Source organism: Ranitomeya imitator, chromosome 2, assembly GCF_032444005.1.
Source record: "Ranitomeya imitator isolate aRanImi1 chromosome 2, aRanImi1.pri, whole genome shotgun sequence".
NCBI classification, from domain to species: Eukaryota; Metazoa; Chordata; class Amphibia; order Anura; family Dendrobatidae; genus Ranitomeya; species Ranitomeya imitator.
In genome coordinates, this window is record NC_091283.1 from 833,937,681 (window position 1) to 834,226,038 (window position 288,358).

Genomic DNA, 288,358 nt, shown 5'->3' on the forward strand with positions numbered 1-288,358 from the left:
CCTGAGTAGTTCTCCCTCCCGGCAGCAGAGGGCGCTGTCACGCTACGGCTCTCTAAGTTCTGACACTATCCTGAGTAGTTGTCCCTCCCGCCAGCAGAGGGCACTGTCACACTACGGCTCTCTTAGTTCTGACACTATCCTGAGTAGTTCTCCCTCCCGCCAGCAGATGGCGCTGTCACACTACGGTTCTCATAGTTCTGACACATCCTGAGTAGTTGTCCCTCCCGCCAGCAGAGGGCGCTGTCACGCTACGGCTCTCTTAGTTCTGACACTCTCCTGAGTAGTTCTCCCTCCCGCCAGCAGAGGGCGCTGTCACGCCACGGCTCTCTTAGTTCTGACACTATCCTGAGTAGTTGTCCCTCCCGCCAGCAGAGGGCGCTGTCACGCTACGGTTCTCATAGTTCTGACACATCCTGAGTAGTTGTCCCTCCCGCCAGCAGAGGGCGCTGTCACACTACGGTTCTCTTAGTTCTGACACTATCCTGAGTAGTTCTCCCTCCCGGCAGCAGATGGCGCTGTCACACTACGGCTCTCATAAGTTCTGACACTATCCTGAGTAGTTGTCCCTCCCGCCAGCAGATGGCGCTGTCATGCTACGGCTCTCTTAGTTCTGACACTCTCCTGAGTAGTTCTCCCTCCCGCCAGCAGAGGGCGCTGTCACGCCACGGCTCTCTTAGTTCTGACACTATCCTGAGTAGTTGTCCCTCCCGCCAGCAGAGGGCGCTGTCACGCTACGGTTCTCTTAGTTCTGACACTATCCTGAGTAGTTGTCCCTCCCGCCAGCAGAGGGCGCTGTCACACTACGGCTCTCTTAGTTCTGACACATCCTGAGTAGTTCTCCCTCCCGCCAGCAGAGGGCGCTGTCACACTACGGCTCTCATAAGTTCTGACACTATCCTGAGTAGTTGTCCCTCCCGCCAGCAGAGGGCGCTGTCACGCTACGGCTCTCTTAGTTCTGACACTATCCTGAGTAGTTGTCCCTCCCGCCAGCAGAGGGCGCTGTCACGCTACGGCTCTCATAGTTCTGACACATCCTGAGTAGTTGCCCCTCCCGCCAGCAGAGGGCGCTGTCACGCTACGGCTCTCTTAGTTCTGACACTATCCTGAGTAGTTCTCCCTCCCGCCAGCAGAGGGCGCTGTCACGCTACGGCTCTCATAGTTCTGACACATCCTGAGTAGTTGTCCCTCCCGCCAGCAGAGGGCACTGTCACGCCACGGCTCTCTTAGTTCTGACACTATCCTGAGTAGTTGTCCTTCCCGCCAGCAGAAGGCGCTGTCACGCTACGGTTCTCTTAGTTCTGACACTATCCTGAGTAGTTCTCCCTCCCGCCAGCAGAGGGCGCTGTCACGCCACGGCTCTCTTAGTTCTGACACTATCCTGAGTAGTTGTCCCTCCCGCCAGCAGAGGGCGCTGTCACGCTACGGTTCTCTTAGTTCTGACACTATCCTGAGTAGTTGTCCCTCCCGCCAGCAGAGGGCGCTGTCACACTACGGCTCTCTTAGTTCTGACACATCCTGAGTAGTTCTCCCTCCCGCCAGCAGAGGGCGCTGTCACACTACGGCTCTCATAAGTTCTGACACTATCCTGAGTAGTTGTCCCTCCCGCCAGCAGAGGGCGCTGTCACGCTACGGCTCTCTTAGTTCTGACACTATCCTGAGTAGTTGTCCCTCCCGCCAGCAGAGGGCGCTGTCACGCTACGGCTCTCATAGTTCTGACACATCCTGAGTAGTTGTCCCTCCCGCCAGCAGAGGGCGCTGTCACGCTACGGCTCTCTTAGTTCTGACACTATCCTGAGTAGTTCTCCCTCCCGCCAGCAGAGGGCGCTGTCACGCTACGGCTCTCATAGTTCTGACACATCCTGAGTAGTTGTCCCTCCCGCCAGCAGAGGGCACTGTCACGCCACGGCTCTCTTAGTTCTGACACTATCCTGAGTAGTTGTCCTTCCCGCCAGCAGAAGGCGCTGTCACGCTACGGTTCTCTTAGTTCTGACACTATCCTGAGTAGTTCTCCCTCCCGCCAGCAGAGGGCGCTGTCACGCCACGGCTCTCTTAGTTCTGACACTATCCTGAGTAGTTGTCCCTCCCGCCAGCAGAGGGCGCTGTCACGCTACGGTTCTCATAGTTCTGACACATCCTGAGTAGTTGTCCCTCCCGCCAGCAGAGGGCGCTGTCACGCTACGGTTCTCTTAGTTCTGACACTATCCTGAGTAGTTCTCCCTCCCGGCAGCAGATGGCGCTGTCACACTACGGCTCTCATAAGTTCTGACACTATCCTGAGCAGTTGTCCCTCCCGCCAGCAGAGGGCGCTGTCACGCTACGGCTCTCTTAGTTCTGACACTATCCTGAGTAGTTCTCCCTCCCGCCAGCAGAGGGCGCTGTCACGCTACAGCTCTCTTAGTTCTGACACTATCCTGAGTAGTTCTCCCTCCCGCCAGCAGAGGGCGCTGTCACGCTACGGCTCTCTTAGTTCTGACACTATCCTGAGTAGTTCTCCCTCCCGCCAGCAGAGGGCGCTGTCACGCTACGGCTCTCTTAGTTCTGACACTATCCTGAGTAGTTGTCCCTCCCGCCAGCAGAGGGCGCTGTCACGCCACGGCTCTCTTAGTTCTGACACTATCCTGAGTAGTTGTCCCTCCCGCCAGCAGATGGCGCTGTCACACTACGGTTCTCTTAGTTCTGACAAATCCTGAGTAGTTGTCCCTCCCGCCAGCAGAGGGCGCTGTCACGCTACGGCTCTCTTAGTTCTGACACTATCCTGAGTAGTTCTCCCTCCCGCCAGCAGAGGGCGCTGTCACGCTACGGTTCTCATAGTTCAGACACATCCTGAGTAGTTGTCCCTCCCGCCAGCAGAGGGCGCTGTCACGTTACGGCTCTCTTAGTTCTGACACTATCCTGAGTAGTTCTCCCTCCCGCCAGCAGAGGGCGCTGTCACGCTACGGTTCTCATAGTTCAGACACATCCTGAGTAGTTGTCCCTCCCGCCAGCAGAGGGCGCTGTCACACTACGGTTCTCATAGTTCAGACACATCCTGAGTAGTTCTCCCTCCCGCCAGCAGAGGGCGCTGTCACGCTACGGCTCTCTTAGTTCTGACACTATCCTGAGTAGTTCTCACTCCCGCCAGCAGAGGGCGCTGTCACGCCACGGCTCTCTTAGTTCTGACACTATCCTGAGTAGTTCTCCCTCCCGCCAGCAGAAGGCGCTGTCACGCCACGGCTCTCTTAGTTCTGACACTATCCTGAGTAGTTCTCCCTCCCGCCAGCAGAGGGCGCTGTCATGCTACGGCTCTCTTAGTTCTGACACTATCCTGAGTAGTTGTCCCTCCCGCCAGCAGAGGGCACTGTCACGCCACGGCTCTCTTAGTTCTGACACTATCCTGAGTAGTTGTCCTTCCCGCCAGCAGAAGGCGCTGTCACGCTACGGTTCTCTTAGTTCTGACACTATCCTGAGTAGTTCTCCCTCCCGCCAGCAGAGGGCGCTGTCACGCTACGGTTCTCATAGTTCTGACACATCCTGAGTAGTTGTCCCTCCCGCCAGCAGAGGGCGCTGTCACGCTACGGTTCTCATAGTTCTGACACATCCTGAGTAGTTGTCCCTCCCGCCAGCAGAGGGCGCTGTCACGCTACGGCTCTCTTAGTTCTGACACTATCCTGAGTAGTTCTCCCTCCCGCCAGCAGAGGGCGCTGTCACGCTACGGTTCTCATAGTTCTGACACATCCTGAGTAGTTGTCCCTCCCGCCAGCAGAGGGCGCTGTCACGCTACGGCTCTCTTAGTTCTGACACTATCCTGAGTAGTTCTCACTCCCGCCAGCAGAGGGCGCTGTCACGCCACGGCTCTCTTAGTTCTGACACTATCCTGAGTAGTTCTCCCTCCCGCTAGCAGAGGGCGCTGTCACGCCACGGCTCTCTTAGTTCTGACACTATCCTGAGTAGTTGTCCCTCCCGCCAGCAGAGGGCGCTGTCACGCTACGGTTCTCATAGTTCTGACACATCCTGAGTAGTTGTCCCTCCCGCCAGCAGAGGGCGCTGTCACGCTACAGCTCTCTTAGTTCTGACACTATCCTGAGTAGTTGTCCCTCCCGCCAGCAGAGGGCGCTGTCACGCTACGGTTCTCTTAGTTCTGACACTATCCTGAGTAGTTGTCCCTCCCGCCAGCAGAGGGCGCTGTCACGCTACGGCTCTCTTAGTTCTGACACTATCCTGAGTAGTTCTCCCTCCCGCCAGCAGAGGGCGCTGTCACGCTACGGCTCTCTTAGTTCTGACACTATCCTGAGTAGTTCTCCCTCCCGCCAGCAGAGGGCGCTGTCACGCTACGGCTCTCTTAGTTCTGACACTATCCTGAGTAGTTCTCCCTCCCGCCAGCAGAGGGCGCTGTCACGCCACGGCTCTCTTAGTTCTGACACTATCCTGAGTAGTTGTCCCTCCCGCCAGCAGAGGGCGCTGTCACACTACGGTTCTCATAGTTCTGACACTATCCTGAGTAGTTCTCCCTCCCGCCAGCAGAGGGCGCTGTCACGCTACGGCTCTCTTAGTTCTGACACTATCCTGAGTAGTTCTCCCTCCCGTCAGCAGAGGGCGCTGTCACGCTACGGCTCTCTTAGTTCTGACACTATCCTGAGTAGTTGTCCCTCCCGCCAGCAGAGGGCGCTGTCACACTACGGTTCTCTTAGTTCTGACAAATCCTGAGTAGTTGTCCCTCCCGCCAGCAGAGGGCGCTGTCACGCTACGGTTCTCTTAGTTCTGACAAATCCTGAGTAGTTGTCCCTCCCGCCAGCAGAGGGCGCTGTCACGCTACGGTTCTCATAGTTCAGACACATCCTGAGTAGTTGTCCCTCCCGCCAGCAGAGGGCGCTGTCACACTACGGCTCTCTTAGTTCAGACACATCCTGAGTAGTTGTCCCTCCCGCCAGCAGAGGGCGCTGTCACGCTACGGTTCTCTTAGTTCTGACACTATCCTGAGTAGTTGTCCCTCCCGCCAGCAGAGGGCGCTGTCACACTACGGTTCTCATAGTTCTGACACTATCCTGAGTAGTTCTCCCTCCCGCCAGCAGAAGGCGCTGTCACGCTACGGTTCTCTTAGTTCTGACACTATCCTGAGTAGTTCTCACTCCCGCCAGCAGAGGGCGCTGTCACACTACGGTTCTCTTAGTTCTGACACTATCCTGAGTAGTTCTCACTCCCGCCAGCAGAGGGCGCTGTCACGCTACGGCTCTCTTAGTTCTGACACTATCCTGAGTAGTTCTCCCTCCCGCCAGCAGAGGGCGCTGTCACGCCACGGCTCTCTTAGTTCTGACACTATCCTGAGTAGTTGTCCTTCCCGCCAGCAGAAGGCGCTGTCACGCTACGGCTCTCTTAGTTCTGACACATCCTGAGTAGTTGTCCCTCCCGCCAGCAGATGGCGCTGTCACACTACGGCTCTCTTAGTTCTGACACTATCCTGAGTAGTTGTCCCTCCCGCCAGCAGAGGGCGCTGTCACACTACGGTTCTCATAGTTCTGACACTATCCTGAGTAGTTCTCCCTCCCGCCAGCAGAGGGCGCTGTCACGCTACGGTTCTCTTAGTTCTGACACTATCCTGAGTAGTTCTCCCTCCCGTCAGCAGAGGGCGCTGTCACGCTACGGCTCTCTTAGTTCTGACACTATCCTGAGTAGTTGTCCCTCCCGCCAGCAGAGGGCGCTGTCACACTACGGTTCTCTTAGTTCTGACAAATCCTGAGTAGTTGTCCCTCCCGCCAGCAGAGGGCGCTGTCACGCTACGGTTCTCTTAGTTCTGACACTATCCTGAGTAGTTCTCCCTCCCGCCAGCAGAGGGCGCTGTCACGCTACGGCTCTCTTAGTTCTGACACTATCCTGAGTAGTTGTCCCTCCCGCCAGCAGAGGGCGCTGTCACGCTACGGTTCTCTTAGTTCTGACAAATCGTGAGTAGTTGTCCCTCCCGCCAGCAGAGGGCGCTGTCACGCTACGGTTCTCATAGTTCAGACACATCCTGAGTAGTTGTCCCTCCCGCCAGCAGAGGGCGCTGTCACACTACGGCTCTCTTAGTTCAGACACATCCTGAGTAGTTGTCCCTCCCGCCAGCAGAGGGCGCTGTCACGCTACGGTTCTCATAGTTCAGACACATCCTGAGTAGTTGTCCCTCCCGCCAGCAGAGGGCGCTGTCACACTACGGCTCTCTTAGTTCAGACACATCCTGAGTAGTTGTCCCTCCCGCCAGCAGAGGGCGCTGTCACACTACGGCTCTCTTAGTTCAGACACATCCTGAGTAGTTGTCCCTCCCGCCAGCAGAGGGCGCTGTCACACTACGGTTCTCATAGTTCTGACACTATCCTGAGTAGTTCTCCCTCCCGCCAGCAGAGGGCGCTGTCACACTACGGCTCTCTTAGTTCTGACACATCCTGAGTAGTTCTCCCTCCCGGCAGCAGAGGGCGCTGTCACGCTACGGTTCTCTTAGTTCTGACACTATCCTGAGTAGTTCTCCCTCCCGGCAGCAGATGGCGCTGTCACGCCACGGCTCTCTTAGTTCTGACACTATCCTGAGTAGTTCTCCCTCCCGCCAGCAGAGGGCGCTGTCACGCTACGGCTCTCTTAGTTCTGACACTATCCTTAGAAGTTCTCCCTCCCGGCAGCAGATGGCGCTGTCACGCTACGGCTCTCTTAGTTCTGACACTATCCTGAGTAGTTGTCCCTCCCGCCAGCAGAGGGCGCTGTCACACTAGGGCTCTCTTAGTTCTGACACTATCCTGAGTAGTTCTCCCTCCCGCCAGCAGAGGGCGCTGTCACACTACGGCTCTCTTAGCTCTGACACTATCCTGAGTAGTTCTCCCTCCAGCCAGCAGAGGGCGCTGTCACGCTACGGCTCTCTTAGTTCTGACACTATCCTGAGTAGTTCTCCCTCCCGCCAGCAGAGGGCGCTGTCACGCTACGGCTCTCTTAGTTCTGACACTATCCTGAGTAGTTCTCCCTCCAGCCAGCAGAGGGCGCTGTCACGCTACGGCTCTCTTAGTTCTGACACTATCCTGTGTAGTTCTCCCTCCCGCCAGCAGAGGGCGCTGTCACACTACGGCTCTCTTAGTTCTGACACACCCTGAGTAGTTGTCCCTCCCGCCAGCAGAGGGCGCTGTCACGCCACGGCTCTCTTAGTTCTGACACTATCCTGAGTAGTTGTCCCTCCCGCCAGCAGATGGCGCTGTCACACTACGGTTCTCTTAGTTCTGACAAATCCTGAGTAGTTGTCCCTCCCGCCAGCAGAGGGCGCTGTCACGCTACGGCTCTCTTAGTTCTGACACTATCCTGAGTAGTTCTCCCTCCCGCCAGCAGAGGGCGCTGTCACGCTACGGTTCTCATAGTTCAGACACATCCTGAGTAGTTGTCCCTCCCGCCAGCAGAGGGCGCTGTCACGCTACGGCTCTCTTAGTTCTGACACTATCCTGAGTAGTTCTCCCTCCCGCCAGCAGAGGGCGCTGTCACGCTACGGTTCTCATAGTTCAGACACATCCTGAGTAGTTGTCCCTCCCGCCAGCAGAGGGCGCTGTCACACTACGGTTCTCATAGTTCAGACACATCCTGAGTAGTTCTCCCTCCCGCCAGCAGAGGGCGCTGTCACGCTACGGCTCTCTTAGTTCTGACACTATCCTGAGTAGTTCTCACTCCCGCCAGCAGAGGGCGCTGTCACGCCACGGCTCTCTTAGTTCTGACACTATCCTGAGTAGTTCTCCCTCCCGCCAGCAGAAGGCGCTGTCACGCCACGGCTCTCTTAGTTCTGACACTATCCTGAGTAGTTCTCCCTCCCGCCAGCAGAGGGCGCTGTCATGCTACGGCTCTCTTAGTTCTGACACATCCTGAGTAGTTGTCCCTCTCGCCAGCAGAGGGCACTGTCACGCCACGGCTCTCTTAGTTCTGACACTATCCTGAGTAGTTGTCCTTCCCGCCAGCAGAAGGCGCTGTCACGCTACGGTTCTCTTAGTTCTGACACTATCCTGAGTAGTTCTCCCTCCCGCCAGCAGAGGGCGCTGTCACGCTACGGTTCTCATAGTTCTGACACATCCTGAGTAGTTGTCCCTCCCGCCAGCAGAGGGCGCTGTCACGCTACGGTTCTCATAGTTCTGACACATCCTGAGTAGTTGTCCCTCCCGCCAGCAGAGGGCGCTGTCACGCTACGGCTCTCTTAGTTCTGACACTATCCTGAGTAGTTCTCCCTCCCGCCAGCAGAGGGCGCTGTCACGCTACGGTTCTCATAGTTCTGACACATCCTGAGTAGTTGTCCCTCCCGCCAGCAGAGGGCGCTGTCACGCTACGGCTCTCTTAGTTCTGACACTATCCTGAGTAGTTCTCACTCCCGCCAGCAGAGGGCGCTGTCACGCCACGGCTCTCTTAGTTCTGACACTATCCTGAGTAGTTCTCCCTCCCGCTAGCAGAGGGCGCTGTCACGCCACGGCTCTCTTAGTTCTGACACTATCCTGAGTAGTTGTCCCTCCCGCCAGCAGAGGGCGCTGTCACGCTACGGTTCTCATAGTTCTGACACATCCTGAGTAGTTGTCCCTCCCGCCAGCAGAGGGCGCTGTCACGCTACGGCTCTCTTAGTTCTGACACTATCCTGAGTAGTTGTCCCTCCCGCCAGCAGAGGGCGCTGTCACGCTACGGTTCTCTTAGTTCTGACACTATCCTGAGTAGTTGTCCCTCCCGCCAGCAGAGGGCGCTGTCACGCTACGGCTCTCTTAGTTCTGACACTATCCTGAGTAGTTCTCCCTCCCGCCAGCAGAGGGCGCTGTCACGCTACGGCTCTCTTAGTTCTGACACTATCCTGAGTAGTTCTCCCTCCCGCCAGCAGAGGGCGCTGTCACGCTACGGCTCTCTTAGTTCTGACACTATCCTGAGTAGTTCTCCCTCCCGCCAGCAGAGGGCGCTGTCACGCCACGGCTCTCTTAGTTCTGACACTATCCTGAGTAGTTGTCCCTCCCGCCAGCAGAGGGCGCTGTCACACTACGGTTCTCATAGTTCTGACACTATCCTGAGTAGTTCTCCCTCCCGCCAGCAGAGGGCGCTGTCACGCTACGGCTCTCTTAGTTCTGACACTATCCTGAGTAGTTCTCCCTCCTGTCAGCAGAGGGCGCTGTCACGCTACGGCTCTCTTAGTTCTGACACTATCCTGAGTAGTTGTCCCTCCCGCCAGCAGAGGGCGCTGTCACACTACGGTTCTCTTAGTTCTGACAAATCCTGTAGTTGTCCCTCCCGCCAGCAGAGGGCGCTGTCACGCTACGGTTCTCTTAGTTCTGACAAATCCTGAGTAGTTGTCCCTCCCGCCAGCAGAGGGCGCTGTCACGCTACGGTTCTCATAGTTCAGACACATCCTGAGTAGTTGTCCCTCCCGCCAGCAGAGGGCGCTGTCACACTACGGCTCTCTTAGTTCAGACACATCCTGAGTAGTTGTCCCTCCCGCCAGCAGAGGGCGCTGTCACGCTACGGTTCTCTTAGTTCTGACACTATCCTGAGTAGTTGTCCCTCCCGCCAGCAGAGGGCGCTGTCACACTACGGTTCTCATAGTTCTGACACTATCCTGAGTAGTTCTCCCTCCCGCCAGCAGAAGGCGCTGTCACGCTACGGTTCTCTTAGTTCTGACACTATCCTGAGTAGTTCTCACTCCCGCCAGCAGAGGGCGCTGTCACACTACGGTTCTCTTAGTTCTGACACTATCCTGAGTAGTTCTCACTCCCGCCAGCAGAGGGCGCTGTCACGCTACGGCTCTCTTAGTTCTGACACTATCCTGAGTAGTTCTCCCTCCCGCCAGCAGAGGGCGCTGTCACGCCACGGCTCTCTTAGTTCTGACACTATCCTGAGTAGTTGTCCTTCCCGCCAGCAGAAGGCGCTGTCACGCTACGGCTCTCTTAGTTCTGACACATCCTGAGTAGTTGTCCCTCCCGCCAGCAGATGGCGCTGTCACACTACGGCTCTCTTAGTTCTGACACTATCCTGAGTAGTTGTCCCTCCCGCCAGCAGAGGGCGCTGTCACACTACGGTTCTCATAGTTCTGACACTATCCTGAGTAGTTCTCCCTCCCGCCAGCAGAGGGCGCTGTCACGCCACGGCTCTCTTAGTTCTGACACTATCCTGAGTAGTTGTCCCTCCCGCCAGCAGAGGGCGCTGTCACGCTACGGTTCTCATAGTTCTGACACATCCTGAGTAGTTGTCCCTCCCGCCAGCAGAGGGCGCTGTCACGCTACGGTTCTCTTAGTTCTGACACTATCCTGAGTAGTTCTCCCTCCCGGCAGCAGATGGCGCTGTCACACTACGGCTCTCATAAGTTCTGACACTATCCTGAGTAGTTGTCCCTCCCGCCAGCAGATGGCGCTGTCATGCTACGGCTCTCTTAGTTCTGACACTCTCCTGAGTAGTTCTCCCTCCCGCCAGCAGAGGGCGCTGTCACGCCACGGCTCTCTTAGTTCTGACACTATCCTGAGTAGTTGTCCCTCCCGCCAGCAGAGGGCGCTGTCACGCTACGGTTCTCTTAGTTCTGACACTATCCTGAGTAGTTGTCCCTCCCGCCAGCAGAGGGCGCTGTCACACTACGGCTCTCTTAGTTCTGACACATCCTGAGTAGTTCTCCCTCCCGCCAGCAGAGGGCGCTGTCACACTACGGCTCTCATAAGTTCTGACACTATCCTGAGTAGTTGTCCCTCCCGCCAGCAGAGGGCGCTGTCACGCTACGGCTCTCTTAGTTCTGACACTATCCTGAGTAGTTGTCCCTCCCGCCAGCAGAGGGCGCTGTCACGCTACGGCTCTCATAGTTCTGACACATCCTGAGTAGTTGCCCCTCCCGCCAGCAGAGGGCGCTGTCACGCTACGGCTCTCTTAGTTCTGACACTATCCTGAGTAGTTCTCCCTCCCGCCAGCAGAGGGCGCTGTCACGCTACGGCTCTCATAGTTCTGACACATCCTGAGTAGTTGTCCCTCCCGCCAGCAGAGGGCACTGTCACGCCACGGCTCTCTTAGTTCTGACACTATCCTGAGTAGTTGTCCTTCCCGCCAGCAGAAGGCGCTGTCACGCTACGGTTCTCTTAGTTCTGACACTATCCTGAGTAGTTCTCCCTCCCGCCAGCAGAGGGCGCTGTCACGCCACGGCTCTCTTAGTTCTGACACTATCCTGAGTAGTTGTCCCTCCCGCCAGCAGAGGGCGCTGTCACGCTACGGTTCTCTTAGTTCTGACACTATCCTGAGTAGTTGTCCCTCCCGCCAGCAGAGGGCGCTGTCACACTACGGCTCTCTTAGTTCTGACACATCCTGAGTAGTTCTCCCTCCCGCCAGCAGAGGGCGCTGTCACACTACGGCTCTCATAAGTTCTGACACTATCCTGAGTAGTTGTCCCTCCCGCCAGCAGAGGGCGCTGTCACGCTACGGCTCTCTTAGTTCTGACACTATCCTGAGTAGTTGTCCCTCCCGCCAGCAGAGGGCGCTGTCACGCTACGGCTCTCATAGTTCTGACACATCCTGAGTAGTTGTCCCTCCCGCCAGCAGAGGGCGCTGTCACGCCACGGCTCTCTTAGTTCTGACACTATCCTGAGTAGTTCTCCCTCCCGCCAGCAGAGGGCGCTGTCACGCTACGGCTCTCATAGTTCTGACACATCCTGAGTAGTTGTCCCTCCCGCCAGCAGAGGGCACTGTCACGCCACGGCTCTCTTAGTTCTGACACTATCCTGAGTAGTTGTCCTTCCCGCCAGCAGAAGGCGCTGTTACGCTACGGTTCTCTTAGTTCTGACACTATCCTGAGTAGTTCTCCCTCCCGCCAGCAGAGGGCGCTGTCACGCCACGGCTCTCTTAGTTCTGACACTATCCTGAGTAGTTGTCCCTCCCGCCAGCAGAGGGCGCTGTCACGCTACGGTTCTCATAGTTCTGACACATCCTGAGTAGTTGTCCCTCCCGCCAGCAGAGGGCGCTGTCACGCTACGGTTCTCTTAGTTCTGACACTATCCTGAGTAGTTCTCCCTCCCGGCAGCAGATGGCGCTGTCACACTACGGCTCTCATAAGTTCTGACACTATCCTGAGTAGTTGTCCCTCCCGCCAGCAGAGGGCGCTGTCACGCTACGGCTCTCTTAGTTCTGACACTATCCTGAGTAGTTCTCCCTCCCGCCAGCAGAGGGCGCTGTCACGCTACAGCTCTCTTAGTTCTGACACTATCCTGAGTAGTTCTCCCTCCCGCCAGCAGAGGGCGCTGTCACGCTACGGCTCTCTTAGTTCTGACACTATCCTGAGTAGTTCTCCCTCCCGCCAGCAGAGGGCGCTGTCACGCTACGGCTCTCTTAGTTCTGACACTATCCTGAGTAGTTGTCCCTCCCGCCAGCAGAGGGCGCTGTCACGCCACGGCTCTCTTAGTTCTGACACTATCCTGAGTAGTTGTCCCTCCCGCCAGCAGATGGCGCTGTCACACTACGGTTCTCTTAGTTCTGACAAATCCTGAGTAGTTGTCCCTCCCGCCAGCAGAGGGCGCTGTCACGCTACGGCTCTCTTAGTTCTGACACTATCCTGAGTAGTTCTCCCTCCCGCCAGCAGAGGGCGCTGTCACGCTACGGTTCTCATAGTTCAGACACATCCTGAGTAGTTGTCCCTCCCGCCAGCAGAGGGCGCTGTCACGTTACGGCTCTCTTAGTTCTGACACTATCCTGAGTAGTTCTCCCTCCCGCCAGCAGAGGGCGCTGTCACGCTACGGTTCTCATAGTTCAGACACATCCTGAGTAGTTGTCCCTCCCGCCAGCAGAGGGCGCTGTCACACTACGGTTCTCATAGTTCAGACACATCCTGAGTAGTTCTCCCTCCCGCCAGCAGAGGGCGCTGTCACGCTACGGCTCTCTTAGTTCTGACACTATCCTGAGTAGTTCTCACTCCCGCCAGCAGAGGGCGCTGTCACGCCACGGCTCTCTTAGTTCTGACACTATCCTGAGTAGTTCTCCCTCCCGCCAGCAGAAGGCGCTGTCACGCCACGGCTCTCTTAGTTCTGACACTATCCTGAGTAGTTCTCCCTCCCGCCAGCAGAGGGCGCTGTCATGCTACGGCTCTCTTAGTTCTGACACTATCCTGAGTAGTTGTCCCTCCCGCCAGCAGAGGGCACTGTCACGCCACGGCTCTCTTAGTTCTGACACTATCCTGAGTAGTTGTCCTTCCCGCCAGCAGAAGGCGCTGTCACGCTACGGTTCTCTTAGTTCTGACACTATCCTGAGTAGTTCTCCCTCCCGCCAGCAGAGGGCGCTGTCACGCTACGGTTCTCATAGTTCTGACACATCCTGAGTAGTTGTCCCTCCCGCCAGCAGAGGGCGCTGTCACGCTACGGTTCTCATAGTTCTGACACATCCTGAGTAGTTGTCCCTCCCGCCAGCAGAGGGCGCTGTCACGCTACGGCTCTCTTAGTTCTGACACTATCCTGAGTAGTTCTCCCTCCCGCCAGCAGAGGGCGCTGTCACGCTACGGTTCTCATAGTTCTGACACATCCTGAGTAGTTGTCCCTCCCGCCAGCAGAGGGCGCTGTCACGCTACGGCTCTCTTAGTTCTGACACTATCCTGAGTAGTTCTCACTCCCGCCAGCAGAGGGCGCTGTCACGCCACGGCTCTCTTAGTTCTGACACTATCCTGAGTAGTTCTCCCTCCCGCTAGCAGAGGGCGCTGTCACGCCACGGCTCTCTTAGTTCTGACACTATCCTGAGTAGTTGTCCCTCCCGCCAGCAGAGGGCGCTGTCACGCTACGGTTCTCATAGTTCTGACACATCCTGAGTAGTTGTCCCTCCCGCCAGCAGAGGGCGCTGTCACGCTACAGCTCTCTTAGTTCTGACACTATCCTGAGTAGTTGTCCCTCCCGCCAGCAGAGGGCGCTGTCACGCTACGGTTCTCTTAGTTCTGACACTATCCTGAGTAGTTGTCCCTCCCGCCAGCAGAGGGCGCTGTCACGCTACGGCTCTCTTAGTTCTGACACTATCCTGAGTAGTTCTCCCTCCCGCCAGCAGAGGGCGCTGTCACGCTACGGCTCTCTTAGTTCTGATACTATCCTGAGTAGTTCTCCCTCCCGCCAGCAGAGGGCGCTGTCACGCTACGGCTCTCTTAGTTCTGACACTATCCTGAGTAGTTCTCCCTCCCGCCAGCAGAGGGCGCTGTCACGCCACGGCTCTCTTAGTTCTGACACTATCCTGAGTAGTTGTCCCTCCCGCCAGCAGAGGGCGCTGTCACACTACGGTTCTCATAGTTCTGACACTATCCTGAGTAGTTCTCCCTCCCGCCAGCAGAGGGCGCTGTCACGCTACGGCTCTCTTAGTTCTGACACTATCCTGAGTAGTTCTCCCTCCCGTCAGCAGAGGGCGCTGTCACGCTACGGCTCTCTTAGTTCTGACACTATCCTGAGTAGTTGTCCCTCCCGCCAGCAGAGGGCGCTGTCACACTACGGTTCTCTTAGTTCTGACAAATCCTGAGTAGTTGTCCCTCCCGCCAGCAGAGGGCGCTGTCACGCTACGGTTCTCTTAGTTCTGACAAATCCTGAGTAGTTGTCCCTCCCGCCAGCAGAGGGCGCTGTCACGCTACGGTTCTCATAGTTCAGACACATCCTGAGTAGTTGTCCCTCCCGCCAGCAGAGGGCGCTGTCACACTACGGCTCTCTTAGTTCAGACACATCCTGAGTAGTTGTCCCTCCCGCCAGCAGAGGGCGCTGTCACGCTACGGTTCTCTTAGTTCTGACACTATCCTGAGTAGTTGTCCCTCCCGCCAGCAGAGGGCGCTGTCACACTACGGTTCTCATAGTTCTGACACTATCCTGAGTAGTTCTCCCTCCCGCCAGCAGAAGGCGCTATCACGCTACGGTTCTCTTAGTTCTGACACTATCCTGAGTAGTTCTCACTCCCGCCAGCAGAGGGCGCTGTCACGCTACGGCTCTCTTAGTTCTGACACTATCCTGAGTAGTTCTCCCTCCCGCCAGCAGAGGGCGCTGTCACGCCACGGCTCTCTTAGTTCTGACACTATCCTGAGTAGTTGTCCTTCCCGCCAGCAGAAGGCGCTGTCACGCTACGGCTCTCTTAGTTCTGACACATCCTGAGTAGTTGTCCCTCCCGCCAGCAGATGGCGCTGTCACACTACGGCTCTCTTAGTTCTGACACTATCCTGAGTAGTTGTCCCTCCCGCCAGCAGAGGGCGCTGTCACACTACGGTTCTCATAGTTCTGACACTATCCTGAGTAGTTCTCCCTCCCGCCAGCAGAGGGCGCTGTCACGCTACGGTTCTCTTAGTTCTGACACTATCCTGAGTAGTTCTCCCTCCCGTCAGCAGAGGGCGCTGTCACGCTACGGCTCTCTTAGTTCTGACACTATCCTGAGTAGTTGTCCCTCCCGCCAGCAGAGGGCGCTGTCACACTACGGTTCTCTTAGTTCTGACAAATCCTGAGTAGTTGTCCCTCCCGCCAGCAGAGGGCGCTGTCACGCTACGGTTCTCTTAGTTCTGACACTATCCTGAGTAGTTCTCCCTCCCGCCAGCAGAGGGCGCTGTCACGCTACGGCTCTCTTAGTTCTGACACTATCCTGAGTAGTTGTCCCTCCCGCCAGCAGAGGGCGCTGTCACGCTACGGTTCTCTTAGTTCTGACAAATCCTGAGTAGTTGTCCCTCCCGCCAGCAGAGGGCGCTGTCACGCTACGGTTCTCATAGTTCAGACACATCCTGAGTAGTTGTCCCTCCCGCCAGCAGAGGGCGCTGTCACACTACGGCTCTCTTAGTTCAGACACATCCTGAGTAGTTGTCCCTCCCGCCAGCAGAGGGCGCTGTCACGCTACGGTTCTCATAGTTCAGACACATCCTGAGTAGTTGTCCCTCCCGCCAGCAGAGGGCGCTGTCACACTACGGCTCTCTTAGTTCAGACACATCCTGAGTAGTTGTCCCTCCCGCCAGCAGAGGGCGCTGTCACACTACGGCTCTCTTAGTTCAGACACATCCTGAGTAGTTGTCCCTCCCGCCAGCAGAGGGCGCTGTCACACTACGGTTCTCATAGTTCTGACACTATCCTGAGTAGTTCTCCCTCCCGCCAGCAGAGGGCGCTGTCACACTACGGCTCTCTTAGTTCTGACACATCCTGAGTAGTTGTCCCTCCCGCCAGCAGAGGGCGCTGTCACGCTACGGTTCTCTTAGTTCTGACACTATCCTGAGTAGTTCTCCCTCCCGGCAGCAGATGGCGCTGTCACGCTACGGTTCTCATAGTTCAGACACATCCTGAGTAGTTGTCCCTCCCGCCAGCAGAGGGCGCTGTCACGCTACGGCTCTCTTAGTTCTGACACTATCCTGAGTAGTTCTCCCTCCCGCCAGCAGAGGGCGCTGTCACGCTACGGTTCTCATAGTTCAGACACATCCTGAGTAGTTGTCCCTCCCGCCAGCAGAGGGCGCTGTCACACTACGGTTCTCATAGTTCAGACACATCCTGAGTAGTTCTCCCTCCCGCCAGCAGAGGGCGCTGTCACGCTACGGCTCTCTTAGTTCTGACACTATCCTGAGTAGTTCTCACTCCCGCCAGCAGAGGGCGCTGTCACGCCACGGCTCTCTTAGTTCTGACACTATCCTGAGTAGTTCTCCCTCCCGCCAGCAGAAGGCGCTGTCACGCCACGGCTCTCTTAGTTCTGACACTATCCTGAGTAGTTCTCCCTCCCGCCAGCAGAGGGCGCTGTCATGCTACGGCTCTCTTAGTTCTGACACATCCTGAGTAGTTGTCCCTCCCGCCAGCAGAGGGCACTGTCACGCCACGGCTCTCTTAGTTCTGACACTATCCTGAGTAGTTGTCCTTCCCGCCAGCAGAAGGCGCTGTCACGCTACGGTTCTCTTAGTTCTGACACTATCCTGAGTAGTTCTCCCTCCCGCCAGCAGAGGGCGCTGTCACGCTACGGTTCTCATAGTTCTGACACATCCTGAGTAGTTGTCCCTCCCGCCAGCAGAGGGCGCTGTCACGCTACGGTTCTCATAGTTCTGACACATCCTGAGTAGTTGTCCCTCCCGCCAGCAGAGGGCGCTGTCACGCTACGGCTCTCTTAGTTCTGACACTATCCTGAGTAGTTCTCCCTCCCGCCAGCAGAGGGCGCTGTCACGCTACGGTTCTCATAGTTCTGACACATCCTGAGTAGTTGTCCCTCCCGCCAGCAGAGGGCGCTGTCACGCTACGGCTCTCTTAGTTCTGACACTATCCTGAGTAGTTCTCACTCCCGCCAGCAGAGGGCGCTGTCACGCCACGGCTCTCTTAGTTCTGACACTATCCTGAGTAGTTCTCCCTCCCGCTAGCAGAGGGCGCTGTCACGCCACGGCTCTCTTAGTTCTGACACTATCCTGAGTAGTTGTCCCTCCCGCCAGCAGAGGGCGCTGTCACGCTACGGTTCTCATAGTTCTGACACATCCTGAGTAGTTGTCCCTCCCGCCAGCAGAGGGCGCTGTCACGCTACGGCTCTCTTAGTTCTGACACTATCCTGAGTAGTTGTCCCTCCCGCCAGCAGAGGGCGCTGTCACGCTACGGTTCTCTTAGTTCTGACACTATCCTGAGTAGTTGTCCCTCCCGCCAGCAGAGGGCGCTGTCACGCTACGGCTCTCTTAGTTCTGACACTATCCTGAGTAGTTCTCCCTCCCGCCAGCAGAGGGCGCTGTCACGCTACGGCTCTCTTAGTTCTGACACTATCCTGAGTAGTTCTCCCTCCCGCCAGCAGAGGGCGCTGTCACGCTACGGCTCTCTTAGTTCTGACACTATCCTGAGTAGTTCTCCCTCCCGCCAGCAGAGGGCGCTGTCACGCCACGGCTCTCTTAGTTCTGACACTATCCTGAGTAGTTGTCCCTCCCGCCAGCAGAGGGCGCTGTCACACTACGGTTCTCATAGTTCTGACACTATCCTGAGTAGTTCTCCCTCCCGCCAGCAGAGGGCGCTGTCACGCTACGGTTCTCATAGTTCTGACACATCCTGAGTAGTTGTCCGTCCCGCCAGCAGAGGGCGCTGTCACGCTACGGCTCTCTTAGTTCTGACACTATCCTGAGTAGTTCTCCCTCCCGTCAGCAGAGGGCGCTGTCACGCTACGGCTCTCTTAGTTCTGACACTATCCTGAGTAGTTCTCCCTCCCGCCAGCAGAGGGCGCTGTCACGCTACGGCTCTCTTAGTTCTGACACTATCCTGAGTAGTTCTCCCTCCCGTCAGCAGAGGGCGCTGTCACGCTACGGCTCTCTTAGTTCTGACACTATCCTGAGTAGTTGTCCCTCCCGCCAGCAGAGGGCGCTGTCACACTACGGTTCTCTTAGTTCTGACAAATCCTGAGTAGTTGTCCCTCCCGCCAGCAGAGGGCGCTGTCACGCTACGGTTCTCTTAGTTCTGACAAATCCTGAGTAGTTGTCCCTCCCGCCAGCAGAGGGCGCTGTCACGCTACGGTTCTCATAGTTCAGACACATCCTGAGTAGTTGTCCCTCCCGGCAGCAGATGGCGCTGTCACACTACGGCTCTCTTAGTTCAGACACATCCTGAGTAGTTGTCCCTCCCGCCAGCAGAGGGCGCTGTCACGCTACGGTTCTCTTAGTTCTGACACTATCCTGAGTAGTTGTCCCTCCCGCCAGCAGAGGGCGCTGTCACACTACGGTTCTCATAGTTCTGACACTATCCTGAGTAGTTCTCCCTCCCGCCAGCAGAAGGCGCTGTCACGCTACGGTTCTCTTAGTTCTGACACTATCCTGAGTAGTTCTCACTCCCGCCAGCAGAGGGCGCTGTCACACTACGGTTCTCTTAGTTCTGACACTATCCTGAGTAGTTCTCACTCCCGCCAGCAGAGGGCGCTGTCACGCTACGGCTCTCTTAGTTCTGACACTATCCTGAGTAGTTCTCCCTCCCGCCAGCAGAGGGCGCTGTCACGCCACGGCTCTCTTAGTTCTGACACTATCCTGAGTAGTTGTCCTTCCCGCCAGCAGAAGGCGCTGTCACGCTACGGCTCTCTTAGTTCTGACACATCCTGAGTAGTTGTCCCTCCCGCCAGCAGATGGCGCTGTCACACTACGGCTCTCTTAGTTCTGACACTATCCTGAGTAGTTGTCCCTCCCGCCAGCAGAGGGCGCTGTCACACTACGGTTCTCATAGTTCTGACACTATCCTGAGTAGTTCTCCCTCCCGCCAGCAGAGGGCGCTGTCACGCTACGGTTCTCTTAGTTCTGACACTATCCTGAGTAGTTCTCCCTCCCGTCAGCAGAGGGCGCTGTCACGCTACGGCTCTCTTAGTTCTGACACTATCCTGAGTAGTTGTCCCTCCCGCCAGCAGAGGGCGCTGTCACGCTACGGTTCTCTTAGTTCTGACACATCCTGAGTAGTTGTCCCTCCCGCCAGCAGAGGGCGCTGTCACGCTACGGTTCTCATAGTTCAGACACATCCTGAGTAGTTGTCCCTCCCGCCAGCAGAGGGCGCTGTCACACTACGGCTCTCTTAGTTCAGACACATCCTGAGTAGTTGTCCCTCCCGCCAGCAGAGGGCGCTGTCACGCCACGGCTCTCTTAGTTCAGACACATCCTGAGTAGTTGTCCCTCCCGCCAGCAGAGGGCGCTGTCACACTACGGCTCTCTTAGTTCAGACACATCCTGAGTAGTTGTCCCTCCCGCCAGCAGAGGGCGCTGTCACACTACGGTTCTCATAGTTCTGACACTATCCTGAGTAGTTCTCCCTCCCGCCAGCAGAGGGCGCTGTCACACTACGGCTCTCTTAGTTCTGACACATCCTGAGTAGTTCTCCCTCCCGGCAGCAGAGGGCGCTGTCACGCTACGGTTCTCTTAGTTCTGACACTATCCTGAGTAGTTCTCCCTCCCGGCAGCAGATGGCGCTGTCACGCCACGGCTCTCTTAGTTCTGACACTATCCTGAGTAGTTCTCCCTCCCGCCAGCAGAGGGCGCTGTCACGCTACGGCTCTCTTAGTTCTGACACTATCCTTAGTAGTTCTCCCTCCCGGCAGCAGATGGCGCTGTCACGCTACGGCTCTCTTAGTTCTGACACTATCCTGAGTAGTTGTCCCTCCCGCCAGCAGAGGGCGCTGTCACACTAGGGCTCTCTTAGTTCTGACACTATCCTGAGTAGTTCTCCCTCCCGCCAGCAGAGGGCGCTGTCACACTACGGCTCTCTTAGCTCTGACACTATCCTGAGTAGTTCTCCCTCCAGCCAGCAGAGGGCGCTGTCACGCTACGGCTCTCTTAGTTCTGACACTATCCTGAGTAGTTCTCCCTCCCGCCAGCAGAGGGCGCTGTCACGCTACGGCTCTCTTAGTTCTGACACTATCCTGAGTAGTTCTCCCTCCCGCCAGCAGAGGGCGCTGTCACACTACGGCTCTCTTAGTTCTGACACACCCTGAGTAGTTGTCCCTCCGGCTAGCAGATGGCGCTGTCACGCTACGGCTCTCATAAGTTCTGACACATCCTGAGTAGTTCTCCCTCCCGCCAGCAGATGGCGCTCTCACGCTACGTCTCGTCCGGTTCTGACACCGTTGAGCTGAGGGCCGCTCCGGGTGTTCACACTACAGGCAGCCGGGGAATATTAGAAGCTGGAGCGCTCATCAGACATCCATAGCAGCGGCTGCAGTCCCCAGGGGAGCGCCATGTCCAGCCTGCAGCGACCGGTTCTGCCCGCTCAGAATGTCACCCTCAGCCTGGAGCAGGTGAAAGGTGAGTGAAAAGGCATGTGGCCGTGTATTTGGTAGGGCACGTCGCCGTGTGCGTGGCGGGGCATGTCACAGTGTGTGAGGAGGCACGTCGCGGTGTGTGAGGAGGCACGTCGCAGTGTGTGAGGAGGCACGTCGCGGTGTGTGAGGAGGCACGTCGCGGTGTGTGAGGAGGCACGTCGCGGTGTGTGAGGAGGCACGTCGCCGTATGTGGCAGGGCACGTCGCGGTGTGTGAGGAGGCACGTCGCGGTGTGTGAGGAGGCACGTCGCGGTGTGTGAGGAGGCACGTCGCCGTATGTGGCAGGGCACGTCGCGGTGTGTGAGGAGGCACGTCGCCGTATGTGGCAGGGCACGTCGCGGTGTGTGAGGAGGCACGTCGCGGTGTGTGAGGAGGCACGTCGCGGTGTGTGAGGAGGCACGTCGCCGTATGTGGCAGGGCACGTCGCGGTGTGTGAGGAGGCACGTCGCGGTGTGTGAGGAGGCACGTCGCGGTGTGTGAGGAGGCACGTCGCGGTGTGTGAGGAGGCACGTCGCCGTATGTGGCAGGGCACGTCGCGGTGTGTGAGGAGGCACGTCGCCGTATGTGGCAGGGCACGTCGCGGTGTGTGAGGAGGCACGTCGCCGTATGTGGCAGGGCACGTCGCGGTGTGTGAGGAGGCACGTTGCTGCGTGGCGGGGCACGTCGCGGTGTGTGAGGAGGCACGTCGCCGTATGTGAGGAGGCACGTCGCGGTGTGTGAGGAGGCACGTCGCCGTGTGTCAGCTGTCAGTCCGCCACTAGCTGTCTCACTCCATAGCAAGTGCAGCATTTAAAGGGATTGTCCGTTTGGGGGGATTTTTTTCTTCCTTACTTGTATTTTGGGCTAAAAATCATTTTTACAATTTGCTTTCGTTAGATTTTGCAGCGTCTGACTTTTCCAGGCTTTACGTTTCTTGCACTTTCGTAATTGATGCGGTCGGTGACCATAAATGAGCGGAGAGAAGGCAAGAAAGAGGCAGATAAGAAGCCGACGTCTCCTGTGTGCCCGGCAGGCTGCGCTCGCTGACAGATCCTCAGTTGTCGCATTCTGCAGATGATGAAGGCCATAGAAGGCAAATGGTGGAAAACATTTTTTTTAATTAAACCAAATTCAATAATTATTTCAACGTCGCCTCATTGGGGGACACAGACCATGGGTGTATGCTGCTGCCACCAGGAGGCTGACACTAAGTAATACAAAGAAAGTTCTCCTCCCCTGCAGTATACACCCTCCTGCTGGCTCTCGGCTCCTCCCCTGCAGTATACACCCTCCTGCTGGCTCTCGGCTCCTCCCCTGCAGTATACACCCTCCTGCTGGCTCTCAGCTCCCCTGCAGTATACACCCTCCTGCTGGCTCTCGGCTCCTCCCCTGCAGTATACGCCCTCCTGCTGGCTCTCAGCTCCTCCCCTGCAGTATACACCCTCCTGCTGGCTCTCGGCTCCTCCCCTGCAGTATACACCCTCCTGCTGGCTCTCAGCTCCCCTGCAGTGTACACCCTCCTGCTGGCTCTCGGCTCCTCCCCTGCAGTATACACCCTCCTGCTGGCTCTCAGCTCCCCTGCAGTGTACACCCTCCTGCTGGCTCTCGGCTCCTCCCCTGCAGTATACACCCTCCTGCTGGCTCTCGGCTCCTCCCCTGCAGTATACACCCTCCTGCTGGCTCTCGGCTCCTCCCCTGCAGTGTACACCCTCCTGCTGGCTCTCAGCTCCTCCCCTGCAGTGTACACCCTCCTGCTGGCTCTCAGCTCCTCCCCTGCAGTATACACCCTCCTGCTGGCTCTCGGCTCCTCCCCTGCAGTATACACCCTCCTGCTGGCTCTCGGCTCCTCCCCTGCAGTATACACCCTCCTGCTGGCTCTCGGCTCCTCCCCTGCAGTATACACCCTCCTGCTGGCTCTCGGCTCCTCCCCTGCAGTATACACCCTCCTGCTGGCTCTCGGCTCCTCCCCTGCAGTATACACCCTCCTGCTGGCTCTCAGCTCCTCCCCTGCAGTATACACCCTCCTGCTGGCTCTTAGCTCCTCCCCTGCAGTATACACCCTCCTGCTGGCTCTCGGCTCCTCCCCTGCAGTATACACCCTCCTGCTGGCTGTTAGCTCCTCCCCTGCAGTATACACCCTCCTGCTGGCCCCCAGCTAACCAGTTCTTGCTTAGTGTCCGTAGGAGGCACACGGACGGGTCTGCTATTCAGACCCAAAGAACTCTTTTTACTTTACCCTTTTACAACGGACGAAGGGGGCGACGGATTCTTTCATGTTCCGATCTCTCCCGAACCAACAACAGACGAGCACCGGAGTTTCACCTTCAGTATCCTCTTCTGCAGCCAGGCCTATTGCCGGACATTCAGCCCTGTCCACCAGGCTTTACCCTCGGCTGTACAGAGGCACCTTCCAGTGTGGCGTCCGAGCAGCCCCCACTGCACCACCACTATTAAGAGCGGATGGTACACGGAGGCGGACGGTTCCTCTCCACCTCCCTGCTAAAGGAACGATGGATTGAGGACTTTTCTTATCCCTGCACCGTCCAAACAGCAGCAACAGCACAGGATCTTTTCCCTACCTCTGACCTGCTGAACAAAGCTGCATACTGGGGTAAGTGCTGGGACTCGAGCGGTTGGAGGGTTCTGCGCATCTGGTGGTTTATTCCCTCGTTCGGCGCCGGCTGGCTTCAAAAATTTAGCCCCCGGCTTCGGGTTTGTGTAGGCCGCAACCCGGAACTCTTCAGGCTCCGCCCCCCTATTCAGGCGCCTCTCATTCAGGACGAGAGCTCTATTCTCGGCGGCCATCTTCATCCTCCTGCCATTTCCGGACACGAGCTCATCCGGAAGTGGCTGCTGCATCGCACCGGCGGTACTCAGCGCTGAACACAGCGCTATTCCAGACGGGGGGCTCAGAATCTCGGTGAGGAGAATCCTCCCTCCGCACCCCTCCCCCGCACGCACCCCGGCAGCATAAAGGGACTAGCGTTCCCTCTTTTTTAATACTTAACACCTGCAATCTCTCCAGCAGCCTCTGGTCTTAAAGGCACAGGTCTTAAGGGTACATGACCGCATTCCCTGGCCTTAAAGACACATGCCCCTTATAGGTACATATCCAGCTTTCCCTGGCTTTAACACATGACCAGCATCCCCTGGTCTTAAAGGTTCCCTAGTTTTTAAGAAGGGCACATTACCAGCATTCTCTGCTCTTTAAGTCATGACCAGCCAGGAGCCGGTCACCTTCCACAGAGTACTTAGTTCAAATGAGCTCAGGAGCCCTCCGCCGCCGCCGATCCCGGCTCTTCCCAGAGTACCTGGTTCCCCTGGCATAATCTTTGAAAAATGCCCCGGTCTTAAAGGCACATGACCAGTATTCCTGGTCTTAAAGGCACGTGACCAGTATTCCTGGTCTTAAAGGAACGTGACCTGTATTCCCTGGTCTTAAAGGCGCATGACCAGTATTCCTTGGTCCTAAGGGCACATGTCCAGTATTACCTGGTCTTAAAGGCACGTGACCAGTAGGCCCTGGTCTTAAAGGCACATGACCAGTATGCCCTGGTCTTAAAGGCACATGACCAGTATGCCCTGGTCTTAAAGGCACATGGCCAGTATGCCCTGGTCTTAAAGGCACATGGCCAGTATGCCCTGGTTTTAAAGGCACATGACCAGTATGCCCTGGTTTTAAAGGCACATGACCAGTATGCCCTGGTCTTAAAGGCATGTGACCAATATTCCCTGGTCTTAAGGGCACATGACCAGTATGCCCTGGTCGTAAAAGCACATGACCAGTATGCCCTGGTCTTAAAGGCACATGACCAGTATGCCCTGGTTTTATAGGATCATGACCAGTATGCCCCGGTCTTAAAGGCACGTGACCAGTATTCCTGGTCTTAAAGGAACGTGACCTGTATTCCCTAGTCTTAAAGGCGCATGACCAGTATTCCTTGGTCCTAAGGGCACATGTCCAGTATGCCTCGGTCTTAAAGGCACATGACCAGTATGCCCTGGTCGTAAAAGCACATGACCAGTATGGCCTGGTCTTAAGGGCACATGACCAGTATGCCCTGGTCGTAAAAGCACATGACCAGTATGGCCTGGTCTTAAGGGCACAAGACCAGTATGCCCCGGTCTTAAAGGCACATGACCAGTATGCCCTGGTTTTAAAGGCACATGACCAGTATGTCCTCGATTTAAAGGTACATGACAAGTATGTCCTGGTTCTTAAAGGCACATGACCAGTAGGCCCTGGTTCTTAAAGGCACATGACCAGTAGGCCCTGGTTCTTAAAGGCACATGAGCAGTATTCCCTAGTCTTAAAGGCGCATGCCCAGTATTTACTGGTCTCAAGACAACATCATCAATCCGAGGCTGGTCACCCTAACTGAGCTCTGGAGCCTTCCGCCGCTCATCCCCTATCCACAACCCATGTTTTCTCTGACAAGAGATGGAATCCCTCTGTGAATCCCTCTGTGGCTCTGAGTGCTCGCAGGACCGATATACATGGTCCCTCTCCTACATGGGAGCCGTCGGCTAGCAGGGGACGCAAGTGTTCTAGGAAATCGTACAGGCGTCTAGAAAACGGAAGTTTTCACTTCCTGATCTCTGCTATGATTTGTTGAGTACTACGCTGAATATGGATCGCATATTGCCTTGGATTGCCAGAGCTTCAGCAAAAGAGGGACTCTCCTATTTATACCATCAACAAATTGATGAGTGATTCACTGGACAGAAGCCTCTAAGTTGGTTGCCATACCTGGTCTGTTTTTTTATGGGCGACGGGTCCTTTAAAAGGCACCGTTCCCCCCCCCCACCCCACACACACACATCTTCAACACACGAACACATGCAGTGTCGCCTCCATGTATCCTCTTCTGCATCCAGGCCTAACGCCAGACAACCTGCCCTGTCCATCTGGGGACCTCAACTCTGGGGATGTACAGAGGCACTTATTTTTGGCGTCCGAGCACCCCCCTTTGTATCACCACTATTCAGCGGATGATGCAAGAAAGCGGACGATCCCTCTCCACGTCCCTGTTAAGAGGATGATGGATTGAGGGTTCCTAATTTTCTACTCTGCACGACGATGGCAAGAGACCTGCTGGTTGCAGCCCCGCTTTTTGCCACTTGGCAGACTAATCGGGTAGAATTTCTTGTGGTATACCTACCAGTATCTCCGCCCGATGTATCATCAATTAAAATACCACAGACGGTCGGATAGCAAATCTGGTGCGTTCCGTCTTGTGGTTTCGGGTTCAGCGCTCTCCACCACATGGGTTGCTTGACCAATAGTCTCCTGGTCAGAGACCTTAACTACTTCGATTCAAATCAAATCTTCTGAGCGGGAGACTAACAAGGGATCGTGTCTTTTCTACAGACCCATCCAGCAGTGGAAGCGTTGTCCAGGACGGTCTAGATCTAAGGAATCTTGGTTTCAAAAAGGAGGCAACGAAAAGTAAGATCATTCCTGGACCTCAAACTTCTAACAACCTTTCACAGGCTCCTCCTTTATCAGATGGAGTTCCTCCGCTCAGCCATCGACATTCGGGATTCTTACCCTCACATGCCTATTTTTTCCCCTCTACAATAATCTCTTCGCCTTTCCATTCGCGAACAGCAAGGGTCATAGCGGTGGTCATGTGCTTCTTGCATCCTAGAAGCATAGTTGTCCTGCCCTACTTGGTCGACTTTCTAGCCGCTCTTCAAGGACCACGCGGAGTCGTCTATATCACTTGCATTACCCTCTCACTTGGGCTAGCAGCTAAACTTAGACAAGTTTTTTCCTCATTCCCAGCCCAGCAGATCCTCTTTGAGGATGATCCTGCACAAGAAGGATGTTGATTCTCTCTCGAGTCAAGGTCGTGGCCCTTCAACAGGGAGCTTGTGCACTTGATCTCTCATTCTCTCGGTTCATTCAATTCGCTAGTCGGGTTCTGAGGAAAAAGTCGACAACGGAAGAAGTATCTTTCGCTCCTCTCGTTTGCACCAAGTGAATCAGGCTTTCAAAGTTAGTCTCTAAGCTCCATCCTCATCCAGAGCCTTCTCCTGGTCCAATGGTTATTAGGGAATACCGATGCCAGTCTTCTTCTCCCGATCATTTCTCTGGACATCCGAACGGTATGGCTAATCCTACAGCAGGTCCACTGCCTTTAGATGGATCAACCATCCGTCTTCAATTGGATAATGCCACGGCTGTACCATACGTCAATCATCTAGCAGGTACCCACAGTCAAGCGCCATGGCCGAGGTACCTCGCACTCTCTGATGGGCCGAGATCTATCATTCGGTGATCTCAACAGTACATATCCCTGGAGTAGAACACTAGGCGGCTGACATGTTCAGCCGTCAGGGTTTCTCCTCAAGTGAGTGGGAACTTCACTCGGAAGTCTTCCTTCAGATCTGCCTTCACTGGAGTACTCCAGTTGTAGGTCGGATGGCGTCCAAGCTGAACGCCAATGTACTCCAGTTCATGGGTTGGCCTCGAGATCAGAGACCATCGCAGTGCATGCTCGGTTCTTCCATGGTACCAATTTCCATATCCCCTCTTCCACTACGTCTAAGGTCCTTTTGGAAGCAGAAAGGGCCCCAGTGATCCCGGGAGACCCGCACTGACCATGTCAGGTTTTCTCACTTGCGGTGCTAGTATTTTTCCGTCTTAGTTCGACAAAACTGGAAATATGGTCTTTCTCGCAGGGAGCCTTAACCTGTAGTTCTTCCCTACCGCGTACCGTTAGATCTGTGGGACCTTAATGGTCCTGGGGATCTTACAGTAGACTCCTTTTTCGATCCAGAAAGACTTTACTATCAGGGAAGGTCTCTCCCCTTTTTTCTCTGCGTTCTTGTCATCCGGATGAGTCTTCAGAGCTCGCCGCTTTGTTTTCTTTCAGTCTCTTTTTCTTATTACCATCAAAGCAAGGTTGCCCTCAAGCCATCCCCTTCCCTCGTTGCCAAGGTGGTTTTGTATTCCCACTGTTGCAGGAGCATCGTTCTCTCATCTCCTTCGGCTTCAGTCCACAAGACGGAAGGGGTTCTCCATAATCTGGAAGAAGTAAGTGCTCCGAGCGGGTACGTATCGAGGACGGCGTCCTTCCGAAGGTTGGTCACTTTACTTGGGCTTCTCGATGGTAAGTAGGCTTCCTGACGGTCACAGGAAGTGTTTAACCGTTTCATCGGCCATGTTAGCCTGGTGGATTCTTTTCACCATCCAGGAGTCCTTCCGTGTCAGCCTATCTCCCTGTCTGAGGGCTCTAGGCTCCAGACGTCGGAAGCACGACCGCAAGCTTACGAATTCCTCCAGTCCGCAGGCATTCTTGCAGCACTATAATTCACACACTTCCACAGTTGAGTCTGGGCAGGTGGACTTTGCAGGCCGCGGTGGCGCACTTGTCAGTAGCGATTACACGGCCTGATCTGATGTTGTCCCCACCCAGGGACTGCTTTGGGACGTCCCATGGTCTGTGTCCCCCAATGAGGCAACGGAGAAATGGGGATTTTTGTGTACTCACCGTAAAATCCTTTTCTCCGAGCCATTCTTTGGGGGACACAGCTCCCTCCCTATTATTAGTTTGTACTTGTTTTTATCATTTGATATGTTATACTCTCCTATATATTGTGACATGCTATACGCTTATATGTTCTAATTGATCTCCTACTGCTTTTGCACCGAACTGGTTAGCTGGGGGCCAGCAGGAGGGTGTATACTGCAGGGGAGGAGCTAACTTTCTTTGTATTACTTAGTGTCAGCCTCCTGGTGGCAGCAGCATACACCCCATGGTCTGTGTCCCCCAATGAATGGCTTGGAGAAAAGGATTTTACGGCGAGTACACACAAATCCCTATTTTTATCCCCAAATGTATAAAACAAATAAAAATGTATCCAAAGCCGGACAATCCCTTTAAGCAGCGGGATGAAGGTGACGGTCACTATTTTAAACATTTTTTAAAACTCATCTCCCTTCATTATCTGAAAAACTAAAGGCAAAGTGGTGAAAAAGCCGCGTGTCCCCCCCCCCCCTCCCCCATAGAAGAAAGTCCAGTCCATTAACCATGTGAGCGCTGCTTTCTTGTGCCCCCTGACGGTGATTCCTCTTGCAGAGGCGTTGGGGGAGGTGCTGGACGCTCTACAGTCTCCCACCGGCAGCGCTCGCCTGGAGGAAGCCAGAGAGAATTCTGGGAACGACCTGGGGAAAGTGCTGCAGCTTCTGCTCCCTGCAGCGGTACAGATCCAGCAAGAGGTTCTGCAGAACTACGGATTCAGCCCGGACGGGGAGGGTACGTCGCTGCTCGGGGTCTGAGAAATAGAACATTAAAGGGGCGAGATAGCGATGACCTGTTCTCAGGATCGGTATTGGATTAGTGGGGGTCCGACACTCTGCAGGAACCGGGTAGTGGATAGAGCTGGACCAGAACAGCGCCGTACTCTCTGTAGTGGCCGTTTCCTGGTACTTGAGCTCATCTCTTATAAAGGTGAATTATTATTATTTCTATAGCACCATTGATTCTATGGTGCTGTACATGAGAAGGGGTTACATGCAAATTACAGATATCACTTACAGTAAGCAAACTAGCAATGACGGACTGATACAGAGGGGCGAGGACCCTGCCCTTGCGGGCTTAATTCTACAGGATGGTGGGGAAGGAGACAGTAGGTTGGGGGTTACAGGTGCTCCGGTGTTGGTGAGGCGGTAGCTCCGGTGTTGGTGAGGCGGTAGCTTCGGTGGTGGTGAGGAGGCGGCGGGGTCAGTGCAGGCTGTAGGCTTCCCTGAAGAGATGGGTTTTCAGGTTCCGTCTGAAGGATCCGAATGTGGTTGATAGTCGGACGTGTTGGGGCAAAGAATTCCAGAGGATGGGGGATATTCGGGAGAAGTCTTGGAGGCGGTTGGATGAGGAGCGAATAAGTGTGGAGGAGAGAAGGTCTTGGGAGGACCGGAGGTCACGTGAGGGAAGATATCGAGAGATTAGTTCAGAGATATATGGAGGAGACAGGTTGTGGATGGCTTTGTAGGTCGGTATTAGTAATTTGAATTGGATACGCTGAGGGAATGGGAGGCAGTGAAGAGATTTGCAGAAGGGGGAAGCGGAGGAGTATCGAGGAGAGAGATGGATTAGTCGGGCAGCAGAGTTAAGGATGGACTGGAGAGGTGCAAGGGTGTTAGCAGGGAAACCACAGAAAAGGATGTTGCAGTAGTCAAGGCGGGAGATGATGAGGGCATGCACAAGCATTTTAGTAGATTGACGGTTGAGGAAAGGACGGATTCTGGAGATATTTTTGAGCTGGAGGCGACAGAAGGTGGACAGAGCTTGGATGCGCGGTTTGAAGGACAGGGCAGAGTCAAAGGTTACTCGGAGGCAGCGGACTTCGGGTACGGGGGAAAGCATGATGTCATTGATTGCGATAGATAGGTCAGGTAAGGAAGATCTATGGGATGGAGGAAAGATGATGAGTTCAGATTTGTCCACATTGAGTTTGAGGAAGCGAGAGAAGAAGGAGGATATGGCTGATAGACATTCCGGGATTCTGGAGAGCAGAGCGGTGACGTCTGAGCCAGAGAGGTAGATCTGAGTGTTAGAGGGTGCTGGGGTTTGTGGATAGTGAAGGAGAGTGAGGATTAGTGGAGCAAACACTGTAAGGGCATATGTAAGCATGGTGAAGGAGTAAGATGGGTTAATAGAAAAGCTTGGTCCAAGTAATAGGAAGTGCTTCCTCTGCAGACATACCCTAAAGAGACAGATACATAGTGTGGGGTCCTGACTCCAGCCGTTGAAATAACTGCACTGCACAATACTTTAGCTGCCGGGAGACGCGTGCCTGACCCCACACGTGTGTCCCCCTTAGAATGCTACTAAATTTAAAGTAGAGGATCAGGTGAGAGGGATTGTGGGAACTGATATGGGATAAATTAGCAATTGGCCAACACACCAGGGGAGGATAGATGATCAAAGGCTCTGAACCTGGCTTCATCCATATGCTGTAACACCTTGCACCAGATAACCTCTCCTGTGACCCCAGCATGGATACACAGAAGTGAGTGCAATGCAACAAATGGATTTAGCAAACATTCAGCAGGCACTGTTATGTACCATTAATGGGAATGTTGCAGGATGACAGCGAGCAGGTAGTGAATGTGATCTGAGCTGCAGTACCTGCGTACGGCCACCACATCGTGTACGGCGCTGATCCTGACATCATAGCCCAGATGACTGAGCCGGCTTCTTCACTTTGGATTTTCCTTCTTTCAGGTGTCCTCCGTTTTGCTCGTCTGGTGAAATCCTTCGAGTCCCAGGATCCGGAGATCGCAGCCATGTCCAACAAGCTGAAATCCTTCTTCCTTCCACCCCTGCCTCTGCCGCCTCACTCCGGGCTGCCCATCCCGTCATCATAGGACCGTACACTCCTCCATGATTGCGGCCTTATCACTACACACAGGACTGTGCCGCCACATCTCGCACTTCTGTTCCATCGTCTGCTATTAAATGTATTGGTTTTTTTTTTACTAAGGTGTCTGTGTATCGGGTGGGAGGCAGGTGGTCTGTGGGGGTCTTCTGCACATCAGCACAGAACAGGGGAACTCTGCAGGCAGGGTAATGTTAGAATTAAGGAGCATTCAAGGGAACGTTCCACCTGAGAGCCAACTTCAGAGATTGAAGTGTATTGATCACCTATATCCATGCACAGAGAGCCGCCTCCTCCTCCCTGGTAGGAAGGTTCTTATTCTTCAGTGATAGTCTTCTGTGATGGACGGGAAGCTGCAGGGACTCTGATTGCAGAGGTACAATTGATTCCATTGTATTAGGAAGCTGCACACGATCACAGGCTGGAGCGCGACGCTCAAGCTTACATGCAATGCCACAAATATCCTCTAGATGGCACTGTTCTATTAGGAAAAGCCGTTATACATTGTAAAAGGGAAGAAATGTCGCGCGCCGTTACGTTACTTGTCATTACGCTCAGACTGCGCTGCGGACGGCCTCTCACTAGGCGAGAAGATGCCTGTTTGACAGAATCACTATTAAGTGCTGCTTAGAAATCAATGGCTCATAATAATGCAGTAGTGATATAAGCGTAATGGCTGATAGCAGAACGCACTGGATTTTATAAATCTCCACAGTTTTAGGATGTCTAGGTAAATTCTCAACAATCATATGCTTGTTTCTAAAGCTGAGAGTGACTGTACAATACAGCTGAGATGACAGCCATCTGCCGAATGTGTCGATAAGAGGGGAGATAAGCAGCTGCCAGGTGACACTTATCTCTGGAGGAAACTAAAGGTACCGTCACACTAGACGATATCGCTAGCGATCCGTGACGTTGCAGCGTCCTGGCTAGCGATATCGTCCAGTGTGACAGGCAGCAGCGATCAGGCCCCTGCTGTGATATCGCTGGTCGGGGAAGAAAGGCCAGAACTTTATTTCGTCGCTGGATCTCCCGCTGACATCGCTGAATCGGTGTGTGTGACGCCGATTCAGCGATGTCTTCGCTGGTAACCAGGGTAAACATCGGGTAACTAAGCGCAGGGCCGCGCTTAGTAACCCGATGTTTACCCTGGTTACCATCGTTAAAGTAAAAAAACAAACACTACATACTTACCTACCGCTGTCTGTCCTCGGCGCTCTGCTTCTCTGCTCTGGCTGTGAGCGCCGGGCAGCCGGAAAGCCGAGCCAGAGCAGAGAAGCAGAGCGCCGGGGACAGACAGCGGTAGGTAAGTATGTACTGTTTGTTTTTTTACTTTAACGATGGTAACCAGGGTAAACATCGGGTTACTAAGCGCGGCCCTGCGCTTAGTAACCCGATGTTTACCCTGGTTACCGGCATCGTTGGTCGCTGGAGAGCGGTCTGTGTGACAGCTCTCCAGCGACCAAACAGCGACGCTGCAGCGATCCGGATCGTTGTCGGTATCGCTGCAGCGTCGCTTAGTGTGACGGTACCTTTAGGATCGGACAAACCATAATCCTCAAGGTCACCATAGATATTAGACTAAAGTCGGTCAATATTATCAGGTTCGGCTGATCGGATATGTCCGATATTGGGCTACCGATCGCATCGTTCTCCCAAAGATAAGCTGCCGGTGGTCGCGTTAGCCGGCCTATGGGAGAGTTGGTTACAATGGCTGTCCAACAAACGATCGTTCATTATTAGATGTTCCCTGGCTGCAGTTTGTTTAAAAAAGAAATACAAAAATCACCTGCGCTTCACTCGACCTCCCCAGGTCCAGCGCTGAGTCTGCTAAAGTGTCCCATGTTTATATTGTCACAATAACAGCATTGCAACCAACCCCAGATTGTCTGCAGTGTTGTCGATGTGACGGCAGCGCTGCAGACCATAACAAATGACTGGAGCAGCGGTGGAGACTCGATTCTTGACCTGGTGAGGGTGAGTAAAGTACAGTTTGCTTGTTTTTAAGCTGCACCTATGAATGTTATTTTTCTGAAAGGAGAAAGCCAGCCCCTTTAATGACGGGTTTACACTACACAACCAGCGGCGTTAAATAACTTCCAAATGGCGGTAGATTAATAGCTCGTTTATACAGGACGCACAGAACACTAATAGATCGATCTGTTTGCATATACTCTTGTTATTCTCGGCAGCATGTTTGCACGAGACCCTGTGCTGCCGAGCATGATGACTTCTAAGTCAGCCTAAAAATAATTTTAGGCAATTAGTGTTTTTTCTTCTTTTCCTTCATCGGGTGATCGGCCGCTTCTATCCATGAGTTGCAGCTCTTTCGTAATAATCGTACTGAGTAAATGCACCCTAGGCTGGCTTCCAATCATCGATCTCTGCAGCACATCGTCACATGTACACGTGCTGCCTAGAATGACAGTCTGTGCCCACCGATCATTCTGTGCACATCATAAGAGACGTCCGTCTGTCTAAACAGGCTACTAATCAACCCACTGATCGGATGATTACTGTCAGGGGTCGTAGAGTGTGAACGAGCCTCAAAGTGAGGATTCTCCTCTGGAGCCAATACATATCATCCACGAAGAGCCTTCACCATAGACCATCATAAGGGGTCCGCCGATGTGGGTCACGGTGCAGCAGAAGGAGGGAGTTGCCTTCTAAAACGTCAGTAGACACCTTGGTGCGTTGGCGGCTTGTCTGATTATTTGGATAAACACCGATGTGGAACAATTTCTGATCCGTGACAATTTTCATACTCTGGCGAGATAATCCTGACACACCCGGCTGTACAAGAGACCATAACAGCTCCGTATTGGTACAACGCCGACTGGCCCGGGGCCATGTGCAAATGATTTAACTGCAAAAGTGCTGAACACTTTACACCGACAATGTGCCGGCTGTCATACTGTGGCTGAGAGGAAGATTCATTAACTAGAAACAAACGGTGTGCGTAGATCTACTGATCATGTATCCTAAAGGAGCACACTGCGCAAAACTGATGGTGATGTTTAGTAACTACTGTAATACTGCCCATTACATACTATAATACTGCCTCTTAAGTACAAGAATAAAACTACTATAATACTGCCCCTATGTACAAGAATATACTATAATACTTCCCCCCTGTGTACAAGAATATAACTACTATAATACTGCCCCTATGTACAAGAATAAAACTACTATAATACTGACCCTATGTACAAGAATAAAACTACTATAATACTGACCCTATGTACAAGAATATAGCTACTATAATACTGACCCTATGTACAAGAATATAACTACTATAATACTGCTCCTATGTACAAGAATATAACTGCTATAATACTGTCCATGTACAAGAATATAACTACTATAATACTGCCTCCTATGTACAAGAATATAACTACTATAATACTGCCCCTATGTGCAAGAATATAACTACTATAATACTGCTCCTATGTACAAGATTATAACTACTATAATACTGCCCACTATGTACAAGAATATAACTACTATAATACTGCCCCTATGTGCAAGAATATAACTACTATAATACTGACCCTATGTACAAGAATATAACTGCTATAATACTGCCCCTATGAACAAGAATATAACTGCTATAATACTGCCCCTATGTACAAGAGTATAACTACTGTAATACTGATTCCTAAATACAAGAATATAACTACTATAATACTGCCCCCTATGTACAAGAATATAACTACTATAATACTGCCCCCTATGTACAAGAATATAACTACTATAATACTTCCCCTATGTACAAGAATATAACTACTATAATACTGCCCCCTATGTACAAGAATATAACTACTATAATACTGCTCCCTATGTACAAGAATATAACTACTATAATACTGATTCCTAAATACAAGAATATAACTACTATAATACTGCTCCTATGTACAAGAATATAACTACGATAATACTGCCCCCTATGTACAAGAATATAACTACTGTAATACTGTCCCATGTACAAGAATATAACTACTACAATACTGCCCCTATGTACAAGAATATAACTACTATAATACTGCCTCCTATGTACAAGAATATAACTACTATAATACTGTCCCTATGTACAAGAATATAACTACTATAATACTGCCCCTATGTACAAGAATATAACTGCTATAATACTGCCCCTATGTACAAGAATATACTATAATACTTCCCCTATGTACAAGAATATAACTACTGTAATACTGATTCCTAAGTACAAGAATATAACTACTATAATACTGCTCCTATGTACAAGAATATAACTACTATAATACTGCCCCTATGTACAAGAATATAACTACTATTATACTGCCCCTATGTACAAGAATATAACTACTACAATACTGCTCCCTATGTACAAGAATATAACTACTATAATACTGCTCCCTATGTACAAGAATATAACTACTATAATACTGCCCCTATGTACAAGAATATAACTACTATAATACTGCCCCTATGTACAAGAATATAACTACTACAATACTGCTCCCTATGTACAAGAATATAACTACTATAATACTGATTCCTAAATACAAGAATATAACTACTATAATACTGCCCCCTATGTACAAGAATATAACTACTATAATACTGCTCCTAGGTGCAAGAATATACTATAATACTGCTCCTATGTACAAGAATATAACTACTGTAATACTGATTCATAAGTACTAGAATATAACTAGTATTATACTGCCCCTATGTAAAAGAATATAACTACTGTAATACTGATTCCTAAGAACAAGAATATAACTACTATAATACTGCCCCTATGTACAAGAATATACCTACTATAATACTGCTCCTATGTACAAGAATATAACTACTACAATACTGCTCCCTATGTACAAGAATATAACTACTATAATACTGATTCCTATGTACAAGAATATAACTACTATAATACTGCCCCCTATGTGCAACAATATAACTACTATAATACTGTCCCTATGTACAAGAATATAACTATTATAATACTGCTCCTATGTACAAGAATATAACTACGATAATACTGGCCCTATGTACAAGAATATAACTACTATAATACTGCTCCTATGTACAAGAATATAACTACTATAATACTGCCCCTATGTACAAGAATATAACTACTACAATACTGCTCCCTATGTACAAGAATATAACTACTATAATACTGATTCCTAAATACAAGAATATAACTACTATAATTCTGCCCCTATGTACAAGAATATAACTACTACAATACTGATTCCTAAATACAAGAATATAACTACTATAATACTGCCCCTATGTACAAGAATATAACTACTATAATACTGCTCCTATGTACAAGAATATAACTACTACAATACTGCTCCCTATGTACAAGAATATAACTACTATAATACTGATTCCTAAATACAAGAATATAACTACTATAATGCTGATTCCTAATTACAAGAATATAACTACTACACTACTGCTCCCTATGTACAAGAATATAACTACTATAATACTGATTCCTAAATACAAGAATATAACTACTATAATACTGCCCCTATGTACAAGAATATAACTACTATAATACTGCCCCCTATGTACAAGAATATAACTACTATAATACTGCCCCCTATGTACAAGAATATAACTACTATAATACTGATTCCTAAATACAAGAATATAACTACTATAATACTGCCCCCTATGTACAAGAATATACCTACTATAATACTGCCCCTATGTACAAGAATATAACTACTATAATACTGCCCCTATGTGCAAGAATATAACTACTACAATACTGCTCCCTATGTACAAGAATATAACTACTATAATACTGATTCCTAAATACAAGAATATAACTACTATAGTACTGCCCCTAAGTACAAGAATATAACTACTATAATACTGCTCCTAGGTGCAAGAATATAACTACTGTAATAATGCCCCTATGTACAAGAATATAACTACTATAATACTGCCCCCTATGTACAAGAATATAACTACTATAATACTGCCCCTATGTACAAGAATATAACTACTATAATACTGCCCCTATGTACAAGAATATAACTACTACAATACTGCTCCCTATGTACAAGAATATAACTACTATAATACTGATTCCTAAATACAAGAATATAACTACTATAATACTGCCCCCTATGTACAAGAATATAACTACTATAATACTGCCCCTATGTACAAGAATATAACTACTATAATACTGCCCCCTATGTACAAGAATATAACTACTATAATACTGATTCCTAAATACAAGAATATAACTACTATAATACTGCCCCCTATGTACAAGAATATAACTACTATAATACTGCCCCTATGTACAAGAATATAACTACTATAATACTGCCCCTATGTACAAGAATATAACTACTACAATGCTGCTCCCTATGTACAAGAATATAACTACTATAATACTGATTCCTAAATACAAGAATATAACTACTATAATACTGACCCCTATGTACAAGAATATAACTACTATAATACTGCCCCTATGTACAAGAATATAACTACTACAATACTGCTCCCTATGTACAAGAATATAACTACTATAATACTGATTCCTAAATACAAGAATATAACTACTATAATACTGCCCCTATGTACAAGAATATAACTACTATAATACTGCCCCTATGTACAAGAATATAACTACTACAATACTGCTCCCTATGTACAAGAATATAACTACTATAATACTGATTCCTAAATACAAGAATATAACTACTATAATACTGCCCCCTATGTACAAGAATATAACTACTATAATACTGCCCCTATGTACAAGAATATAACTACTACGATACTGCTCCCTATGTACAAGAATATAACTACTATAATACTGATTCCTAAATACAAGAATATAACTACTATAATACTGCCCCCTATGTACAAGAATATAACTACTATAATACTGCCCCTATGTACAAGAATATAACTACTACAATACTGCTCCCTATGTACAAGAATATAACTACTATAATACTGATTCCTAAATACAAGAATATAACTACTATAATACTGACCCCTATGTACAAGAATATAACTACTATAATACTGCCCCTATGTACAAGAATATAACTACTACAATACTGCTCCCTATGTACAAGAATATAACTACTATAATACTGATTCCTAAATACAAGAATATAACTACTATAATACTGCCCCCTATGTACAAGAATATAACTACTATAATACTGCCCCTATGTACAAGAATATAACTACTATAATACTGCCCCCTATGTACAAGAATATAACTACTATAATACTGCCCCTATGTACAAGAATATAACTACTACAATACTGCTCCCTATGCACAAGAATATAACTACTATAATACTGATTCCTAAATACAAGAATATAACTACTATAATACTGACCCCTATGTACAAGAATATAACTACTATAATACTGCCCCTATGTACAAGAATATAACTACTACAATACTGCTCCCTATGTACAAGAATATAACTACTATAATACTGATTCCTAAATACAAGAATATAACTACTATAATACTGCCCCTAAGTACAAGAATATAACTACTATAATACTGCTCCTATGTACAAGAATATAACTACTATAATACTGCCCCTATGTACAAGAATATAACTACTATAATACTGATTCCTAAATACAAGAATATAACTACTATAATACTGACCCCTATGTACAAGAATATAACTACTATAATACTGCCCCTATGTACAAGAATATAACTACTACAATACTGCTCCCTATGTACAAGAATATAACTACTATAATACTGATTCCTAAATACAAGAATATAACTACTATAATACTGCCCCCTATGTACAAGAATATAACTACTATTATACTGCCCCTATGTACAAGAATATAACTACTATAATACTGCCCCCTATGTACAAGAATATAACTACTATAATACTGATTCCTAAATACAAGAATATAACTACTATAATTCTGCCCCTATGTACAAGAATATAACTACTATAATACTGCCCCTATGTGCAAGAATATAACTACTACAATACTGCTCCCTATGTACAAGAATATAACTACTATAATACTGATTCCTAAATACAAGAATATAACTACTATAATACTGACCCCTATGTACAAGAATATAACTACTATAATACTGCCCCTATGTACAAGAATATAACTACTACAATACTGCTCCCTATGTACAAGAATATAACTACTATAATACTGATTCCTAAATACAAGAATATAACTAGTATAATACTGCCCCCTATGTACAAGAATATAACTACTACAATACTGCTCCCTATGTACAAGAATATAACTACTATAATACTGATTCCTAAATACAAGAATATAACTACTATAATACTGACCCCTATGTACAAGAATATAACTACTATAATACTGCCCCTATGTACAAGAATATAACTACTACAATACTGCTCCCTATGTACAAGAATATAACTACTATAATACTGATTCCTAAATACAAGAATATAACTACTATAATACTGCCCCCTATGTACAAGAATATAACTACTATAATACTGCCCCTATGTACAAGAATATAACTACTATAATACTGCTCCTATGTACAAGAATATAACTACTATAATACTGCCCCCTATGTACAAGAATATAACTACTATAATACTGCCCCTATGTACAAGAATATAACTACTACAATACTGCTCCCTATGTACAAGAATATAACTACTATTATACTGCCCCTATGTACAAGAATATAACTGCTATAATACTGCCCCCTATATACAAGAATATAACTACTATAATACTGATTCCTAAATACAAGAATATAACTACTATAATACTGCCCCCTATGCACAAGAATATAACTACTATAATACTGCCCCTATGTACAAGAATATAACTACTATAATACTCCTATGTACAAGAATATAACTAGTACAATACTGCTCCCTATGTACAAGAATATAACTACTATAATACTGATTCCTAAATACAAGAATATAACTACTATAATACTGCCCCTAAGTACAAGAATATAACTACTATAATACTGCCCCTATGTACAAGAATATAACTACTATAATACTGCCCCTAAGTACAAGAATATAACTACTATAATACTGCCCCTAAGTACAAGAATATAACTACTATAATACTGCTCCTATGTACAAGAATATAACTACTATAATACTGCCCCTATGTACAAGAATATAACTACTATAATACTGATTCCTAAATACAAGAATATAACTACTATAATACTGACCCCTATGTACAAGAATATAACTACTATAATACTGCACCTATGTACAAGAATATAACTACTACAATACTGCTCCCTATGTACAAGAATATAACTACTATAATACTGATTCCTAAATACAAGAATATAACTACTATAATACTGCCCCTATGTACAAGAATATAACTACTATAATACTGCCCCTATGTACAAGAATATAACTACTATAATACTGCCCCCTATGTACAAGAATATAACTACTATAATTCTGATTCCTAAATACAAGAATATAACTACTATAATACTGCCCCCTATGTACAAGAATATAACTACTATAATACTGCCCCTATGTACAAGAATATAACTACTACAATACTGCTCCCTATGTACAAGAATATAACTACTATAATACTGATTCCTAAATACAAGAATATAACTACTATAATACTGCCCCCTATGTACAAGAATATAACTACTATTATACTGCCCCTATGTACAAGAATATAACTACTATAATACTGCCCCCTATATACAAGAATATAACTACTATAATACTGATTCCTAAATACAAGAATATAACTACTATAATACTGCCCCCTATGTACAAGAATATAACTACTATAATACTGCCCCTATGTACAAGAATATAACTACTACAATACTGCTCCCTATGTACAAAAATATAACTACTATAATACTGATTCCTAAATACAAGAATATAACTACTATAATACTGACCCCTATGTACAAGAATATAACTACTATAATACTGCCCCTATGTACAAGAATATAACTACTACAATACTGCTCCCTATGTACAAGAATATAACTACTATAATACTGATTCCTAAATACAAGAATATAACTAGTATAATACTGCCCCCTATGTACAAGAATATAACTACTATAATACTGCCCCTATGTACAAGAATATAACTACTATAATACTCCTATGTACAAGAATATAACTAGTACATTACTGCTCCCTATGTACAAGAATATAACTACTATAATACTGATTCCTAAATACAAGAATATAACTACTATAATACTGCCCCCTATGTACAAGAATATAGCTACTATAATACTGCCCCTATGTAGAAGAATATAACTACTATAATACTCCTATGTACAAGAATATAACTAGTACAATACTGCTCCCTATGTACAAGAATATAACTACTATAATACTGATTCCTAAATACAAGAATATAACTACTATAATACTGCCCCTATGTACAAGAATATAACTACTATAATACTGCCCCTATGTACAAGAATATAACTACTATAATACTGCCCCCTATGTACAAGAATATAACTACTATAATACTGCCCCTAAGTACAAGAATATAACTACTATAATACTGCTCCTATGTACAAGAATATAACTACTATAATACTGCCCCTATGTACAAGAATATAACTACTATAATACTGATTCCTAAATACAAGAATATAACTACTATAATACTGACCCCTATGTACAAGAATATAACTACTACAATACTGCTCCCTATGTACAAGAATATAACTACTATAATACTGATTCCTAAATACAAGAATATAACTACTATAATACTGACCCCTATGTACAAGAATATAACTACTACAATACTGCTCCCTATGTACAAGAATATAACTACTATAATACTGATTCCTAAATACAAGAATATAACTACTATAATACTGCCCCTATGTACAAGAATATAACTACTATAATACTGCCCCTATGTACAAGAATTTAACTACTATAATACTGCCCCCTATGTACAAGAATATAACTACTATAATACTGATTCCTAAATACAAGAATATAACTACTATAATACTGCCCCCTATGTACAAGAATATAACTACTATAATACTGCCCCTATGTACAAGAATATAACTACTACAATACTGCTCCCTATGTACAAGAATATAACTACTATAATACTGATTCCTAAATACAAGAATATAACTACTATAATACTGCCCCCTATGTACAAGAATATAACTACTATTATACTGCCCCTATGTACAAAAATATAACTACTATAATACTGCCCCCTATGTACAAGAATATAACTACTATAATACTGATTCCTAAATACAAGAATATAACTACTATAATACTGACCCCTATGTACAAGAATATAACTACTATAATACTGCCCCTATGTACAAGAATATAACTACTACAATACTGCTCCCTATGTACAAGAATATAACTACTATAATACTGATTCCTAAATACAAGAATATAACTACTATAATACTGACCCCTATGTACAAGAATATAACTACTATAATACTGCCCCTATGTACAAGAATATAACTACTATAATACTCCTATGTACAAGAATATAACTAGTACAATACTGCTCCCTATGTACAAGAATATAACTACTATAATACTGATTCCTAAATACAAGAATATAACTACTATAATACTGCCCCTATGTACAAGAATATAACTACTATAATACTGCCCCTAAGCACAAGAATATAACTACTATAATACTGCCCCTAAGTACAAGAATATAACTACTATAATACTGCCCCTAAGTACAAGAATATAACTACTATAATACTGCTCATATGTACAAGAATATAACTACTATAATACTGCCCCTATGTTCAAGAATATAACTACTATAATACTGCCTCTAAGTACAAGAATATAACTAGTATAATACTGCTCCTATGTACAAGAATATAACTACTATAATACTGCCCCTAAGTACAAGAATATAACTACTATAATACTGCCCCTATGTACAAGAATATAACTACTATAATACTGCCCCTAAGTACAATAATATAACTACTATAATACTGCCCCTATGTACAAGAATATAACTACTATAATACTGCCCCTAAGTACAAGAATATAACTACTATAATACTGCCCCTAAGTACAAGAATATAGCTACTATAATACCGCCTCTATGTACAAGAATATAACTACTATAATACTGCCCCTATGTACAAGAATATAACTACTATAATACTGCCCCTATGTACAAGAATATAACTACTATAATACTGCCCCTAAGTACAAGAATATAACTACTATAATACTGCCCCTAAGTACAAGAATATAACTACTATAATACTGCTCCTATGTACAAGAATATAACTACTATAATACTGCCCCTATGTACAAGAATATAACTACTATAATACTGCCCCTATGTACAAGAATATAACTACTATTATACTGCCCCTAAGTACAAGAATATAACTACTATAATACTGCCCCTATGTAGAAGAATATAACTACTATAATACTGCGCCTATGTACAAGAATATAACTACTATAATACTGCCCCTAAGTACAAGAATATAACTACTATAATACTGCCCCCTATGTACAAGAATATAACTACTATAATACTGCCCCCTATGTACAAGAATATAACTACTATAATACTGCCCCTAAGTACAAGAATGTAACTACTATAATACTGCCCCTATGTACAAGAATATAACTACTATAATACTGCCCCTAAGTACAAGAATATAACTACTATAATACTGCCCCTATGTACAAGAATATAACTACTATAATACTGCCCCTATGTACAAGAATATAACTACTATTATACTGCCCCTATGTACAAGAATATAACTACTATAATACTGCCCCTATGTACAAGAATATAACTACTATTATACTGCCCCTAAGTACAAGAATATAACTACTATAATACTGCCGCTATGTAGAAGAATATAACTACTATAATACTGCGCCTATGTACAAGAATATAACTACTATAATACTGCCCCTAAGTACAAGAATATAACTACTATAATACTGCCCCCTATGTACAAGAATATAACTACTATTATACTGCCCCTAAGTACAAGAATATAACTACTATAATACTGCCCCTATGTAGAAGAATATAACTACTATAATACTGCGCCTATGTACAAGAATATAACTACTATAATACTGCCCCTAAGTACAAGAATATAACTACTATAATACTGCCCCCTATGTACAAGAATATAACTACTATAATACTGCCCCCTATGTACAAGAATATAACTACTATAATACTGCCCCTAAGTACAAGAATATAACTACTATAATACTGCCCCTATGTACAAGAATATAACTACTATAATACTGCCCCTAAGTACAAGAATATAACTACTATAATACTGCCCCTAAGTACAAGAATATAACTACTATAATACTGCCCCTAAGTACAAGAATATAACTACTATAATACTGCCCCTATGTACAAGAATATAACTACTATAATACTGCCTCTAAGTACAAGAATATAACTAGTATAATACTGCTCCTATGTACAAGAATATAACTACTATAATACTGCCCCTAAGTACAAGAATATAACTACTATAATACTGCCCCTATGTACAAGAATATAACTACTATAATACTGCCCCTAAGTACAATAATATAACTACTATAATACTGCCCCTATGTACAAGAATATAACTACTATAATACTGCCCCTATGTACAGGAATATAACTACTATAATACTGCCCCTAAGTACAAGAATATAGCTACTATAATACCGCCTCTATGTACAAGAATATAACTACTATAATACTGCCCCTATGTACAAGAATATAACTACTATAATACTGCCCCTATGTACAAGAATATAACTACTATAATACTGCCCCTATGTACAAGAATATAACTACTATAATACTGCCCCTAAGTACAAGAATATAACTGTCTGCTATTTCATCCTTCTTCTCCACTAGATTTCTAAAACTTAACATGGACAAAACAGAATTCATCATCTTTCCCCCATCTCACGCGATCTCCCCAACGAACCTATCCATTACAGTAAACGGCTGCCCACTCTCCCCAGTCCCACAAGCCCGCTGTCTTGGGGTAATCCTTGACACTGATCTCTCCTTTAAACCACATATCCAAACCCTTTCCACTTCCTGCCGCCTCCAACTCAAAAATATTTCACGGATCCGTACATTCCTAAACCAAGAATCTGCAAAAACCCTAGTCCATGCCCTCATCATCTCCCGCCTTGACTACTGTAACCTCCTGCTCTGTGGCCTCCCCTCTAACACTCTTGCACCCCTCCAATCTATTCTAAACTCTGCTGCCCGACTAATCCACCTGTCCCCCCGCTATTCCCCGGCCTCTCCCCTCTGTCAATCCCTGCACTGGCTCCCCATCACCCAGAGACTCCAGTACAAAAGCCTAACCATGACGTACAAAGCCATCCACAACCTGTCTCCTCCATACATCTGTGACCTCGTCTCCCGGTACTTTCCTGCACGCAACCTCCGATCCTCACAAGATCTCCTTCTCTACTCCCCTATTATCTCCTCTTCCCACAATCGCATACAAGATTTCTCTCGTGCATCCCCCCTACTCTGGAATGCTCTACCACAACATATCAGACTCTCGCCTACCATCGAAACCTTCAAAAAGAACCTGAAGACCCACCTCTTCCGACAAGCCTACAACCTGCAGTAACCACCGATTGACCAAACCGCTGCACGGCCAGCTCTACCCTCACCTACTGTATCCTCACCCATCCCTTGTAGATTGTGAGCCCTCGCGGGCAGGGTCCTCTCTCCTCCTGTACCAGTTGTGACTTGTATTTTTCAAGATTATTGTACTTGTTTTATTATGTATACCCCTCCTCACATGTAAAGCGCCATGGAATAAATGGCGCTATAATAATAAATAATAATAATAATAACTACTATAATACTGCCCCTATGTACAAGAATATAACTACTATAATACTGCCCCTAAGTACAAGAATATAACTACTATAATACTGCCCCTAAGTACAAGAATATAACTACTATAATACTGCTCCTATGTACAAGAATATAACTACTATAATACTGCCCCTATGTACAAGAATATAACTACTATAATACTGCCCCTATGTACAAGAATATAACTACTATTATACTGCCCCTAAGTACAAGAATATAACTACTATAATACTGCCCCTATGTAGAAGAATATAACTACTATAATACTGCGCCTATGTACAAGAATATACTATAATACTGCCCCTAGGTACAAGAATATAACTACTATAATACTGCCCCCTATGTACAAGAATATAACTACTATAATACTGCCCCCTATGTACAAGAATATAACTACTATAATACTGCCCCTAAGTACAAGAATATAACTACTATAATACTGCCCCTATGTACAAGAATATAACTACTATAATACTGCCCCTAAGTACAAGACTATAACTACTATAATACTGCCCCTAAGTACAAGAATATAACTACTATAATACTGCTCCTATGTACAAGAATATAACTACTATAATACTGTTCTTATGTACAGTAATATAACTGTGATATTACTTTGCAGGATGCAGAATATAGCATTGCTATTGTCCTCTTCCTCCGGGCAGTTTGCAGTGACTGTTTTCCTTCTTCCTTGTACTTATGTGACTGATTCCTGATTTACAAGGGTGAGTTTGCAGCTGGAAGGTTCAGGGATATCACACTAAGGACGGTGATTGATTTGTCTCTGATTTACCTGCGTTCATGCAGAGTGGGGATGATAGATTATGTCTGTGTATACTGTATGTCCCCAGTGGCTCGTGCATTGCTCTCAGTATTAGTATGGCACATTGTGCATCGCAGGGCGGTGTTCTGTATGGTTGGGTGTGTTTGCTTTTTCCTTAAATTACCAGATCTACATAATGTTCCTGTGGAAAAGAACTACAGGTCCTCATCTAGAAACATGTTGTTGCCGTTCTGAGTTTTTTCTGAACATATTTCTTACACTTCATGTATGAGTTATATATTGTGCTGCAATCGCAGTTTTCCATAGAAGGAAATGTCTTTAAAGTTTTATTTAATGCCTTGTGGCGATTAGAAGAGCTTGTAGGAAGTTATTTAGGAAGTACAGTGGGTACGGAAAGTATTCAGACCCCTTTACATTTTTCACTCTTTGTTTCATTGCTGCCATTTGGTAAATTCAAAAAATGTCATTTTTTTTCTTATTAATGTTCACTCTGCACCCCATCTTGACTGAAAAAAAAAACCAGAAATGTAGAAATTATTGCAAATTTATTAAAAAAAAGAAAAACTGAAATATCACATGGTCATAAGTCTTCAGACCCTTTGCTCAGACACTCATAAGTCCCATGCTGTCCATTTCCTTGTGATCCTCCTTGAGATGGTTCCACTCCTTCATTGGAGTCCTGCTGTGTGTAATTAAACTGATAGGACTTGATTTATAAGGTGCACACCTGTCTATATAAGACCTCACAGCTCACAGTGCATGTCAGACCAAATGAGGATCATGAGGTCAAAGGAGCTGGCCAAGGAGCTCAGAGACAGAATTGTGGCAAGGCACAGATCTGGCCAAGGTTACAACAGAATTTCTGCAGTACTCAAGGTTCCTAAGGGTACCGTCACACAGTGCAATTTTGATCGCTACGACGGCACGATTCGTGACGTTCGAGCGATATAGTTACGAGATCACAGTGTCTGACACGCTCCTGTGATCAGGGACCCCGCTGAGAATCGTACGTCGTAGCAGATCGTTTGAAACTTTCTTTCGTCGTCTAGTGTCCCGCTGTGGCGGCATAATCGCATGGTGTAACATATATCGTATACGATGTGCGCATAGTAACCAACGGCTTCTACATCGCACATACGTCATGAAATTATCGCTCCAGCGTCGTAGATTGCAAAGTGTGACAGCAGTCTACGACGCTGGAGCGATATTGTTACGACGCTGGAGCGTCACGGATCGTACCGTCGTAGCGATGAAAATTGCACTGTGTGACGGTACCCTAAGAGCACAGTGGCCTCCATAATCCTTACATGGAAGAAGTTTGGGACCACCAGAAGTCTTCCTAGACCTGGCCGTCCAGCCAAACTGAGCAATCGTGGGAGAAGAGCCTTGTGAGAGAAGTAAAGAAGAACCTCAAGATCACTGTGGCTGAGCTCCAGAGATGCAGTAGGGGGAGGGAGAAAGCTCCACAAAGTCACCCATCACTGCAGCCTCCACCAGTCAGGCCTTTATGGCAGAGTGGCCCGATGGAAGCCTCTCCTCAGTGCAAGACATATGACAGCCCGCATAGAGTTTGCGAAACACACACGAACGACTCCGAGACTATGAGTAATAAGATTCTCTGGTCTGATGAGAGAAGATAGACCTTTTTAGTGATAATTCTAAGCGGTATGTGTGGGGAAAACCAGGCTCTGCTCATCACCTGCCTAATACAATCCCAACAGTGAAACATGGTGGAGGCAGCATCATGCTATGGGGGTGTTTTTCACCTGCAGGGACAAGACGACTGGTTGTCACTGAAGAAAACATGAATGTGGACAAGTACAGAGATATCCTGGATGAAAACCTCTTCCACAGTGCTCTGGACCTCAGACTTGGCCGAAGGTTCACCTTCCAACAAGACAATGACCCTAAGCACACAGCTAAAATAACAAAGGAGCAGCATCAGAACAACTCTGTGACCATTCCTGACCGGCCCAGCCAGAGCCCTGACCTAAACCCAATGGAGCATCTCTGGAGAGACCTGAAAATGGCGTCCACCAACGTTCACCATCCAACCTGACGGAACTGGAGAAGATCTGCAATGAAGAATGGCCGAGGATCCCCAAATCCAGGGGTGAAACACTTGTGGCATCATTCCCAAGAAGACTCATGGCTGCACTAGCTCAAAAGGGGCTTCTACCCAATACTGAGCAAAGGGGCTGAAGACTTATGACCATGTGATATTTCCCTTTATCTTTTTTAATAAATTTGCAAAACTTTCTACATTTCTGTTTTTTTTTTCAGACAAGATGGGGTGCAGAGTACATTAATTATAGAAAATGAACTTTTCTGAATTTGCCAAATGGCTGCAATGAAACAAAGAGTGAGAAATGTAAAGGGGTCTGAATACTTTCCGCACCCACTGTATCTGTCACCAGTGATAAGAATTAGATTTTTATGGTGTTTCTTCATTATTATTTTTTTTTTAGCTTTTGAATGTGAATTGTTTCCTTGCAGTCATCGTAAGTGAAGTTCTTGAATTTGAGTAGGAAGTGAATTCTAAAATGTTTTAGAAAGTTGCAAAAGTTTAAGTATCAAGCAAGGTTAGAGAAGTCCTTTCATCCAGTCTTGGTTTTTCCCTTCTGGCTCCGTTTCAGAGATGCATTATTTCTTCGACCTTTTATCTTTAGCCCTGTATCTTATTTCTGGCCCTGCGCACCCTCCCACCAGCCGGCATTGCACAGTATGGGAGGAGGCATCGCCTGGTTACCTGGAGGTTGTATCAGGTGCTATACTCTGGTCGCTGCCGTATTTCCCATTCCCGCTGCACCTTGCACCGTGAAGCCTCTCTCCCGCACCTTGCACCGTCCCTTCCTATACGCCTGGGGCCTCTGGGCCTTTTATGTTGCAAGTTGACGTTGCTGTGAGTGTTGTGCAGCTGAGCTTACACAATGTGTCTGAGGTGAACAGCTCGAAAATGAGAAGTAGAAGCTTTAGAGAACACAAGCTTCCTGTTTGATAGAGCGAGAGAGGGATTAAACGGCAGAAAAGAAAACTTCTTGGTGAGAGGACGTCGAGTGGGGGCAATGATGTCAAGAGCAGAGATGCAGTGACACAGGTCTGCCCCGGGACCGCCGTCACAGAAAGGGCTTTCCAGAAGTTGTGTCAGTCAGGCGAATGTAAGTAAACGTTGGCTGCGGAGAAAAGCAAAAGACGGAGAGAGAAAGGGGAAGAACCCCGGCGACAAGTCACCGCACGGGAGGACCCCCAACCCCGGCGACAAGTCACCGCACCGCACGGGAGGACCCCCAAACCCGGCGACAAGTCACTGCACCGCTCGAAAGGACCCCTAAACCCCGGCGACAAGTCACCACACCGCACGGGAGGACCCCCAAACCCCGGCGACAAGTCACCGCACCGCACGGGAGGACCCCCAAACCTCAGCAACAAGTCACCGCACCGCTCGTGAGGACCCCCAAACCTCGGCGACAAGTCAACGCACCGCTCGTGAGGACCCCCAAACAAAGGTTCAGAGATGGTCAGGTAAGGAAAACGTAGATAGTATCTGACATTACAACCTCTCTGTCTCTGCCGGTATCACTTTCTCTCATTTTTTACTTTATGGTCTTTTTATCTCTCTTTCCTTTGTCCCAGACTCCTTCCTTTCCTTCTGTCTCCCTTAACTTTTTCTCTGTCCCTCAGCTTATTTCTCCTGACTTTTTCTGGCTCCTCTTTTATTTTCTACCTCAATTATTATCTTTTTTCTTTCTCTCCTACCCTTTCTCTATTTCTCCGTTGCCTGTTTCTCTCTTTCCCCCTTGCTGTCTATCTCTGTCCCTCCTGCCATTTCTCTCTGTCCGCCATGCCGTTTCTCTGTGTCCATTACCTTTTCTCTGCCTTCCTTGCCTTTTCACTGTCTCTCTTGCCATTTCTCTCTCTCCCTTTCCGTTTTTCTGTCTGCCTTGCTGCTTATCTCTGTCCACTTTCCCTTTTCTCTCTGTCCCCCTTCCCTTTTCTTTCTATCCCCCTTCCCTTTCTATCCCCCTTCCCTCTCTGTTCCCCTTGCCTTTACTCTCTGTCCCCCTTGCTGTTTCTCTCTGTCCCCCTTGCTGTTTCTCTCTGTCCCCCTTGCTGTTTCTCTCTGTCCCCCTTGCTGTTTCTCTCTGTCCCCCTTGCCGTTTCTCTCTGTCCCCCTTGCTGTTTCTCTCTGTCCCCCTTGCCGTTTCTCTCTGTCCCCCTTGCCGTTTCTCTCTGTCCCCCTTGCCGTTTCTCTCTGTCCCCCTTGCCGTTTCTCTCTGTCCCCCTTGCCGTTTCTCTCTGTCCCCCTTGCTGTTTCTCTCTGTCCCCCTTGCTGTTTCTCTCTGTCCCCCTTGCCTTTTCTCTATGTCTCCCTTGCCATTTATCTCTGTTTCTCTTGCTGTTTTTCTTTGTTTCCCTTTCTGCTTATCTCTGTCTTCCTTGGCTTTTCTCTCTGTCTCCCTTGCCTTTTCTCTCTCCCTTGCCTTTTCTATCTGTCTCCCTTGCTGTTTATCTCTGTCTCCCTTTCCATTTTTCTCTGTCTCCCTTGCTGCTTATCTCTGTCTTCTTTGCCTTTTCTCTCTGTCTTCCTTGCCTTTTCTCTCTGTCTCCCTTGCCTTTTCTCTCTGTCTCCCTGGCTGTTTATCCCTGTCTTCCTTGCCCTTTCTCTCTGTCTCCCTTGCCTTTTCTCTCTGTCTTCCTTGCCTTTTCTCTCTGTCTTCCTTGCCTTTTCTCTCTGTCTCCCTTGCCTTTTCTCTCTGTCTCCCTTGCAGTTTATCTCTGTCTTCCTTGCCTTTTCTCTCTGTCTCCCTTGCTGTTTATCTCTGTCTTCCTTGCCTTTTCTCTTTGTCTCCATTGCCTTTTCTCTCTGTCTTCCTTACCTTTTCTCTCTGTCTCCTTGCCTTTTCTCTCTGTCTCCTTGCCTTTTCTCTCTGTCTCCTTGCCTTTTCTCTCTGTCTTCCTTGCCTTTTCTCTCTGTCTCCTTGCCTTTCCTCCCTGTCTCCTTTGCCTTTTTTCTCTGTCTTCCTTGCTATTTATCTCTGTCTTCCTTGCCTTTTCTCTCTGTCTCCTTGCCTTTTCTCTCTGTCTCCTTGCCTTTTCTCTCTGTGTCCTTTGCCTTTTTCTCTGTCTTCCTTGCTATTTCTCTCTGCCTTCCTTGCCTTTTCTCTGTCTTCTCTGTCTCCCTTGCCTTTTCTCTCTTTCTTCCTTCCTTGCCTTTTCTCTCTGCCTTCCTTGCTTTTTCACTCTTTTCCCATTTTTTCTCAGTTTTCCCAGACTTTTTCTTCCAGTTCTTCCACAATTTCCAAAACATCCATGAGGTACGAATTTATTAAATATGGCCCTCAAGTTCTTACTCAGAACATGATGGCCCTTTTTCACTGCCTGCGAGATGACACTTACAAATCTTTTTTCATTGATTGCTCCTGGAGACTTGTCATTAACTTTTGGCTCATGTTCTGCTGGTCTTCCATTGGTTCCGCTTCTTCTGGTCTTCACCTATCACAACTGGTCCTCATTTGTTGCCTTGATCCTTGTCCCATCTGGTCTATCTCCTCCATATATTTTACAACTGCTCCTCTTTGTGATCTCGGAAGCTTCTTTCTGAAGCTTTGATTTCTAGTTTTTCCGTGTTGCAACCTGTATTAAATACAGTAAAAATGATTTTTGCAAAGTTATCACACTTTGCAAGAAAGTCCAAAGTGTGACTGTAAGGGTATGTGCACACGATGCGGATTTAGTGCGGATCTGCAGCAGATTTTTCCGTGCAGAAACGCTGCAGATCCGCACTGTGATTTACAGTACAATGTAAATCAATGGGTAAAAAAAGTAAAAAAAAAAAAGCTGTGCAGATGGTGCGGAAAAATCAGTGCAGAAATGCTGCGGATTTAAAAGAAGTGCACGTCCCTTCTTTTGTGTGGATCTGCAGCGTTTCTGCACCCTTCCATAATAGAAATCCGCAGTGGGAAAAACTGCAGAACATTCGCCCAAAATCCGCATAAAAAACGCAGCAAATCTGCAACTGCGGATTCTGCCAGGAGATGCGGATTTTGTGCAGAAAATTCTGCAGCCCATTCCCTATGTGTGCACATAGCCTCATGGTTTCATAGCCTTGGGCCATAACTTTTTTTTGGTTCCTTATACCCCCTGCTCAACTGTAACAAAGTCTACAAAGTTATCTAGCTACGTTTGATATAAAATGAAGTCCTGGATCGCCCCATCTCGCGCCATATTAATATTCCTTAATAAAGCAGGTACCAGTCGCCAACTTTCCTGACCTTTCAAAGGGATGATGACTCTTCCTGACTCTGCGCTGACATGTGCCGCCGCTGCAAAAGCCACTAAAGTGCAGTGTGGTCCTCGCACAGCTACAAACCTATATCATAGCTCTAAAAAGTTTCCTGGTCACAGCACTCTGCTCTTTAGGATTAATGTCATCCGAACCAACTGATTTCCGTGAGATCGGGCGACCCTGATTATCTAATGTGGACGGCGTCCTCCCATCTCCCAAATAATGGGTCTAAAATGAATCCGATATTTTAAATCTGCGCCCAATTCTTTTGATCGCAGTTGATACAAAAGAAGGTAAAACCTTTCCCTGAACTGAATAAATCCGGTACTTGTGGGGTGAAAACATCTTCCATCTTGACCCGGCATCATGATTTACCGTCCGGTTCGTTTTCGCTCCTGGTGACCCTATAACCATTGCTTCTTCTGCTTAGATCTTCAACCTTCTCCATGACTTCTGAAATTCTCTCCATCCTTCTTGCTGCTGGTCATCATCTTCCCCTTTAGAGGGGTTGTTTATTTTTTTATTTCTTCAACGCATTTATTTTGTCTAAACTAAATCATTTTTATATACGGGTTGAATTAAAAAAATGTTGCACAATTTACCTGCAGAATGAGTTAACTCAGGTTCCATCAGCGAGCTCATTCTGACTGTCTCTTTTATCTGTCTTTTTCTCGACTCAGTTTAGCTTGTTCACGTTTTTTTTTTCTCATTTTTACTTTGTTACATTCCATAACATTTTATTTTTTAGCGTCATAGCCGTGTGAGGGCTTATTATTTCCGGGATTAGTTGTATTTATCAGTGGCACCCTATTTGGGGCATACACAACCTCATGCCTAAATCTTCTTGTAAGAAAAATAGAAAACAAAAACAGCAATTTGGTTGTTTGTTTACATTTTAAAGTTCATGATTTCAGTTACCGAACATGTAATTATTTATATTTTATTACTTTTATACAATAAATATTTTGAAAAAAAAAATAAAATGTTTGTTTTTCCTTATTCTGAGAGTCACAAGTTTAATATTTTATATATTTTGCATGACAAGATGTCATTTTCATCAGCACCATTTTTTGGTATATATGGTTACTTGATCAATTTTAATTTTTTTTTTGGTAGGGAGGATAAACAAAAAAAAAATGCAATTCTGACTTTTTTTTTTCAGTTTTCCATGTGAGATCAATATTGATATAGTTTTATAATACGGGTCGATTCGATTACCAAAGTCCCATTATTTTGGCTAAAAAAAAAAAATCCCTTTATTTGCATAACAGTTAGTTTTTCTATCTGTATCACTTTTTTGTCGTTCTTCGGGGTCCGTACAACTTTTTTAATTATTTCATTTTGCAAAAAGAAAGGAATATGGTAGTTCTGGATTCGTTTTTTTTTTCTAGTTTTTCTTTTAACTGTGTGGAGTGACTATTGAAATACTTTTATTCTGCTGGTTGTTAGAAATGAGTGATACCCGATATGTATCTTTTTTTGGGTGCTAGTTTTATTATGTGATTAAATGCCTTTTTATTCTAAAAAAAAAAAAATATTTTTTTTCCATATTTTTTTCCCATTAATTTTAAACTTTTTTAATTAAATATTTTTTTCTATTAGTCCCCCAGGGGATAATGGATATGTGTCTTATTTTGGGGAGTGCTAGTTTTTTTTTTTTATGTGATTAAATGCCTTTTTATTCTGAAAAAAAAAGATTTTTTTCCCATTAATTTTAAAATACACATTTTAAAATAATATTTTAAAATACCGTATTTGTATTAGTCCCCAAGGGGATACCGGCTATGTGTCTTTTTTTGAGGGTGCTGGTTTTTTTTATGTGATTAAATACCTTTTTATTCTGAGTTTTTTTCCCCATTTATTTTAAACATTTTAATATAATATTCCTATATATTTTTATATTCTTTTTAGTCCCCCAGCCTTTTTTTTTCATGTTTGATAACATTTATTTGTATTTATATTAGGAGAATTATATTTTAGGTATTATTTCCTTTTATTGTTCTGCATTGTAATATTTCTATATACTCTTTGGCTACTTTCACACATCAGGTTTTCGCTGTCAGGCTCAATCCGGCTAGATAAAAAAAAAAAAACGGATCCGGCAAATGTTGCTGCCGGATCCGTTTTTTTTCCCCATAGACTTTGCTTTTTGTCCGATTTTCGCCAGATCTGGCTAATGTGCCGTTTCCTGTTTCTGGAAAAACGTCCGTAGCAACGTTTTTTGTCTCCGGCGAAAAAGCCGGAAGCGCCGGATCCAGCGCTTCCGGCTGTTTGCTAGAATGGAAGTCGGAAGGTGCCGGATCCGGAAAATGACGGATTCCGGTGCCGGATTCCTTTTTTTGTAAACTGAGCATGCTCCAATTTTTTTTTATCCAATTACAGTGGGGCAAAAAAGTATTTAGTCAGTCAGCAATAGTGCAAGTTCCACCACTTAAAAAGATGAGAGGCGTCTGTAATTTACATCATAGGTAGACCTCAACTATGGGAGACAAACTGAGAAAAAAAAATCCAGAAAATCACATTGTCTGTTTTTTTAACATTTTATTTGCATATTATGGTGGAAAATAAGTATTTGGTCAGAAACAAAATTTCATCTCAATACTTTGTAATATATCCTTTGTTGGCAATGACAGAGGTCAAACGTTTTCTGTAAGTCTTCACAAGGTTGCCACACACTGTTGTTGGTATGTTGGCCCATTCCTCCATGCAGATCTCCTCTAGAGCAGTGATGTTTTTGGCTTTTCGCTTGGCAACACGGACTTTCAACTCCCTCCAAAGGTTTTCTATAGGGTTGAGATCTGGAGACTGGCTAGGCCACTCCAGGACCTTGAAATGCTTCTTACGAAGCCACTCCTTCATTGCCCTGGCGGTGTGCTTTGGATCATTGTCATGTTGAAAGACCCAGCCACGTTTCATCTTCAATGCCCTTGCTGATGGAAGGAGGTTTGCACTCAAAATCTCACGATACATGGCCCCATTCATTCTTTCATGTACCCGGATCAGTCGTCCTGGCTCCTTTGCAGAGAAACAGCCCCAAAGCATGATGTTTCCACCACCATGCTTTACAGTAGGTATGGTGTTTGATGGATGCAACTCAGTATTCTTTTTCCTCCAAACACGACAAGTTGTGTTTCTACCAAACAGTTCCAGTTTGGTTTCATCAGACCATAGGACATTCTCCCAAAACTCCTCTGGATCATCCAAATGCTCTCTAGCAAACTTCAGACGGGCCCGGACATGTACTGGCTTAAGCAGTGGGACACGTCTGGCACTGCAGGATCTGAGTCCATGGTGGCGTAGTGTGTTACTTATGGTAGGCCTTGTTACATTGGTCCCAGCTCTCTGCAGTTCATTCACTAGGTCCCCCCGCGTGGTTCTGGGATTTTTGCTCACCGTTCTTGTGATCATTCTGACCCCACGGGGTGGGATTTTGCGTGGAGCCCCAGATCGAGGGAGATTATCAGTGGTCTTGTATGTCTTCCATTTTCTAATTATTGCTCCCACTGTTGATTTCTTCACTCCAAGCTGGTTGGCTATTGCAGATTCAGTCTTCCCAGCCTGGTGCAGGGCTACAATTTTGTTTCTGGTGTCCTTTGACAGCTCTTTGGTCTTCACCATAGTGGAGTTTGGAGTCAGACTGTTTGAGGGTGTGCACAGGTGTCTTTTTATACTGATAACAAGTTTAAACAGGTGCCATTACTACAGGTAATAAGTGGAGGAAAGAGGAGACTCTTAAAGAAGAAGTTACAGGTCTGTGAGAGCCAGAAATCTTGATTGTTTGTTTCTGACCAAATACTTATTTTCCACCATAATATGCAAATAAAATGATAAAAAAACAGACAATGTGATTTTCCGGATTTTTTTTTCTCAGTTTGTCTCCCATAGTTGAGGTCTACCTATGATGTAAATTACAGACGCCTCTCATCTTTTTAAGTGGTGGAACTTGCACTATTGCTGACTGACTAAATACTTTTTTGCCCCACTGTATATGGATGTGCTAGCCGCATGCGTCGAAAAAATGGATCCATCGCATCAGTTTTTCACAATCTGCGCCGGATCCGTTTTTTCCAACATTCGCCGGATTGTGCCTGATGCAAAAACCTGATGTGTGAAAGAAGTTGTCGATATTTTTACAAAAAAATTTGGGAAAAAATGTTGCGTGAAATTGAAAAATAAAGGAAGAATATTTATTTGTGAGAAGTGAGAAAGTTCTTTTGTTAGAAAGATTCATGAAAAATAGCTTTATTTTTGTACTTTAGAAACTTCTCCAAAGCAATGCAGAGAATAACTGTACCTACACATAGTGTGTGAGTCATGTTTAAAGGGGCAGTCACAGGATAGCCGTAAGTATCTGATAGATGCACAATTGCTCGGCTGTTTCTGTAACTTCAATAAAAAAGAAAGGGAAAAAAAACAAATGCACAAATTACAATTTGGAGCCCTGACATTTTTTATATCTATTGCTTGGAAAAATGTAGCTGGAATCAATCTATCTATCTATCTATCTATCTATCTATCTATCTATCTATCTATCTATCTATCTATCTATCTATCTATCTATCTATCTCTGGGAGAGACACACAAAGCTCACATCCTGCCTGTATTACTGGGAGTGTGCTGACTTATTTATTTGACTTTATACGAGTTGGTGACTCTAGGTTCAGCACCTGTTCACATTTATTCTATGTTTGGATTTGACGGTCAGTTTTTTGAAATTTATATTACTGGGAGAGACACTTAGAGCTCACATCCAGCCTATATTACTGGGAGAGACACTCAGAGCTCACATCCAGCCTATATTACTGGGAGAGACACGCAGACCTCACATCCAGCCTATATTACTGGGGGAGACATACAGAGCTCACATCCAGCCTATATTACTGGGAGACACACAGAGCTCACATCCAGCCTATATTACTGGGAGAGACACACAGACCTCACATCCAGCCTATATTACTGGGAGAGACACACAGAGCTCACATCCAGCCTATATTACTGGGAGAGACACACAGACCTCACATCCAGCCTATATTACTGGGAGAGACACACAGACCTCACATCCAGCCTATATTACTGGGAGAGACACACAGACCTCCCATCCAGCCTATATTACTGGGAGAGACACACAGACCTCACATCCAGCCTATATTAGTGGAGAGACACACAGATCTCACATCCAGCCTATATTACTAAGAGAGACACACAGACCTCACATCCAGCCTATATTACTGGGAGATACACACAGACCTCACATTCAGCCTATATTACTGGGAGACACCCACAGAGCTCACATCCAGCCTATATTACTGGGAGAGACACACAGACCTCACATCCAGCCTATATTAATGGGAGAGACACACAGAGCTCACATCCAGCGTATATTACTGGGAGAGACACACAAACCTCACATCCAGCCTATATTACTGGCAGAGACACACAGACCTCACATCCAGCCTATATTACTGGAGAGACACACAGATCTCACATCCAGCCTATATTACTGGGAGACACACACAGACCTCACATCCAGCCCATATTACTGGGAGAGACACACAGACCTCACATCCAGCCTATATTACTGAGAGAGACACACATAGCTCACATCCAGCCTATATTACTGAGAGAGACACACAGACCTCACATCCAGCCTATATTACTGGGATAGACACACAGACTTCACATTCAGCCTATATTACTGGGAGAGACACGCAGACCTCACATCCAGCCTATATTACTGGGAGAGACACGCAGACCTCACATCCAGCCTATATTACTGGGAGAGACACACAGAGCTCACATCCAGCCTATATTACTGGGAGACACACAGAGCTCACATCCAGCCTATATTACTGGGAGAGACACAGATCTCACATCCAGCCTATATTACTGGGAGAGACACACAGACCTCACATCCAGCCTATATTACTGGGAGAGACACACAGACCTCACATCCAGCCTATATTACTGGGAGAGACACACAGACCTCACATCCAGCCTATATTACTGGGAGAGACACACAGACCTCACATCCAGCCTATATTACTGGGAGAGACACACAGACCTCACATCCAGCCTATATTACTGGGAGAGACACACAGACCTCACATCCAGCCTATATTAGTGGAGAGACACACAGATCTCACATCCAGCCTATATTACTAAGAGAGACACACAGACCTCACATCCAGCCTATATTACTGGGAGATACACACAGACCTCACATTCAGCCTATATTACTGGGAGACACACACAGACCTCACATCCAGCCTATATTACTGGGAGAGACACACAGACCTCACATCCAACCTATATTACTGGGTGACACACACAGAGCTCACATCCAGCCTATATTACTGGGAGAGACACACAGACCTCACATCCAGCCTATATTAATGGGAGAGACACACAGAGCTCACATCCAGCCTATATTACAGGGAGACACACACAGACCTCACATCCAGCCCATATTACTGGCAGAGACACACAGGCCTCACATCCAGCCTATATTACTGGGAGAGACACACAGACCTCACATCCAGCCTATATTACTGAGAGAGACACACAGACCTCACATCCAGCCTATATTACTGGGAGAGACACACAGACCTCACATCCAGCCTATATTACTGGGAGAGACACACAGACCTCACATCCAGCCTATATTACTGAGAGAGACACACATAGCTCACATCCAGCCTATATTACTGAGAGAGACACACAGACCTCACATCCAGCCTATATTACTGGGATAGACACACAGACTTCACATCCAGCCTATATTACTGGGAGAGACACACAAACCTCACATCCAGCCTATATTACTGAGAGACGCACAGACCTCACATCCAGCCTACATTACTGAGAGAGACACACATACCTCACATCCAGCCTATATTACTGGGAGAGACACACAGACCTCACATCCAACCTATATTACTGGGAGAGGCACACAGAGCTCACATCCAGCCTATATTACTGGGAGAGACACACAGACCTCATATCAGCCTATATTACTGGGAGAGACACACAGACCTCACATCCAACCTATATTACTGAGAGAGACACAGATCTCATATCCAGCCTATATTACTGGGAGAGACACACAGACCTCACATCCAACCTATATTACTGGGAGAGACACACATACCTCACATCCAGCCTATATTACTGGGAGAGACACACAGACCTCACATCCAACCTATATTACTGAGAGAGACACACAGATCTCATATCCAGCCTATATTACTGGGAGAGACACACAGACCTCACATCCAACCTATGTTACTGAGACACACAGACCTCATATCAGCCTATATTACTGGGAGAGACACACATACCTCACATCCAGCCTATATTACTGGGAGAGACACACAGAGCTCACATCCAGCCTATATTACAGGGAGAGACACACAGACCTCATATCAGCCTATATTACTAGGAGAGACACACAGAGCTCACATCCAGCCTATATTACTGGGAGATACACACATACCTCACATCCAGCCTATATTACTGGGAGAGACACACAGACCTCACATCCAACCTATATTACTGAGAGAGACACACAGATCTCATATCCAGCCTATATTACTGGGAGAGACACACAGACCTCACATCCAACCTATATTACTGGGAGAGACACACATACCTCACATCCAGCCTATATTACTGGGAGAGACACACAGACCTCACATCCAGCCTATATTACTGAGAGAGACACACAGATCTCATATCCAGCCTATATTACTGGGAGAGACACACAGACCTCACATCCAACCTATATTACTGAGAGAGACACACAGACCTCATATCAGCCTATATTACTGGGAGAGACACACATACCTCACATCCAGCCTATATTACTGGGCGAGACACACAGAGCTCACATCCAGCCTATATTACAGGGAGAGACACACAGACCTCATATCAGCCTATATTACTAAGAGAGACACACAGAGCTCACATCCAGCCTATATTACTGGGAGAGACACACAGAGCTCACATCCAGCATATATTACTGGGAGAGACACACAGACCTCACATCCAGCCTATATTACTGGGAGAGACAAACAGACCTCACATCCAGCCTATATTACTGAGAGAGACATTCCCATAAGAGGAAAATCTGAATATGTGTGCTTTAACTATTGTCCTATGATGGATTTGAGCCTATGGATAAATTGAATGATGATCTCCTCATCTCCTTTCATTTCCAGGTGGTTTCATAGAGATATAACCGGGTTAGAGGCTGAGGCCCGTCTGAAAGCGAGAGGAGTCCATGGCAGTTTTCTTGTGCGTCCGAGCAGGAAGAGGCCTGAAGACTTTTCATTATCAGTCAGGTCAGACCACCATGATCACATTGATTGTTGTGAGAGCATGTTGGGGGATTCCAGGCTGTGGGCAGTGGCTTAGCCTAGTTTTGGGTTTAGATTTTTGCTATTAGGAAAAGATAAGGAAAAAAACATTTACATTCTGTTTACAGGCCACAAATGTGTATTGTGGATCCATAATGTAACATTTGCCGAAAATCCAAACTGCTTGTGTAGCTCCTTCCTGACGCTAGCTGTCAGAGCATTCATCATACATAATTACCAACATAGGTTGAAGGAAAGGGCATGTTTAAAGAGGACCGGTCACCAGGTCAAAAGTAGCCAATTTGGGCTCTTATTTTGTTCCCTCTGCTCTCCTGGTTCAGTCTTTTTTAGGGCTAACTTTTATGAAATTTCAAAAGGAGGCATGGCTCACAGCATCCTCAGGGGGGTGTCTCTAGGTGGCTCACGGGATCCTCAGGGGTGTGTCTCTAGGTGGCTCACGGCATCCTCAGGGGGGTGTCTCTAGGTGGCTCACGGCATCCTCAGGGGTGTGTCTCTAGGTGGCTCACGGCATCCTCAGGGGGGTGTCTCTAGGTGGCTCACAGGATCCTCGGGGGTGTGTCTCTAGGATGCTTTGAATTATTACTCTGTAAGCCACGCCTCCTTGAAATAAACCATATGAGAGGAACAGAGGGAATAAAATAAGAGCAAAAACTGGATATTTTTGACTTGGTGACAGATATTCTTTACATGTCTATGAGGAAATCACTCAAAGGCAAAAGAATCGGGGCGCAGAGATTAGTAAAAAATTGAGGTTTTTTTTACTGTCATCTTTAATGATAATTTTCTGCTTTTTATATTTCTGCCTTTTTTTTCTCCAATTTTGCAATTCTTTCATTCTGCTTTTCCCATGGTGATGGGGCAAAGCTTCCTGCGCATAAAGAGGAAGCACCGCTTTTATATATGTCATAGACTATAGACTTCCTACTTCAGCGAAACAAACACTTTAAGGTTTGGGGTTTTTTTTAATCGTAGTACAAAGAGTTTACAACAGTGAAGTCTCATAAATATCTATGGGATGAGCTCAGCAGGGTCAGAATTCACTGTATCCCTTTATGTCAAAGCAGCACAGAGTATTTCAGAAGGAGAGTGTTGCTCATTTTTAGACGGCGGTTCTTGGTTGGTGTGAGGCCAGGGTTGCATCAGACAGGTTCAGTTTTATGATAGGAACTGACTGCACATAGTGAAATGAAGTAGGGGCCAGGTAGCTACAGACTCATAGTACAGGGAGCAGAGTCTCCCAGCAGCGCAGAGGATTTCAGACGGAGAGTGTTGCTCATTTTTAAAGAGCGGTTCTTGGTTGGGGTGAGGCCAGGGTTGCATCAGACAGGTTCAGTTTTATGATAGGAACAGACTGCACATAGTGAAATGAAGTAGGGGTCAGGTAGCTACAGACTCATAGTACAGGGAGCAGAGTCTCACAGCAGCGCAGAGGATTTCAGACGGAGAGTGTTGATCCTATAAAGTAGTATAGGGAGACAGATGACAAGAAGGACCTGACCACTGACATGACAGTACCAGTAATATGGGACTGCATAAATGGAAACAAGTGAGAAGTAAGATGTAAGGTCTCCCAGCAGCACAGAGTATTTCAGGGGATGAGACTTTCCAGGAGAATTAGCATTCATGATGCTGATACAGTCCCCACTGTCCACAGAGCACATTCAGGGGGGATATGATGGATTCTTCCCCCTTTTTTCCCCCTTAGGTTGGAGGACTCCGTCACCCACATCCGGATCCAGAACACGGGCGACTACTACGACCTGTACGGCGGGGAGCAGTTTGCTACATTAACAGAACTGGTGGATTATTACACAGGACAACACGACTGCCTGCAGGACACCGATGGCACCGTCATCCCACTGAAGTACCCCCTGAACTGCTCCGACCCCACCAACGAGCGGTGAGTACGGTACCGGCCCTGTATCCGCGACAGGTGGCGGCACAGGAGGAAACATTCTGTCCGAGGCCCAAAGGATGGGACCTCAGGTGCAGAGTCGGCATCTAATAACCTCTAATGGATTAGATACATGTCCGGGTCGGCCTCCATTGATGGCTGCCAATGGTCACGGTGGTCTCACCGGCCGGCGGGCCATCCTCAGCAGAATAAATGGGAGACGTTGTGGGAGAGATGTGGGATCAGCCGGTCTCAGTAAGCGAAGTCCAGACCTCAGGGGCAGCTGATGATGATGATGATGATTGCAGATCTCCATAGTTCTTAAGAACACGGGGCCGATAGCCCCCCATGGTGTGCGGACCCCGGCTCTTCTCCTCCCTCTCGCTGCATACAGCACTATACATGCACTGACTTCTCTCCTCAGCCTGGACCTTGGCGTACGCGGCACCTCTTTCACACTTCCGTCTTTCTTTTTCCGTCACAATCCGTCGTTTTGTGAAAAAAAACGGATTCAGCAAATGTTTCTGCTGGATCCGTTTTTTTCTCATAGACTTGTATTAGTGATGGATTGTGACGGATGGCCTTCCGTTTTATCCGTCATGCACTGGATCCATCGTAAAATTGCTGTCCGTCGGGTGGAGACAACGCACAGAGGAACGTTTTTTGTGCACGTCGGAAAATCGCTCAGCGACGGATCCTGCGCTGCCCGTCATTGTCTATAATGGAAGCCTGTGGGCGCAGGATCCGTCGCAGACTGGCAAAGGCAGGAATTCAGCGACGGATGCGTCTTTTGAAACTGAGCATGCGCGGAAGAGTTTCCAGTCAGGGACATTCTCTCTCGCTCTCTCTTTTTTTTTTTACTATTGATGATCCCTATGCAGCATCAATAGTAAAAAGATAAAATATTAAAAAAAATTAAAAAAATAAAAAATCTTGATATTCTCACCTTCCGGCGTCCCTCGCAGCATCACCGATGCTCCCGTTCCCAGTATTGCATCGCGGCATTGACCCCAGATGATGTAGTGGTCTCACGAGACCACTATGTCATCAGGTCACTTCACAAGGCATTACTGGGAACGGGAGCATCGGTAACGCTGAGCGGGACGCCGGAAGGTGAGAATATCAAGATTTTTTATTTTTTTAAATTATTTTTAACCTGAGTTGTGTTGTGTATGCGTTTTCGCAGCAGAAAACCGCTGTGAAGACGCATACACAACAGCTGCACATAGGCTCGGCGGGTCCGTCAAAAAAACGGACCCAGTGCACCCGTTTTTTACAATCTGCACAGGATCCGTCTTTTCAACATTTTGACGGATCCTGTGCATATTGTAAAAACGGAAGTGTGAAAGAAGCCTAATTACACTAATTACGGTGTGTGTAAAGATGGCTGAGGAGCCACTGCTCGCCCGTCAGAGCTCACAGACGTGTGTGACGTCTGACATCGCAGGGCGCCACATACACAGAGACAGTATCACACAGAGTGCTGAGATCCACTGACACAGTACCGCACAGAGCAGGATTAGATACACAGAGTGAGCATAACGTAGGGTGGCTTAGATACAATCACACAGGGTCATGCAACATATATTTCAGGGTTCAAACAGTATAATTAAGATTAGACTTAGATACACGGCTCAGCGGCACAGTATCACACATGATAGGCTTAGATACCGTGGCTCAGCTGCACACTATCACACATCATAAGTTTAGATACACTGGCTCAGCCGGTCAGTATCACACATGATAGCCTTAGATACACTAGCTGCATAGTATCACACATGATAGACTTAGATACACTGGCTGCACAGTATCACACATGATAGACTTAGATACACTGGCTCAGCATTAGTACCTAATCCCATCATGTGTGATATTCACTAGTGCTAGTTTATCTAACCCCTTCATGTGTGATACTGACCAGTGCCAGTGTATCTAATCCCATCATGTGTGATACAGACTACTGCTAGTTTATCTAATCCCATCATGTGTGACAGACTAGTGCTGGTGTATCTAATCCCACCATGTGTGATACAGTGCTAGTGTATCTAATCCCACTATGTGTGATACAGTGCTAGTGTATCTAATCCCACCATGTGTGATGCATATGGCTACAACCTCTGTAAGAACAATAAACCGCGTACAAATAGTGTCTATAGAATTGTGTCCAGTAGAAGCAGCGGCCGCACTGGACTGATAAACAGATAGAAATGTCCGGTGTAGAGTTCTGTGAAATTATCTGTTATCTCTCTCCTCTCTCTTCTCTGTCTCTCTCTCCTCTCTCTTCTCTGTCTCTCTCTCCTCTTTTTCTCTCCCTTCTCTCTCTCCCTTTTGTTTCTCCTCCCTATTCTCTCCTCTTTTTCCTCTCTCCTCTCTTCTCCCTCTCCTCTGTTTCTTTCCCTTCTGTCTCTCCTTTCTTCTCTCTTCTCATTCCTCAGAGGCAGTGAGTGACAGCCATTGCATTGTGTGTGCTCACACTCAGGTGCAGTCACTTTTCCTTGCAGATTTCTGTTCATCGCACACCTTCAATATTGTGACACAAGTGACATCACTATGGTGTTCACATCGTTGCTGTCCAAGAGCAACAAACAAGAAGGCAGTGATCTCCTTACAGGCGGTGACCTCCTTACAGGCGGTGATCTCCTTACAGGCGGTGACCTCCTTACAGGCGGTGATCTCCTTACAGGCGGTGAGCTCCTTACAGGCAGTGAGCTCCTTACAGGCGGTGAGCTCCTTACAGACAGTGATCTCCTTACAGGCAGTGATCTCCTTACAGGCGGTGATCTCCTTACAGGCGGTGACCTCCTTACAGGCAGTGAGCTCCTTACAGGCGGTGAGCTCCTTACAGGCAGTGATCTCTTTACAGGCGGTGAGCTCCTTACAGGCAGTGATCTCTTTACAGGCGGTGAGCTCCTTACAGGCGGTGAGCTCCTTACAGGCGGTGATCTCCTTACAGGCAGTGAGCTCCTTACAGGCAGTGAGCCACAGTTTGGGTACACCCCATGTTGGAGGTCACACCCTTTCTCCACACCTCTACATCCTGGCCTCGCCTCTGTAGATGTGCATTTGGACCCTGGGGGACAGGAAACATTTTTTTAAATATCTCCTTTCTGGGGGGTTTTGTCAGGAGACTCATTTTTTCTTTTCCTTCTGCATGGACACGCCCCCTGTGCACTTCTGCTTGATTTGCATATGGCTTCTACATTAGATTTTTAATGACTGGCACGTTGAATCTTTATGAAATAGGTGTCATCATTACTGGGGTACAATCACCAGCACTGCCGTAACACTATTACTATATGTTAAAATGTACTGACAGGTTCCCTTTAAAGGGGTTCTCCTCTCTGGGACATTTGTAGCCTGTTGTTTGGTAATTTTCGGTGAAGTGAATGAAGATCTGCACAGCTATAATCGCGCAGCGGTGTGCCATTCAAAGCTTTGCTATGTCATATTACCACTCTTCTGCACCCCTCCAACTTGGACCTGTGCATTGGTAGTGTGCCGCGGTGTGACATTCAAAGCTTTGGACCTGTGCATTGGTAGTGTGCCTGTGTCTTCCTTATGGCGGTGTGCCATTCCTGAAATACAGGTGGCCGGGATCTTTCAGACTTTTTTTTCGGACATATCCCTTTAATGCTTATATCCTGTTCTGTTTTCATTGAACCAAAATTCTTTGTTTCTTCAGATAAAATACAATAAAAATACAATAAAAAAATCCAAAAAGTTTTAGTTCCTTTTTACTGTTTATTGTGTTTTTTACACTTTTATTTATTTTTACTATTTTTGTTTCACTTATTTTTTCGTCTATTGTTTTTTTTCAATTAAATCTTCACCGCGCAGCCTGACTGATGACGAGGGAGGTAATTACATTTACACTTGTCGGATTTCTCGCAGCATGTGATTGGCTGGTGTCTTGTCTCCGCCCCTTTGTGTTTTGACGTTGGATATGTAAATATTGGCTAACCAGGAGAGACGCCGGCTGCACCTTGTACTTGTTAACACTTTCCCCGTAAATTATTAATAATCTTGTAAAACTTTAACCTTCTGTAAACTAAAGTCGTATGTAATGCTATAGAGTCCTGTGTCACATGGTGGCTTAGATACACAGCTCGGCAGACAGTATCACACAATTGGCTTAGACACATCTCAGCAGACAGCATAGGCTTAGATACACCTCTGAGCCGACAGTATCACAAACGAAAGGCTTAGTTACACTTGAAAAGTAACAATTAGGAGAGTCTTAGATACATAGGATTAAATATATAATCTCAGAAAATGGTATCACACATGATAGGCTTAGATACACTATCTTAGTAGCTTTTAGAGGCTTAGATACTGAGCAGACAGTATCACACATGACTGGATTAGACGCATCTCAGTAGACAGTATAGGCTTAGATACACCTCTCAGCAGACCGTGTCACATATAATGTGCTTAGGTACACTTGAACAGTATAATTTAGGAGAGACTTAGATACATAAATTCGGAACAAAGTGGTAAGTTTAGATACACTAGCTCAGCAAATAATATAAAAGTTTATAGGCTTTATAGGCTGAGAAACACCTCTCAGCAGTCTGTATCACATATCTTGGACTCTTTAACAGTATTTCACACAAACTTAGACATACCTCTCATCAGACAGCATTAAACGTGATGGACGTAGATACCCTTGAACAGTATCATATAGGAGAGATTTATATATGTAGCTCAGCAGACAATAAGCTTAGATGCAATGCCATAGTAGATGCCATTGCACATCATAGGCTTTGATACACTCAGGTGGTATCACCCATGATAGGCCTAGATACACTGTTACACACAGAAAGCTTAGATACACTGGCTCATCAGGTAATACCTTACACGATGGGCTTAGATACACGCTAATGGTGTTTCAGCTCATGATGGATCTCATCATGTCACTGTCACATGTAAAGGGGTCCTCCAACCTTCAGAGATCAGCGCAGATATGCCCCCAATGTCTTATGGATGGGGGGAGGGGACTCCTCCCCAGAGGTGGGATATGCTACTCATGTATAAAGTTGGAGGACCCCTTTAAGTCCCCTAGTCTCAGTAATATGCGGACGCTCGGAGATGTGATGCTATTTTGGGTACAGGATGAGGTTTGGCCTCGCGTCACCACCTCCATGTCTTGAAATAAGGATGTGGCGTTGGGTCTTGTAGACAGGATGGGGCTGATTGTAGTAACCTGCGGCGGATCTGCTGCCGGGGTCACAGCTGGATACAGATCCCGTCAGGAACCAACAATTCAGGTTATATCTGATCCTAGGTCATAGAGAAACCAGCAGTGAGCTGCTGTTGACGGATCTGCTCTCCCTATCAAGTGTCTCTGATTACTAATTTAAAGGGCTATATACTTAGGCTACGGCTGGGGTCGCGCAACTAACGTTTTTATTATTATAAAAATTATTTCTATGACTCTCATGAGACCTCTGCCCCCATCCACAGAGATTTTGGCCGTCTCCTCAAGAGCAGACAGCTCCTTGTCTCTCAGGTGTGGAGGCGTCTTATCCAGACTCAGGTTTCAGATGTTCTGTGGGATTTGGATCAGGGCTCATAGGAGCCACCTCAGAAGAGTCCGATGCTTTGCTCTTCCCTATTCTTGAATGTTTTTCGCTGTGTTTTGGGTCACTATCCTGTACGAGGACCCATGACCTGCAGCTCAGACCGAGCAGCACATTTTTTCTCCAGAATGCCTTGGTAGTCTTGAGATTTCATTATACACTGTACAGAGTCAAGAGCCCCTGTGCCAGATGCAGCAAACCCATCCCAAAAAATAACTGAGCCTCCACCATGTTTAACAGCAGGTACAACGTTTCTTTTCTTTGTAGGCTTAATTTTTTAATCTATGAACATAGAGCTGATGTGCCTTGGCAAAAAGCTCCAGTTCTGTCTCCTCCGTCCATTGGACATTCTTCTAGAAGCTTTGTGGCTCATCAGTGTGCATTTTGGCACATTGCAGTCTCACTTTTTTGTGATATAATTTCAGTGGGCTTCCTCCTCGGTCATCTTCCATGAAGTCAATTTGGCCATACAGTGACGAAGGGTGCGACCTGACCCTAATGGTCCTTGACCATGGAGGCCTCCTCTAATATTTGGAAGCTGTTCTGGGCTCTTTGGTCACCATTCATATTATCCGTCTCTTCAATTTCTCACCAATTTTCCTCTTTCGGTCACATCCAGGGAGGTCGGCCACATCCAGGGAGGTCGGCCACAATCCCCCAGACTTTACACTCCAGAATAATATATGCAGCTGGAGTAACAGGAACATCAAGCTATCTGGAGACGTCTTATAGCCTTTACCTTAAACCTTTTCTCTCTAATATTCTTTCTAATCTCATGAGACCGTTCTCTCCTCAGCTTTCTTTGCTCCATTTTCAGTGTGATAAACACCGTGATACCAAACAGCACCATGACTACTTTTCACTTTCTTTTTTTTTAAATCAGATATTTTTTATTAAACCATAAATATTGTACATAGACAATAAAAAGGAATACTTTGCTATCAGCAATATACAAATGTATAATACTTTTTTAGAAAACTTATTTAATCCCAAACCAAACTCCCACCCCCTTCCCCCCACCCTCTAGAGACCTGTCAAGAGTCGCCCCTCCCTACTACATCATATATAAAAGTACAAGAAAAGGAAGATGACTTGTCAATAATACTCCCAATGGGGCAAAAGGCCTTTAGATCACATTGATTCAAGCCACGGATTGCACAACCTGTCAAAGAGGTCCATCTTGTTCCTTCTAGCGTAGATACTCCTCTCCAACGCAATAATATGGTCCACTTGCTTCATAAAGTCTCTCCTTGTTGGTGGCTCTTCCCTAATCCAGAACTTGGCGATCAACTTTCGCGCAATAAATAACAGTCTAGCAATAACCATTTTGTACAACTTATCAGTTATAATCTCCTCCACGTAGCCCAAAACACATACCAAAGGATCCCGCGGCACAGAGCAACTGTATGCCAGTCCCACTTTATTCAGCACCACCACCCAGAAGGAGGACAACCTGGGGCACTGCCACAACATATGAAGGATGCCCGCCTCGGACTGCGAGCATCTAGGGCATTCTGAATTAGGTCTCAATCCGGCTTTGAATAACATGTCCGGGGTTCTATAAGCCCTATGAATAACAAATAATTGTGACAGGCTCCCAGGCTCGCTCATTGATATCCTGGGCACATAGTCCAGTACTGATTCCCAGTGGTCATTATCAATCGCCCCCAGGTCAGCCTCCCATTTCGCCCTTGCTCTGATAGGGTGCTCCTCCAAAAAAGAGAATAGAAGGAATTCATATATTCCCGAGATCACCCCCTTCGTGCCTCCCCCTACAAGGATAAAATCCAGCATAAGATCCACCTGGATCTCCACGGGTCCTCTCCTACACTGTGCTCGGTACGCGTGAGAAAGACGGCGATATTGATACATCTCAGAGTCTGGGAGTAAAAACTCCTCCTGCAATGCCTCAAAGTTCCTAATTCTGCCCTGGTGTAAAATCTGGCCCATCCGAAAGATGCCTGCCTCCTTCCAAATATGAAATCCCTCCATCTGTCTAAACTCTTGTAGAAAACAGTTATTCCAAATGGGTGAGAATCTGGTAAGTGCCCCCACTCCCCTAATTCCTTTAACTTTGTCCCAAACCTTGTGAATAAGCCTAATAGTACAAAATTTAGAACCTTTCTCACGGAAATGCCCACCCTATAGGCCCTCACTTAATACCTTCGTCCCAATCAGTGATTTCAGGCTGCAAGGTGCCCGCGCCCCACCTGACACATCTCTCCATCCCTTGAAATGCTGACACTGTGAAGCCAAAAAATACAACCACGGATTAGGCAATGCCACCCCTCCCTCCGTCTTTGGCCTTTGTAGAGTTTCCTGTTTAAATCTGGGGCTCTTTCCACCCCAAATCAGCTCGCCAAACAGGGATCTAATCCTCCGAAATCTATTCTGCGATATCCATATAGGGGAGTTGTGCAGCACATAAAGTAGCTGCGGCATCACAATCATCTTTATCAAGTTTATCCTGCCGATTACTGATAAATGTAACTTTTTCCACGCCTGGACCTTAGTACGTATTTTACGCAGAAGAGGTGCCAAATTCACTTCCTCAAAACTAGTCAAAGGGATAGCGATCTGGATCCCCAAGTATTTAAATTTATCAACGAGCCTCAACCTTGTGAAAGGGTCCCCCCCTCCACCAACGCCACAATCCCCATCTATCAACATCATATTCGATTTGTCCCAATTGATCCTTAGGACCGAGTAACTCCCGAATTCCTCAATAATGGCTTCCGTCTTAACCAGGGTCCCCTCAGAATCCTCCAAGAAAAGCAGAATATCATCAGCATATAACGCAACTTTTTCCTCTGCCTCCCCGTACATAAAACCCCTCACCTCTCGGGACCCTCTGATCTTCGCAGCAAGGGGTTCCACCGCCAAGGCAAAGAGCAGCGGGGAGAGAGGGCAGCCCTGTCTAGTACCCCTAGACAAAGAAAAGGTCTCAGAGAGAGCGTCATTCACTCTAATTTTGGCCACCGGAGAAGAGTACAACAGCCGCACCCAGGAAATAAATTTAGGTCCAAACCCCATTCGTTCCAGCACTGACCACAGATAGCTCCACTCCACGCAATCAAAAGCCTTATGGGCGTCCAAGGATACCACAACCCGTTTACCGACATTATCAGAAGGGATTTGCAAATTTAAAAACAACCTTCTCAGATTGAGTGCCGTTGATTTGTTAGGCATAAAGCCTGATTGATCCGGGTGAACCAGTCTGTCAATCACCCTGGACAACCTATTTGCCAAAGCTTTTGCCAGTATCTTAATGTCGGCCGTCAAAAGTGAGATTGGTCTATAGGATTCTGGTAGTTGTGGGTCCTTGTCAGCCTTAGGGATAACAACCACAATAGCCTCTCTCATTGATAAAGGTAGCTCCCCTCTTTCCAATGATCTATTATACACCTCCGACAGTTTGGCCAACAATGTTTCTTTCAGTGCCTTATAAACCTCGGCTGGAATACCATCCGCCCCCGGAGCCTTACCCCCAGCAACACCCGCCAAAGCGGCCCCCAATTCTTCCTCCCCAATCGGCTCCTCCAACACCTCACATTCCTCTCTACTCAACCTAGGCAGGTCAATCCCCTCCAAGTAACCCGTCATGTCCTCAGCCCACCTCTCCACACTAGATGTATATAATTTATCGTAGAATTTCCTAAACACTTCCAGAATTTGCTCCCCCCGAGTGACCAATGTTCCATCCTCCGTCTTGATGGAGTAGACATGCGAGGAATCCCTCTGTGCGGACGCCACTACCGAAAGTAAATGCCCCACCTTTTCCCCCTCTGAATAGAAAGATGCTCTTTGAAAAGCCCGCAATCTCTCCACCTTTCTCAGATATAATTGGTTGACCTCCTGTTGAGCCTTCCTCATCCGACTCTGAGACGCCCTAGTGCAATGGGCCCCCAATGCCGCCTCAGCTGCCTTCTGTTCCTCCAGGACAGCTTGATCCTGTACTCTAGTCCTTGTCTTGTGTCGTGAAATGTCCCGAAACAAAATGCCCCTTAAATACGCCTTCATAGTGTCCCATACTACATAACATTCTGAACTACCATCGTTAATCTTAAAAAACTCCTCTATCTCAGCCCCCACCCTTTCCATATCCAAGAGTTGTAACCAGGAGGGGTGAACCTTCCAGCCCATCCTCCGTGACCCAACCTGTTCTGATAACTTTAAAGAGACCTGAACTGGACTATGATCTGATAAGATCCTGGGATTATATTGCATCCCACTTAGTAATTCGTTCATCCCATCATTACCCAAGGCGACATCAATTCGAGACATAGAACCATACGTGGTTGAGTAACAGGAATAAGAATATGTATTAACATTGCGAACCCGCCATAAGTCAATCCAGCCTATTTCTCTAAGATAGTTCCCAAAAGGAGTGCCGTTACCGTCCCTGCGTAGCGGAGCGTGATTAATCTTATCCCAATGGTCGTCAGCAATGTTGTTCACATCTCCCACCACCAGAAGGGGAACCCCGACCCACCCTCTCATATGCTCCAAAATCTCTTGAATTTTCTTACCAGAATACGGCGGGGGTTTATATAGTGAAACGATGCAAATCAAAGGGTTAAAAATTTTACACACTAAAAGGACATATTGACCATCTTTATCAGTTTTTACCTCAATTTCCTCAAATGGAGGACTTGTATGGATCAAAACAGACACCCCCCTTGCATAATTAGAGAACGTCGAGTGATACGCCCTGCGCACCCATTTCTTCTGTAACATATCAACTTTTTCCTCCACTAAATGAGTTTCTTGCAGGCAAATCACCGAGGGCCTCTGTTTCAATAGGTACTGGAATATTGCCGCACGCTTAGTAGCATCCGCTAGCCCCCTAACATTCCAACTTATAATATTAACATTCCCTCCCATTTCTTTAAAGGAAGATAAAAGATGAGAATCGTCTCCCCCAGGTCTCCACCAAAGTTGTTTCTCCGAGATCGATTTTCCAAATCGTCTGTTTTGAATTCTAATTCTGCGATTCGTTGAATATATTTCTTTTCTCTTTTTAACAGTTCGTTTGTCTGATCCTCCACACTGCCCACACGCTCCTCCACCACCTCCACTCTTTTCTCCACTTTGCGCATAGCAGAGTTAAGGGACTTCATTTCAACTGTCAAATCATCCACCCTTAGATTCAGCGCGGCCAAAGCAGATTTGCAGTGTATAACGACAGAGAAAATGTCCTGCAGTGTTGGTTCCCCCATACTTGGCTGCTGCACCTCATCAGAATCATTGGTCTGCACAGGGCTAGCAGCAGGTGTCACATTTTCTGCACTGTGCACTCCCTGCACCCTCCCTGGGGAACGTTGCACCTCCACTTCACTGGGATTAACTCCCCCTCCACTCCTCTGCCTCATCAGTGCTTCCTCCTCACCAAGCCCCTCTGGATCCAGCAGCAGGGCACCCCCCTCCTCTGTGCGGGCAAATCGCTCCAGCCGGGCGATTACCTCCAGCCTCCGGCGGTATGAAGCGCTGGCTCTGGCCGCCTCCTCCTATGCCACGGCCCCGTCTTGGATTTTCGCGCCGACTGCTTTCGGCGTGGCATCTGCGCTCCTCACCGCTCGCTATCTCTGGTGCTTTCTCCCTCACGCTGGGGACTTGCGGTGCCTCTCTGCCCGGTTTTCGGCGTTCGGCGGCGCCTTCAAAGGTGGGTTTTAGGAGCGGTGCGGGGAGAGAGATCCGTCGCACGTCCGCTCACATTACTCGCTAGGCCACTACTTTTCACTTTCTAAATAGGCGACTGACTGATTAGTTTGTAGACACCCGTGATGATAATTTCGGGACACATCTTAGTTTTACATGTCCCTATGGTCAAATTATTTTTAATCTTATTTCTATGAGTACCATAATTTGTGTCCAGGCAATTTTCATTAGTTTGTCTAAACTTTTCTGTTGAACCAAAATTTGATTTATATTTAGTTGATATTGAGTAGATTTATATTGAAAATTACTTTTGTCAGTTCCAAATTTTTTAAGTGACTGTTGTTTGTTTTTCTTACTTTAATAGAAGATAACCAACAGTTTTGTCCACGTGAGTAAGACGATTTGATTGCTTTTTACTGGATTTCTTTGTGAGTTTTGTCGACCTAAAAATGTCAATTTATCGTATGGGTTAATTATTTTTTTTGTATTTTCATAGATCATACTTTTAGAGTCGCAATGATACCAGATGTGGATGTGTTTATTTATTTATTTTTAATTTCTTTATTTTTAGATTGGGAAAATTGGGGGCGGGTGATACAATTGCAGCGCCCCAGGGTCCTGGTCGTTGCAGTAATATCATTCTCCTCTAAGGGGGGAGTGATGTTACGTTTGAAGGCAATAAAGAAGATCTCTTTACCAGGTATCACAAAACATGCAACACACTTCACACTCCAGTCCACCAGGGGGAGCTATGCTCCTATTTATTAGGGCACTCTTCACACTTAGGTAAAACTGGTGGTCTGGAGAAGAAGCTAGTCAGTTCCTGTGAGGCAGACCGAGAGAAAGGAGGAACATCGAATAGTTGCTGACAGAGTTGGTCTCTGACAGGGGTGGGATCCTGTCAGAGGCCTAGACAGAAGGCCACGGAGCTGCGCCTGCAAGACGTGCGGCAGCATACTAAGAAAGAGACACCAACAGAGAACTGTATTGTAGAGAGGGTGAAGAAGTCATAGCAAAAGGAGAGGAAACCAGAAGGAGTTCTGCCCTGTAAAAGGCTGCCACCTTCTGAGGCGCAGGATCCGGTAGCCGGAACACCGAGGGAGCAACAGTCCTTTATGCATTGCTCCAGAGACCGGCTGGACAGCTAATTTCAAGTTACTGATCCGCCCTATACCTAGGAGGCACGGTGGCAACTTGTGGGGGCCGGGGCGTGCTAGAGTCCCTGTAAAAAGCCTCAGACCACCAGTCATACGGGTTTGTCCTATCCTTTCCATCAGGGGGACAGAGAAAGAGACATAACATCTAGAACATCTACAACAGTTGTGAGGACCTTATGAGAGGCTCAGCAGGAAGGTACTACAACACCCAGGCACTAGAGGAAGGCTACTGATTTCCACCGGGATAAGGGGACTCTGGATTTGCCTTCAGACCGGCCGGACTCTGCCTACCCTGTGATCTGGTGCTCTGGACTGTGGATGCTGAAGCCTTCAGTAAAAAGGTAAAGAGACTGCACCCATTGTGCCCTCGTTATTCCCTGTGCCTCTCATCATCCACCATCCACACATGGGGAAGCCCTGAGGACACACTTCACCTGTGGGAAGGTTTACCATCCAGCTGCCATAACATCACCCAGCGGACCCCTAAGCAGCGTCGGTCATCCTGACTGAATACCACAGGTGGCGTCACGAACATTTCCCCTTTAAAGACCTTTCCCCTATTTTCAACGGGCGTCCCTAGGGTCACGGAGCAGGTCAGCCACCGTGACATCCCCCTTGAGAACCGAAGGACCCGGTACCGAGTACCCCTAGCCCTTGGGGGCGCTCCACAAATTTTTTCTTTTTTTGCTTTTTATTCTTTTTTTTTTTTTACAAAACTTTTTGGGAACTATATATATTATTTTCTGAACCAATTTATTAAAAAAAATTGTATTTAATGGAACAAAGGGGTTGAGCGACTTGAAAAATAAATATTTTTGTAACACAATTATTATTATTTGTTTAATTCTCCCACTACCAGAGTTGCAGCAGTGATTCTTTGAATAAATAGTAAAAAAATTAGTATTATAACCTGTCAATGGTACATTCTGGAGTTTCCCCGTAGTCAGAAGACAATGGCAAACTGTGGAGGTCTTCATTAGGCTCCCAGCTGCATATTGATCCATGGGGAGCCCCCTTTCTCTTTCAAACACCTTAGATGCCCAGGTCGTTATTGACTGCGGCATCCAAGGGGGTAAAACAGTCAGGATCGGAGTTATCTGCAGCAGGTAAGGGAATGTGTATACAGTTGTGCTCAAAAGTTTACATAACCTGGGGGAATTTTTGCTTTCTTGTCCTTTTTTCAGAGAATATGTATGATAACACCAAAAAGTTCACATACCCTGGTGATTTTGGCCTGATAACAGGAGTTGACACAAAAGGGTGTGCATGGCTACTAAAAGTAACATCCTCACCTGTGACCTGTTTGCTTGTAATCAGTGTGTGTGCATAAAAGCTGAGTGAGTTTCTGGGATCCAGACAGACTCTTGCATCTTTCATCCAGCCACTGATGTTTCTGGATTGTGAGTCATGGGGAAAGCAAAAGAATTGTCAACGGATCTACAGGAACTGTATACAACAAGAAAGGGATACAACAAGATATCCAAGGAATTGATAATGCCAGTCAGCAGCGTTCACACTGTGATTAACAAATGGAAAATCAGGGGCTCTGTAAAAACAAAACCATGGTCAGGTAGACCAACAAAAATGTCGTCCACAACTGCCAGGAAAATTGTTCGGCATGCAAAGAAAAACCCACAAATAACATCAGCTGAAACACTGGACTCTCTGAAAACTAGCGATGTGGCTGTTTCAAGATGCACAATAAGGAGGCACTTGAAGAGAAATGGGCTGCATGGTCGAGCCGCCAGAAGAAAGCCATTACTGCACAAACGCCACAAAGTATCTACAATATATAAAACAGCACAGAGACAAGCCTCAAAACTACTGGAACAAGGTCATTTGGAGTGATGAGGCCAAAATTGAACTTTTTGACCACAATCATAAACGTTACATTTGGAGAGAGGTCAACAAGGCCTATGATGAAAGGAACACCATTCCTACTGTAAAGCATGGAGGTGGATTACTGATTTTTGGGGATGTGTGAGCTACAAAGGTACAGGAAACTTGGTCAAAGTTGAAGGAAAGATGAATGCAGCACATTATCAGCAAAAACTGGAGGCAAATTTGCAATCATCAGCCCGGAAACTGCACATGGGACATACTTGGACGATCCAACATGACAACGATCCAAAACACAAGGCCAAGTCAACCTGTCATTGGCTACAACAGAACAAAGTGAAGGTTCTGGAGTGGCCATCTCAGTCTCCTGACCTCAATATCACTGAGCCACTCTGGGGAGACTCCAAGCGCGCAGTTCATGCTAGACAGCCCAGGAATTTACAGGAACTGGAGGCTTTTTGCCAAGAAGAGTGGGCAGCTTTACCATCTGAGAAAATAAAGAACCTCATCCACAACTACCACAAAAGACTTCAAGCTGTCATTGATGTTAGAGGGGCAATACACGGTATTAAGAAATGGGGTATGTGAACATTTGATCAGGGTCATTTGGATGTTTTGGGTTGTCATTATGATTTAGAAAGAGAAAACACAATAGTTTGACAATAAATGGCTTCACCCAACCACTAGCCACGAGGGGAGAAAAAGTTTTGGTGTTATCATTCATATTTTCTGGAAAAAAGGCCAAGAAAGCAAAAATTCTGCCGGAGTATGTAAACTTTTGAGCACAGCTGTAGTCTGCCATGATCTCATAGCTCGTGCCTTTATGAGGGGTATATTCATCACATTCCGGGCACTATCAGCCACTTGTGACAGGTAGATCCATCATTTGCCGTTGAGGAGTTAAGCTGCATCATATTTTATACTCTAGTCACATCCAGAGCTGCGTTCACAATTGCTGCCTTGTGCACAGGGCTCCACTAACATAATCCACGTTCAGCTAAAAATGGTGCTGGCATCGGAGGGCCCCCTGATTCCAAGGGTCCTGTCACTGTTGCACCTTGTGTGAACACGGTCGTTACACCCGTGTGTAGGGGTGAAGAAATGCATGTTTGCTTGTTTGTTTTTTATGAATCTTTGATGACTCCTTTTAATATTTTTTTCACAAATGCTATTTATCATCTATCATCAAGAGCTGGTGCTAAGTGTCCGATTTATTAGGACCCCACTGTGAGAACCCCCACCGATCACTAGGGGAGGTCCCAATCTCCCACTCATTCTGCCACAGATGGGATTGAATGGATCGACCTTGACCTGTGTGACCTCTGCCGCTCCATTCATGTCTATGGGGCTGATGGACGAGTGCACTGTACAGAGTTGCTCCATTCATGTCTATGGGGCTGATGGACGAGTGCACTGTACAGAGTTGCTCCATTCATGTCTATGGGGCTGATGGACGAGTGCACTGTACAGAGTTGCTCCATTCATGTCTATGGGGCTGATGGACGAGTGCACTGTACAGAGCTGCTCCATTCATGTCTATAGGGCTGATGGATGAGTGCACTGTACAGAGCTGCTCCATTCATGTCTATGGGGCTGATGGATGAGTGCACTGTACAGAGCTGCTCCATTCATGTCTATAGGGCTGATGGATGAGTGCACTGTACAGAGCTGCTCCATTCATGTCTATGGGGCTGATGGACAAGTGCACTGTGCAGAGCTGCTCCATTCATGTCAATAGGGCTGATGGATGAGTGCACTGTACAGAGCTGCTCCATTCATGTCTATAGGGCTGATGGATGAGTGCACTGTACAGAGCTGCTCCATTCATGTCTATGGGGCTGATGGACAAGTGCACTGTGCAGAGCTGCTCCATTCATGTCTATAGGGCTGATGGATGAGTGCACTGTGCAGCGCTGCTCCATTCTTGTCTATAGGGCTGATGGATGAGTGCACTGTGCAGAGCTGCTCCATTCATGTCTATAGGGCTGATGGATGAGTGCACTGTGCAGAGCTGCTCCATTCATGTCTATGGGGCTGATGGATGACTGCACTGTGCAGAGCTGCTCCATTCATGTCTATGGGGCTGATGGACGAGTGCACTGTACAGAGCTGCTCCATTCATGTCTATGGGGCTGATAGACGACTGCACTGTGCAGAGCTGCTCCATTCATGTCTATGGGGCTGATAGATGACTGCACTGTGCAGAGCTGCTCCATTCATGTCTATGGGGCTGATGGACGAGTGCACTGTACAGAGCTGCTCCATTCATGTCTATGGGGCTGATAGACGACTGCACTGTGCAGAGCTGCTCCATTCATGTCTATGGGGCTGATGGACAACTGCACTGTGCAGAGCTGCTCCATTCATGTCTATGGGGCTGATGGACGAGTGCACTGTACAGAGCTGCTCCATTCATGTCTATGGGGCTGATGGACGAGTGCACTGTGCAGAGCTGCTCCATTCATGTCTATGGGGCTGATGGACGAGTGCACTGTACAGAGCTGCTCCATTCATGTCTATGGGGCTGATGGACGAGTGCACTGTACAGAGCTGCTCCATTCATGTCTATGGGGCTGATGGACGAGTGCACTGTACAGAGCTGCTCCATTCATGTCTATGGGGCTGATGGACGAGTGCACTGTACAGAGCTGCTCCATTCATGTCTATGGGGCTGATAGACGACTGCACTGTGCAGAGCTGCTCCATTCATGTCTATGGGGCTGATAGATGACTGCACTGTGCAGAGCTGCTCCATTCATGTCTATGGGGCTGATGGACGAGTGCACTGTACAGAGCTGCTCCATTCATGTCTATGGGGCTGATAGACGACTGCACTGTGCAGAGGTGCTCCATTCATGTCTATGGGGCTGATGGATGAGTGCACTGTGCAGAGCTGCTCCATTCATGTCTATGGGGCTGATGGACGAGTGCACTGTGCAGAGCTGCTCCATTCATGTCTATGGGGCTGATGGACAACTGCACTGTGCAGAGCTGTTTTATTGGAGCAAAATATAAAAAGTAAATTTCTGCAGTTACCGGATGATTGAAATGGCCTCAAGGGCTAAATAAATCTGTATATCTGGATTCAATGTCAGAGGGATGTCTTATTGTGTAATCGATCTATCTATCTATCTATCTATCTATCAATCTATTATCTATATCTATCTATTATCTATATATCTATTTATCTATTTATTATCTATCTATTATTTATCTATATATCTATTTATCTCACTTTATCTGTCTGTTCTATATTTAATCTTTTATTTTGAGCCTTCTCGGTTTTACACTTCGGGGCGCTTGCAGTTACAGGTCTTGTTCTCAGTTCCCCCCTTCTTCTTTCCTCCCTGACTCCCCACCCATACCGTGCACCGCTGTGTCCCTCTGAGCTTCCTTCTTGCGGTTGGAAAATTCTCTGCTCTGTTTTGAAATAATTTGTCACTAAAGTTTCCATCATGTGACTTCTGACAACTCAACCACACAATCCTCTTGTGCAAAATGCAAACTGCGCTGTGGGGAACTATGGCAGGTGCCTCATAATATAATGGTGTCTGATAAGCAAATGCATTGTGGATGTGATGGCTCCGAGCCAGATACCTGCAATGTCCCGAAATATCTCACCTTACACTAAATCCAAAACAAATATGTCAGAATTTTACTACATCCCCCGATCAGTTTACACTGCAAATCAACATTTAATGCTGAGCAGCTTTGCAAATATTTTGCTGATCCCATACTGATCCTGAGTTACATCCTGTATTATACTCCAGAGCTGTGCTCACTATTCTGCTGGTGCAGTCACTGTGTACATACATTACATTACTGATCCTGAGTTACCTCCTGTATTATACTCCAGAGCTGCACTCACTATTCTGCTGGTGCAGTCACTGTGTACATACATTACTGATCCTGAGTTACATCCTGTATTATACCCCAGAGCTGCACTCACTATTCTGCTGGTGCAGTCACTGTGTACATACATTACATTACTGATCCTGAGTTACATCCTGTATTATACTCCAGAGCTGCACTCACTATTCTGCTGGTGCAGTCACTGTGTACATAAATTACATTACTGATCCTGAGTTACATCCTGTATTATACCCCAGAGCTGCACTCACTATTCTGCTGGTGCAGTCACTGTATACATACATTACATTACTGATCCTGAGTTACATCCTGTATTATACCCCAGAGCTGCACTCACTATTCTGCTGGTGCAGTCACTGTGTACATACATTACATTACTGATCCTGAGTTACATCCTGTATTATACCCCAGAGCTGCACTCACTATTCTGCTGGTCCAGTCACTGTGTACATACATTACATTACTGATCCTGAGTTACATCCTGTATTATACTCCAGAGCTGTGCTCACTATTCTGCTGGTGCAGTCACTGTGTACATACATCACATTACTGATCCTGAGTTACATCCTGTATTATACTCCAGAGCTGTGCTCACTATTCTGCTGGTGCAGTCACTGTGTACATACATTACTGGTCCTGAGTTACATCCTGTATTATACTCCAGAGCTGCACTCACTATTCTGCTGGTGCAGTCACTGTGTACATACATTACTGGTCCTGAGTTACATCCTGTATTATACTCCAGAGCTGCACTCACTATTCTGCTGGTACAGTCACTGTGTACATACATTACTGGTCCTGAGTTACACTCTGTATTATACTCCAGAGCTGCACTCACTATTCTGCTGGTGCAGTCACTGTGTACATACATTACTGATCCTGTGTGATGCTGTGCACTGCGGGAGATGTGTTTGCTCTGCAGTACTGATGTACAGAGTTTCTCTGCTCCCAGGATGCAGAATGATATATTGTAGAATCTCATCTAGGTTATTGGGTCTCCGGTTGCAGTTGTTTGCTGTAATCCACTGCCTGCACCTTCCGGTCCTGATAACAGCTTATAAATGAGGCCAAGTGACCACAATTGTTTATACAGGTTGCAATATGTGGAAAAAATGTGTCAGAAAATCTGTGCTGATTAATTAGGAAACCACATAAAATATTTATTATGAGAACAATCTATCATCTATCTATCTATTAGGCTGGAGTCACACTCCGCGTAAGACAATACGGTCCGTATATTACGGCCGTAATACGCTGAAAAGTCCCCAAAAAAGTGGTCCGTAGCTCCTCCGTAGGCAGGGTGTGTCAGCGTATTTTGCGCATGGCATCCTCCGTATGTAATCCGTATGGCAGCCGTACTGCGTGTTTTTATCGCAGGCTTGCCAAACCAACATACGGCTATACAAGGGATCCATGTTTAAAAAAACAAACAAACAAACATATATATATAGACAGTATATATATGTCAGCAGACACATATATGTATATATATTATTACTTAATACAGCGCTAGATAGCTTTAAAGCCGGTAATTCAATTACCGGCTTTTGCTATCTCCTTCTTAAACCCGACATGATATGAGATGGTTTACTGTATGTAAACCAGGTCTCATATCACTTTTTTTTTTGCATATTCCACACTACTAATGTCAGTAGTGTGTATATGCAAAATTTGGCCGTTCTAGCTATTAAATTAAAGGGTTAAATGGCGGAAAAAATTGGCGTGGGCTCCCGCACAATTTTCTCCGCCAGAGTAGTAAAGCCAGTGACTGAGGGCAGATATTAATAGCCTGGAGAGGGTCCATGGTTATTGCCCCCCCCCTGGCTAAAAACACCTGCCCCCAGCCACCCCAGAAAAGGCACATCTGGAAGATGCGCCTATTCTGGCACTTGGCCACTCTCTTCCCATTCCCCTGTAGCGGTGGGATATGGGGTAATGAAGGGTTAATGCCACCTTGCTATTGTAAGGCGACATTAAGCCAAATTAATAATTGAGAGGCGTCAATTATGACACCTATCCATTATTAATCCAATACTAGTAAAGGGTTAAAAAAACACAAACACATTATTAACCCCTTTCTGCCATTAGACGTACTATTGCGTCCATGTGGGGTGGGCTTTACTTCCCAAGGACGCAATAGTACGTCATATGCGATCGGCAGCGCTCACGGGGGGAGCGCCGCCGATCGCGGCCGGGTGTCAGCTGTTTATCGCAGCTGACATCCGGCACTATGTGCCAGGAGCGATCACGGACCGCCCCCGGCACATTAACCCCCGACACACCGCGATCAAAGATGATCGCGATGTGCCGGCGGTGCAGGGAAGCACCGCGCAGGGAGGGGGCTCCCTGCGGGCTTCCCTGAGCCCCCCGCAGCAACGCGGCCACGGATCCGGGTCCTGCAGGGAGGGAGGTGGCTTCACAGAGCCTGCTCAGAGCAGGCACTGTGAAGCAGCCTGCACTCCTATCAGATCAGTGATCTGACAGAGTGCTGTGCAAACTGTCAGATCACTGATCTGTGATGTCCCCCCCTGGGACAAAGTAAAAAAGTAAAAAAAAAATTTCAAATGTGTAAAAAAAAATAAAAAAAAATATTCCAAAATAATGAAAAAAAAATAAAAATATTATTCCCATAAATACATTTCTTTATCTAAATAAAAAAAAAAAAACAATAAAAGTACACATATTTAGTATCGCCGCGTCCGTAACGGCCCGACCTATAAAACTGGCCCACTAGTTAACCCCTTCAGTAAACACCGTAAGAAAAAAAAAAAAAAAACGAGGCAAAAAACAACGCTTTATTATCATACCGCCGAACAAAAAGTGGAATAACACGCGATCAAAAAGACAGATATAACTAACCATGGTACCGCTGAAAACGTCATCTTGTCCCGCAAAAAACGAGCCGCCATACAGCATCATCAGCAAAAAAATAAAAAAGTTATAGTCCTGAGAATAAAGCGATGCAAAAATAATTATTTTTTCTATAAAATAGTTTTTATCGTATAAAAGCGCCAAAACATAAAAAAATGATATAAATGAGGTGTCGCTGTAATCGTACTGACCCGAAGAATAAAACTGCTTCATCAATTTTACCAAACGCGGAACGGTATAAACGCCTCCCCCAATAGAAATTCATGAATAGCTGGTTTTTGGTCATTCTGCCTCACAAAAATCGGAATAAAAAGCGATCAAAAAATGTCACGTGCCCGAAAATGTTACCAATAAAAACATCAACTCGTCCCGCAAAAAACAAGACCTCACATGACTCTGTGGACCAGAATATAGAAAAATTATAGCTCTCAAAATGTGGTAACGCAAAAAATATTTTTTGCAATAAAAAGCGTCTTTCAGTGTGTGACGGCTGCCAATCATAAAAATCCGCTAAAAAACCCCCTATAAAAGTAAATCAAACCCCCCTTCATCACCCCCTTAGTTAGGGAAAAATTAAAAAAATGTATTTTCCATTTTCCCATTAGGGCTAGGGTTAAAGCTAGGGTTAGGGCTAGGGTTAGGGCTAGGGTTAGGGCTAGGGTTAGGGCTAGGGTTAGGGTTAGGGCTAGGGTTAGGGCTAGGGTTAGGGCTAGGGCTACAGTTTGGGTTGGGGCTAAAGTTACAGTTAGGGTTTAGATTACATTTACGGTTGGGAATAGGGTTGGGATTAGGGTTAGGAGTGTGTCAGGGTTAGAGGTGTGGTTAGGGTTACTGTTGGGATTAGGGTTAGGGATGTGTTTGGATTAGGGTTTCAGTTATAATTGGGGGGTTTCCACTGTTTAGGCACATCAGGGGCTCTCCAAACGCGACATGGCGTCCGATCTCAATTCCAGCCAATTCTGCGTTGAAAAAGTAAAACAGTGCTTCTTCCCTTCCGAGCTCTCCCGTGTGCCCAAACAGGGGTTTACCCCAACATATGGGGTATCAGCGTACTCAGGACAAATAGGACAACAACTTTTGGGGTCCAATTTCTCCTGCTACCCTTGGGAAAATACAAAACTCGGGGCTAAAACATATTTTTTGTGGAAAAAAAAAAGATTTTTTATTTTCACGGCTCTGCGTTATAAACTGTAGTGAAACACTTGGGGGTTCAAAGTTCTCACAACACATCTAGATTAGTTCCCTGGGGGGTCTAGTTTCCAATATGGGGTCACTTGTGGGGGGTTTCTACTGTTTAGGTACATTAGGGGTTCTGCAAACGCAATGTGACGTCTGCAGACCATTCCATCTAAGTCTGCATTCCAAATGGCGCTCCTTCCCTTCCGAGCTCTGCCATGCGCTCAAACGTTGGTTTCCCCCAACATACGGGGTATCAGCGTACTCAGGACAAATTGGACAACAACTTTTGGGGTCGAATTTCTCCTCTTACCCTCGGGAAAATACAAAACTGGGGGCTAAAAAATAATTTTGGGGGGAAAGATTTTTTTTTTTAATTTTCACGGCTCTGCGTTACAAACTGTAGTGAAACACTTGGGGGTTCAAAGCTATCACAACACATCTAGATGAGTTCCTTAGGGGGTCTAGTTTCCAAAATGGTGTCACTTGTGGGAGGTTTCTACTGTTTAGGTACATTAGGGGCTCTGCAAATGCAATGTGACACCTGCAGACCATTCCATCTAAGTCCTCATTCCAAATGGAGCTCCTTCCCTTCCGAGCCCTCCCATGCGCCCAAACAGTGGTTCCCCCCCACATATGGGGTATCAGCGCACTCAGGACAAATTGGACAACAAATTGTGGGGTCGAATTTCTCCTTTTACCCTCGGGAAAATACAAAACTTGGGGCTAAAAAATAATTTTTGTGGGAAAAAATTTTTGTTTTATTTTTACGGCTCTCCATTATAAACTTCTGTGAAGCCCTTGGTGGGTCAAAGCGCTCAGCACACATCTAGATAAGTTCCTAAGGGGGTCTACTTTCCAAAATGGTGTCACTTGTGGGGGGTTTCTACTGTTTAGGTACATTAGGGGCTCTGCAAACGCAATGTGACACCTGCAGACCATTCCATCTAAGTCTGCATTCAAATGGCACTCCTTCCCTTCTGAGCCCTCCCATGTGCCCAAACAGTGGTTCCCCCCACATATGGTGTATCATCGCACTCAGGACAAATTGGGCAACAAATTTTGGGGTCCAATTTCTCCTGTTACCCTCAGGAAAATACAAAACTGGGGGCTAAAAAAATAATTTTTGTGGGAAAAAAATTTTGTTTTATTTTTACGGCTCTGCATTATAAACTTCTGTGAAGCACTTGGTGGGTCAAAGTGCTCACCACACCTCTAGATAAGTTCCTTAGGGGGTCTACTTTCCAAAATGGTGTCATTTGTGGGGGGTTTCAATGTTTAGGCACATCAGTGGCTCTTCAAACGCAACATGGCGTCCCATCTCAATTCCTGTCAATTTTGCTTTGAAAAGTCAAACGGCGCTCCTTCCCTTCCGAGCTCTCCCATCCACCCAAACAGTGGTTTACCCCCACATATGGGGTATCCGCGTACTCAGGACAAATTGTACAACAACTTTTGGGGTCCAATTTCTTCTCTTACCCTTGGGAAAATAAAAAATTGGGGGCAAAAAGATAATTTTTGTGAAAAAATATGATTTTTTATTTTTACGGTTCTACATTATAAACTTCTGTGAAGCACTTGGTGGGTCAAAGTGCTCACCACACCTCTAGATAAGTTCCTTAGGGGGTCTACTTTCCAAAATGGTGTCACTTGTGGGGGGTTTCAATGTTTAGGCACATCAGTGGCTCTTCAAACGCAACATGACGTCCCATCTCAATTCCTGTCAATTTTGCATTGAAAAGTCAAATGGCACTCCTTCGCTTCCGAGCTCTGCCATGCGCCCAAACAGTGGTTTACCCCCACATGTGGGGTATTGGCATACTCAGGACAAATTGTACAACAATGTTTGGGGTCCATTTTCTCCTGTTACCCTTGGTAAAATAAAACAAATTGGAGCTGAATTAAATTTTTTGTGAAAAAAAGTTAAATGTTCATTTTTATTTAAACATTCAAAAAATTCCTGTGAAGCACAAGAAGGGTTAATAAACTTCTTGAATATGGTTTTGAGCACCTTGAGGGGTGTAGTTTTTAGAATGGTGTCACACTTGGGTATTTTCTATCATATAGACCCCTCAAAATGACTTCAAATGAGATGTGGTCCCTAAAATAAAATGGTGTTGTAGAAATGAGAAATTGCTGGTCAACTTTTAACCCTTATAACTCCCTAACAAAAAAAAATTTTGGTTCCAAAATTGTGCTGATGTAAAGTAGACATGTGGGAAATGTTACTTATTAAGTATTTTGTGTGACATATCTCTGTGATTTAATTGCATAAAAATTCAAAGTTGGAAAATTGCGAAATTTTCATAATTTTCGCCAAATTTCCGTTTTTTTCACAAATAAACGCAGGTACTATCAAATAATTTTTACCATTGTCATGAAGTACAATATGTCACGAGAAAACAATGTCAGAATCACCAGGATCCATTGAAGCGTTCCAGAGTTATAACCTCATAAAGGGACAGTGGTCAGAATTGTAAAAATTGGCCCGGTCATTAACGTGCAAACCACCCTTGGGGGTAAAGGGGTTAAAAATTATTTTAATGAAATAAAAACAAAGGTTGTTGTAATATTTTATTCTACGCTCAATCCACTCACTGAGCAGGGGCATAGAGAATAATTGTGCCGTATTTTATGCGAGTTTTACGGACGTAGTTTCTGCGCTCTTACGTCCGTAAAACTCGCAAGTGTGACGGCGGCCTTAGTGTTATACCCCATTCACCTCCAGAGCTCAACTCAAACTTCAGCTACTTGCCCTTGAACACAGAGGTTTAGATCTACCTCTGAGCTCTCTCTGTTCAGTGGTTACATTCGAATCATTTGTAATATACTAAAATCATCTTTTTATGACATTGTTCTTACATCTCTGACGTTTTGTTACTTTCTTCTGCTCGTATAGAGGCGTGAAAACTGTTATTACGACTTTACTTTCACTCATGTGAGGTTCTCTATTATATTTAGCGGCTTATTTGTGTTTTAACAGACGTATTGTTATCTGCTGTGGGTATTTTTACTCTACTTTGCATTCTTCTCACCAGTTGTTACTTATCTGTATTAGTTTTCCATTCATATTGATTTATGCATCTGTAGAGCGCCACCTTGTGGAAAACAGGAGTGAAAATGTATTGATTTTATGAATGTTCTGAAATTCCACAGCTGGTACCACGGGTATCTCTCTGGGCCAGATGCAGAGAAGTTACTACAGCAAAAGGGGGAACCATGGACGTTCCTGGTCAGAGAAAGTCGTAGTAAACCGGGAGACTTTGTCATCTCTGTTCTGACAGCAGATGTAAAAGATGGGAAACCCCGGGTGACGCACATTAAGATCATATGTGAGGTAAAATGTTTATGTACAAGAATATAACTACTATAATACTGCTCCTATGTACAAGAATATAACTACTATAATACTGCCCCCTATGTACAAGAATATAACTACTATAATACTGCTCCTATGTACAAGAATATAACTACTATAATACTGCTCGTATGTACAAGAATATAACTACTATAATACTGCCCCTATGTACAAGAATATAACTACTATAATACTGCTCCTATGTACAAGAATATAACTACTATAATACTGCTCGTATGTACAAGAATATAACTACTATAATACTGCCCCTATGTACAAGAATATAACTACTATAATACTGCTCCTATGTACAAGAATATAACTACTATAATACTGCTCCTATGTACAAGAATATAACTACTATAATACTGCTCGTATGTACAAGAATATAACTACTATAATACTGCCCCTATGTACAAGAATATATCTACTATAATACTGCCCCTATGTACAAGAATATAACTACTATAATACTGCTCCTATGTACAAGAATATAACTACTATAATACTGCTCGTATGTACAAGAATATAACTACTATAATACTGCCCCTATGTACAAAGAATATAACTACTATAACACTGCCCGTATGTGCAAGAATATAACTACTATAATACTGCTCCTATGTACAAGAATATAACTACTATAATACTGCCCCCTATGTACAAGAATATAACTACTATAATACTGCCCCCTATGTACAAAGAATATAGCTACTATAACACTGCCCGTATGTACAAGAATATAACTACTATAATACTGCTCCTATGTACAAGAATATAACTACTATAATACTGCCCCCTATGTACAAAGAATATAACTACTATAACACTGCCCGTATGTACAAGAATATAATTACTATAATACTGCTCCTATGTACAAGAATATAACTACTATAATACTGCCCGTATGTACAAGAATATAACTACTATAATACTGCTCCTATGTACAACAATATAACTACTATAATACTGCTCCTATGTACAAGAATATAACGACTATTATACTGCCCCCTATGTACAACAATATAACTACTATAATACTGCCCCCTATGTACAAGAATATAACTACTATAATACTGCTCCTATGTACAAGAATATAACTACTATAATACTGCTCCTATGTACAAGAATATAACTACTATAATACTGCCCCTATGTACAAGAATATAATTACTATAATACTGCTCCTATGTACAAGAATATAACTACTATAATACTGCCCCCTATGTACAAGAATATAACTACTATAATACTGCCCCTATGTACAGGAATATAACTACTATAATACTGCCCCTATGTACAAGAATATAACTACTATAATACTGCCCCTATGTACAGGAATATAACTACTATAATACTGCCCCTATGTACAACAATATAACTACTGTAATACTGCCCCTATGTACAACAATATAACTACTGTAATACTGCTCCTATGTACAACAATATAACTACTATAATACTGCCCCCTATGTACAAGAATATAACTACTATAATACTGCCCCCTATGTGTTATTGTGGATGTTATTCTTTGTCTCTGTAGGGGGAGAATTATACTTTGGGGGATATAAGGTTTGATTCTCTCACGGATTTAATTGAAGCTTATAAGAAGCGTCATATAGAAGAAGTTTCTGGAGCCTACGTTTACTTGCAAAAGGTGAGAACAGAACTTGATGATGTGGTGAGTGGAGATCTGCGGTATTATATTTCCTCCTCTATACTATGGAATACATTGGGTATTATACTTCTTGTGTCAGGACATTCTCAGTGTTATATATGGGGGGCTGTGTGATAAAGTTGGGCCTTGGCTCCTCGTTTCCTCTCTCCTCGGGGTTCTAATTTCTCTTCCTGCCTCCGTCCATTTCTCCCACAGCCGTACCACTCCACCAGAGTTAACGCAGCTGACATTGAGAGTCGCATGAAGGAACTAGACAAAAAGTCTGAAAAAGAGGAAACATCGAAGGCTGGATTCTGGGAAGAGTTTGATGTAAGACCTCTGTGGTTCACCACCCAATTATGTAATAAGACATTGCTCTGGGGGGTTTATATATTTTAGGAGGATATCTCAGTTTAGGATTGTTAGGTTGAAACCTCCTACTCTAGGCTCAGGCTAAGCCCCCAAATAAAGGGGTTCTGCAGACCCCGGCTCAAAGAGTAGCTACCAATAGATTAGACTATTCAGCCCCAATTACTATAGTCAGTCCTCCTCACCCCCAAGTCAGATCTTCCTCCCCCCGAGTCGGATCCTCCTTCCCCTTGATTCGGTTCCTCCTCCCCCCCCCTGTAGCGTGTTCTCCTCACCTGCCGAGCTGGGTCCTCCGCAATCCTTGATTTGGGTCCTCCTGACCCCACGAGTCGGGTCTTCCTCACCCCTCGAGTCGGGTCTTCTTCACCCCTCGAGTCGGGTCTCCCTCACCCCTCGAGTCGGGTCTCCCTCACCCCTCGAGTCGGGTCTCCCTCACCCCTCGAGTCGGGTCTCCCTCACCCCTCGAGTCGGGTCTCCCTCACCCCTCGAGTCGGGTCTCCCTCACCCCTCGAGTCGGGTCTCCCTCACCCCTCGAGTCGGGTCTCCCTCACCCCTCGAGTCGGGTCTCCCTCACCCCTCGAGTCGGGTCTCCCTCACCCCTCGAGTCGGGTCTTCCTCACCCCTCGATTCGTGTCTTCCTCACCCCTTGAACCGGGTCTTCCTCACCGCTCGAGTCAGGTCCTACTCCCCCCTCGAGTCGGGTCTTCCTCACCCCTCGAGTTGGGTCTTCCTCACCCCTCGAACCAGATCTTCCTCATCCCTCAAGTCGGGTCCTCCTCACTCCTCGAGTTGTCCTCTTCACCCCTCGAGTCATGTTCTTCTCACCTTTCGAGTCGAGTCCTCCTCACCCCTCAAGTCGGATCCTCCTAACACCCCCCAAGTTGGGTCCTCCCCTTTCACCCCCAGAGTCGAGTTCCCCTTGCCCCCGGGCACTTTAGCACTGGGACCTGGTGAGGACCCTTCTCGGGAATGATGGGAGTAAGGAAATATACAGGATTGGTTTCGAGTTCTAATTGGGCTTTTAGTTCTGGGGATCTGGATTAATTTAGATTGTGATCTGGTTAGAAATTAGTCTTGAGGCCCGGTCTGCTGTGTGAGTTTATTTTGGGGTCTGGTCTGGATTAATTTTTGGGTCTGAAAAACTTTGGGGTCTGATTTTACTTTAGGATCTGATATTATCACGTGTCCTACGATGGGGTCTTTATTTGGGAATCTAGACTCTGACATTAATTTATTTTGGGGTCTCAATTTATTTTTGAGCCTGGATATTTTTGGGTGACTTGGGGATCTGGATTTATATTGGGTTCTGGTCTTGGGTAGAATTTTTTTTTTTAGAGGTCTGTTTTCAATTTAATTTTTCTTTTGGTCTGGGGGGATGGGGTCTGAAATATTTTGGGGTCTGGTCTGGATGTATTCTGGGTTTTTTGGGGGGGGTCAGTTTCTGATTTTTTTTTTGGGGGGGGGAGGGGTCTTGATTAATTTTGGGATTTGGTCTGGGGTCTCATTTTTCTTTTTTTTTTGAGCCTGGATGTTTTTGGGATTCTCGATTTAATTTGGGGCCTGGTCTTAGGGGTTTGGTCCGAATTATCTACTTTTTTATCCCTCTTTTACGCTGCCTTTTTAGTAGGACAGTCCCACTCTGGTGAATTTTTTCATTTATTCCACAGAAAACGTAATTTTTGACCGCCCTCGATCGCTCGTGTTCATACACTTTCCTTTCTTGCCTTTATCTAACGCAGATGAGCCGATCCTATCGGGTTTTACAGGGTGTTTTAGGTCAGGATGGGGCACAGATTTTCTCTGGTCCCTTGGGCAAGGAGCTGAGGAGTCAAGAGACAGGGAAGGAAACGTCACTCAGAAATGGCTGACGACTACGGAGGGGAAAATCGAAAGCATCAGATGTCGTTTCCTTCAGACGTTGGCCAAGAAAGTTCTTCTAGTTCTTAGATTTGTCCGTTTGACACCACAGCCATCCGAGCTTCACCACGAGGCGTCATGGTGGTAGATGTCAGTGTTTGGTGCCGATTACTGAAGGCTTCTTCATTTATCTTATGTGTTTCTCCTCATCAGGTTCTTCAGAAACAGGAATCCAATTTATGCTACGAGAGGACGGAGGGTCAGAGGCCGGAAAATAAAAGCAAAAACCGCTACAAAAATATCCTTCCGTGTGAGTTTGCCTGAATCTCATCCATGACCTTCTTTTCACCTCATTTGTGTCCATGTTCGGGTCCTGCGCCCACACATCCTGGTGTATATGAGCATCCGTGGAGGTTTATTTATTCATTTTTTCACCCTTTTTTTCACTCTACATCCTTCTATCCACCATTGAATGTGAATGTTGATGTTGGAGCTCTGCTTTCCGGGAAGTTTTCTGCCCAAGTCTTCCAGGAGAGCCTCCATTTTTCTATTCCGGGAGACTCCGTAACTACGATCTAGTAGTAATTACAATGGCGCCTCCTTCATTTCATTTGCTCAGATGCAAATCTCCCGATGATTGAAAGCAAGAAAGCCGCTGCAAGTGTCAGCCATTCCGAGTGCCACCCGCCCCAAGTGCCAGCCACTCTAAATGCCAGCTGCTCTATATGCCAGCCGCTCCGAGTGCCAGTCATTCCAAGTACCACCCGCCCCGAGTGCCAGCCACTCTAAATGCCAGCTGCTCTATACGCCAGCCGCTCCAAGTGCCAGCTGCTCTAAATGCCAGCCACCTCAAGTGCCAGCCGCTCTAAATGCCAGCCGCCCCAAATGCCAGCCACTCTAAATGCCAGCTGCTCTATATGCCAGCCGCTCCAAGTGCCAGTCATTCCAAGTACCACCCGCCCCGAGTGCCAGCCACTCTAAATGCCAGCTGCTCTATACGCCAGCAGCTCCAAGTGCCAGCCGCTCTAAATGTCAGCCGCCCCAAGTGCCAGCCATTCCGACTGCCAGCCACCCCAAGTGCCAGCCGCTCTAAATGCCAGCCGTTGCGACTGCCAGCCACCCCAAGTGACAGCCGCTCCAACTGCCAGCTGCTCTAAATGCCAGCCGTCCCAAGTACCAGCTGTTCCGACTGACAGCCACCCCAAGTGCCAACCTCTCTAAATGCCAGCCACTCTAAATGCCAGCTGTTGCAAGTGCCAGCTGCCCCAAGTACAAGCTGCTCTAAATGCCAGCCGCCCCAAGTGCCAGCCACTCTAAATGCCAGCTGCTACAAGTGCCAGCTTCCCCAAGTCCCAGCCGCTCCAAGTGCCAGCTGCCCCAAGTACAAGCTGCTCTAAATGCCAGCCGCTCCAAGTGCCAGCCACTCTAAATGCCAGCTGCTCTAAATGCCAGCCGCTCTAAGTGGCAAACATTCTTTGTGCCTGCCTCTCTTTGTGCCTGTCGCTTTTAGGGGCAGCCGCCCTATGTTCCAAACACTCCTCAGAATAGTTAAGTAAATAAGGCAGCACACTGTAGTGCTAAAACATGCAAACTTGAAAACACGAAATTTGAACTGCATTACTGCACTAGAAATATGAAAAATGAGAGCTTTTAGCGCATAAAAATGGCCAATTTTATGTGTACCTGGTAGCCCCTTTACGGCATCTCTCTTATACCAGGTCCTACACTTGCCTTACCTCGCTGAGAATAAACGTCTCCATCTGAATGGGTACATGTGAAACCTCTTCTTAGACTAAAATTCTCTCTCTCTGTGGAGGGGTATTGGACCTGCTGTAATTAAAACACCTGAAGCTAGGAGGCGGGGAGTGCACGATCAGAAGGCTAGAGAATACATTTCAAAAACCTGACCGTCACATCCAAACATAGACTCAGTGTGAACAGGTGCTGAACCTAGAGTCGCCAACTCGTATATAGTTAAGTAAATAAGGCAGCACACTGTAGCGCTAAAACATGCAAACTTGAAAACACAAAATTTGAACTGCATTACTGCACTAGAAATATGAAAAATGAGAGCTTTTAGCGCATAAAAATGGCCAATTTTATGTGTACCTGGTACCCCCTTTACGGCATCTCTCTTATACCAGGTCCTACGCTTGCCTTACCTCGCTGAGAATAAACGTCTCCATTTTTATGCGCTAAACGCTCTCATTTTTCATATTTCTAGTGCAGTAATGCAGTTCAAATTTCGTATTTCAAGTTTGCATGTTTTAGCGCTGCAGTGTGCTGCCTTATTTACTTAACTATATACGAGTTGGCGACTCTAGGTTCAGCACCTGTTCACACTGAGTCTATGTTTGGATGTGCAGGTCAGGTTTTTGAAATGTATTCTCTAGCCTTCTGATCGTGCACTCCGCCTCCTAGCTTCAGGTGTTTTAATTACAGCAGGTCCAATACCCCTCCACAGAGAGAGAGAATTTTAGTCTAAGAAGAGGTTTCACATGTACCCATTCAGATGGAGACGTTTATTCTCAGCGAGGTAAGGCAAGCGTAGGACCTGGTATAAGAGAGATGCCGTAAAGGGGCTACCAGGTACACATAAAATTGGCCATTTTTATGCGCTAAAAGCTCTCATTTTTCATATTTCTAGTGCAGTTCAAATTTCGTGTTTTCAAGTTTGCATGTTTTAGCGCTACAGTGTGCTGCCTTATTTACTTAACTATATACGAGTTGGCGACTCTAGGTTCAGCACCTGTTCACACTGAGTCTATGTTTGGATGTGCAGGTCAGGTTTTTGAAATGTACTCCTCAGAATAGAGCATCTTCTCTGTAGTCCATCAATGGTGGTCGGCTTCCTAGGTTAGGAGCGCTGCGCTTACAAGCTCTTTGCTTTAGTGCTCGCGCACGCTGCTCTGACGCTGGATGTGTCGTTGTAACCTGGCGGCTTGTGCCCCTGTGGCCTCTGATTTTGCCTCTGCTTGCGGCATTGGGGAGCGCACAGTTCAGACCAGCGTTGTGATCCTGCCATTGATCCCACCTCTCAGTCCTTTGGTTTGCACTGAATCCCCTGTAAGAACACGACAGAAGACCGATGCGCTGCTGAAAAAAAAAGACGATGAAACAATCCCTTTAAGTTGGAACCATGAAATAATTTTTCTTTCATTTTACCTTTTTATTTTGTTAAATCAAATTCTGTCCTTTCTTCTAGTTGACCACACGAGAGTCGTTCTACATAGCGGGGACCCCAACGTTCCAGGCTCCGATTACATCAACGCCAATTACGTGACGGTGAGTCCCAGGGATGGAGGAGGATGGGACGATCTCCAGGAGATGCCGAACAGAGGAACGGTTGGGAGAAGGGACATAAAAGCTTTTACATTTCCTTCCAAGTTGATCTTGGATCATTTTGATTGCGGGGTCACAGCCTCTTTCTATTAAAGGGATCCTTGATCATTTCTTCCAAATGTTTCTCCATCTATCCAGAAAAAAATTAAAAAAAAAGTGACAATTTTCAGATTTTAAAAGTTTTTTGGGGGTTATTTTTTTTTCCTTTCTTTCTTAGAACCAACTAATTGGTGAAGATGAACCCTCCAAACGCTTCATTGCTTGTCAGGGGTGTTTAGCATCCACCACGGGAGACTTCTGGCAGATGGTTTGGCAGGAGAATAGCCGGGTCATAGTGATGACCACCAAAGAAATAGAGAAAGGGCGGGTGAGGCTTCTTGTTGTCTCTTACATTCTGTTTTTTTTTTAAATAAAATTTATTTTAAATTTTCAGTCTGTATTTGACATTCTGCCACCACTAGGGGGAGCTCACCGCTCACTGTGTTATTACTGATGTCAGTGTGTGTGCAGGGAGCTCCCCCTAGTGGTGGCAGCAGGACTTTTATAATCTAACTTTCTGCTCTTCTTTTTTGCCTTTATCTTTGTTTCCTTATGTCTCCTCCTTTCTAGACTCGATTAATTCTGATTCCATTTAATTCTAGACTAAATGTGTCCTCTACTGGCCGGAGGCTGGGACCAAGGAGTTTGGAAACTTTTTGGTTGAATTTCAATCAGAGCATGAAGCCATGGAATACAAGATCCGGTCTTTACGAGTGTCCTATGTTAGTATGAAGCGGAGCATCAGGCAAATTCTCTGTGATCCCCATGTAGAATTTTGCAAACTAATATTTTACATTTTCCAACATGAAAAAAAACAAAAAACGGTGTAATGAAATAGTGAAGGAAATCAGGAAACCATCATCAAAGGACGACGATGAAATAAAAGAAAAATATAGAGATTAATCTGAACTTTACTTTTTAGATTAGAAAAGTCCAATGACGAAAGCGGTTTCCAGATTATCAGAACACAGATACTGTAATATTTCAGTAATCCGGCGTCTACATCTCCGATGTCACACAGATTTTCTGTATTAGCCGACTAGGAAATAAAGGATTCCGATCCTCCAATTTAAAGGGATCCTCTCCCGTGTAGGATTTCTGATCTGTGCCGGATTATTGGAATTTTGCTGAACATCAAGTATCAGAATAATAAGAAAAGCTCGGCAGTAATGTCGTCGCCTCCACCACCGTCTGGCTGTAGATTGTGCCCCCCGCCGTGGCAGGGTCTCACACTATGTGCTTGTGTTCTCAGGGTGGCAAGAGCCGGGAAATCTACCACTACCAGTACCTGAGCTGGCCAGACCACGGCGTGCCCGCTGACCCCGGCGGCGTCCTGAGCTTTCTAGGGGAGGTCAATCGCAGGCAAGAAAGCATTCCTAACGCCGGACCCATCATTGTGCACTGCAGGTAATGTCACAAGCATCGCTCATGCTCCAGTCGCAACCAGAGCTGCCTACAAATCACAATGCTGATGCTTAGTTAACCCTCTGACTGCTGGATATGAACTTGGTCTCCTGCCTTCCACTGGTCCCAGTTCTGTACAGACCGCGCAGTGATGAGCATCTGACAGATTGTGTCTGGCAGGCGGCAGAATTCTGAATGCAGCTCTGGATGTGATTGGAGTAGGAAACATAATCTATGTCAGACCAGGAAGTCAAGCCCTCAACAATAGATATAGGTAGACGCCCCCTCTGCCTCATGGTGGCCAGACTGCATCATTCGTGGCCTCGTGGTGGCCAGATGTGCATCATTCGTGGCCTCCTGGTGGCCAGACTGCATCATTCGTGGCCTTGTGGTGGCCAGATGTGCATCATTCGTGGCCTCCTCTGCCTCATGGTGGCCAGACTGCATAATTTGTGGCCTCGTGGTGGCCAGATGTGCATCATTCATGGCCTCCTTTGCCTCTTGGTGGCCAGACTGCATCATTCGTGGCCTCGTGGTGGCCAGATGTGCATCATTCGTGGCCTCCTCTGCCTCTTGGTGGCCAGACTGCATCATTCGTGGCCTCGTGGTGGCCAGATGTGCATCATTCGTGGCCTCCTCTGCCTCTTGGTGATCAGACGTGCATCATTTTTTGCCTCTTCTGCTCTTTTCACAGCGCCGGCATTGGCCGCACCGGGACCATTATCGTTATTGACATGTTGGTTGACACCATCCAGACAAAAGGTAAGAAGGAAAACAAGATTTCTTCCTGCTGGCCTTGTGTTTAAAATAATAATAGATTTAACAACCCCTTTAAAGGAGCACATCGCTCCTCTGCCTCCTGGTCCCCGCTGCGCTCCTGTAGACTGACAGCTGGGACCAGCGGCTTCATCCCATCTCTGGTCCTGAACTGTGCACCCTTTAGTCTCTGCAGATCCCACCAGCTTCAGAGCAAGTGCTTACAAGCTCCACAGCAAAAAAGCTTGTAAGTGCTGCGCTTCTTTTCCAAGAGACCGGCCACTACTGCAGCGGTGGCCAGTAACCTAGGCAATGAATAATAAATGATAGCATTACAAAAAATTATATTCTTTGGAACCGAGAGGATTTTTTATGAGAACTTTTATCCATTTAAGAAGTTGAGACAATGCAGGATCCAATCAGAGCTGCAGTGAAAAGCATAGGGGACAGGCAGCCTGAGCCTCTGATGAGACAGGAGGTGGATTTCAGACAACCGCAGACCCCATCAGACAATAGTTGGGCCCTAAAGCTGAGACTATGGAGTGAATTTGGCTGCAACGCACATCGGGGTTCGGCGCTCACTTAAGGAGTCACATGGCCGCCAGACAGGAGTCCTGGGAACTGTCTCCTACCTGCTGGATCCCCGGCTCTTCTCACCAGTAGGCTTATGGTTGCGGTGCACACACATTGCACAGAGTCGGGGACGCCGGCAGGTAGGGGGCCGCTCATACAGCTCCTGCCCAGCGACCATGGACCGACGCCAGGTCCTGGGGATAATTGATTTGCTCGTCTCATCTGTTACGTTCCCGTCTGTCACTATTTCCATGTCGCCCGCAGGTCTGGACTGTGACATCGATGTACAGAAAACCATCCAGATGGTGCGGTCGCAGCGCTCGGGGATGGTGCAGACGGAGGCGCAGTACCGGTTTACCTACGCCGCCATAGCCCAGTACATCGACTCGGCCAAACACAAACTGCAGGCGCTGGAGGTACGGGCTGTGTGGCTGTTATCTGATAATCCAGCACTATAATGTAGATTCTAGATTATACCGCAGTCTGAGCCGGACTATTGGAACTTCTGGATTGAAGGAAGTGTACTGTAGACAGCGATGTGCCCCCAATAAAAAGAAATTCTCCCCTAACAGAGAACGAAGATGACAGAGTCAGAATATGGAAACCTGGGTCTGCCCTTGTCCAAGATGAAGGTGACACGGAGCTCCTCCAGGTAGGATGTCCTTGCCCTGCAGTGTTAGTGTGGCCCCCGGCATCGGTGTCAGTGTGCCCCAGCGTCGGTGCCCCCCGGTGTCCTCACGGTCGAATTCTGCTGTTTCAGGCCAAAAGATGAAGGAATGGTTTACGAGAATCTGAGCGGCAGGAAAGACAAAAAAGAAAAGGTGAATAAGAAGACGTCATCAGAGCGGGAGAAACCGCGGACCTCCATGAAGAAGAAGTGACCGAGGTGAGAAGACAATGCCACGCGGGACAGGATTAGATACAGCGCAGTATCACCCGGGACAGGCTTAGATACAATACGGTACAGCGCAGTATCACCCGGGACAGGCTTAGATACAGCATCTTAACAGACATATGATCAAAGCCAAAAATTCATTATTTTTAGCTTTAACATTTTTTTTTTTTACAACTTTTCAGCACAAAAATCTGCATATTTAACTACAATCTCGCCTAAATAAAGTCTCTCCGGGGGCCGGGCTGGAGTGCATCTCCGCAAACACTTTGCAGCTTTTTAAAAAGCCGCAATTGATGAATTGGTCGCAAACAAGTGGAAGACAAAAGAAATAATAAAAACATGAACAAACAAAATGGGAACACAAAATAAACATTAATAAGGAGCAAATTAAAAGAATAAGTCGCAAATAAAAAACAGGCGATTAAAATGAAAATACTAGACAAAGGTGTAAATGCAATAATGACCGGGGCTCTAGAGGTTTATTACTGTATCTAATATAAAATACACCAACGATATCAGGACAGAGAGAACACGATAATACAGACTGGAGAGGAGAACAACTGGAGCAAGTGTCCAGCCTGCAATGTCAATGTCTACCACAAGATGGCAGTGTCTAACCACAGGTGCTGAAAACCCACAAGTGTTTGTGCTACTCAAGAAGAAATATAGTAAATGGGGTTAAAGGAAAGTCAAGAAATATTAAGCATTAATCCACTCCACAAATATGGTAAAATTGGGCTCCTAAGAAGGCTGACAATAGCAAAAAAAAGAAAAAAAAGTGGCAGTCACCTTTTAAAGTGGCTCATGAACAAGAGTTCCCGCAATAATACACAGTGAACAGCCGGGACGCGCCATACTGAACGCGCTTTTTGCTTGGTAAGTTTTGTGTCACTTTGCATTACTGCAGGAACATGTGCCTACTTTAATTGGGGGGGTTGCTTTTTTTTTTTTAATATTGGGGCCCCACATTTGTGGAATGGATTAATGATATATATATATATATATATAACTTTCTTTTGCCCCTTTTAATTATCTTGCTTCTCTTTGACGGAACACAAACATTTCTGGGTTTTCAGCACCTGTGGTTAGACACCGCCATCTTGTGGTTGACATTGGCATTGCAGGGTGGACACTTTATCCAGGTGTTCTCCTCTCATCTTGTCTCTGTCTTGATCTCATCAGTGGAGTTTATTTTAGACGTATTAATAGAGATGTGGTTTGCTCTTGCATTTTGCCTTTCATGGTGCTAATTAAGCTGCTGATGTGGGTACATGGTATAGATACAGTCTGGGTTTAGATGCAGTAGACAGAATCCCACATAGAAGGGTTTGATCCACCACGTTCACAGACAGCATCATTCAGAAGATGGTCTGCAGAGCAGCTGTATCCGATCAAGAACGATCAGCTTAGATACACCTCAGCCTGGTGTCACACACTAAAGGCTTAGATACAGCAGCTCAGCAAACCGTTCACCATCTCATCTTTATAGACAGTATCAGAGCCAGGATCAGATGATGGGATCAGACACACGGCCTGTGTGGGTGGCACCAGGGGATCTCAGTGCGGACGGAGCGCCCCCTAATGATGAAGTGCTGCATATACAAGCTTAGTCCTGGAAGTTTCCATGATGAGCGTTTCATGATTTTTTTTCACTGTGCAAAAAAAAAAAAACAGTCTCACAGTTCCGGCAGAGTGCATTGGATTCCCCCAAATCTCATCTTATGCTTTTCTTTTGATAAACCATACCTAACCTGCAGTGTGATTTTTGCAATCTGCAGTACGTTAATTTCTATTGAGGTTAAGATGCATTTTTTTTTCCGGATTTTCCACGTAATTTTGATTGAGATGAGGAAAGTCCACAGATTAAAAAAAAAAAAAAAAAAATCAATCATGTGTGGGTTACATTGATAATTATCAATAAAGTTTATAAAAGCCAAGTGACAGGACACTTCCAACAACCAAACAGAAAAAAACTGGTGCTGAAAATTCGGGCCCGTGCCGTACGTACTCCCCGATCTGATACATCCACCTCTGAATATTAATCTCATGTTTTCTTCCCGACAGGTTTCTGCGGACGGATCCCTTCAGAATTTTTTTTACCTGATCCCAGGCTTCCCAACACACAACCTGCACAGTTTTGCTAGAAAATAAGTAAAATTTCTGATTATTTAATAAAGTGTTCTGCATGCAGTAAATACCGGCTCGTATAATAAAGGGGCTCTGTAGTTCTGCAGGAATGATGGCCTGTCCTGTGTTTAGCAGATTACTGATATTCCTTCACCGGCAGCTTTGCCTGCAATTACGGCTTGGTCCCATTAAAATGAATAGGAGCAAGCTGCAGTGCCCGGCGCAACCAGCAAATATACTGCACTGTCCCTGGTAAGACTGACGTACAGCAACAACCGAGCATGCTCAGCCATGCCGCCGGCCGAGCTGTCAATCAGGAGCGCATTGTCCAGGACAAACTTGAGCCAGCCCCTTTTTAAAAAGTGACTTGGTGCACCGTGGCGCGGCCATACATTTAAGTACACCTTCTCACCGACTTGTTTTCCATCCATCTCCTCTGAGCTGTCAAAGAGGAGACGGAGGTAGAAGGAAAACAAGCGGGTGGGTAGATGCACTTAACTTATTGGCTCCACCATGAAGCACCAAGCGGCGGCTCTGGGATGGATCAGTCAGCCATTCTGTGCCAACAGGGGACCTTTAATGCGTCCTCCATCATTGTGATCAAGTGAATAGTTGTTTTTTTTTTTTTTTTTTAACAAGAAATAAACACTAGGATTGTGGGAGCCAAACACCGTGGGGAAACTGTCCTCAGTGTCCCATTAATATATAGAAATCTGATTAATAAGGCTGTAAGAGAAGGAGGACTCTGTCAGAGCACAGCTGCATCAGGGTGGTCGGAGGCAGAGGGGGCGCCGATATCGCAGAGGTGGTCGAGCAGAAGTCGTGTTAGTCCCCCCACTTTAGGCTGCAGTATTAATCAGATCTTCATTAATGTGTACAAACATAAGGTCACAAATTCGCTGCAGTCACAGGACAAGAAAAAAAATAAAACCACAGACAGGTTGATTTTATCTGAAGTTTTTTTTTTATATATAAAGTTCACACATGATCACATCCTCCGAGCCGGGGACACAGTCCACTGCTAAGTGCTCTCCTGCCCGGGTCAAAGTCACTGCGGCATGTGTCCAGCTCCAGCGCAGGCAGAGATCGTTCTGGGGATAAGAGGGGGAGGGGAGAGGGGGGGTCTAAAGAAGAATTACGGGGGCAGATTTGGTCGATGGCATTCATCATTTCTTGCCTTTCTGTATAAGGCTGTCGCTGCAGAGAGAGACAAATAAAATGAGAGCCGGAAACATCAGAGGGACAAATATCTAAAAACACATGCAGATATAACATATCCAATAAAGGAGGGACCTACCTTCCTCTGCAGGATCCACATCATCCCAGGGAAAAAGAGAGAAGGAAAAAAATAAAATAATCAGTAAAATAAATCACAAACATTATGTATGAAGTCTGAGCGCGGGTCCAGGGGTGCACATACATATATATGGATGAGAATTTACTAAACCTTGTATCTCGTAGCCGCTGGAGAGAGACATGCCAGATGTATGAAGAGGCGCACGGCTACTAAAGTTCTAAGACGGTGCCGATGTCGCCTATAATTTAACAGTCTGGGGTAAAGCTTAATAAAACTTTTGGGAATTTTGGTGGTCCTGCTCCCCTCCTCGTACCAGGCTTCCTTATTTCCCAATTTAAAAAAAAAAAAAAAAAAAAGCGCAGTGGGGATGAGTGACTTCTCCCGTGTTTGATAACATTTTTTCCTTTGCACCAAACTCTGCAAAAAAGGGGTTGATAAATTTTGCTCAAAATTACAGCCGCTTTTATTTTTCTTACTTTTTTGGGGCAAAGTATCAGTTTTTTTTTTTTTTGTTTTTTTAAAACGAGGGGCAAAGAGAACGATGAATGAATTGGGAGTAAACGGCGGAAAAATAGTGATATTTGTCCACCAGAAAACTACTGAAAAGAGCGGTATAACTCTCCCCTACAGTGAGAAGCATTAAGGCCATGTTCACATGTGCAGGATTTGTAAGCCCAGACCAGGAGTGGGTGATAAATCCAGAAGTGCTGACGTGCTTCTATTATACTTTTCCTCAGATTCTTCCACGCCTCATTTTAGCTTACAATTACGGATGTAAAATACTGAACGTGGCCATAGAAAAACCATCAGACACTGTCACAAAGCATCTGGCGGCCAGGTTTTGCATATTTAGCTCATCTGGCTCCAGTTCCGACCACCAATTTTGTGACATTCCTCCTATAAGTCGAGCACTTTTTGGGGTGTTTATTCCTTCTCGTGTCCCCCTACCTGGTGAAGGCGTCATCTTGGAGGTTGAGGACGAGGTTGTCGGCGTTCAGATATACACGGTTCTGCGATGCGGCGATCTGAAATTCACAGAAGGACAGGAGTTACCCCTGGAAGAAAGTGTTCTCCCCCCTCCATCACATCCCACCCTAGTGGAGACCCAGTCATCCTCACATTACACGACCACTCACCGTCTTCGCTATGCTCTGAGCCGCCCTGATCCTCCTTAGTTTCAAGTAGCCGGGATTTTTACTGAGAGCATCACCAATGTAAATGGCAGTCAAGGAAAAGATAAAGAATGACATGGCAGCCGCTCTTATCCCACCCTCCATAGCAGAGGTCACCTACTCCCACCACTACTGGCAATGTCTCGGGGGGCTCTCATGTCTGGCTAGGAAGGATATCATCTTGGCAGCGGTGGCTTCTCCCTCCGCCTGGACAATCTTCTGTTTCTGGTCCTGCTTCGCCTTCTCCACTAAGAACTGAGCTCGCTGCGCCTCCTGCTGAGCTGTGGATGGGAGATAAAATGGTCAATGTGTGTAGGTTGAGCACAACCATCAGGGAGGACACGCGTGTCATAAAGGCGTATTTCCCACCATAACATGCGATATCACAGTCAGGTTGTCAGGAGAAGAACTACTCAATATCCTCTGCTATAATGTCAACCGAGAGATTTCTGAGTGCCTGCAGTCACCACCAGGGGGAGCTCACCACACAGGTCTATGACCACTGTAGACATTCATGTGACGGGAGCTCCCCCTAGTGGTGACAAAATAGTCATATAACCCTCACGCCAGGGGAAGTTGGGGGAAATGTCGCTTCCCTACATCCCCCTAAACTGATCGGTGCAGACATCACTTACCCACTTGCTTGGACTCCACCGCCGCCGTGTATTCTCTGCTGAAACTCAGTTCGGTGATGGCCACGTCATCTAGGATCAAACTGAAATCCTTCGCTCGTTCTGTCAGCTCCCGACGGATCAAAAGAGAGACCTGGAGAGAAAAAAAAATAAAAGGTAAGGGCCAAGTGCGACACACAATGGGGGCCTCCTGGTCACTCACTCCCCATAAAAACACCAAGCAATGGGTGCACCCGTAACCCCCTCACAAACCGGTCCTGATCCCACTGGATGCACCTGACATAGGACGTACCATGGCGGGGCTGTGCCAAGTGCTTATACCTGAGAACAATTATTTGCTTGATTCCTAGAATCCCACATGTGTAATCCAGGGGCTGCTCACTTCTGCAACCAGAGACGCAGCAAACTTTGCGTCGTTCTCACCTGCCTGCTCTGCTGGTTAGAATCAGGTGCATGGAGACCGGGCGAGCGGCCATCGACGTCATGTCGGCAGCATCTCCCCATGCAGAAGGGAGAGGCGCTGGATAACCCCATCGAGATCATGACATAGCCCACCTGGCGCAACCACAAATCCCTTCCCCTACATGTTGACACACTCCATCCCTTGCCACCTACACAAGTTAGCTGACAATCTTTCTCTTGCCTCCTCGGTGACACCTGTGAAATAGCCTAATGCTGGCCATAAACAGTGGCTTGCAAAAGTATTCATCCCCTTGGCATTTTCAGGTTTGGTTACCACACAGCCTGGAACTTTATGTTTTTTTCCCCAGCTCCCTCACGTTAGAGGATTCCACTGATGAACAGTGATCTTCACGTCTGACCACAGATTCTCCATTAGGTTAAGGTCTGGGCTGTGACTCGGCCGCTCCAGAACATTTACACGTTTTCCCTTGCACCACTCGAGTGTTGCCTTACCAGTAGGCTTTGGGTCATCGTCTTGTTGGAAGGTGAACCTCAGTCCCAGTCTCAAATCACTGACAGAAACAGGTTTTGCTCAAGAATATCCCTGTATTTTGCACCATCCATCTTCCCCTAGACTCAAACCACTTTGCCTGTCCCTGCTCTCAAAAATCATCCCCGCAGCATGATGCTACCCCACCACCATGTTTCACTGTGGGGATGGTGTTCTTGGGGTGATGAGCTATGTTGGTTTAGCGCCAGGCATGGTGTTTACCTTGTTGGCCAGAAAGTTCCATTTTGATCTCATCTGACCACAAACACCTTCCTCCTTATATTTGGGGACACTCCCACATCTTTTGGAAAACTCAAAACGAGCCCTACAATTTGTGTGTGCAAGTAAAAGCTTTTTTTCGTTTGGCCCTTCCTCCATAAAGACCACCTCTATGAAGTGTACGGCTTATTTTGTTTGCATGGACAGATACTCCAGTCTCTGCTTGGGAACTCTGCAGCTCCTTCAGGGTTACTTTTGGTCTTTGTGCTGCCTCTCTGATTAATGCCCTCCTTAATGCCCAGGCTAAGAACTTGGGTGGACTGTCCTATCTTGGCAGGTTTGTTGTGGTACCATGTTCTTCCTATTTGAGGCTGATTAGTATTTGATGGTGGTCCTGGGGGGGGGGGGGGGGGGATCATCAGAGATAAGGTAAAGTGTATATACTGACAGTCATGTGACATGTCAATTGCACACAGGTGGACGTCCTGTCACCAACCATGGGACTTATGAGGGGAATTGCTTGCACCAGAAATTTTTTAGGGACTTCATAGCAAAAGAGGTGAATACTTATGCACGTGCCAATTTTTACTTATTTGATCCCATAAATTTATGCGAATAATTTTATCACTTCACCAACTTAGACTATTTAGTGCTGATGAATCACACACTAATCGGATTGCAAAAATAATTAACGACAGGTTGTAATGTTATAAAATAGGTAAAAAGCCAAGGTGGCGAATACCAGGGGTGCGGAGTCAGTACGCCAAACCACCGACTGCACAGCACCGGTCACTACTGACATGGACAAAGTGCAACACAGATTCATCTCAACTAGTGATGAGCGAGTGTACTCGTTGCCCGAGATTTCCCAAGCATGCTCAGGGGGGCCTGCTTGATTACATGTGGAGATTCCCTAGCAACCAGGCAACCCCCACATATACTTATGCTGGCTAATAGCTGTAAATCATTCAGCTGCGTCAACAAAAACGAAATCTCCGAGCACTAAAAAATACTCGGAGAACCCCCCCGAGCATGCTTGGGAAATCTCGAGCAACAAGTACACTCGCTCATCACTAATCTCAACTAAAAGCAGAGATCCTCAGATGAGGAACAGAACAGATATTTACCATATATACTCGAGTACAAGCTGAGATTTTCAGCCCATTTTTTTAGGCTTAAAGCGCCCCTCTCGGCTTATACTCGAGTCATTGTCCTAAGGGGTCGGCGGGGGAGCGGCAGGAATGGCGGCTGTCACATAATGCTCACCCCCTCCTGACGCGGTCTCTGCACTTCCCTGCTTTTCCGATTGTCTCCATCACCAGTAACTCTTCCTGTGTTCAGCGGTCACGTGGTACCGCTCATTAAAGTAATGAATATAGACGCGACTCCACTCCCATAGGCAGAGCGCATATTCATTACTTTAATGAGCGGTACCATGTGACCGCTAAACACAGGAACAAGCTGCTGGCGTCAGAGACCATCAGAGAAGCAGGGACCGGGCCAGGAGGGTAAGTATAACGGGGGAGGGGGAGGCATGCGATATTCACCTGTCCTCCTCGTTCCACCGCCGGGCTGTGTCTTCCACGTACTCTGGCTGTGACATTCAGGTTAGAGGGTGAGATGACTTAGTTAGTGCCTGAACAATCACTGCAGAGCCCAGGAAGACACAGCGGCGGTGGAACGGGGACAGGTGAATATCGCAAGTGGCAGGGGCCTGAGCCAGCGGCGACACCGGCATCTGACCCCCATAGCACGCCGGTGTCCCCTCCTGCTCAGGCCCCCGTCACTCGGCGATGAAAGGAGAGTATGTCATTTTTTTTCTTCTTTAAATCGCAGCAGCATACGGGGCATATTATTCTATGGAGCATCTTATGGGGCCATCATTAACATTTTATGCAGCATTATATGGGGCATATTTTAATATCAGACTGTGACCCCTCGCGGGCAGTTTCCTCCCTCCTTCTGTACCTGTTAGTGCCTTGTTTCTTGCTCATATTTAATGTATTTGTCTATATTTGAACCCTTTTCACATGTAAAGCGCCATGGAATAAATGGCACTATAAAAATGTATAATAATAATAATAATATGGAGCATCTTATGGGGCCCATCATGAACTGTATGGAGCATTATATGGGGCTCCTGATTTAATATGGATATTCAAAAACATTTAACCCACTGATGTCTCAATTTTACTTTTATTGGTATCTATTTTTATTTTTGAAATTTACCAGTAGCTGTGGCATTTTCCGCCCTAGGCTTATACTCGAGTTATTAAGTTTTCTCAGTTTTTTTGTGGCAAAATTAGGGGGGGGGGGGGTCGGCTTATAGTCGAGTATATACGGTATATGACATTTCAGAAATATCCCAAATTATTATAGAAACATTTGCAGCACATCCTGCATTGTACCAACGCACTTAATTTGTTATATAGTTTAGGAGGCGGAGTCGTGCCATTTTATACAGACACCGACTCCACAGCCCTGGTGAATACTTTTGCAAACCACTGTACATTAAAAAGCTGTTGGCCGGAGGCTCTCATCCCTATAAAGGGCTGTTCAGCTCGGCCGAGAGCTGCGGTCTTCTCTATGAAAGACGCCTCTGGCAGCCACTTAAGTAAAATGATTAGTTAACTTAATCCCAACCACCCAAATTTTCTGTGGAAGGACAGTCCGGAGACCCCTATAGAGAAGAATGGATCTGCTGACCTTGCCATGTTCGGATGGCCATTACTTAATGTACTCAACACTTCCAGCCTCCCCCAAGGATTCCTAACCCCCTCTCCTCAGCGGGGGGCTTTACCTGGGCTCTCTGTGTGATGAGCTGCGATGCATTGAACTTGGCCACCACGCTCTTCAGGACTTCATTCACAATGGAGGGCAGGACTCTCTCGTCATAATCCATACCAAGTCGCTGGTACATCTGGGGGAGCTCAGAAGCCAAAGGGCGAGAGAGGACACGCAGGGTGATGTTCACCATCTGCAGATCTGGGGAAGAAGAGCAGAGTGTTATACCCTGCACACAAGTGCCGGACACAGACCAGCATCACTGTACAGGATAAAGCCAGGTATAATCTTCAGAACATCAACAAAAAAATGGTCCAAATACACCACAGACTGAGTATAAGCCATAAATAGTATCTTTATTAATAAAGTTTAAAATTTGATACAATAGGAACTAGAACTACTGGACACCATGTCATAGGGACAGGATACAACCAACACACATTGAAAGCCTTTTATGTATTTATAGTGACGCATACACCAAAAAAAAAATTACTCAATAAAAGCTAATGGAAGTTGAATTAAACATGTGTCCCATGGGCCATTAGTATAGATAATAATCTCAGGCAAGCGGTAGTCCATGAAGAGAATTAAGATACAAAATAAAGTGCTAGTGCATATCACGTCATCCAAACTGAACCGCTGCAACATATAGCCCAAAGGTTAGGAGAAATGCAACATGTCTTACCAATATAAACAGGCTAATGTGCCGGTGGAAGCCTGTTTATATTGGTAAGACATGTTGCAGTCACTGTGTACATACATTACTGATCTTGAGTTACATCCTGTATTATACTCCAGAGCTGCACTCACTATTCTGCTGGTGCAGTCGCTGTGTACATACATTACATTACTGATCCTGAGTTACATCCTGTATTATACTCCAGAGCTGCACTCACTATTCTGCTGGTGCAGTCACTGTGTACATACATTACATTACTGATCTTGAGTTACCTCCTGTATTATACCCCAGAGCTGCACTCACTATTCTGCTGGTGCAGTCACTGTGTACATACATTAGATTACAGATCCTGAGTTACATCCTGTATTATACTCCAGAGCTGCACTCACTATTCTGCTGGTGCAGTCGCTGTGTACATATATTACATTACTGATCCTGAGTTACATCCTGTATTACACTCCAGAGCTGCACTCACTATTGTGCTGGTGCAGTCACTGTGTACATACATTACATTACTGATCCTGAGTTACATCCTGTATTATATCCCAGAGCTGCACTCACTATTCTGCTGGTGCAGTCACTGTGTCCATACATTACATTACTGATCTTGAGTTACCTCCTGTATTATACCCCAGAGCTGCACTCACTATTCTGCTGGTGCAGTCACTGTGTACATACATTACATTACAGATCCTGAGTTACATCCTGTATTATACTCCAGAGCTGCACTCACTATTCTGCTGGCGCAGTCGCTGTGTACATATATTACATTACTGATCCTGAGTTACATCCTGTATTATACTCCAGAGCTGCACTCACTATTCTGCTGGTGGAGCCATTATATCTCCCATCAGGTTACTGTACTGCGACACATCACAGTACACACAGTCCGATCTGTGCAGACTCTGAATCTTCATCTCACCTTTAGACCCAGTCGGGGAGGAGATTTTTCGGGGTTTTGCTCGGATATCGTAGATAATTGGATACTGGAACCAGGGAACTCTGCAAAATATAAGATATGTTACCCAGTGATACAAGACATAGAGGAAACGGCAATATCCGGACCCTCAGGTCAAATAACAGATCTAGAACAAATGAGAAAACGGCTCATTGAAGCGGAGAGTCGGCGAGAGCCAAGTGTCTACGTGCTGAGATGACTTCCACCAATCAGGGCATTATGTATGAGCTGGACATGCTGGCACCTGTAGTGTCGCCCCACTAGCAAAGCATTGCCAATGCCTGTGGATAATGGAAATCAATCGGCTCCTATGCGAGTCTTAATGGTATAACGTGGTATAATCTATGCAGACCCGATTGTCACAGCTGAGGGTCTGCTACAACTGTATCCAGCGTAGACAATTATCCGAAATATGACACCTGCAGCCAGACTGATACATTGTAAGATTTGCCCTTCTGGACTCTGGAAGAGCTGGGTGACAACGTGCGGAGAGAGGTGCAACAACAGCATTACCAGGTGTCAGTACCTGAAGTGAAGCCCCTCGGCGAGGATTGTGTCCTGCTGAACCCCCCCGATCCGGTTGAAGAAGATGGCTCTGTGACCTCCATCCACTGTGGAGAGAGACAAGGTGAGATGCTGCACAGAATCTGGGGGTACGAGGTTTCTGGGGGAGGCACTCACCTGTAAAGACCGACTCCTTCACGGCATAGGCCACAGCACCTGCACCCAGCAGCAGCTTCAGTCCAGTGCCCAAACCCCGGGGTCCGGCGGGCAGGCGACCTGCGAAGTCCTTCAGGTTCTGAGCCATGATCTGCAGAGAAGAAAGAAAATCCAACCATATTACAGTCCTATAACGCTCCATATACTTTGTGTTCAAATTCGTTACTTTCAAGATCTCTGCTTGCTGTCAGAGGATAATTGTTAAAATATTGCTCCAACTCCGGGGGGTGGGGGAGTCAGGAGAGACAGCAGTAGACGGCGCTCTCCTGTGTATTGGGGGAGTCGGGAGAGACAGCCGTAGACGGCGCTCACCTTTGTATTGGGGGAGTCGGGAGAGACAGCAGTAGACAGCGCTCACCTTTGTATTGGGGGAGTCGGGAGAGACAGCCGTAGACTGCGCTCTCCTGTGTATGGGGGGAGTCAGGAGAGACAGCCATAGACGGCGCTCACCTTTGTATTGGGGGAGTCGGGAGAGACAGCAGTAGACAGCGCTCACCTTTGTATTGGGGGAGTCGGGAGAGACAGCCGTAGACGGCGCTCTCCTGTGTATGGGGGGAGTCAGGAGAGACAGCCGTAGACGGCGCTCACATTTGTATTGGGGGAGTCGGGAGAGACAGCAGTAGACAGCGCTCACCTTTGTATTGGGGGAGTCGGGAGAGACAGCCGTAGACGGCGCTCTCCTGTGTATGGGGGGAGTCAGGAGAGACAGCAGTAGACGGCGCTCACCTTTGTATTGGGGGAGTCGGGAGAGACAGCAGTAGACGGCGCTCACCTTTGTATTGGGGGAGTCAGGAGAGACAGCAGTAGACGGCGCTCTCCTGTGTATGGGGGGAGTCAGGAGAGACAGCAGTAGACGGCGCTCTCCTGTGTATGGGGGGAGTTAGGAGAGACAGCAGTAGACGGCGCTCTCCTGTGTATGGGGGGAGTCGGGAGAGACAGCAATAGACGGCGCTCTCCTGTGTACTGGGGGGGAGTCGGGAGAGACAGCAGTAGACGGCGCTCACCTGTGTATGGGGGGAGTCAGGAGAGACAGCAGTAGACGGCGCTCTCCGGTGTATGGGGGGAGTCAGGAGAGACAGCAGTAGACGGCGCTCACCTGTGTATGGGGGGAGTCAGGAGAGACAGCAGTGGACGGCGCTCACCTGTGTATGGGGGGAGTCAGGAGAGACAGCAGTAGACGGCGCTCTCCGGTGTATGGGGGGAGTCAGGAGAGACAGCAGTAGACGGCGCTCACCTGTGTATGGGGGGAGTCAGGAGAGACAGCAGTGGACGGCGCTCTCCTGTGTATGGGGGGAGTCAGGAGAGACAGCAGTAGACGGCGCTCTCCTGTGTATGGGGGGAGTCGGGAGAGACAGCAATAGACGGCGCTCTCCTGTGTACTGGGGGGAGTCAGGAGAGACAGCAGTAGACGGCGCTCACCTGTGTATGGGGGGAGTCAGGAGAGACAGCAGTGGACGGCGCTCACCTGTGTATGGGGGGAGTCAGGAGAGACAGCAGTAGACGGCGCTCACCTGTGTATGGGGGGAGTCAGGAGAGACAGCAGTGGACGGCGCTCACCTGTGTATGGGGGGAGTCAGGAGAGACAGCAGTAGACAGCGCTCACCTTTGTATTGGGGGAGTCGGGAGAGACAGCAGTAGACAGCGCTCACCTTTGTATTGGGGGAGTCGGGAGAGACAGCCGTAGACGGCGCTCACCTTTGTATTGGGGGAGTCGGGAGAGACAGCAGTAGACAGCGCTCACCTTTGTATTGGGGGAGTCGGGAGAGACAGCCGTAGACGGCGCTCTCCTGTGTATGGGGGGAGTCAGGAGAGACAGCCGTAGACGGCGCTCACCTTTGTATTGGGGGAGTCGGGAGAGACAGCAGTAGACAGCGCTCACCTTTGTATTGGGGGAGTCGGGAGAGACAGCCGTAGACGGCGCTCTCCTGTGTATGGTGGGAGTCAGGAGAGACAGCAGTAGACGGCGCTCACCTTTGTATTGGGGGAGTCGGGAGAGACAGCAGTAGACGGCGCTCACCTTTGTATTGGGGGAGTCAGGAGAGACAGCAGTAGACGGCGCTCTCCTGTGTATGGGGGGAGTCAGGAGAGACAGCAGTAGACGGCGCTCTCCTGTGTATGGGGGGAGTCAGGAGAGACAGCAGTAGACGGCGCTCTCCTGTGTATGGGGGGAGTCAGGAGAGACAGCAGTAGACGGCGCTCTCCTGTGTATGGGGGGAGTCGGGAGAGACAGCAATAGACGGCGCTCTCCTGTGTACTGGGGGGGAGTCGGGAGAGACAGCAGTAGACGGCGCTCACCTGTGTATGGGGGGAGTCAGGAGAGACAGCAGTAGACGGCGCTCTCCGGTGTATGGGGGGAGTCAGGAGAGACAGCAGTAGACGGCGCTCACCTGTGTATGGGGGGAGTCAGGAGAGACAGCAGTAGACGGCGCTCTCCGGTGTATGGGGGGAGTCAGGAGAGACAGCAGTGGACGGCGCTCACCTGTGTATGGGGGGAGTCAGGAGAGACAGCAGTAGACGGCGCTCTCCGGTGTATGGGGGGAGTCAGGAGAGACAGCAGTAGACGGCGCTCACCTGTGTATGGGGGGAGTCAGGAGAGACAGCAGTGGACGGCGCTCACCTGTGTATGGGGGGAGTCAGGAGAGACAGCAGTAGACGGCGCTCTCCGGTGTATGGGGGGAGTCAGGAGAGACAGCAGTAGACGGCGCTCACCTGTGTATGGGGGGAGTCAGGAGAGACAGCAGTGGACGGCGCTCTCCTGTGTATGGGGGGAGTCAGGAGAGACAGCAGTAGACGGCGCTCTCCTGTGTATGGGGGGAGTCGGGAGAGACAGCAATAGACGGCGCTCTCCTGTGTATGGGGGGAGTCAGGAGAGACAGCAGTAGACGGCGCTCTCCTGTGTACTGGGGGGGAGTCGGGAGAGACAGCAATAGACGGCGCTCTCCTGTGTACTGGGGGGGAGTCGGGAGAGACAGCAGTAGACGGCGCTCACCTGTGTATGGGGGGAGTCAGGAGAGACAGCAGTAGACGGCGCTCTCCGGTGTATGGGGGGAGTCAGGAGAGACAGCAGTAGACGGCGCTCACCTGTGTATGGGGGGAGTCAGGAGAGACAGCAGTGGACGGCGCTCTCCTGTGTATGGGGGGAGTCAGGAGAGACAGCAGTAGACGGCGCTCTCCTGTGTATGGGGGGAGTCGGGAGAGACAGCAATAGACGGCGCTCTCCTGTGTATGGGGGGAGTCAGGAGAGACAGCAGTAGACGGCGCTCTCCTGTGTATGGGGGGAGTCGGGAGAGACAGCAATAGACGGCGCTCTCCTGTGTACTGGGGGGAGTCAGGAGAGACAGCAGTAGACGGCGCTCACCTGTGTATGGGGGGAGTCAGGAGAGACAGCAGTGGACGGCGCTCACCTGTGTATGGGGGGAGTCAGGAGAGACAGCAGTAGACGGCGCTCACCTGTGTATGGGGGGAGTCAGGAGAGACAGCAGTGGACGGCGCTCACCTGTGTATGGGGGGAGTCAGGAGAGACAGCAGTAGACGGCGCTCACCTGTGTATGGGGGGAGTCAGGAGAGACAGCAGTGGACGGCGCTCACCTGTGTATGGGGGGAGTCAGGAGAGACAGCAGTAGACGGCGCTCACCTGTGTATGGGGGGAGTCAGGAGAGACAGCAGTAGACGGCGCTCACCTGTGTATGGGGGGAGTCAGGAGAGACAGCAGTAGACGGCGCTCACCTGTGTATGGGGGGAGTCAGGAGAGACAGCAGTAGACGGCGCTCACCTGTGTATGGGGGGAGTCAGGAGAGACAGCAGTAGACGGCGCTCACCTGTGTATGGGGGGAGTCAGGAGAGACAGCAGTAGACGGCGCTCACCTGTGTATGGGGGGAGTCAGGAGAGACAGCAGTAGACAGCGCTCACCTGTGTATGGGGGGAGTCAGGAGAGACAGCAGTAGACGGCGCTCACCTGTGTATGGGGGGAGTCAGAGACAGCAGTAGACGGCGCTCACCTGTGTATGGGGGGAGTCAGGAGAGACAGCAGTAGACGGCGCTCACATGTGTACGGGGGGAGTCAGGAGAGACAGCAGTAGACGGCGCTCACATGTGTATGGGGGGAGTCACCTGTGTACGGGGTGGGGGAAGAGTTGGTAAAACAGCAGTAGACGGTGCACTCCTGTGTATGGGAGAGGAGAGGAGGGGAGGGGAGGGGGGAGGGGGGAGGGGGGAGGGGGGGGAGTCGGGAGAGACAGCAGTAGACGGTGCTCTCCTGTGTATGGGGGGAGTCGGGAGAGACAGCAGTAGACGGCGCTCTCCTGTGTATGGGAGGGGAGGGGAGGGGGGTGAGTCGGGAGAGACAGCAGTAGACGGTGCTCTCCTGTGTATGGGGGGAGTCAGGAGAGACAGCAGTAGACGGTGCTCTCCTGTGTATGGGGGGAGTCAGGAGAGACAGCAGTAGACGGCGCTCTCCTGTGTACGGGGGGAGTCAGGAGAGACAGCAGTAGACGGCGCTCTCCTGTGTACGGGGGAGGGAGTCAGGAGAGACAGCAGTAGACGGCGCTCCTGTGTACAGTAGATTGCTAGTGGTTACATCAGATCACACCGGTCATGTGACTGAAGGAAACTTCTCATTTCATACATAGATCTCTTAGACCTGATGAGCCTGATGTGCTTACCATCATAATCTTTCAGAATTCCTGCGTAATCCTGACAGTAAGAGTGAATTATGAGTGCGGTCGTCCTGACATGGATGTGACACCGCTACCTGTGGGAGAAGAGGACCGGACCCCAAACGTCCTCTCCATCTGACCCAATATTCACATACACCTCGGCGCACATCTGACCCTTCACTCCATCCCCATCGGTGACACCAGCACCGACCCCTCCCTCCGGCCCTGACCTCCCCCTCCTCACAGCCCACACTGACCTTCACCCAAGACCCCAACAGTCGCCCCTGTCAGGAGAGACAGCAGTAGACGGCGCTCACCTGTGTATGGGGGGAGTCAGGAGAGACAGCAGTGGACGGCGCTCTCCTGTGTATGGGGGGAGTCGGGAGAGACAGCAATAGACGGCGCTCTCCTGTGTATGGGGGGAGTTAGGAGAGACAGCAGTAGACGGCGCTCTCCTGTGTATGGGGGGAGTCAGGAGAGACAGCAGTAGACGGCGCTCACCTGTGTATGGGGGGAGTCAGGAGAGACAGCAGTAGACGGCGCTCACCTGTGTATGGGGGGAGTCAGAGACAGCAGTAGACGGCGCTCACCTGTGTATGGGGGGAGTCAGGAGAGACAGCAGTAGACGGCGCTCACATGTGTACGGGGGGAGTCAGGAGAGACAGCAGTAGACGGCGCTCTCCTGTGTATGGGGGGAGTCGGGAGAGACAGCAATAGACGGCGCTCTCCTGTGTACTGGGGGGAGTCAGGAGAGACAGCAGTAGACGGCGCTCACCTGTGTATGGGGGGAGTCAGGAGAGACAGCAGTGGACGGCGCTCACCTGTGTATGGGGGGAGTCAGGAGAGACAGCAGTAGACGGCGCTCACCTGTGTATGGGGGGAGTCAGGAGAGACAGCAGTAGACGGCGCTCACCTGTGTATGGGGGGAGTCAGGAGAGACAGCAGTAGACGGCGCTCACCTGTGTATGGGGGGAGTCAGGAGAGACAGCAGTAGACGGCGCTCACCTGTGTATGGGGGGAGTCAGGAGAGACAGCAGTAGACGGCGCTCTCCTGTGTACGGGGGGAGTCAGGAGAGACAGCAGTAGACGGCGCTCTCCTGTGTACGGGGGAGGGAGTCAGGAGAGACAGCAGTAGACGGCGCTCCTGTGTACAGTAGATTGCTAGTGGTTACATCAGATCACACCGGTCATGTGACTGAAGGAAACTTCTCATTTCATACATAGATCTCTTAGACCTGATGAGCCTGATGTGCTTACCATCATAATCTTTCAGAATTCCTGCGTAATCCTGACAGTAAGAGTGAATTATGAGTGCGGTCGTCCTGACATGGATGTGACACCGCTACCTGTGGGAGAAGAGGACCGGACCCCAAACGTCCTCTCCATCTGACCCAATATTCACATACACCTCGGCGCACATCTGACCCTTCACCCCATCCCCATCGGTGACACCAGCACCGACCCCTCCCTCCGGCCCTGACCTCCCCCTCCTCACAGCCCACACTGACCTTCACCCAAGACCCCAACAGTCGCCCCCTCCATCAGACCCAGACGTCGCCCCCAGCGCCCTACGGCAGACCCCCACCATCACCACAGATGTGGAGGACCCCCGCTCCGGCCGCTGGGTCTTCGATTATTTCCATTTTCTCCAGAATCAGAACAATCAAAAGTTACAAACAAAAAAAATGAGCAGCGACTCCGACAACAAACCCGAACACAAGAAACGGAGGCGGAAAACCACCGAGCGCCCTCACCGCCGTGTCCGGCTATCAGAGCCCCAATAACACAAGGAATGACGGCAGAGAAGCGGTCACCATGTGAGGGGATATACAGCCACCGGAGATACGGCCTCAGGGCGGCGCTCACACAGATACACACGTACAGTGGCCCCCGGGGGCCCCACGGTCTCCCGCATCCTCACCCCTGTTCTCACGTGTCCTCCTCCTGTATGTCAGCCCCGGCAGTAGAAGGACACCGGAAGTGTGCTCCCGCCTGTCAGCTCCGGGCGGCCGCCTCTCCTCCTTCTCTTTAGTTCCGCTAGAGCCGCAGCTTCCGCATCACGTGACTCCCCAGCCAACCGCAAGATGGCGCCGACACCGGAAGTCGCTGCATTTCCCATCCGCAACACTTAAACCATACAAAACATGGCGGCGCGCAGGGAGCACACGAGTGTAGATCACACAGAAGACGGGCCGCCAGTAAAGAGGAAGAAAAACAAGAGGCTGATCGTGTTACTGGAGGGAGCCAGTCTGGAGACTGTGCGGGTAATATATGAAGGTGTTTGAGGAACTAGAAGTATCAGCATGGCTCTGCAATGGTGGATGTGAGCTCAGTCTGTGGAGCGGTTATAAATTTTTGGGCTTATAGTGTCGTGCATAAGTTTAGAGCCCCTATAATTAGCACAGTGGTTTGGTCCGTTTGTCATTACAATGGAGCTGTGATATTGCTTGGAATGTTCCATTACAGTTAGAGGGGAGGTAAGGAAACCTGATGACTGAACAGGATCCTGTGGATCCATTGTAGAGACCAATGTGGATCACTGGTGTTACAACGATACCGTCCAATCGGTATAGACTGTGAGACCTCTGTGGCGCTGGGCTCCAGTCATCCTGATACTACAACTCCCAGCATTCCAGTGCAGGCAGCACATACTGTGAGTTGTAGTTCTTCATTAGCTGATCGGCCCATATGTTGTCACCTGCAACCATTGTCATCCTGGGGTTGGGCGCAACTCAGTAATTCTCCCCTCAAAGACCTGGACTGCATTAAAATCCCTATGACAGTTCTTCCTGGATGTGCAGAGGCTGCGCTCCGATTTTTACCATCATCGTTTCTTCTTTCAGGTGGGAAAAACCTACGAATTATTAAATTGTGACCAACATAAAAACATCCTGGTAAAGAATGGGCGAGACCCCGGCGAGGTGCGGCCGGACATCACACACCAGGTACGTGGTCAGGAGCCGCTGGGGGTCCTCTCTGTCTTCACAGGGCAGGATAGAGATCGGGAGCATCTACATGCTGACAGTTTCCTATTAAAGGGGTTGTCTCCAGACTGTGGACGAGGAGTATGGTGCCCCCTTTCCCCCCCCCCCCCAGTGTTAGCAGGAGCCCAGACTTAGAAGCCATTGATTCACAGGTCCGGAGTCTGAGGAGCAGATTGTCTTGTACCTTAGAACTGTTGTCCGGCTTTATTAGAACTTTCTTGTGGACATTGATGACTTAAAAATGAGGCGCGCTCAGCTGCTGTCACCATTGTGGGTTTAGCACAGTGATGTCGTCACCGTGCTTCTGTCAGAGGCCTGCTGAGACCTGAGACTGGAACGACACGTCTGATGATGCGTTGTTCTGGTCATCTGACTGCTGCAGCCAGTCACAGGCCCCAGCGGTCCTGTGAAAGAAGTATTTCTGCAAACTCGGGCAGGATTTCAACGAGTCTAACCTCGTTGAGTCTAACCTCTATTGTTGGTAAAATATTTGAAGGGTTTCTGAGGGATGTTATTCTGGATTATCTCAATGAGAATAACTGTTTAACTCCATATCAGCATGGGTTTATGAGAAATCGCTCCTGTCAAACCAATCTAATCAGTTTTTATGAAGAGGTAAGCTATAGACTGGACCACGGTGAGTCATTGGACGTGGTATATCTCGATTTTTCCAAAGCGTTTGATACCGTGCCGCACAAGAGGTTGGTACACAAAATGAGAATGCTTGGTCTGGGGGAAATTGTGTGTAAATGGGTTAGTAACTGGCTTAGTGATAGAAAGCAGAGGGTGGTTATAAATGGTATAGTCTCTAACTGGGTCGCTGTGACCAGTGGGGTACCGCAGGGGTCAGTATTGGGACCTGTTCTCTTCAACATATTCATTAATGATCTGGTAGAAGGTTTACACAGTAAAATATCGATATTTGCAGATGATACAAAACTATGTAAAGCAGTTAATACAAGAGAAGATAGTATTCTGCTACAGATGGATCTGGATAAGTTGGAAACTTGGGCTGAAAGGTGGCAGATGAGGTTTAACAATGATAAATGTAAGGTTATACACATGGGAAGAGGGAATCAATATCACCATTACACACTGAACGGGAAACCACTGGGTAAATCTGACAGGGAGAAGGACTTGGGGATCCTAGTTAATGATAAACTTACCTGGAGCAGCCAGTGCCAGGCAGCAGCTGCCAAGGCAAACAGGATCATGGGGTGCATTAAAAGAGGTCTGGATACACATGATGAGAGCATTATACTGCCTCTGTACAAATCCCTAGTTAGACCGCACATGGAGTACTGTGTCCAGTTTTGGGCACCGGTGCTCAGGAAGGATATAATGGAACTAGAGAGAGTACAAAGGAGGGCAACAAAATTAATAAAGGGGATGGGAGAACTACAATACCCAGATAGATTAGCGAAATTAGGATTATTTAGTCTAGAAAAAAGACGACTGAGGGGCGATCTAATAACCATGTATAAGTATATAAGGGGACAATACAAATATCTCGCTGAGGATCTGTTTATACCAAGGAAGGTGACGGGCACAAGGGGGCATTCTTTGCGTCTGGAGGAGAGAAGGTTTTTCCACCAACATAGAAGAGGATTCTTTACTGTTAGGGCAGTGAGAATCTGGAATTGCTTGCCTGAGGAGGTGGTGATGGCGAACTCAGTCGAGGGGTTCAAGAGAGGCCTGGATGTCTTCCTGGAGCAGAACAATATTGTATCATACAATTATTAGGTTCTGTAGAAGGACGTAGATCTGGGGATTTATTATGATGGAATATAGGCTGAACTGGATGGACAAATGTCTTTTTTCGGCCTTACTAACTATGTTACTATGTTACTATGACTGATAACACTTCTATATAATGGAGATAACATAGGATCCACCATTCACAATAGGTGGTGTCACAGCTCACCTCCTCCTGTACAATGACTGATAACGCCTCCTATATACAGTAGATAACACAGGATCCACCATTCACAATAGGTGATGTCACAGCTCACCTCCTCCTCCTGTACAATGACTGATAATACCTCTATATACAGTAGATAACACAGGATCCACCATTCACAATAGGTGATGTCCCAGCTCACCTCCTCCTTCTGTACAATTACTTATAACACCTCTATATACAGTAGATAACTGTTATGATTAGGTGGCCTTGGAGCAGCATGAAAACCTTCACTGGAGTAGGTGGTAACTATACTGACCGCAAACCCTGATCTTATCACCGCAACTAGAAGTAGCCGTGGGGTGTGCCTAACAAAACCTAGACACCTCGACACAGCCGGAGGACTATATACCCCTAAGGATGGAAATAGGAAAACTATCTTGCCTCAGAGTAGACCCCCAAAGGATAGGCAGCCCCCCACAAATAATGACTGTGAGTTGGAGAGGAAAAGACACACGCAGGCAGAAAACAGGTTTAGCAAAGGAGGCCACTTCTAACTAGATAGAAAAGGTTAGTACAGGATACTAAGCGGTCAGCACAAAAACTACAAAATATCCACAGCAGAAAAATACAAAAACTCCACCACCTAACTAAAGATGTGGAGAGTATATCTGCGACTCCAGCGAAACCAACCAGACTGAGAAAACAACAGGCACAGTCTAAGCTGGACAAAATAGAAACTACGAACAGCACAGAAAATAAACACACAGCCTGTGTGACTAAGAAAATGAAGCAGACACTTATCTTTGCTGAATGGGCAGCAAGCAGGAGAGGCCAGACAGAGAACCAATACTTCCAATTGAACATTGACAACTGGCAAGGACTAATGAGTCCTGCAAAGCTAAATACCCCAGTCAGACTTGCAATTAGCAGAAACACCTGTCCAAGACTGCTGCCTAGGAACAACTGCATTACCATCAACAACCACCGGAGGGAGCCTAAGAGAATTCACAACAGTACCCCCCCCCCTTGAGGAGGGGTCACCGAACCCTCACCAGAGCCCCCAGGCCGATCAGGACAAGCCAGATGAAAGGCACGAACCAAATCAGCGGCATGGACATCAGAGGCAAAAACCCAAGAAATATCCTCCTGGCCATAACCCTTCCACTTGATAAGGTACTGAAGCTTCCGCCTCGAAAAACGGGAATCCAAAATCTTCTCAACAACATATTCCAACTCCCCATCAACCAACACAGGGGCCGGAGGATCAACAGAGGGAACAACGGGCTCCACATATTTCCGCAATAAAGATCTATGAAAGACATTATGGATAGCAAAAGAGGCCGGAAGCGCCAGACGAAAAGACACCGGATTAATAATCTCAGAAATCCTATAAGGACCAATAAATCGAGGCTTAAATTTAGGGGAAGAAACCTTCATAGGAACATGACGGGAAGACAACCAGACCAGATCCCCAACCCGAAGCCGGGAACCAACACACCGACGATGGTTAGCAAAACGTTGAGCCTCCTCCTGAGACAGCACCAAATTGTCCACCACATAAGCCCAAATCTGCTGCAACCTGTCGACCACAGAATCCACACCAGGAAGGTCAGAAGGCTCAACCTGCCCAGAAGAAAAACGAGGATGAAAACCAAAATTACAAAAGAAAGGCGAAACCAAAGTAGCCGAACTAGCCCGATTATTAAGGGCAAACTCGGCCAATGGCAAAAAAGCCACCCAATCATCCTGATCAGCAGACACAAAGCATCTCAAATAGGTCTCCAAGGTCTGATTAGTTCGCTCAGTCTGCCATTTGTCTGAGGATGAAATGCAGAAGAAAAAGACAAATCAATGCCCAGCTTGGCACAAAAGGCCCGCCAAAACCTAGAGACAAACTGGGAACCTCTGTCGGACACAATATTCTCCGGAATACCATGCAAACGGACCACATGCTGAAAAAAACAACGGAACCAAATCAGAAGAAGAAGGCAATTTAGGCAAAGGCACCAAATGAACCATCTTAGAGAATCGGTCACAAACAACCCAGATAACCGACATCCTCTGGGAAACAGGAAGATCGGAAATAAAATCCATAGAAATATGTGTCCAGGGCCTCTCAGGGACCGGCAATGGCAAAAGCAACCCACTAGCACGGGAGCAACAAGGCTTGGCCCGCGCACAAGTCCCACAGGACTGCACAAAAGCACGCACATCACGTGACAAAGAAGGCCACCAAAAGGACCTACCAACCAAATCTCTGGTACCAAAAATGCCAGGATGACCAGCCAACACGGAACAATGAACCTCAGAAATCACTCTACTAGTCCATCTGTCAGGAACAAACAGTTTCCCCACAGGACAGCGGTCAGCTTTGTCAGCCTGAAATTTCTGAAGAACCCGTCGTAAATCAGGAGAAATGGCAGAAAGGACCACCCCTTCCTTCAAAATACCGACTGGTTCCAAGACCTCAGGGGAATCAGGCAAAAAACTCCTAGAGAGGGCATCAGCCTTAACATTCTTAGTACCCGGAAGGTACGAGACCACGAAATCAAAACGAGAAAAAAACAAGGACCATCGAGCCTGTCTAGGATTCTGCCGTTTGGCAGACTCAAGGTAAATCAAATTCTTATGGTCGGTCAAGACCACAATACGGTGCTTAGCTCCCTCAAGCCAATGTCGCCACTCCTCAAACGCCCACTTCATAGCCAACAACTCCCGATTGCCGACGTCATAATTGCGTTCCGCAGGCGAAAACTTACCGGAAAAGAAGGCACACGGTTTCATCAAGGAACCAACAGGATCCCTCTGAGACAAAACGGCCCCTGCCCCAATCTCAGAAGCGTCAACCTCAACCTGAAACGGAAGAGAAACATCCGGTTGGCGCAACACCGGAGCAGAAGAAAAACGACGCTTAAGTTCTTGAAAAGCAGAGACAGACGCAGAGGACCAATTCGCCACATCAGTGCCCTTCTTCGTCAAATCAGTCAAGGGTTTAACCACGCTGGAAAAATTAGCAATGAAACGGCGATAAAAATTAGCAAATCCCAAAAATTTCTGAAGGCTCTTCACGGATGTGGGCTGAATCCAATCATGAATGGCTTGAACCTTAACCGGATCCATCTCTATAGACGAGGGAGAAAAAATAAAGCCCAAAAAATAAACCTTCTGCACCCCAAAAAGACACTTAGACCCTTTCACAAACAAGACATTGTCACGAAGGATCTGAAATACCATCCTGACCTGCTGCACATGAGACTCCCAATCATCGGAAAAAATCAAAATATCGTCCAAATATACAATCAAGAATTTATCAAGATAACTCCGGAAGATATCATGCATGAAGGACTGATAAACAGATGGAGCATTAGTGAGCCCGAATGGCATCACAAGGTATTCAAAATGGCCTTCGGGCGTGTTAAACGCAGTTTTCCATTCATCACCCTGCTTTATACGAACAAGATTATACGCCCCTCGGAGGTCAATCTTGGTAAACCAACTAGCTCCCTTAATCCTAGCAAACAAATCAGAAAGCAAAGGCAAAGGGTATTGAAACTTGACCGTGATCTTATTTAAGAGGCGATAATCAATACAGGGTCTCAAGGAACCATCTTTTTTAGCAACAAAAAAGAACCCCGCTCCCAACGGTGAAGAAGATGGACGAATATGCCCTTTCTCCAAAGACTCCTTAATATAGCTCCGCATGGCGGTATGTTCAGGTACAGACAGGTTGAAAAGTCGGCCCTTAGGAAACTTACAGCCTGGAATCAAATCAATAGCACAATCACCGTCCCTGTGCGGTGGAAGGAAACTGGACTTGGGCTCATCGAATACATCCTGAAAATCAGACAAAAACTCCGGAATTTCAGAAGAGGAAGAAGGGGCAATTGACATCAGAGGAACATCATTATGAACCCCCTGACAACCCCAACTAGTCACAGACATGGACTTCCAATCCAAAACAGGATTATGTACCTGTAACCACGGAAAACCCAGCACGATAGCATCATGCAAATTATGCAACACCAGAAATCGACAATCTTCCTGGTGGGCTGGCGCCATGCGCATGGTTACCTGTATCCAAAACTGGGGCTTATTTTTAGCCAAGGGTGTAGCATCAATGCCCCTTAAAGGAATAGGGTTCTGCAAAGGCTGCAAGGGAAAACCACAACGCCTGGCAAACTCAAAGTCCATTAAGTTCAAGGCGGCGCCTGAATCCACAAACGCCATGACAGAAAATGATGACAATGAGCAGATCAAGGACACAGATAACAGAAATTTAGGTTGTACAGTGCTGATGGTAAATGAACTGGCGATCCTCTTTGTCTGCTTAGGGCAGACCGAAATGACATGAGAAGCATCGCCACAATAATAACACAACCTATTCTGACGTCTGAAACCTTGTCGTTCCGTTCTAGACAGAATCCTATCACACTGCATAGGCTCAGGAATCTGCTCTGAGGATAACGCCACAGCGCGCACAGTTCTGCGCTCCCGCAAGCGCCGGTCAATCTGAATGGCCAAAGACATAGAATCACTCAGATTGGAGGGTATGGGAAACCCCACCATAACATCTTTAATGGATTCAGAAAGACCCTTTCTGAAAATTGCCGCCAAAGCATCATCATTCCATTTAGTCAGCACAGACCATTTTCTGAATTTCTGACAATACAATTCAGCCGCCTCTTGCCCCTGAGACAGGGCCAACAAGGTCTTCTCAGCCTGATCCACCGAATTAGGTTCATCATACAATAATCCTAATGCTTGAAAGAAAGAATCAATATTAAGCAAAGCAGGATTGCCAGATTCCAGGGAAAATGCCCAATCCTGTGGATCACCACGCAGCAGGGAGATGATGATTTTAACCTGCCGAATGGGATCACCAGAGGACCGGGGTCTCAATGCAAAAAATAGTTTACAGTTATTTTTGAAACTCAAAAATTTAGACCTGTCACCAAAAAACAAATCAGGAGTGGGAATCTTAGGTTCTAAAGCAGGAGTCTGAACAATATAATCTGAAATACCCTGTACCCTAGCAGTAAGCTGGTCTACACGAGAAGCTAATTCCTGAACATTCATACTAGTATTAGGTTCCTCAGCCACCCAGAGATTAAGAGGGAGGAGAAGACAAAACAGGCTGAAGAAAAAAAAATGGCTCAAGAGCTTTCCTCCCTTCTTCTGAGATGCATTTAACTCATTATTGGCCAGTTGTACTGTTATGATTAGGTGGCCTTGGAGCAGTGTGAAAACCTTCACTGGAGTAGGTGGTAACTATACTGACCGCAAACCCTGATCTTATCACCGCAACTAGAAGTAGCCGTGGGGTGTGCCTAACAAAACCTAGACACCTCGACACAGCCGGAGGACTATATACCCCTAAGGATGGAAATAGGAAAACTATCTTGCCTCAGAGTAGACCCCCAAAGGATAGGCAGCCCCCCACAAATAATGACTGTGAGTTGGAGAGGAAAAGACACACGCAGGCAGAAAACAGGTTTAGCAAAGGAGGCCACTTCTAACTAGATAGAAAAGGTTAGTACAGGATACTAAGCGGTCAGCACAAAAACTACAAAATATCCACAGCAGAAAAATACAAAAACTCCACCACCTAACTAAAGATGTGGAGAGTATATCTGCGACTCCAGCGAAACCAACCAGACTGAGAAAGCAACAGGCACAGTCTAAGCTGGACAAAATAGAAACTATGAACAGCACAGAAAATAAACGCACAGCCTGTGTGACTAAGAAAATGAAGCAGACACTTATCTTTGCTGAATGGGCAACAAGCAGGAGAGGCCAGACAGAGAACCAATACTTCCAATAGAACATTGACAACTGGCAAGGACTAATGAGTCCTGCAAAGCTAAATACCCCAGTCAGACTTGCAATTAGCAGAAACACCTGTCCAAGACTGCTGCCTAGGAACAACTGCATTACCATCAACAACCACCGGAGGGAGCCCAAGAGCAGAATTCACAACAGATAACACAGGATCCACCATTCACAATAGGTGATGTCACAACTCACCTCCTTCTCCTTTAGAATGACTGATAGCACCTCTATATACAGTAGATAACACAGGATCCACCATTCACAATAGGTGATGTCACAGATCACCTCCTCCTCCTGTACAATGACTGATAACACCTCTATATACAGTAGATAACACAGGATCCACCATTCACAATAGGTGATGTCACAGCTCACCTCCTCCTCCTCCTGTACAATGACTGATAACTGTTCTATGTACAGTACAATTTACAGGATCCACCATTCACAACAGCTGATGTCACAATTCACCCCCTTTCCCTCCCTTCACAATGACCTTTGCACATGCTCAATGGATGCATCAATACAAAGAATTGGGTCAGGGTCAGACCATTGTGGCTTATGTACATGTGCTACTGATGAGTGAACATGCTCAGATAAGGTGTTATCTGAGCATGCTCGGGTGCTAACGGAGTGTATTCGGCAAGCTTGAAAAATATGTTCAAGTCCCTGTGGCTGCAAGACTAATGAGACATGCAGCCACGGAGACTCGAACATATTTCTCAAGCACGCCGAATACACTCAGGTGGCACCCGAGCATGCTCGTATAACACCTGATCTGAGCATGTTCACTCATCACTAACGTGCCATTTCCTGAAAGACCGGAAAGTTAGACTCTACTAAAAGCCTGAGTGGGAAATGTCAAAATGGGAAATTACGTTTTATTTTTTGTAAAATCTATATATTGCTGTAAACAATAGGTGATTTTCTGATGACTGTAAGGGTGCACGCTTATAATGATGGCTCCATGGATGCGCTGTGAGAGAAAGCACACTCCACCTGGCCATGAGCACATGGATGTTCGTGGAGACCTTGCCCGGTCCGCGGTGATATGGTGGGAGAATAGAGATGATTGTAGGCCGTGTAGTGCAGCTTTGGTGTATCGGGGGCTATGTAATGAACAACCTGGGGGTGCGGGGTGGGCTCGGCTTGCAGCTGGGGCTCTACCAGGCAAAAGTTAGACTGATGTTAGGGAGAAGTGACTGCCTGCAGGTAAATGCAGTTCTGTTCCCAAGCCAGCCCCCTTCAGTAACACTTTTCTTATCTCTTCCGTTGATCTCCCCAGAGTTTGCTGATGCTGTTGGACAGTCCCCTGAACCGCGCCGGATTACTGCAAGTCTATATCCACACACAGAGGAACGTCCTCATCGAGGTCAACCCGCAGACCCGTATCCCCCGAACCTTCCCCCGATTCTGTGGCCTGATGGGTAAGTGGCGGCTCATGTGGCCTCCTGTGTAGAATCGTCTGTGCCGCAGTTTACAGACTTTATTATTTCTCTCCCCTTTTAGTACAATTGCTGCATAAGTTGAGCGTCAGAGCCGCCGACGGACCCCAGAAACTCTTAAAGGTGAGAGCGCGCCAAAAAAGCTCCTGCTAAACCACATAACCCCCAAATCTCCTGTGACATCAGTCTGACATTGACACCAGTTTTCTGGTTCTTACCCTCTCTGATAATCATATGCCTGGATAAACCAGGCGTCTGGACACAGGCTTTTTTTTTTTTTTTGTGCCGCAAACTATATATATATATTTTTTGTTTCCCTCATTCCCAATTTATTTAATTATTTTATACCCTTATTATTTTTGTAACACCTTCCTGACAAATGACCCTCAATAACTTCTTATGTCTGGTCCCCCTGCTTTGATTCAACCTCAGAATGTAAGGATCTGCTCTAACCGCAGCAATGCTAATAGGTAAAGTTTAAAAACAAGTTTTCAGAAAAAATATTTAAAAAAAAAAAAAAAATGAAACTCACCCCGCCTTCCCATTTAAAAAATAAAGTAATACAAAAAATACACACGTGGTCTGATCTATCAAAAGAAAACCTTAATTAACTCGTTCACTAATGTGAAAAAAAAATTCAAACGTCAGAATTGCAGTTTCATGGTTGCTGCAACTACGTGAAAAAAAAATGAAATAATAAGTGATTTAAACGTCGTATCTACTCCAAAATGGTGTCAATAAAATACGTCTGCTCGCCACGCGAAAACAGACAAACCCTCACACAGATCCATCGACTGGAAATAATGAAAACCATTGCGGCCTTGGAAAATAAGGCAAGCGGGATTTAAAAAAAAAACATTTTCAACTTCAAAAAAAAAAAAAAAATCCCCCAAACCATATACAATTTAGAGATCACTGTAATCCTACTAATGAACACTGTGAAACATTGCAATGTCTGGATGAGGTTAATAAAAGATAATAATAATAAAAAATATTATATACTTCACATGTAAAGCGCCATGGAATAAATGACGCTATAAAAATGTATAATAATAATAAAAAATAATAATAATAATTGTCTAAGGGTCACTTCCGTCTGTCCTTCTGTCTGTCACGGTTATTCATTCACTGATTGGTCTCACCAGCTGCCTGTCATGGCTGCCGCGACCAATCAGCGACGGGCACAGTCTGGAAGAAAATGGCCGCTCCTTACTCCCTGCAGTCAGTGCCTGTCACCCGCGTACTCCCCTCCGGTCACCGCTAACACAGGGTTAATGCCGGCGGTAACGGACCGCATTATGCCACGGATAATGCACTCCGTTACCGCCGCTATTAACCCTGTGTGTCCCCAACTTTTTGCTATTGACGCTGCCTATGCGGCATCAATAATAAAAAATGTAATGTTAAAAATAATAATTAAAATTAAAAAAAACCTGCTATACTCACCCTCCGTAGCAGCTCGCGCCGGCTGCCATCTTCCGTTGCAGGTTCCGGTGGCAGAAGGACCTGCCATGACGTCACGGTCATGTGACCGCGACGTCATCACAGGTCCTGCGCTAATACAAACCCTGGGACCGGAACCTGCCGTGGACTACAAGGGCTCCCTCGGAAAGGTGAGTATATGTTTATTTTTTACTTTTTTACCTGTGACAAACGTGGCTGGGCAATATACTACCTGGCTGGCCAATATACTACGTGACTGGGCAATATACTACGTGGCTGGCCAATATACTACGTGATTGGGCAATATACTATGTGGCTCTGTGCTGTATACTACGTGGCTGGGCAATATACTACGTGGCTGGGCAATATACTACGTGATTGGGCAATATACTACGTGGCTCTGTGCTGTATACTACGTGGCTGGGCAATATACTACGTGGCTGGGCAATATACTACGTGGCTGGGCAGTATACTATGTGACTGGGCAATATACTACGTGGCTGGCCAATATACTATGTGACTGGGCAATATACTACGTGGCTCTGTGCTGTATACTATGTGGCTGGGCAATATACTACGTGACTGGGCAATATACTACGTGACTGGGCAATATACTACGTGGCTGGGCAATATACTACGTGACTGGGCAATATACTACGTGACTGGGCAATATACTACGTGGCTCTGTGCTGTATACTACGTGGCTGGGCAATATACTACGTGACTGGGCAGTATACTACGTGACTGGGCAATATACTACGTGGTTGGGCAATATACTACGTGGACATGCATATTCTAGAATACCCGATGCTTTAGAATCGGGCCACCGATGTGTATATATATAGATGTATATATATATATATATATATATATATATATATATATATATATATATATATATATATATATATATATATATATATATATATATATATATATATATATATATATATATATATATATATGTGTGTGTGTATATATATATATATATATATATATATATATATATATATATATATATGTATATGTGTGTGTGTGTATATATATATATATATATATATATATATATATATATATATATATATATATATATATATATATATATATATATATATTATTATTATTATTATTATTATTATTATTATTATTATTATTTTTCCCGCTTTCCCCAGGTTATTAAGAACCCGATCACAGATCACCTCCCCGCCGGATGTGTGAGGATCGCCACGTCCTTTCAGGGTGAGAGTGTTCGGTGTGTGCGAGATCTCGTCCCCTCCGAGGAGCCGATGATCATGGTAATCGGGGCATTCGCGCACGGCTCGGTGAGTGTTCGGCCAGTAATATAAATGATAGACAGAAGTGCAGCAATGAGGCTGTGCAACTGCAAATCTATACCCGAGAGTCTTTACTATATGGTTTTCTCTTGTGATTTGTGCAGAAATATCAAAATCGCGCCTGTATACATTAACAGCCAACATTCCCCGATCCTTCTCTTTCCCCCCGACATTTGCCCTCAGGACTGGCAGCTCTGGATACAGCTGTGACACATACGAGATCTGTGCAGCTTTTCTGTCTAACGCTGGATTCACGCATTTAACACGGACAGTATGTCTATATAAAATTAATTTAGTTATAAAATCTTTTTTTTTTTCTTCATCTTTCAGGTGAACGTAGATTTTGCAGAACGCTGTGTGTCCATCAGTCAGTATCCTCTGTCCGCAGCCCTGACCTGTGCCAAGATCTGCACAGCTTTTGAAGAAGTCTGGGGGGTGGTATGAAGACGTCAGACAACACGCTGCTTCTTTCTTCCATTTTTCTGTGTATTTTTTTATTTTATGTAATGTAATTACTATATATTTTTCCTTTAAAATGACAAAGCGACCTACACATGAGTAAGGAGTGAATTCTTTTCCAAAAGCTTCTAAATATGAAAGGTTTCTCAGCAGCTGCTATGAAATTACAACTCCAAGCATGAAGCTTGTCTGGCATGCTGACAGTCTTATGATTAAACCAAAGCGGCAATGGTTGTAAATGTATACTCTGTATACAATCTTATATATGCTAGCTTGTACTGGTGCACACGGTTTTTGGGAAAGGGGTTCTCAATGATGGGTTACCAGGAGAAGCATATAGAGGAGGAAGAAGAATAAGAATCTACTTGCTGCTTCTTTTTTTTTTTTTTTCTTTCTCTGAAATACAGCGCCACACCAGATCAAAGGTCTTGTTTGGTATTGCACCTCTGCAGTCTGCACTGGTGATCACTGAGCTGCACCTGCCTCAGTCCTGTGCTCTATTCCAAATAACACAACTTGGTGTCCATCACTGCCACTCCCATAGGATTGATCACCCAGCTTTCCCAGTTCAGCAGTCATGCTCCTACACTGCTACAAGACTAATTACATGAATTATACTGAAGTTTAGAAAAGCTGGCCTATAAAATGAATTTTGGTGATGATTTTTTTTTTTGGGGGGGAGAGGTTGATAGAATTCAAAAACAACCTGTTAATTATTAGTGTGGTCTTAGAATTGTGCATGCAGCTCTGGAGGTGACAGAAGAATAATATGATGCAAAAATACATGTGTGAAGTAGACCTATGTAACTTGAAAAGGCCTAATAAATAGACCATAAATCTTTCTTAAATGTTTCTGCTTCTCACCATTTGGCTGGTGCAGTCACTGTGTAAATGCATTACATTACTGATCCTGAGTTACATCCTGTATTATCCTCCAGAGCTGCACTCACTATTCTGCTGGTGCAGTCACTGTGTACATACATTACATTACTGATCCTGAGTTACATCCTGTATTATACCCCAGAGCTGCACTAACTATTCTGCTGGTGCAGTCACTGTGTACATACATACATTACTGATCCTGAGTTACATCCTGTATTATACCCCAGAGCTGCACTCACTATTCTGCTGGTGCAGTCACTGTGTACATACATTACATTACTGATCCTGAGTTACATCCTGTATTATACTCTAGAGCTGCACTCACTATTCTGCTGGTGCAGTCACTGTGTACATACATTACATTACTGATCCTGAGTTACATCCTGTATTATACCCCAGAGCTGCACTCACTATTCTGCTGGTGCAGTCACTGTGTACATGCATTACATTACTGATCCTGAGTTACATCCTGTATTATACTCCAGAGCTGCACTCACTATTCTGCTGGTGCAGTCACTGTGTACATACATTACATTACTGATCCTGAGTTACATCCTGTATTATCCTCCAGAGCTGCACTCACTATTCTGCTGGTGCAGTCACTGTGTACATGCATTACATTACTGATCCTGAGTTACATCCTGTATTATACTCCAGAGCTGCACTCACTATTCTGCTGGTGCAGTCACTGTGTACATGCATTACATTACTGATCCTGAGTTACATCCTGTATTATACTCCAGAGCTGCACTCACTATTCTGCTGGTGCAGTCACTGTGTACATACATTACATTACTGATCCTGAGTTACATCCTGTATTATACTCCAGAGCTGCACTCACTATTCTGCTGGTGCAGTCACTGTGTACATACATTACATTACTGATCCTGAGTTACATTCTGTATTATACCCCAGAGCTGCACTCACTATTCTGCTGGTGCAGTCACTGTGTACATCCATTACATTACTGATCCTGAGTTACATCCTGTATTATACTCCAGAGCTGCACTCACTATTCTGCTGGTGCAGTCACTGTGTACATCCATTACATTACTGATCCTGAGTTACATCCTGTATTATACTCCAGAGCTGCACTCACTATTCTGCTGGTGCAGTCACTGTGTACTTACATTACTGATCCTGAATTACATCCTGTATTATACCCCAGAGCTGCACTCACTATTCTGCTGGTGGAGTCACTGTGTACTTACATTACTGATCCTAGATTATACTCCACAGCTGTGCTCCCTTATTAGGGGCTAGCCAAATGGAACTACCCTTGTTTTTTTTTTCGTACAGTGTACCATAATTAGGCTGCAATATTAGATTTGTAAATAAAAAAAAATAATCCAAAAAGTAGAAGCAGAGTCGTCGTGTTCTCTATATATTTTTTTTTATATATAGTTTTATATATATATTTATACCAGAAATCAGTGTTATTTCATTCATTGTCGTGACCCCCATTATCCGAGCACCCCCTTCACGGGGGTGAAGACGTGAACGAGGTGGAGGGTGGGGGAGACAGGAAGGGAGGGTAACACTTTAATTAGGAAGAAAAAGAAAAGTCCCGGATGGACAAAATAAAGTAAAGAAACATTTTGGGGGTGATGAGCGGCTTCGGGCCTTCGTGTCTATGGGTTCTCAGCCATTTTGTGGACCTGTACTCTGTCAGTACTTTAGTCTCTGGTTAGAGTGGAGCTGTACCCCCAAAAATGATTTGGACCGATGGAGGGGACCAGAAGGGAGTCGTTAGCAGCCTCTCAGGGACTTAATGTAAAAACATCACATGAGACGATTACCAACACGGAATGGAGGCGGCGGCGAGTTTTCCCCTGAGAAATGATGACGTAAACGAGGGGGAGAGGCATCCGAAATGACAGACATGGTGGAAGTGATACACGTCCCGGCCAGTGTCGGGAGGGTGGTACTCTTCAAGAGACGGCCAGGCTGTGACAGACACGCTCCAGAGAGGAGACGTCGGTGGGACACGTCCCCGGCCGAGCGTCTATACGTTGCACTCGTCGCTTAGAGTGTCGGAGAAGTAATCAGAAGTGGCTGCGCGCCGCACGTTCCTGTCAGGATTGTGGCGTACGCACCGGACGATGGTGGGGAGGACACATAAGCGAGAAGTACACGGATGCGCGGCTGTTGAAACGGAAAGACTTTCAACGTGACTCTTCCTCCTCCGCGTCCTCTTTCTCCGAGACGGATGATTTCTGAGCCGGGACCAAACCGCGAGACTGCAGAGACTGAGGGGAGAAGAAAAATGGAGAAGAGTCAAATGTAAAAGCCTGAGGCTGCACTACTGAGAGATGCTGGTGACAATATGTCTCCTGTTTCCAGTCAGGCTCAGTGTTGTCATGGAGACCTTGTCTGAAGTCACACGAACATGCGCAGAAATGGAGGCAGATATCTGTGAGCGCTAATGTATTTGGTGGTGTGGATTCACGTAAGGTCTCCATGACTACTGTATATTATATTTGTGAAGGCCGTTACTTAATATCTCACTCGTCCACTGAAATATAATCAGTCATTGGGCCTGAGGCTGCACTACTGAGACATCATGGCTCCTCCACTGTTGCCATGGAGACCTTCAATGGCTTCAGATGAACATCATATCCCAGACCCAAGTAGTGGCAGGTGCAGGCGAACATTGATGTGGGTGGTGATTTGGATCCATGTATAAGGTCTCCATGGCAACAGAAAACAACCTAAGGCTGGAGTCACACATAACGTATAAAAAAATCGTTCTGTTTTTCACGGCCGAGAATGGCACAAATGTTCCCTGAACAGTGATCCGTATGTCATCCGTGTGCAATGCGAGGATGCGATTTTCTTGCATCTAAGCATCCGTATGGCGAGATTTACTCACCAGCTTGCAAAATGGATATATAATGGAACCATGGCCTCAAATATTCGTGAAAACATATACAGTGTATATATATATATATATGTATATATATATATATACATATATATATATATATAATTATTTATATGTCAGTGAAACATTATATTATATATATAATTTTCTTTTATTTCATAGAGAGGTAGCAGAATAGCCGATAATTCAATTGTCGGGTTCTGTAAAATCATTACCGAACCCGACGGGATATGAGACATGGTATACATACAGTAATCCATTGCATATCCATTAGATTTTTATATGTCCTTCACTAATAATGTTAGTAGTGTGTGTGTGTGTACAATTTTGGAGCTGTAGGTGTTAAATTAAAGGATTAATTCACAGAAAAAATTGGCATGGGCTCCCGCGCAATTTTGTTCGCCAGACAGGGAAAGCCAGTGACTGAGGGCAGATATTAATAGCCTGGAGAGGGTCCATGGTTATCGCCCCCCCGGCTAAAAACATCTTACCGCTACTGTAAGGTGACATTAAGCCTGGTTAATAATGGAGAGGCATCAATAAGACACCTATCCATTATTAATCCAATAGTAATAATAATAAATGGGATAAAAAAACTACACACACATTAAGAATAACACACACACACATACCTAACATTAGTAGTGAGGGACATATGAAAATCTAACTGTTCTGCAATGGTTGACTGTATCTATACCATGTCTCATATTCTGTCGGGTTCTGCAATGATTTTACAGAACCCGTCAATTGAATTATCGGCTATTCTGCTATCTAGCTCTCTATGAAATATATAGATATGTGTCTCACTGATGTGATGTGTGTGTATATCTAATATATAAAGCTGAATGTGTGTGTGTGTGTGTGTGTATGTCCGGGATTGGCATCTGCACCGTCGCAGCTACAGCTACAAAATTTTGCACAGTCACACGTCTGGACCCTGAGAGCGTCATAGGCTATGTTGTCTATGTTGTGAGGTGAAATTTTAACCCCGCGCTTTCCAATTCACCAAACAATTTTGCTCCTATCTACATAATGCGAAAAAATGAAAGGAAAAGTGTTGGAGGCAAATTGACAGCTGCCAGATGTGAACAAGGGGGACTTAAAGAATGAGAGTGATGGCGCCAAAGAATATATACCGTACAGTTGCTAAGCTGGGGCCCCGACATGGGATATTCACCACACACGGGGATATGAACACACACACAAAATGCGCCACACACTACCACGTGCTTGAACACATATACCACCCTCAGCACACATTTCACCACAAATACACCAACCTTGCCACATAAAAGTCGAAACACAAAAGTCGCCACTCAAAACTCGCCACGCGCAGAACTCGCCACATGCAAAAACTAGGCTCTTGCAAAACTCGCCACAAGTGCAAAACTCACCTCATGGAAAACTCGCCACACGCAAAACTTGCACACGCGGAAAAATTGCCACATGCACAAAAGTTGCAACACATGCAAAAGTTGCCTCACACAAAACTTTCACATACTCAAAAGGCCCCACACATAAAACTCGCCACGCACAAAACTCGCCATGCGCAAAACTTGCTGCACACAACTTGCTACACTAACCTGTCACATGCAACTCGACACACAAAAAGTTGCTACACGCATGTTGCCACACAAAACTCATCTCACAAAAGTCGCTACATGCATGTCGCCACACGCAACTCAACACACACAACTTGACAAACGAAACTCGCCCTAAAACACACACAAGTCTGGTATTATCCTTCAAAAATAAAAATCTGACTGATAAGCAGACAAACTACAACAAATGTACCATATAGGAAATACGCAGCTGTCAGTCACATGACCTGTCTATTATGTGTATGTGTGAGCTAATATATACTGCCAGGGGGAGGGCTTCCTGTTGGCTGGGGATTTATCTGGCTGCCAATTTAGCTTACAAATACTGAGGTAAAAATACTGAGCAAATAATGTGTGAACGAGGTCTAATACAGGAGGAGATGACACACAGGTATATACTATATACAGGGGAGATGACACACAGATATATACTATATACAGGAGAGGACACACAGGTATATACTATATAGAGGAGGAGATGACATACAGGTACATATATATACAGGAGGAGATGACATACAGGTATATACTATATACAGGAGGAGATGACACACAGGTATATACTATATACAGGAGCAGATGACCTACAGGTATATACTATATACAGGAGGAGATGACATACAGGTATATGCTATATATAGAAGATGACATGCAGGTACAGTGGGGCAAAAAAGTATTTAGTCAGTCAGCAATAGTGCAAGTTCCACCACTTAAAAAGATGAGAGGCGTCTGTAATTTACATCATAGGTAGACCTCAACTATGGGAGACAAACTGAGAAAAAAAAATCCAGAAAATCACATTGTCTGTTTTTTTTAACAATTTATTTGCATATTATGGTGGAAAATAAGTATTTGGTCAGAAACAAACAATCAAGATTTCTGGCTCTCACAGACCTGTAACTTCTTCTTTAAGAGTCTCCTCTTTCCTCCACTCATTACCTGTAGTAATGGCACCTGTTTAAACTTGTTATCAGTATAAAAAGACACCTGTGCACACCCTCAAACAGTCTGACTCCAAACTCCACTATGGTGAAGACCAAAGAGCTGTCAAAGGACACCAGAAACAAAATTGTAGCCCTGCACCAGGCTGGGAAGACTGAATCTGCAATAGTCAACCAGCTTGGAGTGAAGAAATCAACAGTGGGAGCAATAATTAGAAAATGGAAGACATACAAGACCACTGATAATCTCCCTCCATCTGGGGCTCCACGCAAAATCCCACCCCGTGGGGTCAGAATGATCACAAGAACGGTGAGCAAAAATCCCAGAACCACGCGAGGGGACCTAGTGAATGAACTGCAGAGAGCTGGGACCAATGTAACAAGGCCTACCATAAGTAACACACTATGCCACCATGGACTCAGATCCTGCAGTGCCAGACGTGTCCCACTGCTTAAGCCAGTACATGTCCGGGACCGTCTGAAGTTTGCTAGAGAGCATTTGGATGATCCAGAGGAGTTTTGGGAGAATGTCCTATGGTCTGATGAAACCAAACTGGAACTGTTTGGTAGAAACACAACTTGTCGTGTTTGGAGGAAAAAGAATACTGAGTTGCATCCATCAAACACCATACCTACTGTAAAGCATGGTGGTGGAAACATCATGCTTTGGGGCTGTTTCTCTGCAAAGGGGCCAGGACGACTGATCCGGGTACATGAAAGAATGAATGGGGCCATGTATCGTGAGATTTTGAGTGCAAACCTCCTTCCATCAGCAAGGGTATTGAAGATGAAACGTGGCTGGGTCTTTCAACATGACAATGATCCAAAGCACACCGCCAGGGCAATGAAGGAGTGGCTTCGTAAGAAGCATTTCAAGGTCTTGGAGTGGCCTAGCCAGTCTCCAGATCTCAACCCTATAGAAAACCTTTGGAGGGAGTTGAAAGTCCGTGTTGCCAAGCGAAAAGCCAAAAACATCACTGCTCTAGAGGAGATCTGCATGGAGGAATGGGCCAACATACCAACAACAGTGTGTGGCAACCTTGTGAAGACTTACAGAAAACGTGTTACCTCTGTCATTGCCAACAAAGGATATATTACAAAGTATTGAGATGAAATTTTGTTTCTGACCAAATACTTATTTTCCACCATAATATGCAAATAAAATGTTAAAAAAACAGACAATGTGATTTTCTGGATTTTTTTTTCTCAGTTTGTCTCCCATAGTTGAGGTCTACCTATGATGTAAATTACAGACGCCTCTCATCTTTTTAAGTGGTGGAACTTGCACTATTGCTGACTGACTAAATACTTTTTTGCCCCACTGTATATACTAGATACAGGAGGAGATGACACACAGATATATACTATATACAGGGGAGATGACACAGGTATATACTATAAACAGGAGCAGATGACTTACAGGTATATACTATATACAGGAGGAGATGACATACAGGTATATGCTATATATAGAAGATGACATGCAGGTATATACTAGATACAGGAGGAGATGACACACAGATATATACTATATACAGGGGAGATGACACACAGGTATATACTATATACAGGAGGAGATGGCATACAGGTATATACTATATATAGAAGGAGATGACATTCAGGTATATACTATATATAGGGGAGATGACACACAGCAGGTATATACTATATACAGGGGAGATGACATACAGGTATATACTATATACAGGAGATGACATACAGATGTATACTATATATAAGGGAGATGACAAACATGTATATACTGAGGTGATGAGGTGAAAATGAGAGGTGTGAGGTGAAAATGAAAAGGTGTGAGTGCAAAATGAGAGGAGTGAGGAAAAATAGTGGAGTGATCAGAAAATGACAGATGTGAGGTTGAAATGACAAGTGTTAGGCGGGAATGAGAGGAGTGAGGGAGAAAATGAGAGGTGTGAAGGGGAAAATGAAAGATGTGATTGGGAAAATGAGAGGTGTGATGGGAAAATAAGAGAAGTGAGGTGCTATAACTAACCACAGATATTTACTATGCCCAGGCAACGCCGGGCTCTTCAGCTAGTATATATATATATATATATATATATATATATATATATATATATATATATACCTATACTATGTGTATACATTTATTTTAGCTATTCTATTCTAACCTGTCAGTGTGATTTTACTGTACAGCGCCCTGAATTGACGGCTTTTCTATAGAACACCGGTGCGTATTTCTCACAAGTCACACTGCTGGTCCGTGTGGTACGAGTTTTTCTCGCCCCCATAGACTTTCATTGGCGAGTCTCGGACGATATGCGCATAGTCTCAGCATGCTGAAATTTCACTCACACGTATAATACGGCCGAGAAAACAACGGATGATGGGAGCTGCCCCATAGATTAACATTGGTCTGAGTGCGATTTTGTTGTAGCATAGCACTCGTTCGTATTACGGTCTAGTGTGACTCCGGCCTAATATTGATCGTCTTAGCATTATGGCATCATTGGGCAATTAGCAGTGGGATCCATTCCTGATCTAATCTTATCTTTGTGAAGTATCAGAGGGTTATCTGTAACCATGAGGCCCGATAGTGAAACATGAAATAGGGCCTCACCTTCAGCATTACCTGGAGAACATAGAAAGGATATGACTACTAATGAACAGGGATAATGGCCATAGTGATATCACAGTACAGGGAAAATGCACACAGTGATGTCACAGTACAGGGATAATGCACACAGTGATGTCACAGTACAGAGATAATGCACACAGTGATGTCCCAGTACAGGGATAATCCACACAGTGATGTCACAGTACAGGGATAATCCACACAGTGATGTCACAGTACAGGGATAATCCACACAGTGATGTCACAGTACAGAGATAATGCACACAGTGATGTCACAGTACAGGGATAATGCACACAGTGATATCACAGTACAGGGATAATGCACACAGTGATATCACAGTACAGGGATAATGCACACAGTGATGTCACAGTACAGAGATAATGCACACAGTGATGTCACAGTACAGAGATAATGCACACAGTGATATCACAGTACAGGGATAATGCACACAGTGATGTCACAGTACAGAGATAATGCACACAGTGATGTCACAGTACAGAGATAATGCACACAGTGATGTTACAGTACAGAGATAATGCACACAGTGATATCACAGTAGAGAGATAATGTACACAGTGATATCACAGTACAGGGATAATGCACACAGTGATGTCACAGTACAGAGATAATGCACACAGTGATGTCACAGTACAGAGATAATGCACACAGTGATGTCACAGTAGAGATAATGCACACAGTGATGTTACAGTACAGAGATAATGCACACAGTGATATCACAGTAGAGAGATAATGTACACAGTGATATCACAGTACAGGGATAATGCACACAGTGATGTCACAGTACAGAGATAATGCACACAGTGATGTCACAGTACAGAGATAATGCACACAGTGATGTCACAGTACAGGGATAATGCAGTGAGTTCACAGTAAAATAGTAATACATTATATTTAGTCATCATGCACACTGTAATATCGCAGCACAGGAAAGAGAAACATTATGATGCTACCATGAATCTACACAAGATGTCACAGTGCAAAAATAATGCAAATTGTGACAGACCCTTCCATCATCTATATTTATTACCAACCGCACCTCGTGCCTAAGTGGAGAGGGGCCCCTGCCGGCTGCTTCGCCCGCTGCCCCGGTAGTCCCACCCTGTGCAGCATGTTACAATGTGTCAGTTTACTACACTGTATCCAGAGTTGTTTCAATTCATTGTCAACAAGCAGAGCTCTTGTAAATGGTGAAAAATCGGACAACAAAGTATGTCTGAAAGTTGCAGAACCTGACATAAATGTACTCACCTCCATTGGGTTCACAGTTATGGTCATCGCCGAGTCCTCCCAGAATGGGTCACGCTGATTGGCTGCCTCTAGCTCGGCCCCCTCAGAACCTCTTTGCCTCACGTTGTGTATCCTCGACAGCCCCAGAGTAACAATCAGGGCCAAGAAACCAATGCAAACAACGATGATGACCATGGCCACCCCAGGAAACACTACAAGGAAGAGAACATGATTGCACGTACGATGGGCACCAGGGGGTGTGGAGCTCGGGGGTCTTCACTGCACCAACCTGAGCCGCGGCTGACGCTGACCGGAGCATGGCCAGATAACTCCACAGGGGCCTGGTGCACACTGTGAATGAACTGCTGGCCAGATAGGAGGTGACTGGGGGAGACGGCGTGAATCCCATGTAACACGTCCACCTGCGGCGACAGCATGAGAAGATCACACATGTCAGTATGCATCCATAGAGGGGAGTGCAGCCCCACAAGGCCCTTGTGCCATCTAATAACACTATGGAACGGTTTGGGGCCAATTTTACATTGGGGCCCTTTGCGTACTGCACTGGTTAATTTGGCCCAGAATGTGAGCACCAGGTATCACACTGTGACGTTATGGATAAATGAGCCGTACTGAGCTGTGAGCGATCCCATCTCAGTGCAGAATCTGCTACACGTAATAATACCGCGCAGCACAATGTGAACCCATCTGCACCTGCAAAAAATCGCCTTATTGTGGATATATTACATGACACAGGATGCAGCACAATGTAAGAACACCGGTATTAGAGGTTGATTTCAAGATCTGTGTGAGAAAAGTAACGGACACCTTAAAGGAGTTTTCTCAGATAGTTAAAGAAGTAAAATTGTAAAAAACAAGCAACTTGTACATAAGGGCAGTATTATAGTAGTTATATTCTTGTACATAGGGGCAGTATTATAGTAGTTATATTCTTGTACATAGGGGCAGTATTATAGTAGTTATATTCCTGTACATAGGGGCAGTATTATAGCAGTTATATTCTTGTACATAAGGGCAGTATTATAGTAGTTATATTCCTGTACATAGGGGCAGTATTATAGTAGTTATATTCTTGTACATAGGGGGCAGTATTATAGTAGTTATATTCTTGTACATAGGGGCAGTATTATAGTAGTTATATTCTTGTACATAGGGGCAGTATTATAGTAGTTATATTCCTGTACATAGGGGCAGTATTATAGCAGTTATATTCTTGTACATAAGGGCAGTATTATAGTAGTTATATTCTTTTACATAGGGGCAGTATTATAGTAGTTATATTCTTGTACATAGGGGCAGTATTATAGTAGTTATATTCCTGTACATAGGGGCAGTATTATAGTAGTTATATTCCTGTACATAGGGGCAGTATTATAGTAGTTATATTCTTGTACATAGGGGGCAGTATTATAGTAGTTATATTCTTGTACATAGGAGCAGTATTATAGTAGTTATATTCTTGTACATAGGGGCAGTATTATAGTAGTTATATTCTTGTACATAGGGGCAGTATTATAGTAGTTATATTCTTGTACATGGGGCAGTATTATAGTAGTTATATTCTTGTACATAGGGGCAGTATTATAGTAGATATATTTTTGTACATTGAGGGCAGTATTATAGTAGATATATTCTTGTACATAGGAGCAGTATTATAGTAGATATATTTTTGTACATTGAGGGCAGTATTATAGTAGTTATATTCTTGTACATAGGGGCAGTATTATAGTAGTTATATTCTTGTACATGGGGCAGTATTATAGTAGTTATATTCTTGTACATAGGAGCAGTATTATAGTAGATATATTTTTGTACATTGAGGGCAGTATTATAGTAGATATATTCTTGTACATAGGAGCAGTATTATAGTAGATATATTTTTGTACATTGAGGGCAGTATTATAGTAGTTATATTCTTGTACATAGGAGCAGTATTATAGTAGATATATTTTTGTACATTGAGGGCAGTATTATAGTAGTTATATTCTTGTACATAGGAGCAGTATTATAGTAGTTATATTCTTGTACATAGGAGCAGTATTATAGTAGTTATATTCTTGTACATAGGGGCAGTATTATAGTAGTTTTATCCTTGTACATATATCTTGCACATACCTCAGTATAGAGCTGGTTACTTATGTATCTCCCGTTCATCTCACTGCAGGATACATGAAACTTCCTTGCATATAATGAGGCTCGGACCCCTGTGCGGTAGCTGACACTGCGGAGGATATCCTCGTACACCGCTACATTCTGCACACCTGGATAAGACAAACGGCTCCGGGTTTCCACACTGCGCGCTGCACGGAGTTTTTAGTATCCTCAGCTGATTTTCTTAGTGAGGCTTCTAACCTGTAACTCGCAGACTCCGGGAGCTGTTCTCGGTCTCGAGTCCCCGCTGCCAGGCAGACGACACATCTAGGGACAGGCTCTCGTACTCTGGGTTCAGATCCTCTCCCACCACTCCGATCTCGCACCTCTCCAGGGCGCACTCTATGCCGTCAGGGGACTGCATATCTGGATACACAGAGAATGGTTCATGTTGGGATCATGAGGATATAACGTAAAGGGGTATTCCAATCTGGGACATTTACGGATTATCGGCTTGATATGCAATAAAGTTTTAATAGATGCAGGTGGGAGATTTCGGAGCTCCCATAGAACTTAATGGAGAAAACCCCAATTGTGGAGGTACCTCTCTATTTCTGAGACCCTGCATTGGGGCCCATTTATCACATATCCTGTCGATATACCTTATACGTTCCATATAGGAATACCCCTTTATGCTATAGGAGACCACAAGGAAGGATCTAGAGGAGTCACTTACCAGATCTCGGAGCTCTTTCAAGCTTGTTGGGCGATATATTATGAGATACGGTGCATGTAATCTTCAGGTCTGGAAATATGGGAACACCTAGTGTCCCCTGGAAGTCAGATACAGGGTGCGCTGATCGAGGGGACCCGGCTAGTTGGACCTGTGGGGCGTCAGGCTGCAGCACTACGAGATACCCATCGAGATCTGGTACCGTGAGACATCCTTCATCCGTGAGACACCTGGAAAAAAAAAGACGTAGAGCTTGAAGTGTATGAACCATTTGCCTTTTCTTTGTAGGGAGTCAACAGCAGAGGCAACACCGGTATTTTTCCCATATATCTGATAAGGGGTCGGTGCTCTCCTTCTTCAGTACAAATCATCATTTCCATAATTTACTTGATAAGATCTAAGCTACCTGCTTTGGCCACTAGAGGGCGATGTGTATGGAGCTGGCAATGTGCATGGACCAATACAGCCCCCTAGTGGTGGTAAAAAGTTTGAACCATTATATGTATATGTACCAGGATCGGGAACTATTTAACCACAAGAGATCTGCTCCAAAATAATCTTCATAATGGGTCGAACTAAGCTGGACCTTGGGCCCTGCTGTCAATCACAAGCCCACCTACGGGTACTATGAAGGGTCAACTCAACGATACCGACCTCCCGATGCAAAAAGGTTCAAATGTAATTACAACTTCCATAGGTGTCCTTACGACTGATCCACTGACCTTGGCCATGGAGCACCCACCTCACCATTGTCTGCAGTTTTAGGGGTCTCACTCCTGGTGTTGGAAACTGTAAAGAGTTGAGGTATTCCACGTGCTGCAGAGCTCGGCTGAAGGACAGGGCATCGTCCCCTTCCAGGGTCAGCTGTGACTGAGCAGGATTGACGTGGACCTGACAAATAATGTTATAAGAGTTTTATAGTCGCCATACATTGGCTCATCCCATACTAGAGGGGTGGACTGTATAGTACTAGCATATGTTATAGGTCATAGAAAAAAAATCCATGAAGACTTTTCCAGAGAGGGGAAATATCACACTCACAAATGGAATTAATTGTAGCTGAGGAAGAAACTAATGATAACTGAGGAAGTGACAGAAAGCTGACATGCCAACCTCCATTTTAGTAGGGACCTCCTGCATTGAAAAGGTAATTACAACAGGAGATTCGCGCTGGGAAAACGTCACCAAGACTGAGATTCTTTTATGCATAGGCAGGGAAGTACACTTCCCAGGCATATTCTTCCTCTGATCAAAGCACTGCTCCCAGACATTTGGAGTTAGTTGTCAGTGATGAATATCAGGGATTGCATAGATCCAATTTTTATGGGACATATATTTTCTGTGTCATAGCGAAGGCACAAACATAACACATTCACGTACATTACCGTAAGACCGGCAAATCCCCTTCAACTTAATATTGGTCAGATGGATGATGCTATCCATGCCATGTTTCATCTCTATAGACAGGTCAAATCGCGATAAGAAAACATGACACCAATATCTCCTGCCTGGAACCTTCAGGGGCGAAGATATCCTTTATGTTGGGGATATCATAAAATTCTAAAACCAGGCCCCTGCATGGGCTCACCAAGAGGAGGTATGTGGATGTAACCTTGATCTAATAAAAGCAGAATTTGTGTTTGGTCATTTGTCAGTCCTGGAAGGTACAGCTTGCTGTGGGTTCTGTCCGTTTTCCTAAGGAGTACCTCCCTCTTTTAAGCTCTGAGCCATTTCTGTGACATCAGGTTTAGTAATCTTTCGCTATCCTTTTTATTTTATGTCATTGTATACACCGTATTGTTTTGTTCCCATTTTGTATTAACTTTGTATATTGTTTATAAACACTGCCTATCTTTCTGGATTAAATATATAACATTTAACAGCTCTGTTCCTCTTGCTCCGTAAACCGCACTTCTGAAGCCACACGCTACCTGTAACGGGTGTTCAATCGGCCTATATAAATGATTTGTGATGGCAGCTAGTGGTTCTTTTGTTCTTGCAGAGTTGGCAGTGATCGTATTGAGGTATACATATATTCCATGATCTGGAATCGGAGGTGTATATACCGTATGCTCACTGTGAGTTCCCCAATAATCGGCCTAGTAGTGGAGGCAGCCGCGGCCTACTCCATCACTCATCAGTCAACTGCGTAGTTGCCCTGATGAGTAGAGGCAGCGGAGTTGCGTCCCGTGACAATCTGGAGGCAGTGGCGGGATCTACGTGACCCATCTGGCTGTTATCCGTGACAACTGGTGAGAGCGATGGGATTTGCGTGACTTCTCTGCTGTTATCCTTGACATTATACATACAGATATTGCTGTCACATAACACATGATCAACCCTATATCACCTGCATTACCTTCATTCCTTTGCCCAGGCTGTCAAAATCAGTATATTGGAGACCTTCCTTACAAGCATATAGACACTCGATCACTTCCCGGGAATCCACTGGACCCAGGCGCAGGGACAGGCCGGAGATGTAGCCGCGCAAGAAGCGTCCAACAGTGGACCCTGAGTGCAAGAGAGAGTTAGGGGGTCAGCAAACAAGTTGCAGTTGATCAACCGTGACCCCACAGTTAAATGGGCCCCATTTTTATTGTGTGTTGATGTTAGCTTTTTGCACATTTTGGGCTGTAACAGTTTTCCGTTTTGGTCGGGCCAAGTCCTTGCACCTCACAGGCACTTTTGCAGCAACTTTACATTGTACCTGAAGTTCTGGAAGTTTCGCCATCATTCACTTTTACTGAAATCTTCTCCTCTGTTAAAAGAAACCAATACGTATTTGTGCAAAGTGTTTCGGTATTTAATGACTAGTTTGCAGTTAGGATGGGTTCTTTAGGTTTGTGGAATGAGTACTAGCCCTGGTCAGGAGGAGAGTGTACAGATTGGAAGGGTATAGATCCATGCAGGACAAGTTGGAAATATTGGATGAGCAGGTGAAGTGAGCAGATTGGTAGGTAAGACCATGAGCAATGAGGCAAGTTGGGCAAGCGCTGGTCTAATAAGTCAGACCTATGTAAGACTTGTAGCTTCAGCCTGAACATCTCCTTCACTGTTTACCCAGAATCCTTAAAGGATCCCAAATCTCAGTACCGCCATTATTGCTTCCCATAACTCCTTACCCGTCCAACAGCCGCCAATCATCATCCTGGCCTGGCGCTTGGGAGGAGTAAGGGCTCCATTATCGTGCATGAGCGCCGGGTCATACGTCACCCCGTCCACATACAGAGACACAGTTGGGAACTCGAGGCTTAGAGCATAATGATGCCACTCCACGTCACAGACCTGAGAGACACAAGCAGCTGCTTAGATGTGGTTGGAGAAAAGTGCAATGGATGACGAGAGACAGAGACTGCAAGCGAGCAAGGAGATGGAAGGAAAGATGGTGCTGGATAAGACCAAGAAGGGTATAAAGAAGGGAGGAACAAAAGAGGTGGAGGGAAAGATGGTGCTGGATAAGACCAAGAAGGGTATAAAGAAGGGAGGAAAGAAAGAGATGGAAGGAAAGATGGTGCTGGATAAGACCAAGAAGGGTATAAAGAAGGGAGGAAAGAAAGAGATGGAAGGAAAGATGGTGCTGGATAAGACCAAGAAGGGTATAAAGAAGAGAGGAAAGAAAAAGGTAGAAGGAAAGATGATGGTGCTGAGTAAGACCAAGAAGGGTATAAAGAATAGAGGAAAGAAAGAGGTGGAGGGAAGGATGGTGCTGGATAAGACCAAGAAGGGTATAAAGAAGGGAGGAAAAAGATGGAAGGAAAGATGGTGCTGGGTAAGCGACCAAGAAGGGTATAAAGAAAGAGATGGAAGGAAAGATGGTGCTGGAAAAGACCAAGAAGGTTATAAAGAAGGGAGGAAAAAGGTGGAAGGAAAGATGATGGTGCTGGGTAAGAGACCAAGAAGGGTATAAAGAAAGGAGGAAAGAAAGAGGTGGAAGGAAAGATGGTGCTGGATAAGACCAAGAAGGTTATAAAGAAGGGAGGAAAAAGGTGGAAGGAAAGATGGTGCTGGGTAAGAGACCAAGAAGGTTATAAAGAAAGGAGGAAAGAAAGAGATGGAAGGAAAGATGGTGGTGCTGGGAACAGACCAAGAAGGGTATATAGAAAGGAGGATAGAAAGAGATGGAAGGAAAGATGGTGCTGGATCAGACAAATATGGGTGTAAAGAAGGGAGGAAAGAAAAAGGTGGAAGCATGCCTCTGCTGGCAACTTATTCCCCCAGAGCGAAAAAGAATTGAACATGTTGAAACTCATCATGCACTATACTTCTTTCTTCCACAAGGTGGGGGAAAAGTCAGGAGAAGAGTGGAGAAAATAGAGGTAAAGAGATGAAAAGAGAGAAGAAAGAGGTGTGAAGTGTGTAGAAGAAAATAATAATAATAATCTTTATATATAAGAAAAGTGAAGATAAGAGAATAGGTGAAAAGTGTACATAAGAGATGAGAGAAGAAGAGGGGGATAATTGTAGAACGGAGAAGAGAGGATAAATGAAGAGAGGAGGGGAAAAAGAAAGAAGAGATGAGAGAGGAGACAAGAACAGAATGGGGAAAAGAAGAGATAAAAGGAGAGAAGAGAGAAGTATACAGAGGAGAAGGGAAGAGAGAATCATAAGGGGAGTAGGTGGGATGTGTAAAGATAAAGAGAGAGAGAAGCAAAAAAAGGAGAAAACAGAAGAGTACACAAAAATGTAAAGGAGAAGAAAAGAGAGGCTAAGAGATAAAAGGATGAGAAGAGAGAACTGAAGAAAGGAGAATAAAAAAGTGTACAGAAGTTAAGAGAGTAAGAGGAGAAAAAGAGAGTAAAGGAGAAGAAAGGATACAAGTGAAGAAAAGAACAGATGAGATGAAAAGAAAGAAAAGAAGTGGAGCAGAAGAGAGGAGTAGACACAAGAATATAGAAGGGGAAAAGTGTAGAGAGGAAAACTGAGAAGAGGAGAGAAGAGAAGAAGTGAGGAGAAGGAAAGAGAGGATGGAGAAGAGAAAAAAGATGAGAAGAAATAAGAAGATATGAGATGAGAAGTTATTGAGGTTGAAGGAATTAGTAAAAAGGAAGTAGGAGCTAATAAGTATCTATGAAGGAGAGAAGAAATGACTGAAGCAGATGCAGAGGAGGGATGAGAAGGTTAGGAGAAGAACAGGCATGCATTAGTAAGGTGGAGAGAAGGGATTGTAGTGTTAGAAGGACGAAAGAATCGGGAAGAAGGACACAATGGGAGACTGTAAGAACATATATATAATGTATATAGCTAATAGGAAAGAAGGAGATGATTGGAGGAGGGGAGGTAGAATGAGCAGAGACATGGAGAGCAGATAAAGGCCCCATAATGCCGACTACATGTTCTGCCATACAATGGCTGATCTATAGACGAGGACAGGAGATACAAGCTGGGACAATAGGCACCTGCAAAAATAGGCCAAAATGAGGGAAAATCCAGGCGAGGGGCAGGGTCCATGATGTGCGCCGCCGGCGTAGCAACATGTCAAGTGTCTCCCATCCATCTCCTCCTCACGCTTACATACAGTACGTAAGGCTGCCACATTTTATTCTTTTGGGGGTTTCTGATGGCTACAAATAAATCTACTGAGGCATGAAAAAGGCACCAAAGTCTCTGTGCCCCGGGCTGGTGCCTCCTCTGGTTTACACAACACACAGCAAAAAAAAAAAAGGAGATGGAAGGAAGATACAGGGAAGAACAAATGTCACAGGAGTGATAAGGAAGAGGAGGCAAGATAAGAAGAGAAAAGCAAGAAAGGAGCCATGTATGACACAACAGAAATCATCTACTGCATAGTTATCACCAGAAAGGGATGAATCAATGCCCGGATCAGTCAATGCCCGGATCAGTCAATGCCCAAATCAGTCAATGCCCAGATTACGCAATGCCCGGATCAGTCAATGCCCGAATCAGTCAATACCCGGTTCAGTCAAAGTCTGGATCAGTCAATGCCCGGATCAGTCAATGCCCGGATCAGTCAATGCCCGGATCAGTCAATACCCGGATCAGTCAAAGTCTGGATCAGTCAAAGTCCGGATCAGTCAAAGTCCGGATCAGTCAATGCCCGGATCAGTCAATGCCCGGATCAGTCAATGCACAGATCAGTTAAAGTCCGGATCAGTCAATGCCCAGATCAGTCATTGCACAGATCAGTCAATGCCCCGATCAGTCAAAGTCCGGATCAGTCAAAGTCCGGATCAGTCAATGCCCAGATCACTCAATGCCCAGATCACTCAATGCCCAGATCACTCAATGCCCGGATCAGTCAATGCCCGAATCAGTCAATGCCTGGATCAGTCAATGCCCGAGTCAGTCAATGCCCGGATCAGTCAATACCCGGATCAGTCAAAGTCTGGATCAGTCAAAGTCCAGATCAGTCAAAGTCTGGATCAGTCAAAGTCCAGATCAGTCAAAGTCTGGATCAGTCAAAGTCCGGATCAGTCAAAGTCCGGATCAGTCAATGCCCGGATCAGTCAATGCACAGATCAGTCAATGCCCGGATCAGTTAAAGTCCGGATCAGTCAAAGTCCGGATCAGTCAAAGTCCAGATCAGTCAATACACAGATCAGTCAAAGTCCGGATCAGTCAAAGTCCGGATCAGTCAATGCCCAGATCAGTCATTGCACAGATCAGTCAATGCCCCGATCAGTCAAAGTCCAGATCAGTCAAAGTCCGGATCAGTCAAAGTCCAGATCAGTCAATACACAGATCAGTCAAAGTCCGGATCAATCACAGTTCAGATTAGTCAAAGTCTGGATTAGTGAAAGTCCGGATCAGTCAATGTTTGGATAAGTCAATACCCGGATCATTCAATGCCCGGATCAGTCAAAGCTCGGATCAATCAAAGTCCGGATCAGTCAATGTCCCTACCGGAACGTTCTTGCTACTTTGTTGCAACAATAATAATCAGTTATAAACCTGCAACATTGTAGCAAGTGCAAGGATCGTAATTATCGGCAGCACATTGTCCTGTATAAACTGAGAATATGCTTCCAACACCATGATGCTGTATGGGGACAGAATGATCAGATGGTGTGAACAGGCCAGTAAGAGCACCATTAGACTCGTATCTAGTGTGTCAGCCCTCGCTAACAGGCTGACGTGGGCCATAAGTATCACTGGAACATCTCATTAACAGAGCGATTTCAGTCATAGGAGTATTCTAGGGAAGTGCTATACATGCGATTCTCTAATACACAGTGATGGTCGCACCCAGTGTGAACATGTTCCTTCCCATCTGTCCTTCCGCCTTCCTCTCGGATCCTCCTTGGCATGTGCCGCCCGTGATTGGACGAGGAATATTCAGCATTTCGTTATGGATTGTTATGAATATTTATATCTGCCCTGAAGATGCGAATATTGATACAGAAATGACTGCGAAGGATTGAACATTTTCCTTGATAAGGTATGACAACAGTAGCGATCCTTACAGCAGTACAGAGGATTTCAGGAGATGACTATGTTGATCATTTATGGGGCGGTGAGGACAGGGGGTATAAATGACCGGCGCTGTATCTGGGGCATCAGTGTCTACCGGATCTCATTAACCCCCTCATGCCCAATTGTCATAGTTCTATATCATTACCTGTTCCAGCTTCCATAGGAATTTGACGGGGTGAGCGCTGTCCAGAAGGGACCAGTAGAGGAATGAGATCCTGCAGCCGTGCACGGCCAGAGTGTAGTGCGAGAAGCTGCCATCTGGAGGAAAGGGGGCATGAAAAAAGGCGCCAAGTAAGGAGAAAAATGCTTGGAGCTTCATCGGTCCCTTTTACTAACGATTGCTAACCTGTCACTGACTCACTATTGCAAAACTACAACCCCCAGCATGTCCTGGCAGCTGCATCCTATCAGAGAATGCTGGGAGGAGTAGTTCTCCTAAAGCTGAAGAGTCACTGATTGAGTTAAAAAATGTCTAAAAAAGCCCAAGTATATATAATACTGTAATCTGCTATGGTCATAGCTAGACCCCCGGAGACCCCTGCCCTGCGCTCTTACCATTCTGCACAGTGTTACACAGCAGCACCTCCTCCTCCTTTCCGTTCTTCCCTCCGCTGCCTCCCGCATGTTTCAGCCAGAAAGAGAGAGTCAGGTGATCAGCGGCTCCGCCCCCTGCAGGTAACCGCCCATGAGGAACCTCCACTGATTGAGAACCATTAAACCAAAAGACCGGGCTACTGTCCTGTGTGTCCTGTATGGGAAGGCTATGGGTCCAGTTATAGGACGGGCTGGATGGGGGTAGAAGGTCAACATCGCCTGGAGCAGCTCCTAAAAGCAAGCGGAGGTATTAGCACATAAAATAAAACAGTGTTTCTTAACTATGGGGCTTAGTTCACTGATCACTCCCATTTAAATGCTGCAGTACCAGACACAACCACGCTTGTAGGGGTGGTGCTCTGCTTTGGCCCCTTTATTCTTATGATTGGGGTCAGCTAGACTATCAGTGTCCTGACACACATAAGGGGCTTGTCTGCTGTAATGTCTGGCAGCTAGTGTTCCGTTTCCCTGCAGCGCCCCCGCAGGAAAAATGAATAATTACATGTAAATCAATAGCTGCACAGATAATGCTGGGTCCTCCTTAGTACTTAGTGCTGTTTTCTTGGTCCTGATGCGAAGCCACCCCCATAATATTTTCTAATAAGGTGGGTTTTATAAATGAGAAACCATATTCATAATCCTACTTATGCAATAAAACTGAGGCTTAGTAGGAAGTTCTTGGGCCCTAAGTCCTAGGGGCCCCGTATTTAGCTCTGTCTTGCCTCTAGCTATTATACGACTGGCGGTAACCTGTATCTGTGCACCGGCCGCTAATTACAGCGTAATACCAGGGAATTATGCGTCTTATCTCCCGGCCCCACGGGCTTTGTGTTACACGGGACGTACCGCACAGCTTGCGCAACGATTTCTCTGAATAGTTATCACGGTCGCAGCCCTTGGCAATGTGACTCGTCTGGATTTCCACCGTGGCCTGAATACTCCAGATTGGCTCCTCGCAGGTCTCTAGGTGGATGGTTGGAAACAGGGCCAGGCTGCCGGTGCCAGGAACGTACTCGATACGCTTGTTCCAGCCTGTCGGGGCAGAGACCGCGGGGTTAATGTAAAGGCACAAACAGTGAAAAATGCACAGATACCGTGCTGAGTACATACCACGAGCACCTGGCCAGGACCTGATGCAAAACTACAACTCTCAGCATGCCTTAACAGCCAAGGAAGCTTGGTGGGCCCAATTCCTAAATATATAAAAGAGCCCCTACCTACCATGTGACAGAGGGCCCCTCAGCTCTAGGGCCCTAAAGCTACACCCCTGCAGACACAGTCCTGTCATCCTACCATCCTGCCCAGGGTTACACAGCGGCACATCCTTCTCCTTTCTTTACTGATTGAAGTTTGTGCGTCCAATTAAAAAAATCTCTAAAAGAGACCAATTATAATACTGGAGCCTATTGGAGTCACCCCAGGAGACCCCCGCCTTGTGCTCTTACCATTCTGCCCAGGGTTACACAGCAGCACCTCCTCCTCCTTTCGGCTCTTCCCTCTGCTGCCCCTATATGTCATGAGATCAGCGGCTCGGCCCCCTGCAGGTAACCGCCCAGGAGGAACCTCCACCGATGGAGAACCATTGAACCAAGACCGGGCTACTGTCCTGTGTCCTCCAGTTGTAATATGTCTACACCATAAGCTCTGCTCCAGGATCTGCTGGGAACCTACAACTTTGGGCAAGCCTTGACAGCCGAAGACCGGTCTGATATTTTCCTCTCCTTCTTCCAAGAGCCGTAACTTCTCCATGGACATAGCTGTATAATGACTTATTTTCTTAGCACATGTTGAATTTTTGAATAATATGTTTATGGTATTATTCAAAAATACAACATGTGCTAAGAAAATAAGTATATATATATAGAGATTGTGAGCCCTCACGGGCAGGGTCCTCTCTCCTCCTGTACCAGTTATGACTTGTATTGTTTAAGATTATTGTACTTGTTTTATTATGTATACCCCTCCTCACATGTAAAGCGCCATGGAATAAATGGCGCTATAATAATAAATAATGATAATATTAATATATATTTTTTTATTATTGTTATTTTTTCCCCTTTTTGTTTATTTTCATATTGGAAAAAGTGTGTGATTCCATTTTTTTTTTTTTTACTTTATTACTTCTTATTTTTATTTTACTTATCTTTTTCACAGTTGGAAAATGGATGATTCAAGTCTTGATTTATTTTTAACTTTTTCATTAGTTTTTTTACTTTTCTTTTAACTTTTATTTTTCTGTTTGGAAAAAGGGAGTGATTCAAATCTTTTTTTTTTTTTACTCTTTTATTCCTTTTTTTTACTTTCCTAATGGGACTTAATCTTGCAATTATTTGATTGCTTGAACTACTATAATTCTTCAGTATTACAATATCTAGTGTAATTAAGGATTTGCAATGAATCTCAGCTCGTTGCTGCCATGTCCACCCATCTGCCTGGCTGCCAGGGGCTGATGGGCGCCCAAATGGACACTTCACTGGGATCGAACCCCTGAAATACCCCTGCTATAGACTGACCGCAGTATTTCAGTGGTTAAACCCCAGAGCTCAGGGCTGTCTGTTACAGGCAGGTGCTGGCTGTATAGTGTGGCACCCCAGGGTCCTGGTCATCGCAGTGGTATTGCTTTCCTCCCGAGGAGAGTGATGCTACGTTCAGAAGCAAGGAAGGATAACTGCATCCAGGTATCACAAACATGCAACACATTTCATACTCCAGACCACCAGGGGGAGCTTCTGATCCTATTTACTAGGTGACTCCCCATATATATATAACTGGTAGTTTGTAGGGAAAGTTAGTTAGTTCCAGACATCCGTCTGAGGAGGACAGAGGGTCCACGGAGCTGTGCATGCCCTCAGAGCTGCAGCTCCCAGAAAGAGACATTTTGAAGGTACAAGTGTATTGCAGCGAGCGTGAAGGAAGGCAAAGCAAAAGAGAGGATACCAGAAGGGGACTAGCTCTGAACAGGCTTCCTCCTTCTGAGGCGCAGAACACAGGTAGCCTGAACACCGAGGTAGTAAGGACCTCTATGCCTTACTGCAGAGACCAGCAGGACAGCTAATTGCACGTTACCTGTCCGCACCTACACCCAGGAGGCACAGTGACACCCCACAGAGCCGGGTTATCTAAGAGACCCTATAAACAGGCTCAAGTCACCAGTCATACGGATTTTGTCCTATTCTATACGGGGGACAGAGAGAGAGACACTACATCTGTGAGGACCTTATTTGAAGCTTATGCAGTAAGGGACTACACAACTACAGCGCAAGGGAAGGCTATTGATTTCCACCTGGACAAGGGGACTCTGGACTTGCCTCCAAACCGGCTGGACTCTGCCTGCCCTGTGCTCTGGTGCCCTGAACTGAGGATGCTGAAGTCTTCAGTAAAGGTAAAGAGACTGCAACCTTGTGTCCTCGTTATTCACTGCGCCTCTCACCATCCACCACCTACACTCTGGGAAGCCCTGGGGATATACTTCACCTGGTGGAAGGTATACCATCTAGCTGCCATAACATCACCCCAGGGACCCCTTAAAGAAGCGTCAGTCACCCTGACCGAATACCACAGGTGACGTCACAAACCAACTTTATCCCTTTAAAGACCTTTCCCTTTTATACGGACGTCCCAGGGTCACGGACCCGGTCAGCCTCCGCGACATTCCCCTGTGAACCGCAGGACCCGGTACCGAGTAACCCCTTGCCCTGACGGGGCGCCCCAACTGCGTTACGGTGCGCACACAACATATGCCGCACATGTATGATGGATATTGGGAAAGGGTTATTATAAAGGGTCTAAATATATTTAGATAAGCCCAGGTGTCGCCCTTTGCAGGTTTGACATCTCTGCACGACATTGACTGGGTATGTGATTGCTTTGCCTGATGCCAGAGTGGGCGGCAGACTATCCCTGGAGGTAAACTGTAACCTATATATACTTAAAACCCCTAAAAAAGTTTATCAAAGGAGGAAAAAAAAATTTGGTGTTGAGTTGCTATAGAATTTTTGGATAATGCACATTTTATATCTTGGCACATTATGAGCGTGCCGTGGTGCCAGGACCTCGTGTCTCAGGGCATCATTGTTCTCTGGGCTCCAGGAGTCAAAGCACCATTGTTCGAGGCATATACAATCAGTGATGCTTTTGTATTCCACGCCCTAATAACAGTTCGTCACCCTGGGTACATAATCCTGAATGTCACAAACCATGTCCACAACAAGAAGGTATTTACAGGGAGGAGGCTCCATGATACCAACATGTTGTACAAATCCGGGAACTCGGGCCGACGCATCTATTTTATTATATGACATTTAATATAACGCTGCGACTTTCCAATATACTTTGCAGGTCAGTTTCTCGGCCTTTTCTAGATCTCTGCTTGCTTTGCTGACGTTCACCCGTCCTGAACATGCCCAGGTCACCCAGATGCACACTCATGGACGAGATTAGGAAGGAAAGAAGGATTCAGTATACTGACAGCAAGCAGAGATATGGAAAATCTTAAGGAATGGAAGGAAAAGGTATGTTAGAAAGTTTTACTTTTTTTTAATTCATGGGGTTCATGTGGTCACCTCTCCAGCTGGGTTTGCAGGTGGGCTTCACTTGGATCTCTACCTCGGCGTCCTCCACGGCTCGCTTCTTCCCGCAGTCATACGCCGTGACCGTAAATCTGATCAAGCGCTCCCCGCTGGCCTGCAGGGGCTGCGTATTCTTTATGTAACCTGTCAAGAAGCAAAGCCGACTAAGGCTACATTCACATTTGCATTGTTGGGCGTTGTGTCGGTGACGCAACGCACAACGCATGCAAAAACGCATTGTTTTGTGACGCATGCGTCCATTTTTGGCTTGATTTTGGACGCAAAAAAAAATGCAACATGCAGCGTCCTCTGCGCCCTGACGCTTGCACCAAAAATGACGCATGCGTCACAAAACGCAAGACAACGCATGTCCATGCGCCCCCATGTTAAATATAGGGGCGCATGACGCATGCTTCGCCGCGGTTGCGCCCGACGCAACGCAAATGTGAACATAGCCTAAGCAACCCATAAGATCCAGTTCATACAACGATAAAAGATAACAATTCTGTTTCGGGGTGACAACTATTATGACTTTGAATAAAGTCTAAGCAATTTAGATTCCTGAAATGGCTGATACCAGGGAACAATAGCTTACACTGATGAGTAGATTGTTGGGTCTGACTTACCGTCGTTGTCGATTGTGAAGGGCACGTTGGGGGTGAGGATCTGGTAGAAGCAGACCTGGCTGTATTGAGGAGAGCAGTCCTGGTCCCACGCCTGCACTCGAAGGACCCGTTCATACATACGACCCTCAGTGACTGACGCTCTGAAGACCCGTTCGCCAAAAACGGGGGCAAACTCGTTGACGTCATTGACTCGGACGTGAACTGTGGCTCTATGGCGGACAAAGAAGAGAGAGAAAAAGAGTGAGAGATGCTAACAAGATGGCATGATGGCTGGGTTGGTCACCTAGTTGGGTGAGGTGCTGGCAAAAAAATTGGTGGTGTCTCAATATGCCAATACAACAACCAAATATTGGAGCGGTGACTGTGTATCTGAGTTTTGGTAACAGCCAACCAACCAAAGCCCCAAAGACTATGTGTATACAGAATTTTGTGAGTTTTTTTCCAGTTTTTGAAGCAGAAATCGATTCAGGAAACGCTCCTTTCTGGGGAGTTTTGGGGAGACTTTTTATCTTTTCCTGTAGCTATTTTGAAGAATTTTTGGAATTGTTTCTTACCCAGAAGAGGTTTTTTTTTTTTACATCTTTTTGATTGAACACTGTCTAACTTGGAGATATTTCCGTCAGGATCTACTTCAAACTCTCTTTTTTCCCACCAGGTTTTTTTTTATTGGTGGAGAAAGGTTGAACTTGATGGACCTAGGTCTGTTTAACCTAGGTAACTATGTAAAAATCTTTTCAATAAAAAAAAATGTTCAAAAACTCCTCATATGAACAGCAAAGTGAATTCCCGTAGAAATTAAATAGTATGGTTTTTCAAGAGTTTTTGAAGCAGTTTTTGAGGAGGATGTTGGATAGGATCTGCTCCAAAAAATCCATATGCACATACCCTTTGATCTTAAGGGTATGTGCAAGCAAAGGGTTTTTGCTGAGTTTTTGGAGCAGAAAGTGGCTACATTTATTTTAGGAGATTTTAGAGGAAGCTCTTAAAATCTTCCTGAAAACTTGGAAGTTCTGCTTAGTTTCCGCTCAAAATCTGAGCAAAAAGACTTTCGTGTCCACATAGCCATTAGGTTTTTGAGGTGTTTTGAGATTTTAAACTTTATTTGGAAAATTCCGCTTAGTTTTTGCTCCAAAAACTCAGACAGTCAAACCCATATGTGTTTTGTTCTCACCCCTAAATGGACATTACAAGGATGAATGTTGTAGGCCCTCCAAGGAGGCCTGCAGATGACCTTCATGGGATCTTGACTCATCGTTCTACACTTTGATCACACTAAAATTTGCTCACTTGTGAGACTTCTTGCTGTTACTCCCATCGGGTCCCTCTCCGCAGTCATGTGCCTGGATGGTGAAGGTGTGCTCCCTCTGGGCCTCACAGTCCACCGGACCCTTGGCTCGGATCAGACCTTCACCTGTCGTCCGATCTAGAACAACAGCTTCAAAGGGAGTTCCAGCTCCATGAATCCGGAACCCACAGATTTCCCCTGCGATAAGGAAGATAATTACCGTAATTCCATGAATCATCGATGTCCAACCTGGGGCCCTCCTGGTATGATTGGAATTATAGTTTTGAAGATCAGGAGGTTCACAGGCTGGAGACCACTGTAATAGATGATGTATCTTTCCATTTATTGGACCAGTACCTGCGTATCTCAGTGGAGCATCTTTATCCAGGGCAAAGAGAGGTGGGTTGAGTAAGACTGTGTTGTCATTCTCCATGATGATCCCCTGGTACTGGGCTTCCATCCATGGCTTGTGTTTGTTACCTAGAACCGGATTTTGGGATATTCTGTAATTAGTACAAGACAAAGACGATCCCAAAAATTTAGGGTTATCCATACATTTGTAATACATTTGTTGTGTAGGACCCAGGCCTAAAACCCCAACCATGGCCAACGGGGTTCAGGAGAAACACTCATGTCCTCCTCATGCTTCCTTGGGTGCCGTCCAGGATCTTCAGTAACCTCTCATCCCATGATAGGTCAATTAATTTCCTATGAATTTTGCCAACATGTTTTTTTTAGGGAATTTCAGGAGATGTGACCGTTAAAAAGCCCTTAATTGGGTGAATCTCCAGCACTGAGTCAAGATACAAAAAATTAATGTAGTGTTTTTGAGGGTCACGTCCTACAGAAAAATATGTCCACAAACCCTACAATTTGTATCAGACCTAAAGCCTAAACTCATTTGACACCCCCAGACCTCTAAATTAATTTTACACTACAGGCCAGACCCTTATATTCATTTTAGACCCCCTATGTTAAGATCAGACCTCAAATGTGACAGACACCCCACTTTTTTTTAAATTTTGCTGCCCACCTTCATTCATCTCAAAGGTGAAAAAATGAGTAAAAAAAAAAGGTTAAATAATTGACAAGCTGCAGTTTTAAAAAAGCAATAGAGGTCAAAATGTCAATTAAATAAATGCAAAGTGTGAATGAGGTTTTGTTTTGGAAATCTCATTTATTTTGATGTTATTGTTAAACGGGTTAGGAAAAAATGCTTTTTTGCTGTGTGTTTTTTTAAATCCATTTTACATGAACTGCAAAAGGAATACGATTTCTAAAATTGCATTCACGTATTGCATTTTTTAAATAGATTATATTATACATTTATTTATACATTATATATATATTTACGGTATATATATAACATTTCAGTTCTTGTTGTTTTTCCCCCAATGACATCAAGGAAACAGAAATGCAAAAAAACGGCATTAAAAATGCCAAGAAAACACTTCTGTAAAATGCTGCGTCATTTCCAACATGCCTGGAAAACAAAGCTACAAAAAGCGCTATATGTGAACGAGCTTTTTTCAGGCCAACTTGGTTATTGATAACTTACACAGGTGCTCAGCTCGTTACAGTGTATTAGCACACTCTCTAGAGGGGTTTGCGAGTAATATGGCTCCAAACAACAAAGCGTTTACGTAGCCATTATAAGGCTATGCATATGGCCTTTGGATGAAAACAAGAAGCTCTCAATTCACTGACAGCAAACACAGTAACTGAAAATGGGGAAAAAAAACACCTGAATTTGAAATCCATACATCATGTATATAACGCTCAGCAGTGCCGTAAATGGGGCCCCTCGGTGCCTGGGGGCTTTGGGCAACTGCCCAGTCTGCTCTCCCCTAACGGCATAAACCCTGTCCTGACCAGAGGGGTAGTAGTCTTGGGCCAGCAGGCAGTTTTCAGCGCGGTGTTATAGAGGGGGCAAATTACCTGGGGTTTGCACCAAAGTCACTGTGCACTACATGGCATTCCATGACTTTCATGTAGCAATATTATTTTAGTCCTGTACTCATTCATGTGTGCAATATATTACGGTATTATATATAATTTTGCTATTGTATTACATTATTTCATCACTGTATTGCAGTTTTAACACTATGGCGGCATTATTTTTAGTTTTATATAGCAATGTGCTGCCTGGTACGGTAAAGTTTTTCGGTTCCTGAAGGACCATCGTTGTTTTCGTGTCACGGCTTGTAATCATTTTATTTAGGTTGTATCATTTGCTAGGTTTAATCCTGCTAGTATGGCCACCATCCGGTAAAGGTCCTATGAGAATCACGACTATATGTCTGGCTTGGAGCGGTACCTGTCTCAGGAATGGGTGAATCTCAGTAGACATGATGCTTCTGATTGTAAAGTGTCCGAATGTCAGAAAGTCTGATCCGCAGGGGCGGGTCTAAATCAAAACCAAGGGATGGTGCCATAGCCTCAATGTTGGACCTTGGGGGGCTCAAATGTTCCTGTGCCCCAAATGAGGAGACCAAAACTGCCCATGACACGTTATGTGTTGTGAATTCTGTGGCAGAGCTCCCTCCTGTGGTCACAAGTGGTACTTCGGCTGATTCTCTCTGTGAGCTTCTGTTGGTGGAGGGAAGTGGTACTGCGGCTTCTGAGTTTCCTCCCTCAGGTGATCTGGTGAGGTCGTTAGGTGCTTCTCTACTTAACTCCACCTAATGCTTTGATCCTGGCTTCCTGTCAATGTTCCAGTGTTGGACTTGCTTTTCCCTGGATCATTCCTGTGGCCTGCTGCTCTGCATAGCTAAGTTCTTCTTTGCTATTTGTTTGCTATTTTTTCTGTCCAGCTTGTCTAATTTTTTGCTGGAAGCTCTGGGACGCAAAGGGTGTACCTCCGTGCCGTTAGTTCGGTACGGAGGGTCTTTTTGCCCCCTTTGCGTGGTTTTCTTTAGGGTTTTGTGTAGACCGCAAAGTTACCTTTTCTATCCTCGCTCTGTTAAGAAAGTCGGGCCTCACTTTGCTGAATCTATTTCATCTCTACGTTTGTCTTTTCATCTTAACTCACAGTCATTATATGTGGGGGGCTGCCTTTTCCTTTGGGGTATTTCTCTGAGGCAAGGTAGGCTTATTTTCTATCTTCAGGCTAGTTAGTTTCTCAGGCTGTGCCGAGTTGCATAGGCAGAGTTAGGCGCAATCCACGGCTGCCTCTAGTGTTGTTTTGAGAGGATTAGGGATTGCGGTCTGCAGAGTTCCCACGTCTCAGAGCTCGTTCTATGATTTTGGGTTATTGTCAGATCACTGTATGTGCTCTGACCGCTATGTCCATTGTGGTACTGAATTGCCTTTCATAACAGTACAGGAAGCCAAAAGTACTAATGATTCTCAATAGAGGGAAAAAAGAAGTTCTGAGACCATTTTTTTTTCTTTGCACTGTGTTTTGCCTTTTTTTTCCCCTAGACATTTGGGTGGTTCAGTACACAGGTGTAGCGATGGACATTAGAAGTCTGTCTTCATCTGTGGATCAGCTCTCGGCAAGAGTACAAAAGATTCAAGACACTATTGATCAGAAATCTATGTTAGAACCAAGAATTCCTATTCCTGATTTGTTTTTTGGAGATAGAACTAAGTTTCTGAGTTTCAAAAATAATTGTAAATTATTTCTGGCCTTAAAACCTCGCTCCTCTGGTGATCCAGTTCAACAGGTTTTGATTGTTATTTCTTTTTTGCGCGGCGACCCTCAGGACTGGGCATTTTCTCTTGCGCCAGGAGATCCTGCATTGAGTAATATCGATGCGTTTTTCCTGGCGCTCGGATTGCTGTACAATGAACCTAATTCAGTGGATCAGGCAGAGAAAAATTTGCTGGCTCTTTGTCAGGGTCAGGATGAGATAGAGGTATATTGTCAGAAATTTAGAAAGTGGTCCGTGCTCACTCAATGGAATGAATCTGCGCTGGCAGCTATGTTCAGAAAGGGTCTCTCTGAAGCCCTTAAGGATGTCATGGTGGGATTTCCTATGCCTGCTGGTTTGAATGAGTCTATGTCTTTGGCCATTCAGATCGGTCGACGCTTGCGTGAGCGTAAATCTGTGCACCATTTGGCGGTATTACCTGAGCTTAAACCTGAGCCTATGCAGTGTGATAGGACTTTGACCAGAGTTGAACGGCAAGAACGCAGACGTCTGAATGGGCTGTGTTTCTACTGTGGTGATTCCACTCATGCTATCTCTGATTGTCCTAAGCGCACTAAGCGGTTCGCTAGGTCTGCCACCATTGGTACGGTACAGTCAAAATTTCTTCTGTCTGTTACCTTGATCTGCTCTTTGTCATCGTATTCTGTCATGGCATTTGTGGATTCAGGCGCTGCCCTGAATTTGATGGACTTGGAATATGCTAAGCGTTGTGGGTTTCTCTTAGAGCCCTTGCAGTGTCCTATTCCATTGAAAGGAATTGATGCTACGCCTTTGGCCAAGAATAAGCCTCAATACTGGACCCAGCTGACCATGTGCATGGCTCCTGCACATCAGGAGGTTATTCGCTTTCTGGTGTTGCATAATCTGCATGATGTGGTCGTGTTGGGGTTGCCATGGCTACAAGCCCATAATCCAGTATTAGATTGGAAATCCATGTCGGTGTCCAGCTGGGGTTGTCAGGGGGTACATGGTGATGTTCCATTTCTGTCAATTTCGTCATCCACCCCTTCTGAGGTTCCAGAGTTCTTGTCTGATTACCGGGATGTATTTGATGAGCCCAAGTCCGATGCCCTACCTCCGCATAGGGATTGTGATTGTGCTATCAATTTGATTCCTGGTAGTAAATTCCCAAAAGGTCGACTGTTTAATTTATCCGTGCCTAAGCACGCCGCTATGTGCAGTTATGTGAAGGAATCCCTGGAGAAGGGGCATATTCGCCCGTCATCGTCACCATTAGGAGCAGGGTTCTTTTTTGTAGCCAAGAAGGATGGTTCGCTGAGACCTTGTATAGATTACCGCCTTCTAAATAAGATCACGGTTAAATTTCAGTACCCCTTGCCATTGTTATCTGATTTGTTTGCTCGGATTAAGGGGGCTAGTTGGTTCACCAAGATAGATCTTCGTGGTGCGTATAATGTGGTGCGAATCAGGCGAGGAGATGAATGGAAAACTGCATTTAATACGCCCGAGGGTCATTTTGAGTATCTAGTGATGCCGTTCGGACTTGCCAATGCTCCATCAGTGTTTCAGTCCTTTATGCATGACATCTTCCGAGAGTACCTGGATAAATTCCTGATTGTGTACTTGGATGACATTTTGATCTTCTCGGATGATTGGGAGTCTCATGTGAAGCAGGTCAGAACAGTTTTTCAGGTCCTGCGTGCTAATTCTTTGTTTGTGAGGGGATCAAAGTGTCTCTTTGGTGTGCAGAAGGTTTCATTTTTGGGGTTCATCTTTTCCCCTTCTACTATCGAGATGGATCCTGTTAAGGTCCAAGCCATCCATGATTGGACTCAGTCGACATCTCTGAAAAGTCTGCAAAAGTTCCTGGGCTTTGCTAATTTTTATCGTCGCTTCATCTGCAATTTTTCTAGTATTGCCAAACCATTGACCGATTTGACCAAGAAGGGTGCTGATTTGGTCAATTGGTCTTCTGCTGCTGTGGAAGCTTTTCAAGAGTTGAAGCGTCGTTTTTCTTCTGCCCCTGTGTTGTGTCAACCAGATGTTTCTCTTCCGTTCCAGGTCGAGGTTGATGCTTCTGAGATTGGAGCAGGGGCTGTTTTGTCGCAGAGAGGTTCTGATTGCTCAGTGATGAAACCATGCGCTTTTTTTTCCAGGAAGTTTTCGCCTGCTGAGCGAAATTATGATGTGGGCAACCGAGAGTTGCTGGCCATGAAGTGGGCATTCGAGGAGTGGCGTCATTGGCTTGAAGGAGCTAAGCATCGCGTAGTGGTATTGACTGATCATAAGAACTTGACTTATCTTGAGTCTGCTAAGCGGTTGAATCCTAGACAGGCTCGTTGGTCGCTGTTTTTTGCCCGTTTTGACTTTGTGATTTCGTACCTTCCGGGTTCTAAAAATGTGAAGGCGGATGCTCTGTCTAGGAGTTTTGTGGCCGACTCTCCGGGTCTGTCTGAGCCGGCGGGTATCCTCAAGGAAGGAGTAATTGTGTCTGCCATCTCCCCTGATTTGCGGCGGGTGCTGCAAAAATTTCAGGCTAATAAACCTGATCGTTGTCCAACGGAGAGACTGTTTGTCCCTGATAAGTGGACCAATAAAGTTATCTCTGAGGTTCATTGTTCGGTGTTGGCTGGTCATCCTGGAATCTTTGGTACCAGAGAGTTAGTGGCTAGATCCTTTTGGTGGCCGTCTCTGTCGCGGGATGTGCGTACTTTTGTGCAGTCCTGTGGGATTTGTGCTCGGGCTAAGCCCTGCTGTTCTCGTGCCAGTGGGTTGCTTTTGCCCTTGCCGGTCCCGAAGAGGCCTTGGACACATATCTCTATGGATTTTATTTCTGATCTTCCCGTTTCTCAAAAGATGTCAGTCATTTTGGTGGTCTGTGATCGCATTTCTAAGATGGTCCATTTGGTACCCTTGTCTAAATTGCCTTCCTCCTCTGATTTGGTGCCATTGTTCTTCCAGCATGTGGTTCGTTTACATGGCATTCCAGAGAATATCGTTTCTGACAGAGGTTCCCAGTTTGTTTCAAGGTTTTGGCGAGCCTTTTGTGGTAGGATGGGCATTGACTTGTCTTTTTCCTCGGCTTTCCATCCTCAGACTAATGGCCAGACCGAACGAACCAATCAGACCTTGGAAATATATCTGAGATGCTTTGTTTCTGCCGATCAGGATGACTGGGTGTCCTTTTTGTCTTTGGCTGAGTTCGCCCTTAATAATCGGGCCAGCTCGGCTACCTTGGTTTCGCCATTTTTCTGCAATTCTGGGTTCCATCCTCGTTTCTCTTCAGGACAGGTTGAGTCTTCGGACTGCCCTGGTGTGGATACTGTGGTGGACAGGTTGCAGCAGATTTGGACTCATGTAGTGGACAATTTGACCTTGTCCCAGGAGAAGGCTCAACGTTTCGCTAATCGCAGACGCCGTGTGGGTCCCCGACTTCGTGTTGGGGATCTGGTTTGGTTATCTTCTTGTCATATTCCTATGAAGGTTTCCTCTCCTAAGTTTAAACCTCGTTTCATTGGTCCGTATAGGATTTCTGAGGTTCTTAATCCTGTGTCTTTTCGTCTGACCCTTCCAGATTCTTTTTCCATACATAACGTATTCCATAGGTCATTGTTGCGGAGATACGTGGCACCTATGGTTCCATCTGTTGATCCTCCTGCCCCGGTTTTGGTGGAGGGGGAATTGGAGTATATTGTGGAGAAGATTTTGGATTCTCGTGTTTCTAGACGGAAACTCCAGTATCTGGTTAAATGGAAGGGTTATGCTCAGGAAGATAATTCCTGGGTTTTTGCCTCTGATGTCCATGCTCCCGATCTTGTTCGTGCCTTTCATGTGGCTCATCCTGGTCGGCCTGGGGGCTCTGGTGAGGGTTCGGTGACCCCTCCTCAAGGGGGGGGTACTGTTGTGAATTCTGTGGCAGAGCTCCCTCCTGTGGTCACAAGTGGTACTTCGGCTGATTCTCTCTGTGAGCTTCTGTTGGTGGAGGGAAGTGGTACTGCGGCTTCTGAGTTTCCTCCCTCAGGTGATCTGGTGAGGTCGTTAGGTGCTTCTCTACTTAACTCCACCTAATGCTTTGATCCTGGCTTCCTGTCAATGTTCCAGTGTTGGACTTGCTTTTCGCTGGATCATTCCTGTGGCCTGCTGCTCTGCATAGCTAAGTTCTTCTTTGCTATTTGTTTGCTATTTTTTCTGTCCAGCTTGTCTAATTTTTTGCTGGAAGCTCTGGGACGCAAAGGGTGTTCCTCCGTGCCGTTAGTTCGGTACGGAGGGTCTTTTTGCCCCCTTTGCGTGGTTTTCTTTAGGGTTTTGTGTAGACCGCAAAGTTACCTTTTCTATCCTCGCTCTGTTAAGAAAGTCGGGCCTCACTTTGCTGAATCTATTTAATCTCTACGTTTGTCTTTTCATCTTAACTCACAGTCATTATATGTGGGGGGCTGCCTTTTCCTTTGGGGTATTTCTCTGAGGCAAGGTAGGCTTATTTTCTATCTTCAGGCTAGTTAGTTTCTCAGGCTGTGCCGAGTTGCATAGGCAGAGTTAGGCGCAATCCACGGCTGCCTCTAGTGTTGTTTGGAGAGGATTAGGGATTGCGGTCTGCAGAGTTCCCACGTCTCAGAGCTCGTTCTATGATTTGGGGTTATTGTCAGATCACTGTATGTGCTCTGACCGCTATGTCCATTGTGGTACTGAATTGCCTTTCATAACAGTTATGGTGGTCTTGGGCCCCAGAAACATCAAATCGACCCTCTTCTGAGCAACACCTATTTATATAATTTTACAAATACGCCCCAATCCAAAGGATGGGGACAAGATATCCCATCGCACTCTAAGGAAACAGCCTTAGACTCTCCTAATCAACTCGTTACCTGCAGTAAAGACAGCTGTCTTACATAATCACCTTTATAAAAAGACTCCTGTCCACAGACTCAATTAATCAGTCAGACTCTAACCTCTACATCACGGGCAAGAGCAAAGAGCTTTCTAAGGTTGCCAGGGACAAGATCATAGACCTGCACAAAGCTGGAATGGGCTACAAAACCATAAGTAGGACGCTGGGTGAGAAGGAGACAACTGTTGGTGCAATAGTAAGAAAATGGAAGAAATACAAAATGACTGTCAATCGACATCGATCTGGGGAACCATGCAAAATGTCAGCTCGTGGGGTATCTTTGACCATGAGGAAGGTGAGAGATCAGCCTAAAACTACACCCGGGAACTTGTTAATGATCTCAAGGCAGCTGGGACCACAGTCACCAAGAAAACCATTGGTAACACATTACGCCGTAAAGGTTTAATATACCGCAGCGCCCGCAAGGTCCCCTGCTCAAGAAGGCACATGTGCAGCCCGTCTGAAGATTACCAGAGATCACCTGGATGATTCTGTGAGTGACTGGGAGAAGGTGCTGTGGTCAGATGGGACAGAAAATGAGGTCTTTGGCATTAACTCAACTCGCCGTGTTTGGATGAAGAGAAATGGGTCATGGGTACTGCCCCAATCCAAAGGGGTCATGGGTACTGCCCCAATCCAAAGGGGTCATGGGAACTGTACTAATCCGAAGGGTCTACGGTTACCGCCTTATTCCAAAGGACTCATGTGTACGGCCCTAATCCAAATCAATAGAGGTCATTGCTACTGCCCTAGTCGAAAGGGATCATGGGTACTGCATTAAGCCAAAGGATTCAGGGGTATTTTCCTAATCCGAAAGGGCTCATGGATACTGCCCTAATCTGAAAGCGTCATAGGTATTTTCATAGGGGTCATGGTTACTGCCCTAACTCAAAGGGTTGATGGAACAAGTTGTCTCATTACACCCTAAGGGAACAGTGCAGACTGACAGCATCCTTGGACTTGTCTTTTGCTCATTTCCTTTACCTGATTCGTCCGCTACTCCACTTCCAAACAATATATATTCTGTAATTTTGTAAAAATGAAGTTTTCCCGTGCAAATTTAGTAGCTGTCTGTCTGCAAAGCAATTCCTGCAGGAACATTCAGCGTAGCAACCGGCACTGCAGCCTCGTCAGTTGCTATGAGAAACACCTGCTCTAATCTTTAAACATTCTAAAAGGGTTTCGCACTTTTTTTTTTCCCCCCTCGGCATCATGAATTACCTCCAGACGCCAGGATAAAGCTCTGAATATATTTGACTGGCACCCAAGATCCCGAGGCTTGTGTAAGCGGCTTTCATGCACAGTCCCCGGCAGCCATCTGCTGCCCTCTTACACAGACTGGTGCCAGCATCTGCATTCTTGCAAAGCAAGTTAGTGTCATCTTAGCAGAGTTACAGCTCCTGACGGCAGTGACCTTCAGAGACAGAAGAAGTGTTTCCCCACCGTCTTGTGGGATTAGGACGGCTTTGCAGTTGGTCTATCACATTTAAAGGGACAATCGATTTGTAATCATAAATACAATGGAAAAAAAAAACATAAGAGCAGCTCTGTACAATATCAAAGGGTTGCATTAAAGGGGTTGTACAAAATAAGAAAAACATGGTAGATTTTTTTTTTCCAAAAACAGCGCCACACATGTCTGCAGGTTGTGTGTGGGATTGCAGCTCAGTCCCAATTACTTTAGCTGCCATACCAAGCACAACTTCTTCTTCTGGAAAAAATCAGCCATAATTTACTTATTATACACAACTTCTTTAGGGCTGAAGCTGCAAATTCTCACAGACAATGCCCCCAGTCACACAGAATTTTTTTTGAGCCTTCATTTATTTCCAAAATGCAGTTTCTAACTCTCTAAATAGTCTTCCTTAAAGATGTCCTACTTTATTGCTGCTGCAGAGTGTCTGGAAATCATTTATCTAGCTGGGTGCTTTTGCTGAACTTTCTACTCCCCTCACCTTTCAATGTTAGTAATAGCAGGAGGAGAGGGTGGGAGTTACACAGGCTTCTTTGGAAAGGGGAGAAAGTATCTAAAGTCTTATGGAAAGCAGAGAATACAGGCTATAGACATGGAGAAAAATCACAAAAAATAAGTGCAAAATAGAAATTGTATGAATTAATGAAGTAACCTGGAAAAACACACAGAACTCACATCCAGCCTATATTACTGGAAGAGACAAAAAGAACTCTAATCAAGCCTTCATTACTGGGAGAGACACACTGCTTACATCCAGCCTATATTACTGGGAGAGACACACAGTAGTGATGAGCGAGTATACTCGTTGTTCGGGTTTTCCCGAGGGCGTTCGGGTGACCTCCGAGTTTTCATCGCCTCAGTTGCATGATTTATGGCTTCCAGATACGCTGAATACACGTGAGTGATGCCTGTTTGTTAGGGAATTCCCACATGTACTCAGCGTATCTGGAAGCCGTAAATCATGCAACTGAGGCGATGAAAACTAAATCTCTGAGCAATAACAAATACTCGGAGGTCACCCGTGCGTGCTCGGGAAAACCCAAGCAACGAGTATACTCGCTCATCACTAACACACAGACCTCACATCCAACATATATTACTGGGAGAGACACACAGAGCTCACATCCAACCTATATTACTGGGAGAGACACACAGCTCACATCCAGCCTATATTACTGGGAGAGACACACAGATCTCACATCCAGCCTATATTACTGGACAGAGACACACAGACCTCACATCCAGCCTATATTACTGGGAGAGACACACAGAGCTCACATCCAGCCTATATTACTGGGAGAGACACACAGAGCTCACATCAAACCTATATTACTGGGAGAGACACACAGAGCTCACATCCAGCCTATATTACTGGGAGAGACACACAGATCTCACATCCAGCCTATATTACTGGGAGAGACACACCGAGCTCACATCCAGACTATATTACTGGGAGAGACACACAGAGCTCACATCCAGACTATATTACTGGGAGAGACACACAGAGCTCACATCCAGCCTATATTACTGGGAGAGACACTCAGAGCTCACATCCAGCCTATATTACTGGGAGAGACACACAGACCTCACATCCAGCCTATATTACTGGGAGAGACACACAGACCTCACATCCAGCCTATATTACTGGGAGAGAGACACAGACCTCACATCCAGCCTATATTACTGGGAGAGACACACAGACCTCACATCCAGCCTATATTACTGGGAGAGACACACAGTCCTCACATCCAGCCTATATTACTGGGAGAGTCATACAGACCTCACATCCAGCCTATATTACTGGGAGAGTCATACAGACCTCACATCCAGCCTATATTACTGGGAGAGTCACACAGACCTCACATCCAGCCTATATTACTGGGAGAGACACACAGACCTCACATCCAGCCTATATTACTGGGAGAGACACACAGACCTCACATCCAGCCTATATTACTGGGAGAGACACACATACCTCACATCCAGCCTATATTACTAGGAGTCTCCAGCTCAAGATTCTCAACCTTTGCAAAATTACAACCCTCAGCATGCCCTGATACTTTGAGACATACAGTGGGGGAAAGAAGTATATGATCCCTTGCTGATTTTGTAAGTTTGCCCACTGACAAAGACATGAACAGTCTATAATTTTAAGGGTCGGTTAATTTTAACGTTGAGAGATAGAATATCAAAACTAAAATCCAGAAAATCACATTGTATAAATTATATATATTTATTTCCATTTTGCAGTGAGAAGTATTTGATCCCCTACCAACATTAAGATTTCTGGCTCCTACAGACCAGTTAGACGCTCCTAATCAACTCGTTACCTGCAGTAAAGACAGCTATCTTACATAGTCACCTTTATAAAAGACTCCTATTCACAGACTCAATTAATCAGTCAGACTCTAACCTCTTCAACATGGGCAAGACCAAAGAGCTTTCTAAGGATGTCAGGGACAAGATCATAGACCTGCACAAAGCTGGAATGGGCTACAAAACCATAAGTAAGACACTGGGTGAGAAGGAGACAACTGTTGATGCAATAGTACGAAAATGATAGAAATACAAAATGACTGTCAATCGACATTGATCTGGGGCACCATGCAAAATCTCACCTCATGGGGTATCCTTGATCATGAGGAAGGTGAGAGATCAGCCGAAAACTACACCGGGGGAACTTGTTAATGATCTCAAGGCAGCTGGGATCACAATCAAGAAGCCACATGTGCAGGCCCGGCTGAAGTCTGCCAATGAACACCTGGATGATTCTGTGAGTGATTTGGAGAAGGTGCTGTGGTCAGATGAGACAGAAAATTAGGTCTTTGGCATTAACTCAACTCGCCGTGTTTGGAGGAAGAGAAATGCTGCCTATGACTCAAAGAACACCATCCCCACTGTCAAGCATGGAGGTGGAAACATTATGTTTCAGGGGGTGTTTCTCTGCTAAGGACACAGGGCTACTTCACCACATCAATGGGAGAATGGATGGAGCCATGTACCGTAAAATCCTGAGTGACAACCTCCTTCCCTCCGCCACGACAATAAAAATATGTCCTGGCTGGGTCTTCCAGCAAGACAATGACTCAAAACATACAGCCAAGGCAACAAAGGAGTGGCTCAAAAAGAAGCATATTAAGGTCATGGAGTGGCCTAGCCAGTCTCCAGACCTATATCCCATAGAAAACTTATGGAGGGAGTTGAAGCTCCGAGTTGCCAAGCGACAGCCTCAAAATCTTAATGATTTAGAGATGATCTGCAAAGAGGAGTGGACAAAAATTCCTCCTGACATGTGCACAAACCTCATCATCAACTACAACAAACGTCTGACTGCTGGGCTTGCCAACAAGGGTTTTACCACCAAGTAGTAAGTCTTGTTTGCCAGAGGGATCAAATACTTATTTCTCACTGCAAAATGCAAATAAATTTATGTAATTTATACAATGTAATTTTCTGGGTTTTATTTTTGATATTCTATCTCTCAATGTTAAAATTAACCTACCCTTAAAATTATAGACTGTTCATGTCTATGTCAGTGGCCAAACTTACAAAATTAGCAAGGGATCAAATACTTATTTCCCCCACTGTACTTGACGTAGCCATTTTACAACAGTTGAGAAGTCAGAGTTTGGAGACTTCTATGAAAATCAAGAGCATATGATTGTCATCTGTGTAGCATCCATGTGCTGCCTGTTACAAAACCCACATGTACTGTATGAATTCTAGGGTTGAGAACCTGTGACTAATAAAGCCCCCCCTTTAAAATCCATACACTGTCCTCTTAATTAGGGATTAAACAAATCACACAATTTCCCAGAAATAGCTCCTAAAGTTATTCAGGTCAACATAAGCATGAAAAAAGGAAATCAATACCCTAAAGTAAATCACTAATTTTTTAACACCTTGTCATTTTTAGATCCAACATTTTGCACTGAAAAGTTTCTGCTTTTTAAAAATAAAGCCCCAATTTCCCTGCATTGACCACCAGGGGGAGCTCACTGTCTACTATGTTATTATTGAGCTCCGTGTATAGACAGTATGCAGAAGGCTCATCATCTCCCTCAAGTGGTGGCTGCAGAGAACAATAATTTAATAAGATAATTATAAGATCAGGGTATTTGAAAATTGTAATTGCACAAAAAATGTTGGATCTTATAAGTAAACACAACAAATTAATATGCAAAGGTTGAGTTTTACTTTAAAGATCAGGTAGGAAGTGATGAAAATGACAAGAAGGGACGAACATGGGAAAATATGAAAGGAAGAAGATGTAGAAGTCAAATATGAAAGAGAATGGGAAAAAGTGAACAGGCAGACGGAAAGCAACTGAGAAGGTACATGCAAGGAAGAAAAGAGGACATGCTGTACATAACATGAAGAACTGAGAAGACTGAGTGTTACAGATCTGCAACACAGAACTAGGATAGAAGGGGGAAAACTGACCCTGCACTGAGACTAGGCTGATACCCTACGATGGAGTGGGCGACCCAGTCCTTGCGAATAGACCCACCGACGATCGGGGGAAGGAGGTCCTTGAAAGATCTAAGGACTGGGTATAAAAAACAGGTCACCTCCTAATAGGAAACACAGAGACGGCTGCAGAAACCAACTGAAAACAGAACCTATGGACAGCAGAACCAGAGGTCCCAGAACTGCATAAAATCCAACACAGAAAGCTATCAAAGCACCTAGCCAGAACTCTAGTGGATTAACACTGTTGTCCAGCAAGGACTGGGAGGCAGGTGCTGGATAATAAAGGGTGATACAATCACCTGACCTAAGGCAACCCAGCACCAGGGGAAAAAGACCAGCAGCCAGAAAACCACAACAAGATGGCGGATGGTCAAAAAAAAAAAACAGATTCTAACACTGAGAATGTGAACATAGGGGAGGAATAAATGACATGAAGGACAGGAAAGAAGAATAGAGTATGAAGATGCATAAATTTAGAAAATGTGAACTGGGACTGAGAAAGGATGGAAATCATTACACAGAGATGGAAGAAGATGTAGAATGGTGGGAAGAAGAGACAAGTGAATTGAGAATGTAAAAAAAGAAAAGAGATGAATAAAGGAGGTGATGAAGGAAGGCGATCTAGAGCATAAAGGAGGTGAGGAAGGAAGGAGATCTAGAGCATAAAGGAGGTGATGAAGGAAGGAGATCTAGAGGATAAAGGAGGTGATGAAGGAAGGAGATCTAGAGCATAAAGGAGGTGATGAAGGATCGAGATCTAGAGCATAACGGAGGTGATGAAGGAAGGAGATCTAGAGCATAACGGAGGTGATGAAGGAAGGAGATCTAGAGCATAAAGGAGGTGATGAAGGAAGGAGATCTAGAGCATAAAGGAGGTGATGAAGGAAGGAGATCTAGAGGATAAAGGAGGTGATGAAGGAAGGAGATCTAGAGCATAAAGGAGGTGATGAAGGAAGGAGATCTAGAGGATAAAGGAGGTGATGAAGGAAGGAGATCTAGAGCATAAAGGAGGTGATGAAGGAAGGAGATCTAGAGCATAAAGGAGGTGATGAAGGAAGGAGATCTAGAGGATAAAGGAGGTGATGAAGGAAGGAGATCTAGAGCATAAAGGAGGTGATGAAGGATCGAGATCTAGAGCATAACGGAGGTGATGAAGGAAGGAGATCTAGAGCATAACGGAGGTGATGAAGGAAGGAGATCTAGAGCATAAAGGAGGTGATGAAGGAAGGAGATCTAGAGCATAAAGGAGGTGATGAAGGAAGGAGATCTAGAGCATAAAGGAGGTGATGAAGGAAGGAGATCTAGAGGATAAAGGAGGTGATGAAGGAAGGAGATCTAGAGCATAAAGGAGGTGATGAAGGAAGGAGATCTAGAGCATAAAGGAGGTGATGAAGGAAGGAGATCTAGAGGATAAAGGAGGTGATGAAGGAAGGAGATCTAGAGCATAAAGGGGGTGATGAAGGATCGAGATCTAGAGCATAATGGAGGTGATGAAGGAAGGAGATCTAGAGCATAAAGGAGGTGATGAAGGATCGAGATCTAGAGCATAACGGAGGTGATGAAGGATCGAGATCTAGAGCATAACGGAGGTGATGAAGGATCGAGATCTAGAGCATAACGGAGGTGATGAAAAAAGGCGATCTAGAGCATAAAGGAGGTGATGAAGGAAGGAGATCTAGAGCATAAAGGAGGTGATGAAAAAAGGCGATCTAGAGCATAAAGGAGGTGATGAAGGAAGGCGATCTAGAGCATAAAGGAGGTGATGAAGGAAGGCGATCTAGAGCATAAAGGAGGTGATGAAAAAAGGCGATCTAGAGCATAAAGGAGGTGATGAAAAAAAGTGATCTACAGCATAAAGGAGGTGATGAAGGAAGGAGATCTAGAGCATAAAGGAGGTGATGAAGGAAGGAGATGAAGAGAATAAAGGAGGTCATAAATGAAGGAGATCTAGAACATAAAGGTGAAAAAGAAACGAGATTTAGAACATGATGATGATAAAGGAAGGAGATCTAGAGCATAAAAATGATGCTAATGGAATGGGATCTTGAGCATAAAGGTGATGAAAATGAAGCAAGTCTAGAACATAAAGATGATTATAAGAGGAGATCTAGATCAGAAATGTAATGATAAAGAAAGGAGAACAAGAACATAAAGGTGATAATGAAGGATGGAGATCTAAAATAAAAAGATTATAAAGGCTGTAAAGCAAGGAGATACAAAACAAATTCATAGACATGTTATGGAAAGATAAAGACCATAAAACTGACGTGAAGAGATCAAAAACAAAAAGATCATGTCAGGAGGAGATTAAAAATATAAAAAGCAAAGAGAGAATGAGATAAAGGATAAGGTAGAGATCAGATCTACACTAGAACATGATGACAATGTAGATGGGATATCAAGCACATAAAGATGATGTAGGGACGAGACCAAGAACACAAGGACGAAACAACATAAAAAATGGTACAATAAGGAGTCAGGAGAAATAATGTGAGCTAAGGAAAGAAAGAACGTAAAGATGAGTAAGGAGCAGATCATAGACACAAGGATAAAAAAGTATAATCGTGCGATGAAGAGACAAGTGGATGGAGAGTGTAAATGTGGAGAAAGAAATAAAGAACATAAAGAAGAGATATAGGAAGAAAATCAAGACTATGAAAGGAGTAAATCAAGATAATAAAGATTATGTGAGGAGCTCATGAACATGGGTGTATGGAGGGGGATCAAGAACATAGGATGATACAGATGATATCAAAAGAGATCAAGAACTTGATGATATAAGATCAAAAGGTGGTCCAAGTGCATGGACACACCCCAGTGCACTTCCTGCCTGATTTGCATATGGCTTCTACACTAGATTTCTCATGATTCGCACATCAGATCTCCACAAAAAAAAAGGTACAATATTTATTTGAGGTTCAGCGCCTACACAGTCATACCACTATTCCCATATGTAGAAACATGCTGACTGGTTCCCTGCAAAGAAGGGAAAGGGGGGGGGGGGGAGCAAAAAAATAAAAAAAAATACAACACATACATAGCATATATCTACCAGTAAGAGTTTATACTGGGAGGTCAAAACATTAAAAAGCTAATGAAATCATTCTATAAGAACACTTACAACTGAGTTGTTAGCCAACATCAAGATTGGACATGTATATCAGGAGCTTTATGGAGAAACCACACCAGCCTAAGAGGTCTGCACAATGCCAAGCGTCTGCTGGAGTGGTGTAAAGCCACCATGAGATTAGCAAGCGTTCACCATCTATGTGTTATATATTCACATGCTTGAATGTAGAAGATCCATGGGTTGGGAACAGTTTTCATCATTTTAAGCCCTTACAGTGAAACAAAATTCAAAGCTCTATCAGAAATTCAGAAGAAAATACTACACCTTTAACTTTGGGGCACAGTGCAAATGATTCATAAAAGTTCCCCCAGAATGCAGCCAGGGCGGTTCTGTATGTACGAGAAAGGGGTGGGAATTGGGACCAAAACGAGCTGTGTAATTGGAGGGGTCTTTGAATGGTCTGGGCAGGGGCAGACATACCAATCGTGCAACCTTGGAAGCCCAACAGGGGCCCGAGAGATCAGGGGCCCCACTTACACATGCAATGTATTAGACTAATGGTTCCATATATTGTTCTTGCACAGGGGCCTCCTTCCGTCTGTGTCCTCTCCTGCGTTTCCATTATTCTCCAGCCTCAATGGGCCTCATTTGGAGGGGAGTTTGGGACCACTCAATAGCCATTAAATCTTATGGCTTGCTCCCTCAATTAGGGTGGGCATCACCAGACATCTCAGCCTCCCTGCAGGGTCGTGGCCATAAGGGTGCACAGACAGCACTCGCACCCATGAGCTGGCGCCACCTTGCCACATAACGAGACCGAGACGGCTGGCCTAGTACTGATTTTGCATTGCATGCTATTGGGGCATGCTGGGAGTTGTAGTTTTGCTACAGCTGCAGATCCAGGAGATGATTTATATTATCATATTTTGGAGGTGTGATTGCCTCGGGAGCTATTTTTTGGTATGCATGACAGTGATCTCTGCATCCGTTTACCCCATACATTATGCATATGATCACATGCGCGTTTTGTCTGTCGAGCTGTTTTCATAAATCATTAACTCCTTTTGCTTCTGAGCACAAATAGAACGTGCGACGAGCATCTGTCACTTTACACCCGTCAGCATCCTCAGCCATTGCTATATTGGGATCACGCCGGGTATGAAAGGGGATTGATTTTTTTTTTTCTAACATAAGTAATGATCCTCGGCAAGAGCTCCCCGACCTTCACACCCAGCGCATTCCCATCAGCTCTGTTCAGCGAAACGCAGGGCATTGCCTAGCAACGTCCATGCCGGCCCGCACATACTGGCTCCATACAAATGGCATCGAAACTCCACGCAATACCTGGCCACTCAGCATAGCCAGCCACCATCACAGGGGCAAGGATGCTGAGATCTAGGGGGATGTTTGCAGATGTTTTAGCTCACCATCTGAGCGGCTCTGCGGCTTTCAGACATGCTGGGAGATGGCGTTTTGCAAATGGTGAATTGTAGGTTAAGAATCACTGGACAAGGGGCTTCTCTGACCTCCCATTCTACATCCATAGACATTAATAGAGAGTCGTCCCTCTGCAGATATAACAGATCCCGCTCTTCTGGGAAAGGTTTCTATAATATTTTGGAGGCATCTGTGGGAATGTTGCCCCTTCATCTAGTAGGGCATTTGTGAGGTCAGACCCTGTTGTTGGGGACAGGCCGGGCTCACAACCTCTGTTCTAGTCACTGGATGGGGTCCGGGCTCTGTGCGGCTGCTCATGTTCTCCCCTCCATGTCTGTGTGGACCCTGTGCACTGGGCGCAGTCATGGGGAACACAAAAGGATCATCCTCAAACTGTTCCTACAAAACTGAAGCTACAATTGTCCTCAATGTCTTGTGCTGAGGAATTAACTTTTCTCTCCCTCCCCCCCCCCCCCTTGATAACAGCCCATACCACTATCCTCCTCCACCATCTGTACAGGGGGCACAATGCAGTCAGGGGGTAACGTCCTCCTGGAATCACCAAACCCAGACTCCTCCATCAGACGCAGACAGAGAAGTGTGATCCGTCACTGCACAGAACACGTCTCCTCCAGAGTCCAGTGGTGGCGGCTTTACACCACTCCTTCCGACGCTCGGCATTGTGCTTGGTGATGTACGGCTGCATGCAGCTGCTCGGCCATGAAGTGTTTGTGCTAAATAGTATAGTATTTAGTAAATAGTGTAGTATTCTGCTACAGATGGATCTGGATAAGTTGGAAACTTGGGCTGAAAGGTGGCAGATGAGGTTTAACAATGATAAATGTAAGGTTATACACATGGGAAGAAGGAATCAATATCACCATTACACACTGAATGGGAAACCACTGGGTAAATCTGACAGGGAGAAGGACTTGGGGATCCTAGTTAATGATAAACTTACCTGGAGCAGCCAGTGCCAGGCAGCAGCTGCCAAGGCAAACAGGATCATGGGGTGCATTAAAAGAGGTCTGGATACACATGATGAGAGCATTATACTGCCTCTGTACAAATCCCTAGTTAGACCGCACATGGAGTACTGTGTCCAGTTTTGGGCACCGGTGCTCAGGAAGGATATAATGGAACTAGAGAGAGTACAAAGGAGGGCAACAAAATTAATAAAGGGGATGGGAGAACTACAATACCCAGATAGATTAGCGAAATTAGGATTATTTAGTCTAGAAAAAAGACGACTGAGGGGCGATCTAATAACCATGTATAAGTATATAAGGGGACAATACAAATATCTCGCTGAGGATCTGTTTATACCAAGGAAGGTGACGGGCACAAGGGGGCATTCTTTGCGTCTGGAGGAGAGAAGGTTTTTCCACCAACATAGAAGAGGATTCTTTACTGTTAGGGCAGTGAGAATCTGGAATTGCTTGCCTGAGGAGGTGGTAATGGCGAACTCAGTCGAGGGGTTCAAGAGAGGCCTGGATGTCTTCCTGGAGCAGAACAATATTGTATCATACAATTAGGTTCTGTAGAAGGACGTAGATCTGGGGATTTATTATGATGGAATATAGGCTGAACTGGATGGACAAATGTCTTTTTTCGGCCTTACTAACTATGTTACTATGTAAATGTTAATACCAGAGGAGATCTGAAGTTATGGGGTCAGCAGAGCGGTGGTGATTTTTCTGTCCTCTGCTCCTCAGCACTTGGTGACCCCAATCGGTAATAAGAGTTGCTGCGGTTCCTTCCACTTCTCAATAAATTGACTTACAAGCGATGGGGGAAGAAATGTCATGGACGGATTTATTACACTGGTTTTTTCCTATTACAGGACTGCTGGTATCTGTGAGCTCTGCACCATGAGCCATTCGGACAAATCTTATTAAAGACAGACGGCATGGCGGGGCCAGGGGCTGGATGTTATACACCGGCCCCGGGGCGATGGGGAGTTATGGTGCTGGATGTTATACACCGGCCCCGGGGCGATGGGGGGTAATGGTGCTGGATGTTATACACCGGCCCCGGGGCGATGGGGAGTTATGGTGCTGGATGTTATACACCGGCCCCGGGGCGATGGGGGGTAATGGTGCTGGATGTTATACACCGGCCCCGGGGCGATGGGGAGTTATGGTGCTGGATGTTATACACCGGCCCCGGGGCGATGGGGGGTAATGGTGCTGGATGTTATACACCGGCCCCGGGGCGATGGGGAGTTATGGTGCTGGATGTTATACACCGGCCCCGGGGCGATGGGGAGTTATAGTGCTGAATGTTATACACCGGCCCCGGGGCGATGGGGGGGTTATGGTGCTGGATGTTATACACCGGCCCCGGGGCAATGGGGGGTAATGGTGCTGGATGTTATACACCGGCCCCGGGGCGATGGGGAGTTATGGTGCTGGATGTTATACACCGGCCCCGGGGCGATGGGGGGTTATGGTGCTGGATGTTATACACCGGCCCCGGGGCGATGGGGGGGTTATGGTGCTGGATGTTATACACCGGCCCCGGGGCAATGGGGGGTAATGGTGCTGGATGTTATACACCGGCCCCGGGGCGATGGGGAGTTATGGTGCTGGATGTTATACCCCGGCCCAGGGGTGATGGGGGGTAATGGTGCTGGATGTTATACACCGGCCCCGGGGCGATGGGGGGTTATGGTGCTGGATGTTATACACCGGCCCAGGGGCGATGGGGGGTAATGGTGCTGGATGTTATACCCCGGCCCCGGGGCGATGGGGGGTTATGGTGCTGGATGTTATACACCGGCGATGGGGAGTTATGGTGCTGGATGTTATACACCGGCCCCGGGGCGATGGGGAGTTATGGTGCTGGATGTTATACCCCGGCCCAGGGGTGATGGGGGGTAATGGTGCTGGATGTTATACCCCGGCCCCGGGGCGATGGGGGGTTATGGTGCTGGATGTTATACACCGGCCCCGGGACGATGGGGAGTTATGGTGCTGGATGTTATACACCGGCCCCGGGGCGATGGGGGGTTATGGTGCTGGATGTTATACCCCGGCCCAGGGGTGATGGGGGGTAATGGTGCTGGATGTTATACACCGGCCCCGGGGCGATGGGGGGTTATGGTGCTGGATGTTATACACCGGCCCAGGGGCGATGGGGGGTAATGGTGCTGGATGTTATACCCCGGCCCCGGGGCGATGGGGGGTTATGGTGCTGGATGTTATACACCGGCGATGGGGAGTTATGGTGCTGGATGTTATACACCGGCCCCGGGGCGATGGGGAGTTATGGTGCTGGATGTTATACCCCGGCCCAGGGGTGATGGGGGGTAATGGTGCTGGATGTTATACCCCGGCCCCGGGGCGATGGGGGGTTATGGTGCTGGATGTTATACACCGGCCCCGGGACGATGGGGAGTTATGGTGCTGGATGTTATACACCGGCCCCGGGGCGATGGGGGGTTATGGTGCTGGATGTTATACACCGGCCCAGGGGTGATGGGGGGTAATGGTGCTGGATGTTATACCCCGGCCCCGGGGCGATGGGGAGTTATGGTGCTGGATGTTATACACCGGCCCCGGGGCGATGGGGGGTTATGGTGCTGGATGTTATACACCGGCCCAGGGGTGATGGGGGGTTATGGTGCTGGATGTTATACACCGGCCCCGGGGCGATGGGGGGTTATGGTGCTGGATGTTATACACCGGCCCTGGGGCGATGGGGGTAATGGTGCTGGATGTTATACACCGGCCCTGGGGCGATGGGGGGTAATGGTGCTGGATTTTATACACCGGCCCCGGGGCGATGGGGAGTAATGGTGCTGGATGTTATACACCGGCCCCGGGGCGATGGGGGGTAATGGTGCTGGATGTTATACACTGGCCCCGGGGCGATGGGGGGTAATGGTGCTGGATGTTATACACCGGCCCCGGGGCGATGGGGAGTAATAGTGCTGGATGTTATACCCCGGCCCCGGGGTGATGGGGGGTAATGGTGCTGGATGTTATACACCGGCCCCGGGGCGATGGGAGGTAATGGTGCTGGATGTTATACACAGGCCCCAGGGCGATGGGGGGTAATGGTGCTGGATGTTATACACCGGCCCCGGGGCGATGGGGGGTAAGGGTGCTGGATGTTATACACCGGCCCTGGGGCGATGAGGGGTAATGGTGCTGGATGTTATACACCGGCCCTGGGGCGATGGGGGGTAATATAACAAGATTGCCTTGTGCAGGCGTGTAGTACGGAGGACAGAGAATGAACTTCAATCCAATATTGCAGCCAGCATGCAGCCAGCGGGTAAGGAAAGGGTGAATCAAACACCCGAAAACCCCGACTCCATGGCTGAAAATTGTTCCCTCCAAATTCAGGTGACAGAGTCCCTCTAAGCATCGGGAGCAATGGGACCAGATTGCTCTGCTAGACTGCATCTGGTTGTCCGCCTCCAGTAAGTGTATGTGCAGCGCCCCAGGGTCCTGGTCGTTGCAGTAATGTCATTTTCCTCTAGGGGGGAGTGATGTTACGTTTGGAGGCAATAAAGGAGATCTCTTTACCAGGTACCGCAAGCATACAACACATTTCATACTCCAGTCCACCAGGGGGAGCTATGCCCCTATTTATTAGGGCACTCTTCACACTTAGGTAAAACTGGTGGCCTGGAGAGGAAGATAGGCAGTTGCTGGCTGAGCTTTGCTCAGGTAGTTGGTCCCTGACAGGGGTGGGAGCCTGTCAGAGGCCTAGACAGAAGGATACAGGGCTGCGCCTGCCCTAAGTGCGGCAGTTCCTAAGAAAGGACACGAAAAGAGAACTGTATTGTAGAGAGTGAGAAGAAGTCATAGCAAAGGAGTGGATACCAGAAAGAGTTCTGCCCTACACAGGCTGCCTCCTTCTGAGGCGCAGGATCCCGGTAGCCGGAACACCGAGGGAGCAACAGTCCTTTATGCCTTGCTCCAGAGACCGGCAGGACAGGTAATTGCAAGTTACTGATCCGCCCCATACCCAGGAGGCAAGGTGGCACCCACTAGAGGCCGGGGCATGATAGAGTCCCTGTAAGAAGTCTCAAGCCACCGGTCATACGGGTTTGTCCTATCCATCTGGGGGAGAGAGAGAGCGATATAACATCTACAACATCTGTGAGGACCTTATGAGAGGCTTAGCAGTAAGGTACTACAACACCCAGGCGCTAGAGGAAGGCTACTGATTTCCACATGGATAAGGGGACTCTGGATTTCCTGCCCTGTGATCTGGTGCTCTGGACTGTGGATGCTGAAGTCTTTAGTAAAAGGTAAAGAGACTGCAAACTTGTGTCCTCGTTCTTCACTGCGCCTCTCACCATCCACCATCTACACACTGGGAAGCCTTGGGGAAACACTTCACCTGTGGGAAGGTATACCATCTAGCTGCCATAACATCACCCCAGCGGACCCCTAAGCAGCGTCGGTCATCCTGACCGAATACCACAGGTGGCGTCACAAACATTTCCGCTTTAAAGACCTTTCCCTTTTATAACGGACGTCCCGAGGGCCACGGACCGGGTCAGCCACCGTGACATCCCCCCGAGAACCGAAGGACCTGGTACCGAGTACCCCACTACCCACGGGGGTGCTCCATATGCACCCGAAAATAATGCACATCAGAGCACACATTGCTCTGCCGACACCATTATAGTCTATTGCCCTGTCAGCGTATAAGTCCGAATACCGCTTTGCGGGGGGCTCAGATCTATGCCCCAATGGAACGAATCAACGTGCAGAAAAGAGCAATGCAAAATCAAACTGAAAGCAAAACTGGGCTTGCTGCCCATAGCAACCAATCACAGAGCAGCTTTCAGTTCATACTCTGCTTTTGAAAAATGTAAGCTGTGTTGTGACTGGTTGCTATGGGCAGCAAGTACAGTTATTCTCTTTAGACAGTTGTCATATATCCTCGGCTTATGAAAATTACCTAAAGAGAAAAACTGTCTTTGTAGTTGTGGTTTCCCAATAACCGAAGAGCCACTGGGCCTCATTCATCAAAACTCTCAGTTGTCAATAGCAACCAATCACAGCTCAGCTTTTATTTTATGAGAGCAGTTTAAAAAATGAAAGCTGAGCACTGATAGGTTGCTATGGGCAACAAAGAGTTTTAACAAATGAGGCCTAGTGTTTCTTCAGTGGTTGGGAAACTACAACTCCTAGCATGTTCAGTCTCAACCTGATACTGCAATTTCAAGGCTGCTCTCTATCAAATATTCATATTTAATGCAGCCATCATGTTGTTAAAAATTATATCTACTGACGTATATTCACTTCTGGCAAAGCTGGGTGACTGATAACCCATACAGTTTCCATATCAGGGATTGTCATCAAGCTTTCCCAGACTCCAGACTGGCATATTTGCCAGTAGTAGGAACCATAAATAGTTTCAGTGAAAACTTCTCTTTGGGGGTAGAAGCCATAGTGGAGGCCATATTGGCTATCACCTAACTTTCCCAGAAACAGATACCGAAAAGACTGTCCAATTCCTAACAACCTGTGAGAAGACGACGACTCACAGACAGGGCTTTTGGGGAATTTTAGGGGGGAGTTCTGTAACATTGAGTCCTGTATAGCAATATGTATATATATATATATATATATATATATATATACGCACACACACATATATATATATATATATATATATATATATATATATATATATATACAGGTACCACCACCCATTTCTATACTGACCTTTATTGCAGGTAACAGCATGCAGAACGGCTGCAACCAGAAGACCCGACAGGCAGACGACTCTCCCGATCATTCTCAGCTGTCGCCAGTGGTCTTGATGCACTTACGGGGGGCTTTCTGGCTGTATTAATCAGCGCTGTCTGCGGATCTCATATGATGTTTCTGTAGGGAAAGAATGGCAAGAAAATCCCCCCCAAAAAATCAATCTAGACGAATGATTTCTTCCTGTGACATCGCAGACAGTCTCGTCTCTCAAACCTGTGCGGTCTCTCTGTCAGACGGCTGTCTCTTTACTACCAGCAGTAATTCAGGCTGCACAAGGGCTATACATGATATTCCATTTTTGCAATTACCCCTCTCCATAGTCCTGTGCTGTTACACCGTCACACAAGGTCTAAATCATCTGCAGTCTCTCTGTCACCCAGTAATCTCAATGTCACCGGTTGCATCGTGCCCCCCATTTTCTAGGATCTGCAACCTGCCCATCTGCTCCTTGTGCGGCGGGATTATGCACGGATGAAGATGCTGTTCCTATGGATTTGCTGATCTGATGATGTGCGGGATGCTCTGCGTATGTGATGCTCTGCAGCCGCTCACCTGTAATGCTCTGCCTTGGGTGGGGGCGATTCTTGACGGATTTTGGCACAGGAGAAAAATTGCAAAAAATTCCAAATTAAAAATTTCAGTCCGGTTGGCGGCTCCGGTGATCTGCTGAGAGGTGTAGACCAGGGGGTGGGAGAAATGCTCGGCTTTGGGGAAGATGCTCTGCGTTGGGGAGGGAGATGTGGAGCTTTAGGGGGGATACTTGGCTCCGGGGGAGGGTCTGTGTAATGTCCTTAGGATGGAGCAGAGTCTAGCAGCACTGCAGGATGACATCAGCCATAGACTGGCAGCTCTGCAGAACCAATGGAAAAGCTGCTGCAGGTGGTGGAGGGGAGAGGAGGGCCTCGGTGGTCCTCACCCTCCTCCCTTCCCTTACACTACCTTGTGCTTCATGTCCTCTCCGATTGTCTCCCCTCCCTTTCCCCCACCCATCATATTACATTCTGTCTTCCCACATTAGTGTCTCCCCAAGGTCCCTACAGCCAAGACGTGAGATAAAAAGGGGGGCACAATTACAACATTTCCCAGCTAAAAATAAAATGGCGTTCCAGTAAATATATAGAATAATATGCAGTCAGGCATAAAGATCAATATTGCTGTACGCATGTAATATACATACTGGGAGGGTATGAGGCATCCGTGGCCACAACAGGTGAAGGACAATGAAGAGGCGGCAATTAGTGGCAATGGAATCCACGGCAGAAAATAAAAAGCTTCTCTGTGGAAAATTTCTGAAAGGTTTCCTACAAGGTTTCCTACATTGACAGTATATATACAGAGAAGCTCTGGAATACAATAATCCGAACAATCCAGTGAACACAAGAGGTCACATCTACAGGAAAATCAGAACATTTTTTATATTATTTTTCAATATTTTTGTGACTGTCTGATATTGCAGAATATGTCATAATTCAGCACTTGCCAGATACGAAATAAATGTATATATTTAGGTAGTAGAAAGATTCTCTACCTTAGCAAACACATCAAATATGCTTTTCTATTACCATCCACAATATTTAATAGCACATCTTCCATCAGACTCCATTTTTTACTCTCTCAGAGTTTGAGCCAAATGTCACCCTAGTATGATCTGATTCTCTCACAGGAGACAATCGCAGCACAGGTACGGGGAAGATGGAGAACATTAATTTCGCCATTGACTCTCTGAGCGGACATTGAACTGCACTCGGATGACACCCGAGTGCAGCCCGATGTTTTACGTGCACCATTGACATGTATGGGTGCGTGTGATCCAAATGTCGGAGCCACTTGCAGCATGTTGCAAATCGTTCTGTTCTGAAGTTCTGAAATAATGAACTTTGACCATCACGTCGATGCAAGAAGTGTCCTCATGTGCGGTGCTAACCTTACGTTGGATGGTACCTGCTATGGCACCTTGTGTTTGTGCCTCCTCTTAGGTACAAATAATCATACCACACAGTACATAATTATAGGCGCCATACAATACATAATGGTAAGCGCTATACAGTGCAGCATTATAAGAGCCGTGCTTTGCTATGCACAGTGGGGATAATAAGCATTTCATACACTGACGATTTTTGCAGGTTTTCCAACCTACAAAGAATTTTTATCATAGGTACACTTTACCTGTGAGACAGAATCTAAAAATAAAAAAACAGAAAATCACATTATAGGATTTTTACATAACTAAATTGCATTTTATTGTATGAAATAAGCATTTGATCACAGACCAACCAGCAAGAATTCTGGCTCTCACAGACTGTTAGGGTATGTGCAGATTTCCTGCGGATCCACAGCGTATTTTTCCGTGCAGAAGCGCTGCAGATCTGCAAGTGATTTACAGTACAATGTAAATCAATGGGGAAAAAAATTGCAGTGCTTATGGTGCGGAAAAATCCACACAGAAAACGCAGCAGATTCAAAACAGGACCATGTCAATTCTTTTTGCGAATCTGCAGTGTTTCTGCACCCATTCCATAATAGAAATCCGAAGGGGTAAAAAAGGTAGAAATCTGCACAGAATTCGCAAAAACAAACCCCGCACAAAATCTGCAAAAAAAATGCGCAGAGTTTGACCTGCGTTTTCTGCCAAGAAATGCAGAATCAGCACAGAAAATTCCACAGTCTTATCCGCAACGTGTGCTTATAGCCTAAGGCTACTTTCACACTAGCGTTTTTTTTTAATACGTCACAATGCGTCGTTTAGGGGAAAAAACGCATCTTGCAAAGTTGTTCGCAGGATGCGTTTTTGCCCCATAGAGTAACATTACCGTCGCATTGCAACGTATTGACACACGTCGCAACCGTCGTGCGACGGTTGCGCCGTGTTGTGGCGGACCGCCGGGAGCAAAAAACGTTGAATGTAACGTTTTTTGCTGCCGACGGATCGCTTTTTCCGACCGCGCATGTGCGGCCGGAACTCCGCCCCCACATCCCCGCACCTCACAATGGGGCAGCGGATGCGCCGGAGAAATGCATCTGCTGCACCCGTTGTGCGGCGCATCAAACGCTAGCGTCGGAATCTCGGCCCGACGCAATGCGACGGGCCAAATCCGACGCTAGTGTGAAAGTAGCCTTAGAAGCCTCCTACTCCGCTCATTACCTGTATTAATTGCACCTGTTTGAACTTGTTACCTGTATAAAAGACGCCTGTCCTCACACTCAATCACACTCCACCATGGCCAAGACCAAAGAGCTGTCTAAGGACACAGGGACAAAATTGTAGACCTGCTCAAGGCTCGGATGGGCTACAGGACAATAGGCAAGCAGCGTGGTGAGAAGGTAACAACTGTTGGCACAATTATTAGAAAATAGAAGAAGCACACGATGACGGTCAATCTTCCTCGATCTGGGGCTCCATGTATGATCTTGCCTTCTGACGTAAGGATGATTCTGAGAAAGGACTGGAATCAGCCCAGAACTGAACAGGAGGACCTGGTCAATGACCTGAAGAGAGCTGGGACCACAGTCTCTAACATTACCATTAGTAACACACTACACCGCCATGGATTAAAATCCTGCAGGGCACGCAAGGCCCCCCTGCTCACACCAGCACATGTTCAGGCTCGTTTGAAATTCAACAGTGAATACCTGGATGATTCAGAGGAGGCATGGGAGAAGGTCATTTGGTCAGATGAGACCAAGATAGAACTTTTTGGTATCAACACCACTCGCCGTGTTTGGAGGAAGAAGGATGAGTACAACCCCAAAAACATCGTCCCAACCATGAAGCATGGTGGGGGTAAACTTCATACTTTGCTTTTCTGCAAAGGGGACAGGACGACTGCACCGTATTAAAGGGAGGATGGATGCAGTCATGTATCGCAAGATTTTGGCCAACAACCTACTTCCCTCAATAAGAGCATTGATGGGTCGTGGCTGGGTCTTCCAGCATGACAATGACTGGAAACACACAGCCAGGACAGCTAAGGAGTGGATCCGTTAGAATCATTTCAAGGTCCTGGAGAATCCTAGCCAGTCTCCAGACCTGTACCCAATAGAAAATCTTTGGAGGGAGCTGAAACTCGATGTTGCCCAGGGACAGCCCCGAAACCTGAAAGATCTGGAGAAGAACTGTATGGAGGAGGGGGCCAAAATCCCTGCTACAGTGTCTGCAAACCTGGTCAAGAACAACAGGAAACGTCCGACCTCTGTAACTGCAAACAAAGGTTTCTGTACTAAATATTAAGTTCTGTTTTTCTATTGTATCAAATTCTTATTTCACAGGGCTGTATATTAATTATTGGGCACCGTACCGCTATAAGGGGGAGTGGTGTTACCCAGGGTATGTAGATTTGGGGTGTTAAAACATCACCCGACCTTTCCCAGAGTCTGTAGATTTTCAACCAGTGATATTAAATCTTTGCCCTCGGTGAAGAGCACAGTCTAATCTGACACACCGTAACTATGTCGCCTGTATCAACATAATGGAGTTACGCATTGAATAGAAATGCTCACATTCACTGGCAGCAAGCAGAGGTATTGAAAATACTGAAACGTCACCAAAACTTTTCATTATGCAATAAATAAAGGGGTATTCCACTGGTTTTAACTTTTGGGGCCCTGAAGGAACTTACTTTATTGATACTTAAAAGTGCTAAAAATTGGGAGAAAATAGGTGGGGAATGGGATGATACTGCGACCTATACCGGGGCGGACACAGACAGAACTGAGCCCTGTGCAGAATATTTGCAGTCCGCTAGTTCATCGAAAAGCCCAATTCCACCTGTTTGGGAAGCGGTAGTGGCCCCCGTACCTCCTGGGACCCCCGTACCTGCACAGGTTGCACCAATGATATGTCCGACCCTGAACCTATACGGTAATATACCGAGTCTCTGCCTGCTATGCCACATGTCGCCCGCTGGGCACCCGCTGCTCCGCTCACAGGTGGGGCAGGTTATGTAAGGGATTTATGTAATTTCTGTGTGTTCTCAGTAACAGGATCCTGCAGTAGTGAGGGGATTAGCATAAAACAGAGAATAGGGATCAATCTCTAATCCCAAACTCTTTGTCACCGCAGAGACGCCCAGCGCGTTCACTTATTATCCAGACAGGATTATACACGGGGAGATGGATATATCGCCGCATAAACAAATACATAACGTACCTCATGTCCCGCTCCGGGGCTGCTTGTTCAGGATTTTAGTGCGCCCCAGCATCAAATTATATTGTATAACAATTATATAATACCTTAAATCCTTCAAGTGTTGCCAAAGTTTTGTTTAGATTCATTTCCTTACGTATCTTCCTGGGAATCACAAGTTCATTTCTCTGATACAGAGCTCCAAATCCCCTGCATAGATGTACAGTCATGGACAAAAATTTTGAGAATGAGACAAATATTAATTTTTCCCAAGTCTACTGCTTCATTTTTTCTAATGGCAATTTGCATATACTCCTGAATGTCAGAGTGATCAGCTTAACAGCAATTACTGTACTTGCAAAGTCAATATTTGCCCAGAAAATGAACTTTAACCCCAAAACACATTTCAACATCATTGCAGTCCTGCCTTAAAAGGAGCAGCTAACATCGTTTTAGTGATTGATCCATTAACACAGGTGTGGGTGTTGATGAGGACAGGGCTGGCAATCAATCAGTCATGATTAAGTAAGAATGACATCACTGGACACTTTAAAAGGAGGCTGGTGCTTGGTATCATTGTTTCTCTTCAGTTAACCATGGTTATCTCTAAAGAAACACGTGCAGCCATCATTGCACTGCACAAAAATGGCCTAACAGGGAAGAGTATCGCAGCTACAAAGATTGCACCTCAGTCAACAATCTATCGCATCATCAAGAACTTCAAGGAGAGAGCTTCCATTGTTGTCAAAAAGGCTCCAGGGCGCCCAAGAAAGACCAGCAAGCGCCAGGACCGTATCTTAAAACTGTTTCAGCTGCGGGATCGGACTACCAGCAGTGCCGAGCTTGATCAGGAATGGCAGCAGGCTGGTGTGAGTGCTTCTGCACGCACTGTGAGGCGGAGACTCTTTGAGCGAGGCCTGGTTTCAAGGAGGGCAGCAAAGAAGCCACTTCTCTCCAGAAAAAACATCAGGGACCGACTGATATTCTGCAAAAGGTACAGGGAGTGGACTGCTGAGGACTGGGGCAAAGTCATTTTCTCTGATGAATCCCCTTTTCGATTGTTTGGGACATCTGGAAAACAGCTTATTCGGAGAAGAAGAGGTGAGCGCTCCCACCAGTCTTGTCTCATGCCAACTGTAAAGCATCCTGAAACCATTCATGTGTGGGGTTGCTTCTCAGCCAAGGGAATCGGCTCACTCACAGTCTTGCCTAAAAACACAGCCATGAATAAAGAATGGTACCAGAATGTATTCCAAGAGCAACTTCTCCCAACCGTCCAAGAGCAGTTTGGCGCCCAACAATGCCTTTTCCAGCATGATGGAGCACCTTGCCATAAAGCAAAGGTGATAACTAAATGGCTCATGGAACAAAACATAGAGATTTTGGGTCCATGGCCTGGAAACTCCCCAGATCTTAATCCCATTGAGAACTTGTGGTCAATCATCAAGAGACGGGTGGACAAACAAAAATCAACAAATTCTGGCAAAATGCAAGCATTGATTATGCAAATATTGACTTGCTGCATTAACTCATTCTAACTGTCAATATAACCTATTGGTACTCATAATATGATTGCAATTATATTTCTGTATGTGATATAAACATCAGACAAACACTCAGGGCCGCCATCAGGGCATGACAGCCGTGACTGGCGTATGGGGCCCGGTGAGCAGAGGGGGCCCGCATCGGGCCCCGTCTCATCTGGTCACCGGGCCCCCCCCGCAGGCGCTGCGGCAGCGGCACACTATTGACGTGCGGGCCCGCGCCCGCACGTCAATAGTTAACAGCCGCCAGCCAGTCTGAGGCTGGCGGCTGAATAGGGCCGCAGTGCGCACTCGCCGGCGTTGCCGGCGTCTGACGTCATTGTCAGCCGCCGGGCCCGGCGGCGAGTGCGTCTGTGTGGAGCCTGGAGAGGGAGCTTCACCCGGCGCTGGAGCTTGGCCAGGTAAGAAGTTGTGTTTTTTTTTTTCTTTGAGAGCTGCTGCGATCCGGGGGGCAGGATGATGGACACACAGGGGCAGAATGGTGGACACAGTGGGGCAGAATGCTGGACACACAGGGGCAGAAATGCTGGACACAGTGGGGCAGAATGGTGGACACAGTGGGGCAGAATGGTGGACACACAGGGGCAGAAATGCTGGACACAGTGGGGCAGAAATGCTGGACACAGTGGGGCAGAATGGTGGACACACAGGGGCAGAATGGTGGACACAGTGGGGCAGAATGCTGGACACACAGGGGCAGAAATGCCGGACACAGTGGGGCAGAATGGTGGACACAGTGGGGCAGAATGCTGGACACAGTGGGGCAGAAATGCTGGACACAGTGGGGCAGAAATGCTGGACAAAGTGGGACAGAATGGTGGACACACAGGGGCAGAATGGTGGACACACAGGGGCAGAATGGTGGACACAGTGGGGCAGAATGCTGGACACACAAAGGCAGAAATGCCGGACACAGTGGGGCAGAATGGTGGACACAGTGGGGCAGAAATGCTGGACACAGTGGGACAGAATGGTGGACACACAGGGGCAGAATGGTGGACACAGTGGGGCAGAATGCTGGACACAGTGACACAGGGGCAGAAATGCCGGACACAGTGGGGCAGAATGGTGGACACAGTGGGGCAGAAATGTGGACACACAGGGGCAGAAATGCTGGACACAGTGGGGCAGAATGGTGGACACAGTGGGGCAGAATGCTGGACACAGTGGGGCAGAATGCTGGACACAGTGGGGCAGAATGCTGGACACAGTGGGGCAGAATGCTGGACACAGTGGGGCAGAATGCGAGACAGTGGGGCAGAATGCTGGACACAGTGGGGCAGAATGCGAGACACAGTGGGGCAGAATGCTGGACACAGTGGGGCAGAATGCTGGACACACAGTGGGGCAGAATGTTGGACACATTGGGGCAGAATGCTGGACACTGGGGCAGAATGCTGGACACAGTGGGGCAGAAATGCTGGACACAGTGACAGGGGCAGAATGCTGGACACAGTGACAGGTGCAGAATGCTGGACACAGGGGCAGACTGTGAGACCCAGGGGCAGAATGCGAGACACGGGGCAGAATGGAGATACGGGGCATGATTGGAGACACGGGGCAGGATGAAAGACATGGGGGCATGACTGGAGACAGATGGGGCAGGATTGGAGACAGATGGGGCAGAATGGAGACACAGGGGGCATGATTGGAGACAAGTGTCAGGATTGCAGACATGGGGGCATGGTTGGAGACATAGGGGGCAGAATGGAGACATGGGGCATGATTGGAGACACTGGGGGCAGAATTGGAGACAGATCGTGCAGGATCATGGGGCAGGATGGATATGATGGAGACAGATGGGGCAGGATGGAGAGATCACATGGGGCGATCATATGGGGCAGGATAAGGAGATCATATGGGGCAGAATGGATACTCATGAGGGCAGGATGGGAGAATATCTGGCTGACGCCAGGAATGAGACACACGGGGCCAGGCTGGGTGATATTATTAATACCATAGGGGCTAATTTAGGGATATTATTACTGCAGTGATGTATTTATTTTATTTTTTGAGTATACTGTTTTAAATGGGGGGCGGTCCTGTTACTGTATAGAGTGATACTATGTCGCCTTCTTCATGTGGTGTAATGTAGAAGTTGTGAAAAATTAAGTAATGTGTTCTGCAAGCGGAGCTCGAGATAACTGTGTTATTTCCTGCAGAGAGAAGTCCTGGCTGGATGAAATGATGGCGGTCTGTGCTGGATGAAAGATGAAGGACTTCACCTAGAGACGTCACTGGTGAGTCAGTGTGTTACCTATACACTGACACTATACACTGTATACAGAGCTCCTGTGTATAATTTCACTAGTGATCACTATATTATCTGTACACAGACACTGCATACTAAGTACAGATCTCCTGTGTATAATGGCACTTATGGTGATAGTATGGTGCTTTTTTAAAAATTACTGATCAGAATTGTAGTATTCAGTCACTATGTGGTGGTAATATGTGGTCTGGACATGGTGTTGTGGTATTTGTTCCTTGTATGTGATATTATTCGATCACTGTGGTGGTAATATGTGGTCTGGTCATGGTGTTGTGGTATTTGTTCCTTGTATGTGATATTATTCGATCACTGTGGTGGTAATATGTCATCTGGTCATGGTGTTGTGGTATTTGTTCCTTCTATGTGATATTATTGGGCATTTTAAAAATATACCTAAATTGTATTGCATATTTTAACAAATATTTAATAGGTTACAGCAGAGTAGGGCCCGGCCAAAAGTGTCTACCGTGTTATGGTGGTGGCTTAAAAAATCTTTTGGCCAAAACAAAAGCTGCCTGCTATATGTGTGATCTGGTGATGGGAACTGTTAATGTGTGATTGGTGAGAAGTGGAGTTTTTCCAAGAGAGAGCGGTGGGACTGTGGACAGTTCGAGGGGTGGAGCCTGGAGGCGGGGCTGGGGTGGAGCCTGGGCAGAGTCTCAAGGGGGCCCCGAAAATTTTGCCAGTATGGGGCCCCGAAATTTCTAGTGGCAGCCCTGCAAACACTAATAAAAACCAGATGGCAGCAGATCATGTGAAAATAAAATTTTGGTGTCATTCTCAAAACTTTTGGCCATGACTGTAGATTCGGCTTGCCTGCAGTCACCACTAGGGGGAGCTCACTGTATATTGATCTACTATTGAGCTCAATATTCTGCACGAAGGTCTTAGGAGACGTGAAAATGACGAACGCCAAATAATGTGCAGTTCGCTAGACACGGTAGGCAGTTTTCTCCTCCTTATGTCACTTCATGGCAAGAAATATTGTAATATTTAATGTAAAAAAATGACTCATCCTATGACTCAGTCAAACTTTTTAAACACTTTTCTCAACAACTTTTCAGCCAGAATTCTATATTTTCATTAGTTGTTTTCCCTCTGGACTCAAAACCTTATATAGAAACAGTAGTGATTGGGTAGATTTGCTCTTTATGCAGAAAAACTATGGCCCTGATTCAACAAGACTGGGTTTATTCTGTTATCCTGTACTGGTTTTGAACAATATCTTATATCATCCTCTGGAGCTGCACTCACTATTCTGCTGGTCCAGTCACTGTGTACATACATTACATTACTGACCCGGAGTTACATCCTGCATTATACTCCAGAGCTGCACTCACTATTCTGCTGGTGCAGTCACTATGTACATACATTACATTACTGATCCTGAGTTACATCCTGTATTATACCCCAGAGCTGCACTCACTATTCTGCTGGTGCAGTCACTGTGTACATTACATTACTGATCCTGAGTCACATCCTGCATTATACCCCAGAGCTCCACTCACTATTCTGCTGGTGCAGTCACTGTGTACATACATTACATTACTGATCCTGAGTTACATCCTGTATTATACCCCAGAGCTGCACTCACTATTCTGCTGGTGCAGTCACTGTGTACATACATTACATTACTGATCCTGAGTTACATCCTGTATTATAGCCCAGAGCTGCACTCACTATTCTGCTGGTGCAGTCACTGTGTACATACATTACATTACTGATCCTGAGTTACCTCCTGTATTATACCCCAGAGCTGCACTCACTATTCTGCTGGTGCAGTCACTGTGTACATACATTACATTACTGATCCTGAGTTACCTCCTGTATTATACCCCAGAGCTGCACTCACTATTCTGCTGGTGCAGTCACTGTGTACATACATTACATTACTGATCCTGAGTTACATCCTGTATTATACCCCAGAGTTGCACTCACTATTCTGCTGGTGCAGTCACTGTGTACATACATTACATTACTGATCCTGAGTTACATCCTGTATTATAGCCCAGAGCTGCACTCACTATTCTGCTGGTGCAGTCACTGTGTACATACATTACATTACTGATCCTGAGTTACCTCCTGTATTATACCCCAGAGCTGCACTCACTATTCTGCTGGTGCAGTCACTGTGTACATACATTACTGATCCTGAGTTACCTCCTGTATTATACCCCAGAGCTGCACTCACTATTCTGCTGGTGCAGTCACTGTGTACATACATTACATTACTGATCCTGAGTTACCTCCTGTATTATACCCCAGAGCTGCACTCACTATTCTGCTGGTGCAGTCACTGTGTACATACATTACATTACTGATCCTGAGTTACATCCTGTATTATACCCCAGAGCTGCACTCACTATTCTGCTGGTGCAGTCACTGTGTACATACATTACATTACTGATCCTGAGTTACATCCTGTAGATCTTTTATTATAAAAATGAAAAACATAACAATAATAATAGCAGAAAACATAACAAAAATATTAGCCAGAAAATAATCAGTATACTGAACACTGGTCCAGCCGCTCATTCTCTCCTCTCACACATATTATACAGTATATACAGAATAACTACTTTGACCTTCTGGTCCGGTCACCAAACAAAATAATAATAACAAATAAAATAAACAATGGCAAACAAAAACTATATACATGAACTTTTTTTTTTTTTTTAGTTCTAAATAAAATAACTACAAATTACACAAATATATACAATATTAAGCTATCCTTCATTCCCAACCCCCCGCACTGACCTGAGAGCTGGTCCTGCGTCTCATGCCTCAGTCCAGGTCCAACGTCCATAGGCCAGATCAGGCAGTGACAGTTTTCCCCCAAACAACCCAGTGTCCTATAGTCCCACAAGATAATCCCACCTCCCCCCTTTTCCCACCACCCAACCTAACACCTACACCCAATTCTATATCCCTATATACAATATATACATTATATACAGCAGCACACACCACAATAATTACAAATCACGAAGCCCAAGTTCGGCGCCTGCAGCCCTACATCACTGTATAATGATCAAACAAAACAAAAATCTACAGTGTCAGCATCAGCCCACCACCAGGAAAGGAGATGACCAGACTAGGGCACACTAAAAGAAAAGCCCCTCCAGAGGAGAGCGGCCCTCCGTGCGCCCAGTCTCCCATACTCCAGAGAGCGCACCTTCACCAGGTCACCGAGTATGGTCCTAAACACATCTTCCACTGGGAGGATTTTTCGTTGCGTCGATACTAAGCACCGTGCGTTCCACGTGTGATACCTAACCACTGCGCTAACTAGAAATAAGGTGCAGCGGTCCCGACCACCAAGGTCTCCGAATGCTCCATAGGCCCATTCCGCATAGGAGAGACCGGCCAGCCGAGACCAGCCAATGAAGGCGCCCACCCTGTTGTACACCTCTGTGTTGAAGGGACAATGAAGCAGGAAGTGGTCCATGCTTTCCAGCAAGGTACCACAATGCTCCCGAGGACAATTCCTGTCCTCAGAGCTCCTACACTTCAGATTGTCCCTCACACACAGTTTCCCATGGAAGCAGCGCCAAGCCAAGTCCCAAAACTTCGAGGGGATCCTGATAGAATTCAAAAGATGCAGACCCACCCCAAGATCCCGACTTGGGCAGTCCCTGAGCGCCAGAGGCCTCTGGAAATGGGTCAACAGAACCCTATTGTCAAGGAGTTTCCTTGGCAGAGTCCTGATCTCCCACATTCCCAGACCCCACCGACGAATTACCTTCAGAACCAAGGTAGCGTAAGCCGGAAGATGTCCATGCGGTGTGCGAAGATCCTTCACTTGCCCTCCTGTCTCCCATTCCTGGAAGAAAGGCTGAAACCATCCCCTACAGGAGAATACCCACGGAGGAGCCCTCTCTTTCCAGAGGTTTGCGATATTGATCTTAATGAAGGTATCCACAAGGAATACCACAGGGTTGACCATACCCAACCCTCCTAGTCTCCTCGTACGGTAAGTAACCTCCCTCTTGACCAGGTTCAGTCTATTCCCCCATAACAGTTGGAAGAACAAACTGTAGACCCGAGTCCAGAGAGATTCCGGCAAGATGCATACACTGCCCAGATAAATCAGTAAAGGAAGCAGGTAAGTTTTGATCAGGTTTACCCTTTCCCTTAGGGTCAAAGACCAACCCTTCCATTGGTTCACCTTCTGAGTGGCGATCTCTAGCCTGCTGTCCCAATTTTGTTTGGGGTAATCCCCCTGGCCAAATTCGATGCCAAGGACTTTTGCAGAGACTTTGGGTCCTGGAAGGGTGTCCGGGAGATCAAAACCAGGATCTCCTCCTCCCAGCCAGAGACTCTCACACTTATCCCGGTTGATCTTGGACCCGGATGCCTCCGAGTAGCGATCTACCTCTGACATCAGCCACCCTGCCTCCTCATGAGAGGAAACAAACACAGTGACATCATCAGCATACGCCACCACCCTCAGAGTGGCTTTCGGTGCTGCCTGGTCCATCCCAATCCCGGCCAACGGTCCACGCTCCACCCTCCTAAGAAGAGGGTCAATCGCAAACACGTACAGCAGCGGGCTCAAGGGACAACCCTGGCGAACACCGGACCCAACATCAAAAGAGCTGCCAATCCAACCATTCACAAGCGGGAAACTCTCTGCCCCACTGTACAAGGTCTTAAGCCAATCAACAAACCCCCCCGGCAGGCCATATCTCAGAAGGACGGACCAGAGGTACTCATGATTAACCTGATCAAACGCTTTTGCCTGGTCCAGTGACAGCATGTACCCCTTCCAGTGACCAGCCCTACCCTGCTCCACTGCCTCTCGGACACAGAGCACAGCACTAAATGTGCTGCGGCCTGGAACAGAGCAATGCTGTGCCCCCGAAAGGAGTCGGGGTGCAAATTTCACCAGCCGATTAAACAGCACCTTTGCCAGAACCTTCCTGTCTGCATTGAGAAGCGCTATGGGACGCCAGTTCTCAATGCAAGACGGGTCCTTACCCTTTGACAAGATGATCAGAGCAGACCTCCTCATTGACTTCGGCAGAGTGCCCGAGGAAAGACACTCATTGAATACCTCAGTCAAGAGGGGAACCAAAACGTCCTTAAAGGTCTTATAGAATTCAGATGTTAAGCCATCTGGACCAGGCGATTTTTTGGGGGCAAGCCCTTCAATCGCCAACTGAACTTCCTCTTCCCTGATCATTTCTGTCAAAACGTCAAGAGAGGGGTCTACCCCTGGTTCGGGGACAGCTTCAGCCAGGAAAGCCGACATCTCATCCCAATCAAGATCACTCTTCCCCAAGAGGTGCGAGTAGAAGGATCTGACAACCTCCAGGATCCCTGATCTGGATCGCCTCAGGGACCCCGTAGTGTCGACCAGTCCTGTAACCACTTTACTATTCACTGACATCTTGCAGTTTCTGTAAGGGTCAGGTGAGCGGTACTTCCCGTAATCCCTCTCAAAAACCAAAGATGCGTGTCTATCGTACTGACACCTCATAAGCAAAGATTTCACTCTGGAGATCTCCTCGCGGCTACCTCCAGTTGAGACAAGATACTCGAGTTTCCTCCTCAGACCCTGATACAGGCGGTACCTGCTCAGACTCCTGAGGCTCGAGAGCTGGCGGAAGAATCTCGCCACCCTTTCCTTGAACATCTCCCACCACTCTGTCTTACTACTACAAAGATCCAGTAATGGTACCTGGCTCTGAAGAAAATCCTCAAAGGACTGTCTTATCTCCGCTTCTTCCAAGAGAGATGAATTGAGCCTCCAAAAGCCTCTTCCCATCCGGAGGGTCTCTGTAACATTCAGAGAAAACAAAATTAAACAGTGGTCGGAGAACTCCACCTCAACAACAGACACTGCTGAAGAGACAGCTTCCTCCTTTAAATAAAACCTATCTATTCTGGACCTACAGTTACCTCTATGATAGGTGAACCCCTCGTGGCCTGGGGTGTGCCGAATGTGGACATCCACCAGGCGAGCCTCACTAGCTATACTATTAAGGGCGACGCTATCATAAGTCAGCTTGTCTCTGGAACCTCCTCTATCTCGGGGCCTCGTGACAGCATTGAAGTCCCCTCCAAAGACAACCTGCCGACTTGTAAAAAGGTAGGGCTTGATCCTCATAAAGAGACACTTCCGGTCCCACTTAGATTGGGGACCATAGATGTTAATGAGCCGGAGCTCTTGTCCCTTCATGAGGACATCTAAGATCAGGCACCTCCCCATTTCTAACTCAATAACCCGTCGGCATTCCACCGGTGCTGTAAAAAGGACCGCCACTCCGCTATACGGCTCGGCCGCAAGAGACCAATAGGAGGGCCCGAGTCTCCACTCCCTCTTAGCTTTAAACACATCTGCCATGTTTGGCAGCCTGGTCTCTTGCAAAAAGAAAATGTCAGCTTCAACCCGGCTGAGAAAATCAAAGGCCGCAAATCTAGCTGTATTTGACTTTATGCTGGCGACATTAATGGACGCCAGCGTCAACGGAGTGGGTACCGCCATCATTGGTGATTGAGTTAGATGGCTTTCTTTTTCCCACTCCCCTTATCCTCTGCCTCAGAGGAGGAATCCTTCCCCCTCTTTAATGACAATGAAGTATCCATTCCCACGTGTTTTTTATTTTTTTGGTCCTCGTCTCCGGACTCTGGGCCAGTCCCTCCCTCCAAGGATCTTACATTCCCAGAAGGAGGAGACTCGGCGTCCCCTGTGAGCCCCGCCGAAGCCAGAACCTCACCCTCAGCTTCCTCCTCAGAGGAAGAGATGTTTTCAAGGGCTTGGAACCGGTTGGAAAGACCAACCAGAGGGGAGTCGGTTTTTCCTTCCTTAGGTACCTTGGTCAGAGCGGGAGAAGATGTTTTATCTCCCTTCTTTCTCTTCTTTTTGGTGCCGAGCTTACGCTTGTCCTCTAGCCACTGCCTATTATCCTCATCCATACTTTCATAATGGGAGGACTCTGAGGCAGTGGCACTTTCCTCCCTGTGGATCCTCCTGACCTCCTCATCCAACTCATCATCCCTCGGGGCCTCAGCAGCAAGACTGGCATCCAGAACAGGGGCCGCCCCAGTAGTACGAGGCTCGCCCAGCTCCCTATCCTGTCTGCGCTTGTCTAGACGCCTTAGCTGGGCTGGCGTCTTTTTATTGCTTTTCTTCCTTGGCCCCTCAGCTCCTTCACCCCTGCTAGTCCCTTCCCCAGCAGAATCAGCCTCACGGCTTTCTCCCACCGGGGTCACGACTGCATTAGCGAAGGAGCGAGGACAACGGCTGAATGGGTGACCTAAGTCACCACACAGGTGACACCTAATCTCCACACAAGATGCAGCAAGATGGCCGATATCCCCACACAGTGCACACTTCTGCACAGTGCAGTTTGCGCTGAAGTGTGTGGGGTCGCCGCACTTGTGGCAGAGCTTCGGTTGCCCCTGGTAGAAGACCAGGATACGATCCCTACCCAGGAAGGCAGATGATGGTATGTGGGCAACCGTACCACCTGAACGCTTAAGTTTTACCATAAACGTCCAGGCCCCTGACCAGATACCAAACTCGTCACGGTTTTTCTTTGGCATTTCTACCACCTCTCCATACCGGCTAAGCCACGTCATGATATCATAACAAGAAAGTGACTCGTTACAAGTCATCACGGTCACTTTCTTAACTTGGTTTTGGCGAGACACCACCTGAACGGCAAAGTCTCGCCAGCCGGGCTCATTTTTTGCCAACTCATAGTTCGACCAGAAGAGCTCCAGCCCCTCTGGCCGAACAAAGCTGACATCAAAATTTGGTGTGGAATAGGGATGTATCAAGGCGTAGATGTCAATCGCACTGAAGCCCATCCTCAGCAGGAGCTCCACAACTTTAGACCTTGGAGGACACGCATCATTGCCCCTCCACTGAAGACGGACCACATTCCTACGCACACTACCCGGCCCGGCTGTTGGGAGGGACCACACTGTATCCCCCCCTCTTTGCTCTCGGAAGGCCCCGAGGCCATGCCTCTCTATCCAGAAGGATAGATCAACCTCTCGACCCTCTACCATTAGTGATCTTTCCCCCTTCTTTAGAGCCTCCAGGAGACGCCGTTGCAACATGCCGTCCCCAGAGCCCGGAGATGAGGAGGATGCCCTATTTCCCCCGGAGGTGACAGCGGCATAACTCCTGACAGGCGCTGCCACCACCGGGGGGGGCAACCGGACCAGTGACCACATCCACACCAACAGCATCACTATTACCCACCTCCATAACCCCCTCACCCTCTACCAAACCAGCAACCACACCACTAGACAAAGAGTTTTCCTCATCCATACCCACCACCACATTCACTCCTGCTGGACCAGTGACAACAGGGGGTGACATTTTGACCTCCGCATCATCAGGCACAAGGGGCTGATTCTCCTCCACAGAACTGGAGGTGACCTCACCCCTGGTCTTACGTGTGCCCTCCGCGTCATCAGATGATATTTTCCGCTGCTTTACTGTTACCAGGCGCTGCTGATCTTTCGCCACTGTGGGGCGCCGCTGATCCTTTATGTCAGCATCTTGTTGACCAGCAGCGCCAACACAGAACAGGACTTTGGGAGGAAGACCGGAACTCCCAGCCCCAGCAACCCCCTCACACTGCCGCCTCTCCTCAACTAAGTGATCAGCGGCAACAGCATTCAAGGGCACCGAGGCTACCGGAGCTGCCCCCGACACTGGGCCGCTCCCCCCTCCCACTGAGGAGCGCACCACAGCATCGTGGCCTGATCGTTTGCCCGCCGCCGGGCCGCCCTCACTGTCCAGCCTCTTGGCTGATGCACCTGCTGCTACATCCCCGCTACTACAAGCAGAGACGGAGCTCTGCGCCTCATTACCGTGCTCTGTAATCTCCCCGCGCCTTTGCACCGGATCCACAGCAGAACCCGGGCTGGGCTGGGCAACGGGGCTTATACAGCGAGCTGACCCTGCAGCCGACTCAGGGGGTACAGGGAGGGGGGCATATACATAGCTTACCGCTTCCTGCAGCTTAGGTTTGATCTTCTTTACCTTTTTCTTCTGGCCCCCAGGTGACCAGAGGTCCGAATAAGATCCAGTGAGTCACAAACCAAGACCAAGGCAGAAATCTCCAACGGTATTTACTCAAAGGCAAAATAATCAAGGTAATATGGAGAATATTAAGACAGATGCACCCCAAAGATACACTAATTCAGCAGCAGCTGAAATCACTGTGCCACTCAAAGGTCTCCTGAGAACTGTGTACTACAACAGACTAGTAAGAAATTTACCTAACAGGCAACTAAAAACAGGAACAAGTGTAAATTGAATGTAGTGTTATTAAGGGAGCCCCTGGAATGGCACACTGAGTATAACTTACACAACTCTAATATAAGATACACCTCTAAAGTAACAATTTTACACTCTGAGCAGAGATACCCGGGTATCTATAACTATGGTACCGTATCCTGAGATGGATTTCCTCTCAGGCAGGAATCCGCACAGGCTGCAGCCAGTTCATATTTTCAGCGCCAATAAGTTACAGCAAACTCCTCTTGTCTTGTCGGCCGATGCCGAGCCCAAACGCCGGGGACTTAGTTAGTGGTCTCACGATGTAGTCTCTGCTTCTGTAGCTCCTAGGAATGCTTCCACGACAATCCGTCCGTCTCTGTATCAGCAGTCTGTCCAGACTTGGTTCTCCACTCAATGCACAGGGAATCCACAGACTTCCAAATACGTACTGGGTTCTTAGTAAAGTCTCAGTCTTTTGTTAAATAAAGGGTTAACTCCTCTCCAGGAAACGTTAGCCACACAAGTCTCTCACAGAGTTAAACAAAAGGTTAATTCTTCTCCAGGGGAACGTTAGCAACAAAAAGTCTCTCAAAAGCTTCTTTTCCTCCAAAAACACTTGCCGTAAATCCACACACAGTCTCTCTTTAAGATATCACAGCAGCTTCTGCCTTTGCTTCCCGCCTTTTTCTCTCTCAGCTCTCACTTCCAAGTTTCACTTTACACCCGAGACACTAGACCCCACCCAGCAGCACACATTGTCTCTGGGAGTTTTGCACGGTCTGTTCTCTTCTGCAATAGGCAAAAACCACAGGGTCCTAGTGCCCTCTCAGTGGGACTACAGTTCACCCTCTTACATGCCACCCCACTAGAGGTTGGCGTCCTCGACATACCTTCCCACTCAAATTCATCTTGAGCATATCGCTGAGGCGGTATTCCTGCCGTAGATCGTGTAGTTCTCCTGAGTCCTACATCAACAGGTGCGACCTTAGAGGGAGCTAGAGTCTCTTCCATGGTCGTGTCAGTGGGCGTAAGTGGAGTTGTCTCCTCCTGCGGCTCGATGTCCTGTGATACAGCGTCAGGACCAAGCAGTTGACCTGATGCACTCTCCTCAACAACATCCTCCATATCCCCAACATTCTCATCACCCGAGGCCAGATCGGTCACAGGGGGCAAATAAGCAGGCGCAGGAGTAAGCACACCATCAAACTCAAGATCATTCAGAGCTTCCGCCCCTTGAAACATGGCCTCTGGCTCTAGGGGGGTAGGCGCCGAATCTTCAAACCAGCACCGCTGTAACATGTTACGATGCAAATTACGGGTTGGCCCCCCTGTCCCCACCGGTTCGACCTCGTACACTGGAATCTCAGGGTTCACCTGTTTTTTTATCAGATACGGTATCGCCTCCCATCGGTCACTCAGCTTTCCTGACCGTCGTTTTGTCCTCACCAACACTCTGTCTCCCGGAGAGAACAGCTCTGTTTGTACAGGTCGCGTGTCCTTATGGACCACCTGGCGAAGGCGGTCACCCACCACCTGATGCACCACCCTCAACCGCCGCCGATGCTCTCGTACCCACTCGGATGCAGTCCGAAGGGGGGCGGAGGAGGGATCTGGCATGCTCAAATCCTCAATGTCTCGGCCAGGTCTACCAAACATCAACATGTGTGGTGAGTAACCAGTAGTACTGTGCACCCTGTTATTGTAAGCCCACATCAATTCGGGGAGATACTCAGGCCAGCATGTCTGTTGCTGACTCTCTAAGGACCTCAACATTTGCAACAGGGTCCGATTAAAACGCTCACACGCCCCGTTACCCTGAGGGTGGTAAGGCGTTGTTCTCGACTGCTCGATACCATAGAGCTGGTGCAACTCTTTCATCAGCGTTCCCTGAAAGCAGGCCCCTTGATCTGAATGTATTCTCTGCGGACACCCGAACACTTGGAAGAAATGTCGGCACACTGCCTCAGCCGCCGACTTGGCCGTCTGATCTCTTGTCGGCACCGCTACAGCATACTTGGTAAAGTGATCTGTCATCACCAGGCAGTAGGAGTACCCTGATGTAGAGTACCCTATCAACACGTAGTCAATCATGAGTAGTTCCAGTGGAGCTGAAGTCTTAATAGACTGTGTGGGAGCCCGCTGCTCAGGGCTTTTGTTGAGCCCACAAATTCGGCACTGCCGACACGCGTCGGCCACCATCCCTCCCAACTCAGGGCAGTAGAGGACTCGCTGCAACCACTGAAGTGTCTTTTCACTTCCAAAATGGGCCCCCTTCTCATGCGCCTCACGAGCGACCACCGGCCCCATCCCCACAGGAATTATCAGTTGGTACCGATGCTGCAGCTCCGATGGCAGGTACACCTTACGATACAAAAGACCTTGTTCCACACACAATTTATCCCATTGTCGAAGGAGTTTCATTCCTTCCATGGACAACTGAGCCTTGTCCTCTGCACTGGGCCAGGCCTTGTTTTGTACCCAACGGCGCACAAGTGCAACGTCCGGACACTCATCCTGGACTCTTGTCCAATCTGAGGGTGTTTTACCCAGGACACAGGGCATCCCGGTGGCCACCCCACTTGAGTGTACCACACTTTGGAAGATAGGTATTTGCCCCAAAGCTGGAGTTTCAGTATCCTCAAGTTGTTCATCAACATCTTCCCCGGATGACCCAAGGGGCACTCTTGACAATGCATCTGCATTGCCGTTCTCTCGACCAGAGCGAAATTTAATGCGGTAATTGAACTTGGCCAGTCTGGCGACCCACCGCTGCTCCAACGCCCCCAGTTTTGCATTCTCTAAGTGAGCTAGCGGGTTGTTATCTGTCATGACTAGCACCTCAGCTCCTGTTAGATACTCGGCGAAGCGTTCTGTCATTGCCCACACCAGGGCCAGCAATTCCAGACGGAATGAGCTGTAGTTAGCCGGATTTCGCTCGGAGTCTCTTAAAGATCTGCTGCCATAAGAAATCACTCGTTCTCGGCCGTCCTGCACCTGTGCTAGTACTGCCCCCAACCCATGAAGACTACCATCGGTATACAACAAAAAAGGGGTGTCAAACCGGGCGTAGGCCAGCAATGGGGCACTCGTTAGGGCGGTTTTCACTCCATCAAATGCCTTTTTCTGTAGGGGCCCCCATGGAATGGGGCGATTTCGAGGACCCAGCGCTGTCCCTCTCAAAAGTTCATTCAAGGGACTCACCACTTGTGAGAATTTAGGCACAAACCGCCGATAGTATCCTGCTAGGCCCAGGAAGGCCCGCACTTCTCGCAGGTCACAAGGAGGTGGCCACTCTTGTACCGCCTTAATCTTACTGGCTAAAGGTAGTACCCCGTCCGGGGTCACCAGATGCCCCAAATATTCAATCTGGTTTCGTAACAGCTGACATTTTTTTGGCTTTATTTTCAGGCCGTAGCTCTTGAGCCGCCGGAGAACTTGACGCAGCTTCTCCAGATGATCTTCAAATGAGGTTCCGAACACCACAATGTCGTCCAAATATATCAGGACTGATTCAAAATTTAGATCACCCAAGCAATGTTCCATCAGGCGTTGGAAGGTTCCCGGGGCGGTAGCGAGGCCAAAGGGCATCCGGTTGAACTCAAAGAGCCCCATTGGCAATACAAACGCCGTCTTGGCCCGATCTTTTTCAGCCATTGGGACCTGCCAGTACCCGCTTGCCAAATCCAACGTTGAGAAATACTTGGCCCGACCCAGGGCCGACAGGGATTCTTCAATACGGGGTAAAGGATATGCGTCCCGTACGGTGTGGGCATTCAATTTCCGATAGTCCACACAAAATCGGAGTGTCCCATCCTTCTTGCGGACCAAGACTACAGGGGCCGCCCAGGGACTCCGGCTCTCTCGGATCACTTGGTTGTCCAGCATACTGGCCACCATGCTCTTCACCTCTTGATAGAGCGCCGGAGGAATTTGGCGATATCTTTCTCTAATGGGTGGAGTATCCCCTGTTGGAATCTCATGCTCAATCGTCTGGGTACACCCGAAGTCCTCTCCATGTCGGGAAAAGGTCTCTTGATGTTCCCACAAAACTCTCTCCAACTGCTCCAACTGCACGGGGGTCAGCTTCTCCCGATCCACTCCCATCTGCTCCATGATCACATGAACATTCCATTCCTCCGTAGGAGGTTCAGTCCGGCCTACCTCGACCGCGAATGTCCAGGATGACTGTTGGTCTGGTCGCAATTCGAACCCTGCATTTTCCGGCACCTTCTCTGCCGGTACGAACAGTTCAGCCAGTATGGTCCCAGCGGGAATTGCAACAGCTTCATCTAAAACATTGATGCATCGGACCGGTACTCGTCCATTCTTCACAATCGCCAAAGAACGGGCCACATGTACCTTGGCAAATGAGGAACCCTCTCGGGCGGGCTCAAGTAGCACTTCAAGCCCATTCAATCTCTGTGCAGCTCCCACAGGCAGCATTAAGAGTTCCTCTTGTCTGGGTCCCAGCAGGATCGGGGCCCTCGAAGTCACTCGGACCCGGCCCACCCGGCCACCTGGGACCGCACTTTTCAGCAAGTCGCAACTCAGCACTAGACGGTGTAGAATTCTCTGTGTGGGTCGGTGTCTTGTCGCACGGGCCCAGTATCGGGGTCCTTCACTGGCATACATCTGGTGATTCAAATCTCGCAGCACGTTCATTCCGAGCGTCACTTCCATCCCTCTTCTAGGGGGGTGATCCACCAGTACTACCCCTTTCTGCCCCAGCTCTTGACCAAACATTTTTAGTTGCATCCACACGATCCCTTTTACTGACAATTGACCATTATTTGCGGCGGTCAGTCGTATCACTCGGCCATCCTCTGGAATCACTAGTCGACTGAAGTATCTCTCATATACTTCTAGAGGCATTATAGTACATTCTGATCCCGTGTCAACCAAGCACCTCATCTTCCGCCCTTCAAACTCTGCTTCTATCACTGGACTACATGCAAACAAATCTTGTTCATTCCGTCGAGGGCTTTGTGTGGGTGGGGCCGCTGCTGCTTGCCCTCTCATGGCAGCGGCCGGAAGTTTAAAGCCGGCGACGGGGTTTCTGGGGCTGTAAGCGCCCGGCAGTAACGCGAGATGTGTCCCTGGCGGCCACACTTCCAGCAGGTGATTGTTCCTCGTGGGGGAGGGCTTGACTCATTATGATAGGACGACCTGGCCATTTGCGGGGTCACCGTTCCAGGGGGTGAGGCAGGAGGTTCCCGCGAGGGGGTAGAGGCGGGATCAACTGTCAGTTGAGACAATTTCAGCTTCAACTCCTTCACCTCAGCACGCAGAGCTTGTACCACGCTTACCAGCCCCTCTCCCCCCGACCCTGATGAACCACCTTCCTCCAGCTGGGCACTGTTCACTGACCCCTCGGGAACATAGGCCGATTTCTCTTCCCTTTCCACTGCAGCTCGGTAAATCTGCCAGAAAGATAACTCTGGTGCAACCCGGACCATTTCCAACAGTTTGTCCCGGAGAAGTCTATTGGCTACACCGGTGATGAATTGGTCCCGGAGCAAGCGGTCTACCTCCCGGAATGCCCCCATGGCCCCCGGGTCTAGTCGCTGCATCTCATTCAACATCTCTTGCAAAATATTAGAGTACTGCATCAGGGACTCACACTCTCTCTGGAGACGATTAAAGAATAGGGACCGAAGCTGGGCCACGCGCGCTCGGCCCCCCAAACTCCCCTCTAACAGTTCCAAAATCTTTTCTAATGTATCCCTCTCTGATTCTGGGCGCACCATCACCATACGCCTAATATCACCCTCCAGTGCATTTAATGCCAGCTCAGCGCGTAACGCGGGGGTCAAATTACACATGCGCAGAATACTCCGGATTCTCTCAGCCCAATCTTGCAACGCCATATTGCGCCCATCGTATTTCGGCATGTGCTGAAGTAAAGCTCCTACAGGCACATACCCTCCCGAAGTCGCCGCGGCTGCCAGGGGAACCCCAACCCCCGAGGAGGATGCGGATACAGCGGGGTCATTTCCACCCTCGCCCTCGTCCATGACAAACACTGGATCCTGCCGACTACGCCAAAAATGTAATGACCAGAGGTCCGAATAAGATCCAGTGAGTCACAAACCAAGACCAAGGCAGAAATCTCCAACGGTATTTACTCAAAGGCAAAATAATCAAGGTAATATGGAGAATATTAAGACAGATGCACCCCAAAGATACACTAATTCAGCAGCAGCTGAAATCACTGTGCCACTCAAAGGTCTCCTGAGAACTGTGTACTACAACAGACTAGTAAGAAATTTACCTAACAGGCAACTAAAAACAGGAACAAGTGTAAATTGAATGTAGTGTTATTAAGGGAGCCCCTGGAATGGCACACTGAGTATAACTTACACAACTCTAATATCAGATACACCTCTAAAGTAACAATTTTACACTCTGAGCAGAGATACCCGGGTATCTATAACTATGGTACCGTATCCTGAGATGGATTTCCTCTCAGGCAGGAATCCGCACAGGCTGCAGCCAGTTCATATTTTCAGCGCCAATAAGTTACAGCAAACTCCTCTTGTCTTGTCGGCCGATGCCGAGCCCAAACGCCGGGGACTTAGTTAGTGGTCTCACGATGTTGTCTCTGCTTCTGTAGCTCCTAGGAATGCTTCCACGACAATCCGTCCGTCTCTGTATCAGCAGTCTGTCCAGACTTGGTTCTCCACTCAATGCACAGGGAATCCACAGACTTCCAAATACGTACTGGGTTCTTAGTAAAGTCTCAGTCTTTTGTTAAATAAAGGGTTAACTCCTCTCCAGGAAACGTTAGCCACACAAGTCTCTCACAGAGTTAAACAAAAGGTTAATTCTTCTCCAGGGGAACGTTAGCAACAAAAAGTCTCTCAAAAGCTTCTTTTCCTCCAAAAACACTTGCAGTAAATCCACACACAGTCTCTCTTTAAGATATCACAGCAGCTTCTGCCTTTGCTTCCCGCCTTTTTCTCTCTCAGCTCTCACTTCCAAGTTTCACTTTACACCCAAGACACTAGACCCCACCCAGCAGCACACATTGTCTCTGGGAGTTTTGCACGGTCTGTTCTCTTCTGCAATAGGCAAAAACCACAGGGTCCTAGTGCCCTCTCAGTGGGACTACAGTTCACCCTCTTACAGTGCCTCCTCTGGTAAATCATCACCAAGATGGAAGTTCTGAAGGCACACTGGGGACTCCAGCAGCTTGATCTCTGCCATTAGCGCCCCTCCCTGGCCGATGTCACTGTCCTCCCCAGAGCCAGCAGAACTGCGACGAGATGTCATCGTCGCCTGTCCAGCAGGGTGCTCGCTGCACGTGGCCTCTGAGTGACTAAGAGGGCTGCCAGGTGGAGCTTTCTGCTGGTCATCCTCCTCCTCATCATCATCATCCACCTGGCACTCAGGCTGCAGCCCCATCTGCCTTTGCTCTCTGTTATCAGCCATTTCCCTGAATCGATCTTCATTAATAAGTTTTTCCTTAAACGGTCCACTTTTTTCTCTTATGAAAGCTTTTCCGACTTCAAGCTCATTGATGTCCTCTTTCAGTCTCCTTACCTCCGCCTGGAGCTGATTCTTCCTCGGTTTGGAGGAACTTGCAGCTTTGTTGCTTGTGCAGCGCAGCTCCTCCCGGAGTCTCATCAGTCTCTTGCTAGCATCTTCATACTCACGGAGGTGGCTCATGACCCGGGAGGCATAGGTGGTCACAGACTCCTGGGGACCCTGCAGCGCCCAACCCTCCTCGGTGAGGTCGGCCTCACCTCCGTGAGCACTCAGCTTTCCTCCAGAAGGGCCGCCATCTTGCATACTAGCAGGCTTCTCCTCCATGGAAGCCTTGCGGCTTCGCTGGGTCTCTGCAGACCTGGGGGGAGTAGGAGCCACATTGCTGCGACTCCTGGTGGAGCGTCTCACCCCCGAATCCTCTGATGTGCAGGCTGGTTGCTGGTTCCTTCTGCCCCCCGCCAGCCTGGTCCGGGAAGCAGAAGCCTGGGACTTGGCTCCCTCACTCATCCCAGGAAACCCACTCCCTCCCTGGGTAAGAGAGAGAGCAGGTCCCCAGGTGGAGAGATGGTGGTTCTCTGGAGCTCAGGAGCACACTGCAGGTTCAGCAGCGACCACACCCACAATTAGCACAATGAGCAGCAGCTGAGCAGAGCTGCACCCACTATCCTGCTGGTGCAGTCACTGTGCACATACATTACATTACTGATCCTGAGTTACATCCTGTATTATACTCCAGAGCTGAACTCACTATTCTGCTGGTGCAGTCACTGTGTACATACATTACATTACTGATCCTGAGTTACATCCTGTATTATACCCCAGAGCTGCACTCACTATTCTGCTGGTGCAGTCACTGTGTACATACATTACATTACTGATCCTGAGTTACATCCTGTATTATACTCCAGAGCTGAACTCACTATTCTGCTGGTGCAGTCACTGTGTACATACATTACATTACTGATCCTGAGTTACATCCTGTGTTATACATTTCTTCCTTTTACCTTTTTTGCACCTGAATTGATCGCTGTAATACAATAATAATCTTTTGTCCCACAACCATGCCTTCCTCGCTAGTAGAGATGAGCTGCTCTTCTTCGCAGCAATAATGGAGACTCCAGATATAAAATGTAATGAAGGGTCCAGACTCCAGATCTCTGCTCTTCCTGCACTAATCACATTTCCTGGCACAAGTGCACGTCTCTATGTCCAGGGCTGGAGAGCAGTAATGGCCGTCATCATTGCTTAGGTCTATAAACTAGTGCAGATCTCCATCTTTGTAAACATTAAGAGATAGAAACACTGCACAGGGCTAACACTTTAGTCAGATAGTTTTACCTGCAGTGATACATTAAGATCAGGCCATAATGCTGATGTATTACTACAGATGGGATACAATTGTAACAAGCGCCGAGCAAAGTATCAAATATTTACTATTTTTCTTTCTTTGGATGTAAACAATGTTCTCACTTTCTGACAGCAACCAGAGATGGTACCAGTGGTGTCTCTGCAGTGCTTGCCAGAATTTGTTCTGATATTCAGATATGCAAATGAAATGTTTGGTGCAATCTGGGCGTGGCCGAGCAGATTAGTTCACTTTTCTTTTTTCCCTTGATTGACAGCTCAGGCTGTGTTTCTTGCAGGGCTTCTCTCCTCCAGTCCCTATATATTCTATCTGCAAACTCCCTGTAACCTACAACGTCATGTCGGGATCACACTCAGTCGGAGCAGCCTTTGGAAGTGTTGAATCACCAGAAATAATACACAAGACACGTCTTGTATAGTGTATCACTGGGAAGTCTCTGAAGCACGCCTGCCTTCAATGTGCTATCCCTTCTTTATATAGCTGTTTCAGTAGGTTTAGTGGTTATACAAGTTTTGCATGTTTAAACAAAGAGACAAAACAGGAAAGAAAGAAAAGAAAAGAAAACAGTTTCGTGGGCGGCAGTTTCACAACAAACAGTACAAAGGCAATTCCACAGACAAGAAAAACAGGATTTCATACTATAGCTAAAATGTCCTTGAATGGACAGGTCAATATTTATCACAAATTCTTTTTTTTTATTTTTTGTTCATTGAGGTAATCATTTTTGTTCTGCTCTTCACAATCCCCCCTTTGACATATTCCATTCAAAACCTTGTCGATCATTTTAGTCATTCTTTTTGTGATATTACAAAAAAAAACTTTATATTCTCGCATCCATTACACAAAATTTATTTGTGCATACCGAGATACCCTTGAGTACAACCTTGAACAATACATATATAATTACAATAACCATAACTGTATGTATTAGGCTTTGCATAATCCCGGTAACCCACCCACCAATCCCTCTGAACCAATTGGCCGGGTTAAGAAAAGAAAAGGTATCTGACCACCAGCTATCCTTATTTTGGTCATTGTCTTTGTCATACTGATCCCTGAGTCGTTGTACGTCTTTTAATTTAAATCTCATACTCATAGTACTATTCGGGTCTATATAATGACAGCAGGTGGGTCCGATGATTTGACACATACCCCCTTGTGAGGCAGTTAGGTAATCCAATACCAGGGTATGTTGGTTAGTGACTATTATAAGCTGATTCTGTACAGCTATACTAGTATTTAATATGTCCAATATATCCCAAATCTGATCATCTAGATAATCCGTGGCTCTAACTAATTTATCCCACATCTGTGTTAACATAGGATAAATAAAAATGGTACTAGCAATTTTGTTGGGAATTCCCATTTGTACTATATGCGGCCTCCCCGAGGGACGTGGTGAGTTATCTGCAGCTCTTTTATACAGTGTGTGCTTGGGCACGGCTTGCATATTCACTTGTTTATTTGAAATTATGAAAGTAGCCGGGGTTAGGCGTCCTAATGTACAAGTACCCTTTATACCTACGGGAAGCCATTTATATGCTCCTTCTCCGCATATCCAAAATGTACCCTCAGGCAGATCCCACAAAGCTGAGTGCTGCAATACCAATCTGTGAGCCAAATCCACAAAACTAGATACATTCTGAAGCATACACCAAGAGGGTTTTTGTCCCAAGGGGCTACAGTACCCGGCTGCGGGATTCCCACATACATGCATTCCGTTGAGGTTAACATTATTAACATCAATATCATGAGTCTTATACTGCTTTTTTGCAATGGCTTGCATGTATCCATGATGCCTTTCCTTCAAGCTTGACTGCTGTTGGAGTTGTTAACAGGACTTGGAAAGGTCCGTCAAATCTCGGTTCCAGAGTCTTTCTGGTGTGTCTTTTCACGTAGACTTGATCACCAGGTTCCAACTTGTGGCCTCCTTCGAGATTTTCTGGATCTGGAAGGGAAGCAAAAACTTGCGAATGCACTTTAGTTAAACGTTTTTGTAATTCTTGTACATAAGCAGTTAAAGTCTCAGTATTCAACATCAGTTGTTGTGAAAATAACAACCCAAATTTGCTGCTCTACCAAAAAGAATCTCATGTGGTGACAGCTTAGCCTTCCCCCTTGGGGTGTTTCGGATGGAATACAGGGCAAGTGGTAGACACTAGGTCCAAGGCTTTCCTGTTTCTGCCATGGCCTTCTGGATTTTTAATTTTATTGTCCCATTTAATCTTTCCACTTTACCTGAACTCTGTGGATGATATGGAGTGTGAAACTGGTTTTCTACTCCCAACATTTTCATAACATTCTGGAATATTTCCCCAGTAAAATGGGTACCCCTATCTGACTCGATCACCTCAGGCATGCCGTAACGGGGTATCAGTTCATGTGCTATTTTAATGGCAGTAGTTTTTGCTGAGGCTCTATGAACTGGATAAGCCTCTGGCCACCCTGAGAACATGTCCACACACACAAGCACATATTCGTATCCATTGTACCTAGGAAGTTGGATGTAGTCGATCTGGAGTCTTTGAAAGGGATACAGTGGTCTTACATGATGCTTGGTTGGGGTTTTAATGGCCTGACCTGGATTGTGTGCCAGGCATATAGCGCATGCAGCACACATGTTCCGAGCAAAATTACCAAAGCCTGGAGCCAACCACCTTTCTTTTACCTTGAGCGTCATACCATTTGCCGACACATGCGTGGGTAGGTGGAGGTCACTTGCCACTGCGGGGTACCAGGCTCTGGGTAAACACAACAAAGTTCCTTTTTTCCATAATCCTTGCTGATCTTCTGCCCCTTTTTTCTGCCACTGCCCTCGTTCTTCGTCGTCTACCTGTTTCTGAGCTTCCTTCAATCTTTCCTCATCATCTTCAGAGCTATCTAGTGTGTGGGCATGATGTAAGGGTTTACGTGCTGCCTGTTTTGCTGCCTTATCGGCTTTATCGTTACCCCTGGCTTCCTCAGTGTCGAGTCTCACATGTGCAGCTACCTTTATCACCGCTATTTCTTTAGTTTCTTGTGCTGCCTCCAGAATCTGTCTAATGAGGGAGGCATGTTTAACAGGTTGGCCTGAAGCAGTCATATAACCTCTGGCTCTCCATATTACGCCAAAATCGAAAATAATGCCATGTGCATATCTAGAATCAGTGTATATGTTTGCTGTCTGATCTTTGGCTATTTTTAGAGCTTCAACTAATGCCGTAAGTTCTGCTTCTTGTGCAGACTGATTAGCAGGGAGAGGTTCTGCTTTCAGCACTTCATGCTGAGTTACTACCGCATAACCTGTATGAAATTGTCCATTCATATCTGCATATCTACTGCCATCTATGAAAAGTTCAAATGTAGCATTACAGAGTGGCTTGTCACGTACATTACATAAGCCCTGAGTCTCTTGTTCCATTAATTGTACACAATCATGCATTGACTTTGATGGGTCAAAGGAGTTGGAGAGTGCAGTTTCCTCAGGTATGGTACCCCCCTCAGACTCTAAAGGGAGCAAAGACGCGAGATTAAGAGTCTGAATCCTGGCAAAGGAAATGTTGGGCGGCAGTAGTAGGGAACATTGGAGACGGAGGTGTCTGGCCATTGAAATATGTTTAGGTTGGACCTGGTTAAGAATGCCATGTACATCATGAGTGGTCTGAACTAGAAGTGGGTGATCAAGAACAATCTCAGAAGCTTTATCTAATAACAGTGAAATTGCGGCTACTACTCTTACACAAGAAGGTGCGGCTCTAGCTACAGGGTCCAGATGAGCTGATATGTATGCCACAGGTCTCTGTTTGTTTCCATGTTTTTGTGTGAGCACCCCTGTAGCATGTGAGGATATCTCAGCTGCCATCAATTGAAAAGGTTTAGTGTAGTCTGGGAGTCCCAAAGCCGGAGCTGATACCAGTGCTGTTTTCAAAGAGGAAAATGACTGTTTAGCCTCTTCACTGAGTGAATATGGTGTGTTGGCAATACAGTCATATAAAGGCTGCATGAGTTGACTTGCATGTATGATCCACTGTCTACAGTGTGAAACAATACCTAGGAAAGCACGCAGCTGTTTGTGATTCCTGGGTTCAAGCATGTTACGTATGGCTTCCGTACGTTGAGGTGTGAGGTGTCTGATGCCCTGTGATATGCAGTGACCTAAAAACACGACTGTTTGTTGACAAGCCTGGAGTTTCTGTCTATTTACTTTACAGCCTTCTTGCGCTAGGAAAATTAAGAAATTAACAGTTGAGGTAACTGCCGTCTGCTCATCAGGGCAACAAATAAGTAAGTCATCTACATACTGTAGAATGACTACTCCTGGTTCTGGGATGACATTTTTTAGCACGGTCTGCATTGCTTCAGAGTACAAAGTTGGTGAGTGTACCATACCTTGTGGCAATCTTGTCCATGCTAATTGTTTACCCTTGAATGTAAAGGCAAACAAATGCCAACAGTTCTTATGTAGTGGCACAGAAAAAAATGCGTTTGATAAGTCAATTACCGTAAAATATGCAGCAGTGCTGGGAATTTGAGACAGTAAGGTATGAGGATTCGGTACCACAGGGGTGACCGGTGCCAAAACCTTATTGATTTCCCGTAAGTCGTGCACCATGCGATATTTCACCATAGTTTCTTTGGAGGACACTTTCTTTTTAACAGGATATAAGGGTGTATTGGCGGGTGACCTGATTTCTACCAAAACACCTTGTAACACATAATCCTGAATTTGTTGAGAAATCGCCTGTTCTTGCTGGGCGCTGATGGGGTATTGCCTAAGCTGAGGTAATATGGTTCCCGGGGCAGTTTCTAACAGTATAGGAGCTACTGATAAAAATCCTACATCAGTGTCTCCTTTTGCCCATAGGCTGTCAGGAACCCGAGACAAGTCAATTTTTGCTTGTTGAGTGTAAATTTCGGGAAAATCCTCCATTGCCTGTATTCTAACATATGGTTCCAGAGTTTCTGCATCTTCAGGGATGGTCAGCATAACTGTGCCATCTTCTCTAAAATGGATGTTTGCATGCATTTTACTTAAGACATCAGTACCCAACAAGCAGGTAGGTGCACCTTTAGCAAATAAAAATTTGGATACAAAAGTTTTAGGGCCAAAGCTCACATTTAAAGGTTTTGTAAAGGGCAACGCCTGAATTTTACCATCATACCCTTCTGCATATGTAACCTTTGAGGATATATTGTCAGGATATGGTAAAAAGTCCTGATTTAAAATGGAGGATGTTGCTCCCGTATCTATCAGAAAAGGTACATTTTTACCCTCAACTTCAACTTGTATTATTGGTCTTCTAGAAGGAAGAGAGACCTGCATAACTTTCAGTCATTCTGAGCTGTCTGTTTGATCAGGCACTGGGTTATTTATCCTATTTTTGGGTACAAAGGTTCCTGAATCTATATCTGCTTTTCTCTTCCTACATTCCCTTTGGAAATGTCCTGGCTTCTTACAGTAATGACAAGTAAACTTTTGATTAGCAGAGCCAGTATTAGCCTGTGCAATTCTTACTGGCTTAGAATTTTCTCTTAAAGGGACTCTGTCACCTGAATTTGGCGGGACCAGTTTTGGGTCATATGGGCGGAGTTTTCAGGTGTTTGATTCACCCTTTCCTTACCCGCTGGCTGCATGCTGGCCGAAATATTGGATTGAAGTTCATTCTCTGTCCTCCGTAGTACACGCCTGCGCAAAGCAAGATTACCTTGCACAGGCGTGTACTACGGAGGACAGAGAATGAACTTCAATCCAATATTGCGGCCAGCATGCAGCCAGCGGGTAAGGAAAGGGTGAATCAAACACCTGAAAACTCCGCCCATATGACCCAAAACTGGTCCCGCCAAATTCAGGTGACAGGTTCCCTTTAAGTCCATTTCTATCCCTACAGCTTTCTGTCTAGCCAGGTGTGGGTCTTCCAAGGTTCTCCAATCAGGGGTTGCGGCCTTAAGCTTTTCCTTCACTTTTGGAGACAATCCATCTATAAAGGTTTTTGTAACTAACCTCATCATTCCTGGAGCGGTTAGATCCATGCCTTCATCTCTGAAATTATTTTCTACACTTAGATAATATTCGTCTACTGATTGTCCAGATTTCTGAGCCACCACTCCCGTTGTTCCTCTCTGCCTCTGTCTCTCCCTCATGAAAACCATTAAGTGATCTACAAATTGTGTACCTGATTCTATCGTTTGTAAGGCACCATCTCCTGCTTGGGGCCTATGTACCTGTAGATTCGCTAATAGCTCCTGGAAGAGTCCAGGAGTCATTTTCATTCTACATAATTCTTCTCCATCTGCCCAAACTCCAGCGTGAGTCTGCATAATTTGCTGTATATATTGTGCAAATCTAACTGGACACTGGGTGGGATCTGGTGCGTTGTGCAAGAGAGACATGCCTTCAGCGGGGGACCAAGGGAAATATTGTCGAGTTTGGTGATATCTAGTTCCCATTACTCCGTCAGCACCAGGTTCCCTAAAAGGTCTTGGTACTACCCTAACAGGGGCAAGTACAGCGCCATGTCTAGGTGTACCACAGGCTAGGCAATCATTTCTCCAGTCTGGATTTTGTTGTCCACAGTGCGGACATACCCATCCTCCTGGTCCGGCTAAACTTTGAGGTGGTGATTGGAGAAAAGATGGGGCATGTGGGTTAAGGTATGGGGGTGGGGTATTTTTAGATTCCACATTTTATTTTTCTCCACAGCCTGTGGGTCTAATACACCACTTTTTACTCTGTTGATTATATGTCCATCCCTCATTTTCTGCTACCCTAGAGACATCAATCAATGCTTGGATCTGATCTATCCATTTCTTGTCTCTGATTATGCCTTTTTTCCTTTCCTGAATTCCTTCCCATAGTTTTCTACTAAAAGCTTCTGCCCTAGTAACTCCAAACTTACTAAAAATCTTTTTCAGCCCCTTAGTGGCATCTTCACCACTTATCTCCTTTATGATAGTATAGATATCTAATTCTTCTGGTTCCGACTTTGTTTGCTTATTCCCCATTTTCTTATCCTGAGCTTTCTTGCCCTAGGTGGCGTTTGGGTATGAGAATACCTCGTTACCTTCTTCCTAAGGAGCTAGGATGTCTTTTTCTTGCCCTAGGTGGCGTTTGGGTATGAGAATACCTCGTTACCTTCTTCCTAAGGAGCTAGGATGTTTAAACTGTGTTGATGTAAGAAAATCCTGATTCCTACACCTATAGCAAACAACACAAATGCAACCAGACAGAAAAAGAACATACAACGTATCTTGTCCCAGGCTAATTTATCTGTCCTGGGCTTATACTATCACATACAACGTATTCTTGTCCCAGGCTAATTTATCTGTCCTGGGCTCATACTATCATACACTTATCCGTCACCAGGTTTTTGTCAAAGACAGGATCAGAGATTGAACATAGGCGCGGAGGTCTCCCCGAAAGGACGCAACCACGTTGCCCAGTGGGACAGTTGTCATGATCCCAATGGCAGGGGATCACTAAAGGACAAGCACGGATACAAACAAGCTCTAGGGCGATGGAACCTGAGCTGACCGCGACCCTGAACCTAACACACAAATAAAAGTAGCCGGGGAACGTGCCTACGATGATCCTAGACGTCTCGCTCCAGCCGAAGATCTAACTTCCCCTATTAGAAGAAACACAGACCTCTCTTGCCTCCAGAGAAACACCCCACAGAAATAGCAGCCCCCCACATACAATGACGGTGAAATGAGAGGAAAGCACATACGCAGTATGAAAACAGTTTCAGCAAAATGAGGCCCGCTAAAGCTAGATAGCAGAGGATACAAAAGTGAACTGCGCGGTCAGCGAAAAACCCTTAAAAAAACCATCCTGAAATTACTTGAACTCATGTGCCAACTCATGGTACATGAGGAGCAATTTCAGCCCACTAGAGCAACCAGCAGCAAAGAATCACATATCTGCAGGCTGGACTAAAAAACCAAATAAAGCAAAACACCAAAACATGAAAATCCAAACTTAGCTTGACCAGAAGGTTCTAGGAGCAGGGAGCAGAGGTAACAAGACACACTGGATACATTGATAACCGGCGAGGAAATGCCAGCAAAGCCAGGTTAAATAGGAAACTCCCATATCCTGATCGAACAGGTGGAACCCAGAGACCCAGGAAAGACAAGTCACCCAGTACCATCAGTAACCACCAGAGGGAGCCCAAAAACAGAACTCACAACAGTACCCCCCCCTTGAGGAGGGGTCACCGAACCCTCACGAGAACCACCAGGGCGACCAGGATGAGCCCTATGAAAAGCGCAAACCAAATCATCAGCATGAACATCCGAGGCAACCACCCAAGAATTATCCTCCTGACCATAACCCTTCCACTTGACCAAATACTGGAGTTTCCGTCTGGAAACACGAGAATCCAAGATCTTCTCCACAACATACTCCAATTCTCCCTCCACCAGCACTGGAGCAGGAGGCTCAAGCGAAGGAACAACAGGTACCTCATACTTCCGCAACAACGACCGATGGAACACATTATGAATAGCAAACGATGCCGGGAGATCCAAACGAAACGACACAGGGTTAAGAATTTCCAAGATCCTATAGGGACCGATGAACCGAGGCTTGAACTTAGGAGAAGAGACCTTCATAGGAACAAAACGAGAAGACAACCACACCAAGTCCCCAACAAGAAGTCGAGGACCCACGCGGCGACGGCGATTAGCAAACTGTTGAGCCTTCTCCTGGGACAACTTCAAATTGTCCACCACATGACTCCAAATCCGATGCAACCTATCCACCACCATGTCCACTCCAGGACAATCAGAAGGTTCCACCTGACCAGAGGAAAAACGAGGATGAAACCCCGAATTACAAAAGAAAGGAGAAACCAAGGTAGCAGAACTAGCCCGATTATTAAGGGCAAACTCGGCCAGCGGCAAAAAGGTAACCCAGTCATCCTGATCAGCAGAAACAAAACACCTTAAATAAGTTTCCAAGGTCTGATTAGTTCGTTCAGTCTGGCCATTCGTCTGAGGATGGAATGCAGACGAAAAGGACAAATCAATGCCCATCTTAGCACAGAACGTCCGCCAAAATCTAGACACAAACTGGGATCCCCTGTCAGAAACGATGTTCTCAGGAATCCCATGCAAACGAACCACATTCTGAAAAAACAGAGGGACCAACTCAGAGGAGGAAGGTAACTTAGGCAAGGGTACCAGATGAACCATTTTAGAAAAGCGATCACACACAACCCAGATGACGGACATTTTTTGAGAGACAGGGAGATCCGAAATAAAGTCCATGGAAATGTGCGTCCAAGGCCTCTTCGGGATAGGCAAAGGTGACAACAATCCACTGGCCCGAGAACAGCAAGGCTTAGCCCGAGCACAAACCTCACAAGACTGCACAAAAGAACGCACATCCCTCGACAAGGAAGGCCACCAAAAAGACCTGGCCACCAAGTCTCTAGTACCAAATATTCCAGGATGACCTGCCAACGCAGAAGAATGGACCTCGGAGATGACTCTACTGGTCCAATTATCCGGAACAAACAGTCTCTCAGGCGGACAACGATCAGGTTTACCCGCCTGAAACTCCTGCAAAGCACGTCGCAAGTCTGGGGAGACAGCAGACAAAATCACCCCATCCCTAAGGATACCAGAGGGCTCAGAATTTCCAAGGGAGTCAGGCACAAAACTCCTAGAAAGAGCATCCGCCTTCACATTCTTTGAACCTGGCAGGTATGAAACCACAAAATTGAAACGAGAGAAAAACAGTGACCAACGAGCCTGTCTAGGATTCAGACGCCTGGCAGACTCAAGGTAAATCAAATTTTTGTGATCAGTCAAGACCACCACACGATGTCTAGCACCCTCTAGCCAATGACGCCACTCCTCAAATGCCCACTTCATGGCCAAAAGTTCCCGATTACCAACATCATAATTCCGCTCAGCCGGCGAAAACTTTCTAGAAAAAAACGCGCATGGCTTCATCACTGAGCCATCGGAGCTTCTCTGTGACAAAACCGCCCCCGCTCCAATCTCGGAAGCATCAACCTCAACCTGAAAAGGGAGCGAAACATCTGGCTGACGCAACACAGGAGCAGAAGAAAACCGGCGCTTAAGTTCCTGAAAGGCCTCCACAGCCGCAGGAGACCAATTAGCAACATCAGCACCCTTCTTAGTCAAATCCGTCAAAGGCTTAACAACACTAGAAAAATTAGTTATAAAACGACGATAGAAATTAGCAAAGCCCAAGAACTTCTGTAGACTCTTAAGAGATGTAGGCTGCGTCCAGTCACAAATAGCCTGAACCTTGACGGGATCCATCTCAATAGTAGAAGGGGAAAAAATATACCCCAAGAAAGAAATCTTCTGGACTCCAAAGAGACACTTTGAGCCTTTTACAAACAAGGAATTGGCCCGCAGGACCTGAAACACCTTCCTGACCTGCTGAACATGAGACTCCCAGTCATCAGAAAAAAACAAAATATCATCCAAATACACAATCATAAATTTATCCAGATATTCACGGAAAATATCGTGCATAAAGGACTGGAAGACTGAAGGAGCATTAGAAAGTCCGAAAGGCATTACCAAATACTCAAAATGGCCCTCAGGCGTATTAAATGCGGTTTTCCACTCATCACCCTGCTTTATTCGTATAAGATTATACGCACCCCGAAGATCAATCTTAGTGAACCATTTAGCCCCCTTAATGCGAGCAAACAAATCAGTCAACAATGGCAAAGGATACTGATATTTTACGGTAATCTTATTCAAAAGACGATAATCTATACAAGGCCTCAAGGAACCATCTTTTTTGGCCACGAAAAAAAAACCTGCTCCCAAAGGGGACAAAGATGGACGGATATGTCCCTTTTCCAAGGACTCCTTAACATAATCCCGCATAGCAGTATGCTCTGGCACTGACAGATTGAACAAACGACCTTTAGGAAATTTACTGCCTGGAATTAAATTTATAGCACAATCGCAATCCCTGTGAGGAGGAAGCGAACTGAGCTTAGGCTCCTCAAAAACATCCCGATAGTCAGACAAAAACACAGGAATCTCAGAAGGAGTAGATGAAGCGATAGAAATCGGAGGTACATCATCATGAACCCCCTGACAACCCCAGCTTAACACAGACATCGATTTCCAGTCAAGGACTGGATTATGAGTTTGTAACCATGGCAGACCAAGCACTAGGACATCATGCAAATTATACAGTACCAGGAAGCGAATCACCTCCTGATGAACATGAGTCATACGCATGGTCACTTGTGTCCAGTACTGAGGTTTATTCATAGCCAAAGGTGTAGAGTCAATTCCCTTCAAAGGAATAGGGACTTCCAGAGGCTCCAGACTAAACCCACAGCGATTGGCAAATGACCAATCCATAAGACTCAGGGCAGCGCCTGAATCCACATAGGCATCGACGGAAATGGATGATAATGAACAAATCAGAGTCACAGACAGAATGAACTTAGACTGTAAAGTACTAATGGCAACAGACTTATCAACCTTTTTTGTGCGTTTAGAGCATGCTGATATAACATGAGCTGAATCACCACAATAAAAGCACAACCTTTTTTTCCGCCTATAATTTTGCCGTTCACTTCTGGACTGAATTCTATCACATTGCATTATCTCAGGTGACGGTTCAGACGACACCGCCAAATGATGCACAGGTTTGCGCTCCCGTAAACGCCGATCAATCTGAATAGCCATAGCCATAGACTCATTCAGACCAGTAGGCGCAGGGAACCCCACCATAACATCTTTAATGGCCTCAGAAAGGCCATCTCTGAACTTTGCAGCCAGGGCGCACTCATTCCACTGAGTAAGCACCGACCACTTCCGAAATTTTTGACAATAAATTTCTGCTTCATCTTGCCCCTGAGAGAGGGCCAACAAAGCTTTTTCAGCCTGAATCTCTTGGTTAGGTTCCTCATAGAGCAAACCCAATGCCAGAAAAAACGCATCCGCATTAAGCAACGCAGGGTCCCCTGGTGCCAATGCAAATGCCCAATCCTGAGGGTCACCCCGCAGGAAAGATATAATAATCTTGACTTGCTGAGCAGGGTCTCCAGAGGAGCGAGATTTCAAAGAAAGAAACAACTTGCAATTGTTCCTAAAATTCAGAAAACGAGATCTATCTCCAGAAAAAAACTCTGGGACAGGAATTCTAGGTTCAGACATAGGAGCATGTACAACAAAATCCTGTATATTTTGAACCTTAGCGGCAAGATTATTCAGGCTGGAAGCCAAACTCTGGACGTCCATGATAAACAGCTGGGATCAGAGCCATTCAAAGATTAAGAGGAGGAGGAAGTAGCCAGGCTGCAATAAGGCTAGGCAGCAAACTCTGAGGAAAAGAGAAAAAAAAAAAAAAAACTTCCTCAGACTACTTATCCTCCTACTTCAGCCAATACAATTAACACTTTGTGGGCCGGTTATACTGTCATGATCCCAATGGCAGGGGATCACTAAAGGACAAGCACGGATACAAACAAGCTCTAGGGCGATGGAACCTGAGCTGACCGCGACCCTGAACCTAACACACAAATAAAAGTAGCCGGGGAACGTGCCTACGATGATCCTAGACGTCTCGCTCCAGCCGAAGATCTAACTTCCCCTATTAGAAGAAACACAGACCTCTCTTGCCTCCAGAGAAACACCCCACAGAAATAGCAGCCCCCCACATACAATGACGGTGAAATGAGAGGAAAGCACATACGCAGTATGAAAACAGTTTCAGCAAAATGAGGCCCGCTAAAGCTAGATAGCAGAGGATACAAAAGTGAACTGCGCGGTCAGCGAAAAACCCTTAAAAAAACCATCCTGAAATTACTTGAACTCATGTGCCAACTCATGGTACATGAGGAGCAATTTCAGCCCACTAGAGCAACCAGCAGCAAAGAATCACATATCTGCAGGCTGGACTAAAAAACCAAATAAAGCAAAACACCAAAACATGAAAATCCAAACTTAGCTTGACCAGAAGGTTCTAGGAGCAGGGAGCAGAGGTAACAAGACACACTGGATACATTGATAACCGGCGAGGAAATGCCAGCAAAGCCAGGTTAAATAGGAAACTCCCATATCCTGATCGAACAGGTGGAACCCAGAGACCCAGGAAAGACAAGTCACCCAGTACCATCAGTAACCACCAGAGGGAGCCCAAAAACAGAACTCACAACAGACAGTCACTTCTTCTGTTTCAACCCCCTGGGCGGCTTATAGGGCTATTCCCAACTTCCACACACCTTCTATTCACATTCACTCTCATTCAATGCCGTACTCCGTGAGGTGATCAATTCCTAAATAGTTCAAGAACCCGAGCTATAGGTATCCTCCTCTACTAGAACTACCCGCTAAAGAACACGACACAGAAAATCTTACGGACAGTGCAGGGCAGATATAAGAGATCTAACAGTGTCTCTTACCTGGCCAGGTTTTTGTTCATCTGCCGTCCATTATCCCAGATTCTCTTTTCGTTCGTATTCTGCCGGTGTTCTTGAAGGAATACACAGACCTCGGGTCCCTGTTCAGGCGCCAGGAAATGTCGGGATCACACTCAGTCGGAGCAGCCTTTGGAAGTGGTGAATCACCAGAAATAATACACAAGACACGTCTTGTATAGTGTATCACTGGGAAGTCTCTGAAGCACGCCTGCCTTCAATGTGCTATCCCTTCTTTATATAGCTGTTTCAGTAGGTTTAGTGGTTATACAAGTTTTGCATGTTTAAACAAAGAGACAAAACAGGAAAGAAAGAAAAGAAAAGAAAACAGTTTCGTGGGCGGCAGTTTCACAACAAACAGTACAAAGGCAATTCCACAGACAAGAAAAACAGGATTTCATACTATAGCTAAAATGTCCTTGAATGGACAGGTCAATATTTATCACAAATTCTTTTTTTTTATTTTTTGTTCATTGAGGTAATCATTTTTGTTCTGCTCTTCACAGTCATAGCAATGTGAAATATGCCCGTTCCCCTTTTTCTAAGTTGCAGGCACTTGTAGAAGCAATGGACTCTGCCCATAGACAGTCCATGAGCAAAGATAGCTAGGACCCTCAAAAATCTACAGCAGGGATTATAGATGTGTGCGACCCGCCCATCTTCACTTCTGTCAGCAAAACACTTAAAGGGTTAATCCCATTTTCATAGACGGATACTGTCGGACAGAGCTTGTAAAAACAAGAACTTTTGTAATTTACTGCGTGTTAAAATGTTCATCAGTTCTTGAGATATTAACACTTTTCTCTTGTTTACAACTGATTGCCTAGGAGACCGACCACCTCTGCTGTCTAGCCTGTAAGGGCTGCGTTTAAGGCTGATTAGGAGGTAACAGGGGGCTAAAGCGATCCTGGCAGCTTCAAAACAGCACTTACAAGCTCTATAAAAAGAGTTTGTAAGAGTTTGAGCAATGCACATGTTCTGCTTTCTAGCAGAGGTGGTCGGACTCCAAAGCGATGAGGTATAAGCACAAGAAAAATGTTAATATCTCAAGAACGACTGAAAATTTGAACATGCAGTAAATTGCAAATTTGCTTTACTTTATAAGCACTAGCTGAAAATATCTATTTATAAAGATGGGAATAACCCCTTTAATTCCTAACCATATGGCCAACCGCAGTGTTGGCGTTTTTCCCCACACACCTGCTCTCCGTACGAATCACAGTTACACCACAAACAGTTTCTCACAATGCCAAGTGCAGAAGAACAAGTTATAACATGAATACATGTAACAATCGGCCGTTCCGCCCAACAAGTCAAACATGACAAGTGCAAGAGTCTGCTGACTAGGAGGGGGTGATACATAGTGGCCCTTAAAGGAAAACAGGAGAACACATATAAAATAGAAGTAAAAACAAAGGCACACATTTTTTTTTTTAAATGCGCAAATGAAAAATAGGCGAAAAACACCAAAAACGACACAAAAAAAAGGCACAAAAGCAATAATGAATCGGGCCCTTTGTGTTGTTGCAATTTTTTCACACCGTCTCCAACATTCCAACACCTGTGTGTTCCTAACAAGTCCCCCTGGTGCTCTCCTCTCCCAAATCACCCAGCAGTGGAGAGCAGTCATCGCCAGCCTCTGCAGTGATGCGAGCGCTGCTCCTGGCACACAAGAGGTTAATGCTGGTGTATGGTGTAATCTGGGATTATATTTCTGTGTGGGCCTGGCTGAGATATAATGGGGATTAGTCTGGACATTAAAGGGAGACACATCAGGGAGACGTGGCGAAGACACAGAGGAAAGTAGACGAGGGCCGACCCGTAACATGAAGCATCAGTGATAATCACAGCATTATACACCAGCATGGCCGCAGCGCTCAACGGAAAGTACGAGCTTGTGTCACAGGAAAACCTGGAGGAATATCTGAAAGCGTTAAGTAAGAAATCAGCACTTAGTGGAGGATGGAAAAGAAGCAAGAGGGGCAACAATAAGGATAGCACCCCCACTGCCAACCGTACTGTTATAACGTATATTGTGACGGGTGATAATAGTACTGGTATAATGTGACAGGTGATAATACTGGTATAATGTGACGGGTGATAATACTGGTATAATGTGATGGGTGATAATACTGATATAATGTGATGGGTGATAATACTGGTATAATGTGACGGGTGATAATACTGGTATAATGTGACGGGTGATAATACTGGTATAATGTGATGGGTGATAATACTGATATAATGTGACGGGTGATAATACTGGTATAATGTGATGGGAGATAATACTGGTATAATGTGATGGGTGATAATACTGATATAATGTGATGGGTGATAATACTGGTATAATGTGATGGGTGATAATACTGGTATAATGTGATGGGAGATAATACTGGTATAATGTGATGGGAGATAATACTGGTATAATGTGATGGGAGATAATACTGGTATATTGTGACGGGTGATAATACTGGTATAATGTGACGGGTGATAATACTGGTATAATGTGACGGGTGATAATACTGGTATAATGTGACGGGTGATAATACTGGTATAATGTGACGAGTGATAATACTGGTATAATGTCACGGGTGATAATACTGGTATAATGTGATTAGTGATAGTATTGGTATAATGTGATGGGAGATAATAATACTGTTATAATGTGACGGGTGATAATACTGGTATAATGTGACGGGAGATAATAATACTGGTATAATGTGACGGGTGATAATACTGGTATAATGTGATTAGTGATAGTATTGGTATAATGTGATGGGAGATAATAATACTGTTATAATGTGATGGGAGATAATACTAGTATAATGTGACGGGTGATAATAATACTGGTATAATGTGATGGGAGATAATACTAGTATAATGTGACGGGTGATAATAATACTGGTATAATGTGATGGGAGATAATACTAGTATAATGTGACGGGTGATAATAATACTGGTATAATGTGATGGGTGATAATACTAGTATTGTACCGGGTTTAAGTGATAGAGAAGAGCACAGAAACCGCAGCGTCTGATTTCTCTTACTCCTGCACTGATTAGAAGCAATTCACGTTTATATTAAACGGTGCAGGATTCTTTTAGCAGTGCAGGGTTAGTCTGCTTACTGGAGAGGCTCCAGGGCCCTGGCTAGCACTCATTGTCAGAGTTCGCTTATGCTGCATGGCTGGAGGTTGTTGTTGGTGGTTATTAGGGAAGGTGTTTGGTGGATTTATCTGACTGCTGCTATGTTTTGGTTGTGTGCTATTTCCCTTTCTTCTCATTTGGTGTTACCCCATCCTCCACTCCTCGGTGCATTCCTCTGTTTGTGTGAGTATATTTGTATTTTTGGTATTTTTCGTTACCCCGTTCGTATTACCTTGTTAGCCTGGTTGGTGTACTGCGGTACACTACTACTCACCTCTTACCTGGGTGGGGGAATGGTACAGACTGAGGGCAGATTCAGGAGCTAAGGCAAGGTACGTGGCCCCGGTGCCTTCACCATCAGAAGTAATCCAGGGAACAGGGCAATTTAGGGCGCCCCCTAGTGTTAGGGACAGGGAAGGAGCCCCTGGTCCCAGGACACCTGAAAACAGACTCGTGACAGGTATAATGTGACAAGTGATAATACTGGTATAATGTGATGGGAGATAATACTGGGTTTCGTCATTCTTCTAGATCTGAATTTGGCTTTGCGGAAGATCGTTTTACTTCTGCGCCCAGAGAAGGAGTTTATAGTGGATGGGAACCACATGATAATCCGGACACTCAGCACCTTCCGGAATTACATCATGGATTTCACTTTGGGTGAAGAATTTGAAGAAGACCTGGGAGTCATCGATGGTCGGATCTGCAAGGTATAAATGTGTGTGGAAAATGAGCGACCAAGGCGCAATGTTTCATGAGCGCAGTGTATAGGAGTCTAAGCACTCACAGTGCACAGATGGATAAGTATAGCGTTGGGGAAAATAAAGTGGTTTCCTGAGAACAGAAACCCAGCAGCAAGTTCAGTAGAAAACTATAACCCTTCACTGACTCCGGGTATCACCACCCCAGACCACCAGGGATCTTATCACTGATAACATGCACACCCCAGACCACCAGGGATCTTATCACTGATAACATGCACACCCCAGACCACCAGGGATCTTATCACTGATAACATGCACACCCCAGATCACCAGGGATCTTATCACTGATAACATGCACACCCCAGACCACCAGGGATCTTATCACTGATAACATGCGCACCCCAGACCACCAGGGATCTTATCACTGATAGCATGCGCACCTCAGACCACCAGGGATCTTATCACTGATAACATGCACACCCCAGACCACCAGGGATCTTATCACTGATAACATGCGCACCTCAGACCACCAGGGATCTTATCACTGATAACATGCGCACCTCAGACCACCAGGGATCTTATCACTGATAACATGCGCACCTCAGACCACCAGGGATCTTATCACTGATAACATGCGCACCTCAGACCACCAGGGATCTTATCACTGATAACATGCGCACCTCAGACCACCAGGGATCTTATCACTGATAACATGCACACCCCAGACCTCCAGGGATCTTATCACTGATAACATGCACACCTCAGACCTCCAGGGATCTTATCACTGATAACATGCACACCTCAAACCTCCAGGGATCTTATCAGTGATAACATGCACACCTCAGACCTCCAGGGATCTTATCACTGATAACATGCACACCCCAGACCACCAGGGATCTTATCACTGATAACATGCGCACCTGTTGTGAATTCTGTGGCAGAGCTCCCTCCTGTGGTCACAAGTGGTACTTCGGCTGATTCTCTCTGTGAGCTTCCGTTGGTGGAGGAAAGTGGTACTGCGGCTTCTGAGTTTCCTTCCTCAGGTGATGTGGTGAAGTCGTTAGGTGCTGCTCTATTTAACTCCACCTAGTGCTTTGATCCTGGCCTCCAGTCAATGTTCTAGTATTGAACCTGTTTCCTCCTGGATCGTTCCTGTGGCCTGCTGCTCTGCATAGCTAAGTTCTGCTTTGCTATTTTGTTTGCTGTTTTTTTCTGTCCAGCTTGTCTATTTGTTTTTTCCTGCTTGCTGGAAGCTCTGGGACGCAGAGGGTGTACCTCCGTGCCGTTAGTTCGGTACGGAGGGTCTTTTTGCCCCCTTTGCGTGGTTTTTGTAGGGTTTTGTGTTGACCGCAAAGTTACCTTTCCTATCCTCGCTCTGTTCAGAAAGTCGGGCCTCACTTTGCTAAATCTATTTCATCTCTACGTTTGTCATTTCATCTTAACTCACAGTCATTATATGTGGGGGCTGCCTTTTCCTTTGGGGTATTTCTCTGAGGCAAGGTAGGCTTATTTTCTATCTTCAGGCTAGCTAGTTTCTCAGGCTGTGCCGAGTTGCATAGGGAGCGTTAGGCGCAATCCACGGCTGCCTCTAGTGTGGTTGGAGAGGATTAGGGATTGCGGCCAGCAGAGTTCCCACGTCTCAGAGCTCGTTCTATGTTTTTGGGTTATTGTCAGGTCACTGTATGTGCTCTGACCTCTATGTCCATTTCCATTGTGGTACTGAATTACCTTATCATAACACGCACCCCAGACCACCACACTGATAACATGCACACCCCAGACCACCAGGGAACTTATCACTGATAACATATATACCCTAGAAACTAAAAGAAACGTTACCACTGGAAGCCTCAACACTCAAACAGTTGCCTGTCCAATCATTCCCCATCTGTGTCTGAGGTGTCAGAGCAGCGGGCGCGATGATGTAATTACAACACGCCGACTGTACTGAGATGTGCAGAGGATCTGAAGAGACCGGAGCAGTAGGGTAATGGGCAGAGGTGAGTTTTTTTAATTATACTATATAGAGCACTATGAGGCCATTGTACTATATGGAGCACCATATGAGGCCACTGTACTGTATGGAGCACTATAGGGGGCCATTATATGGCATGGAGCACTATGTGAGACCATTATACTGTATGGAACACTATGTGGGGCCATTATACTGTGTGGAGAACTTTGTCACCATTATACTGTAAGGAGCACTGTGAGGGCCCATTATACTATATGGAGCAGTATTTGGGCCCGTTATACTATGTGAAAGTCAATGTAAGGCCCATTATACTATATGGAGGACTATGTAAGGCCCTTTATACTATATGGAGGACTATGTTAGGCCCATTATACTATATGGAGGACTATGTAAGGCACCATTATACTATATGGAGGACTATGTAAGGCCCATTATACTATATGGAGGACTATGTTAGGCCCATTATACTATATGGAGGACTATGTAAGGCACCATTATACTATATGGACGACTATGTTAGGCCTGTTATACTGCATGGAGGACTTTTTGTGGCAATTATACTATACCAGATGGCAGCCCGATTCTAAAGAATCGGGAGTCTAGAATCCATATATACTTTATTTATTCAAATGTAAGAATAATACAATTAATAAATGATAGTAAGAAAGAACAAAAATAATAGGCAGTATATGGAGAAAACACCAAACAAAAGTTCAAAATTGGTGTGAAAATGTCACTGAACCACTTCACAACTAAATATATATAGTTTTGGTAAATGGTATTATCATTTTTTTGACGAAATTCGGCAGGAGCTTGAAGAGCAACGTCACTGGGCCCGCCTCCACGCAGTAGAAACTTGCTGTGAGGTAAAAATTCAAAAATCACACCAAAATGGCGGGCGGAGTGTGTCACAGTACGGCACGTTTCTGATTGGTCGCTCGCAGCAGGCGGCAACCAATCAGACACTGGACACTGTTGACGTCACTTAGCTCCGGACATTAGCTCCGGACATTAGCTCCGGACATTAGCTCCGGACATTAGCTCCGGACATTAGCTCCGGACATTAGCTCCGCACATTAGCTCCGGACATTAGCTCCGGACAAAGCCACGGAAGTTGGCAGAAATTGCAGGAAGTAGTATTCTAGGCAATTAATCTCCGGACATTAGCTCCGGACATTAGCTCCGGACATTAGCTCCGGACATTAGCTCCGGACATTAGCTCCGGACATTAGCTCCGGACAAAGCCACGGAAGTTGGCACAAATTGCAGGAAGTAGTATTCTAGGCAATTATATATTAGATGAAGGGCTGTGCTCGGTTTACAGTTGGAGAATCATACTGTGATGGGGTCATCATTCTTTTTCAGGAGGATTGAGGGAGGGGGTATTGTAGGCTCATCATTCCCTGCGTATGGAGGGTACGGGAGAGGAGCTCACTGTGGGGGTGTCATCCTGTGTTTGGGGGCACTTTTTTGCATCATATTTTATTATCTGTTTTATTCAAGGTTTTTTATCTTTTGTTATTTGAAATTTAAATGAGACCATTGGGCCATCTGCTATTTACTGCTCTTACATAACATATCTTATTATTCCACTATTTTATTCTAAGATCTACTAGTTAAAATCTACTTTGTTCATGTAACAACCTCTTTAAGTTTGATTCCATATAAAAAAAGTTAATTATTTTATTTGATGATAAGGAAAAACTTCCTTAATTGTAGCTTTTTTTTTTTTTTTGTTAATAAATCTCAAGATTGTGCCTTGCTTTTTATTTTGGCCTCTGTGTATTTGAATTTGACATTTCTGACTTAAAGGGTTATTCTCATCATGATAAAGGGTTACAATTGCAAAGAGGTTGTAAAAACAAACAACTTTGCAATTTTACTTTACAGACCTCCACTGCAATCAGTGCCTAGTATCGGAGCGTCTGCCAGGGCCGTGGGGATACACGGTACCGGGCCAGATCTTAAAGGGGACGTGTCACGGCAGCAGTGACCCGGTCCGTAGCCATGGGCGTCCAATAAAAGGGGCAATGATGAGGGAAAAGGGAAATACAGTTTGTAAAAGTTAGTGGTTGTGACGCCACCTGTGGTATTTGGCAAATAAGAGATGTTAGCCTGCGCTGCTTGATGAGACCGCTGGGGCTGATGGTGATGCAGCAGTGTTGTTACAGCTCTCCACAGGTAGAGCTACCCCCCAGGGCAGTGATGGTGTTAAAGGTGATGATGGTGGTTGTAGTGCAGGAATGATTTTTAGGACACAGGGACTGTAGATTCTTTACCTTTAATTGTAGGTGCAGTCCGGAGCACAGGTAACAGGTTGTATTGTAAATCTGGGCCGCCTGGAAGCAATTGAGAATCCCCCTAGCCAGGTGGGGTTGGAAACCTCCCTACTGCGCTGTTCTTTAGGTTCTTGCTGCATTAAGCTCTCTTCAAGTCCCTCTCTCAGTCTGTCCTTTTGGTGGAACACTTCCCGCATGGCAGGAAGCTTGAGCCTTTTCCAGGTGTCACTCCCTCATGGTAACTCCGGGCTCTCTAGTTTGCTTGCTTCCTTTTCCTTCACTGTCTCACACTCACTGACTAACACCGCCTCCAGACCAGAACTTATTAGGAATGTTCCCCTGAAACCGGGTTTAGAGCTCCCCCTTCTGGTCTGGAGTCAGGAAAGTGTTGCATACCTGTTACCTGTTAGGGGGATCCCTTCTTGCTTCCAGGCATGGCATTATCCCCTGTGAGGGAGGCACTGCCACTGTGGCATCGGACTCCTGGGGTGCCACAGTATCATAGGCTTGGAGGGCAGCGCTTACAAGCTCTTTGCTATAGACTTTATAGTATTCTAATATATAAGTTGTGTTTCTAAACTAAAACCTCAGTGGACAGGTTAAGTTGCCGTGTTGTAATATATATATATATATATATATATATATATATATATATATAGTAGAAAAACTATATATACTACTATACATATATACACTACTATATATATATATATACTACTATATATATATAGTAGAAAAAGGGAACAGCACCACGCTTATACTTATCTTCAGGTGCAGGGCCTCAAGCAACCAGTCCAACGATTGCACCAGATTCACAGAGACTCAAAAAAGAGGCAGCACTCCATAGTTTCAGTGAAAAATGTGGAAGGTTTAATCGACCCACACAGCCGGGCGACGTTTCAGCTCCATCTGAGCCTTTATCAAGCAGTGAGTAACCATACCTGGTGTCTACTTATACGTGTCTCAACAAGTGTTAAAATGAGTCCAATTATAATTTACATTCAATTAGTGCCTGCATAACATATACATTATTCATTATTTGCTCATATTTGCATCCAGTGCTCATATATAGATATATTAGTGCTTATGTGCATTAAAAACAAACTGCATATTAACCCTCAGACTCTCCAGATTTACTGCTTACGATCATGATAGTGATAAATATCCTAATATTAGTTACATTATGCATGTATTATGGTCCACTCACCCCTGATTCTCATGTGGACTCATGGAGGACGATATGCTTGTAAGTCGGCGTTCCCTGCCGCTTACTGCGCATGTCCCAAACGCATCATCATATTGGAATGCAATTTTGGCCAATGGGGCGCTCCGTGTGGCATTTTTCACACGGCGCATGCGCAGTAGCGCTAAAAACCGCCAATTATGCAGGCACTAATTGAATGTAAATGATAATTGGACTCAATTTAACACTTGTTGAAACACGTATAAGTAGACACCAGGTATGGTTACTCACTGCTTGATAAAGGCTCAGATGGAGCTGAAACGTCGCCCGGCTATGTGGGTCGATTAAACCTTCCACATTTTTCACTGAAGCTATGTAGTGCTGCCTCTTTTTTGAGTCCCTCTCTCTCTCTCTCTCTCTCTGTTTAGTGCAGATTAAAAGATGCGCTTTACAGTACCAGCAAAAGATAAGATTTCAGAAATCTCATGCACTTGCTCATTTTATTTTTCCTGATTTAATTGGAAAACTGCTACCTTCTTTTTTTTTTTTTTTTGTTTCAATAATTTTTATTTAAAGAGTAATACAAAAGTCTCCCAACATGGGAGTTTTGGTAACATATCAAGGGATCACACTTGAGACATTATACGTATGATAAAATCAAAGTAAAGGATCCCTACTTACAAGTGTATATGACAAGACAGAGACAAGACAGGAACAATAGGGAAAAACAGACTAGGGAATGAATCATAAAGGTCCACTTAACAGACTTTTTCCTTCACAATAGAATGTTATGGGTCGACATTTGACGAAGATCAGATTCAGTATTACAACTTATAGTATAGGAGAAGCATATAGATAAGAGGAAGAAAACATAACCCACACACCTATATATATTGCCAGTTGGTTGTTTCTGGCTCTAGTCTGTATCTCAAGGAGAAAGCGTAAAGGCAAGTGTCAGCTGATCTCCATGGTTCAAATCTAGCCACGGGGACCAAACCTGTAAAAAAGTGTTCCAGCTATCAGTTCTTGTAGCCTGGATGCGCTCATATATCATAATAGTGTTCATTTTGGTTTTGACTTGTGTCATTGATAGCGATGGAGTCCTCCATTTTGATGCTATGTGTATTTTGGCCGACATGCCCAGTATTGTTATCAGTCTAAATAATCTCTTGGACACTTCCTGTGGTTTTATTCCAAGCAGGAATGTTCGTGGGTCTAGAGGTATATCCTTTCCGGCCATTCCATCGATCAAAAGTTTCACCTCCTGCCAGAGACCTGTCACCACCGGACACGTCCACCATATATGTCTCATGTCTCCAGGTGCATCACATCCCCTAAAACACTTATCTGAGATCTGAGGACAAATGGCATGGAGTCTCGTGGGCACCTGGTAAGTCCTGTGGAGGACTTTAAGAGAGGACTCGACCATGGATACCTGATGAGAGCCTTTTGATAAGGCATCACAAGAGCGCCACCACTCCTCCAATGATATCTCGAGCCCCAAATCCTCCTCCCACTGGCACATAAATTTAAGTTTTTCCTCCCCCCTTGCTGCAGAAAAGGAGGAGTACAACATGGATATCACCCCCCTTCCCAAGGGGTCATTCGAGCATATTTGCTCAAATCCTGTTAGCCTGAAGGGGTTTTTATCTGGTACACTCCTCCTAACGAAGTCAAAAATTTGGTTCAGGCGGAACATTTCCCTAACTGGAGGATCATATTTTTGAATAAACTCCCGTCTAGTTAAGGCGGTATTTAATGGGGAGCAGAGGTGTTTAATTGTGGTTATGCCTTTCAAGATCCACCAGGAGAAGGGCCGGGGATCAAGACCCGGGGAGAAAGTTGGATTATTGAATAGCGAGTTTAATGGAGTATCCCTGGTCTGTAGCTTATTCTTAAATCTCTCTTTTCTCCAGAGAAGCAAAGACTGTGCTGCAAAGGGTGCTATGGTATTGATTTGTTTTGGTAATCTCGCCTCCGTCCACAGCAGTCCTGGTAGGGAGTATGGTTTAAGTAGAAATGATTCCAGGTAGACCCATCTAGGTCTGTCTAGAGTTGAGCAGATTCTAGTTAGTTGTGCTATCTGGGCAGCTTTAAAATAGTTAGCAAGGTTTGGTAAAGAGAACCCTCCTCTCCTCCTATGCAGGAACATTATTTGTTGTCTAATCCTTGGTTTTTTCCCTTGCCAAATGAATTTGGAGATCTTGGAATTAATGTCCCGTATTACTCCAGGGGGTACTGGCATGGGCAGGGATCGGAATAGGTATAGGAATCTTGGGAGAGAAACCATTTTTATGGCATTTATTCTGCCTAGCCATGACAGTGTTAATGTTGACCATCTGGACAAGTCCCTTTGAAAGTTCTCTATCAGAGGGGCATAGTTCCATCTAAACAGGGTCGTTTTACTAGACGTAAGATTAATCCCCAGATAGGTTATGTAGTGTTCCTTTTTTTCGAATCCAAACTGGGTAACTAAGTGTGACTGCATTTTTTCTGGTGTGTTCAGAAATAGAGCTTCTGATTTTTCGATATTTATTTTTAGCCCTGATATTAGTTCAAAGTCACGGAGTAGTGAAAATAGATTCGGAGAGTAGTATGGGGGTTAGTGAGTGACAGAAGTAAATCGTCAGCAAATAAACTAACTTTGTATTGTTCCCCCAAATTAGTTGGTCCTGATATATCCGGACTACGCCTAATTGCCTCTGCCAAAGGCTCCATTGCTAATGCAAATAGCGCCGGTGAAAGGGGGCAACCCTGTCTAGTACCTCTCATTATGTTTATTGGATTGGGATGTGTTGATGGCAATTTGAGATAAGCCGTTGGTTTATCATATAACAGGGCTAAGCAATTTATTAATTTTTTGGGTAGACCAAATACCGATAGAATCCTGAAAAGGTATGACCATGAAACCGAGTCGAATGCTTTTTCTATGTCTAAAGCTAAAAGCATGGTGGGTTGTAATGATTTATTCGCTGAATGTATTATATTTAGGTTTCGCCTAATGTTGTCCGGTCCCTGTCTCTTTGGAACGAAGCCCACCTGATCTCTGTGTACAATGGAAGGGAGCACTCTGTTAATTCTATCCATGATAATGGATGTGAATATTTTAAGGTCAACGTTAAGTAACGAGATGGGTCTGTAATTTTTGGTTTGCTGGTGGTCTTTTTTTGGTTTAGGTATCACTGCTATATGTGCTATATAAAATTCCGGGGGCATTTGGGCACCATTCATTAATGCATTACAAAATTTTGCAATATGTGGTATAAGTATTTCTTTAAATTTTTTATAATAGGGAGCTGTAAGTCCATCGGGTCCAGGGGCTTTATCGATTTTCAGTTTTTGAATTTTTTGGTCTACTTCCTCCATTGTTATTTCAGATTGCAAAGCTAGGGAGGTGTGTTCGTTAATTTTAGGGAGTGGGAGGTGTTGCAAAAACGAATCTAAAAGTGACGGTGGTGGGGGGGAAGGAGCTGAATATAATTTTTGATAGAAGCTATGGAATTCTTTGTAGATAGCTTCAGGATGAGCTGAGATATGTCCATTGTTGCCTCTGATGGAGTAAATAGTATTCAAAGATTCCTTTTGGCGTAATTGACGCGCTAATAGTCTACCAGGCTTATTAGCCTGTCTATAGAAGGAGGCCCTTGTCCAGGCCAAAGCCCGCTCTGTTCTATGGGTAAGGACAGCATCCAACTGGAGCTTGACATCCTGTATCTGTTTACTCAGGTATCTCGAGGGGAGTTGTTGATTTGCCTGTTCTAGATTTAGTAATTTGCTCTCTAATTTTGATTGTAGCTCAGATCTGTTCTTTACCTTCTTTTTTTTAAACTGCAGCATGTCACTTTTTTCAGCGTTTTTTTTTTTTACCCATAGAAAGCAATGAGTAAATTCAAAGATGCAGTCAAAAATGTTGCCATGATGTTGCCAGCAGGATGTAAAACCCATTTACTTTTGTGATTTTGGATGTTATTATTTAATTACAGTATATTAGTGATTAGGTTCTAAAGTAAAGAGAATCCATAGTAAAGACCCTCAATGGGTAATAAACCGTAGATGCAAATAGTTACTGTGATCACAGCAAAGTCCACAATAATGACACAGAATACGGTAAATAATGGGTGATATCTGCCTAATAAGTACAAACATACAGGAGTTTCTCGCAAAATTAGAATATCATCAAAAAGTTACCGTAATTTATTTAAGTTCTTCAATACAAAAACTGAAACTCTTAAATTATATAGAGTCATTACACATGGAGGGATCTATTTCACGTGTTTATTTCTGTTAATGTTGATGATTATGGCTTACAGCCAATGAAAACCTTAAAGTCATTATCTCAGTAAATTAGAATACTTTATAACACCAGCTTGAAAAATGATTGTAAAATCTGAAATATTACCTACTGAAATGTATGTTCAGTAAATGCACTCAATACTTGGTCGGGGCTCCTTGTGCATCAATTACTGCATCAATGCGGCGTGGCATGGAGGCGATCAGCCTGTGGCGCTGCTGAGGGGTTATGGAAGCCCAGGTTGCTTTGATAGCAGCCTTCAGCTCGTCTGCATTGTTGGGTCTGGTGTCTCATCTTCCTCTTGACAATACTCCATAGATTCTCTATGGGGTTAAGGTCAGGCGAGTTTGCTGCCAATCAAGCACAGTAATACTGTTGTTTTTACACCAGATATTGGTACTTTTGGCAGTGTGGACAGGGGCCAAGTCCTGCTGGAGAATGATATTTCAATCTCCAAAAATCTTGTCGGCAGAGGGAAGCATGAAATGCTCTAAAATGTCCTGGTAGACGGCTGCGCTGACTTTGATAAAACACAGTGGACCTACACCAGCAGATGACATGGCTCCCCAAACCATCACTGATTGTGGAGACTTCACACCAGACCTCCAGCAGCTTGGATTGTGGCCTCTCCACTCTTCCTCCAGACTCTGGGACCTTGATTCCAAATGAAATGCAGAATTTACTTTCATCTGAAAACAACACCTTGGACCACTGACAACAGTCCAGTTCTTTTTCTCCTTGGCCCAGGTAAGACACTTCTGGCGTTGTCTATTGGTCACGAGTGGCCGGACACAAGGAATGGGACACTTGTAGCCCATGTCCTGGACACGTCTGTGTATGGTGGCTCTCGTGGTGGCCCAGCAGCAGTCCGCTCGTTGTGAATCTCCCACAAATCTTTGAATGGCCTTTTCTTAACAATCCTTTCCAGGCTGCGTTATCCCGGTTGCTTGTGCACCTTTTTCTACCACACTTTTTCCTTCCACTCAACTCTCCATTAATATTCTTGGATGCAGCACTCTGTGAGCAGCCAGTTTATGTAGCAATGACCTTTTGTGGCTTCCCCTCCTTGTGGAGTGTGTCAGTGACGCTTTCTGGATATTTGTCAAGTCAGCAGTCTTCCCCATGATTGTGGAGCTGCTGAAACAGACTAAGGGACCTTTATAAACACTTAGGAAGCCTTTACAGGTGTTTATTGTTAATTATTCTAATTTACTGAGATAATTACTTCTGGGTTTTCATTGGCTGTAAGCCATAATCATCAACATTAACAGAAATAAACACGTGAAATAGATCACTCTGTGTGTAATGACTCTATAGAATATATGAGATTCACTTTTTTAATTTATCCCCCTTGCCCCCAAGGGTGGTTTGCATGTTAATGACCCGGCCAATTTTTACAATTCTGACCACTGTCCCTTTATGAGGTTATAACTCTGGAACCCTTCAACGGATCCCGATGATTCTGACATTGTTTTCTCGAGACATATTGTACTTTATGATAGTGGTAAAATTTCTTCGATATTACTTGCGTTTATTTGTGAAAAAAAATGGAAATTTGGCAAAAATTTCAAAAATTTTGCATTTTTCCAAATTTGAATTTTCATGCACTTAAATCACAGAGATATGTGCAGCGCCCCATGGTCCTGGTCGTTGCAGTAATGTAATTCTTCCACCAGGGGGAGTGATGTTAGTCTGAAGGCAATAAAGGAGATCACCTTACCAGGTATCACAAACCATACAACACACTTCACACTCCAGGCCACCAGGGGGAGCCATGCTTCTATCTATTAGGGCACTCCTCACAATTAGGTAAAACTGGTAGTCTGCATAGGAAGTCAGGGAGAAGCGAGCTGGAGTGAGAGGGAGCCAGATGCAGACTGAGGTCTGTGGAGAACGAGGGTTCACGGAGCTGCGCCTGCCCCACGTGCGACAGCATCCTAAGAAAAGACACAAAGGGAATTGCGTTGCTGAGAGTGAGAAACGAAGTCATAGCACAAGGAGAGGAATCCAGAGGGAGTTCTGTCCTGCAATAGGCTGCCTCCCTCTGAGGCGCAGAAGCCGGTAGCCAGAACACCGAGGGAGTAAGGATCTCTATGCTTTACTTCAGAGACTGGCAGGACAGATAATTCCACGTTACCTATCCGACCTTATACCCAGGATGCACAGTGGCAACTTGTGGGGGCTGGGGCGTCGTAGGGTCCTGTTGTGAATTCTGCTCTTGGGTTCCCTCCAGTGGTTGTAGCTGGGAATGCAGTTGTCTCCAAGTCACAGTCCTGGCCAGGTGTATCTGCTAATTGCTGTTCTGACTGGGATATTTAAGTGTGCAGAATTCATTAGCCCTGGCCAGTTGTCAATGTTTCTTTGGAAGTATTGGATCTCTGCCTGGCCTCACCTGCCTAGCTGCCAGTTCAGCAAAGATAAGTGTTTATTTCTTTTTCTGAAGCACACTTGCTGTGTGCTTATTTTCTGTGCTGAACTTTTGTTTCTATTTGCTCCAGCTTTGACTGTGTCAGTTGCTTTTCTCAGTCTGGTTGGATTCTCTGGAGTTGCAGTTATACTCTCCACATATTTAGTTAGGTGGTGGAGTTTTGTATTTTCTGCTGTGGATATTTTTGAAGTATTTTTATGCTGACCGCTTAGTATCCTGTCCTGTCCTTTTCTATTTAGCTAGAAGTGGCCTCCTTTGGTAAGCCTGTTTTCTGCCTGCGTGTGTCTTTTCCTCTCCAACTCAGTCATTATTTGTGGGGGGCTGCCTATCCTTTGGGGGTCTACTCTGAGGCAAGATAGTTTTCCTATTTCCATCTTTAGGGGTATTTAGTTCTCCGGCTGTGTCGAGGTGTCTAGGTTTTGTTAGGCACACCCCACGGCTACTTCTAGTTGCGGTGTTAAGATCAGGGTTTGCGGTCCGTATAGTTACCACCTACTCCAGAGAAAGTTTTCATGCTGCTCCAAGGCCACCTGATCATAACGGGGTCCCTGTAAAAAGCCTCAGGCCATCAGTCATACGGGCTTGTCCTATCCTATCCATCAGGGGGACAGAGAGAAAGAGACATTACATCTACGATAGTTGTGAGGACCTCACCAAGAAGCTCAGCAGGGAGGAACTGCAACACTCAGGCGCTAAGCTACTGATTTCCACCGGGATAAGGGGACTCTGGATTTGCCTTCGGACCGGCCGGACTCTGCCTGCCCTGTGATCTGGTGCTCTGGACACTGAAGCCTTCAGTAAAGGTAAAAAGACTGCACCCTTGTGTCCTCATTCTTTACTGCGCCTCACACCATCCACCATCTACATACTGGGAAGCCCTGGGGATACACTTCACCTGTGGGAAGGTATACCATCTAGCTGCCATAACATCACCCCAGCGGACCCCTAAGCAGCGTCGGTCACCCTGATCGAATACCACAGGTGGCGTCACGAACATTTCCCCTTTAAAGACCTTTCCCCCATTTATTAACGGATGTCCCCTAGGGCCACGGACCGGGTCAGCCACCATGACATCCCCCTTTGAGAACCGAAGGGCCCGGCTCCGAGTACCCCACTGCTCTACTGGGGGCGCTCCATATGTCACACAAAATACTTAATAAGTAACATTTCCCACATGTCTACTTTACATCAGCACAATTTTGGAACCAAAACTTTTTTTGTTAGGGAGTTATAGGGGTTAAAAATTGACCAGCAATTTCTCATTTTTACTACACCATTTTTTTTAGGGACCACCTCACATTTGAAGTCACTTTGAGGGGTCTATATGATAGAAAATATCAAAGAGTTACACCATCCTAAAAACTGCACCCTTCAAGGTGCTCAAAACCACATTTAAAAAGTTTATTAACCCTTCAGGTGTTTCACAGGAATATTTAGAATGTTTTAAAAAAATGAACTTTTAAGTTTAAAAAGAAAAATATTACTTCAGATCCAATTTGTTTTATTTTACCAAGGGTAAATGGAGAAATTATACCCCAGAAATTGTTGTACAATTTATCCTGAGTACGCCGATACCCCATATGTGGGGGTAAACCACTGTTTCGGCACATGGCAGAGCTCAGAAGGGAAGGAGCGCCATTTGACTTTTTTTCAACGCAGAATTGGCTGGAATTGAGATCGGACGCCATGTCACGTTTGGAGAGCCCCTGATGTGCCTAAACAGTGGAAACCCCCATAAGTGACCCCTGTTGTGAATTCTGTGGCAGAGCTCCCTCCTGTGGTCACAAGTGGTACTTCGGCTGATTCTCTCTGTGAGCTTCCGTTGGTGGAGAAGAGTGGTACTGCGGCTTCTGGGTTTCCTTCCTCAGGTGATGTGGTGAAGTCGTTAGGTGCTGCTCTATTTAACTCCACCTAGTGCTTTGATCCTGGCCTCCAGTCAATGTTCTAGTATTGGACCTGTTTCCTCCTGGATCGTTCCTGTGGCCTGCTGCTCTGCATAGCTAAGTTCCGCTTTTGCTATTTTGTTTGCTGTTTTTTCTGTCCAGCTTGCTTATTTGTTTTTTCTTGCTTGCTGGAAGCTCTGGGACGCAGAGGGTGTACCTCCGTGCCGTTAGTTCGGTACGGAGGGTCTTTTTGCCCCCTTTGCGTGGTTTTTTGTAGGGTTTTGTGTTGACCGCAAAGTTACCTTTCCTATCCTCGCTCTGTTCAGAAAGTCGGGCCTCACTTTGCTAAATCTATTTCATCTCTACGTTTGTCTTTTCATCTTAACTCACAGTCATTATATGTGGGGGCTTCCTTTTCCTTTGGGGTATTTCTCTGAGGCAAGGTAGGCTTATTTTCTATCTTCAGGCTAGCTAGTTTCTCAGGCTGTGCCGAGTTGCATAGGGAGCGTTAGGCGCAATCCACGGCTGCCTCTAGTGTGGTTGGAGAGGATTAGGGATTGCGGTCAGCAGAGTTCCCACGTCTCAGAGCTCGTTCTATGTTTTTGGGTTATTGTCAGGTCACTGTATGTGCTCTGACTCCTATGTCCATTGTGGTACTGAATTAGCTTATCATAACAGTACTGGAGGCCCAAAGTACTAATGATTCTCAATAGAGGGAAAAAAGAAGTTCTGAGACCATTTTTTTTTCTCTGCACTGTGTTTTGCCTTTTTTTTCCCCTAGACATTTGGGTGGTTCAGGACACAGGTGTGGTGATGGACATTAAAGGTCTGTCTTCATGTGTGGATCAGCTCACGGCAAGAGTACAAAATATTCAAGACTTTGTGGTTCAGAATTCTATGTTAGAACCAAGAATTCCTATTCCTGATTTGTTTTTTGGAGATAGAACTAAATTTCTGAGTTTCAAAAATAATTGTAAACTATTTCTAGCTTTGAAACCTTGCTCCTCTGGTGACCCAGTTCAACAAGTTAGGATCATTATTTCTTTTTTACGTGGCGAACCTCAGGACTGGGCATTTTCTCTTGCGTCAGGAGATCCTGCATTAAGTAATATCGATGCGTTTTTCCTGGCGCTCGGATTGCTGTACGATGAACCTAATTCAGTGGATCAGGAAGAGAAAAATTTGCTGGCTCTGTGTCAGGGACAGGATGAGATAGAGGTATATTGTCAGAAATTTAGAAAGTGGTCCGTACTCACTCAATGGAATGAAGGTGCGCTCGCAGCTATTTTCAGAAAGGGTCTCTCTGAAGCCCTTAAGGATGTCATGGTGGGATTTCCTATGCCTGCTGGTCTGAATGAGTCTGTCTTTGGCCATTCGGATCGGTCGACGCTTGCGTGAGCGTAAATCTGTGCACCATTTGGCGGTATTACCTGAGCTTAAACCTGAGCCTGTGCAGTGCGATAGGACTTTGACCAGAGTTGAACGGCAAGAACACAGACGTCAGAATGGGCTGTGTTTCTACTGTGGTGATTCCACTCATGCTATCTCTGATTGTCCTAAGCGCACTAAGCGGTTTGCTAGGTCTGCCACCATTGGTACGGTACAGTCAAAATTTCTTTTGTCCGTTACCTTGATCTGCTCTTTGTCATCTTATTCTGTCATGGCATTTGTGGATTCAGGCGCTGCCCTGAATTTGATGGACTTGGAGTATGCTAGGCGTTGTGGGTTTTTCTTGGAGCCCTTACAGTGTCCTATTCCATTGAGAGGAATTGATGCTACGCCTTTGGCCAAGAATAAGCCTCAGTACTGGACCCAGCTGACCATGTGCATGGCTCCTGCACATCAGGAGGTTATTCGCTTTCTGGTGTTGCATAATCTGCATGATGTGGTCGTGTTGGGGTTGCCATGGCTACAAGTCCATAATCCAGTATTAGATTGGAAATCCATGTCTGTGTCCAGCTGGGGTTGTCAGGGGGTACATGGTGATGTTCCATTTCTGTCTATTTCGTCATCCACCCCTTCTGAGGTCCCAGAGTTCTTGTCTGATTACCGGGATGTATTTGATGAGCCTAAGACCGATACCCTACCTCCGCATAGGGATTGTGATTGTGCTATCGATTTGATTCCTGGTAGTAAATTCCCAAAAGGTCGACTGTTTAATTTATCTGTGCCTGAGCACGCCGCTATGTGGAGTTATGTGAAGGAGTCCTTGGAGAAGGGGCATATTCGCCCGTCATCGTCGCCATTGGGAGCAGGGTTCTTTTTTGTGGCCAAGAAGGATGGTTCGCTGAGACCTTGTATAGATTACCGCCTTCTAAATAAGATCACGGTTAAATTTCAGTACCCCTTGCCGTTGTTATCTGATTTGTTTGCTCGGATTAAGGGGGCTAGTTGGTTCACCAAGATAGATCTTCGTGGTGCGTATAATCTTGTGCGTATTAAGCGAGGCGATGAATGGAAAACTGCATTTAATACGCCCGAGGGCCATTTTGAGTATCTAGTAATGCCATTCGGACTTGCCAATGCTCCATCAGTGTTTCAGTCCTTTATGCATTACATCTTCCGAGAGTACCTGGATAAATTCCTGATTGTGTACTTGGATGACATTTTGATCTTCTCGGATGATTGGGAGTCTCATGTGAAGCAGGTCAGAACGGTGTTTCAGGTCCTGCGTGCTAATTCTTTGTTTGTGAAGGGATCAAAGTGTCTCTTTGGTGTGCAGAAGGTTTCATTTTTGGGGTTCATCTTTTCCCCTTCTACTATCGAGATGGACCCTGTTAAGGTCCAAGCCATCCATGATTGTACTCAGCCGACATCTCTGAAATGTCTGCAAAAGTTCCTGGGCTTTGCTAATTTTTATCGTCGCTTCATCTGCAATTTTTCTAGTATTGCTAAACCATTGACCGATTTGACCAAGAAGGGTGCTGATGTGGTCAATTGGTCTTCTGCTGCTGTGGAAGCTTTTCAAGAGTTGAAGCGTCGTTTTTCTTCTGCCCCTATGTTGTGTCAACCAGATGTTTCGCTTCCATTCCAGGTCGAGGTTGATGCTTCTGAGATTGGAGCAGGGGCTGTTTTGTCGCAGAGAAGTTCTGATTGCTCGGTGATGAAACCATGCGCCTTCTTTTCCAGGACGTTTTCGCCTGCTGAGCGAAATTATGATGTTGGCAATCGAGAGTTGCTGGCCATGAAGTGGGCATTCGAGGAGTGGCGTCATTGGCTTGAAGGAGCTAAGCATCGCGTGGTGGTCTTGACTGATCATATTGACTTATCTCGAGTCTGCCAAGCGGTTGAATCCTGGACAGGCTCGTTGGTCGCTGTTTTTTGTCCGTTTTGACTTTGTGATTTTGTACCTTCCGGGCTCTAAAAATGTGAAGGCGGATGCTCTGTCTAGGAGTTTTGTGCCCGACTCTCCGGGTTTATCTGAGCCGGCGGGTATTCTCAAAGAGGGAGTAATTGTGTCTGCCATCTCCCCTGATTTGCGGCGGGTGCTGCAAAAATTTCAGGCTAATAAACCTGATCGTTGCCCAGCGGAGAAACTGTTTGTCCCTGATAGGTGGACGAATAAAGTTATCTCTGAGGTTCATTGTTCGGTGTTGGCTGGTCATCCTGGAATCTTTGGTACCAGAGAGTTAGTGGCTAGATCCTTATGGTGGCCATCTCTGTCGCGGGATGTGCGTTCTTTTGTGCAGTCCTGTGGGATTTGTGCTCGGGCTAAGCCCTGCTGTTCTCGTGCCAGTGGGTTGCTTTTGCCCTTGCCGGTCCCGAAGAGGCCTTGGACACATATCTCTATGGATTTTATTTCAGATCTTCCCGTCTCTCAAAAGATGTCAGTCATTTGGGTGGTCTGTGATCGCTTCTCTAAGATGGTCCATTTGGTACCCTTGTCTAAATTACCTTCCTCCTCTGATTTGGTGCCATTGTTCTTCCAGCATGTGGTTCGTTTACATGGCATTCCAGAGAATATCGTTTCTGACAGAGGTTCCTAGTTTGTTTCGAGGTTTTGGCGAGCCTTTTGTGCTAGGATAGGCATTGACTTGTCTTTTTCCTCGGCTTTCCATCCTCAGACTAATGGCCAGACCGAACGAACCAATCAGACCTTGGAAACATATCTGAGATGCTTTGTTTCTGCTGATCAGGATGACTGGGTGTCCTTTCTGCCTTTGGCTGAGTTCGCCCTTAATAATCGGGCCAGCTCGGCTACCTTGGTTTCGCCGTTTTTCTGCAACTCTGGGTTCCATCCTCGTTTCTCTTCAGGGCAGGTTGAGTCTTCGGACTGTCCTGGTGTGGATACTGTGGTGGACAGGTTGCAGCAGATTTGGACTCATGTAGTGGACAATTTGACCTTGTCCCAGGAGAAGGCTCAACGTTTCGCTAATCGCAGACGCTGTGTGGGTCCCCGACTTCATGTTGGGGATTTGGTTTGGTTATCTTCTCGTCATATTCCTATGAAGGTTTCCTCTCCTAAGTTTAAACCTTGTTTCATTGGTCCGTATAGGATTTCTGAGGTTCTTAATCCGGTGTCTTTTCGTCTAACCCTTCCAGATTCTTTTTCCATACATAACGTATTCCATAGGTCATTGTTGCGGAGATACGTGGCACCTATTATTATTATTATTATTATTTATTTATATAGCACCATTGATTCCATGGTGCTGTACATGAGAAGGGGTTACATACAAGTTACAAATATCACATACAGTAAACAAACTAACAATGACGGACTGATACAGAGGGGCGAGGACCCTGCCCTTGCGGGCTTACATTCTACAGATGGTTCCATCTGTTGATCCTCCTGCCCCGGTTTTGGTGGAGGGGGAGTTGGAGTATATTGTGGAGAAGATTTTGGATTCTCGTGTTTCAAGACGGAAACTCCAGTATCTGGTTAAGTGGAAGGGTTATGCTCAGGAAGATAATTCTTGGGTCTTTGCCTCTGATGTCCATGCTCCCGATCTTGTTCGTGCCTTTCATATGGCTCATCCTGGTCATCCTGGGGGCTCTGGTGAGGGTTCGGTGACCCCTCCTCAAGGGGGGGTACTGTTGTGAATTCTGTGGCAGAGCTCCCTCCTGTGGTCACAAGTGGTACTTCGGCTGATTCTCTCTGTGAGCTTCCGTTGGTGGAGAAGAGTGGTACTGCGGCTTCTGGGTTTCCTTCCTCAGGTGATGTGGTGAAGTCGTTAGGTGCTGCTCTATTTAACTCCACCTAATGCTTTGATCCTGGCCTCCAGTCAATGTTCTAGTATTGGACCTGTTTCCTCCTGGATCGTTCTTGTGGCCTGCTGCTCTGCATAGCTAAGTTCCGCTTTTGCTATTTTGTTTGCTGTTTTTTTCTGTCCAGCTTGCTTATTTGTTTTTTCTTGCTTGCTGGAAGCTCTGGGACGCAGAGGGTGTACCTCCGTGCCGTTAGTTCGGTACGGAGGGTCTTTTTGCCCCCTTTGCGTGGTTTTTTGTAGGGTTTTGTGTTGACTGCAAAGTTACCTTTCCTATCCTCGCTCTGTTCAGAAAGTCGGGCCTCACTTTGCTAAATCTATTTCATCTCCACGTTTGTCTTTTCATCTTAACTCACAGTCATTATATGTGGGGGCTGCCTTTTCCTTTGGGGTATTTCTCTGAGGCAAGGTAGGCTTATTTTCTATCTTCAGGCTAGCTAATTTCTCAGGCTGTGCCGAGTTGCATAGGGAGTGTTAGGCGCAATCCACGGCTGCCTCTAGTGTGGTTGGAGAGGATTAGGGATTGCGGTCAGCAGAGTTCCCACGTCTCAGAGCTCGTTCTATGTTTTTGGGTTATTGTCAGGTCACTGTATGTGCTCTGACTTCTATGTCCATTGTGGTACTGAATTACCTTATCATAACAGACCCCATTTTGGAAACCAGACCCCCCCAAGGAACATATCTAGATGTGTTGTGAGAACTTTGAACCCCCAAGTTTTTCACTAAATTTTATAACGCAGAGCCATGAAAATAAAAATCTTTTTTTTTTTTCCACAAAAATGATTTTTTTAGCCCCCAGATTTGTATTTTCCAATGGAAACGGGAGAAATTGGACCCCAAAAGTTGTTGTCCAATTTGTCCTGAGTATGCTGATACCCCATATGTGGGGGTAAACCACTGTTTGGGCACACGTCGGGGCTCGGAAGGGAAGAAGTGGCATTTTTTGAAATGCAGACTTTGATGGAATGGTCTGCAGGCGTCATGTTGTGTTTGCAGAGCCACTGATGTGCCTAAACAGTGGAAACCCCCTACAAGTGACCCCATTTTGGAACCTAGACCCCCCAAGGAACTTATCTAGATGTCTTGTGAGAACTTTGAACCCCCAAGTGTTTCACTAAAGTTTATAACGCAGAGCCGTGAAAATAAAAAATCATTTTTTTCCCACAAAAAGGATTTTTTAGCCCTCAAATTTTTATTTTCCCAAAGTTAACAGGAGAAATTGGACCACAAAAGCTGTTGCGCAATTTTTCCCGAGTACGCTGATACCCCATATGTGGGGGTAAACCACTGTTTGAGCGAACGGCAGAGCTCGGAAGGGAAGGAGCACTGTTTTACTTCTTCAATGCAGAATTGGCTGGAATTGAGATCGGACGTCATGTTGCGTTTGGAGACCCCTGATGTGCCTAAACAGTGGAAACCCCCCCAATTCTAACTCCAATCATAACCCAAGATACCCCTAACCCTAATCCCAACCCTAAAGATAACCCTAATCACACCCCTAAGGCTACGTTCACATTAGCGTTAAGCTAATGTGCGTCCGGTTTGCGTCGGCGACGCAGCGGCGACGCATGCATCATGCGCCCCTATACTTAACATGAGGGACGCATGCGTTTTTGTTTGTTGCGTTGTGCGACGCATGCGTCTTTTTTGCCGCAAGCGTCGGACCAAGAAAACGCAACAAGTTGCATTTTTCTTGTGTCCGATTTTCGGCAAAAACCAACGCATACGTCGCAAAACGCAGCGTTTTGCCGCATTTTTGCGTGTGTTGTGCGTTGCGTCGCCGACGCAGCGACGCACAACGCTAGTGTGAACGTAGCCTAACCTGAACACACCACTAACCCTAATCCCAGCCCTAACCACACCCCTAACCCTAGCCCTAACCTCAGCCCAAACCCTAGCCCTAACCCTAATGGGAAAATGGACATAAATACATTTTTTTTATTTTATTATTTTTCCCTAACTAGGGGGGTGGTAAATGGGGATTTGATTTACTATTTATAGCGGGTTTTTTAGCGGATTTTTGTTTGGCAGCTGTCACACACTAAAAGACGTTTTTTATTGCAAAAAATAGTTTTTGTGTCACCACATTTTGAGAGCTATAATTTTTCCTTATTTTGGTCCAGAGTCATGTGAAGTCTTGTTTTTTTGCGGGACGAGTTGATGTTTTTATTGGTACCATTTTCGGGCACGACATTTTTTTATCGCTTTTATCCCGATTTTTGTTAGGCAGAATGAACAAAAACCAGCAATTCCAGAATTTCTTTTGGGGGAGGCGTTTATACCTTTCCACATTTGGTAAAATTGATAAAGCAGTTTTATTCTTCGGTTTAGTACGATTACAGCGATATCTCATTTATATCATTTTTTTATGTTTTGGCGCTTTTATACAATAAAAACTATTTTATATAAAAAATAATTATTTTTGCATCGCTTTATTCTCAGGACTACTTTTTTATTTTTTCGCTGATGATACTGTATGGCGGCTCGTTTTTTGCAGGACAAGATGACATTTTCCTCGGTACCATGTTTATTTATATCTGTCTTTTTGGTCGTGTGTTAATTCACTTTTTGTTCGGCGATATGACGATAAAGCATTGTTTTTTGCCTGTTTTTTTTTTTCCGGTGTTCACTGAAGGGGTTAACTAGTGGAACAGTTTTATAGGTCGGGTCGTTACGGACGCGGCGATACTAAATATGTGTACTTTTATTGTTTTTTTTTATTTACATCAAGAAATGTATTTATTGGAATAATATTTTTTTTTTCCTTTTATATAGGAAATTTTTAACAAATTTTTTTTGACAGTTTTTTTTTTTTTTTTAATTTTTTTTACTTAGTCCCAGGGTGGGACATCACTATATATTGTCGGATCGCTGATCTGACACTGTGCACAGCACTGTGTCAGATCAGCGATCTGACAGGCAGTGCTGCAGGCTTGCTGGCTCCTGCTCTCAGCAGGCACTGACAAGCTGCCTCCCTGCAGGACCCCGCGGCCATCTTGGAACCGGGGGCCTGCAGTGAGGAGGACGTAGGAGACCCTCACATCGCTTTGTTCTGAGAGTCTAAGGGAAGCACGACGGGAGCCCCCTCCCTGCGCGATGCTTCCCTATGCCGCCGGAACACTGCGATCATGTTTGATCGCAGTGTTTTGGGGGTTATGGTTAATGTGCCGGGAGCGGTCCGTGACCACTCGTGGCACATAGTGCCGGATGTCAGCTGTGTTAATCAGCTGACACCCGACCATGATCGGCCACGCTCCCCCCGGCCGCGATCGTCCGCGCTCCCCCCGTGAGCACGGCTGATCTCCCATGACGTACTATCCCGTTGGTGATAATACAGACCCAGCACACTTCGACGGATAGTACGTCAGATGTCAGAAAGGGGTTAAGATGTGAAATAAATTAACTCTTTGATGATATTCTAATTTTGTGAGAAGCATCTGTGTATAAAATACTTATCTGAACAACCCGGAAACTTGTGAGGACGTACCTTGTCTCATCTTTCCAGGTTGTACAGATGAGAATTTTGCAAAGCACCAATTACTATGACTGCAATCTCCCATCCACCATATTACCTGCCTGTTTCCATGACCTTTGTTCATTTTTTCATCTTGATACAACCCTCCAGGATTCAGTGGCGTAGGAAGGGAGGTGCGGGGGGGGGCGGTCCGCCCCGGGCGGCACAATGCGGGGGGCGGCCGGCGCTGCAGGAGAAGAAAAAAAAAAAAAAAAAAAGACGCCCCTTTAAATCTTCGGGCGGCGCCGTCCGCCGCCACGACCAGGGCCAGCTCCCCCCACCACCGGACCCCGCCCCCCGCTCTATACTCACCTCTCCTGGTTCCTGCGGCGCCGGCAGCTGCAGCGTCCTCTGACTCTGCGACGTCTCAGAGCAGAGGGCGCGATGACGTCACTACTGTGCGCGCCGCTCTGCCTCTCTGTCCTGAGCGTCGCAGAGCCGGAGAGACGCTGACTGCACCGGACCTGCGCTAGGAACGGGAGAGGTGAGGATTTTACTTTTTTTTTTTTTTCTTTATGTCTGACTGTCTGGGGCTGGGGCGATGCTGGACACACTGGGGCAATACTGGAGACCATGGGGCAGATTGCTGGACACACTGGGGCAATACATGAGACCATGGGGCAGAATGCTGGACACACTGGGGCAATACATGAGACCATGGGGCAGATTGCTGGACACACTGGGGCAATACATGAGACCATGGGGCAGATTGCTGGACACACTGGGGCAATACAGGAGACTATGGGGCAGATTGCTGGACACACTGGGGCAATACTGGAGACCATGGGGCAGATTGCTGGACACACTGGGGCAATACTGGAGACCATGGGGCAGAATGCTGGACACACTGGGGCAATACAGGAGACCATGGGGCAGAATGCTGGACACACTGGGGCAATACAGGAGACCATGGGGCAGATTGCTGGACACACTGGGGCAATACAGGAGACCATGTGGCAGAATGCTGGACACACTGGGGCAATACAGGAGACCATGGGGCAGATTGCTGGACACACTGGGGCAATACAGGAGACCATGTGGCAGAATGCTGGACACACTGGGGCAATGCATGAGACCATGGGGCAGATTGCTGGACACACTGGGGCAATACTGGAGACCATGGGGCAGAATGCTGGACACACTGGGGAAATACTGGAGACCATGGGGCAGAATGCTGGACACACTGGGGCAATACAGGAGACTATGGGGCAGATTGCTGGACACACTGAATACTGGAGACCATGGGGCAGATTTCAGGACACATTGAGGCAATGCTGGAGACCCTGGGCAGACTTCTGGACATACTGGGGCAATACTGGAGACCATGGGGCAGATTGCTGGACACACCGGGGCAATACTGGAGACCATGGGGCAGAATGCTGGACACACTGGGGCAATACAGGAGACCATGGGGCAGATTGCTGGATACACCGGGGCAATACTGGAGACCATGGGGCAGAATGCTGGACACACTGGGGCAATACAGGAGACCATGGGGCAGATTGCTGGACACACTGGGGCAATACTGGAGACCCTGGGGCAGATTTCTGGACACATTGAGGCAATGCTGGAGACCCTGGGGCAGACTTCTGGACACACTGGAGCAATGCTGGACACTGGGGCAGATTGCTGGACACACTGGGGGTAATATGCTGGACACACTGGGGCAATGCTGGACACTGGGGGTAATATGCTGGACACACTGGGGAAAGGCTGGACACTGGGGCAGATTGCTGGACACACTGGGGGCAGTGCTGGACATACTGGGGCAGATTGCTGGACACACTGGGGGTAATATGCTGGACACACTGGGGCAGATTGCTGGACAACATGGGGGTAATATGCTGGACACACTGGGGGCAGGACTTGAGGCATGGGCAGAATGTAGATACGGGGCATGATTGGAGACACGGGGCAGGATTGGATCATGGGGCAGGACGGATACGATGGAGGCTGGTGGGGCAGGATGTGGAGATCATATGGGGTAGAATGGATACTCATGAGGGCAGGATGCGAGAACATATGGCTGGAGCCAGGAATGAGAAACGGGGCCAGGGTGGGGAATATTATTACCATAGGGGCTAATTAAGGGATATTATTACTGCAGTGATGTATTTATTTTATTTTTTGAGTATACTGTTTTAAATGGGGGGGCGGTCCTGTTACTGTGCAGAGTGACACTATATCACCTTTTTTTCTTCATGTGATGTAATGTAGAAGTTGTGAAAAATTAAGTAATGTGTTCTGCAAGCGGAGCTCGAGATGACTGTGTTATTTCCTGCAGAAACGAGTCCTGGCTGGAAGGAATGATGGCGGTCTGTGCTGGATGAAAGATGAAGGACTTCACCTAGAGACGTCACTGGTGAGTCAGTGTTACCTATACACTGACACTATACACTGTATACTATATAGAGGTCCTGTGTATAATGTCACCAGTGATCTCTGTATTACCTCTACACAGACACTGCATACTAAGTACAGATCTCCTGTGAATACTGGCACTTATGGTGATAGTATTGTGGTTTTTTTTTATTACTGATCAGTATTGTAGTATTCAGTCACTATGTGGTGGTAACATGTGGTCTGGAAATGGTGTTGTGGTATTTGTCCCTTGTATGTAGTATTATTCGGTCACTATGTGGCCTGGTCATGGTGTGGTGGTATTAAGTCACAGGTGTGGCATGTGGGGGTGACACCATTAGGCCCAGTTTAAGTTCTACAAAACAGGAAAACCGTTTTTGGTAACCTTTGTGTGTATTGAGCCGGGGGGGGGGGGGGGGCGCCAAACTCGGGAACAGCCCCGGGCGGCAAAAGCTCTAGCTACGCCTCTGCCAGGATTGCATAGGACTTGGTCCATTGTGCTGGAAATATATTTATATATTTTATAATATATTGTGTATGTAGAGTTAAAGCCAGAAGTTTCCATCCACCATTACATATAAAGACACATCTGCAGGTTTTTCTCGACATCTGACATGAAATCAGAATAAACCTTTCCAGTTTTAGGTCAGTTAGGATTATTACCATAATTATTAATATTTGCCAAATGACAGAATAATGAGAGAGAATGATTATCGGTATTTTTATTACTTACTGAAAAGTCAAAGTTTCCATACACTAAGATGCCTATGCCACTAAATAATTCTGCAGTGCCCATATGATGAGGCCATGCGTTTGGAAGCGTCTGATTTTTGGCATATTGTACCACGTGTGTGCACATTACTAATTATATGTCAATATTACATATTTCATGTTTTAGGGCTTTGGCGGTTAGACATAAACTATTGTTAGCAGGTTGTGATTTGTCTATATAACCATTGTTATGTTTCTTAATAGTTTTAAACTGTAGGTGCTCCGTCTGTTTTTTTATTTTTATATTTTAATAATAAAATAATCTTTATTTTTTTACATAGCGCTAACATGTTCCGCAGCGCTTTACAGTTTGCACACATTCTCATCATTTAATAAACTCATAATATTACATTGGTGATCCCTTTGCTGCGTTTTTACTGCAAATTAGTGTATGTGCCCACGACCTGGAACTAGCAGGTGAATCCGCGTGTGATCATTGAACCGTGTGGAATCACCGCGTCCAGTACATTGTATGGGTGAAATTTCCCTTGTGGAACCATGGCGTCGGTGCACACATAGCGGGCAATGGATTTCTGGAAACTCCATCCACTATGCTGTAACACCTGGACGCTGCGGGTTGGATGCTGCAGATATATGCGTTTACTGATCGTCTGCACATATCTTTATATGTGTTAAATGTGTAATACAGTTACCATATTTTGCGGACTATAAGACGCACCCCCAAATTTTGAGGAGGAAAATCAATTTTTTAATCTGTGAAAAGGGGGTCCGTCTTTATAGACCAAAATTTAGCTTACTGGGGTGGGGGGCTGGCAGTGTAGCAAGGGCACAGGAGGTAGGGAGGCTCACGGCGGCAAGAGTGGGGCGATTCTGTGCGCTCGGCGGAGGGGCGTCCAGGCGGAGTGATCATGAAAATGTTGGTGGTGAATTATTTGTATCAAGGTAAAATGCAAATAGCGGGTAATGACTATTCGGTGACGTGGATCTGGCAGCGCCTCCAATTGCAACATAATGGGGGGGCTGACAATATTTCAGACTATTACATATGAACTGACAGACCACACTCGCATATACCCCGCACACAAGTGGAAAATAGAACATCGCCTATCACATACACTCATCTGATTTTTTTTTTAATAAAATAAGGCTTTTGTCCTATTGGCAGTAACATGTTCCCTCTTCTGTGTGATCAGCTGTTACAACCTCCCACACTCAGTGATCCGTGTCTCCAGCAGCAACACAACCTTATTATTCATCTCAGCCTTGTGTTAATGGCTAAAAATAATACAAAACCTATACAATTAATAAGACGTAACCTGCAAATAACACAACAGTGCGGCGGACTGACGCCTAGTGGTGCTGCAGCATACAGCTCATATCCACATCCTCCACACTGCATTACATCGCCATCAGCAGGACACAAGGAGATCTGCAGCGACATTTCACCGCCCCGTACCAGGTGATTAAGGCAACGTTCACACTAGCGTTGTGCTAGTGTGCGTCGGGTTAGCTTCGGGCGACGCTGCGGCGACGCACGCGTCATGCGCCCCTATGTTTAACATGGGGGATGCATGCGTTTTTGCTTGTTGCGTTTTGCGACGCGTGCGTCTTTTTTGCCGAAAGCGTCGGACCAAGAAAACGCAACAAGTTGCATTTTTCTTGCATCCGATTTTCGGCAAAAAACGAGGCACGCGTCGCAAAACGCAGCGTTTTTGCGTACGTTTTGCCGCGTTTTTGCGTGCGTTGTGCGTTGCGTCGCCGACGCAGCGGCGCACAACGCTAGTCTGAACGTAGCCTGACACCTCTATATAATCACGGCACAAGTTTCCAAACTGGATTTTCTGTGAAACGCTACAACAATTGTGCAGCCACACTCTGATTTATGCTGAAAGTGGTTCAGGCAAAATTAATCTAATAACCTGTAGTATATAGAGGATGTGTCCCGTGTGGTGCAGTATATAGAGGATGTGTCCCGTGTGGTGCAGTATATAGAGGATGTGTCCCGTGTGGTGCAGTATATAGAGGATGTGTCCCGTGTGGTGCAGTATATAGAGGATGTGTCCCGTGTGGTGCAGTATATAGAGGATGTGTCCCGTGTGGTGCAGTATATAGAGGATGTGTCCCGTGTGGTGCAGTATATAGAGGATGTGTCCCGTGTGGTGTAGTATATAGAGGATGTGTCCCGTGTGGTGTAGTATATAGAGGATGTGTCCGGTGTGGTGTAGTATATAGAGGATGTGTCCCGTGTGGTGTAGTATATAGAGGATGTGTCCCGTCTGGTGTAGTATATAGAGGATCTGTCCCATGCGGCGTAGTGTATGGAAGATGTGTCCCGCGCTGTGTTGTACACCCCGCTGTGGTTGAAGTATATGCAATAGGAGACATTGGGGCTAAAGTATATACTGTACCTCACATAGGAGACGCTGGGACTGGAACATAAACACCACATAAGAGTTACTTGAGCTACAGCATATACATCACAGGAGACTGGGGCTGGAGCATATACATCCATCCGATAGGATACGCTGGGACTGCAGCATATACATCACATAGGACATGGTGGGGCTGGAGCATATCCATCAAATATGAGACACTGGGGCTGAGCACATGCTGTACATTACATGGAATACACTGGGGATAGAGCATATACATCACATAGGAGATGCCGGGGCTGCAGCATATACATTACATAGGAGACACTGGGCTTGGAGTATATGCAATAGACATTGGGACTGGAGTATTTTCATCACATAAGAGTTGCTGGAGACACGGGGGTCAGTGCATGCTCTCATCCATTGGTCTGGCTGTCTCTGGAAAGACTTCATGGACCAGGGATGATCCCATTGAATGCTTGTTCTCCTTCCCTGTGGGCAGAACACTAGTCAGATAACACCGGGTGAGGGTAGCTGTTATGAGACGGTGGTCTAGGAGCAACATGGAACGAGCTCTGAAGGAAGTGGTAACTGTACTGACCGCAGTCCCTAAGCTCAACACAACACTAGAAGTAGCCGTGGAATGCTCCTAACTCTCCCTAGGCATCTCGTCACAGCCTAAGAGCTAACTACCCCTAAAGAAAGAAGCAGGAAAGCTATCTTGCCTCAGAGAAAATCCCCAAAGGATAGATTAGCCCCCCACAAACAATGACTGTGAGTGGAGAGGGAAAAGACATACACAGAATGAAACCAGGATGAGCACAGGAGGCCAGTCTAGATAAATAGATAGGACAGGATGGAATACTGTGCGGTCAGTATAAAACACTACAAAAATCCATACTGAGTTTACAAAAAATCTCCACACCTGACTAAAGGTGTGGAGGGCAAATCTGCCTCCCAGAGCTTCCAGCAAGACAGAATTAATACACACTGATAAGCTGGACAAACATAGAAAGCACAGAATGGATAAGTCCACAATCTATGGACAGAAAAGAGCAAGCAAAAACTTAGCTTTGCTGAACTGGTCAGGAAAACAGGAAAATCCAAAGAGATGTGAATCCAACCAGGAACCATTTACAAGTGGCACTGGCTGAAGAAAGAGCCAGGCCTAAATAGCCGAGCAGAAGAGACGATAAGTGGAGGCAGCTGATGACAGCTAACTCCAAGGAGCAGCCATACCACTAGAAACCACAAGAGGGAGCCCAAGAGCAGAACTCACAAAAGTGCCACTTACAACCACCGGAGGGAGCCCAAGAGCGGAATTCACAACAGGTAGCACAGTGTGGTAAGACTTTATTGGATCACCAACAGTCATTAACATATAGTAGTGTCCCAGCATGTTCCAAAGATGGTACAAATGACAGAGTCTCAGCCTTTTCCTTGCTCGCCAGGGATTAGAACATCTGCGACTTTGAGGCATCCAGGGCCAACCACTTCAACCAGTAGCACCCCGCTTTTGGCAGCACCCACAGATGGGGGTAGCGGAAACTTAGAAAGCTGAGTACAGTGAGAAATGTGGTCAGGTGACAAAATTGTCCCAACCTGGATTCTCCAAACGTCTTTGTGGGCAGTGGAGCAGATCTGTTTTCCACCAGTTGGTGCCATGGTTCCTTGGCTGCGGTCCTGTACAGTCTCACTGGAAACACAGCAGCTCCCCCCTTTGTATTCCACAGCTCTTCTTCCACAGGATTGGGGGAAGGTGGGAGGAGGTAATCTCTCATTGTTAGTGTTCAATTAACCTGCATATTTTGTCCTCCAAGGTTTGTAGAAAAATAAACTGCAGGGGCTGATACAATAGGTAATCAGCAGGCACTCAACAACTCAACATACAACAAGTCGACATACAGCAAGAGTCAACGTTCAGTCTCATGTGAACACTGGCTCATGTCCCTTGACCTAGTGAACAACACATCTGGCATAATTAAGAATACACACGGTGTTGTCACATGGAGCATATACGTCACAGGAGACACAGGGGCTGCTACTGCTCAAATCTTTACCTGTGGGACCAGAGCGCATGGCGCTCACTCTGCCCACAAAGCACATCTAGATGATGGCACTGGCCAATGTTTGGATGCAATCCTTCATTGCAAGGAGGAATTCTAGGGACAGCGGTTGGCAAAGTGCAGCGTCCAGCACGAGCAATGTGGCCCAGGGACCAGAGAAAAAGTCATCGCTGGATGCAAAGGGCCCGTGGGCCGGAGGGTCCCCACCCCTGACATAGATGATCCGCATTTCTGGGGTTCAGCAAGACAGTTAGATCCACTGTGATTTCACATAATGACATGGAAGATCTAGAAGAGATAGATCCGATCTGACGGCAGCAGTTTGCTGTTGGTTTCTATGTAACGGATGTAATATTTAATTTGCCAGTAATTAATATTCTACATCCACAATCTGTTTCTACAGACGACCGTGTCCTGGGAAGGGAATAAGCTGGTGTGTGTGCAGAAGGGCGACGTGCCCAACCGTGGCTGGAAGCAGTGGCTGGAGGGGGATCTGCTGTATGCGGTACGTCACACCTAAGCTCTTCTCGTTCCTTTTCTCACCATTTTGGTCTTCAGTATTTGTTGATAGTGTATTTTTTATTTATAAACTTACAACTCCCATCATGCTCTGACAGATGAGACTGCCGGATGGGCACCATTTTGCCAAAGGGCTTAAAAAAATGCCTTCCAAGGGTTAATCTTCCTTATTTGCTTGTGTCTAAAAAGTGAACTTAAGGGTTGTCATAAAAAGTGGGCGAAGGACTTAGAGTAACACGAGACTTCAAGATCAGACTACAGGGTTTATTTGTAGTCTGTCACCATGGCGACACATAAGCCAGCGTGGGAGCTGTATACAGAAAATGATAGATTATTTTAAATGAAGACCCTTTGCAAATGTGTCTATTATAAATAGGTTAGAGTAGTAGAGTCAGTGATTGGGTGTTGTTAACTTTTAACCCTTTATCCCCTTCTCTTTTGGCAGGAGCTGACCGCGGGGGATGTAGTCTGTATGCAAACCTTCCGCAGAGTATAATGAGGACGACGGTGAATATTATGTCCGCAGGATACGTCTCACTTGGTTTTACTATATTGTTGTTCTATGGATATTATATTATTCTAGTTCAGGAGAAGGCCATGGAGGTCGGTGACCAGAGGACGATGAGTGACCAGTGATAGTCGGGATGACCCCGGTCTCTAGAAGTGGACTCCTCGCCGTATTACTCTGCAGATCTATAACACCGTCATGGATTGATACAAATCCCAATATCTAAAAAGTATAAGGGGTGTTTCCTTTTTTTTTGTCATAAAGCCTAATCATTGTACGATAAAAAGTTTCCCAAAGTTCTAATAAACTTTAGAATTGTTTTTCAACATTTTCTAGATCTCTGCTTGCTTTCAGCAAAAAAAAAAAAATCAACGTTCCACGTCATATCCATAGACTGAAAACCGAGCCATGCCGGACCTAAAGCTTTACTTATGTGAGTCTGGGAAATCCTGTAAACTTCACTGATACATTGTAACGAGCACAGAAAGCATCTGCTAATGTAGAGGAGTCTCTAAGCTGGATACATTTGTAACAAGCTCTCAGCCATAAGACTTGGTCTGGACAGGTTCTTCTCATCTTCCAGGTTCGGCTGAGAATGTTCCGTTCACTGACAGCAATCGTAGAACCTGAAATTGTAATAAAAAGTATATTAGAAAGTTGTGGAACTCTTTATTATACATTGATTATCATCTAATTATGTAAGATCTGAAATAATTTTTTTGCACGAGAGAAGTGGCCATCATCATTCCCGCGTCACCTAATAAAATGTTTTAAATAAAAGTTATGATTAAACTACTACGACTCCCATCATGTTTCAGAGCTACTGGGGATCCTTCACTGGCTGGGACTACTGCTCTGTGCTCATTTTGTCTTACAAAAGTGATTTTCTTAAAACTTTTAGCTGTATATTGTACTCGTAATAAACTTTGCAGAAATCAAAAGTATAGGACAACATAGTAAATGTTGTAATGTATCTTATCAGACAAATCTGCTTCTTTCCCCACTTATCAGCCACTTCTCTTTCTTCATGCCTTCTATACGTTATCCCTGTGTCATTTCTCATTATTGCTCGTCATTTATGGACATCTATGGTGATTTCTTTGCCTGGATGGATGGATTGGCTGGGACGTGTTCAATACTTATTTTGCTCGCTGTATATGCGGATGCATTTTTCTATACAGGTATTTGGGGCCCTTCGTCATGTGGGGCCCGATGCTTCTTGGTCCTAAAGCTGAGGAGTGAAGGAATCTGCAGGAGTGGAAGGAGATAAGTGTCTGCGGAATCTTAGCTGACGTCTGAGTTATTTGAGGGGTCTTGGATGCAGTCAGTTTTAGATATAAGGGGGCTGATCCGTGGTCAGTACTTTTTTGGGGATCTGTACGGCTCTCTGTTCTGGGTCAGTTTCTTGTTTAAGGGGGTCTGGTCTGAGGTCTTCATTTCATTGGTCTGCTCGGTGGTCAGTAATTTAAGTGGTCTCGTTTGTATTCTGTTCTAGTAAGGCCGGCTTCACACTCAGCGTATGAAAATACGGTCCGTATATTACGGCCGTAATACGCTGAAATGTCCCGAAAATAGTGGTCCGTAGCTCCTCCGTAGGCAGGGTGTGTCAGCGTTTTTTGCGCATGGCATCCTCCGTATGTAATCCGTATGGCAGCCGTACTGCGTGGTTTTCTCGCAGGCTTGCAAAACCAACATACCGCTATAGAAATGATCCATGTGTCCCAAAAAGAAAAAAAAATATATATATACTGTGTGTGTATATATATATATATATATATATATATATATATATATATATATATCAGTAGACACATATATGTATATATATTACTATTTTTTCCAGCGCTATACAGCTTGAAAGCCGGTAATTCAATTACCGGCTTTTTCTTTCTCCGTCCTAAAACCCGACATGATTTGAGACATGGTTTACATACAGTAAACCATGTCTTCTCTCCATTTATTTTTGCAGATTCCACACTACTAATGTCAGTAGTGTGTATCTGCAAAATTTGGCCGTTCTAGCTCTTAAAATAAAGGGTTAAATGGGGGAAAAAATTGGCGTGGGCTCCCGCGCAATTTTCTCCGCCAGAGTAGTAAAGCCAGTGACTGAGGGCAGATATTAATAGCCTGGAGAGGGTCCATGGTTATTGCCCCCCCCTGGCTAAAAACATCTGCCCCCAGCCACCCCAGAAAAGGCACATCTGGAAGATGCGCCTATTCTGGCACTTGGCCACTCTCTTCCCATTCCCGTGTAGCGGTGGGATATGGGGTAATGAAGGGTTAATGCCACCTTGCTATTGTAAGGTGACATTAAGCCTAATTAATAATGGAGAGGCGTCAATTATGACACCTATCCATTATTAATCCAATTGTAGTAAAGGGTTAAATAAAACACAAACACATTATTTAAAATTATTTTAATGAAATAAAAACAATGGTTGTTGGAGTATTTTATTCTACGCCCAATCCAGTCACTGAAGACCCTCGTTCTGTGAAAGAAAAAACATAATAAACCAACAATATACTTACCCTCCGCAGATCTGTAACGTCCAACGATGTAAATCCATCTGAAGGGGTTAAAACATTTTGCAGCAAGGAGCTTTGCTAATGCAATGCTACTCCTCGCTGCAAAACCCCGGGGAATGAGTCTAAATATAGATCAATGAGCTATATTTAGCTTCATTTGCGGTGAGGCGCCCTCTGCTGGCTGTTCATAGATCGTGGGAACTTTCCTTGAAAGCCTGGGAGCTGGGAGCCTGGGAGCTTTCTAGGTAAGTTCCCACGATCTATGAACATCCAGCAGATGGCGCCTCACCGCAAATGAAGCTAAATATAGCTCATTGATCTATATTTAGCCTCATTCCCCGGGGTTTTGGAGGAGCAGCCTGCATTAGCAAAGCTCCTGGCTGCAAAATGTTTTAACCCCTTCAGAAGGATTTACATCGTTGGACGTTACAGATCTGCGGAGGGTAAGTATATTGTTGGTTTATTATGTTTTTTTACTTACAGAACGAGGGTCTTCAGTGATTGGATTGGGCGTAGAATAAAATACTCCAACAACCATTGTTTTTATTTCATTAAAATAATTTTAAATAATGTGTTTGTGTTTTATTTAACCCTTTACTACAATTGGATTAATAATGGATAGGTGTCATAATTGACGCCTCTCCATTATTAATTAGGCTTAATGTCACCTTACAATAGCAAGGTGGCATTAACCCTTCATTACCCCATATCCCACCGCTACAGGGGAATGGGAAGAGAGTGGCCAAGTGCCAGAATAGGCGCATCTTCCAGATGTGCCTTTTCTGGGGTGGCTGGGGGCAGATATTTTTAGCCAGGGGGGGGCAATAACCGTGGACCCTCTCCAGGCTATTAATATCTGCCCTCAGTCACTGGCTTTACTACTCTGGCGGAGAAAATTGCGCGGGAGCCCACGCCAATTTTTTCCCCCATTTAACCCTTTATTTTAAGAGCTAGAATGGCCAAATTTTGCAGATACACACTACTGACATTAGTAGTGTGGAATCTGCAAAAAAAATGGAGAGAAGACATGGTTTACTGTATGTAAACCAGGTCTCAAATCATGTCGGGTTTTAGGAAGGAGAAAGAAAAAGCCGGTAATTGAATTACCGGCTTTCAAGCTGTATAGCGCTGGAATAAATATTAATATATATACATATATGTGTCTCACTGACATATATATATATATATATACCTATTCTATGTGTACACATTTATTCTACCTATTGGACTGTAAGCTGTCAGTGTGATTTTACTGTACACCGCACTGAATTACCGGCTTTTCTCTCTAACAGCGCTGCGTATTTCTCGCAAGTCACACTGCTTGTCCGTGTGTAATCCGTATTTTTCACGCTTCCATCGACTTTCATTGGCGTATTTCTTGCGCAGTACGGTGACAAACGCAGCATGCTGCGATTTTGTACGGCCGTACAAAGCCGTATAATACTGATCAGTAAAATACGGCAGATAGGAGCAGAGGCATAGAGAATAATTGTGCCGTATTTTTTGCGAGTTTTACGGACGTAGTTTCTGCGCTCTTAAAACTCGCAAGTGTGAAGCCCGCCTAAGGCTGCTGTCAAGTATTTGGTCAGTATTTTACATCAGTATTTGTAGCCAAAACCAGGAGTGGGTGATAAATACAGAAGTGGTGCAGATGTTTCTATTATACTTTTCCTCTAATTGTTCCACTCCTGGTTTTGGCTACAAATACTGATGTAAAATACTGACCAAATACGGCTAGTGCAACTGCTGTGCAATACAAGGCCTGTACTTTTCTACATATACACCAGGGGGCAGCAGAGAGCACAGACAGTCCTAAAAAGTCCACGAAACTTTCCCCGTTTGCTCCCATTATCTCCTCCTCCTGACTGATCATCTGCTGTGAACTGGGAAAACTTTCACTTTTGGGAAAACCACCCTGTACAGACAGAAAAATGATAATGTAAGTAGCAAGCGAGAGAGAAAAATAACCAGGACGCAAGATATGGATCCAATAATCCATAATGTCCTGTCAGAAGATGCAATGCTCTGCTGTGGAGGTTTGAGGTGCAATGCTCTGCTGTGGAGGTATGAGGTGCAATGCTCTGCTGTGGAGGTATGAGACGCAATGCTCTGCTGCGAAGGTATGAGGTGCAATGCTCTGCTGTGGAGGCATGAGACGTAATGCTCTGCTGTGGGGGTAAGAGGTGCAATGCTCTGCTGTGGAGGTATGAGGTGCAATGCTCTGCTGTGGGGGTAAGAGGTGCAATGCTCTGCTGTGGAGGTATGAGGTGCAATGCTCTGCTGTGGGGGTAAGAGGTGCAATGCTCTGCTGTGGAGGTATGAGACGCAATGCTCTGCTGTGGAGGCATGAGGTGCAATGCTCTGCTGTAGAGGTTTGAGACGCAATGCTCTGCTGTGGAGGTATGAGACGCAATGCTCTGCTGTAGAGGTTTGAGACGCAATGCTCTGCTGTAGAGGTTTGAGACGCAATGCTCTGCTGTGGAGGTATGAGACGCAATGCTCTGCTGTAGAGGTTTGAGACGCAATGCTCTGCTGTAGAGGTATGAGACGCAATGCTCTGCTGTGGAGGTATGAGACGCAATGCTCTGCTGTGGAGGCATGAGGTGCAATGCTCTGCTGTGGAGGCATGAGACGTAATGCTCTGCTGTGGAGGCATGAGACGCAATGCACTGCTTTGGAGGCATGAGGTGCAATGCTCTGCTGTGGAGGCATGAGGTGCAATGCTCTGCTGTGGAGGCATGAGACGTAATGCTCTGCTGTGGAGGCATGAGACGCAATGCACTGCTTTGGAGGCATGAGGTGCAATGGTCTGTGGAGGTATGAGGTGCAATGGTCTGCTGTGGAGGTATGAGGTGCAATGCTCTGCTGTGGAGGTATGAGGTGCAATGCTCTGCTGTGGAGGTATGAGGTGCAATGCTCCGCTGTGGAGGTATGAGGCACAATGCTCTGCTGTGGAGGTATGAGGCGCAATGCTCTGCTGTGGAGGTATGAGGCGCAATGCTCTGCTGTGGAGGTATGAGGCGCAATGCTCTGCTGTGGAGGTATGAGACGCAATGCACTGCTTTGGAGGCATGAGGTGCAATGGTCTGTGGAGGTATGAGGTGCAATGGTCTGCTGTGGAGGTATGAGGTGCAATGCTCTGCTGTGGAGGTATGAGGTGCAATGCTCTGCTGTGGAGGTATGAGGTGCAATGCTCCGCTGTGGAGGTATGAGGCACAATGCTCTGCTGTGGAGGTATGAGGCGCAATGCTCTGCTGTGGAGGTATGAGGCGCAATGCTCTGCTGTGGAGGTATGAGGCGCAATGCTCTGCTGTGGAGGTATGAGGCGCAATGCTCTGCTGTGGAGGTATGAGGCGCAATGCTCTGCTGTGGAGGTATGAGGCGTAATGCTCTGCTGTGGGGGTAAGAGGTGCAATGCTCTGCTGTGGAGGTATGAGGTGCAATGCTCTGCTGTGGGGGTAAGAGGTGCAATGCTCTGCTGTGGAGGTATGAGACGCAATGCTCTGCTGTGGAGGCATGAGGTGCAATGCTCTGCTGTAGAGGTTTGAGACGCAATGCTCTGCTGTGGAGGTATGAGACACAATGCTCTGCTGTAGAGGTTTGAGACGCAATGCTCTGCTGTAGAGGTTTGAGACGCAATGCTCTGCTGTGGAGGTATGAGACGCAATGCTCTGCTGTAGAGGTTTGAGACGCAATGCTCTGCTGTGGAGGTATGAGACGCAATGCTCTGCTGTGGAGGTATGAGACGCAATGCTCTGCTGTGGAGGCATGAGGTGCAATGCTCTGCTGTGGAGGCATGAGACGTAATGCTCTGCTGTGGAGGCATGAGACGCAATGCACTGCTTTGGAGGCATGAGGTGCAATGCTCTGCTGTGGAGGCATGAGGTGCAATGCTCTGCTGTGGAGGCATGAGACGTAATGCTCTGCTGTGGAGGCATGAGACGCAATGCACTGCTTTGGAGGCATGAGGTGCAATGGTCTGTGGAGGTATGAGGTGCAATGGTCTGCTGTGGAGGTATGAGGTGCAATGCTCTGCTGTGGAGGTATGAGGTGCAATGCTCTGCTGTGGAGGTATGAGGTGCAATGCTCCGCTGTGGAGGTATGAGGCACAATGCTCTGCTGTGGAGGTATGAGGCGCAATGCTCTGCTGTGGAGGTATGAGGCGCAATGCTCTGCTGTGGAGGTATGAGGCGCAATGCTCTGCTGTGGAGGTATGAGGCGCAATGCTCTGCTGTGGAGGTATGAGGCGCAATGCTCTGCTGTGGAGGTATGAGACGCAATGCTCTGCTGTGGAGGTATGAGGTGCAATGCTCTGCTGTGGAGGTATGAGACGCAATGCTCTGCTGTGGAGGTATGAGACGCAATGCTCTGCTGTGGAGGCATTAGGTGCAATGCTCTGCTGTGGAGGCATGAGACGTAATGCTCTGCTGTGGAGGCATGAGACGCAATGCACTGCTTTGGAGGCATGAGGTGCAATGCTCTGCTGTGGAGGCATGAGGTGCAATGCTCTGCTGTGGAGGTATGAGGTGCAATGGTCTGCTGTGGAGGTATGAGACGCAATGCTCTGCTGTGGAGGTATGAGACGCAATGCTCTGCTGTGGAGGTATGAGACGCAATGCTCTGCTGTGGAGGCATGAGGTGCAATGCACTGCTTTGGAGGCATGAGGTCCAATGCTCTGCTGTGGAGGCATGAGACGTAATGGTCTGCTGTGGAGGCATGAGATGCAATGCACTGCTTTGGAGGCATGAGGTGCAATGCTCTGCTGTGGAGGCATGAGGTGCAATGCTCTGCTGTGGAGGTATGAGGTGCAATGATCTGTTGTGGAGGTATGAGACGCAATGCTCTGCTGTGGAGGTATGAGGTGCAATGCTCTGCTGTGGAGGTATGAGGTCCAATGCTCTGCTGTGTAGGCATGAGGTGCAATGCTCTGCTGTGGAGGCATGAGACGTAATGCTCTGCTGTGGAGGCATGAGGTGCAATGCTCTGCTGTGGAGGTATGAGGTGCAATGGTCTGCTGTGGAGGCATGAGACGTAATGCTCTGCTGTGGAGGCATGAGACGCAATGCACTGCTTTGGAGGCATGAGGTGCAATGCTCTGCTGTAGAGGCATGAGGTGCAATGCTCTGCTGTGGAGGTATGAGGTGCAATGGTCTGCTGTGGAGGTATGAGGTGCAATGCTCTGCTGTAGAGGTATGAGGTGCAATGCTCTGCTGTGGAGGTATGAGGTCCAATGCTCTGCTGTGGAGGTATGAGGTGCAATGTTCTGCTGTGGAGGTATGAGGTGCAATGCTCTGCTGTGGAGGTATGAGGTGCAATGCTCTGCTGTGGAGGTATGAGGTCCAATGCTCTGCTGTGTGGAGGTATGAGGTGCAATGCTCTGCTGTGGAGGTATGAGGTGCAATGCTCTGTTGTGGAGGTATGAGGTGCAATGCTCTGCTGTGGAGGTGTGAGGTGCAATGCTCTGCTGTGGAGGAATGAGGTGCAATGCTCTGCTGTGGAGGAATGAGGTGCAATGCTCTGCTGTGGAGGTATGAGGTGCAATGCTCTGCTGTGGAGGTATGAGGTCCAATGCTCTGCTGTGGAGGTATGAGGTGCAATGTTCTGCTGTGGAGGTATGAGGTGCAATGCTCTGCTGTGGAGGTATGAGGTGCAATGCTCTGCTGTGGAGGTATCGTATGAGGTGCAATGTTCTGCTGTGGAGGTATGAGGTGCAATGCTCTGCTGTGGAGGTATCGTATGAGGTGCAATGCTCCTCTGTGGAGGTATGAGGTGCAATGCTCTGCTGTCGAAGTATGAGGTGCAATGCTCTGCTGTGGAGGTATGAGACGTAATGCTATTGTGTGGAGGTATGAGACGCAATGCACTGCTTTGGAGGCATGAGGTGCAATGCTCTGCTGTGGATGTATGAGGTGCAATGTTCTGCTGTGGAGGCATGAGGTGCAATGCTCTGCTGTGGAGGTATGAGGTGCAATGGTCTGCTGTGGAGGTATGAGGTGCAATGCTCTGCTGTGGAGGTATGAGGTCCAATGCTCTGCTATGGAGGTATGAGGTGCAATGCTCTGCTGTGGAGGTATGAGGTGCAATGCTCTGCTGTGGAGGTATGAGGTCCAATGCTCTGCTGTGGAGGTATGAGGTGCAATGCTCTGCTGTGGAGGCATGAGGTGCAATGCTCTGTTGTGGAGGTATGAGGTGCAATGCTCTGCTGTGGAGGTATGAGGTGCAATGCTCTGCTGTGGAGGAATGAGGTGCAATGCTCTGCTGTGGAGGTATGAGGTGCAATGCTCTGCTGTGGAGGTATGAGGTGCAATGCTCTGCTGTGGAGGTATGAGGTCCAATGCTCTGCTGTGGATGTATGAGGTGCAATGCTCTGCTGTGGAGGTATGAGGTGCAATGCTTTCCTGTGGAGGTGTGAGGTGCAATGCTCTGCTGTGGAGGTATGAGGTGCAATGCTCCGCTGTGGAGGTATGAGGTGCAATGCCGTAAAGTCGATTACCATGAAATGTTCCGCAATGCTCTGCAGACCCTGCTGAGTCGTACCTGGGATTCTGAGACACTGCGCTGCGCCTCTCCCTATGTGTGAGGTTCTTGTTCTGCAGGTTACAGTGGGTTTTGTTACTTTTTGGAGCTGTGACCTGTTCTACCAGCAAGACCCCCCAACATGGACTCGTCTCATCTCCCAACTACCCCAAAGCGTACCCCAACGACCAGCGCTGGACCTGGAACATCACCGTGCGCAGCGGATTTCACATCTCACTAAAGTTCTTGGTGTTTGACTTGGAACCTTCTGATGCTTGTAACTACGACTATGTCAAGGTCAGTCCTGCTATATAGTGATATACGGTATGTGCAGCTGGTATAACATAAGCATCTAACATAGTGATGCAGAGCATGCTGGGCTTCTCTTGTGTCTGATTATATATGTACAGCTGGTATAACCTGGGTATCTCCTGTATATAATTATATATGTACAGCTGGTATAACCTGGGTATCGCCTGTATGTAATTATATATGTACAGCTGGTATAACCTGGGCATCTCCTGTATATAATTCCATATGTACAGCTGGTATAACCTGGGCATCTCCTGTATATACAGGTCCTTCTCAAAAAATTAGCATATAGTGTTAAATTTCATTATTTACCATAATGTAATGATTACAATTAAACTTTCATATATTATAGATTCATTATCCACCAACTGAAATTTGTCAGGTCTTTTATTGTTTTAATACTGATGATTTTGGCATACAACTCCTGATAACCCAAAAAACCTGTCTCAATAAATTAGCATATCAAGAAAAGGTTCTCTAAACGACCTATTACCCTAATCTTCTGAATCAACTAATTAACTCTAAACACATGCAAAAGATACCTGAGGCTTTTATAAACTCCCTGCCTGGTTCATTACTCAAAACCCCCATCATGGGTAAGACTAGCGACCTGACAGATGTCAAGAAGGCCATCATTGACACCCTCAAGCAAGAGGGTAAGACCCAGAAAGAAATTTCTCAACAAATAGGCTGTTCCCAGAGTGCTGTATCAAGGCACCTCAATGGTAAGTCTGTTGGAAGGAAACAATGTGGCAGAAAACGCTGTACAACGAGAAGAGGAGACCGGACCCTGAGGAAGATTGTGGAGAAGGACCGATTCCAGACCTTGGGGAACCTGAGGAAGCAGTGGACTGAGTCTGGTGTGGAAACATCCAGAGCCACCGTGCACAGGCGTGTGCAGGAAATGGGCTACAGGTGCCGCATTCCCCAGGTAAAGCCACTTTTGAACCATAAACAGCGGCAGAGGCGCCTGACCTGGGCTACAGAGAAGCAGCACTGGACTGGTGCTAAGTGGTCCCAAGTACTTTTTTCTGATGAAAGCAAATTTTGCATGTCATTCGGAAATCAAGGTGCCAGAGTCTGGAGGAAGACTGGGGAGAAGGAAATGCCAAAATGCCTGAAGTCCAGTGTCAAGTACCCACAGTCAGTGATGGTGTGGGGTGCCATGTCAGCTGCTGGTGTTGGTCCACTGTGTTTCATCAAGGGCAGGGTCAATGCAGCTAGCTATCAGGAGATTTTGGAGCACTTCATGCTTCCATCGGCTGAAATGCTTTATGGAGATGAAGATTTCATTTTTCAGCACGACCTGGCACCTGCTCACAGTGCCAAAACCACTGGTAAATGGTTTACTGACCATGGTATTACTGTGCTCAATTGGCCTGCCAACTCTCCTGACCTGAACCCCATAGAGAATCTGTGGGATATTGTGAAGAGAAAGTTGAGAGACGCAAGACCCAACACTCTGGATGAGCTTAAGGCCGCTATTGAAGCATCCTGGGCCTCCATAACATCTCAGCAGTGTCACAGACTGATTGCCTCCATGCCACGCCGCATTGAAGCAGTCATTTCTGCCAAAGGATTCCCGACCAAGTATTGAGTGCATAACTGAACATTATTATTTGATGGTTTTTTGTTTGTTATTAAAAAACACTTTTATTTGATTGGATGGGTGAAATATGCTAATTTATTGAGACAGGTTTTTTGGGTTATCAGGAGTTGTATGCCAAAATCATCAGTATTAAAACAATAAAAGACCTGATAAATTTCAGTTGGTGGATAATGAATCTATAATATATGAAAGTTTAATTGTAATCATTACATTATGGTAAATAATGAAATTTAACACTATATGCTAATTTTTTGAGAAGGACCTGTAATTATATATGTACAGCTGGTATAACCTGGGCATCTCCTGTATATAATTATATATGTACGGCCGGTATAACCTGGGCATCTCCTGTATATAATTATATATGTACAGCTGGTATAACTTGGGCATCTCCTGTATATAATTATATATGTACAGCTGGTATAACCTGGGCATCTCCTGTATATAATTATATATGTACAGCTGGTATAACCTGGGCATCTCCTGTATATAATTATATATGTACAGCTGGTATAACCTGGGCATCTCCTGTATATAATTATATATCTACAGCTGGTATAACCTTGGCATCTCCTGTATATAATTATATATGTAACAGCTGGTATAACCTGGGTATCTCCTGTATATAATTATATATGTACAGCTGGTATAACCTGGGCATCTCCTGTATATAATTATATATCTACAGCTGGTATAACCTTGGCATCTCCTGTATATAATTATATATGTAACAACTGGTATAACCTGGGTATCTCCTGTATATAATTATATATGTACAGCTGGTATAACCTGGGCATCTCCTGTATATACTGTAATTATATATCTACAGGTGGTATAACCTTGGCATCTCCTGTATATAATTACATATATACAGCTGGTATAACCTGGGTATCTTCTGTATATAATTATATATGTACAGCTGGTATAACCTGGGCATCTCCTATATATATAATTATATATCTACAGCTGGTATAACCTTGGCATCTCCTGTATATAATTATATATGTACAGCCGGTATAACCTGGGCATCTCCTGTATATAATTATATATGTACAGCTGGTATAACCTGGGCATCTCCTGTATATAATTATATATGTACAGCCGGTATAACCTGGGCATCTCCTGTATATAATTATATATGTACAGCTGGTATAACCTGGACATCTCCTGTATATAATTATATATGTACAGCTGGTATAACCTTGGCATCTCCTGTATATAATTATATATGTAACAGCTGGTATAACCTGGGTATCTCCTGTATATTATTATATATGTACAGCTGGTATAACCTGGGCATCTCCTGTATATAATTATATATCTACAGCTGGTATAACCTGGGCATCTCCTGTATATAATTATATATGTACAGCTGATATAACCTGAGTATCTCCTGTATAAAATTATATATGTACAGCTGATATAACCTGGGTATCTCCTGTATAAAATTATATATGTACAGCTGATATAACCTGGGTATCTCCTGTATAAAATTATATATGTACAGCTGGTATAACCTGGGCATCTCCTGTATATAATTATATATGTACTATGCACAGTTGGTATAACCTGGGCATCTCCTGTATATAATTATATATGTACAGCTGATATAACCTGGGTATCTCCTGTATAAAATTATATATGTACAGCTGGTATAACCTGGGCATCTCCTGTATATAATTATATATGTACAGCTGATATAACCTGGGTATCTCCTGTATAAAATTATATATGTACAGCTGGTATAACCTGGGCATCTCCTGTATATAATTATATATGTACAGCTGATATAACCTGGGTATCTCCTGTATATAATTATATATGTACAGCTGATATAACCTGGGTATCTCCTGTATATAATTATACATGTACAGCTGGTATAACCTGGGCATCTCCTGTATATAATTATATATGTACAGCTGGTATAACCTGGGCATCTCCTGTATATAATTATATATGTACAGCTGGTATAACCTGGGCATCTCCTGTATATAATTATATATGTGCAGCTGGTATAACCTGGGCATCTCCTGTATATAATTATATATGTGCAGCTGGTATAACCTGGGCATCTCCTGTATATAATTATATATGTACAGCTGATATAACCTGGGTATCTCCTGTATATAATTATATACAGTATGTAATATCCACGGTTGTTATAACCCGGGCATCTCCATAATATAATTGTATATGTAAAACTGGTATAACCTGGATTTCTCCTGTATATTATTCTATATGTACAGCGGGAATAGCCTGGGCATCTCCTGTATATAATTATACATGTACAGCTGTTATAACCTGGGTATTTTCTGTGTATAATTATATATGTACAGCTGGTATAACCTGGGTATCTCCTGTATATAATTATATATGTACAGCCGGTATAACCTGGGTATCTCCTGTATATAATTATATATGTACAGCTGGTATAACCTGGGCATCTCCTGTATATAATTATAGATGTACAGCTGGTATAACCTGGGCATCTCCTGTATATAATTATATATGTACAGCTGGTATAACCTGGGCATCTCCTGTATATAATTATATATGTAACAGCTGGTATAACCTGGGTATCTCCTGTATATAATTATATATGTACAGCTGGTATAACCTGGGCATCTCCTGTATATAATTATATATCTACAGCTGGTATAACCTTGGCATCTCCTGTATATAATTATATATGTAACAACTGGTATAACCTGGGTATCTCCTGTATATAATTATATATGTACAGCTGGTATAACCGGGGCATATCCTGTATATAATTATATATCTACAGCTTGTATAACCTTGGCATCTCCTGTATATAATTATATATGTAACAGCTGGTATAACCTGGGTATCTCCTGTATATAATTATATATGTAACAGCTGGTATAACCTGGGCATCTCCTGTATATAATTATATATGTACTATGCACAGTTGGTATAACCTGGGCATCTCCTGTATATAATTATAAATGTACAGCTGGTATAACCTGGGTATTTTCTGTATATAATTGTATATGTACAGCTGGTATAACCTGGGTATTTCCTGTATATAATTGTATATGTACAGCTGGTATAACCTGGGTACCTCCTGTATATAATTATAAATGTACAGCTGGTATAACCTGGGTATTTTCTGTATATAATTGTATATGTACAGCTGGTATAACCTGGGTATTTCCTGTATATAATTATAAATGTACAGCTGGTATAACCTGGGTACCTCCTGTATATAATTATATATGTACAGCTGGTATAACCTGGGTATTTTCTGTTTATAATTGTATATGTACAGCTGGTATAACCTGGGTATTTTCTGTATATAATTGTATATGTACAGCTGGTGTAACCTGGGTATTTCCTGTATATAATTGTATATGTACAGCTGGTATAAGTATATATTTATATATACAGTATATAACATCTTCTTGTATACAGTGGGCTGGCCTCGCTCTTCATTATTCAGATCCACGTTCTTATATTTCCCATTTTACCTGATTTCCATTTTTTCATGTTCAGGTGTTTGATGGTAACAGAGAAATGGGTCGGTTTTGTGGCCCTAAAAGGTCCAGATTTCATCCAGGTTCTCGCCTCTTAGTCTCTCACGGGAACCAAATGAAAATTGAATTTCTCTCGGATTTCTCCAATGAGGAGAACGGTTCTGCCATCTTGTATAAAGGATTCCAGGCGTTCTACCGGGCCGTGGGCAAGTACCGACCTCCGATGGGATAATTACAGGACCGCACACGTCTCAGTGCTGTATCTTTCTCTTTTACCTTCTGGACTCGCTCTTTAGTATTTTATTGATTAGGACATTTGCCCCAATACATGACAAATATGGCCAAGACCAACCCATGAGGAGTCAGTCATCCCTCTTTCAGACCCCAAAATAATCTAGATCCCAGACCAAATCTAAACGTATGCTTACCCTAAATATATAATCTATCCCAGAAAGAAATACAAATCCTGACCGGGTCCCCTAAAAATACAGACCCTCCAGACCCCAAACCAGGCTCCCTAAACAAATGCAGACCCCAGACAAGTCACATCTAATAATACAAACCCCAAACACAGACCCCAGACCAGACTCCCTAAAAAGCCCTGTACCCAAATCAGACTCCCTAAACAAATACAGACCCCATAACCGTCCTCTCAAATACAAACCCCAAACCAGAACTATATACAAACACAGACCCCAGACCAGACTCCCTAAAAAATACAGACCCCCTAAACAAACACAAACCCCATACAAGACCTCTAAATGATATATATCCTTGACCAGATCATCCTTAATAAATACAAACCCTGACCAGACACCCTATGTAATAAAGACCAAAAGAATGAACCCCTAAAGAAATGCAAACCCCATATCAGACCTACAGACATCAGATCAGACCCCCTCAAATAATACAGACCTCAGACCAGACCCACCTTAAAAATAGACGTCAGACCAAACCACCCAAGCTTAAAAAAACACAGACCCCCAGACCAACCCCCTTACAAAATAAAACAGACCAGCGATAAGTACCAATCCCAGATTTAATTACCTAACCAAAGACAAAAAAAAAACCCTTAAACACAAGCCCCTTCCAGATACCCTAAAATAATAGACGTCAGACCAGACCCACTAAACTAACAAAGACCCCAATTCATACCTCTTAAGAAATATAGACCTTAAATTAACCCTTCTAAAACTAATAGATCCTGAGAATAAGTAGAGACCTAAGTCTACACCCCTGAAATATGGACCCCAAGACTAATACAATCTACAGAATAGACCCCCCCAAATAGCTCCCGTAATAATAATCAGATTACTCCTCCATCACCCTTGAACATTAGACGTAACCCACCTAACAACTTGCCTTGGTTCTGACTTATAACCTGGAGCTGCATTCATAATTCTGCTCAGGGAAACCTATTATTGTACAAATTCCAAGAACAGACAAGTTGATTTTAGCTTCCTGTGAGGATGAGTGACGGAAGATAAACCGGACATCACTCATCCGTCTCCCGTTCTTGGTGGTCTATCTTAGTAGGTTTCTTTTGGCCCCATTGGCACAGAAGGTCCGTCTGGGGACTCTCTGTCCTTCCTGTGGTCAGCTTCTGATGTTCTTCCCATGTTCTTCACTTTTTTCCATGTTCTTCATCGTGCTTCAGATGACGATGAGTGTGCCTCCCCCAACGATAACAGCCTGGCGTGGACCCAACCGTGCCAGCATGTATGTCACAATTACATAGGAGGATACTTCTGCTCCTGCCTCCCGGGCTACGAGATCCAGACTGACAATCGAACATGTAAAGGTGGGTTCTAGAGTGGTCATCAGCAACCTTGTGGTTCTTAAGTGGAGATGAAACTCCAACCCCTAGTATAACCTAACAGCCGTGGGTTGTCGGGGAATGCTGGGAGTTGGAGTTTCTCCACCACTGAAGATCTAAATGTTGAAGACCCTTATTGTAGAGTCTAGACCCATCTTCTAGAAAAAGTCTTTCTCCTCTCCTTATTTTCAGCACAGTGCAGTAACCAGTTGTTTACGGAGGAGTCTGGATTCATTTCCAGTCCGGGGTACCCCCAGCCATACCCCCCCGACCTCAACTGTACTTATCGGATACGGCTGGAGAGAGGGATGCAAGTTTCCCTGGAGTTCAGGGAGATCTTTGAGATCGACGACCATCCGCGGGCTCCATGCCCTTACGATACCTTGAAGGTTCATGGTTCTGGGATTGTCTCCAACCACATTGTCTTCTTCTCTTTAACTCTTCCTCTTAAATTCTGGAGGAGGATGTATATGGTATTGGGTTCTTGTTCAAGAAAAGTATGTGGCGTTTTGTTATATGACAAGTCATGATAGACCTTCCCGAAGTAGAACTTGGAGGTTCTGGACCCACCAACTATATGCCAATTGTAGTACTTGTGACTTGTGTGATGGAGGGTCCCTAAGTGACTGCTAGTTCTGCACCCCTATGGCTAAACTATTGGTGCCGGGATGTTATAAATCTCTTTAGTAGGCTGTAATCCCACAAATGATAGGGTTGTTGCCAACAATCCAAAGGTCAATGAGGCTCTCATAGCTATGTAAGGGAAATCCGGGCATGGTCACATTCCCAGAAGGTGGGCAGCATCTATCTCACGGCGGCTCTGGGTTCTTTTCGGCATTTGAAGAACCTAGGGAAAAGCTGGTAAGGAGGATTGTTAAGTAATTAGAGGGGTATGAATTTCGGCATTTTTGTCTCATGTCTGAATTTTTTTAGGGGGGGATATAGGTCTGAATTTTGGTGTTTGGTCTCAGGGCTAAATTTTAGGTGGGATGGAGAGAGGTCTGAATTTTGGCGTTTGATCTGGGATGTAAATTGTGAGGTTTCAAATGATTTTTTTGAACCTATTTATTTTAGGCCTTGGTTTAATTTTGGGGTCGGGTTTAGAACCTGTATTCACTTTCATGTCTGTTCTGGACGCATTTGAGGGTCTTTATTGAGGTCTAGTATCCTGACTGATTTTGGAGACTGAATTAATTTTGAGGTCTGGTCTGAATTTTGGATTAATACCGAGATCTGATTTCTAGACCAATTGTGTGGTCTAGTCTGGGGTCTTCATTCATTTAGGGGTATGTTCTTCATTATATTTTTAGGAGATGGTCTTGTTTGGGTTGTTTAGGTTCTGCCTTAATTTGGTGGTCAGCTCTGGGTTAATTTGGGGGTCTGGTGTGAGGTCTTGGCAAATTTTAGGTCATGGTTAAATTGGGGGGTCTGGTCTGGGCTTTAGAATAATTTTGGAGTCCTTTCCAGACTCATTTTAGGATGTGGATTCTGGAGTCTGGTCTGGGATTTGTATTAATTTTGGGGGTTTTGGTGTCTGATCTGAAAGGATTACTCAATTACTTTGGAGCTTCTGAATTGATCTGGGGGTTTAGAGTTAGGGTGAATGTAAATGTAGGTAGGTTTTCTAGGCTAATTGACACTAGTCAACCCTTGCCCACACCTCCAATCCAGTGCCCCTCTCTGATCTCTGTTTTAATTGGCTGGTGACAAATCCCACCCTTTAGCAAGCCCCACCCAACTGACTACTCCACATGTCAAGCTACGCCTCCTGACCTCCTTAACCTTATGTTGTTAGATATTTGTAGGGGAACAGTTAGTGAGGAATCTATGTGGGAGTCGCGTCCCCGAAATCATCCAGACAAAGAGCCACGAGGTGGACATCGTATTCCAAACCGATGAGTCCGGGAACAGCAGAGGGTGGAAGATATTCTACACGTCTGAGGGTAAGAAGCGTTGCGGTGCCACCTTACATCGACATGTATCCGCTGTGACATCCATATTTCTCTTTTATCTTAGCCATCCAGTGTCCAAAACCGGTGACCCTGGACGAGTTCTCCATTGTGTCACCATTGCAGGACGTGTACCAAATGCGAGACTACTTTGTGCTGTCCTGCCGCACCGGATACCGGCTGATGGAGGTATGGCGAGGAAAAACGTAGATGTCAGGGACTAAGGATGGGGAGAGTCAGGACACCAAAGTCATTTAGTAAAACTAAAAAAGGGAAAACAAGATTGATAAAGGTTTTTTTTTTTATTTAACCCAACAAAAATTCAATTTTGTAACCCCTTCCACTCCCAGTTATTATTTTTTCATCCCTTTAATCTTTTTTTTTTTTTTTCTCCGCATAGCCGTATGAGGGGTAGTTTTTTTCCAGGACAAAGTAAAAATGAAGTATTTACATATATATTTGAGATCTCCAAAATTGTACCGATCTGTAGAATAAAGGTCACGTCTTCTCCAACAGGGAGGCAGAGAGCTGAGCGTCTTCACCGCTGTCTGCCAGAAAGATGGCGCGTGGCACCGGCCGGTACCGCGATGTGAAAGTAAGTCTGAACGTGGCCCTCACACACTGATTGTATGGAGCCGGATCATCTGCTGACTTATTGCTGCTCTCTGCAGTTCTGAGCTGTGGAGAACCAAAGGTCTTACGCAATGGCGGCCACAAGTTCTTGGCGGAACCAAGGAGGGTGACGTATCAGTCCGAGATAGTCTACGCGTGTAACGAGCCGTACTACAAGATGGTGACCACAGGGAGTGGTAAGTATTCTGAATACTCCATCTGTATGTTACAGCTTCATCTATCTGGTATAACCTGGGCATCTCCTGTATATAATTATACATGTACAGCAGGTATAACCTGGGCATCTCCTGTATATAATTATATATGTCCAGCTGGTATAACCTGGGCATCTCCTGTATATAATTATATATGTACAGCTGGAATAACCTGGGTATCTTCCGTATATAATTATATATGTACAGCTGGTATAACCTGGGCATCTCCTGTATATAATTATATATGTACAGCCGGTATAACCTGGGCATCTCCTGTATATAATTATATATGTGCAGCTGGTATAACCTGGGTATCTCCTGTATATAATTATATATGTACAGCTGGTATAACCTGGGTATCTTCTGTATATAATTATATATGTACAGCTGGTATAACCTGGGCATCTCCTGTATATAATTATATATGTACAGCCGGTATAACCTGGGCATCTCCTGTATATAATTATACATGTACAGCCGGTATAGCCTGGGCATCTCCTGTATATAATTATATATGTACAGCTGGTATAACCTGGGCATCTCCTGTATATAATTATACATGTACAGCTGGTATAGCCTGGGCATCTCCTGTATATAATTGTATATGTACAGCTGGTATAACCTGGGTATCTTCTGTATATAATGATATGTACAGCTGGTATAACCTGGGCATCTCCTGTATATAATTATATATGTACGGCCGGTATAACCTGGGCATCTCCTGTATATAATTATATATGTACAGCTGGTATAACCTGGGTATCTTCTGTATATAATTATATGTACAGCTGGTATAACCTGGGCATCTCCTGTATATAATTATATATGTACAGCTGGTATAACCTGGGCATCTCCTGCATATAATTATATATGTACAGCCGGTATAACCTGGGTATCTTCTGTATATAATTATATGTACAGCCGGTATAACCTGGGCATCTCCTGTATATAATTATATATGTACAGCTGGTATAACCTGGGCATCTCCTGTATATAATTATATATGTACAGCTGGTATAACCTGGGCATCTCCTTATATAATTATACATGTACAGCTGGTATAACCTGGGCATCTCCTGTATATAATTAGTTTAATAAGGGAAATAATAGATTCTTTTTTTTTTCTCTACAATTACCAGCTCGTTTTACTTGTACAGAAGACGGTGTGTGGAGGGATGAGAATGGAGGCCAACAGATCCCAATTTGTGTGCCAGGTTTGTTATTTTGGTGAATTTTAATGATTTTACTAAATGTTACAACAACTAAATAATCAGTATCCATCAGAGATATATTTAGTAAGCCTCTAGACTTCAGGGATATAACTTTTGACCAATGGGATATACATTTCTCAGCTTTGACATTGCATCACCAAGGAAAAGTCGTGGAGCTATGTAAGCCATAAAATGGAGATGTCACAGGATGGAGTGTTCTGTCCCCACATGAGGCGAATGGAGGTGTAGTTGACTAATAAGGGTTGTGAGAGAGAATCGTACCTTCGTATTTCTTCGATGTGAGGCAGACAGGACCAATGCTGCTCAGCGTCCAGAGAGATGATGCACACCAGGGATTGTGCAATCCAGACTTGTTTATTTGTAAATCTGGACATACAGCGTATAACTGGTTATACAGTACTTTCTCCAGAAATGCAGGTGTAGACAGGGTACAGTAAGATGTAGCACCAAGTATGACTGCAAGTGTGAGCAACAAAAGAGGTCGAAAGACTGATGCCTTCCTAAGCCCGGTTAAAGCGTGTCCTCTCACAACGGAAAGTAAACTGAAAATGAAATGGCTGCCAGAGGAAGAGAAGACTTGACCCCTGAACCGGAAGTAAAGACATGCCCACAAGAATAAATGAATAACAAGCTGCCATATGGAAAAAGGCCATTGGGTGGCAGCAGAGTAAAATACAGAGTAAAATATAACAACATACATGGAACAGCACATGGAGATGTCACTGATTTGCAAATGATGAAAAACTCTTCCGTCTGGAGTGTGAGCCACGTGCAGATATCCCGGCAACTCCGGCCTCTGATGCTGTCACTGAGATAATTAATGGTCATCTGAGGAATATTGGGCAAATCATCAAGATCCTCTGCTGGCAGCTCCTGTGTAATCAAAATGTAAAGTGGCTGAGAGCGGTAGTTATGACCGTGCTGCTGTCCGGTTACACTCTCTGGCACTTTACAGGAAAACGGTGTCCCAGCCTCAGTGTGCTGTCAGGTGTGAGGTACATCACACTCACTTGTAGGCCTCAGGCCTCCATCCTCAGGGGCCATTGCACACAATTCAGGGGACCCCAAGTTCATGGCAACAAGCAAATGTTTACTGGTCAGTTCAAGTTAATGAGATGGTGACAAGTGGGATAGGGCATAGCACTTTATATTCCTTAACACAACACATTTCCTCCTGGACTATCCCTCAGCCCACTGACTGTCATCTCCAGGAATATATATATATAACACAACATTATTCACATGATGCGATTGTTGTCTTCAGGGATACAGACAGGGCAATACAGTCCACAGCTTTACAATGCACCAATGACATCACTGATGTGCTCGATGGAGACACGTCCGGAGATGCTGAGGCCATGGGAACACATCTAAGCCGCACAGGCTGCTCACAGTAGTGTGAGGAACATGCAGGGTTACGAATTATATCCCTGGTGTCTAGTAGGTTAATAATTATATTTATGGTGTTTGGTAGGTTAATAATTATATCTCTGCTTTCTAATACGTTAAATACATTAATAATTATATCTCTGGCATCTGGTAGGTTAATAATTATATCCCTGGTGTCCGGTACGTTAATAATTATATCTCTGCTTTCTAATACGTTAAATACGTTAATAATTATATCCCTGGTGTCTTTTTGGTTAATAATTATATCCCTGGTGTCCGGTAGTTTAATAATTATATCCCTGGTGTCTGCTAGGTCAATAATTATATCCCTGGTGTCCGGTAGGTCAATAATTATATCCCTGGTGTCCGGTAGTTTAATAATTATATCCCTGGTGTCTGCTAAGTCAATAATTATATCCCTGGTGTCCGGTAGGTTAATAATTATGTCCCTGGTGTCGGGTAGGTCAATAATTATATCCCTAGTGTCCGGTAGGTCAATAATTATATCCCTGGTGTCCGGTAGTTTAATAATTATATCCCTGGTGTCTGCTAAGTCAATAATTATATCCCTGGTGTCCGGTAGGTTAATAATTATGTCCCTGGTGTCGGGTAGGTTAATAATTATATCCCTGGTGTCCGGTAGGTTAATAATTATATCCCTGGTGTCTGCTAGGTCTATAATTATATCCCTGGTGTCCGGTAGGTTAATAATTATGTCCCTGGTGTCGGGTAGGTCAATAATTATATCCCTGGTGTCTGGTAGGTCAATAATTATATCCCTGGTGTCCGGTAGGTCAATAATTATATCCCTGGTGTCCGGTAGGTCAATAATTATATCCCTGGTGTCCGGTAGGTTAACAATTATATCCCTGGTGTCTGGTAGTTTAATAATTATATCCTTGGTGTCTGCTAAGTCAATAATTATATCCCTGGTGTCCGGTAGGTTAATAATTATGTCCCTGGTGTCGGGTAGGTTAATAATTATATCCCTGGTGTCCGGTAGGTTAATAATTATATCCCTGGTGTCTGCTAGGTCTATAATTATATCCCTGGTGTCCGGTAGGTTAATAATTATGTCCCTGGTGTCGGGTAGGTTAATAATTATATCCCTGGTGTCTGGTAGGTCAATAATTATATCCCTGGTGTCCGGTAGGTCAATAATTATATCCCTGGTGTCCGGTAGGTCAATAATTATATCCCTGGTGTCCGGTAGGTTAACAATTATATCCCTGGTGTCTGGTAGTTTAATAATTATATCCTTGGTGTCTGCTAAGTCAATAATTATATCCCTGGTGTCCGGTAGGTTAATAATTATGTCCCTGGTGTCGGGTAGGTTAATAATTATATCCCTGGTGTCCGGTAGGTTAATAATTATATCCCTGGTGTCTGCTAGGTCTATAATTATATCCCTGGTGTCCGGTAGGTTAATAATTATGTCCCTGGTGTCGGGTAGGTTAATAATTATATCCCTGGTGTCCGGTAGGTTAATAATTATATCCCTGGTGTCTGCTAGGTCTATAATTATATCCCTGGTGTCTGCTAGGTCTATAATTATATCCCTGGTGTCCAGTAGGTTAATAATTATAAACCTGGTGTCTTGTTGGTTAATAATTACTGATGTCCTAGACACCAGGGATATAATTATTGATCTGATAGACACCAGGGATATAATTATTAACCTTTTATACACAAGGGATATAATTATTAACCTTTTATTCACCAGGGATATAATTATTAACCTACAAGACAAGATTATTAACCTTATACCCACTAGAGATATAATTACTAACCTTCTAGACATCGGGGATATGATTATTAACCTACAAGACATTAGGGATATAATTAGTAACCAATTGAACACCCAGGATTTAATTGCTAACCTTCTAGACACCAGAAATATATTAACCTACTAAAAACTAGGGATTTAATTACTGACCTACTAGACACTGGGGATATATTTACTAGTTCCCATGGATTTATATCCGACCTACTAAACCTCAGAGATATAATTATTAAACCCTTATTTTCCAGGAATATATTACTTTTTTTTACCAAGAATGTTCTCTGCAAAACATCATCGATTTATTAAACCATTAAAGACCAGGAACCTTTGTTGTAACGTACGAGACACAAGTTAAATAATAATTAACCAACTAGACTTCAGGGACATAATCATTCAAAGCAATGCCAGGAATTCGGTTAAAAATCCTCTGAACAACAGGATTTGTGACCCACTAGACAGCAGAGATCATTCTTAATTTTATTAGTAGATCACTAGACACCAGGGATATTATTACTAACCTCCTCGATGCCTGGGACGTTATGAATAATGTATTAAACAGCAAGGACTTAATTATCATTCTACTAGACATAATAAGTATAATAATTGACCAACTTCACCCAATCTTACCGTAAAGTATTGATGGACCTAGCTGTTTACCTTTCGCCCTCAGTGTGTGGACGACCACAGAATCCTGTCACCGGCCTTATTCGAGTCCTCAATGGCAATGAAGCAGAGAATGGGAACTTTCCTTGGCAAGCCCTCCTGAGAAGTCCGGGACGAGCAGGTGGAGTTCTCATCGACGAGAGCTGGGTTCTTACTGCAGCCCACGTCCTAAAACCGGGGAGGTCAGCGGATCTTGACCTCAAGAACTTGCACGTGTTTCTCGGAGACGTGGAGATCGATAATCTTGTATACAACGGCCTCGTGAAGGTCAAAGCTTTCTACATCCACCCGGATTACTCTACGGAGAACTTCGATAATGATATCGCTCTCATCCAGCTGGAGAATCCAGTGACTATGAACAGGAACGTGTCCCCCATATGTCTTCCCGAAAACACCGAGGCGTCTCTGTACGACAGCGGCAGAGTGGGTTACGTGAGTGGGTTTGGAATAACCGAAGAAAATAAAATGACCGACCACCTTCACTATGTGTTTTTGCCTGTCGTTGCAAGAAACAAATGCCAGGAACAGTTATCGAAAAAGCAAGAAAAATACGAAAAACTGAAGTTCACCGAGAACATGTTCTGCGCCGGAGACTTACATTCGCCAATGGACTCATGTCAAGGAGACAGCGGGGGAGCATTCGCTGTCAAAAGCAGCGAGAAGTGGGTGGCCACAGGTCTGGTGTCGTGGGGCATTGACTGTGGTAGCGGTTATGGCTATTACACCAAAGTTGTCAATTATGTCAATTGGATTAGAAACTACACCGGAAGATGATAGGAGTAGTATTCTTTATTGTATCAGTAACCACAATTAATTTAAAATTAATCGCTGAAAGGCCACCATATCTTAAGAGAGCTCAGCAAACCTAGTACCCAAGGGCTGTTAGTATCAACTCGCTACGTACCATGGACGTTAAGTAAAAGGGTTCACCACCTAAAAATCCTAATACTGTAGGCTGAGACGGTGTGACTACTCCCACAGCCTGAGTCTGACGCTCTGGATAATACAGATGTTCTGCCCGGCAAACACTGTTCTGTTCCTCACACTAAAGTTGCATTCTTGGTGGTTGCAATTCACCCAACATGGTGCCATCTGCTCATCATACTTGTAACAAAGAACACTGGAATCATCTAGAAAATTACTTTACCTCTCATGGTATGCAACCATGTTAATTCTGGACGATAATTGCTTCAGAGGGATCCGAGGTCAGGGCCGACTTCACACAAAACTCCAGGATCGGGTTGACTTTGCCAAGACTTCTAGGACCATATTGGCTTTACATAAACTTCTAGGACCATATTGACTCCACACAGACATCTGGGATTGTGTTGACTTCACACTGACATCTGTGCCTGTACTGACTCTACCCAGACTTTCTAGGACTGTGTTGACTTTACATCATGGATCTCCCGGAGTGTGTTGACAGTATCAAGACCTCTGGGACCATGTAAACTTTACACAGACCTCTGGGACCATGTGTACTATACACAGACCTCTGGGACCATGTAGACTTCACAGAGACCTCTGGGACCCTGTAGACTTTACACAGACCTCTGGGACCTTGTAACCTTTACACAGACCTCTGGGACCATGTAGACTTTACACAGACCTCTGGGACCATGTAGACTTTACACAGATCTCTGGGACCATGTAGACTTTACACAGACCTCTGGGACCATGTAGACTTTACATAGACCTCTGGGACCATGTAGACTTTACACAGACCTCTGGGACCATGTTTACTATACACAGACCTCTGGGACCATGTAGACTTTACACAGACCTCTGGGACCATGTAGACTTTACACAGACCTCTGGGACCATGTAGACTTTACACAGACCTCTGGGACCATGTAGACTTTACACAGACCTCTGGGACCATGTAGACTTTACACAGATCTCTGGGACCATGTAGACTTTACACAGACCTCTGGGACCATGTAGACTTTACATAGACCTCTGGGACCATGTAGACATTACACAAACCTCTGGGACCATGTTTACTATACACAGACCTCTGGGACCATGTAGACTTTACACAGACCTTTGGGACCATGTAGACTTTACACAGACCTCTGGGACCATGTAGACTTTACACAGACCTCTGGGACCATGTAGACTTTACACAGACCTCTGGGACCATGTAGACTTTACACAGATCTCTGGGACCATGTAGACTTTACACAGACGTATGGGACCATGTAGACTTTACATATACCTCTGGGACCATGTGTACTATACACAGACCTCTGGGACCATGTAGACTTTACACAGACCTCTGGGACCATGTAGACTTTACACAGACCTCTGGGACCATGTAGACTTTACACAGATCTCTGGGACCATGTAGACTTTACACAAACCTCTGGGACCATGTTTACTATACATAGACCTCTGAGACCACGTGTACTATACACAGACCTCTGAGACCATGTAGACTTTACACAGACCTCTGGGACCATGTAGACTTTACACAGACCTCTGGGACCATGTAGACTTTACACAGACCTCTGGGACCCTGTAGCCTTTACACAGACCTCTGGGACCATGTTTACTATACACAGACCTCTGGGATCATGTGTACTATACACAGACCTCTGGGACCATGTGTACTATACATAGACCTCTGGGATCATGTTTACTATACATAGACCTCTGGGACCATGTGTACTATACACAGATCTCTGGGATCATGTGTACTATACACAGACCTCTGGGACCATGTGTACTATACATAGACCTCTGGGACCATGTTTACTATACATAGACCTCTGGGACCATGTTTACTATACATAGAACTCTGGGACCATGTTTACTATACATAGACCTCTGGGACCATGTAGACTTTACACAGACCTCTGGGACCATGAAGACGTTACACAGACCTCTGGGACCATGTAGACGTTACACAGACCTCTAGGACCATGTGTACTATACACAGACCTCTGGGACCATGTGTACTATACATAGACCTCTGGGACCATGTGTACTATACACAGATCTCTGGGATCATGTGTACTATACACAGACCTCTGGGACCATGTGTACTATACATAGACCTCTGGGACCATGTTTACTATACATAGACCTCTGGGACCATGTTTACTATACATAGAACTCTGGGACCATGTAGACTTTACACAGACCTCTGGGACCATGAAGACGTTACACAGACCTCTGGGACCATGTAGACGTTACACAGACCTCTAGGACCATGTGTACTATACACAGACCTCTGGGACCATGTGTACTATACATAGACCTCTGGGACCATGTGTACTATACATAGACCTCTGGGACCATGTAGACTTTACACAGACCTCTGGGACCATGAAGACGTTACACAGACCTCTGGGACCATGTAGACGTTACACAGACCTCTAGGACCATGTGTACTATACACAGACCTCTGGGACCATGTGTACTATACATAGACCTCTGGGACCATGTGTACTATACACAGACCTCTGGGACCATGTGTACTATACATAGACCTCTAGGACCATGTGTATTATACATAGACCTCTGGGACCATGTAGACGTTACACAGACCTCGGGACCATGTGTACTATACACAGACCTCTGGGACCATGTGTACTATACATAGACCTCTGGGACCATATAGACGTTACACAGACCTCTGGGACCATGTGTACTATACATAGACCTCTGGGACCATGTGTACTATACATAGACCTCTGGGACCATGTGTACTATACATAGACCTCTGGGACCATGTGTACTATACATAGACCTCTGGGACCATGTAGACTTTACACAGACCTCTGGGTCCATGTGTACTATACACAGACCTCTGGGACCATGTAGACGTTACACAGACCTCTGGGACCATGTAGACTTTACACAGACCTCTGGGTCCATGTAGACGTTACACAGACCTCTGGGACCATGTAGACTTTACACAGACCTCTGGGTCTATGTGTACTATACATGGACCTCTCACTCTGGGACTGTGTTATAGCTACCCAGACCTCCAGACTGTGTTCAGGATAAATGGTCTTCTGGGACTGTGTTGACTTCACACAAACCTCCAGGACCATGGTACCTTCTCCCAGACCCACAGACCCTGTTGACTTTAAAGAAACCACCA

The 288,358-nt window shown here is 46.0% G+C and overlaps 7 protein-coding genes across 10 annotated transcripts; 5 read left to right on the forward strand and 2 right to left on the reverse strand.

The window, feature by feature from the left end:
* Positions 1-20,413: 20,413 nt before the first annotated feature.
* Positions 20,414-31,131, forward strand: C2H12orf57 (chromosome 2 C12orf57 homolog). The gene is made up of 3 exons (XM_069754169.1): positions 20,414-20,650; positions 28,733-28,909; positions 30,878-31,131. Exons 1-3 carry the CDS (start codon positions 20,584-20,586, stop codon positions 31,018-31,020), a joined length of 387 nt encoding a protein of 128 aa, XP_069610270.1. The 5' UTR covers positions 20,414-20,583; the 3' UTR covers positions 31,021-31,131.
* Positions 31,132-49,486: 18,355 nt separating this feature from the next.
* Positions 49,487-101,944, forward strand: PTPN6 (protein tyrosine phosphatase non-receptor type 6). The gene is made up of 16 exons (XM_069754170.1): positions 49,487-50,271; positions 61,252-61,374; positions 63,116-63,310; positions 88,611-88,791; positions 90,356-90,469; positions 90,686-90,799; positions 92,909-93,005; positions 95,901-95,980; positions 96,255-96,404; positions 96,679-96,798; positions 97,329-97,483; positions 98,175-98,242; positions 99,074-99,225; positions 99,382-99,461; positions 99,570-99,695; positions 101,769-101,944. The coding sequence occupies exons 1-15, from the start codon at positions 50,264-50,266 to the stop codon at positions 99,688-99,690; spliced, it is 1,758 nt and encodes a 585-aa protein (XP_069610271.1). The 5' UTR covers positions 49,487-50,263; the 3' UTR covers positions 99,691-99,695; positions 101,769-101,944.
* Positions 101,945-102,772: 828 nt separating this feature from the next.
* On the reverse strand, positions 102,773-117,944 carry PHB2 (prohibitin 2). Its single transcript, XM_069754172.1, has 9 exons — positions 117,822-117,944; positions 111,206-111,335; positions 111,051-111,135; positions 110,489-110,568; positions 108,904-109,088; positions 104,936-105,065; positions 104,476-104,581; positions 104,265-104,340; positions 102,773-104,153 (listed from the first exon to the last, which is right to left on the reverse strand). The coding sequence occupies exons 2-9, from the start codon at positions 111,330-111,332 to the stop codon at positions 104,073-104,075; spliced, it is 870 nt and encodes a 289-aa protein (XP_069610273.1). The 5' UTR covers positions 111,333-111,335; positions 117,822-117,944; the 3' UTR covers positions 102,773-104,072.
* A 64-nt stretch (positions 117,945-118,008) lies between these two features.
* On the forward strand, positions 118,009-131,386 carry EMG1 (EMG1 N1-specific pseudouridine methyltransferase). The gene is made up of 6 exons (XM_069754173.1): positions 118,009-118,164; positions 118,744-118,845; positions 127,899-128,040; positions 128,123-128,181; positions 130,674-130,823; positions 131,166-131,386. Exons 1-6 carry the CDS (start codon positions 118,045-118,047, stop codon positions 131,277-131,279), a joined length of 687 nt encoding a protein of 228 aa, XP_069610274.1. The 5' UTR covers positions 118,009-118,044; the 3' UTR covers positions 131,280-131,386.
* A 2,164-nt stretch (positions 131,387-133,550) lies between these two features.
* CLSTN3 (calsyntenin 3) lies at positions 133,551-185,356 on the reverse strand. 2 transcript variants are annotated; one of them, XM_069754174.1, is made up of 19 exons: positions 185,063-185,356; positions 184,466-184,627; positions 159,172-159,294; positions 158,817-159,012; positions 157,530-157,738; positions 156,898-157,047; positions 153,182-153,367; positions 152,297-152,566; positions 151,887-151,999; positions 147,433-147,595; positions 147,018-147,068; positions 146,670-146,821; positions 145,053-145,201; positions 144,314-144,540; positions 143,839-144,003; positions 143,602-143,747; positions 141,755-141,887; positions 141,487-141,677; positions 133,551-134,425 (listed from the first exon to the last, which is right to left on the reverse strand). In XM_069754174.1, the coding sequence occupies exons 2-19, from the start codon at positions 184,536-184,538 to the stop codon at positions 134,342-134,344; spliced, it is 2,781 nt and encodes a 926-aa protein (XP_069610275.1). In that variant the 5' UTR covers positions 184,539-184,627; positions 185,063-185,356; the 3' UTR covers positions 133,551-134,341. The 2 variants fall into 2 exon arrangements, with proteins under 2 accessions (XP_069610275.1, XP_069610276.1); XM_069754175.1 differs by lacking the exon at positions 147,018-147,068 and having other exon boundaries at positions 134,210-134,425; positions 185,063-185,169.
* Positions 185,357-226,721: 41,365 nt separating this feature from the next.
* On the forward strand, positions 226,722-260,922 carry RBP5 (retinol binding protein 5). Of its 2 annotated transcripts, XM_069754177.1 has the most exons (5): positions 226,724-226,895; positions 228,637-228,815; positions 259,504-259,605; positions 260,065-260,126; positions 260,203-260,922. In XM_069754177.1, exons 1-4 carry the CDS (start codon positions 226,823-226,825, stop codon positions 260,113-260,115), a joined length of 405 nt encoding a protein of 134 aa, XP_069610278.1. In that variant the 5' UTR covers positions 226,724-226,822; the 3' UTR covers positions 260,116-260,126; positions 260,203-260,922. The 2 variants fall into 2 exon arrangements, with proteins under 2 accessions (XP_069610277.1, XP_069610278.1); XM_069754176.1 differs by having other exon boundaries at positions 226,722-226,895; positions 260,065-260,922.
* Positions 260,923-264,508: 3,586 nt separating this feature from the next.
* On the forward strand, positions 264,509-285,167 carry LOC138666068 (complement C1r-A subcomponent-like). 2 transcript variants are annotated; one of them, XM_069754179.1, is made up of 11 exons: positions 264,509-264,592; positions 269,251-269,467; positions 274,608-274,794; positions 276,246-276,389; positions 276,597-276,793; positions 278,200-278,347; positions 278,421-278,542; positions 278,870-278,948; positions 279,025-279,162; positions 280,320-280,394; positions 284,255-285,167. In XM_069754179.1, the coding sequence occupies exons 1-11, from the start codon at positions 264,585-264,587 to the stop codon at positions 285,019-285,021; spliced, it is 2,082 nt and encodes a 693-aa protein (XP_069610280.1). In that variant the 5' UTR covers positions 264,509-264,584; the 3' UTR covers positions 285,022-285,167. The 2 variants fall into 2 exon arrangements, with proteins under 2 accessions (XP_069610280.1, XP_069610279.1); XM_069754178.1 differs by lacking the exon at positions 264,509-264,592 and adding an exon at positions 264,605-264,717.
* The last annotated feature ends 3,191 nt before the right edge of the window (positions 285,168-288,358 follow it).

Coding starts and splice junctions, on each gene's coding strand:
- C2H12orf57 (XM_069754169.1), top strand. CDS start 20,584: ATGTCCAGCCTGCAGCGACCGGTTCTGCCCGCTCAGAATGTCACCCTC. Junction 20,651..28,732: donor CAGCCTGGAGCAGGTGAAAG/GTGAGTGAAAAG, acceptor TTCCTCTTGCAG/AGGCGTTGGGGGAGGTGCTG. Junction 28,910..30,877: donor ATTCAGCCCGGACGGGGAGG/GTACGTCGCTGC, acceptor TCCTTCTTTCAG/GTGTCCTCCGTTTTGCTCGT.
- PTPN6 (XM_069754170.1), top strand. Junction 95,981..96,254: donor TCAACGCCAATTACGTGACG/GTGAGTCCCAGG, acceptor TTTCTTTCTTAG/AACCAACTAATTGGTGAAGA. Junction 96,799..97,328: donor GGTCTTTACGAGTGTCCTAT/GTTAGTATGAAG, acceptor TTGTGTTCTCAG/GGTGGCAAGAGCCGGGAAAT.
- PHB2 (XM_069754172.1), bottom strand. CDS start 111,332: ATGGCTCAGAACCTGAAGGACTTCGCAGGTCGCCTGCCCGCCGGACCC. Junction 105,066..108,903: donor TCATCACACAGAGAGCCCAG/GTAAAGCCCCCC, acceptor TTTTCTCTCCAG/GTCTCTCTTTTGATCCGTCG. Junction 104,341..104,475: donor GCCACCGCTGCCAAGATGAT/ATCCTTCCTAGC, acceptor TGCCATTTACAT/TGGTGATGCTCTCAGTAAAA.
- EMG1 (XM_069754173.1), top strand. CDS start 118,045: ATGGCGGCGCGCAGGGAGCACACGAGTGTAGATCACACAGAAGACGGG. Junction 118,165..118,743: donor CCAGTCTGGAGACTGTGCGG/GTAATATATGAA, acceptor TTCTTCTTTCAG/GTGGGAAAAACCTACGAATT. Junction 130,824..131,165: donor GGGCATTCGCGCACGGCTCG/GTGAGTGTTCGG, acceptor TTCATCTTTCAG/GTGAACGTAGATTTTGCAGA.
- CLSTN3 (XM_069754174.1), bottom strand. CDS start 184,538: ATGATCGGGAGAGTCGTCTGCCTGTCGGGTCTTCTGGTTGCAGCCGTT. Junction 153,368..156,897: donor CTGCAAACCCAGCTGGAGAG/GTGACCACATGA, acceptor CTGCCCCGACAG/GCTGGAACAAGCGTATCGAG. Junction 145,202..146,669: donor GCCTGGGCAAAGGAATGAAG/GTAATGCAGGTG, acceptor ATTATTTGTCAG/GTCCACGTCAATCCTGCTCA.
- RBP5 (XM_069754176.1), top strand. CDS start 226,823: ATGGCCGCAGCGCTCAACGGAAAGTACGAGCTTGTGTCACAGGAAAAC. Junction 226,896..228,636: donor GGAATATCTGAAAGCGTTAA/GTAAGAAATCAG, acceptor TCATTCTTCTAG/ATCTGAATTTGGCTTTGCGG. Junction 259,606..260,064: donor AGGGGGATCTGCTGTATGCG/GTACGTCACACC, acceptor CTCTTTTGGCAG/GAGCTGACCGCGGGGGATGT.
- LOC138666068 (XM_069754178.1), top strand. CDS start 264,635: ATGGATCCAATAATCCATAATGTCCTGTCAGAAGATGCAATGCTCTGC. Junction 264,718..269,250: donor TGCAATGCTCTGCTGTGGAG/GTATGAGGTGCA, acceptor CTTGTTCTGCAG/GTTACAGTGGGTTTTGTTAC. Junction 279,163..280,319: donor GATGGTGACCACAGGGAGTG/GTAAGTATTCTG, acceptor TACAATTACCAG/CTCGTTTTACTTGTACAGAA.